This window comes from Xiphophorus couchianus, chromosome 18 (genome assembly GCF_001444195.1).
Source record: "Xiphophorus couchianus chromosome 18, X_couchianus-1.0, whole genome shotgun sequence".
NCBI classification, from domain to species: Eukaryota; Metazoa; Chordata; class Actinopteri; order Cyprinodontiformes; family Poeciliidae; genus Xiphophorus; species Xiphophorus couchianus.
This window is the reverse complement of record NC_040245.1, coordinates 27,150,840-27,364,152: the sequence shown is the minus strand read 5'-3', so window position 1 is coordinate 27,364,152 and position 213,313 is coordinate 27,150,840. Positions and strand designations below refer to the sequence as shown.

Genomic DNA, 213,313 nt, shown 5'->3' with positions numbered 1-213,313 from the left:
ACAGAATTTGGACAGAGTTTATAGGTGCCAACAAAATACTTTGGTGACATATATTTACATGACAAACTGAAGCAAAACAAGTTGTTTTGCTTCTTTTTTCTAAAACAAAGTGCAAGAAATACTAACTTTTTATTGGTATTATCAATATTTTAGATCAAACCACAACCCTCTAGTTGTAGTACATAATAAACAATTTTCTTCAAACAGTTGTTGTAGATGCTAATAATGGCTGTGGACAAGAAAGCTTTTCTGTAGCGGTCTGTGTTACAGCGGTTGAAATTAAACCTCTGACTAGAAAATGTTTTGTCTGTAGTTTTCTTGATTTTTATGAAGAATCCTTCTTTGCGCCATCATCTCCAGAGGTTCCACAGTCGTCCTCAGAACAGAACCAGCCTTCTTTACCAGCCATAAATCATTTTTACTTTGCGTCGGTCATAAAATCCCCAACAAAATACGTCAACGATTGCGATTGTAATTGGAAAAGGGAGGAAAAGGCCAAAGGTGAGTGAATATTTCTCTGAGCCGCTGTACTGTACACATGCAGATGCTCCTGTGGAAAGACCAGAATTAGCAACTGTTTTGCACATGATTATAATTTATAATCATTGGAGGGGGTTAGACCTTGCCTCCGGCCGGCGCTGACTCAATACCAGGGCATATTTCCAAACTCAGTCAGGATTTCACTGACTGCGGTGCATTTGTGGTGCTTTGAGGGGGAACAGTTATGTGTTGGTAAAGTATGTCAAGTACTTGACATTTAAGTCGGTAGTTGCGGGTTGTTTTTTTTTCTCCAGCTGATGCTCTGTATTCGTATCAGACGGATGTCAAGGCCTCAGGCTTATTAGTCATGCTGGCAGCAAGGTTGCTCATTGTTGAGCAGGCAGGACTGCCGTAGCACGCATTCTAATGTCTTCTGATGCAAATGCGTAGACTTTGGTTAAATCATTTCGTAGGCTGTGTTTTATTCCGGAGATACACAAAAGAGTGGGAGATCTGAGCTGGCAGTCAACATGCCTATGAATATATTTCCTTCTAATATTTTGGAGGAAGCATAGATTTTTATCTTTATTTCTTATGCATTAAGCCATCAAGATGCTTTTATGTTAAAAGTAATGATGGTACTCCTTTCTTTGTAGAGATTTATATAAATCCTTTTTGTGTGCGGTTTTAAAAAGACAAAAAGTTTAAGTTGGCTCCCAGTTCAGGTGAGTTCATCACAGTTACACAGCTAAAGTGTTGCATTGAAAAAGTTCCCTATAAGTCATGCTCTTTGTATTTCCAGCACCATCACTTATAATCGTGGTGATCTTACTGGTTCTTAAATGTTGAAATCTTTATACTTATTGCTCTATAATTGTTTGTAATATGTTTTCTGATTGACACATTTTGGAAAACTAACATTTTGCGGCACATTTTTTGAGCTTTGCATCATGTTATAATGTTATTTACTCCCTCATCAAAAACCTTGATTCTTTCATGTACGTTTGAGAAATCCTTCAGCTTCCTGTGGGAGCCACTCAGCTGTGCAAAATGGCTGAATGAACCGAAGGCGCATCCTCTCTCTTTTCTAGGTGCAGCTGCAGTTTCCAAGCGTCTGAGCTTCCGCCTCATAGAGCAGCCTTTACCCACTCAGCTCCTTCAGACTAGCCAGCAGCAATTAGCAAACACCTTGTAGAACTGTACATCTGCAGAGCTCATTATACGAGCTACTTCTGAGTGCAGCGCTGGTAAAAATGTATTTAAAGGGTTAATAGAAGAGCCATGTTGTGATTACTTCCTGAGGGCAGAGTTTCAGAAAGAGCAGGAGTTTTTAAAGAGACAGCAGCCCAATTTCAGGGCGTTAAATTAGGAAGTAAAATTTCTTACAAGTCATGTATGATATATGCAACATTTTTATAGCAAACTGAAGTTGATATAGCTACTTGATTGTGCTATAAAATGGCAATATGTGCCTGGAAAACAAATAATACTGCCCCTTTAAATGACCATCTAATGTGGCTCGTCTAGTTGTCATCTGTCGGTTTTGCTAATCTGGAGTTTGACATTTTTGCTCATTGTGACTCAGATTGGATGGAGAGCATCTGTAAACTGCATCTTTCAGTTTTTGCAAATTGGATTTAAGTCTAGACATTGACTGGGCCATTCTAACAGATGAACATGTACTAAATTAAAACCATTCTATTGAAACGGACTATGTTTATGGTTGTTGTCTTGTTAAAAAGCAAACTTCCACTTGAAGTCTTTTGCTGATTTTTTTTTTTCATTAGTTTATTGGGTTTTACATTTTTGTCTTGATTCAAGGTGACTCAAGATTTATCTTTGTGTTACTATTATTGCTTAATTTCGTTTTACTTCCCTTCAACTAATGCCAGTTTGCCCCTGCAGGTGAAAAGCACCCATTTGTATAAATGCTATACAGTTTGATTCTTGTTATCTGAGCAGAGCATCTTCGTCCTCACCGTTCTACTTTAAACTGAAGTTATTCCTGCTTTCTTTCAAAGTTTGCTTCTTCCTTGCCATTTTCCTATTGGCCAGATTTGTGGCGTGCATGACTATAACCTGTCCCCAGATTCTTCCACTTGAGCAGAGTTCCCTCTTGGTTACTCCTCTGACTAATACCCTCCTTGCTCACCTTGTCAGTGTAGGTAGGTGACCATGTCACAGTAGGCCTACAGCTGGGTCAAAACATTATTTTTCCATTTTCAGATGGTGGATGGAACGGCTTTCTGAGAAAAGCTTCAATCTTACGGCGCTGTATTATAGCCTCACCCTGCTTTAAGCCTCCACACACCTTTATTCCTGACTTATGTGTGTGTCTGCTGGTCTTCATGATGCTGTTTGTTCTCTGTTCAGGCAGCGACGAAGACCTCTGCCTGCAGATGTACTTGAATAAGAGAGAAACAAGATGAATTACTGTGGTACCTTTCAGGTGATACATAAGTAAAAGTTAAAAAAAAAAAAGTATTTCAGATGATATTTCTTGTGATTTTTTTTTTCAATTTACTAGCCCAGCTTTGATGTACAGTGCATTTGTCTGCCCACAAGGTAGAAACTAAAAGATATGCAACTTAGCAACTTCTTTTTACTGACTGGCCAGTATGCTGCATTTTGTGACTCTTTAATAGCTCCTAATGCACTTTGTGCTGCTGTAGCAAATCTTCCCTCTGTTTCCCAGAAAGCCCCACAGTGGTAATAAACAGAGTTGCCTGGGAGAGTTTCAGTGTCCTGTACTGTACTTCAGCAACCTTTGACATATTTGCAGCAGAGGTCTTAGTTGTGTCTCTTAATGACAGTGGAAGCAAGTCTTCAAACGTACGATGAAAGCTGTGCAAACTCCAACTGATTTAATTCAATTAGCCTTTTTTCTCTGTCTCTCTCTTGGACGCCGTCAGTTCAGTCATTTGGTACAATCAGTGCTATCTGTCTCCTCAACATCCTGGCCTTGAGGCCTTTTCCATTAGTTTTCCTCTGTGGAATCTGAGCTCAGTGCTCCGCACAAGTAGCAGGCCGTCACCGACTGCCATGACAATAACAAATTGCTTTTGTGTGTTCCTTTTGGAGCTTGGTAATGTAGCATGTCTGTCTTTCATATTCCAGGGCGACGGCTCAGCCACAGGCATTTCTCCGTGGTTTTCGTTGGTGTAGACGTGTGGGGCTTTGATGGCGATGGGATCTCATGCGTGATCCCATTTGAGGAAGCAAGGGATGGAAACAGCAGGTGCTACTATGGCCACTTCACACACGATGACTGCGTAATGTGTGAGAGGAGCTATTTTAAGGCAATCACGGTCAAGTGTTGCAACTCAGATATGGACTTAAGAGTGAATTAAGATTTGGCTGTAAGGTGAAACATCTGCCGAATGAAAACGCTCCAAAGAAAATCTGTGGGAAAGTGAATCAAGGGCTTAATTTTGTCCCTGGCAAAAGCAGGAGTTAGATTTTTAAAAGGTTCTATTTTTGAGCTTCTGACAGTTCCAAAATGTTTTCTTTCTGCTCTGGTTGCTGCCCCAGAAGGACCAAGGTGGCACCTGCTACTTCATTGATTCAGAGTTAACAAGGGTGGTGGCTCACACCTCCACATGCAGCAGATACTGTGCCTTTCAAACGCATTTGTGTTCTTTTCATTTTTCACATTTTTTCATGCTACAACCTAAAACGTCAATCTGTTTGGTTTGGATTTTATGAGATGGGCCGACACATGATAGGACATTATGAACTGAAAAGCTGGTAATCTTTTTTTCAGCCTTCTAGTTAAAAAGTCGGAAATCGACATGGTGACGCCATAGACAGTTTTCTTACAAACAATGTAAGCTTTACTTCCCGCTTTAAGTTTTGCTTTTAGTTTATGGTTGCATACATGATGTAACAGTGATGTTAGACGCACTCTGACATGCCTGTCTTGTAATATAAGCTGGTTTTTGCCACATCTTACTGCTTTTAATACATGGAGCGGCCATTTGGAAACGAAAAGTCAGTATGAGGCCGACTTTGTGTTTGAATATGGCTGCTCCTTGCAGCTGAAGTTAGATGTGTAGGGAATATGTTTATCTTACAAACACTTGCCTGTGTCTAAAACAAATGTTGCACCTGCCACTCTACACTGACCAAATTAAACGTTGTGTTTGCTCATTGAAAGTAAAGCTTAAAATGCTAGTAAGAGGTACCGGTAACAATGTTTATGGGCGTCGCCATGTTGGAATTCAGATTTCTTAACTAGAACGCGCGAGTTCCCACTTTCCAGGTGGACAGTTCGTAACGGGGGTAGACGGAGTAGCTCCTAGTTTCCCGGTAGGAAATCCGACTTCGAAGGCCGTTCCAGTTTATTTTTCTGAATTTAATATAAATATAACAAAAGCAACTAAAAGTTCCAAGAATATTTCGCAAAGACTTAAAGCAACAAATGACATTAGCTGGAACTTCGTGGACTTCTAAGCCTGTATTTATAAAGTTGTAAGCTAGTGCTTGTTACCTGGCTTTCCAATTACTGCCCTTATCGATTGCTTGTCTTGCTGAATAGGTGTAAACCTTTATATTCCCTTAACAAGTCCGCCTTCCGTTTTTACTTTGGCTTTTTTGGGGGTGAGTCCTGATTCTGAAAACGTGAAGTCACAGAGGACGGCGGCCTCTCGGCGGCATCAGTCCGGCACCGCGCGCACCGCTGGAGGCAGTCGAGCTGCAGAGCGGATCCTCTGTGTGTGTGAAGCAACTCCGGCTGATGTTTGCGGCGGAGAGGAGAGGAGAGAGACGGACGGGAAGAGCGGGAGCTGTGGTTGGCATGACATTTGAGCAAAGTCTGAGGAGGAGCAACGCGCTGCCTAAAGTAGCTATGTCTGCGGCACGGCGCTCCGCTGGACTTCGCACAGGTGAATCAGAACTCCGCAGTGGCTTCGAGCCCCTTTCCTTCCGCCGCTGAACCGGAGATTCGGAGGAGGGAGCAGGAGCGACGAGGCAGTGCCCGCTTCACCCCGCTACAGTCTGGCAGGTGCAGCCGCCAGGAGAGAGGGGCGGAGGGAGGCAGAGCTGCTGCCTAATTAACTCCCCGACGAGCAAGAACACAGGGACGGCTTGCGGAAACAGGTGCGCACCGGAGAGGACACTATGTCAAAGGAGACTAAAGGAAGAGGTAAGGGGGACGTAACATCACCGGTGGTCTCGTGCTAACAGGTAGACCTCTGTGTCTCGCGCTGGTTCGGCTGCGGCTGCATGCTTGAATGCATGGATGAATGCATGGATGAATGCATGGATGAATGCATGGATGGATGGATGGATGGATGGACGGATGGATGGAGTCCGTGACGGAATGCGCTACAATCGCCACGGACTCCCGCATGTGAGACAACCCCCCCACCCCCCCCGGATTCGGTCCAGTCCGGTCCTCATCTGCGAGCTGGTCTCCCTCATGTCCCTGTTTGTCCTCTTTTCTCCGCAGGTGACACAAGTCAGTGGGGGTCAAATGTTATAGAATAGACATTGAGGCGAAGAGAACCTGCCTTTTACTGTCCCACATTTTCTGGGTTGCTGCTGGTGTTAGAATCCAGACGGCTCACATTATAGAAGTTCAGAGCCAGAGGCTTAAAGATTAGCAATTGCAAAGTAAAAAAAACGGAAAGAAAAAGAGAAACCCAGCAGAATACAGAGTTCTTTAGTGTGCTAATAATAGGAGGGAGATTTTTTTTTATGCAGCTCATTTGATTGCTGAACTGGATTTGCAGAAATGAGAGCTGACAGGACAGCATCACTTGGAGGCCTTTGAAGTCATGACATTTCTGTTGCATGAAAAGGTTCATTGTTGCTCTCTGAGAGGAAAAAAAAGGATTATATTGCTGCACGTGTGCCACCTGTTTGCATTGTCAGTCATAGAAAGATGCGATTTGAAGCATCTTCTTTTGGATTCGCCAGAGATCAGGAGGCTTGATCCTACTCGCTGGAATAAAATGTGATGATTAACTTACAGAATGGGTATTTCTCCCATCCTCATGAGCCAGTCTGCGAATCTCCAGCAGCTCCTGAGTCCGTGTTCTGCACATGGCCTCTGCGCTCTGACCTTTCCCACAGGCCCAGGAGTGGACGGGGCACTTTTCCCACAGGGATCAATGACATTTCAGATTATTGTCAAGCTAAGTGGTGACAAAACGTCTCACGACAGTGTAGGGGATTTCATTTATTGCAGCCTGTGGATTTAAAGCAATGTCCTCGCATGCATGCCAGGGCGCAGGGTGCACACCTTTTAATATAGATGTGCGAAGCGATACACGTTTGGTTTGGTTGTTTTACAAATATGAGCAATGTGGTGTGCTTTTGTATTCAATCCCTTGAATACAATGCCCCTAAATTGGACCCCATATAAGGAATTGCCTCAAAAAATTACCTAAGTATGAGGTTGCATCCACACCACCACCCCTGTGTAGCCCACTTTAATCAAACTCAATATTTGTTTGCCTTGAAAGTCTGGTTTGGTTGGAGAGGCGTGAATGCACAATCGAATTCTGGTGCAGACCAAAAAAAGCAAACTGGTCCACCTAAAAACCTAGGTCTCGATTCAGTGGAAATCAGGAAACAGGAAGTGAACTGCAGCATTGGGAATCTTGGGTAAATACAAACTAAACAAACGTGAGAGTCTAACATCAGCAGGAGAAAGTGGCCCGTTGTCTGTTACCAAAGACAAAAGACGAATGCTACAGTCGTTAAAATCTGACGCTACTCCATTTTTGTTTACGTTTCACAAAGAAGGAAGTTGCGCTGACGTCTGCTTCGGATGTTTTTGTGTCATTTCCTTCAGTAATTCTTGATGCAGCGCCATCCCAGGTGAGGGGGGTGAACAGGTTTATCAAAAGGTTTGGATTGTTTGACACAATGCCATGTGAATGCGTACAGCACCAGCTGAAAATGTAACAAATGTTGCAACTCTGGCCCCCAATTGAACCGAGTCTACCGGACAATCAGGTGGGAGAAACACCCTTCGTAGCCTGTTGAAACTCTGGAGGAGCTGCAGAGATCCACATGTCAATTTGGAGACTCTGTTGGCAGGGTAACTGTTTGTCATTTAAAAGTTCAAAGTTGCTCTCCATCCAGTCTGACTGGCTTGGACTATTTTAGAAAGAAGAAACAGCAGAAACCTTATTTAGTGACTGTCCAAATTTTATAAAGACATAAAGGCTTTAAGCTAACAGTTGCAGCTTACCGCGGTTTGAATTTATTGACTCTTTTCATATTTAGTGGTTAAAAAAAATTAAAGCCATTTATGTACACGTTAAAACACAATGAAAACTTTAAACTGTATGCTTGTTCTCTTTTTTTCCCCAGACAAATTACCCAGCATAGTATTCCATAAAGGTTACTATTCAGACATGAGCTTATGTGTAGCTGGATCAATTTAAATCAATGGGGCAAACAGGAACAAATTAGAACTAACGGGACAAATACACATTGTCAAATTGCATAAATCAAACTAAATTAACTTTATCAAACGTTAATAGGCGGCAGGAGCAAGGATTGAAAGCCAGCGGGCAGCATGCAGATCGGGGTAGATGAATTTAATTTCAACAATAATGCTTAAACATCTGGGCCACAGTGAAAATTATATATCTATATATGCAATGCGCTCTTTGCTATATGTGGGTTTACTTCCTATAGCTCCTGAAAACTGGTCTTGGAGATAAAAGCACCAACTTCAGAGGCTATCCATCAATCTGATGAGGAAACCGCAGCATGGCACCCCACCTGAAAAATAAACCCTTCAGCCGGGCTTAAGGTGAACAAACAGATGGCGATGGGGTTTATACGTCCAGTTGTGGTCCAGCCTCTCCAGACACTGCTAAATCATGACCAGCAGCTAGTTCAAAGCAGCAATAAGTCTGATTTACAAACTTAATAAAATGGCACATGAGATTTTTGTTTTGTGGAAATTGTACACAGTTTCTGCAAAGTGTGGGGAAAATTCTGGAAATATTTTGAGTTTGATTTAAGGGGTTTCCATAATGATCAAAATGTTTGGTGCTGTCAACGCAGCAAATTTAGCTGGATGATAAATTGTCTTAGTAGTAGCAATAAACCATAGTATTGTTGTTTTGAGACCATTTTCATGTAAGACATTGATGCAAGTTTGCTCTCTCAATGATAAATAAACATTCATTTTGTACAGAACACTAAAAACTGGTAATGGAAGATGTTTTAAATATTAACAATAAAATTCAACCAAAAATATCAAATAGAATGAAAATAGAAACCATCAAAATGGAAAATATTGAGCTAATTTTAATTTGTCATATAATTAACTGCCGAATTGATTAATTTCTTATTGCAAGAGGTTTAAATACTGTTTAACTTTTCATTTGTTAGATTGTCTAAAGATCCCATCCAAGCCTTCCTTCCTTCCTTTCTTTCTTTCTTTCTTTCTTTCTTTCTTTCTTTCTTTCTTTCTTTCTTTCTTTCTTTCTTTCTTTCTTTCTTTCTTTCTTCCTCTGTTTGCTGTTTTTGCAGGTTCAATATCTGAAGCCACCACTGTGGAAATGTCTGCAGCAAATCCTGATAGAAAAACAAATTAATTGAGAAGCTTGTGTTCACCAGAAATCAGACATCTAGTCGTCTATTTTTAGCAGAGAGTCTCTCAAAAGACAAATGAGCTTCTCTGGTTGTATTGATTTTTTTTCTTTTTTTTTAAAAATCAAACAGCTGCAGCCGGATGTTTTCCGCCTATTAATCTTTTTTTTATTTTATTTCTTTTTATTTGAGCCCTGGTGTAAAATTCACCTGCTAATAAAAAATGCACACTGAGGTTATTTGAGCAAATCTTTATGAAACAAAAATCAGCTATGCAACGTTTTAGTGGTTGTGAGGCTCACCCTGTCCTGATGCTGTTAAAACAATACGAATTCGCCCCAATACATATACTCTCTTCAGGATGTGTAGGATAATAAATCAATACCCATATCTATTGCGATAGACATAGGATCAATATAAATAGATGATACATCTGATAGAATATTCAATATATAGAATATTCATTGAGCTGCGATTCAGAACGGCATTCTGGGAGATGTAGGCAGAAGAAAGGCTTTATCTTCTCTGTCTCTCACAGCAAGCTAAGCAAGGTCAGTGGCATCAACTAACTCACTTTTTGGTTACTTAGCAACGAGTAACTTGCGCAGTTTCAGGTTTTGCCACTGTGCCTAATAACTGCTTAAAAACTGTGGATAAAACAGGAAAGGTCACACCATCAGCTTGGCATTATTTCAGATATAACAAACAAAAAAATCGATAATTATTGATATCGTCTGTGATGAAAAGCTTATATTGTGATAAGTTTTTCAGAAATATCGTCCAGCCCTACATTAACGTGAAAGATGTGGGTCCCAAACCTCCACCTCAAAATTTAGAATTGTATATTTCTGACTATTTTTACATTCTGGAATATTTTCTGTAGAAAACAAAGGAGCCCAGTGGCACACAGGAGCTCCACAGAGGAATGACTCGAACATCCAGGATGGCAATAGATATGCAGTATTTTGCAGGTTAAAATCTGCATCAATTGGAATGATGAGCTTGAAATAACAGGGGAGAGCTCCGTGCTAAGAGGCTCAATCATTTAAGGATTTGTGTGAACCTAAACAAAAAAGTCGTGTTTTAGCGCCATGGCTCACAGTGGTGGCAAATTTCTATATAAAAAAAATCTGTTTTGCTAATTTCTGTCTACCACACCCTTGCAGTCTTGCCCTTTTCCTGCTGCTTGGCCTCAGGTGAAATACGGTGTTACTCATCTCTGTTGGAGATTCAGCACAGCAGAACATTTCTTTTGGTTTGGATGTAAATGAATCGCAGTATTTTTCCCCCCCTCTATTGCTGTCTAAATAAAATAAATATGTCGTGTACCTGCGGCTTTGCTGAGATTTGGCATTGTGCTATAAATAGCTGCTGAATGCCGAGGAGCAATCTCTCTCTCTCTCTCCGTTTCTTTCTGTCTCTCTGCTTTTCTCCTTTTCTCTCCTTGTAAAATTGAATGTTATGAAGACTTTTGTGCGTGAAATGTTATTTCAGTCGACTGATGGCACACGTGTGTCCGCCAAAAGCAATCGAGTTCCAGTCCATCAGCCATTTCTTGTCACTTAGACATGACAGGTATATGTTATTAGAATTCAACAGCTTGCTGTGTCATGTTGCGTCTTCAGATTAGAAACCGGTCCCCAGAGAGGCCTGTTCGGCCCCGGTGTTCTCTGGATATTACAGAGACGTGTGCTAATGCACGCCGCCCGTGACCTCTGTTGTTTTAGTTGATCTTACAAAACGCTGGTAATTTAAATTTAATAGCTGTTTGTCATGGAGAAGCACAGGGGCTTTTGTGTCGGGGCGCAAGCAGCGGCTCGGCCGGCCACGCCTGTTTGGGTTTCTGAGGCGAAGCGAGGCGGCGGGGGAGCGCTTCACCTGGAAGCAGAAACTGGTCTTCGTGGTGACGGCCGGTGGAAAAGGCCTCATTACAGAGATGTGGAGGGCAGGGTATTTTTCATTTCAGTCGTCTGCTTCAGATTTCTCTAGTGTTTTACTGCAGGCAAAGTTTTTTTTTTAAAGCACAATTACTCCCTCGCTCAAAACCGAAAGCAATCAGTTTGCGCTTAAAACTTGCCATTTGTCCAGCACCAGTAAATGATCTGCACTTACGACCCTATAAAGTGCTGTACAAAATGTGGTAGAATCACAAGGTGATGGTAGCAAACTGGGGTTCAGGGCCTTCTTCCAGGCACTTTGAAGCTGGAAATGTGATATTTTCCTTCAGGTATATTTTGCAAATTGTACATTTTATTGTGTATGACAAAGAATACCAGATTAGTTTTTCATTTTGCCTTGAGATGCACAAATCTGATGTCGATATCTGCATAGGTCCCAATATTGAAAACAATTCTAGATTGGTATTGTGACAATATGCCCGATCCTTGACGTCAGATCTATTCAGTCTAATTCTATGCTTTGTGGTCTAAGCAACATCTTGCTTTATAATAGATTTTACATTATATTTGGAACTCCTAATTTCACTTTCTGAACAATTTGAAAGGTTTGTTGCAGTTTATTTTTTTACATGTTTGACAAAGGTATTATTAGGTACTTATTGCATCAATTTCAGTTGATCTATTTTACATTCGATGTTTTACTCCTACTTGCACTGACTGAATAAATTAAAGTTTAGTTTTATATACTAGATCAAGCTTGTGAAGCTGTCCTATGTTTTTAGGCTGTTGGACAAGTGTAGAGTTATTAAATAAATGAGTAATTTAGATGTCTGTGTCCAGCACTGTTTTTCTGTATCAGATTTGTATCGATACTAATCCTCAGATATTTGCATTGGGAGTGAAAAAAGAAACAAATGTACGTCAGGATGCTGCACCATAGAAGATGCTGTAGTAGGTATGCCGGGCCAATTGTTGGCACTTTGAGCTACTTCTCAGTGAGACACTGGTAAAAATGTTGATAAAGTGTTAATAGAGGAGCCATGTTGTGATGACTTCCTGGAGGCGGAGTTTCAGAAAGAGCAAGAGTTTTTAAAGATACAGAGGCCCAATTTCAAGGCGTTAAGTTATTAAGTCAAATTTCATTTAAGTCATATTTGATACCTAGTATAGAAGGTAACATAATTACTTGATTGTGCTATAAAATGGAAAACAAATAAAACTGCCCTTTTAAATGCAGTGAGAGTTCAGTTTTTAATCCTCAAAGTGACTCCATAAGTAAATTTTAGAAATAAATTCTCAGAAATTGCTTGGATTGGTTCCCCAAACACCTGGTTTGAATTCTCCTGATTGCCTCGTTGTCTCTCTGTATTTATTTATTTATTTATATTTTTGTTCTAGTCATCCACACCTGCCTACAGTCACTCACTTCTTGCTCTGCATAACTCTGATTTGTAACTCTCATTCTCAGGAGCCGCTGCCCTGCATGTTTTATATATTTACCTGCAACATCGCAGCAGATTCCAATTGAAGGCTCATTAACAGGCGGCTGCTGACCTTGGTGGCATGCTGAGGAGGTAATTCAACCATTTAAATCAGGTCTTTTGGAGCGGTGACACATCTTAAACACGCAGGGCAGAGGTTGTTGAACACCAAGATTGAGAAGCACGGCTGGATCCATTAGTCTTTATAAAACAGAATGCAGTACTGAATGTTAGCTAAAGTGCATTTGCGTGTTTAGAGGCCATCTCTGAAGATTATGTGAGTCTTTTTAAACTTTTTTTCCATAAGTTTCTTTGGTTTTTATTACCCTCTTTCTTCTTGTATTTTTACATTTTCATTTTGAGTTTTGTAAATTGATGTCTGATGTCTGCCTGCTTCTGGGGACTAATTGCCAAGATGATGTGATGGAGCAGAAAATAGGTCTATGTTTCTTAATACTTGAAATAAAAAAAACAACTAATTATACCTCTTCAGGAATATTGATGATCTGTTTCTCTACATTTTTAGTCGATTTCAAATGCTTATTTATCTGAATAGTTACATTTTTCTCTGTTTCGCCATTTATAGACCAACACAAGTATAACAAGCTCATATTAACTAGATGATCAGTCTGGTTATTTGCACAGGTAGCTAAGTTGAGGCTAACTATAGCTTTGTAGCTGCCGTTTTGAAACTGATTGGTTTGTTTCAACACAATGACTATGTTTTTTTTTTTTTTGTATATATATTGCCTAAAAACCAAATTTATCTTTCTTGGTAGTGAGGGAAAATCTGTGACTGGGCCAGCAGTGCCAAGCCATTCATAGAGGAAATCCAGCTCTATTTCACTCTGTTTACATCAGCGTTTTCTCTGACCTCCCAGTAAAACTGTTGTATGTAACTTTTATTTTTAAAAAAATGTTGTTTTTTTTTTACATATTTCTTAATAATCTGTAGAATTTTTTATTTTTTTTTTAGCTCCTTTGCCTTCTCGTTTTTTTTCTACTGTCATCTGCAGAAATCCACAGCTTCTGGTCAGAAACAACCAATCAGAGCCAGGAAGAGAGTCTTAGCTATGTCAATCATGCTTTTGTATACGATGCTAAATATGCTAATGGTGTAGAAACAGCTTAACGTTCCAAGAAAACTGTTTATCCGCTGTCATTGGTTGCTGTGCTAACTAGCCTTAGCATTCATGGCCGACTTCGCTGTGGGGAACCAGCTGGAGTTTAGCAGAAAGTAAAGATGACGGTCAAAATTGCGCATACATGAGTGTGATTGACGGCACTAAGACACTCCCCCTGGTTCTGATTGGTTGTTTCTGACTGAGTGTAGTACTTCTGCAGATGGCAGTAGGACCACAGGGATGAGCCAGAGGTTGTTCTGTCATAATATAGTGACATTTTTAACAACTATGAAAAAATATATATTTATGACAGAAAATTTTAACAATTCTGATACAGTAACTTTGTAGAAGTACAAACGAGTACATTCCTACTTATAGGTTCATACTTTCTACACTGTTTAAACATAAAATGGAACATATAGTCATTGTAATAAAAAATTGTTTATTGTGATTTTCTTTTAAATTGGAACCATTTTGGATTGAAAAATCTGAAAACAATGAGAGTGGTAAAATATAGAATAATTTCTTCTGTACAGATTCAGATGCTTTAGATCGAGTTTATTTGCAAAATCTGTATATGTGAAAATGAAAATATACAATTTCGACAAGCGTGATACTGCCACTACCAAAAGCGATGGCACAAAATAATAATCATCACTGTGATTCCTCCCCGATAGTCCATTAACACTCAGTCACACCAAGTTCTCAAAAACTTTAATGTGGTGTTGATGTGCTTTACTTTATTGATCTGAACTGTGAGTCGTAACAGAGACACACAGAACATGTTGCGATTGGCTCTGTTCCCAGGTACGCGAGATCTGAATGGATTCAAGAGACCGTGTCTCATTTTCTGACACCTCTTTGTGATCTTCATCTCCACTCTGGCATGTTGCATGTTGAAATGAGCAGCGCAGACATTACTCATTACCTCCTCTTTCACCGCACGCAGAAAAAAAAGACCTTATTGGATTCCCTCCTAACTCCACTGGCGTCACGCTGCGATGCTGCGGCCTGTCCGACGCTCACAAGTGCTTTGCAGCCTCAGAGAGCTCTCCTGCCCTTCTTCACTTTAGATCCGGTTGCTCTTTCGGGCGCTCTTAGTCGCTCTAGAGTTCCTGAGATTATTTTTAATTGCGAGGCGAAAAGTGATGGGTGGCACAGCTTTTCGGAACAACTGAATTGGAGATGAGGAACAGCAATAAGGGAGGTAATTCCCTCAGGGTGAAAGCAAGTGATTAAAGGTAGATCATGTCTTTGCTTTTGAGCCATCCTCAGCGGTGAGCAAATTGTTAATAATTTTTACAACCTGCTGAATTATAAACCTTGTTAACCAATTTCAAACTGTAGCAGTGCAATTATAGATATATACAGCTCTGGAAACCATTAAGAAACCATTAAAAATGATCAGTTTCTCTGATTTAACTTTTTATAGGTATATGTTTGAGTAAAATGAACATTGTTCTTTTATTCTCTGAACTACTGACAACATGTCTCCAATGTTCCAAGCAAAAAAATTTTAGTATTTATTTGCAGAAAATGAGAAACCGTCAAAATAGCGAAGAAGATGCAGCTCTTTCAGACTGCAAGTAAAGCAAAGAACACAAGTTCATATTCATTTAGGAACAACAATACTAATGTTTGAACTCAGGAAGAGTTCAGAAACCAACATTTGGTGGAATAACCAGGAGGTTTTCAGTGGGATTCAATGCAGTGGTATATTAATGTTTTCTAGAGCTGTATAATAGATCACAACTTCGAGTTATTATGGTAATCCTTTAAAGTCAAAATGTCAAAATTGGGTGATTTTATTTATATCTTTGTTATATAAGGTACTGAAATAGTTGCTTATGAAACACAATAATATGCATTTATTCAGCAGTTTGAACACAAATTTGTCCTGGGTCACATTAAGGGACCACCTGCTGTTCTAAAGTGACTCCATGTAAACATCTGTTTTTCCTTGGTTGTTTATCTTAAACACAATGCAAAACCAACAAAAAAAGCTTAAATATATGAAGTTGAAATTAAAAAGAGTCATCAGTCCCTCCAGGAAGTTGTGATCATAACGATAATGGAAATGCTTTTGCAAATTTTAATTTTTGCAGACTTGCAGATTTCATAAGACATCATGACTTTTCCACAAATCTGACCAATCAGCGTTTTACAAAATCCAGGTTTTGTAAAACTTGAGCTTTATAAGTGAGGTTGAAAAGACCAATCACTTCAACTCGGCTGAAATTTCACCAATCCTTTTAGCCTCTTTTTAATTTAAAAGTCAAGTCACTCATAGATGTATTTTGGACTTGGCTATAAATGTTGAAGTCGTCTCCTGACGTGCTCTATTCTAATCCTTTTGTCTTTCTGTCATATTTTTCCTTCAGCGCCATCTGATTTGCTTTTTTTTTTTTTTTGCGCCTTAGTAAAGTATAAACAAACTAAACCTGGACAGCGGGTCCAATTTCATGTTCCTGTTTCTGCTTCCAGTGGTGATGGAAACCAGGTAAATTAGTTAAAACACTTATTGTCCCACATTTGGCTTCATAATGACTCTGGGTTGTAAATCCACAGCACACCACTTCCCATTACAGTGATGAACCTTCGCTTCTCACTAAAAGCTCAGCCTGTTACATGTTTAATTCATCTAAAACCACAATGATTGAAGTAGAGCTTCTGTTCAACCAGACAGATTTAACACATTCAGCCATTTGGAAATGGTTTGCTTCTATTAAAATCTCACTGGATACCAAAAGGACAATTCTGGGATTTCCTTAGAAGATCTGCCACAGAGGTTACCCTAGACCAGGGGTGGGCAATCCTGGTCCTCGAGGGCCGGTGTCCTGCAAGTCTTAGATGTCTCCCTGGTCCAACACACTTGAATCCAACAGCTGAATCACCTCAACGAGTGCAGTCAAGTTCTCCAGAGTCCTGCTAATGACCTCATTATTTGACTCAGGTGTGTGGAAGTAGAGATGCATCTAAAAGTTGCAGGAGACCGGCCCTCGAGGCCTGGAGTTGCCTACCCCTGCCCTAGACACATATGACTGATACATTTGAATTGTGATTGCTATCAGCACTAAGCCACCCTACTCTCATCAATGCATAGGTTGTTTGAAGCGTAATTTATTCTAATCATGTTTGTATTATGTACCTCTGGACACGAACGGACACCAAATGTGCAAAAACCCAATTCTTTTACTTGCCATCCATAGCCACGCTGCCGCAGTAGAACAACTCTGTTGATGAAATAAAACCTGGAGATGCAGGTATTATTAATTTAGTGCTGTGCGCCACAGCAAAGGGAAAAATAACGCACAAAAACCATTGAAGCACAACTTCTTTTTTCTTGCTCTCTCGTTTGGCTACGCCACACAAACTCATTGCCATAGCAACTGACTTCCAACAGCTCCACTTGTGTATCAGGATTTAACATCAAACAACACACAAGCATTTCACACACAAAGAACAGAACATTCAGATCGCTACAGTATCATGTTTATTATCATGCTTGATGTTTATTTTGCTATTATTAATATAAATAAGTGATCGTCTGAACACAGCAGTGGTAGATTTGCTTATTTAATGACCTGCTCTAGTGATGATCTGTCTGAGAGTTGGTATGTGGGTCACATTTGTGTTTTGTTTTTTTTACTGAACTGAAACACTCCAAATTCTGCAGCACATCTACACGTTAAGGTTGTCAAAGTCAAGCTAGCATACCTGACCTACTTGTCTTGCCGTGATTATAATTTTTTAAATTAACTTTTCACTGACTTAAGGAATGTGACACCACAGGGCCTTGTGTAGTTATGTTGACAGTTAGTAACAGAGCACTGCGTTTCTTTATACATCACACATACATTTAGATTTAGCACATTATGTTGACAACATGACAGCTAAAACCGATGGCAGTCATAGCCAACGAGCAGTTTAAAAAAAAGAAAAAGGTGATTGGCCAGATATTTGCAATAGGTACACATCCATAAACCAGGTTAGACCTCTTTTTATTTTCAAAATTATTTGTGAAATACATTCAACAATGTGCCTGAAACATTCCTCTCCCACATTTGGACACACATTCCAGAGGTGCCCTGTTGGTTTGAGATCCGGTGAATGTGGAGACGGTTGAAATACAGTGATTTATTTGTCACGTTCCGGAAAGCGGTACGAGTTTCTTTGAGATTTGCGACGTGGTGCATTATCCCTCTGGAAGCAGCTCTCAGAAGGGTCAGCATCAACACTCGGGGCAGGTTGCGGCTTTTATATAATGATCATTTGGTACGAAGTGTTCCAAAGTGAACTGAGGAATGATTCCCCTTCACCAATCAATCAATCAATCAATCAAATTTTATTTGTATAGCACATTTCAGCAGCAAGGCATTTCAAAGTGCTTTACATCATTACAAACACAGAATCACAATACAATATAGAATCAATCATTAAGTCAAGTTACATCAATAAATTTGTAATTGATTACATTTCAAATACAATCCTAAACAGGTGGGTTTTCAGTTGAGATTTAAAAGAAGTCAGTGTTTCAGCTGTTTTGCAGTTTTCTGGAAGTTTGTTCCAAATTTGTGGTGCATAGATGCTGAAAGCTGCTTCTCCTCGTTTGGTTCTGGTTCTGGGGATGCAGAGCAGACCAGAACCGGAGGACCTGAGAGGTCTGGAAGGTTGATACAACAACAGCAGATCTTTAATGTATTGTGGTGCTGAGCCGTTCAGTGATTTATAAACTAACAACAGTATTTTAAAGTCTATTCTTTGAGCTACAGGGAGCCAGTGGAGGGACTTTAAAACTGGTGTTATGTGCTCTATCTTCCTGGTTTTAGTGAGAACGTGAGCAGCAGCATTCTGGATCAGCTGCAGCTGTTTGATTGATTTGTTGGACAGACCTGTGAAGACGCTGTTGCAATAATCAATACGACTAAAGATGAACGCATGGATGAGTTTCTCTAGATCTGGCTGAGACATTAGTCCTTTAATCCTGGAAATGTTCTTCAGGTGATAGAAGGCCGACTTCCTCTAGCCTGAACTGTGGGTCGTTGGTGGGATGGATCCGTTCCCATCAGAGCAGGCGACATGTTTGCAATCTGTTAAAGCCCAATGCTAGTGAGCCAGTGTGAACTGGAGCCTCAGTCATTTGTTATTTGACAGGAGTGGTTCCTGCTGGTGTTTCTCATCTGGTTTTTGATTGGACATGTTATTCAGAGATGGTATTCTACAAACTTTGACTGTATACAAGTTATTTGAACGGCATCTTTCACCAGTTGTTCCATTTTCGTACCCTCAGCCGCCATTACCTAGATATATTTTTGTCGTTGGTCGATTCTCTGCTCTTCAGAGTATGACGGTCATTGTAGGTAATTTATTTTTTTATTTTTTGTAAATTTCAGCCAAAAAACAACAACATTTTGATTTTTATTAGACGTTTTCTTGAAAAACACATGGAAATTTCAGAGTTTTAAAAGTGAAAGATTTGCAAGAAAAATTTCTATTAATCAGACATTTTCCAAAAGTGGAAAATGTTTGACTTTTCAAACTCAGAAAATTCCAAGTTTTCTTAATAGAAAGTTTCTGAGATCTTAAATATCTTATTTGTTTTCTTAGATCTTATGTTTAGATAGTAATCAAAAATATTCTGAATATTTTTGATGGAAATGTCCCTTTTTTTCAGCCCTTATTAGCCGTCATACTGGACACACGGTTGTGCCTGAAGATACCAGTCAAAATAAAAACAAACAAATGAAACTATATTTGAATCCTATTTTAAGTCATTTAGAGATAGATTCAGAGTAATTACTCACCTCATACAGTAATGACTCATACCACATATTTACTCTGCGTGTGCCACCTTAAAGTACAGTCTGTCTGGGGTTTGAGGAAAACGCTTCCATCCTGTGGGATTTATGGAGATGAGGCTCTTCAGCAACGCCACCTGTTAGGTAATTAAACTGAAATTAAAGCCTGGAGCACGATGAGACCCCGAGAACATACGGCTGAACCAGCATTCCCTTTAGAGGCTTTAGAGGTTAATAAATCACAGATTAAATCCTTTTTATCTCCGTTTGATTGAGAATCATCTCTTGGTTTTCAAATGATCTGTCCTCATGCTTTTACCAGCTGTTTGCAGAACAATCGTATAATTTCTAAGACAAACAATATGCACCCACTTATTTGTGTAACCAGATTTCTTGTAGAAAAGGAATCTGTTGGGGTCTTTTGCTACTTTAGTCTCATATGTTCTGTGGATCTATAGTGTTCGCACAATCCTGCTAACGTTTTTGTGACTTAAGTAAATACATTTTTTCAAAACATTTAGCACCTTTAATGTGACACATATTCTGTTGAATTCTACTAAAAATACAAGTCTGTGAAGTAAAAAAAAAAAGTATCAATAACCTGGTTGCATTAGTAACAAATTTATAAAATATATTTAATATCAGGAATCTGATGATCTTGATGTAAACTTTAGCTATTATGTTTGTATCCTCTAAAAGTGAATTGAAAGGATTTCATTGTGCAAATGTATCAGTCAGGAAAAGGGTGTAAAAGTCTTCACAACATAGTATTTACACCATAACAGAGCAAAGGTAGCCCCCGATAATTAGAGACAATCTGGGTTGACCGAAACATTACAAACCAGAACTGGTCTATAAAACAGATAAAAAGACGAGGCAGGTTCTGGTCATGAAGGCTGTAAAGATGTTTCCATAAATAGTGAAGAAGTTGTACTATTTATTTTTTTTGTCAAATACGAAAAGTAAACTGTGGGGCAACAATTTCAGATGGAAAGTTGGGGATTAAAACAACTGCACATGCAACATAAATATTGTCACACCCACAGTGAGGCTTACTTTCGTCACATGAAGGTGGGATGAAATTTCCTCCAAAACATCCGTTCATTTTAACCCTAAAGCTAATGAAAAATATGTGGGGTTGCCTGAAGAGGAGTGTGGATAAGAAATATTCTCAAAATTTCACTGGTTTGGAGAGTGTTAAAATAGCAAAATAAAAAAAACAACAACAAAAACAAACAGCCTCTTGTCCTATACTTCACTTCATACAGAAGCTCTAGACCTTCGGCTGTGGAGAAACTGTTGCTTCCAGAGGGTTTGGACTCTGAAGTTTTAAATTTTATCCAAAAGCTAATGCTTGCTCGCGATGAAGGTAATGTTCGATGTTATGGCGCTTGCAGAAAATTGCCTGCTCTATAAAACATCCTCTCAAAGAGAGAAGAGCGTGGCTAATGCAGACTGAACGGCTTTGTTCACTTTCCTGCCATTGGAGGCCTGTCACGATGGCAAATGTTTCTGGACAATGAATTTTCTGAGAAGTTACTGCGACAAACAATATTGTTGTTTTGAGGCCATTTTCAAGTAATGTAATGTTAAAGCCATAATTCAATTACGCCCTCTCGAAGATTTAATTTCTAACATTTAACACTGGAACTGGAAGACATTTTAAATATTCAAAGTAAATAAACAAAACGCTCTCAACAACAGATAAAATGGATACCAAAGTCTGTAAACAAAAAACTGAAGACATTTTATCATTGAATCTTTGGTGGAAAGGGAGAGACACTAAACAAAAACATAATCAATCATGCGAATGGAAACGATCACGCTCGTTTTAATTCTTAATACGGTTAATTGATTATTGCTCACTGCGACTACAATTCTTAGTAGTCTTAGTACAACTAAGACTACTAAGAATTGTAGTCTTCCCAACAAATCTTTTTTGCTGATTGGCCTAGCTGAAATTCTACTGGAGAAATTGAGTTCAATGGGAGAAATCTCAGATGGAAGACTGAAGGTAGATGAGAATCGAGTTTAATTATGTTGGAAAGCAATAGCCAGGCTAAGGTGTTGGTAGCCTGTTGAAAAGGGTGAATTCTTCTGAGAGACAAAAATGTTTAGATGTGCAGTATTAGCTATGCATTTCACTCCATAACAAATGTGTTTATTTTTGAGTTGAACTGTATAGGATATGGGTCATATTAGAAGTCAAAAAATTGGGAATTGATTAATCTTGAGTAATGTTCTTATAAGCCATAAAAACCTGCTGTTGTAACAAGGGCACGTAGACTCTTAAGAGCCACAGGTCCTCATATAAAGACGCAAAAATAACAGGAAATAAATGTCTTTGCTGCTCTTTTCCGAGAACGGATCATGAACTCTCCTGGTACTTTCCTTATTCATGAACACTGTGCAGGAAGGGATCTGTATAAACACTTGACACTGTTAATGTGACAAGGGGGAGCTCTGTGGCCGGTGTCCTGTCGGCAGACCTGCGTTCAATCACAACACTCCTGTCCCCTAAAATATCAGCCCGCTAACATCTTAATGTCAAAGCTGGCTTCAAAATGTGAGCCAGCAAACCAATGAATAAAATTACGGCGACGCATTATCCCTTCACGTAAAATCGGAGTAGAAGCACGTAGTGACGCGTCACAGGCAACACATTTCTCACTCATCCTGCCCGCTACTGGAGGCGGCCCTGCAGTCTTGGAGCGGATTTCGTCTTTTTAGGATGATTTCTGGCACAGTTGTTTTGAGGCCTGAGTGACAGAAAGGAGGAGAGATGAATGACTGCCGTTCTGCATTTTTCAGGAGCTGCACCTGAACCTCGCTCCCAGGCTTGCAGGTCTATTATTTCACATCTTCAACAGCTGCTTTCCAGTAGGGAAGACTTATGCTCTATAAAACAGTCCCTTCCTCGCCAAAATGAAATACGTCGTACTAATGATTTCTAAGGTGAAAAATATGAAGTCTTAGTTTAATAATTTTGACTTTGAAAATAAAAATTCATGTAGCATTCATGTTTCTTTCTTTTTTTACAACAGTGTATTAAGGCCGTGGGGAAAAAAGTAAATTTCTGACCAAAAAATGAAGATTTTCTAAAATCTAGTTTGCTACAAAAAATATAAAATTTTCTTTTTCTTTTTTCTAGAGTTTTTTGATCAGAAAGTTTCTGTTTTTTTTTTTTCTTATCTATGTCTGAGGTTTTTCTAACAAACTTTCAACTGTTCACACTCAATTTCAGATTTTCTTTTCTAGAAAATGTCTGTGATCAATCTCAATTGTTGTTTTATTTTTTTCTGGCACATTTTCAGCTTTTGAAACTCAATATTTGCAAGATTTTTTCTAACAAAATGTCAACTTTTAAACTAAAAAATGGCCTTGTTTTTTTTTCTAGAAAATTTCTTAAATTTAAACTCAAACATTTTTTGAGTGAAAATGTAATCTTCCTTTTTGTTTTTCTCTTTATCCTAGTATAACTTCGTAGGTTTTCTTTCCGAGTGTAACACAAGTCAATTAAAACAGTCTCTTTCAGCGTTAAATCAATAACGGCATGAAAGATGCAGCTCAGGAAGTTTCCTCTTAAACTTAGGTGAGATTCCTTTTTCAATTTGTTTGAGTAAATTCCAGACTGGAGGAGCTGCTTCAATATTTATAACGGATGCTTGTGTTGCCTGAGGAGGTGAGAGTTTACTTGACTTCATCTCCATGTGCCTGGCTTCCCTCGTTTTAAATCTGATATTTGGAAGTGAAGATAATTTTCTGGGGGGGTGAGTGGGAGTTGCAGAAAAATTTTAATAGCTTACACTACATTATAGAAATGACTCTCATCACTCCTGGAGTAACAACATTAACAGGAGATGGAGTCACTAATTACTTGCAGTCAGCTTTTATACAGTTTAAGGAATCACTTTCAGTGTCTACAGTGACATAGTAAGAAGTTTTTTCAGAAATTGTCATGTTACAACCACAAACCTCAATGTATTTTTATTTGAATTTTACGTAACAGACCATTGCAAGCTATTTCATGATTAGTTGTGTGGAAGGAAAATTATACATGGTTTTCATAAGAGAAAAAAAATCTAAAAGTGTCTTTTTGTATGTCGCCCACTTTGATACCTTTTAATGAAATCTAAGCCAAGATTTTCCCGCCGAAGTCATGTAATTATTAAATATATCTGTGTAAAATTTCATCGTACGTCCAGATATTCTGTGAAGATTTGCAGCATGAAGGCCTGGGATAAAATCAGACTTTTTTAAAAAGGGGTTCTAAATAAGATAATTTGTCTATATCAGAACTAAAAAATATGTCCAAGTTCCAAACTGGAAAAAAGAACAGGAACGCACTTTCAAACTGGAAGTCTTAAATAAATACACATAGTATCTACAATTGAGGCCTTAAAATGTCTTAAATTAATGTTGAAAAGGTAAGTTGGCCTTAAATACGTTAGTCACAGGTCTTAAATTTGGTCTTGACAGGACTATTTGATCTTATATTGTAGCTATGTTTTTTTTGCTCACATGACTTTTCTATAAGACAAAAGTTTGATTCACATTCAGATATCTAGATTGCGTGTGACTTTAAATGGTTGAGGCTACCGCTAACTCCCTGCTAACGTACCCTGGCTAGCTAGCTAGCTTTTTTGCGTCTCTGATGGGTAAGTGCAAATTTATCGCCAGTTGGGTAGACGAAGTTTGAACTTTGCTGTGGAGATACAAGCCTTTAAATTTAATTCAAAATTATCTTAAAAAGTCTTAAATTTGAGCTGGCGAATCCCAAATCTTTTTTCTGCAGGTTGGTGAAACCTGCAAGAACCCTGTACATTTAGCTCCTGTAGTATGTTCAACTGAGGTGTTGCATCATTCCCAGGGCCAAATTGAAAAGTGAATGTTTGCAATTTTGGAAACTTCAAGTCAAAGGAAGCAAGGTTTAGATTAAAAGAAATATTGTCCTTATTATTTTATACTAATTGAATAATTTACCACACGTTCACTTGGGTGCTCTGATACTACAGTGTGAAGCATCAGTCTTTCACGCTGGAAATGTGGCTTTAGTGTGTGTGTGTGTGTGTGTGTTGGGGAGTGGAGGGGTCGTGTGTGATTGCAGCAGAGCTGCTTCAGAGATAAATGCTGTCCGTACACCGTTCCTGCTGCCCTTCTATGTAAACGCCGCTGCAAGTGGATAATGGAAAAGAAAGAGATGAAAGCGGCACGAGATGAATCACGAGGAGCCTCGTGTTTCTGCGTTTCCTGCTCTGAAGTAAAGCTTTTCAGATACTTGGACACAGGTCTCTTTGAACACAATTCATTGAAGAGCTGGGCCTTTTCTTCCCCTCTGTACTTTCCCCAAGTTCCTCATTTAGTTTTAGAAGACAAGCTTTTGGGGTTTTCAGCCTTTGATTTTGCAGACAAAAGCAACTTGATCAAAATAACAGATGATGGGCTGGTTCTGGTCTGGGTTTTTTCTTCTTTTTTTGTCTGAGTGCTGAAACAGAATTTTAAGTGCGCAGTTAATGAGAAAGTAAAAAAGAGCGTGATGACATGTTTATGAGTCTGGAGATTGGTCAACCTCTAGACAATATTTTGTTGATCCTTTATTAACATTTCCAGGATCATCCTCCCTGGAAACCGTGTCTCGTAGGATTGTTCTTGTTGAGATGGAAAGTTATTTTTGATGAACAGAGCATTCGGTACTTTAATAACTGCAGTGAAGCTCTCAGGCGTTTCATCATTTATCAGAGTTTTCAGGCAGACTGTTATCCTCTTTCCCTCCAGAAAAAATATATTATTAATATTTTTTTAAGAAGGTAATTAATGCACCAAAGCCCTCCACTGTGGCTGAAATAATGTTTTAATTTTTATTATTTCATGATTCATCAACAATGTAAACATATGAGACATCTAGGTGGAGGCAAATCTTTTTTAAAGCTACATGAGGCTCTCTTCTAGTTCTAATTAAATAATGAATGTTTTTACCAGTCTATCCTAAATCAGAGGTTTTTCTGTCGTTGGATTCAGCTGCTATTGAGTTTGAATGGGTCTTGTTGAAAAAACTAAATATCTTGTTATATGGCATGTTTTTTTAATTTTCAGTGATACAGAGCAAGCCTTGTAAAAAATCTAGTTTTTTAATAGACAAATATTTAATCATAAAAGCATTGTTACTTTTTAATACATTAAGAAAGAGTTGTGTTCTGCTGATATATATGGTGTGGTCCTTAAAGAAAGCTTAGCAGCTAAAATTCGTATTGGAGGACAGATCTGCTCCATTGTGCAGTTTGCAGCAGGCTAGTAGCTAGCACTGATGAGGCCTTGAAGCAAGAAGGTCGTAGGTTCAAACCCTTTTGACATGTTCTCCTCTAGTACTACGACTTCCTTCCATTTTCATCTGGTGCTGTCCCGTTTCACACTGCACCAAACCATTTGAAAAACCTGTTCCCCTCCTAGCCTGTAGTGGCGCTGCCCCAAGAACAACTGAAGGAAACAACACAACAACCTCTGAAGAAGACGCTGAGCAAAACTTCCTTCTTCACGAAATGAAATGAAATGAAATGGCGTCACATTTTAGCAGTTGCGAAATATCCTTTTTGTTACTGTCAAAAGACCACGAGCCATTTATTCTGCAGGCGCTAGACTCATATGTTTGTTCAGGCTGCATTTACCCAGAATGCTCTGCTTTTGGAGCGGTCTCCAGTCCGCTTGGCGTTCACATATGCATTCATACTGCGCTAGAGTTCACTTCAACTGAGTCCTATGTTTTTAGGCGAGTCAGTTTGTTATTTTGCATCAGAGTTCGATAGGGCATTCAGAAATACTAGAGTTCCATTAAAGCGGACCAAACATGGCCGGTGTGAATGCGCCCTAAGTTATCTTTTGAAGCATTCGCTTTTATGATTGTTTGTCCTGTGTGTCCGTGTGTTAACAAGTATAGACAGTAGATGGAAGAATAGCCAGATCTCCACAATATCTCTGATCTATTCATGAAATACTCAAAATAAAAGCCTGGTACACACAATGGTTGTACCTCTTCATGAGTGCACACCAGGAATCCTCCCCACTTCCTTTATCAGGAGTAATTCTCAGAGACACTCAAGCGTGTCTGTCAAGCCAGTTACTGTCCCAGATCTGTGAAGCCTTTTCCGTTTATGATAACCCATCGGCAAATGTTTTAATTAAAAATGTATTGGGTGATATGAATTTGCTTGTAAGAGCAACACATATCTGCTATTATGCCTGGAGTTTGCAATTCTAACTAGCGTCTAAAGTCATTAAACCGTGGACAATTACACTTACTGTCGGTATAGTTTCCTTCAGTTTTTCTTCTAACTGCAGCCATTACTGTTTCCTTGTTGGAGTTTTATTTGTAAGTGCTTGTTTTTTTTAAAATGATTAAACACCACTTGCTGTACAATGCAATTATCCCACTACTGATTTCCAATACGCCACTTAGCGAGGACGCTGTTATAACTGCAGCTTACAGCGATCTGAGTTAACGTGTCAACTCCGAGTTATTAAGTGACGTGAAGTCGGAGGACATCCTGTCATAAAAACCGCACCGTCCGCAGCCAAACAATTGCTTCAGTGATGCGATGTTCACATTTTCACTGCCGCGCTTCACGCCGTAAACTATGGCTCTGTCAGCCATTCGCTGGGTATCTGCAGGGAGCTGCACATATAATTCCCATCGCTCAGCGGGGAGGGGGGAACACATTTCTCGGTGATAGGTGTACGAGTGTGAGGCTTTAGTTACCTAAGAAATTATTTTGATTTGCTAAGTCTTATTACAGATCCAGAGTGGAGACAGAGTTGCAGGAGTAAGCAAAGTGCAGGAGTGTCTAAAAATACGATTTCAGAGTCACATCTTTACTCATGTCCCTATGGGCAATTCATTTCACAGCAAGTCGCAATAAAATCAACAGTTAATATTTAGTTATAATAGTTAATATTTAGATGGAGGGCTTCACCAGGGCCTGCCCAAGTCTTTTTAGGGGCCCTAAGCAGATTTTAATTCAGGTCCCCCAATAACAACATGTCAACACCAAATACGTCATCATTCCTACACTTTGCATTTAAGTGTTTATTTTTTTTTCCAAAATCACTTTTGACAACAAAAAAAAAGACTTACATCAGAAGTATCAAAACTTTTTGCCATTTGGCATATCAAAAAAGATATTTTTAAAATACATTTTTAAAAATAAATTCATTGTACCTTTTTTGAGCTTATTAAAAATATTGAAACAAATGAGATCTTCAATTTTTGTTTTGTGAAAAAGTTATTTGTAAATAATTGCAGATCTAAAACATCAATCTATATAAGACATAAACATGACTTATGATAAACATACACAGTTTTTACTGTTGTTTTTTTATTTTTGGGGGGTTCTTTACGAATTTAAAAGTTTATAGGTCTTTGTGAGGCTGTTCTTGCATTATTATGACATTATCCGTGTATTACATGAAAATAATGTTGAATTACTGGGACAATTTATCATCCAGCAAAATTAGTTATGGTGACGGGCCTACCTGTTGCAGTCAGGAGTCAAACAATTAATGACACGATTAATTCAGATGAGCCCTAAATTCAATTCTGATTATTATATTTTGAAGGAAAATATTGTTTCAAATTCAATTCAATACGACTATTGATCCCAAAGGGAAATAAAGTGTTGTAAGTCGTATTAATTCGAAATTCTTCAGTTATTTTAGATGGAAAGAGTTATTGTTGACGGTTATTATTATTATTATAATCCTTTTGTATTCATGGCTTCAATTCAACACTCCAATTTTCCAGTGTTACATGTTCTTTACAAAATTAAAGTGTATTGGTCTTTGAGAGGGCGAACTCACATTGTTACACCATTAACAATACATTATTTGAACATGGTCTCTAAACCACAATATTATCGTATATCGCAATAATGTCTGGGACAATTTATCGTTCAGCTAAATTTATTGCGGCAGGCGTAGAGACAACAACACAGCGTTTAAACTCAGTGGCTGTCTGCTGGTATCCTGGCTGTGGCTGTGTCAGCAGTCGTCTTAATGAATAAGAGCAGTACTTTAAGCACACTTGCAGGTAAGTGGCGGTGCATCCGATGCACTCAGCAAATTAAATCCCTGAATAAAGAAAGCTACTGGAGACCTTTTTCTTTTTTTCTTTTCTGTTTTTTTCCGGGCAGCAGCTGCGTTTTTATTTGTTATAGTATTTCCTTTAAGTCGCTCTGTCGTTGCGCACCTCATCAGTTCCTTCCTCATATTCATTCTGTCCCCGTGGGAGCTCTCAGCACAGCCACACACACACACACACACACACACACACACACACACACGCACACACACACACACACACACACCGATGTCCATACTCGTCCGTATATCTCCACGGAATGGCCCTGTCAAATACCCAGACAGTGGAGTAGAAAATATAGTGATTGTGTACCAGATGTGCCTTGGCCTGGCAGGTCTGCTCAAGGCTCTATATTTACAGATGACATGCTTCCAGTAATAACCAGCAGCACAGTCTGCCAGAGTAGGCAAGCAGAGGAGCACTGGAAGCTGAGTAACATGCATCCATCCGGACATAAATCACTTATTCTTGGAGGAACCTACAGATGGCCCTTGGGGGACCGGAGGCCAAATCTAACCGGAGACTCAAGCAGAGTGTACGCTGAATAGATAATCACGCCATCTCAGGGTTTTCCGTGGAGATGCAGGCCGCTGTTTGTGCTTACAGCAATTTAGAGTGACCCAATTATCTACCAGCCCTAAGTCAGCGGCAGAAAAAGGCTTTAAAATGCATTATTTTTGTTTAGTTGTATGAGCATTGTGTAAACCATCCAGGAGCGTATCAATCAAGAGTTGACAAACAGTATTTGCATATTTGGAAACTGTTGTGAGAATAGTAATGACCGTGTGTTATTTTTTTTAGAAAGCTTTGTGCTTTAGCACGTATTATTTTGAAAAATTCTCAGTTCAGGTTACATTTGTAGTATAGACCCAAATGATTAACTAGAATATTATTGACAAGGCTATTAATTTCATGATCTTTATCATTAAATGAAACACATTATAAAGATTAATTACACACAGATAGATGTTTGGAAACCTTTATTTCTGTTATGATGATTTTCTGCTCACAGTTAATAAAAACATGAGATTTAAATTACAATATTACATCAGACCAAATAAAAAACATTTTATAAAACAGAAATATAGCCTTAATGAACGGCAAATATTAAACTTACAATTATTGAAAGGTTAATCTGAGCCTCATTGGAACGCGTTTTCTAATTTATTGAATATGAGCTGTTTGTTCTCACTGCAGGTGATATGAACTTTTTGGGGGCTTGTCCAGAGTCTCAACATAAATGTGATTGAAAATTTGTGGAGAGAGTTAAAGCATGATGGAAAGCAGGCCTACCAGCCTGAAAGAATTGAAACTGATCAATATTATTTATTAGAATTCCAGTGGAAATTTATTGCACATTTAATATCCAAAATGTTGGCTGACAATTATAACAAAGCTTTGACGGTTGCAAGCACTGTAAAGATTTTTTCACTGATTTTTAAGGATTTCCAAATAACTCTCTCTATATATTTTTTAAATTGAGATATAATAAAGCCAGATAAATCACTAGGGAAAATGATACGCCTTTATCTTATTTGGCTTGTTTATTTCCCTATCTTTTATTTACTGATTTATTTATTTTATTTAACCAGGTAAAAACCCCATTGAGATCCATATCTCATTTTCAAGAGGGACCCTGAGAAACAGATTCCTGGTTGAATTAATGTCATCGCATGGCTGCCACCAACAATAAACAGCCTTGCCATGTAAACACAGCAGACAATGGCTGCATAGCAGCACAGCTCAGGTGAGCAGGAAGAAGAAAAGGTGGACTCTCAATCTGATCTCTCACTCTAACGTCTTAAATTGTTAACATCAGGCTCCATGAAACGAGCCACAAACGAAGCCAAAAGAAATCTTATGGAGAACTCTGAAACACATTTATGCACATTTGTACTTATTCTGTATTCAGATTTCAATTATAACTCTCTAGTTTCATCATTTTGTCCTAACAGGCATCAGGGCAGTTAAAAAACTTTGTGAGTTATGAGCCAGTGTGTTGTAGATATGTTTTGAAATGCTCTCTGTTTCATTAACTCCACTGTGTTGTGGTCTCAGTTTATGTAGAGGACAGCAGAGGAGAAATGTTCCTTACATCTCAGACACTTTCATGCCAATAAACTTAATTAGTTTTAATTACATTTCCCAGCTTTCCCCTGCAACCATGTATAAATAAATGCCAACAGGATACACATAAATAAGGCGACGACAACGCAGTTTTTCACATATACGTCTTGATACTTTTGGCACTTTGTAGCATCATCTCTTTATGTAACATTTACTATAATGATACCATTAAGTAACCCCAACCTTCTAGGTAATATTATGAACAGGCATAAGTGTAAAACTGAATGTTTATGAATCAAGTGTAAGGTGACAGTGATGTAATCAAATCCAAAAGCATCCTCCCTTTTTGGATGGATTTGTGTTTTTGTTTCAAAATGTTTTACCGTATTGCTGCAGGAAACAATGTAGTATTTTTAGTGTTTTTGTGTTTTTAGCTAAACTCTTTAGTTTAAATCCAGACAGCCTTCTTGGTCTGAGTGGCGTCAGTGCAACCAGTTTAACTTCATGAGATAGACGGACTTTTTCAGCTCTGTGATTTTTCATCAGAATTCAAATCCATTGGTTTTCAGGCTAAGGTTCTACGGTGAAACAATGCTAACAAAAATTCTGTGATCAGCCACACAACAGCATTTTCTTCTTGTTTTTTTTTCTCTGTATGTCAATTTCTCACTGTTAAATGCACAATAATCTTACCTGGGGTAAATGAGGTTTTGCGATATTTTCAGTGATGTTCTGGCTGCTTCTGTGACCTCCTTAATGAGTTTTTGGTGCAGTCTATATAAATCACAGTTAATTAATGATTTAACATGGAACCAGTTGTAGTTTTACATCAGGATGGTTTGGTTTGAATTGTTTTGTTTGTTTGTTTTTTTAACTCAATAATTAAATAAAATTATCATCTGATGACAGCATTTTGTATTTGATCAAAATGATATAACATTTCTTAAATATTAGAAACATGTATTTCTAATAAAAACAAATTAAGAAAAAATCAAGGGTATGGAGAATGAAGAGTGCCAAATTCCAGCAGAGATAATTACAGAAACAGTTTATTAAACATAAAATTTTATGTGCCTCAATTAAATGATTTTTATTTTATTTTTATTTCATTCATTTTAAAAACTAGATATAATTATTTCATAATTTAGTAAACTACTTTATGTTTGTGTGCTGAAGCGCATTATGAATTCATTTAAACCATCTGCTTCACAAATCAGACTCAGTGGGCGGGGTTAGGACTCTGATTGGCTGTTTCAAACAGCAATACAAGACAATTTCTTCCAAGTTGGGAATGCCTCTGAGGTCAATAAGTAAATAATCATTGTTGTAATTTGGCACTCTTCACATTCCATACAAGTGGACCAATACTTTTAAACCAAGCTGATCCATTATTAAATGGCGCCAGAAGCAAAAATATAAGGAACATATTTTCTCTCAGCTGCTTTCCCTGAATTCTTTTCTACTCCACGCGTTTTATCGGCTGCATGCTGAGTTGAGTCTGCAGACTCGCAGTTCAGCAAATTAAACGTTCATTTGATCGCCATCCGGTGGAGATGCTTTTAGAGATTTCAAATTTTGCACCCAGAGACTTTCAAAGTCCAACAGCTCCAGAAGCAAGGTTAGAATAAATACGTCGGTGGTATTGTTGGCATTCTTTAATCATGTGATTATGATTGAAAAGCCTGATGTGAAGAGCTATTCTAGTCAATCAGTTCTGCTCTAGAACTACTTTAGGAGGTTTCTTCTATAAAAACGTGGGAGGTGTAAATGATAACTCTGTGGGTCGATGGGAGGGAAAATGGAAGTTGGGAATAAATTCTTTTAAGACTGTGACTTTGATCAGGTAGATGACAAAAACACTAAATTCACATTTGCTTCTGTCTCCCATTGTTTTTATTCTGCGTGTCGCAGACTGTGGAGGAACCAGTCTGACACAAAGCTGGAAACACTGTTTCAAAAGATTGAAACAGTGTTTTTTTGGAAAACACTGTGAACTCTTTCGCCTTAAATTTCTGCTTTCCACTTGCTTTTTGCTCCATTACACTTAATTTTTCCCCCCGCAAAGCAGCCATACTGATGGCTTAAAGTCATATGTCATTAATTTTTCCACTTTTCCTTTGCAGTTGTATTCAGCTTTCTCACTTATTTATTCTAAAGACCAAAATAAATGCTTTTTTGTATGTTGCATTGAGACCTAAAAAACTGGCACTCTACAGAAAGCGCTCTATCGCAAATCCAGACTTACTGTAATTTTAATACAAGTGGCAAATTTCGACTTGTGATAAACGTAGATATTCACAGGCATTGTTTCTCTGACAGGCATCAACACATTTCTGTCAACTGTTTTAATAGAATAATATCCTTTATGTCACCAACCCAAACTCTGGCTGTTTCTTCTTTTTTTTGTATAAGTTGTCCATGTTTTGTTACGTATGAGAATTTAACTGTATGGAAATGATATAGATGTGAAAATATTATTTCTTACAAGCAGACAGTTTATTTTGCTCAGTCAGAAAAGAAGAAGCTAATTATTGTAGCTAAACATACAGAAATATCATATAGAGATGGTGGTTAATTTTGTATGCGTAAAGACAAAAGCTGTCAAAAGAAAACATTTTCTCACCTGATGAACTGTGGCGAACAGTGGCGGTTGCCTCCATGGGCTTTGGAAGGCCAATTATGATGCATTTATGTTTCATTCTTTTGGTGTTTGTAGATTTTGACACGCTGGTAGAGAAAATGGATGGATGGAGAGGTAAATATGATGATCTTGTCCTGTAAAGTAAAGTGGAAAATACTCTCATATTTAAAAAATTAGAATATGTGTTCTGATTAAGCTAGTTTGTCAGATTAAAAGTAGCTTTTGAAGAATAACAACTATTGTTGCAGATATTAAACATATTCTAATCCACTGAGAAAAAATATGCTTTTATTATCTATCAGCATAAAATAACTATAATTACAGAAATACAGGCTTGAAAACATTGATCTGTATTCAATCTGTCTATTTCCCTTAGTTAATTAAGTTACTGAATGAAATGAACTTTGCTATTGCTTTCCATCTTAATTTTCTGCAAAGTAGCCCTCCATACTGGGTATTATTGTCTGGAATGGGAGGAAAATATTTCTTTGGTTGCTGCCGGTGGTCTAATTGCTAATGCATAATAAATGCTCTTTCAGGGACTGAGCTAATCCTTGCTTGAGCCTCCTCGCTCATTTTCCAGTGCTGCTCTGAATGGCAGCAGGGTTAAAAGCTCCACACTGGTTCAGGCTTCCTGGAACCCCCTGGAGAATAATTTGCTAGTGGCCAGAGCTGCTTCAAAGCAAAACTTTGAAGAGAGAGATCCAGCTTGTTGCTAGCCTGCTAGATGTAATTATTAATGTTGTGGAGGTAGTAATTCTCCTCGCCGTATAGGATCATCAACTGGATCCTGGTGTTATGTTTAAGGTGCTGCAGTGAGTTTGCAGGACGCTACAGTCAATAAATTAGAAAATGTGTTCTGAACTTTAGGAATGAGGACTATAATGAGTCTGTGCTCCATTTATAATTAATCCAAGGTGGCTCTAACCAGTTGGGGTTTTAGCCTTGATGTAAGGGAATTCAGTGTTTCCGCATCTTTGCAGTTCTCTGGAAATTTGATCCATAGGAGCTGAATGCTGCTTCTCCATCTTTGGTTCTGGCTCAGGTGATACAACAACAGAAGATCTTTAATGTATTGCGGTGCTAAGTCGTTCAGTGAATTATAAACTAACAACAGTATTTGAGTATCTGAGCTCCAGGGATCCAGTGGAAGGACTTTAGACCTGAGGTGATGTTCTCTATCTTCCTGGTTTTAGTGAGAACATCAGCAGCAGAGTTCTGGATCAGATACAGCTTGTCTGATTTTTTTGTTTTTATTTTTTAGGCAGACCTGTGAAGACACTGTTGTGTCTAAAGATAAACACACGGATGAGTTTCTCTAGATCTCACTGAGACATAAGTCCTCTAACCCTGGAAATGTTCTTCAGGTGATGGAAGGCCGACTTTGTAACTGTCTTTATGTGGCTGAGAAAGTTCAGGTCTGAGTCCATCACTACATCAAGATTTTGGATCTCATCTCTAGTTTCCAGCTGTAATAACTGAAGCTGGAAACTCTCCATTGTTCGTCTTTAGGAATAACATTGATAACTTCAGTTTTGTTTCTGTTGAGCTGGAGAAAGAATTACACCAAGCCTCTTTTCAACTCCACTTCTGAATCAGATGTGTGGAAAATCGTGACGAGGTTTCTTGTTGTGACACTTTTCTGCCGTGGCGCCAATCGACAGAAAGTTCATTTAAGTCTTTTATCCTGAGGAGACACTTGAGAAGCCATCAGTTCCTGCCAGGGGCTCTCGGCTCGTATTTTCCCCGCAGACCTTCAGAGCTGTCAACAGGGCCGCAAAAAGAAGGCAGAGAATGTAAAGAAAAACGTGATCTGACTGCTGTCAGATTTCTGATCCTAAAACGATTAATCGTATCAACTGTGACTAATCGATTGTTGAAATAATCGTCGACCAATTCAGTATTAATTGTTAACTGAAGTATACAAACAAAAAAAAAAGCCAATTACTAAAGGAACATTACACTCAGAGCAGGAATTGAGGCAAAATTGTACAAAAAATATGTATATGTGTTGCATTTCTGATAAAAATCAATGCTGTTATTGACAGTAAAATGTTTTTTCCTGTTTGAAAAGGACTTGAATTATTTGTTTACCTTCATCTTGTGATGGTTTTCTCATATTGTTAAAAGAAAAAGCTCAAGTGGTCAAATGAGAATCTGCAGATTTTTAAAAAAATCCGATTAATTGTCAGAATAGCCGATGGAATAATCAATCACTAAAAATAATCGTTTGTGGCAGCCATAGTGAGATCTGTGATTAATAGCTTTAAATCTGCCAGCCGTACCTGGTCTAAAATAGATTTTGTGTCTGTTTGTCATCCAAAGGTGCGGGGCGAAAGCACAGCGCCTCCCACTGGCGTCTGCAGAACATCGCACAAGAATCCGTCGAAAGCTCCGATGAGGAGTTCTTTGACGCCAGAGGTAACACTGAGTTTTATTCCTCTCTCATTTCTGATGGTTTATATATAACCAACTATCTGGTGTTATGTTCATGCGTGTAAATCCTTTGACACTTTTACCTGTCATGTTCCAAAATGAGTTCTTTTTCAAATAGCTTTAGCATTTATTCACTAATTATGTAAACTGTAAAAACACTGGATTTTATTTAGAAGTGTCACAGCAAATGGTAATAAATACAAATATATGCCACGTTTAAGAAACATAGCAGTCCAGAACGATGACATTTTTTTGTTTATTTCACCAGTAAGCAATATTTAGTGCTGGATAACAGCCTCATGGTCAGATTACCTGTCTATCAAAGTAGAAGGGAGTCTCACTTTTTAATCTTTCTAATTCTGGAAGATATTATCTGGGGTGAACAAGCTAAGAAATGGTGAGAGCGACACACTGGTGCTCAAACTAAAGCAGGTGCTATTTGGAAACGGAGGAATGTTAATGAGATCTTAAATCCAGAATGTGATCACTTTTGAATAAATGCAGAATCTTCTCACCATTTATTGAAGTGACGAGGGGGAAATTTTGATCAGAAGTTTATGATTTTTTAAAAATGTTGACCATTACATTTCGTTTAAAGTTGTTGCTTTCTCTGTTTTGGCTCCAGAGTTCAGATTCCTCGAGATTCTGTTTTCTAGGATTATTGTAGGTATTTTTCTTTCTTTTTTTTTTATTTTTTACATATAACAAGTAATTTATTTTGCCAATTCTAAAGCTGCTAAAATCTGCAAATATTTGAGAAACCCTATTTTAATGGCTCACACACCAAATAATTCTTGATATACATAAATACGCACAGTGGAGACATTTTTAGAGCTACAGCAGACGCTAACATCTACAGTCTTATCTCGGTTCTTGGGCGCACATCAAATATGAATACCGCCCCAGGATTGGCTGCTTTACCAACGACAGCCAAGAGCATATCATGTAACATTGCTGTTAGATATTTCGGCTTTCCAACTTTCAATCTCAATTGAATATTTTAAATATTCTCTACAAAAAAAGAAAAAATCTCTAATTGAATAAGGAAATTTTCCTCGATTACTTTGGAGTCGTCTTTCACAGAAAAATCCACAAGCGGGAATGTGTGGTTCAAAAATTACATTTTTAACCACATAATGAAATTAAATCGAATAGATTAGCATCTGTTACAAAACCATTTTACTTAGGGGTATCATACTAAATGAGTCTAAATATAAATGAAAAATGTTAACATTTTTAATTGTGAAAATGTAAAAAAAAAAAACATCTTTCACTTTATAAGTGCAACCTACTTTGCTTTAGTATCATATAAAAACGTGATGATATTTGTGAATGTATCTGAAGAAAAATGTTGATCATTTCAGCAACAAAGCAGTTCAAAGTGCTTTACACCACAAAAGCATAGTACATTTTGTCAAAAGCCATCATTAAAATCATCAAACAAATATAATGATCAACGTTCCAGGCAACTCTAGACAGGTTGCCCTTTAAATCCCTGATTTAAAGGAGCTCAGTGTTTCTGGAGTTTGGAGATTAGTGGAGCCTAGAAGCTGAATGCTGCTCCTCCATGTTTGGGTCTGCAGTTCACCAAATATACATGAATATGCATTAGAACACAAGGCACTGTATATGTGCAACACACTGTGAAGTGATAACATGCCTGTACTATGATTTTTTTTTTCTTTTATGTTCTGCATTCAGTAACAAGCAGACAAGAACAAAAAGATTCGGTTAGTTTCACAGCTCAGCAGCGAATAAAAAGCACACTCGGACCGCCTCACAAGTCCGTATTAATGTTTAAAGCGAAGCTCTGATGCAGTTGGAGTTGGCAGCCAGACTCAGCAGTCTGTTTTTTGTTGTTCTTTTTTTCCTTTCTGCGTCTGGCAGAAGCTTGGAAGCTCCACTACGAGGGGAACAACGCAGAATAACAATGTCCACTGTGTAGAAAACCAGAAGGCTTGAAAGGATGAGCCGCTGCTACATCATACTGTCAGCTGTTGCCTTGACTCATCACAATTTCTTCCATCACGTTGTTCTTCCTGAAGAAATCCTGCTTTAACATAGCTGGAATGTGACCCCGTCCCTCAGCATACCGTTTATCATCTGCGGATATGCGAAGCATGCAGGCCTGCGCTCCTGTTCTCCCCTCTCGCGTGGCTGCAGCTGCTGACCCTCCACTGCGCTCCAGCACTCTTGACTTCTTGGCTCGATGATCTTATCACCAGCGTGGAGAAGGTCACTTTGGCAGCAAGCCATAAAGCAGCTGAAACCATGACTCAGACCGCCACATAAAAATTCCAGACAGCTGCTCAATCTGCACACATAATGATATGTAATTAAACTATTTTCTTAGTATTGGTTAGACGTATTAACCACGCTGTGACTCAGGCCCTATGGTGCAGTGAATACTCTTAATTTTACAACAGAGTGAATTCATAAAGGGAATTAAAAATGCATGCAGAGTGAAAAGAATCCGGGGCTGTAAGTAGTAAGACGATCCTCGAAATGGAGGGTGTTGAGAAGTTTGTGTCCCTTTATCTGTCGGTATTTTCTGATTTCAGTGTGAAAAAAAAGTCTTTCTTGTCTGAACCTTCCGTTATTGTTGGCTGTCAACACAGGTGTTGGACTGAGGTTGCCTGAAGTCATGCATGATGTTTTGATTGGCAGGTGAGAAAAACTGCAAGTGAAAGCAAGTTAATCAAGCCCGTAGTTTGGAAATTCGGGAACATTCTGATAAATGTGCGGTGCATGTCGACATGTAGAGGCAGCTCTCCGGTCAAACGTCATTTCTGTTACCAAAAAGGTTTTTTACTTTGTATAACTGCTTTACAATCATCTGCATTTTTCAGTCGAACTAGCTGTTTGTGAATCAAGTTTAAATAGCAGTTTTTAATGTTTGACTTTACTCTGTGTAATTTGTAATTTTTCTTCTAGACTGGTTGTGAAACAGTAACGATAGGGATGAGTGTTGAGTGTTACTGGTATCTCTGACAAGTCTCATCGTTCAGTTTTGTGTTGTATAATACGTGGCGCATGAATAGGGAAGAAATGAAATATATGGAGGTCAGTGTGATGATTATTATTATCCTTGCTGCTTTCATTTCAGTAGGAAAGCAGCAGAAAAAAAAAACCTCTCAGTAATGTTCGGAAAAGCTAGAGCCTGCTATTTCCTACCACCTACCAAAGAGTTTTGTTTTTACTGTTTCCTCTTTAGGTATCTTATGAAATTGTAATTTGTATAATATCTGCAGGAGTAGGGCTGAAACAATTTAATCGGATTAATCATGATGGATTGATTATTAAAGGCTATTTTCTGGAGAAACAAAAAGCATACTCAGAGCAGTAATTAAGCCAAAACTTTACAAAAAATATATACATTTTGCATTTAAAATAATAAAAACCTTATTTGTCTGTAAATAGGGTCTACCCAGAACTTTTCAGCTGGTACAATTTCAGCTTTACCTTTTTCAAATTCTGTAAACACCTTTATCTATCTGATTTATAGCTAATTTATTAGGTTTATTGGGACAAATAAAAAACAAATCAACATCTTAGCTGTACAGGGCTGATCTTTTCACATGTTGATGTTAGAAGTGTTTTTTTTAGCTGTAGGCTCAATGTTATTTTGTTGTCATACCAGATTTTTGCTTGTTTGTTGTATGAAATTTGGACTCTGGTCCCAGATTAAGAAGTCTTATGTTTATAATTTTTACAGTTGTGTTGCAACAATTATAACATTTTTATAAAGGTCTTTTGAGCCACTGCTTTTCAATCGTACTTTCCTGCCTTATAACCACAAACAATTCTAGGACAGTGTGACAAATACATTTTCAGGGCCGGATTTACAAGGATGTTGACCCGTTTTGTACATTTTGAATTTGAGCTGCATCCTGAAAAAAGAAGAGCTCGAAACTTCCCTTGACCTCTCAGTCACCAGACTATTTGTGCACTTCTCCCCAGATGGGAGTCGTAGTCCACAGGGAGTGCACTGCACATTGATTTTTATTTATCGGGCCCCTTGCTCATGGCCCTGTATTTATAGATATGGAGCCTGAATATTGGAGCTGCTTGGTGAGCTCCTTTGGTGGAAACTAGGGCAGTGGCGAGATGCAGTGCTAATAACATTCTAGGTGGATGCTTAAAATAGTTGGGGAACATTTTTACGCCATTATGTGTAGAAAGGAGTAGAAGACCACTTAAAGTCCATATATAATCTAATTTTTTATGTCATGTTATGGTTTTATACCACGATATAAAACCGTTTCTAGAAAGGCTGTGTAACCTCCTCAATGTAAAAACTCAGAAGAAAATTCTCAAACAAGATAAAAAAGTGAAACTGCTGTCTTCTGCTGTCTGTTGAAGTGATGACTGGCAATATTTAAAGTGAAAAATCTAATGGTTTTTACTGAAATGCATAAAATTTGACTTCATAAGACCCCGATTTTTGCGACCGCTGTTTTTTTTTTTCTTTCTTGCTGTTCAGCTGCTTTAAACAAAATCAGACATCTGAATGCTCACAAACAGACACACATTAGTCTGACTGCTTGGCTTTTCATGGTCCCAGAGGGAGTTCATTAGAGAAGAAGGAGAATACTTACCCATCCAATTATCCACTTCAGTGTGCTTATCCCCAAGAGTCTGCTGATGGAGATACTTACCAGTTATGTTTTAGAACATGCTATTTTACATTAGGCCAGTCAATATCCTGTCGTAGGGTGTCTAGTGTCCGGGAGTTGCGTAACAACATACGATTTAAAAAATCTAGTAGTAGGCAGAGTATAAATGTGGTTCAGTGGGAAACAAATCTGATGGTGTCTGAGGATGCATTCACACCAGCTTAGTCTGCTTTAATCAAACTTCAGTTCGTTTGCAGTTTGTTTGGAGGTGTAAATATGTAATTGAACTCTGACCAAAGATGCAAACTCCGGTCAGGCTGAGAAACCTAAGCCTCAGTTCAATTGACGTGAACTCCGGTGCTGTTCGAATGCATATGTGAACCCCAATCAGACCGGAAAGTGGACTATATCGCAGGGCATTCTGGGTAAATAGTGACAAAACAAACACACGAGTCTAGCACTAGTGGATGAAATGGCTCTTGGTCTTTAACCAACGACAAAAGAGAAAGCCCACATCTGATCAAATCTGATGCTAGTCTCGTTTATATTTTTGGAAGAAGATGCGCTCAGTGTCTTCTTCAGAGCTTTTTGTGTCGTTTACTTCAGTGGTTCTTGGTGCAGCGCCGCCAAAGGTGAGAGGGTGAACAGGTTTTTCAAGAGGTTTTGTTCATTGGACAGTACAGTGTGAAAGAGAACCATTCCAGCTGAAAATTTAACAAATTTTCCAATGTTCAAACTGAATCTACTGGACATTTAGGTGTGAAAACACCTTAACACACCATCTGTGGTCAACCAAGTTTTACTTGTAAGGCTTTAATTTTTCATAGGTCTAAAGATACGGAAAATGTATTAAAATGATTTTATTTAGTTTTATTTCCTTTTTTCCTCCTGTTGTGCCTCAAGATAGTACTCTCTGTAAATTCCCTTGCATATTCTATTCTCTAAAACCAGCATGTTCCCAGCACACAGTGAAAGAAAGCATTAAATATTTATCCTCATCACAGCTCCTGCAGAGCTGACTCTGACATTCCTTTAAATGCGTTTTGTCAGAGCATTGTCGAGTCACCTATTCGTGTGGAGGAATCACTACGGAGCGAGATGCCGCATGAGGGCTGATTTACCTCTCCACCTCTCCGCCTTCACACTATTTAAAGCACAGCGTTCCCCAGTGGGCCAGGAAAACTTTCAACTGGGTGTGAAAGAAAAGAGATGTATTTCTGTCATATAATTAAATGACAGAAATAAGGAGAACAATCTTACAATTATATCTGTGGGTCTTATTTACAGTAATGTATTTCAATTATTTATTAAAAAATTTCAGCCGTACAGGAACATGTTCTCATTTACTTTAATGACTTGTTATACTTAATATGTGGGGATGGGAGCATGCACTACCAATTAAAAAGGGATATACAGTCATATTTAAGAAATTAGAATATTAATTCTGAAGGTCATTAGTAAGGTCAAAAGTACAGTTTAATAACCTTTAAGCAGGTATTGAATATACTTTGCATTAAGGTTGCATTTCATTTTATGAACTCCGGATAATACATGTGTGGAGTTTAATTTTAACCATCTGTATCCATGTTTGAAAACAAAAGAGCTCTGGTGTTGTTTTCTGGTTGTTTGACTGGTTAGCTAATAAAGACCAGCAAAGATTCATAAACATATAAGAAACTTCCCTCACTTTTAAATTGCTGCCATTGCAGCATTCTTTCTCTTTTTTTCAAAAATCTGTTTATTGTCTTTTCTATTTCAAAAGAGACACACAGACAAGTAACTCGCAAATGCACAAAACACCAAACAAAACCAAAAGAAAACACATAAACAATTTAAACATTCAAGGTGACAAACATAAGTTGATTGCAGTTGGACTTAGTCCAAGAGATTTAATCACAGTCCACAAGCTCGGTATGAGGTGATGGCACCGTCCTTCCTGATTCTAGGCATCCAGACGTCAGTGTTTCAGTTTTGTACATTTTTTCGAGCAAGCGAGTACATTTTGAATTAACATGAAGATAACAGACTTACAGCCACTATAAGAATAAGAAACATAAGCAAAATTAGCCAGAGTACATTCAGTCATTCATCATTATGAGTATTTATATTTTCCAAGAATAGCAAAAACTTTTCCCATATCTTTTTGAACACACAATATTTACCCTTAATCATAAAGGTGAGTTTCTCCAAGGCAAGAGAGCTTGATAATGTAGACATCCAAGTTTTTAATTGAGGTCTGGTTACAGATTTCCAGGACCTGCCTATACTATATTTATCCTGCACCAAACAGTAAATTATGGACTTTTGATCAACCTTGTTTATTTGAGTTTGAGTGGGAAAAATTCCTAAGACACACAACCTAGGACAGGGATTGAGTTTAGTACCGACGATAAGTGAAATTTTATCCAAAACCTCCTTCCAAAACTTCTGAATCTCAGGACATTTCCAAAGGCAGTGAATCAAATTGCCTTTATCTCCACATTTAGCACATGTATCTGGCATGTTGGAATTAAATTTATTTAGTAATGTTGGAGTAACATATGTCCTTATCAACCACTGGTATTGGATTCATTTAAATTGAGTATTAATAGATTGTGTCTGCGCCTTCAGACAGGCTCTCTGTCATTCCTCTACTGATATATTACATTTCAAGTCTTCACACCAGGCCAATCGTTTGTGTCCTATGGATGTCTGGGATTCTGTCTGTGATGATGCTATAAAAGCGGGATATTAGGCCCTTCTTCAAATGGTAATTTGTTCCCAGTTCTTCTATAGAAGTAAGAGTAGGGAAGTAATGTTAGAGACTTTTGAGTATGCAAGACAAAACTTCTGATTTGCATAAACTTAAAAAAAGGTTTAGTTGGAATGTCAAATTTCTGTTTCAAATAATCAAAACTTATCGTAATCCCTTTATCAAATAAATATGAAATTTTGCATAAACCTTTAGCATACCATGTTTTAAAACCCATGTATTTCCTACCTGGTTATTATCAAACTATTAGGTTGCTCCAATTCAGTTCTTTCAAATTACAAGCATCATCTTCAGTCTCTAGATAAGTATTTAAGGGGGAAACACTTGATAGAGAAACAGATATTAAAAACAAGAACAAAAGAATATGAATGAAAACTGTTCGTTGCGTCAGTGAGACTCCCAGTTAGGACTCAGTAAAGAGAGGAAGTATCCCGCAGCAAAAGAGAGAAGGGAAACTATTTGAAGCGTAAACATTGGCTCAGTGTGAGGAATGCCTTCCTTAGAAGGAAATTCAGGATGAGCTTGTTTACAGTTGTTTACATTTCGACACACATCAGATAGCCACTTACTTACTTGTGTCATTAAGTGGCACATTTTTTATAACATAGACCTAAAGCATTAACCATCACTACAAGCTTGTGGGATTCTTATAGTTCCAGTTTAATGGGTGAATTCTTTATAGTCTGTGTGCTAATGATGACCTTAATAATGTTGCACATATCTAATTTACCTTTCTTCTATCATACTGTTTGCTAGATTACATATTTAGGTTAATCACAGTTTGTAGCTCAACAAATAACATAAAAAAAAGAAACTCAACAGTTCAAGATATTGAAGCTGTGCATGTCTTGTTTATCAGTTACCTGACAGCCTGACAAATTATGTGGCTACCATATTAATTTTGATTGGAAAATTGAATTCAATCAATTCTTTTTTGCATTGTATAGGACTTTTGGGATTGTTTGTGCTTGCACGGTATTTTCTCTCTTTGCCAGAGCACCATGTTATTCCCTGGAGGGCGGGGCTGTGCGGTGCGTGCTCCTGCCCACCTGCATGTCATCAAGCTTGTCAAGCTGCTATGTAACAGGAGCTAAATCTTGATCCTCTGAGCTGTTTCAGTACATCTAGTCCTTTGTGTTTCTCCTAAAAGTTCTTCCTCACGCGCTCTTGCAGTCTTGCCTCCAAGTCCTGTCTACAGCTCCTGCTCCATAACCACATCATATCGCCATAACAGGCAATCTTTAGGATCCTCTTTCCATTCATCGTCCGCTCCAATCCTCCAATGTCTTTGTGTTTCCTCAACTTCTGCGACACGCAACGACTACATCCAACCAACACCTCAAGCTCTACCCGTTCCTCGCTGGCGTTCCGCATCTCCAACATCACTAAGCTCACTTTCTTCGACACAAGATCTTGTTCTTCACTCTGCCGACACTCAGATCTCACCAGAGTCCATTTCCCCTCTGCCATCAGGAGCGACGTTTCAGATGACCTCCTGATGGCGGCGTTTCAGAACGAGCAGGAGTTTAGGAGAAAGAGACCCAATTTCAAGAAACGGTTACATTACAAATTAAAATGTCTTTCAAGTCACTTTTGATATATTCAGCATTTTTGTAATAACTGAGGGCGACATAATGACTTAATTATGTTCTAAAATTGCACTGTGCCTGGAAAACACACAATGCTGCCCCTTTTAAATGCTTGTATAGAGGGAACAAAGCCAATCAGAGCCTCCTCTTACCCCCCAAAACTGCAGGCAATCTGCCTTTTTATAAAGTGTGTAAACAGCACACCCACCACTTCCCATGTTTGGCATTATTACGTTTCATCATCACTTGTGTACGTCGAACCTCCAAGCCAGGGTCTTTATCTGCTCCCATTTCCATACATAGCAGCCTGCAGCTCTGGAATGCAAGTTCATTCGACATGTAGTCCCATCATACGACTTCCTCATGATTCAAAGACAAATCCAATTCTTGCCCAGGAAGCCAATTTTGTCAAGAGCCTTGTGTTTTATAGGTCATGCTCACAGAACACAGACTGTCTGTGTTTTCACTGCAGTGAACTGATGATGAACTAATAGCAGGATGTAAGCATACTAGCACATTATATGAATTATATCTTTGAAGATATTTTACTTAACTAAGTAACATAGTAAGATAGAATGTGTGACCAAACACTACAATGTACAATGTAATCTGGTGGCAAAGGAAGATGATGACAAAAGGAGGATCTGACAAAGAGTGAAAGAATTCAGGGTGTATTTACACAGAGAAAGTGATTACTAGTTCATGGAACATCATGTCATGATGTGTCAACTGTAACAGCCTGCATGAACTTTTTCCTGTTTTGTCTTTCATTTAAAAAAATAAAAAAGCAGCTAGACAATTATCTAATATTTTAGGCCAAAGTACCGTAAATTAAAAGTTAATCTGTGTGTAGAAGTGTTTACTGACTGCACCAGTCTGATTTGAACTCAGATTATCAGACTTTACCTCCTGAGAGTTTTAGCAAAAAGGCTGCAAACGGAAAAGTAGTCCACTGATCTACTCAGGAGAGACGCCAAATATCAGCACATCTGAGTCTTACATCATGTTTGCAAAGCGTGAACTATTTTTAGTTATTTCTTAAAAAATAAGAATACCCAGAATACCCTTGAATTCTAGAGGAAAGAAATGAATCTGAGAAGAATAGTAATCCAAACACAGGTTCTAGTCCTTTTTGTCTTTTTGTTCCTTCTTCTGTATGTGCTAATGAGCGTTTTTGTTGGTAAATCGTTGAAATTTAGGCATGCAAATATCCCAAATGCAAATGTTGGTGTGAACAAAGCAGATCTGAGACCTGTCAACATCCACGCATGTTGTTTTCCATGACAACAGACGCCGGGGCTGGATCTCCATCAGCGGATGTTGTCGTGTCAGCCAGTGTTTGTGTTGGTGTGGAGGCAGCGCAGCTGTTAGCTGGATGGTTAGACATTGTCACGTCCGTTGATCCAGATCCACTCCTCTGAGATGCACACAGCTGTCCCAAGAAAAAGCTTTGGTCACGTGCAACACACACACACACACACGCACACACACACACACACACACACACACCCAGCCGTCCAAACAAATATTTTTCTAATGTGAGGGGTACGTGTCCCCTTGACACGTAGTTATTGCGACAATCATGCATCATCAGTCTCTTTCTTCTGAAGGGACTGATGAATTTATTTGAATACTTTTTGAAAATCTTTACTGGAGGCATTATAAATGTGAAAGATGATAAATAAAGAAGTCAAGTCGAGTTTATTTGTGTAGCACTTTTCAGCATCAAGGCAGTTCAACGTGCTTTACACTATTAAAAACATCATACAGTCACCAGTTGAGCAATAAACTTTGCAATTCATCAAATGCCATCATCAAGCAGATACACCTCACATATATTGATCAATGCTCCAGTTATTATTGATCAAAAGCAGCTGTAAATAAATGTGTTTTTTGTCTTCATTTAAAGGAACTCAGTGTTTCAGCTGGTTTACAGTTTTCTGGATGTTTATTCCAGATTAATGGAACATAGAAGCTGAATGCTGCTTCTCCATGTTTGGTTCTGGTTCTGTGAATGCAGAGAAGACCAGAACCAGAGGTCTGGAAGGTTGATACAACAACAGGTTTTAATGTAGTTTGGTGCCAAGTCATTCATTGATTTATAAGCTAACAGGAGCATTTAAAGTCTACTCTCTGAGCTACAGTGAAAGGACTGAGGTGATGAGTTTTTCAAACTTTACTTTTTAAATCACCTTCCTCATTTCTTCTCCTCTTCCATTAAACAGTTAGGTTAAGAAAAATAAAAATAAAACCACTAATATGCACACTCTTCAATTCATCATGCCCTGTGCCACTCTACTGCGGTCGTTACGTGAGAGACTGCATGACACCCTGGTCTGATCTCAGCAATAATTATGTACATGATAGATGCAGAGCTTAGAACCTTTGCCATTTTTCTACTTTAAAGCTCTTCTGTTAATTAATACTTTGACTAATTAATTTCCTCATTACCGCAAGATGCTCTGAATCTATTTCATGTATTATCTCGTTTCTTATGGCACTCTATTCAGTTCAATACTAAGACCCCAACCGGCTATTTATACAAATAGATAAATACCACACCAACTTTGTTTACTGTTAATCCTTTAAAACTGCACCAGTTTTAAGTGCAGTGTGACTTTTCATCAAGCCTGACTGTGCCTCGCAGCAGCTGAAATGAATGCCAAGTCGATCGCCGCGTTGTTTATCAATGCGAGCCGCTGGCGACTCTGTTAATCCAGATTTATTACTTGATGACATGAATTTGAATAATGAGGGAATGCTGACAGATTCAGACTGACAGGAAGTTCAGCACTCAAATGCCACAACAAATTGCTTCTGGAGGTAAAATGTTCCTGGAAGCTATAAGACCGCTGTTGATTAGAGAGCTGCTGCCTCACGACGTTGGGAATCACTGTGCTTTGTTTATTAACACGCATCGAATTAAAAAAAAGTCCATTAGATCATAAAAGCAAACATGTGGATTATGTAAATTGAGTCGGACCTCACCTTGTCATTGGAGGTCAAAAAGAAAACTAAACAGCCAACTATTGAGCTACTAAAGGAGAGACGGCTAAGTTGTTTGTTATATAATGTCTGCAGGGCCAGAGCGGCTGGATAAAACGACTCTCTGTTTCAGCTGCATGCTGAGCACAAAGCTGCAAGGTTATATAAATATAATACAGCACTGTGAGTCTTATTGTGACCTTGACGGAGCTACGAAAGCTGTTTGATGTGCAACATCTGTAAAAGTTCGAGACATTCAGTGTTTATATGCATGTCTTATCTATTTCCTTCAAATACATGCAAATGTGCATATATTTGCAAAATCTCGAGGTGGTTGGTTTTATAAGAGGTCAGAGTTGTTGCTTCAAAATGGGATTCAAACCAAAAAATTGAGAGGTATACGTCCTTTTAGATTTCACTTACAAGTTTACACAAGTGTTTTATATGTAGTGTTTTATCTTTTCAGCCCAAAGGAAAGTCAAAAGAGGCTTCAGCAAACATTAGCTTTCAATAAGGATTTCTCATGAGTGTGCCCCACTTACTCTCACATGCCTGGAAACTCTTGAGTTTCGGTTTGACCTTCTGTCCCCGCAGTGAACTTGTTTAGCTCCTACGGCCCTCGTCTTCAGTAAACACTCTGCCTAACGTTTCAGTAAATGAAGGAACATTAACTCTTCTTTAGACTTTATGTCTAAGTTAGTGCTGTCAATTGATTAAAAAGTCTAATCAGATTAATCACCCTCTAGCACTGTGATTAATTGATCCCCATAAATAAGGAAGGACAGGTTATGAAAACAACAGAAGTTTGTAGGTTTTATTGAACTGGGACTCCACTCTCTGTCATTATATTTTTCTTCCGTCTACATGTATAAAAATGCAACAAATGCAACAGTTGCTTAAACTTGGCACAGTGGATCTCTCCCTATATTTCTGCTCGTGCTAATGATCAAAAAATGGAAATACTAATACATTTGCTTTTGACGTGATCACAAAATAAAAACGCTGAATTTTCTATTCCAGCTCCTTCTCTTTATTTATGGTCCTCGTCTGTTTTTCTAAGAGCATGTAGGTTTAAATGTGTGTGAGTGGGCCTAGCATTGTGCATCCAGGTCATGCTCTTGACTTTAATACACAGCAGAACCTCATGCTCTTTGCCAGACGCAGGTGGGTCACGATGCTAAAGCAAAAAATCTGAAAAACTGGTTGAAGTAAAGTGCCAACCACACTCATTAGAGAAGCGTACCCCATTAAAAATATATTTGATTTTATTTTAAAAAGACCCCCCACTGCGCAGATTATGACTAGCGTGTTCCAAAACACGTTCTACAGTCATGGAGAATAAGTGAGGCTGTTCCAGAAGAGCTCTGGCTGAGAGGAAAGATGCAAATCAGTTCCAGTTTTCCCCCCATCCACATGTCCAAATGTCTCCAGGCAAGACACTAGTCCCCACACTGACAATCGGCTTGCATGAGTAAACTGTGGCAAATGGTTTGAATGGCTGCAACAACGTTAAAGAAACAGACGGTTTAAGAATAAAATGAAGGAAATCTGTGAAGAGGAGTGATGTAAATTTAGTCGGGAAAGAATAAGAAATTCTTTTTCAAATGAAGATTTAACTTTCTAGAGAGAATAAAAAGAAAATCTCACATGGTTTGATCATACTCGTTTCCCCCTCCATGTTCTGCAGATTCTGCAGCAGAGTAATGGGTGTCTTGTTGTAAAAAATAATAAATAGATTTCCTGTTATCTCAGTGGCAGCTGAACATTTTCCTTACTGAAAAGGCATTTCTGGAGGCCCACAATGGGAGAGGACAACAGGGAGTTAGTTTCAGGCTGCCCGGTCTGTGCTGCGGGGCACATCCCGGCTTCGCTCCCGTCCTCTTTCCTGAATGACCACGGTCACTTAATGGCCGTGCATTTTGCAACCGCACTGCCACCTTTCAAGGTTATCACCGCCATCAACGCGATAAAGACCCTGTTTTCTCCCCAGGGAGCGTCGACTCGGCAATTCCTTCTAGCCGCAGAAACCACAGCTCTGCTGCAACGCGTCTTTTTCCCAGAAGGGACTGAAACGCACTAAAAATCACTTGAGCTGTTAAAGCTTCCTGCAGTGCAAAATGTAGCTTTACATATTTAACAATGAAAGGTTACCATCATCTGTTTGAAAAGTTTAAAGGGGAACAAAGAGGGCCTGTTACTCTGTAGTGGATTTGTATTTACTCTGCTTGTTTTACGCTGTTAATGGGTTTTTAATGTTTATCCTGAATGCTTTTAGTCAAATTGGTATTAAGCGACAGCGTACACAGTGCAGCGATTTTAAACGCTGATAAAGGAAACGATATATTTAAGAAATCACTGGATGGTGAAGTTACAGGTAAATCTCAGGACTAAATGATCCCTGCTGCAATAAAGCATTTTATCGTAAACAAACATGAGGTTTTTATATATATATATTTTTTACATTTTTGATAATTTTTTATTATTTGTACAGTATTCCCTCATCAAAAATGTGCTTAGTGTTTATTTTATTCTTTCATGAATGTTTGAGAAATCTTTTAATCTCCCATGGCAACCATTTCAGGGTGCCTAAACGCTTGCTTTTACAAAGCTCTGCCTATTTACACAAAGCTTCACAAAGAGCGACCCTCCCCCAACTTTTCCCCATCGAGCTCTCCCAGACTAGCGTTAGCAGCAATTAGCAAACACCTCAAGGAACTGCAAGTCTCCTGAGATGACGCCAAGCGATGATGCAGGAGCTTCTTAAAGAGACAGAGGCCTGATTTCAAGGCATCAAATTACAAAGTCAAATTTATTTTAAGTTATGTTTGATATACACAGCATTTGTGTAACTGATGACAACAAAGTTACTTGTGATATAAAATGACTCTATGTGCCTGGAAAATAAAGAATATCACCCCTTTAAAAAAAAACATACAGCTGTAATTGCAGTGAATTGACTTAACAGGGCTGCTTACAAGTAGTTAAGCAAAAACATTCTTAACTATCATTTTCCTTTAACTTCACAGTTTGAGATACTTTAGTAATTCACATAAAACATAAATAATATTAACTAGACTTTAAGACAGTTGCACTACAGCAGTGAGACATTGTCCAGTGGGGTTGTTGAACTGTCAGAGTAAATGAAGAGAACAAACGTGCCAAAACAGATGACTGAAATCAGCAGATTGCACGGTCCGCATGGAAGCTGTTCTCTTCTTGTCGCTATTGGCATGGAGGGCGGTTTAAGTCACAATGAATCACGCAGGGAGACACCCGTCTACCTGCCAGACATCTTTCCCGTCTCACACGGTTCCCACTGGCAGCTCAGAGAGACCCTGACAGCCTGTCCGTCTGGATCACACCGGGGCCGCTCACCGGTCACAGGTCGTCTCGCACTATCCGTTCTGACATGCCCCTCCTCCTTCCCAATACGACGCTCCCGATACCGACCTGAATGTAAATTTTCGAAGCCGCACACTCTTTCGGATTCGAGTAAACACAGACAAGCACACGAAGGACCAAACAGAAGAACATATTTGATCCAAACAAAGCGCTGCAGGAAGGCCGGGATCGGAATGCAAAAGAAGCGCTGAAGTAATGCGAGTCACGGAGTCGATTCTGAATCATCTAGGAAGAAAATGTGACGCCAGTTTATCTAATAAGTGGAGACTTACTAATATTACTAAAGGTAATATTACTCAGAGATTTGTGCTAGCGCAATAAAAATCCTCAAATAACAGGAGAGGGAAAACCGACTTCTCCATATCCTGCAGCTGGAATCACGAGAAGTAGGGACAATCTGATATAAACAACAACAGTGAAGAACAGAGTGAGATCTGCTTGCCACTGAAATCCCCAAAGGAGGACGGCGAGTGAGCCGCATCGCTCAGCTGTCAGTTAGCACTGAGTTAGTGTCTCGACTTAGTAAGAAGAATAGAAGCTGTGATTGTCAAATGATGAGAAAAGGGCGGTGACTGACCTCCCGTCGCTCTGCTACAATATTAGCAAATTTCTTTTTATCTCATCATCTCAGAGATTTGTAGCAGCTGACAAATTTCCACAATGTGAGCGATACGTTTTCCGTCCATTCAGCCGGCTGAAGTTCCTGTGACGCACCGAAACGAGGTTTCTCTGGGATTATCTTTAAAATGTCAAGCATGATGAGTCAGATAACCCGACTGTTACAAGGCGGATATTAAAACATCATGCGTGAGGCTCGCAGGCTCAGGTACATAAAAATGAATGCATATATAAATCTAATCACCATTTTAACCAAATTGATTTTTGTTTTTACCTGAAAAAAAAAAACTTCAGGCATTTGTTTTAATTTCAAAAGTAAGTTTATGGTGGATCTTTCTGGATGGATGGATGAATATTATCAAAAGAAGATGGAAAATCCTGATGAAACTCTAATATTGATTTTACAGTTAAAAAAATCACAAGACATTTCCACAATATCACCCAGTACAATGCTCAAATGTTGCAGAAATTATCACTCAATCACACCCTATGCAGACACTCTATAAGTTCTACATTGATGAAAATTATTTCTGGTTAATTTAGCTAATAATTAGAAGACTTAGGCAAACTCAGAGCATTTCCCATTCATTTGGGAATGGTCAGTTGACCCTTAAAGGGCCAGTATTATGTATTTTCTGCGCACATAGTGACATATTATAGCAAAATCAAGTACCTATATTACCTTCAGTTTGCATAAAAATGCTGTATGTGTGAAACATAAGTCATGTTTAAGCAATTCTTCATATTCTGACGCCTTGAAATTGGCCTCTGTTTCTTTAAGAAGAATAACTGGGATCAGTCAGCATGTATGCATGATTGAATTGAAATGATGTGTTTGTAAAGTACATGGAGACAATATTTGTCGTGAATTGGTGCTATATAATTAAATTAATTTGAATTAAATTAACTTCTGCAGGTTATGTAGGTGCTGCAACATCTTTCCATGAATCCATAAATTCATCTGTGCTTTTCCAGTCGCACAGAAAAAATGTAGTAGATGAAAAAAAACATGGCTGTCATTATAACAATTATGTTGATACGTTATATAAAATTATTGTAAAACGTCATGCTTGAAGCAACTTTGAAAAAAAAAGGAAATCATTTTAAAACAGACAGTAGAACAGAGAATAAAGTCTAGACACAAATGGCTTTCCATACTCTTATTTTTTCATATATGTGCCCAATTCTTTTCTAAGCAAATTCATAGGTAAGGCAATATCTTGCCATTGTCAAGATATTGGCTGCTAGTGAATTTTAATATAGGTTAAACATTTTGCAGAACCTCTGCAACCAAGCCTCTTAGGAGCAAAAAACTCCATGTGCATTCTATTTACTATTCTCTATAATGAAACATGTATATTTAAAATGTATTTCTTTTCATTGCAGATTTAAATTGCTTACAGCATTAGTTCATCTCTTCTGTTATCCTCCACAATCAACTTTACACGTTAATATTTATCTTCCGGTGTGTCAGCGGAGGTCACCGGTGGGGGAATCCTTACATCGATGCAGTGAGGGAAACAAGTCACTTCTAATCTTGTTTAATTTAAAACATGAATGGCACTGGGCTGGTTACGCTGGCATAAAGACTCTGATATGCTGACCTGCTCTACAAAAAAACTCAAAGTAGAACGAAGTAAAAATGAACAACAGAGCGGGCACCTTGTTGAATTGCTGTTTTTGTCCATTGAGGCTTTATTAGTTTGTTTATTTCAAAGAATATTCTTTCAAAGAGAGCAAAGTTATGAGAGTCTGCAGCTCACAGCCGTTTCATCGGCTTGTCAGGAATTTTTACAAGTTCTTTGAGATCTCTACACCTCTGCCAGGCACCGTGTCAGGGGATAAAGAAGAAAGCAGAACCAGATACATATTCGCTCTTACTGTTCAAATTTGAAGAATTACTCTTATAAAGAAGTCACTGAAAGGAATTTACAGTTCATATGTTTCCCTCATGCGACAGACTGGGGACCTGTCCATGGTGACCCCGCCTCTCGCCCGAAACCTTTGCTGGAGATGGACACCAGCCCCCCTGCTGACCCCACTAGGGACAAGGGTGTTAGAAAATGGATGGATGGATATTTTCCTTACACAAGTTTAATTTACAGGGTTAATAATGGGGACATAGCCAAACTAGGACGGATTTGACAGTTAACAGGTGAAACATAAGACACAGCTGTTAAGTATCCCGAATGACGGGTTGTCCTTGACCTAATTGACTCAGTCTAAATGTAATATTGTCCCACTTTAGTTCCCATAGACTGAATGCGTACTCAAACTCTGGTCCACCTAAAAACCCAGGTCTCGGGTTGGTTGAGGTGAATTCTGGCGCAGTTTTAATGCGTATGTGAATCAGAGTCCATTCCAAAAGCAGGAAGCGGACTGTACTGCGGGGCATTCTGGGTAAATACAACCAAAACAAATGCAAGAGTCAAACGCTAGTGGGAGAAGCGAGTTGCGGTCTTTTACCAATAGCAAAAAAAGAAATTCTACAACCGCTAAAATCTGATGATGCTCCATTTTTGTTTACATTTTGCAAAGGAGGAAGTTGGGTTCATGTCTTCTTCGGAGGTGAAGGGGTAAACAGGATTGTTGTTACACTGACAGTGGAGTGTGAACGTCAACAGAGTCATTTGTATTCAGTGCTGTTCCCATTCTTTTCTTTCTTTTTTTTAAGCTTGATCTGATTCATAGTCCATGTTATTTACTCATGTCCACATTTATTAAAACCTTTTTATTACTTAACTTGTGATGTATAGCATTTGTAATACAAATGTTTATATGTTTAGTATCATTTGACTTTATTCTGGCTTTAATGTGATTATACCCTTGCTTACATTTGCAAACCTCTGGTGTTTTTTTTTATTATGATTTGAACAGGTTAGAGGATTTATCAGTGAGCAGCTTTGCCATGTTGGTTTTGTTCACATTGTTTGTGTGAGGTGTAAATATTTGGTTTATAGAGAGCCCTAAAGGTGTTAGGGGCTTTTTCTCAATACCCTTTTGCATGTCTTGAGTCATTTATATTTATGAGAGCGATAGTGACATAATTCGTGTCAGAACTATCTTGTTATCATTTTATTTACATCATTGCCAGTTATAGAGCTGCTAGACCTAAAAAGAAAATGTGGAGGGTGTTGCATTGAATTTAAAAGATTATAATTTTAAAGACGTTGCTGCTTTTTAAGTGGAACATGTTAAATGTTTCTAGAATTTGCTACATCCAGCCAGAAAATTTCCCAGGAACGATTTAAGGTCATATTCAGTAAATTAGAAAATGCTTTATGAGGTTTGTTTGTCAGATTAAGATATTTAAGCATGATATTTAGCATGATTTACTCGAAGTAAATTATGTTTAAGTGAACCGTTTAATGGTTTAATGTCATCATAAACTAATCTTGAATGTGTTTTATGGCTGTAAGTGGGAAAATCATCATAATTAACAAAAAGAAAGGCTTGATATCATCAGTCTGAGAAATTAATCCAAATGATATGCTTAATTTATGCATTTAGTTATTTAATCAAAACGTTTTGATAACATTCTATTTTTAAAAAATATGACTGTATAACCTACTTTAGCTTTCCTGCATTCTGGAGCTTTAGGAGTGTGGCCAAGGATTTGGCCACCACAAGGGAGTTTCGGGAAATTACCTGTTAAGTTTTGGGAAGTAACCAGGAAGTACCATTAAAGCTCCACAATGTAGGAGTTCATCCAGTAAGAAAATACTTTACCACTGCAGTGTTTTTATGTGTCATTTATGAGTACAACATTAATGTCTGCAGATTTAAAATAAAAAAAATATATATATTTTTTCTAATATATCCTGTGACTCCTCCTGTTTTTAACTCAGTCCATCACATCCCTTTAGATTTTGTTGTTACCTTCTCAAAAAAAACAAAAAAAACAAAGCATAAACGCTGAAGTGAACACTGGAGTAAGTTAACATTAGTCAACATGCTAGTGATAGCCCACATAAGTGGGAGTCCTTCACATGAACCTTTAGCGTAATTTTAGTTTGTATATGTGTTTTTGCATACTGAATAGAGCATGTCGGTGTAGGTCAGCATGCTAGTGGTACCTTTTCAGCATTTTAGGAAATACTAGCATGTTAGCTAATTTTTATACAAAAGCTAAGCATAACATGCTCAATGGATTGAGTTAATGTTAGTCAACTACTAATCATGCAATTAATAGCACTTTAGCTAATGTCAGAATTTTAGCTAATTTTGATGTCAGCATATTTTTTTCTTATTGAATTCAGTATGTTAAAGTAGGTCTTCAATGAGCTTTCATGAAACTTAGAGGTTCATATTTTGGAACTTACATGGTACTCTTTTTTTTAAATAAACTTTTACATTAATATCCAAAACTACTACTAAAGGGCCTAGATTCCCCTAAGTTCCAAAAAAATCACCCATTAAGTTCCCAATGGTAACCATCCAAATTATGTTAAGGTGTAATATGTCCTTCCACTCGGCACCTAAATATCTCTAACGAGGGCAAAGCTGAGTAGCAGACTGTAGAAGGCAGATTGTGCTCTACACGCTGCTTTTATAACAAGCCGCTCTTTTATACATAAAATGTCTGTTTATATATAATTCATAAGATTAAGTGGTAAAATGGTAAATGGTCTCTACTGGTATAGCGTTTAGCTAGTCCAGAGGATCCCAAAGTGCTTCACACCATATTTAGACATTCGCCCATTCTCACACACATCCACACACAGATTACTCTAATTACTGCTCATATTTTATCTAAGCATGCAACATCTTTTAACTGCAACCTAAAACTTGGAAACTAAGTCTGATACTGATATTGGGTTGAATCAATCCACCTTTATTTTCTAGCTTTTGCTTACTTTTCAAAATACTAGAAAAATGTAACAGACTCACAACTCAAAATATTACTGTGTGATTTAATTATTTTGTTTGATGAGATACTAGAAACAGACAAAAATATATGTAATGTTCTGCAGTAAAGAGATCCTCAGTCTGCATAAGCATCATCCCTGCCAAGTGCCAGTGTTGCATTGGCAGTACAATAGCCGTCTGAGTTGTTTCCTGCTGTCACAAGCCATATGTAATACACTGCATGGCTGCCACGCCTTGTTATTTGACCTGTCATTGTCATCTGTCATGTGGCATTTTGTTTTTGTTGTTTACTCGCTACATATTGGTCTGTGTGCGCACTTGGCACAGGCAAAGAGTGCTCCTCCTCGGTCTGGCCAAATTTAAACGAAACCACACCCAACAGATAGAGAACCTGCAGTTTTGTCTCATTTTTTAAGTGTGTACTCTGTGTGTTTGTGTGTGTCCCAGCAGATGTTATGGAGGGGAAGAGCGCCATTCTGCTGGGCATGAGTCAGTGGAACTCAAACGACCTGGTGGAGCAGATCGAAACTCTGGGACATATGGAGGACCAGTCTCATGGTACGCACACACACGCTATAATCAGACTCACGTAGACTCATAAACACAATGAGGTGTGCATTTGTCTTGCTCGCGTCCGGAGGGAAGGTTTAAATTGCCTGGAATGATAGGGAGAGTTATTTGCTGAATAATGACAATAGTGGCGAGATTGTAAATGGAGTGTAGCTTCTATTTAGAGCTACATTAAGTCATTTTTGCACATTAGAGGCCAGAAAGAGTAAAAGATGTGATGATTCATTCTGTGATGCTGTAATAGATGCAAAGGAATATTTTCTGAATTGAAACTGTAACCAGACCTATAATAGTTTTGCTGACAACGTCAAAGATTATGTGTGGGTTTTTTTTGTTTAGTTTTTTTAAGAAGACTTGGAGACGTAACAAAAAATGCAACACGGATTAGGGGTGGAGAACTTTAATTTTCAGATGTGTTCAGGATTGTAGCTCACAATGTGCATTTCTATTTCAATGACCTAAAAAGAGAGTTTTATATATATATATATATATATATATATTCAAATTATATGTATATTTATATATATACTGCTCAAAAAAATAAAGGGAACACTTTAAGTGTGAAACACCTGTTTAAGTGTTCCCTTTATTTTTTTGAGCAGTATATATATATATATATATATATATATATATATATATATATATATATATATAAAACTAAAGCATGAAGGAACAAAAATGAGAAAGATGCAGCCAATATACAGCAACAGAATGGTGCCAAAATATGATGATGTGAGGTCTGGGCATCTGCTTTTGTTAACTTTTTATGGGGATATAAAATTGGTAAAAAAAAAAAACAACAAAAAAAACTGGTTATAGGTTTGAACATTTTAATGGTTTTGAACCTGAAATAACAGTAGACCTCGTAATTGGAGCTGGCCCATTCCTTGTTACTAATCTAGCATGGTGTGGAATATCAGTCCAGCCAAGAAAAAGGCATTGAAGCTAGAGTTCACAAAATTAAGATTTATATGGATTTGTAAGTCTCTGTACACATAATTAGTCTGTGGTTAACTTGTGACGCTTTGCACTACAGTAAGGTAGATGTCAAAACACTGTTTTTGTTCACACCAAGGTCCCTTAAATCCCATAATGGTGCGTTCACATCAAACGCGTTGCGGACGTCAAAAACTCGTCTGAAGCTTCAGGTTCGACGCGTGTTCACACCAAAAGCATTTTGAGCGTCAGACCTTGGACAGGCTTGACACGTCAAATGCTCAACACGCACCACGCTAGACGCTCGAAACGCATCGCAACGGCCCTCGATGCGCCTGATGCTCAAAACGCGTTCGGTATGAACACACCAAAAGACCATCTGCAGTTAGAGCTTCCATTAATTTCCCGGCAACATGTTTTCTGTTCACAAAAATTTACTTCAAGCTAATGCTAAAATATGTCAGAAGCTAATTATTATCGCTAAGCTTGCAGGAAGATGGTTTAGAGAAATCTGCAGACATTAATGTTGTACTCATAAATGACACATAAAAACACTGCAGTGGTAAAGTATCTTCTTACTGGATGAACTTGAGCCTCACAAACACCAGCTACAGTCTCCTGGTGATGTGAACTGTTTTCTCTCAGGTTTTTGTTTCTCCTTGATGTGAATCAAAGATACCAATAATTTTAGGGCAAAATGTTTCCAATAGAGAAATATTTTCCTAGCAGCAAAGGTTCTCACACATTTTTCCGTTGCAAATTAGCAGCTATGTTCAGTATTTATTTATTTATGCTCCTTTTCTTTAACCATTTCAGCATTCTGTGTTTCTACTTTATATATTTATCCTTCAGTCCATTATGACAAAGTTTTTTTAAAACAAATTTCAGCAGTTTATGTCGTAACAAACTGGTGACTGATTGGAGGCAAACAGAATAAGCAAGGCATTCTTTATTAAATAAATAAAGCACATTTTGTCCATATTTTTTACTCCATAATGTTCATTCTTTATTCTTTGGAAAAACATTGAAATGTTTGGCTTCTTACATGCGAGTCGTTTCGTATCAGGTAGGTTGTGTTTATCGGATCCATCAGCTGCAGCTCCTCTTGTCTCAAACAGAGGGAGAAAAGCTCTGCCACAGAGGCTGAAATCACAAATCTTATCTCTGTTCGGTACCAAAATATTAACTATTGAGGTCATTTACAGTTGTCCTAAGAAGGTTTATCTCTGGAAAGCCTTTTTGGTTCACAAACTCTTCTTTTGTGAAGAAAGTAGTGCCTTCTAAGTAAAATCTGGTTAGAAAACGATGCAGGCTCTCCGAGTTGAAGCCAGAGGCTTTCTGGTAATCACTGCTGATTTCTCCAGTGGAGATGATCACGCAGCACAGCTGACTCACTTTGAGAATCTGTTGACAGAGGTCTGTTTGTACATGCACAGAACACCATGACTATCACAACCATCCATGCTTTAAACGTGTGGGCAGAAAAACAAAAGCCGGCGAGGGGGGAAGAGGAGCAAAAGCCGCGCCGGTCGGCAGAGGCGGGCAGTTATTTCTCCTGGGTGTGTGTGTGTGTGTTATTACTGAAACTTTCACGTTGTGCTCAGCTCTCTGTGGTTTATGTTAATTTTTTGGAAAGGTCGCTCCATTCGGGCTTCCGCATCACAATTTGTTTGACAAACAACATCCGCCTACGTTGGAGCAAAGCGGTCATTAAGGCGAGAAGCGCTGCATTACCATTGCTCGCATATGGTGGGGCATTTTGTTATTGGTCCGTGGATGAACATAAATAAATAAAATGCCCTTACAGCAGAATGTAGGTGGAGATAATATTCTCATGCTGATATGTGTTCAGTGCTTCTTAATTATGCCCTGTGATGCATTGAGGAAAGGCACGAAGCAATGTTTCCTTACGCGCATCTAAAGCTCTAGTTAAAATAAAAGTCGTGCTCCACAAGTGGGGTAGTTTAAATTTTTCTTCCTCCTCTGTTATTAATTTGAATGAAACCTTGATTTAAAAAAAGAAGAAAAAAGAGAACATTGCTTACTGGATCCTGCAAAGGTTTCTGGTGAAGCCAACAAATGTCTGACTGATATATATCTGTCCTAGAGTTGGACATCTTTCAAACGCTTCTGTTAACATGGCATGAATAAAAAATCTAATTAATACCCAAATGAGCTATAAAAAGCTCTGGAATAACCTGATTTTTAATTGCAGTAGCATATTCCCACAATGGTGGAAATATAAAAATGCAACCTTTAATTGGAGTACATTTGAGTGGGGGAAAGAAAAATCCCACATTTCAAATTACTGCTAATACAACCCCTTTGGCAAATATAACAACACTTATTATTATTCTCCTATCCCATTTAATAAGGTCGGAGCATACAGAGAGAGGAATCTTTCAGCACTCCTCACACACACAGATCAGACTCATCTCTTCTCAGTACGTCGCTCCAAATGTGTCCTGTAGGTTTTAGGTCTTGAGACAAAGACGCCATGGAAAAGAGGCTAAGTATGTGAACTATTTCTGTAACGATTTGGACAGATATTTTCAATCAGTTTCCTCATTATCTTTCAAAAAGATGCTTTGATGTCATACATATTGGTATGTAGATAACTTATTAATAGTCGTGAAGATAAGATTACATTTCTTACTGCAGTTCTCCTACAGGAAGCTTTGGAGATTGCCCACTTTCCCATTCTGTTCTCTGTGAGTGATTGCAACAAATCAAATGATTTTCCAGTTTCTCCATGGGAAATAGTTATTTGATCACATTTCTGAAGCTCTCTGGAGAGCATATCTAACCACCAGAACCACATAATTTTTTTTTCTATCAAAGATGGAATACCGCAGAGTTATGTTAAATGAAATTAGTGCTGGGAGGCGTATAGTCAAATGAACCAGAGATGAAAAGCTCTACGGCTTTAAATTGGCATAAAACATAACAGCTGCCAATTTTGACTTGTTTTATTTACATCTTTTTACCACACCTTTGCTGTCGTCTACGAAATGATGGCTTACAGGTTTGATGGACTCATTTTCTTCTTCTTGGACACGTGTGGACAAACATGTTCAGACCCCCATGTCAATGACCGAAAACCCCGCAGTGGTCACTGAAGTGGCTTGAAACTGACAAAAGTATTAAACATTTACTGAAAACTAGGCCATGAAAATCAGATATTCCTTTTGAATTGTGGTTGAACAGAATCATAACCCCCCCCCCCCAAAAAAGCTCATGAGGCCTGGACAGCAATGATGGTAACTGTACCTTGATATTTTGTTTCTCAAACTATTGAGGCAGTAACTACAGTCAATCACTGTAACTATTAATGCCACTTCTTTACCTCTCCACAGGCGTTTTGGCTAATTTCTCGTAGGCAAGCTGTTCCTGTTGTTCCAGATGACGTGTTTCAGCTCCTTCCATATGATTTGGATCAGGGCACGTAGAAGACCAAGGACAGAATAGTCCAATATTTTGCTCTTAGCCATTCTTGGGAGTTAATAGTTGTGTTTTGGGTCTTTATCTTGTTGGAAGACCCGTAACCTGTGACTGAGACCAAGCTTTCTGACACTTGGCAGCATATTTCTCTTCAGAATACTGCGATAATCCTGAGATTTTTTCATAGCCCACACAGAGTCAATACACCTAATGCAGTAAAACAGCTTCAGACATAACCAAGCCTCCTCCATGCTTCACTATAGGAAGCATGGAAGTGGTCTTGTCTACATGCTTCATTGTTGGTGTCTGAACATAGAGGTGATGTCTCTTGCCATAAAGCTCCAATTTTGCCTCCTCTGTCCAAAGGGCATTGTCCCAGAAACTTTGGCTTGTCAGTTCTTATTGTGGCAAATTCCAGTCTGCCTTTTTACGACTAGCGTCCCTACTTAGTTGTCTCCCATGAAGACCACTTTGACTCAATCAATGAAGGATAGTTCCATCTGACATTGATGTACCTTTTTGACCTTGGAGATAACCTTTGACTTCTTTGGAGGTTATTCTGGACTCTTTGGTTACCAGTCCTATTATCTTTGGCTTCAATTTTCCACCTTAGGGCACAGCCAGAATGGTTGGCTGCAGTCCAGTGGACCTTAAACTTCTGAATGTGCCACTGTAACCACAGGAGCATCAAGCTGTTTGGAGATGGTCTTATAACCATTACCTTTAATTGTCTTTTAACCTCCTGGATCAACTCTCCCCTTCACTTCCAGTGGTCCGGTTTCCAGACTGGAACACATTAAATTCTCAAATAGCAGAGGGACTACTACCTGTCACCCTTTAAATAGGCAGACCGACAAGCTTGAAGACGTCTGCATGGCTAATTATTGTTGAAGACACATATTAGTGTAACAAGCAGTTCAGTTCTTTTCAATGTTTTCCAGAGGAACCATAATTTTTGCCCTGACTTGTTTCATTTATCAAATTTTCAAAATGATTCTGATGAGCCACATTTCAAGATCAATGTCTGGGCAATCATTTCATTGGATAATTTTCAGTAAATTTTTATTCATTATTACCAAGTTATTTCAGTGACTCTGACATAACTTCTGTTAATGTTTGCTAATTAGCAGAGGGCATGTGTGTAAAGGTCAGATCTGTGGTTTGATAAGCTGCTGTAAGAATTGCTTTTAATCATGGCCGTTATGGTTCCCAACCAGCTCAGTCTGGGACTGTGGAGATGAAAGAAGCTGCTCCTGCAGTCATGTGGTGACCACATTACCAATACTTTACACCACCCAAGCACCCCATCAGCGTCCACTCACAAAACCAGTCATGACTCATGAAGTGGTCCACTCCAGTAACACTCATTTATTATTTTACAGCTCCACAATAATGTGAGCAGAGATGATGACTAAAAATACTATTGTCATCACTTTTTTTTTTTTTACAAAGACCTTTTTCTGTTTATTGAAAGATTTGAATACATATAGAAACTATAGATACTTTCATCCTCTTTGTAAGTGCTGCATTATTCTTCAGGGACACATTGCGCTGTCCCTTTGTACTTTGTTGTTTTTGTCAACAAAGCAGCACAAAGTAACTGGAACCTACATTGGTTTACAGAACCAGGTGGTTAAGGGGAATCAAGACGAAGAAAAGACTAAAAGAATCAAAGATCAAAGCTAAACAATGCTTTGCAAAAATATTTTACCCCCTGAACTTTTTCACAAGTTGTCTTCTTGGAACCAAGAAGCAATGTACTTCATTGGATTTTTGACTAGTCCAACATAGCAAGTCATTGTGAGGTGGGTGAGAAATGACAGGATTTATTGTCAGTGAAAATCTGAAAACTGTTGCATGCCTTTTTATTCACCCCATTGTAACCCAACACTCCTAATTACACACAAATAAATGATTTCATAGTCAAAGTCATCATATTGGTAAAAAAGACTTCCCCTGTATGTATATTTCCACCTCTTCTGTAGCGTACTCATAGGATTTTAAAGAACATTGGTGATCAAACAGCATGAAGACCAGACAGATAACTGTCAAGTCTGCACAAATCTGGCCTTTATGGGAGAGTGTCAAGAGGAGAGTCAAAGCCAAATTTGTGATGTAAAATTAACACTGCACATCTCCCTGATTGCATCATCCCCAAGGTGAAACTTAGTGGTAGCTATGGAAGATTTCAGTGGTTTTGGGGATGGGTGATTAGGTAATTGGATGAAGCAAAACACACGAAAATTCCGCAAGAAAATCTGTTAAGAGTGTGCAAAAGACTTAAGAAAGGTACATCTTTCATCAGACATACTATATAGTCAGAGCTACCATGCAACAGACTAGATCAACAGATATACAGTACTTGTCTTAGAAATACCAAATGACCCTAAATGAAAACTTGAGAAGGCTTCATCACCACCATCATTCAGACTTTCTCCCCTTTGTCCTTAGAAGAATGGTCAAATTGTTTAGTCTTCAGATGTAAAAAGATGGAAGCGAGAAAGTCAAGACACTTTTTAGGTTTAATTGGTTTATCAAATAAAATCCCAACATCATTAATTTATGTTTGTGGTTGTAATTTGGAGTGGAGTGTGAAGATTTTTGCAAGTGCGTGACCAGACCACAACACACCCCAAGCTGACTCAACTTAGGGACATGAAAACCCATAACAAGGCAGCACAACCTGCCTGAGAATGACGTAGCATTAAGCATTCAGCGTTACATTCAGGTGGAGATGTTCAGTCAACACTGCCCCTCCACCACAGTCCACATAATGCAGTGAAATGTGAAATCAAGCTGTCTTTCATAACAGATTGTTCGAGGAGAAGGCGTTTAAACTCATAGATGTTGTAGGTTGTGACATTTTTATAGGAGACCAAAGATTCCACGTTTACGTTCTCGTGCTGACATGCCGTTTTAAATGGACAGCATTACAAGTCATTATAATGATCGCTCCTCTGAAGTGTTACTAACACGCTCGTAAAATCATCAGGAGAGGTTTTATTACTTCATGGCAGCCGTGGAAAAATCTTTACACTGTCTGGTAATCATTTTAGCTTGATGTGACCGTTTTACAGTTGATTGCCTGTTTTTTTATAAAGCGCTCTTTGTGGTCATTTTGGGGCCTTTAGCTGTTTGGTAAATGAAGTTGAGAGACAATCGTGTAACTGATAGCTTTCAGATGCCGTTGCCATCAGTTGCAGTTGATGCATTCGAGATAAACATCCATAGAGAGTAAAATGTTAAGTATACTTTGTGTTGACTGGGGGAAAAAGAAACGGGAACAAAACTAACCATCTTTCACCTTAAATAGAATAGAAATATCCTTTATTGTCCCACAATTGGGAAATTTCTATGCAACAGCAGCAAAGTGACAGGCAGTAACATCAAATACTCACACAAAGATAATAAATAAATAAATATATATATAATATGAAATACTGTACAGGAAGGGCAACGTTTCAACAGAAATACTAACTCCAGATCAATGTGGACATTTTGTACATTGTTTAATTGGCTAATTAGATAATGTACAAAAAGCCAATGTCCACATTAAATGACAGACTATTTACAAGTAGTGATAATAAAAATGTGTGCTACAGTAAAATTGTACAGATACCAGCATGGATGAAGTTGAGTTTATTGGGAGTAGTGGTGGTTATAAAATCTAGCAGCTGCTGGGAGGAAGGATCCTTTATAATGTCCCTTTGTGGATTTAGTGCAAAGCCACAATACGTAAGTTTTATAAATTTATTTATTTATTTTTAAATATTTATTAAAAGTGTCATAATGTTCTGACAGTATAACATGAGATGGATAGTTTGTAAAAAAAAATCGAGCACCACCTCCCTGTGGTCCTCCAGCCATCTGGAGAAAAGCACCACTCCCATTGGTCTGAAACAACTAATCAGAGCCAGGGGGAGGGTCTTACCGCTGTCAATCAGTCATGTACACGCTGCTCAAGGTTGGCGGTTTGCAACAGCGGTGCTAATGATGGAGAAACAACTTACCGAACAGAAAAACTTAATCCAATGACATTGGTGGTCATGCTAACTAACCTTAGCATTCACATCAAATAACTGCAGAGAGCAGCGAGGGCGTGAGCAGCTTGTACACAAGTCTGATTGACAGGGCTAAGACTCTCCTCCTGGCTGTGATTGGTTGTTTCTGACTGGGAGCAGTGTATTTCTGCAGATGGCAGTAGGACAACAAGGAGCAGACGTAAGAACTTAATTTTTTCACAAATGATCTCATGAACTTATGTTATACTGTCCGGACATAAAACAATGTTTTCTATACATTTATTATTGACAAAATTTACTGTTGCTATAACTGTGATGCAGTTTACAGATTTTTGAGTCTGTGGAGGCATAACTCTGCCAGGGGGAGTCAAGAGGTGGTGAACTTTTGTCCTTTGCTGTTTTGTCCTCTTTCAGCATTTGTTCTGTGAAACTGAAGGTCGAAATACAATGCGCAAAAAATGTAAATGGAAAAAAAAGAAGATTAATGTTTCCACCACGTAGAGAGAAGCTGTTTTTCTTGCTTATCACAGCACATTTTGAAAATATGCTTTCTGTAAAGAACTCATCTGCAGTAGTAATAATTTTAATGCATATACGCTGCCGTTTTGATTGAGTGGCTTGGATTCAAATGAAAACAGTAGGAGATGCAGCTCTACAATGATTTCATTACACAAAAGCAATCCAGACTTGCTCATGCAGAAACGATTTGATGTTTAGAGATTGAAACTGTTTTATTTGCACAATGGAAGTAGTTGTAATTGCAGCGATGCACTTTCCCTAGTCTGTGTTGCTAGAGACTCGAACCTTTTGAGAATACCACAGCAGAGCAACACAGTGCTGCATGCAAACAGAACATGTTTCTCCTGAGGTTCTCCAAGGTTTGTTTTGTTCCTGCACACATGGCATGGCAGGGTTACAAAGGAATTACATTTGTCTGTGCTGATTTCCTTTGCTTGCTAGTGTTCGGTCGGCAACAGAAAAAGTTCCACGGAAAGATAAAACAAAGGTTGCCGAGCAGATTTGATGTCGAGTTTTAAAGTTTTTATCGTGAAGTCTCAGCACTTCCCAGAATTTAAAGATTTGTTTTCTCTTTTTGTTACATTTAGGATGTTAAAATGTAAAAAAAAATAGAAATGTTACGAATAAAAATGAGTGAGTGCTTTGGGGGTAGGGGAATGGCCTACAGAAAAAACCTGCTGTTTATTATTAAGAGTGACAATAGATGGGCTTTCACACCTCAGTCTTCCAAATTCTCCAATATTACAAAGTGGATTAATCCAAAATATGGATAACATCGACACCAACTCTGTATCAAATCATACTAATATGTTTTGTAAAGTATTTTGCAAATACCTGTAAACTGTTGATGAATTTTTGTTCTTGTTTTGAGCAAAATAATTCAACAGAAAAAACACATAAACCCCTACAGGTCAGAAGTTTGATGATATATTAAAATGTAAGTTTTAAAAAAGTATCAGTATCAGTGGTATTGGCAACACGGCCATCTTTACTCTGTTTCGGATTGATAACAAAATATGCAGAATGACACACTTCTATCCAATAACAATTACAAATAACTACAGTTTGGCGCTCGTCGCTTTCTTTTAAAAAAAAGAGTTGCTGGGAGAGTTTGAAATATTGATGAATATAACAACAAACTTTCCATGTTGACAATACTGATTAAATAAGCTTCAACGACTCTGGGAAAATTCTGAGTACGCATTAGGCAAAAAAAAAAAATAACACGGTTGTATATTGTGTAAGGATTCCACCGCTGGCTAACTATTAGCTGCTGACGATGCTAAAGTTAGTATATGTTTCAGAACTATCACTGCTAAAAACAAAGGCTGTTTCATAGCTAAAGAAATCTGGCATGTCTTTGATAATCTGCAGTTCAAAAGCTAAACTATTTAAACCTGAGCTGTATGATTACACGCTGTAAAGACGTTCTGCAAAGCAAACGTTTCAGGAGATTAACGTGGAAAAAACGGTTTAGCCAAACCTGGACTTGTCTCATGAGCTTGATGCATCATTACACTCCTAGTCACATGAACTTACTTTCTCTTTGTTTTTTGCAGCCAATGAGACATATCTGAGATTAAACTACGAAAACGCTGCTTTTCACTGAGTTAATATTTACCCAAAACCACACGACAGATTATTATTCTGCTTGCCAAGCGACGGAGCTGCTGATGGTTTTTGACACACCCTTCTGAAAGGGAGTTGATTTAAAAAATATTCTGCATTATCTGGGAGTAAGGGGAAGTGAGTTTTCACAACAATGTTAAAGAAAATTGTGTTTTATCTCAAGGTCAACATCTACTGTAACAAGCTACAGGGTTAAGGAAGTTCTAAAGGAGCAAGGACAAGGCCTGTCACGATTACAAATTTTGCTGAGCGATTAATTGTCTCAAAAATTATTGCGATAAACGATAATATTGTTTGAAGACCTTTTTACACTAATTTAATGGAAATGACGTAATAATGCATGTGATTTCTTGCCAAAGATAGATACACTTTATTTTCAAAAGAACACTAAACACTGGAACTGATAAACAAAACAAACAAAACAACCAAAAATTAAATGGATTCTCAGTCTCCATTAACAAAAAATGTACTTGAATAAAAACTAAACAACATAAAGCCAAAGTGGAAATAAATACTGTATTCTACCAAAAGAGGGCAGATTATGAAGTCTGTATATTATGTTGCCCTTCAGTAATAATTAGATTTAAATAGAGAAAATGGGCACGTCGACTACCTGATGCAATAGTTCACACTACACGATTTATTTTGCCCCGATTTTCCCCCTGATGACAACCTTAGAACTTTGGCCGTTCTCTAACCGATCATCCTGTAGTGTGTGGTGTGTTACGGTAAATCGTCGTTGCCGCTCCGATCTAAATCAGGGGTTTTTCCCGACTGGGATCATAACGCAGCCTGTTGATTGTGACAAGTAGCCAATCAGAAAGCTCGGATTCTCCTCCGTGTTTTCTGAGGCGAAATTACGGAGGGGAATCCCAAACAGCTGACAGCGCAACCCGAAGTCCAGCGAACATTGGAGATGATACGTGGAAACAACATTAATGTTTATTCAACATTTTGTGCAAAGAATATAGAAATGACAAGGGGAGGAGTTGGAGTGAAATTGCTACCGCAGTTGATAAACCCGGTAACTTTTCAGCTGTTTTTTGTTAACGTGACATAAATAGGTTATAATGATTTTCATTCAGTCAGAACTGACACTAGCTACATGCATTGCAGGTAGATTGTAGTAAAGCATTGATTAATGCCTGGTTTTAAAATTAGTTAACTGAACTTGTAGCCATTATTTTGTGCACATTGTTGGACACCACACGGCAGGAACAAACCGTTATACCTAGGATTTCTGTGGCTAATGTGTGATCTGTTAGGTTTTGAAAATCAGCCAACAGCTCTAAGATCCTGTCGTGTGCGCTGGGCTTTACACTAAGGAAATGAGGAAGGAGGGTCAGTGGAGAGCACCGGAGTTTAGCCTTTTTTCATTCAGAGTCATTAACAGAAAGAGAAAAAGGCCAGAAGAAACGATAAAGACGATAATTAGAATTTAATTTATCGTACGATTAATTGATTTATTGTTTATCGCGACAGGCCTAACAAGGACGTGAGTCAAATAAAAAAGTGAAAGTGTTGTCCCCATTGATAAGAACTCTTTCTAAATTCAGATAATGTCTATAGTTGACAATCTCAAGAATTTGAATACAATTTAGACTCCACATCTGAACAAATATTTCCTCACAATAAATATATATATATATGTATTTTAAATATGACATCTATAAAATATTGATTTTATCCAGTTCATGTTGGCTCTGCTCTTTTGTCAGATTTTCTCTTTTTCAGGAATTTAAAAAATGTCTTCAACATACACACTGAGCCAATGTGTTATCATTTGATGTGAGAGTACTGGTGGTAGCTGATATCGGCCTTTTTTGTGTCAGCATTTCCTAGAAAATTGGAGCTAAATTCACACAGACGGGAGAACAGAAATAATCCAAAATAAACAGTGAAATCAAACTCAATCCTCAGCTGATCGAAGAGAGGTCGTGCAGGGAGGTGAGAACAGAGGAAATGTGGCTACTAGTGATAGAAAGGAGATGAGTGGCAACATTTTGTGAAAGCTGAAGCAAATATAAAGACCTGTGCCTCATCCCATCACTCTAAAAATCACTGTAGAAGATTCAGCCTAATGGAAAAATCTGACAGGCTCAAGTAGTTGTTTTGGAGGAAGTGAGGCCTGCTTAAAGAATAAAATAGAAATACCTTTTTATTGTTCAACGGAGAGGAGACCCAGGTGTAACACCAGGAGAAAAGCTCGTATTTGCTATGTATCACAGAAGATACGTTTTTGGTGTTCACTGACTTGTCTTTAAATCTCTAGATATTTAGCCTCTGGATTCTGACAGTGCTTCTTTTATTTGCTTTTTTTGTAGCTTTTGCTGAAAAGGTTGTGGTGAGTCAAGCTAATAACATGGATTTGGATCCTAGCTAAAGCTGCAGTTTGTAACTTTAACAAAAAATATGCATTTTACATATTTGCTAAAACTGTCACCCTGTCATGACTTTATAGCAGTTTTGCCCAAAGTGTGTCCTCGAGGGCCGGCATCCTGCATGTTTTAGTTCTCTCCATGGGTTAGCACACTTGCATCAAATGATGGAAGGCCTAAGGAGAACATTGACTTGCTGAGGAGCTTGTTACTACCAAAAGGGAGAGAACTAAAACATGTAGGATTATTTTTTCATATAATCTGTGAAAAAATCAAGCTCCTCCCTGCTATGCTCCTACTGCCATCTGCAGAAATACACGGTTCCCAATCATAAACAACCAATCAGCCAGGAGGAGGGCCTTACTACTGTCAGTGATGCTCATGTACGTGCCACTCAATATGCTAATGGTGAAGAAACGGCTTACAGTTACAGAAAAAATGTGTATATCCACCGCTATAGGTGGCTATGCTAACTAGCCTTAGCATTCACAACAGACACTGGTGTGGGAAAAGAGCTGTAGCCTTGCAGAGACCAAGGGGGAAGGTGTGAGAAGCATGTACACGAGGGTGATGGACAGCTCTATGATCCTCCTCCTGACTGATTGGTTGTTTCTGACTGACTGTGGTTTTTCTGCAGTTGACAGTAGAAGCACTTAAAAGGAAGCAGAGGAGCTCGATTAGATTTTTGCATGTCTGTCTTGTATTATGCTGTCATGACATAGCAACACCTACAACAAATGTGTAAAAAAAAAATCTTAAAAAGTTACAACCTGCTGCTTTAAATAAGCCACAATGCACATTTGACCAACCTTATAAAAGTATTGGTATCTAAAGTTTACTTGTCTTCAATGGGAGAGCACATTTTAGAAAACTAGTGTCAGCCTGCCTGAAAGATGACCAAATCATCAGTAAAGTTTCTACTGACAATTTATTTTGATGTAATTATAAACCAGTGCACAGTGGCGCAGTTGTTAGCACTGTTGCCTTGCGGCAAGAAGGTCCTGGGTTCGATTCCACCACAACAGCAGGTGAAATTGATTGTCAATCAGTGTTGCTTCCTAAGTGGACAGTTTGATTTCACAGAAGTTTGATTTACTTGGAGTTATATTGTGTTGTTTAAGTGTTCCCTTTATTTTTTTGAGCAGTATATATATATGTGGGCTGCACAGTGGCGCAGTTGGTAGCACTGTTGCCTTGCAGTAAGAAGGTCCTGGGTTCGATTCCCGGCCGGGGTCTTTCTGCACGGAGTTTGCAAGTTCTCCCTGTGCATGCGTGGGTTCTCTCCGGGTACTCCAGTTTTCTCTCACAGTCCAAAAACATGACTGTTAGGTTAATTGGTCTCTAAATTCTCCCTAGGTGTAAGTGTGTGTGTGCATAGTCGTTTGTCCTGTCTGTTTCTGTGTTGCCCTGCGACAGACTGGCGACCTGTCCAGGGCGACCCCCACCTCTCGCCCAGAACGTTAGCTGGAGATAGACACCAGCACCTCCTGACCCCACTAGGGACAAGGGTGTAAGAAAATGGATGGATGGATATAAACCAGGTAAATCTTTAACTGCTGCAGTCCACCCTCCACACACACAGACTTTTAATCAGCTCTTATCATTTCTTCTGACTAGTCTAGTCAGACGGTGGGTCTGTCTTTCGCTCAAAAATCCAGCAGCCATTAAAGTCTCTCATGAGGAAAGCCTTAAAGTCACAGCTGGGGTGTCAGTCAGAGCTGTGATAGCTGAACTGTGTGGCAAGTACAATCTTTTGATCTCCATCTATCTCCAGTTCGCTAAAGCAAATCTGGGTTTATTGCCTCCCTCCTGCTGCTCTGTCGAGCCGTCATTCCCTTTTATATTCCTCTTTGGCTTCCCCAACCATTCTTCCCCCGGTCTCTGCGTCTTTGCGCTCCTATATTTCCCTTCATTCATTATGCCACGAGCCAGAGGCGTCTCTGAACCTGTCGAATCCCGGGAGAGGTGACCTTCAGTGATGAAAAGCCCAGCCACTGAGTGGTATTTCTAAAGCACCACTGCCTCGTATTTCCCTGTGTGGTATTCCTCCTCGTCTCTGTGTGCGGATGCTCTGAGGAGAAGTTCAGCTTCAGCTATGCAGCAGAGTTAAAGGGGCAGTATTATGTAAAATCGACTTTATTCAGCTTTACCACATTTTCTAATGTTAGTCCCTCATCAAAAACATACCTGAACTGTTTCTTTGATTCTTTCACATATGTTTTGAGAAATCCATGTTTTGAGTTGTGCAAAACTCCTGGGTAACCCCAGCATCACATTTGAGGAGAAATCTTCTCCTTGGAGTTGCAGATTCCAAGCTTCTGTCTCACAGAGCAGCCCTCCTCCACTCAGCTCCTTCAGACTAGTCAGCAGCAATTGGCAAACACCTGGTTGAACTGAGCATCTGATTATACGAGCAGCATTGTAACGCTTGTAGAAATGTTGTTAAAGGGTTAATAGAGGCGCCGTGTTGTGGTGACTTCCCAAAGGCAAAGTTTCAGAAAGAGCAGGAGTTTCTTAAACAGACAGAAAAGAGATGCTGCAAGGAATACCACTGTGTCACTGGCTGCTATGGGCATGAAAGGGGAGAAACTCAAGGTGTGGTCATCATCCTCCTCTGACCTCTGACCTCAACCTTATTGAGAACCTTTGGAGTTTCCTCCAGCAGAAGATCTGAATGCAGTTCATATCCAAACCAGCAGCTCTGAGAAGGTTTTCTGATGTCCTGCAAAGAAATTCAAGCAGAAACTTTCCACAAACTCACAAGTTCAATGGATCAAGAATTGTGCTGTGATATCAAAGAAGGTCCGATGTTAACATTGGAACTTGGTCTGTTAAGATGTTTTTGGTTGAAATAGCTTTTGATTTTAGTACATGTGACCACTTAATGCTGCACATTCAAAGAATGACCGTTTGCAGTTCTTTATAATCCATAAAATGTTTAGAAAATCTGCTGTGCATAATAATTTGAAACATTTTGAGTTTTTATTTTTGAAAAAAATACTGTTCTCATGAGGAGCTTTGTTCAGTAAAATTTGATTTATACTGTAATAGTTCATGACTTGAAAATTATACTGACCATCATTTGCATTGACCATTTAGGAAAATCTGAGAAAATATCACTTGCATAATAATTTGGAACACGGTGTATTAAGCAAAATTGACTTTTTGCACATTATCGTACTTCTGTTTGGGTCTCTACTGCTTCTGGAAACAATCCTTGTGCTAAAAAAAAAGCACCTGTCAGTTTTCAGGCAGTAAGTTCAAATTTATTTATCTTTATTTATTTATTTTTATAGCCAGTTGTGTGATGAAACATTATTCCTTGTTTTTAAACCATTACCATTTTAAATATGACATCAAATGTGATGGTTTTAGACAAATCAAAACTGACCAAAGTTGCACAAAAATGGCAAAATTTGTACAGAAAAAAAAAATGTAACCATAAATAACACATTTAGACAGTTCATCAGCGAAAAAATAAAAGTACAATTTTGGGTTAGTTACACTTTGACAATATAATTCCATTGTTATCTTGGCACATTCTGCACATACAGAATTTGACAGTAATTGAAATGTAAAGTTACGAATAATCAGGAATTGCACAGTATTAAGGCTTTCTGTATTGATAGTTTAGCCAAATAAAAGTATTGAGAGAAGGAAAGAATTTAAACAGGCCGCTCAGTCAAAACAAATAAATAAAAAATCACTTCCTGCTTCACGTCAAGAAATGTGCAATTTGACAGCGGAATAAGTTTACATCTGAGGTAGATGAGCGTATTTGAACTCAACCTCCTCTGATCCCAAACGCTGCTTCCCTGCTCACTCCTGACTTCCTTCTTCATGCAAAATAATGCGCTCTCTCCTAAAATAGCGCCATTACATAACTAATCCTTTAGGAAAATGAGCCGCTCTGCGATAAATAAAAGCAATTGATTCTAACTTGGCTAGCTGCTCCTTGCCAACTGCCAAACTGGCAATAACATTTGCCGGGGCGACGTCACAGGAAGCTGACAGTTCGGTACAGATGACTAATCAATAAAGCTCTGCCAAACAAGCCAACATGGATTATTTTTAGAAGGGGAACGTAGCACACGAGAATGCATAACTCTGATGAATGCGTGAATGATTTTTCATTTTCTGCGGCTCGCCACGGCCCTCTTCTCGGCGTGCGCCCCGCAGCTCGTTTCGGAGATGCACACGGAGAGATAGAAAGGGGCGGGGGGGGGGAGATAAATAAATAAAATTAAGGCGTGAGACTCATCTGCATTCCGCCCATGCTCCCCCCTTAAAGTCAAGTCATTTTCTCACTCGCAGTTGTTCTGCGGGCAGCCTCGCACTTGTTTTAATTCCTGTTAAATGAATGTTTTGTGTTTCTCCTGAAAACACAGCTGCTGAAGTGGCTTGAAAGAAGGGAAGAAAAAAATTTCCTCACTAATTTGACAATCAGCAGCAAGGGAAGGGAGTGGGGGGGGGAGAGATAGAGGTTCATGATCATGATTAGAAGTGACATCTCTTAAAGACAGCACTGAACACATCATCATCTAGTCTGGGATTTTTTCATCTCTTGCTTGCAGTTGCACCTTTGTCGACAAATACTCTTTTGTGAAATGGTTAGCATGTGCATTAAAAAGTCGCCTTTTCAGAATATGTAGCAAGAAAAGGCGTGTGATGGCACAGTGACGACAGATAATCACAGCCCAACAACACTGCTGCTGCTGCTGCCTGGAGGACCTCAGGGGAGGAGAGCAGAAAGGAGGTGGTGAGGAGAAGAAGTAGAAGAAGAAAAAAGAAAAACACTTGCATAATGTCATGCCTTCAACGCTAATCTTTTGCTTAAGGGAACCATTTACTTTGATTATTCTGGATAATGATCTCTGAAGAGTGTGAGGTTTGATTTTAATTGCTGCTTTTTTTTCTTTCTTTCTTTCTCTTTTTTTACTTAAATTTACTCACTTCTTTGGTCAAGATACATTACTGATTTCATCGGTTTTTACTTTTCCTGTTCACTTGATGTTTCCAAATCACCATGCAGATTTTAATATCAGACCAAAATAATTGGCATTAATACAGAAAGCAGTTTTTAAATGATAATTTTATTTAATAAGCAAAATAAAAGCTGTCCAAACTACGGTAAATCAAGCATTACCTTTGATTAACCTCATGTTTTGGCTTCCTAAGTCATGCAGTTTCTCTTGGTCGTCTTTCATACTGCTAATTAATTGCGACCGCAAAGAGACTCACGACCAGCATCACTTATGGAAGTGGTATAAAACTATTTTTTGCCATTAAAAGATCAGAATAGGGATGTTCGGAAAAAGTCGGGTATGGGTGGCATATGTGCAAAAAAAAAAGAAAAAAAAAGCTGATGTTGGGTTGTGTTTATCTGCTGTGTGAATGTAGCCTAAGTTACATTATTGGTAACCACAACTCTTCCAGATAACTGCCTGCCTCAAAGAATCAAGAAATCACTTAAACAGGACTTGTCTGACAACATGAAGTAGGCTAAGCGATCTTAAAAAGCAGCACGTAATACTTTTATCTAACGAAATGATCTTTGATGGGGGTTTTCTTTTTTTTTTGCACAAAACAAACAGGATAAAAAAACAAAGCCTTTATCTGTTTTTTTTAACGGATTTACATTTTCAAAACAATATTCATATTAAATGCAGAGGACCAAAACATAATAAAAGGACGCGGTGCATGTCAGGGTGGTCATACAGGGTCGACCAAATAGACCAACAATTCTAATCTTTCCAAAAGAAATAAAAAGTCCTGAGTCATTTTGTGACCTTCTACTTAGCCACACTTGGGTTACAAAGATTTGAAGCACACCAAAAATCTCAATACTTTCTACCAAAAACATAAAAAACCAATCAAAACTGGAACACAACTTTAATTGAGACGTTGTGGCATAACCTTAAATGGTTAGTTTATGCTCAAAATCCTTCCAGTAATAAAAGCAGTTGAAATAAAAGCAATTCTACAAAGAAAAGTTTCCTCTAAAGTTACATTACAAACTCATTCCAAGTGTCTCAAGCACTTGAAAACAATTATCTCCAAAAATTGTAGACATCTATATAAGGCTGTATAATTTTCTACCACTCTCTACAGAACCCATGTGTATATCAATGTGACGTGTGCGATGCTTATTGTGAGTGATTCTGTGTTGACTTTAGTCCGTCTTGGTCGCGAGCAGCTACCATGGTGACAGTCAGTGTGGCAACAACTTGTTACACTTAACGACGACTTACACGCTGCTTTGCTATTCATTCTCCCTCCATGGAGACTAATATGGTTTTCTGCAGGATTGTTCAAATAAATTCCTCCCCCACGGTTCACGCTTTAAAAATTCACTCTGCTAGTCGTTAAATCTGTCTTTAAAGAGAGCGAGTTACAAAACTGCGGCCATTTTCCCCTTGCTATTCTTTTAATGTTGACATCTTGTCGAGCTGTAATATTTTTGTAATCTGTTTGATAAATTTTACATCCAGTTCCCGATGAATAATTCAGAATCCTTCGGGGAGTGTTTGTCAATAGTTTGTAGTGGGATCGCAGCAGTTTAAGTTTTGCGGACCTCTGCGCTTCAGGCAGACGGGTTTAAATAAAACATGGGTTGAAGCTATCAGAGCTGAGGAAGCCTTGCCTCTTATTTGCCCATGTCTTGCGTCTGCAGTTTGTTGCAGTGCATCAGGAAGCGGACAACAGCCTGTTAGGTTTGTGGCATAAATGCATGTGAGTGTTGCCAGATTCACTTCATGTGAGGTTTGCCGTACAGCTGAGCCGGTGTCGTTCCCTGGGGTCTTTTTTTACTGGAGGGCAACATGATGGAACCTGATGGCGGCAGCGGCGAACAGATGGCGCGAGTGTGTTAGCATGCCTACAAGAAGTCAGGGGTCAGAGGAGGCTGTTTATCCAGTCAGGAGACAACATCCTCCCCGAAATGATCACCCTAACCTGTTGGCACCTAACAAAATACAGCATGGAGGTAGCACAACCCTTTCAATTATCGCATAATTTCCATGCAAGCATCTTACAGTGAAGGGAAAATCACAATAATTTGCTGTTTCAAGGTAAAAGCCGAGTGGGTTGAGCGTTTTAGAAATGCCTTAACGTCGACATTTAAACAAATATGCAGCTTTGAGGATATGTGTGCAAATATACTCCAGTAAGTCACCTTATTATACTCTATTTTACCTTTAGAACTTTTACTTTATTAGTGCTGTTCTTAACACGATGTTTGATTCATTCCTGGGAGATTTAGCTCCATATTGACATGACAGCATCACTGAATTGCAGTGAACTTGTTGTCTGTCCATGATGTCAGTCTCCTGTTCCTTTACATCCAAAATGTACTCCACTGGTTTGAGATATTGTGAGCATGAGGAACATTACACTGCAAAAATACTAAAAACTACCAAGTATTTCTGGTCTGGTTTCTAGTGTAAATATTTTAATTGGCTTCAAATAAGACAGAACTAACTTACAAGTAACTTTTCAGCAAAATATAGGAGCTTATTTAAGTTTCTTTTAAATCACTCTCTGTAAACTAATGAGATTGTTTTGTGTAAAAATATCTGTAGTTTGTACAACAGTAAGACTGTGCAGGAGCAAAAACATTGTCACATAAGAGTCACTTAAATCCCATTTTCACCCCATCTTGATGCTTGATTTCTACTTCAGTAAGTCATTTTTTGTCTATATTAGATGTTAAGCTGCTTTCTTTTGCTTCCCTGATTTGCTATTAATGTTAACAAGCAATGTAACAGGTCCACCCGTTAAAGTGGCTGGTGAGTACATATATCTTTTGAAATAAAACTCGCACCAGATGTTGGCAGCAGCCCAAGTGCTGCGGGAAAGAATACTTCATCTAAACACAGTTGAGGTGAAACTCACAGCTAGGTTACCGCTTCCTTTTCATTCTTCAAATAACATTTGGGACATAGCACCAATTATGAGCTGTAAATTTATAATGCACATTTATCATGTACAAAGGGGCCGGGGTTATTTAAAATATGCTCTTTTTTAGCTTTATATCAGGTTATGTTATTTGCTCATCAAAAACATAGCTGGAGTGTTGCTTTCATTCTTTCATTCATGTTTGAGGAAGTCTTGAATCTCTCGTGGCAACCATTCACCTTGTTCTCACAAAGCCCCGCCTCTTTCCACAAAGCTCCTCCTTGGTGCTGCAGTGTCCAGCTGTGCTGCATTGTTTTTCTGTAGAAATCGTATGATTACTTTGATTGTTTTTGGGTTTTCAGATCTTTCTGATCTCTTAAAAAAAATCAAGCTGGTGATTATTTTCATTCAGGGCTTGCTTTGCTGTGAACACTAGACAGTGAAAGGAAGGTCGTCCAAAATTGTATTCGCTCAGGTATCGTTTCATTTGATGACTGTCTTCTCAGTTTAAATGGCGCAAGACGGATGTTTGCTTTGGCGTGTTTTGTTGGTTCCTCTATTGATGAAAGTGAAAACCGCCTGAGCACAAGATCGGTTTGAAAATACAAAGATTTTCACTCCCCAATCTGTCCCTTAAAATAAAGAACAAGAGAAAATCCTTTGATCTGTAAGCAGACAAGTCCATCAGTTTCTTTTGTTCCTGTAACCACGGAGTTCTGAAAAAAGTCGCAGCGCTCCAGACCATTGAATGCTGTAATACATAAAAAAAGACCTAATTTTTGGCAATATAAACAAACAAATGTGGTTGGCACACAAACCACAAATATCTACATGAACCTGCCTGCCACTTTCTAATAGCTTCATCTACAAATGTATGTTACCAGCTCTTACCAGTCTGCTTTAATCAAACTCTAGTTTGTTTGCCTAAACAGTTCATTTCATTGGGGAGATGTTTATGTGCAATTAAACTCCAATGTGGGCCGACAAAGCAAACTTTGGTCTTCCTAAAAAATCTGGGTCTTGATTCGGTTCAATTGAACTGTGGAACAGTTTGAATACATATGTGAACACTAAGCGGACCAGAGACTGCTCCAAAAACAGGAAGTGGACTATAGTGCAGGGCATTCTGGGTAAATGCAATCAAAACAAGTGTGCAGATCTACACCTAGCTGGAGAAATGGCTCATGGTCAAAGACATAAAATCTGATGCCACTCCATTTCTGTTTCAGAATGATGAAGAAAGTTGCATTAAGAGTTTTCTTCAGGCGTTTTCTTGCAGTTTCCTTCATTAGGTTTTGGTGCAGCGCCACCACAGGCGAGGAGGGTAAACAGGTTTTTCAAAGGATTGGATTGTTTGAGACAGTGCAGTGTGAAAACGAACCTCACCATCTGAACATGCAACACATGTTAGAACTTGGTCCCCAATCCAACCGATTCTACCTGACTGTCAGGTGTGAAAACACTCTAAAAGTCTCAGTTGAAGTTGACAGAGGTTGTTTCTTTGAGTCTGCGTTTTGTCTTTTACAGCTTGTCTTCATCAAGTCGAGCACAAAATCATTTTCAGGAAACCCATGCTGTTGTTTTCTGTGCACGTCTTCTAGCAATACAGAAGACCGATTTTGAGATTGGAGCTCTCTAATGAGTTGACTCACACTCCAGCAGCCAGGAAACTCAGAGGGCATTTTGTCATTTTTTCTTTTCTGAAAACATAAACCTGTAGCCTCGAAGTCAATCTTCTGTTTGTCTTTCTCCCCATCTGCTCATTTTCAGGTGATAAATGGGTAAGTGTCATAACAGTAGAGACCCTGGAGGCGAGAGGTTTTCTGAGGGCATTGCAGAAAACCAAAACTCTGCAACTCTTGCTTTTAGACTAGAATAGAATATAATTCAACTTTATTGTCATTGCACTGTCACAAGTACAAGCAACGAGATGTAGTTTGCAGCTATCCAGAAGTGCTCTACGAGATATAAATATTTATTTACAGATGTACAAGACTATGTATGTATGGACTATAAGGGGTTATAGCAAAGAGACAAAGAGATATAGATATTGTGTATAAATATAAATATGGGAGCTATATGCACAGATTATACAGATTATACAGAATATACAAGAATGTTAGGGAATGGATTATATATGTATATAATATAATACAAGATAAATAATGGCAGATAAAATCTACAGGTTGTATGTGTGTGTGTGAAGAAAACAGTCCGTGATGTGTGTGTGTGTGAGGATAGTCCATGTGTTATTGTTGTATGAGAGGATAGGGGAGTACAGTCCTTATAGTTTATGTTTTATGCCAGGAGGCGTTCAAAAGCGTGACAGCTGTGGGGAAGAAGCTGTTCCGGTTCCTGGTGGTTCTGGTCCGTAGGCTTCTGTAGCGCCTCCCAGAGGGCAGGAGGGAAAAGAGTGTGTGTGCTGGGTGAGTGGAGTCCTTTGTGATTTTCCCGGCCCTTTTCAAACAACGCTTCCTGTAGATGTCCTTGATGGCAGGGAGCGGTGCCCCGGCGATATACTGGGCAGTTTTCACCACCCTCTGCAGCGCCTGCCGGTCGGAGACAGAGCAGTTCCCGTACCAAGCTGTAATACAGTTGGTGAGGATGCCCTCAATGGTGCAGCGGTAGAAGTTCATGAGGATCTCTGAGGACAGGTAGTTCTTCCTCAGGGTCCTCATGAAGAAGAGGCGCTGATGCGCCTTCTTAATGAGTTTGGAGCAACTGGTCGTCCAAGTCAGGTCCTCAGAGATGTGGACTCCCAGGAACTTAAAGGTGTCCACACGCTCCACCACTGTCCCCTTAATGTGGATGGGTGGATGTGGGTCAGCGTTCCTCCTGAAGTCCACGATAAGCTCCTTGGTCTTCTCAGTGTTCAGCTGCAGGTTGTTTTTGTCGCACCACTCAGCCAGACAGTCTACCTCCTCCCTGTAAGCGGCCTCGTCATTATCTCTGATGAGGCCGATCACCGTGGTGTCATCTGCAAACTTGATGATGGCGTTAGAGCCATGGACAGGTCTGCAGTCATAGGTGAAGAGGGAGTAGAGGAAGGGACTCATCACACAGCCTTGTGGCACTCCGGTGTTTATGATGATGGTGGATGAGAAGTGGTTGTCCAGCCGGACATGTTGAGGTCGACTGGTCAGGAAGTCGAGCAACCAGTTACACATGAGTGGACTGATGCCGAGGTCTGTGAGTTTGGTAATGAGTTGTGATGGGATGACAGTATTGAATGCTGAACTAAAATCTAAGAACAGCAGTCTGGCGTAAGTGTTCTTACTGTCCAGGTGAGAAAGGACAGAGTGCAGCGCTATAGAGACTGCGTCCTCTGTGCTCCTGTTCTACCTGTATGCAAATTGGTGGGGGTCTAGTGTGGGGGGGGAGACAGGATATGAGGTGTGCTAGGACCAACCGCTCCAAGCACTTGGTAATGATGGGGGTAAAGGCTACCGGGCGGTAGTCATTGAGTCTGGTTGGGTTGGGATTCTTGGGGATTGGGACGATGGAGGTAGACTTGAAGCAGGTCGGTACCACAGCGCGGGCCAGGGACAGGTTGAAGATGTCCGTCAGCACTCCTGCCAGCTCCCCAGAGCACGTTCTGGGGACACATCCAGGTATGCCACCAGGACCCGCAGCCTTGTGGGATTTAATCCTGCTCAGAGCCGCTCCTATGTCAGTGGGGAGGAAAGTCAGTGGTTTTTGGCCTGGGGTGTGGTAGCTACTTTGGTTGCAGTTGTGGTATTCCCTCTCTCAAAACGAGCATAGAAGTTGTTAAGTTCGTTCAGGAAGGAGACATCAGTATTTGTGTATCAGTATTTTATTTGTGGCTGTGATGTTTCAGTCATGCTTCCTTTGACAGAATGATCCACAAGAAGGATCAATATTTCATCCATCTGCTCTCAGCTGTAGTAGAGTTCTCCGTTGAGCCCTTTCATCTTCAAAACCCACTTTCTGGGGTCAATTTTCTCTTCCTCGCTCTTGTAGCCGAGTCGTGTCGCGTCCCGACTTCTGTGATGCACCGACATTCACAACACCAGGCTTTAAGCCACTGGAAATGACTGAACTGTGACTTTTCCCAGCTTTCCATTGGATCCTTGCTAGGTTAGGTCATTTCGAGGGACAGAATGACTCCAGCGAAAGATCTGCTAAATACCACCGAGCTTTGTGAAGAGCTTATCAGAAAGCAGGACTCACCTCTGAGAATGAAAGCATGAATACAGACAGACCGTGCAGAGTGAAAAAATGTAAAATGCCTCTAACCACAGGAAGGCTGTGTCTGTCACTCTTGTGCCAATAGAAATCCAACATCGTTGGTTTCCCCCAATATCAGACAAATGTTACAATTGACATGAAACGCAGGAGTCCCAGCATGAGAGCCGCTCCCACAGATGATAAATTGACTGGGTTCTACAATTTCTTCTGACTGGGACTCTTGCCGTTTGCTGCAAGCAGCTGCTTTGTTCATGATTGGCTGTTGCTGTACTTTCCAACATAATACCACAATTGAAGTGCATCATTTCAATACCAGCTTACTCTCTTCCTTTGTGATTACTGATGAAGCCATTTTGCACTTTGATGACATTACACCCATAATACGTTGAACTTTTTCACATTTTGTGAGGGTACACCCACACACCTCGTAATATTTTTTAGACTGACTGTAAGATAGTTTCTTGATTGTGTTATAAAACGGCACTTTGTGCCTGGAAATACTTCCCCTTTTTTAGAAATACGCTAATACTTAGGTTTCAATTTTTTTCAACAAATAAAAATCTAACGACGTATTTTATTTAGCCCACCTGAGCTGTTTTAAGTCTCTAGCAGAGGGATTGTGATCATTGTTATTTTTTTCTCACACATATTGTTACTCCAAAAATCAACTTACTAACACACCTTTTTCAGCAATTTTGCCCTTACGTGGTTTGTGGGAAACTGCGATGCGACATCTTCTGTCCTTGTTTCACCCATTTCATTTTTTTCTTTTTTCTTGCCTTTATGCCATAAAGTCCAACTTTGTAGAGTGCAGGACCAGAATTTGCACTGTCAGCAGATTCTCCCGCCAGAGCTGCGGTGAGAGAGAACGGCTCTGCATACAAACTGCAAATTAGTTTGACAATGGGAACTAGTGGACTATAAAATCCTTACTTTGATTTTTATCTGTTTCAATTCTTAAGTTTGGCTTTGTTAAGCCTCAACAAAGGTAAACGTCATGTTTTACCTGTGTAAAAGTGTACTTCTTTTTCAAAAATCATTTTGACAGATCTTATCCACATGGCCTCAGCTGAGTCTCCTCCATCCTTTTCGCTGTGCCCCTCCCCTCGCCTCGTCTCCATGGGGAGCAGAGCAGCTGAAAGCTCTGCTGTCTGAACCCAAAACTCCCGCTGGACACTCGAAATATTGACTCCCTCTGTTCTGATCCGGACTCTAAACCCACCTGTTCAAGACGGCGTACTCTCTGTTGTTACATTATCCCATTTTATTCTGCATAATTTTACATCTGTTACATCTTTTCATTGCTTCTTGTTGAAAGGTGCTTATGAGTAAAGTATATTATTATCATTATTACTGTTATTTAAAACCTTTTAGTCTGTTCTTGAAAATAATTTCAAAAGCCTCTTTGGCATCCATTGACCTTGTTGAAGATTTAGCCAAAAATAAAAGAAAAAAACCCAGGCACACTGGAGTTTGTCCTAAGACCGTAAAAATGTAGATGTTTGAGATTTGGATTAGCTGGACTTTTAGTCAAACCAGGTATTCTGAAAATCCCACAATTCTAGTTAACAGGAGACCAAGTGGTTCAGCTGTATTCTTGCTGCATGACCAAAACGTTCAACCTGAACTCTGAACTCTATGGTGGCTCATGAAAGCCGTACACGCTGGGGAGAAATGTTGCACATTTTGCTTTTAAATGGATAAATCTCAAATCTGTTACCAATTGTTGAGGCAATTTTATTGTTACTCTGCAACATTTCTTTTTCTGTCCGTTACTGTTTAGCCTGTGTGAAATGCAGTCTTATTTCTCTGTTCTTAGCTGACAGGAACGCCAAATAGTGTGTGGCATCCTGCTGCTGTAGCTCATCTGCTTCAAGGTTTGATGTGCTGTGCTTTCAGAGCTGGTATTCTGCATACCTCAGTTGTATTGAGTGGTTAGTTGAACAGCTGCTGCCTTTATGCAATCTCAATTTAGTCTGTCAGTTTTCCTCTGACGTGATCAACAATTCATTTTCTGCCATCACAACTACTGCTCTTAGTAGGTTTTCTCTTTTTTTATTTTTTAAAGATAATTCTCTGTAAATCTGAGAGATGGTTGTGTGTGAATTTATCAGTTTCAGAAATATTCAGACCAAGCCCATCTGGTAGCAGCAACCGTCCAATGTTTAAAGTCACTCAAATCTAATTTCTTCCCTATTTTGATGCTTCATGTTCATTCAAACGCCTGTGGATCATAACAAATAAAATGCAGGGATGGAAAATTACACAATTGACCAGCAAGATGCAAATCTGCTAATCCATAGATCACCACCTGTCAGCTCCCCTCCAAAAAACCTCAAACAAGAATCAAGCTAAAGTTATAGTTAGCTAACAAGCTAAGTATAACTATTTTCTGAATTACAAAAGCAATTTTCTTCTTGGAAAGTGGGTCAAAAATCACAAAATAACTCACTCATAACACTCATAAAATCACTAGAATATGCAATAATTTCAGCTAAGTAAATTTAAATAGGTTATAATGACATCACAAACAGCCTCAACATACTGTATATACTTTCACCTCTATCAATAAGCATAGGTAGCACATCTACCTTCTAAAAATTTTGATGTCAGTCCCCCCCCCGTCCCTGTATATCAGTGTTTGCTTGCAGAAATAACTCGCATCGTATTTCTTAAAACTTTCTTGCCACACATACATTCCTGCAGCCCTTTCGAAAAGAAAAACAATACAAGAAAACTTCATTGCATTGATTTCCTGCTTCTCTGTGACCAGAAATAGCGCACTGTGCCGGGTCCCTGGTTGACGCTTCTCTGTTCCAGACAAGCGGGCGGTCGGTGGGGAGGGAGGACTGGCAGGCTGGGAATGGAGAGAAGGGGAGTCGACAGCGAACGAGCCTGTGAGAGCCTCCCATGACAGTCGGTCCCAGACGAGGCCAAATAAACAACGAGCCAGTGAGCAGAGCACAGAGGCGTTCTCTAATCCTGGAGAGAGAAAATAGAAAGACAAAAAGAGAAAGACAGCGAGAGAGAGCTGAGGAGTAAGATGACACAGCATGCTGAGGGTTTGGATGGGCTAATGAGTTTGGCTGACATTCCTGTGAAATGCCCCCTCCAGACCGACAAAGGGACACTCCTTTTTGTTATATGAAAAGGATTTTTTTTATATATAAAAAAGGTTTTTTATCTTTAGGAGAACAAGTCTGTTGCTTTTTATCGCATTAGAGCAGCTAAAAGGTAATTACGTGTGATGGTAATAGACGCTGCAGCAGAGAAAACAATAACGCTGCTGCTGTCCACAGCCTGAACTGACTGAATCTGCTGGTTTCTCCTTTCGAGCCCGCGGCTACATGGAGGCAGCATGCAGTTCAGAGCCAAAATGAAGAGAGATGAAGAGGCATTAGTAATATCGACTATATTCGCCGATCGATATCCATTTATGCCGCAGTTATAAATGGATGTAGGTGTGTCTGGGTGAAGTTGCTCCTCCAGTGACCCTGTTTTTTTTTTTTATTTCCCCTTCGTTATTCCTTCCTTCCTTTCTCACCACCACCTCCTGCTTCTTTACTTTACTCATCTAATCCAGAGGGTCTGTACCAGCTGGGCGGTCCACGCTGCGCCCCTCAGAGCAGCATTGAAGGTTTGGAGGATGCAGAGGTGGGTGTTTTCTCCTCTCTCTTTTTTTTTTTTTGATTCTTTGCTTTTGTAGCATCTCTCCCTGTTCATCATCCTTCTTTTGCAGAGGAAATGTAAAACCCACGTGCTGCTGCTGGCGGTGCACGGTGGAAACATCTTGGACACGGTGGGTGGTGACCCGAGCACAAAGGCTGGCGATGTGGCCACGCTGGCCTCGGTGCTGGAGAAGGTGACCCGGGCACATTTCCAGGCCGCCGAGGAGCATGTGATGATCAAAATGGTGCCGTGTCCGGCCGTGTGCGCCGAAGCCTTCTCTCTAGTGTCCAAGTGAGTAGCGTCAGCAACACTGTTACTCACCCTGACGTCATTTACAGCTGGTTTTATTATTTTTTATATGGGACCTTACAAAAATACTCATATTGCTGAAGAAATAGGGCAATATTTTTTTTATTTCCCCGAATTTTATGAATCAATCAGATTTTGGGCTTTTAAAGGTTTCATTTTTGTAAGATCTGCATTTCTTGTGGCCAATGCACTCCTTGGGGCGCCATCTTGTTTCGTGAAGCGGGTTTTACAACTTCTTTTTATTTAGACTTTCAATTCTAGTCAACTCTGAGACTCTTGGATGGAATTTGATGGAATATCAGGGCCAGTGTAAGATTTATCTTTTTAAAATTACATTGTAATTGGCGTAGAGGTTAGCACAACCCATATTTGGAGGCCTACAGTCCTCAACGCAGCCGTTGCAGGTTCGACTCCCAGACCCGGCGACATTTGCCGCATGTCTTCCTCCCTTTCCTTCCCCCTTTCCTGTCAGCCTACTTTCAAAAAATAAGGGACACTAGAGCCCACAAAAAGACCCCCTGACGGGGTACAAACAATATATAAAAAACCACAAAAACAATTTACATAATAAAGCCGTAATATTACCAGAATAAAGTCATAATTTTATGAGAACTCAAACACAAAAAATACAAACAAACAAAAACATGTAAATGAGGAATGTTGAGCATCTTGTTCATTTTTACTTTGGTATAAGTTTTACAGATAATACTTAATGCCTATAGAAATAATTTTAACACAGCAGCATCAAATTATCATCAGCAGCCGAACTTTGGAATGATCATCCAAACATTTTGAAGAAAGAACGACATGGACTGAACTGCTTACGTCAGATACTAATGACTGTGGTTTTATCCAACCCATTCTCACTCCCTACTAGTCATATATTTACGCATGGGACGGTCCGTCCTCGTCGCATATTGACGCACAGGGTACCCCTTTTGCGTCAATATGTGACGCGAGGTGTTTTACCCTATGCCTTACCGTAATTTTTGCCCTAAACCTAACCAAATCGTCGGGTTTTGAAGTGTCGGCAGCGGTTGCGAGAACCCTTCGCTTCATTAATCCCGTAAAACATGTGACCTACCCAAATCGTCAACATGTGACGCTGAAGGACCCTGCCCAAGTCGTCACATATTGACGCAAAGGGGGTACCCTTCACGTCAATATGTGACGCATGGTCAGAAATCGTCCCAACTCGTCAATATATGACGAGAATGTGTTGTTTTAGCTCGTAATTTTAAGATGTTTTTTCTGGAAAAATTGTGTTTTTCTGACACTGTTGACTATATTCTCACAATAAACAAAAATTGTTGTAGTCTAATACTCTGTCATACAACTTGAAACTTTTTTCTGTAATTTCTTACAGAAAGCAAGCAAAAAAAAAAGATAATTTAAAATTAGAAAATGGATCTGGTATGAAGAAATCTGAGATTTAAATTTTAGTTGTAGTATACATTTTTATGTGAGAAATCACTGTGAAGCTGTAAATAATTGCAAAGTGTAATCAGGCCATTCTGTCAGCATCTTTTAGAATCCATATTTAGTGGACTTATCTGTAAATCCTACCTCTACAAGCTTTGCACATCTAGAAAGTGAATTTGTTGCTCATTCTTTTTTGCGTAGCTCAAGTTGGTGAGATTAGATGAAGAACTGGGAGAAGGTCAACATCTGTCTCAGTCTTAAGTTGTTTGCTGCTTTTAAAGAGGCAGTATTATAACAAATCCATCATATTATAATGTTATTCCCTGATCAAAAACCCATTCATCCATTCATATCTGAGGAATCTTCTAATCTCCCGTGGCAACCATTTGGGGTCGGTCTGCCTTCACGTTTGCTCTCACAGAGCACCCCTTCATTGTGACTCCCCCTCTCAGCTCCTCCAGACTAGCAGCAGCAATTAGAAAACACCTAAAAACGGTTGTAAATGGCATAATGAGAAGCACTGTTGTGATGACACACTGGAGGCGCAGCGTCAGAAAGAGCAGGAGCTCCTTAAAGAAACAGACACCCAATTTCAAAGTGTCAAATTACAAAGGCAACTTTCTTTTGAGTTATGTTTGATATAAACAGCATTTTTATGAATGAAACTAGCATTTTGACTTGATTTATTAATGTCACTTTCTGACTTTCTGACTCAGAAATATTGCAATTTTATGCAGTATTCAAATTGTCTGATGTGCACCTGTATGTAAATATTTTTCTGGGTTGCTGGAGGCCATACAAACCATTTTAGGATAGGAATAAATTGTATTTTATTTATTTTGATGTGAATAAAAATTTGGTGGGGTCTTCATTTGGGTACAAAAAAAAATCTTAAACACCAGTTTTTCGCCACAGGCTTTTTAAAGAACAATTTGATGCGGAAATCCAAACTTCCAAGCGTTTCATAGGATAATATGATCCGCCCTCTGCCTCGTGCTGCAGGAAAGAGAAAACAAGCCGACACGTAGCTGCGGGCGGTCGCGATGAAACGCTCAGCCTTTTCACAGAGGATGAGAGAACAACGCGACATCGTAGCTCCAGCTACATATCTCCAACTTTTTACATGACAAACTAGTTATTTATGTCACATAATCCCCAAACATTTAAAAAGCAACGAGAAGACACTTTTAGAAACGTACTCCTTTCCCCAGATCCTGCGAAGTGTGCCAGAACAGTTTCCTGAATGAGGAACTGGGTCAAACCTGATGATATTTCTGTAAGAATCAGGATCAGCATGCAGTCTCTCTAGCAGATGAACGCCCAAAAAGCACGGAGTCAGTCTGTAACTCTGTACTTTTTGAAAAGAATTTATGTTTTTCTCTAGAGTTGATGACTTGTGCTCCTTGTGTAATCCACAAAAATCCATTCACATCCATATTGATGGACCAGAGTCCACTTCAACAAACCGAAACCTGGGATTTTAGCCAGATCAGAGTTTGTTTTTTTGTTCCGGACCCGACTTTCTAGGCAAACAAACTAGAGTTTGATTAAGGTGGACTAAACAGGGCTGGTGTGAATGCACCCTAAATGGCAGAATAATGAACAGGAACCAGAAAACATCAAGAAGCTTAGGAGACAGACTTGTATTTACCTTTTTTTATTTCTCCTTGTCATATGGGGCGCATTATTTAAACACAAACAAGTCCTTCAGACAGATCCCGTTGAAAGCCTTTGTTGTTTTATTTTCAAAGAAGAACCTCTAAAATACTCCAAACAGCAACCAGCACCCTGACGGGGCTGACTGTGACCTTGCTGCATGTGCTATGAATATTAGCTTTACTCATGCGACAACATGACAAAGCTGCATATTCAGATTGTACTCTGTCAAGCACACAAATTGAATCCATTTTCCCACTATCTCGTTTGAGTCACTCCTTGCATGATGTATCGGGTATCCAAGTCTTTACGAGGAAATAAAAAGTCATCAAAAAAAAAGTTTTATTAGAACCTTTTCTGCACACCAACTTAAATATTCAGCACAATACCTGCCTTTGAAGAGCCTTCAAGCATCAGGCATTAAGGTGCAAACTGGAGAAAGGAGGGGTAATTGGAAAACTTTATTGATCAAGACCTCGTAAACAGACAGTGTGAAGATAATAAAAGTGCAGAGGAGAATGCTTATATCTTATGGAGTGAAAATAGTGTCAAAAAGATTTGTGTGTGCGTAACAGGATTTGTGCGTGCGTAAAAAGATTTGTGCGTGCGTAAAAAGATTTGTGCATGCGTAAAAAGATTTGTGCGTGCGTAACAGGATTTGTGCGTGCGTAAAAAGATTTGTGCATGCGTAAAAAGATTTGTGCGTGCGTAACAGGATTTGTGCGTGTGTAAAAAGATTTGTGCGTGCGTAAAAAGATTTGTGCGTGCGTAAAAAGATTTGTGCGTGCGTAACAGGATTTGTGCGTGCGTAAAAAGATTTGTACGTGCGTAAAAAGATTTGTGCGTGCGTAACAGGATTTGTGCGTGCGTAACAGGATTTGTGCGTGCGTAAAAAGATTTGTGCGTGCGTAAAAAGATTTGTGCGTGCGTAACAGGATTTGTGCGTGCGTAAAAAGATTTGTGCGTGCGTAAAAAGATGTGTGCGTGCGTAACAGGATTTGTGCGTGCGTAACAGGATTTGTGCGTGCGTAAAAAGATTTGTGCGTGCGTAAAAAGATTTGTGCGTGCGTAACAGGATTTGTGCGTGCGTAAAAAGATTTGTGCGTGCGTAACAGGGTTTGTGCGTGCGTAAAAAGATTTGTGCGTGCGTAAAAAGATTTGTGCGTGCGTAAAAAGATTTGTGCGTGCGTAACAGGATTTGTGCGTGCGTAAAAAGATTTGTGCATGCGTAAAAAGATTTGTGCGTGCGTAACAGGATTTGTGCGTGCGTAAAAAGATTTGTGCATGCGTAAAAAGATTTGTGCGTGCGTAACAGGATTTGTGCGTGTGTAAAAAGATTTGTGCGTGCGTAAAAAGATTTGTGCGTGCGTAAAAAGATTTGTGCGTGCGTAACAGGATTTGTGCGTGCGTAAAAAGATTTGTACGTGCGTAAAAAGATTTGTGCGTGCGTAACAGGATTTGTGCGTGCGTAACAGGATTTGTGCGTGCGTAAAAAGATTTGTGCGTGCGTAAAAAGATTTGTGCGTGCGTAACAGGATTTGTGCGTGCGTAAAAAGATTTGTGCGTGCGTAAAAAGATTTGTGCGTGCGTAACAGGATTTGTGCGTGCGTAACAGGATTTGTGCGTGCGTAAAAAGATTTGTGCGTGCGTAAAAAGATTTGTGCGTGCGTAACAGGATTTGTGCATGCGTAAAAAGATTTGTGCGTGCGTAACAGGGTTTGTGCGTGCGTAAAAAGATTTGTGCGTGCGTAAAAAGATTTGTGCGTGCGTAAAAAGATTTGTGCGTGCGTAAAAAGATTTGTGCGTGCGTAACAGGATTTGTGCGTGCGTAAAAAGATTTGTGCGTGCGTAACAGGATTTGTGCGTGCGTAAAAAGATTTGTGCGTGCGTAAAAAGATTTGTGCGTGCGTAACAGGATTTGTGCGTGCGTAAAAAGATTTGTGCGTGAGTAACAGGATTTGTGCGTGCGTAAAAAGATTTGTGCGTGCGTAAAAAGATTTGTGCGTGCGTAACAGGGTTTGTGCGTGCGTAAAAAGATTTGTGCGTGCGTAAAAAGATTTGTGCGTGCGTAACAGGGTTTGTGCGTGCGTAAAAAGATTTGTGCGTGCGTAAAAAGATTTGTGCGTGCGTAACAGGATTTGTGCGTGCGTAACAGGATTTGTGCGTGCGTAAAAAGATTTGTGCGTGCGTAACAGGATTTGTGCGTGCGTAAAAAGATTTGTGCGTGCGTAAAAAGATTTGTGCGTGCGTAACAGGGTTTGTGCGTGCGTAAAAAGATTTGTGCGTGCGTAAAAAGATTTGTGCGTGCGTAACAGGATTTGTGCGTGCGTAAAAAGATTTGTGCGTGCGTAACAGGATTTGTGCGTGCGTAAAAAGATTTGTGCGTGCGTAAAAAGATTTGTGCGTGCGTAACAGGATTTGTGCGTGCGTAAAAAGATTTGTGCGTGAGTAACAGGATTTGTGCGTGCGTAAAAAGATTTGTGCGTGCGTAAAAAGATTTGTGCGTGCGTAACAGGGTTTGTGCGTGCGTAAAAAGATTTGTGCGTGCGTAAAAAGATTTGTGCGTGCGTAACAGGGTTTGTGCGTGCGTAAAAAGATTTGTGCGTGCGTAAAAAGATTTGTGCGTGCGTAACAGGATTTGTGCGTGCGTAACAGGATTTGTGCGTGCGTAAAAAGATTTGTGCGTGCGTAACAGGATTTGTGCGTGCGTAAAAAGATTTGTGCGTGCGTAAAAAGATTTGTGCGTGCGTAAAAAGATTTGTGCGGGCGTAACAGGATTTGTGCGTGCGTAACAGGATTTGTGCGTGCGTAAAAAGATTTGTGCGTGCGTAAAAAGATTTGTGCGTGCGTAAAAAGATTTGTGCGTGCGTAACAGGATTTGTGCGTGCGTAACAGGATTTGTGCGTGTGTAAAAAGATTTGTGCGTGCGTAAAAAGATTTGTGCGTGCGTAACAGGATTTGTAAACCTTAAAAATAAAATACATGTTGAAAAAGTACACACAAACCACCTGGTACGCACACACAAAACTGCAGTTACACACAAATCCGGTTACGAGTGCACAATATTTTTGAGACTCATTTCACGCCTCGGTGGAAGCTCCAAGAATTGTGTGTAGATGGTGCGTTTACATGCTAGTAAAAGCTGGGACATCTGAGTTTTCTTCGGAACTGTTTCTTTTTTCCATAGTTCAATACGTATTTCTCTCTTTACTTGTCTCGTGGCTTAGACATATTTTTGTGAGAGAAAAATACATATGTCATTACACCCACGTCTACTTTTTAATACTATAAGATTGTTTATATATGAACCCGCATTTGGGACCTATACAACTGTAATTACTTGGGTAAAAAATTCGACCACTAGGTGGTGGAAGTTTATTCCGCTCTGACTGGGAAAAGCTTTCATTCAAACTGAGAGAAGAAACAAGAGAATGGCGGGTCAGCCGAGTGATCATGTTCGTGGTCTACCGTCCGAAGTTAGTGGATGTTAAAATTTGCACGTTTTACTGACCGTTGTAATGCGTATTTTTTAGATTATTTCAGATTACGTTTCACGTTTCAAGTAGTTCGACCCAAAGTTCTCGCCCTTCTATGTTAGCAATAGCTCATGTCTACGTTAGCTAAGCTACTATTAGCCCTCGATTAGTATCACGCATCGGTCCAGTTTAAAACAGTATCTTCCTGGCCCAATCTTTTTACGCATGCACAAATCCTGTTACGCACGCACAAATCTTTTTACGCACGCACAAATCTTTTTACGCACGCACAAATCTTTTTACGCACGCACAAATCTTTTTACGCACGCACAAATCCTGTTACGCACGCACAAATCTTTTTACACACGCACAAATCTTTTTATGCACGCACAAATCCTGTTACGCACGCACAAATCATTTTACGCACACACAAATCTTTTTGACACTATTTTCACTCCATAATATCTCAAAATACAACGCTTTCAAAGCGTTAATTTTCTAACGCTTTTAAAGGAGAATTATATATTTTCCAGGCACTTAGTTCCATTTTATAGCACAGTCAAGTCACTATGTTACATTCAGTTGTTAAAAAAATCCTACATGTATCAAACGTGACTTAATAGAAGTTTAATTTGGTAATTTAACGCCTTGAAATTGGGCCTCTGTCTCTTTAACAACTCCTGCTCTTTCTGAAACTCCGCCTTGAAAAAGTCGTCACAACATGGCTCCTCTATTAACCCTTTAGCAACGTTTTCACCAGCGTTGCACTGAGAATGAACTCAGCAGATATGCTGCTCCACCCGGTGTTTGCTAATTGCTTCTGGTTAGTCTGAAGGAGCTGAGAGGAGGAGAAACGTTGTCCTCGAAGGCGGAGCTACGTCCACCTAGGCATTTGCACAGCTGAATGGTTGCCATGAAAAATTTCTCAAACATGCATGAAAGAATCAAAGCAACATTCCAGGGATGTATTTGATGAGGGAAAAAGATTATAACATAATATAAAGCTACAAAATACTTCCCCTTTAATTTTTTTTTTTTGAATTGTTAAAATGTGAACAACCTTGGATAATTACTTAGATTACAATATATTATCAATTATTCCTGGATCCTCTGTAATCTGTCTGGTTCATTACGTACTGCCACTTTGCATTCAGGTGTCATTTGTGTATAAGCTTTACAAAAGAGCTTAAATGTTGATGCAGCGAGGGCAGCTCCGCAGTAAACAACAGTCGCCCCAATTATGAATTATACACAAGTATAACACTTGTGTTCATTGCAATTATCTCAGTGAGCGACTTGTGTGCATGTCTGGGTCATTTAGATGTGCACGAGGTAAAGATATGTCTGTATTTATCTGTTTGCTTTTCTTTCTCCCAGCTGCTGCCTTTGAGGCGGCTGCTCAAGTGTAACTAATGATTTCATATTACATTCAGTGTCACATTTCCCAGTGGTCACTGGTTTTACATCTGACAGCGTCAATTAGTTTTCGCTGCTCCCCAATTATACGCAGAGGATGTTTTTGTCTGAAATGTCACCGATCACCTCAGTTGACAGAATGTATTTGGATTGTGACTGATGTTGGCGCTGAAGGCCAGGAATGTGGAAAGACAGCAGAGCGGTGGGAGCGCGCGGCAGCTTGACGTCGATTTGGCTTCTTGCACATCTAGATGAAATATTCAAAACAACAAGTTCCCTTAGGATCCGAGCAACTGTTGAGCCGCTGGCACGTGCGTCGGTTTTCTGTACTTTATTTGTCTGGACACACGGGCACAACTTAATCTGTGAAAGATCAATTGAATTTTATTGAAAAGTATCTTTGCACTAGAAAGCAATCACAAGCTACTAAAGATGTGTTATTGCAATCAAAATGCATCGACTTTATTCATTTAAACAAACAAAAACATAAATAAGGTTCAGAAATCAACTTTCAGCAGATAATTTTCTCTGTGTTTTGGCAGGATTTTGTAAACATCATCAAAGTTGCCATATCTTCTACTGTAAAAGCTAATTTGGTGTAATCATAATCAGTGCTTTCTTCAGTTTCCAGATCAAGGATTTGTGCAGTTTTTATGATTTTTCTTCTGAATACATTTGAAGAATGAGGGTACCTACTCTGTCTTGTTTGTTTTTTTCAGCTCTCCAGCTCCAAAGTGAGTGACGGGATGAAAGCTGCCTAGACACAAAAAGTACACAGTATGCACAGAGAAGGGCTATCCACAATTATTGACACCTGGGTGAAGATGTGTAAAAAGTGTTCAAACAAATTACTCTTTTATTGCAGTTGTACGTTTTAAAACTCAAATATTAAGAAAAATCTGATGGGTAATGTGAGATTATTTATTCAGTGTTAAAACGAATATTCCAAATAACCATTTCACAATGCAAAGACAAAACATTATTTTGAAGAAGTATTTTCATATTAATTTTAGCTGATTTTGAATATTTATAACAACCTTTTGGATGGATTGATTTTTAATCTATTTAACAACCACAATGATCAATAATTTAATAATTTGGGAATAGCAAAATGAACACAAATATTTTGCTGTATCTCTTTTAAGTCCAAAACTCTGTACATTCCTACATTAACTGTCTAGCTAGAAGCTGTGCTTTGAACGCTCTGGCCTTTAGCCACATTTATCATAGCTGCCGTTAGCTTTTGACAATGGGACAACTTAAAACGTTTTTAGAGGCTTTTTGTTGTAACTTAAAAAAGCAAAAACTTTTCTTGCATAAAAAGCAAGAAACAAATACCCATAAAAATATAAGCTCAACATTACCGGACTATTAGTGGTTAAAACATTCCCCGAATTAGATTTTAACAGTCCGAACTCTAGTTAGCGTCCGCTACAGCATGAACGGCCAAAGGTTCCTTTTCTTTTCTTTCTAAATCTAAACGTCATAAAAATACACAAAAATGTTAAATTGATCATCTTAAGCTACTATTTCTGCCCTGGCGTCACATACTGTGAACTGTTGCCACCGTTCTCTATCACATGTTGTATATGTTTCGTATCATAATTAATCCCAGTTTGGTGCTAACTTCTACACAGCAATGTGTCTAAACAGACAACGGTCAGGTGGTTTCACTCTCCAGTTAAGTTAAACAAAGGCTACATTCCTCCCCAGATGGCTGCTGATCCTGTGCATACTCTCACAATATGTGCTGTCAGTGGGCATCCGTGCACGCCCACACACAACACTCAGTCTTTTGTCAGTTAGCTGTGTGAGCTCTAATGACAGTGTTGGGCTTGTGGGTGTTTGGAGACTCATTTATTTGAATGCCAACATAAACATCTAAGGAGAAGGAATTGTGACCGTGTGGATAATTCGCTCTCAGTCTGGGTAACAGTTTGGCTGAAAAATCACACCTCAGAGTGGATGTGGCAAAACCTATTCGCGCCCGAGAGACAAACTTCCACGTAAACAAACTCTGGAGTCATCTCTTGGTTCCTGATGTTTGCTGGAGATTCTTATGGATAATGAAATTGCCTTTCTGCTCGTGTCGCCCTTGATGGTGTGCTTGGAGAAGACGTAGTTTGCCCCGGGGGAAACGGTGGAGCTCGTTAACACGGCGGCTCTGTCGGCTTACAGGATCATACCTAGCGATGACGGCCGTTAGCCGAGTTTCAGCACATTCGTGATTCGTGAAATACTTCCCACACAGAATCAGTTGGAGCAGGAGAGAGATGAATGTTTTAAGCGCATGTATCATTATCTCTTTCATTTTTTCCTTTCCTGTTGGGTTTAGGTTGTAGCTTGTCATAGTTATATCAAAATCAGTGGTTGGATTTTGAAATATGCAAAGAATCATGAAAGGAAGAACAACTACAAGGCTGCTGAAAGCAGAGTGAAAGGTTGCTGTGATAACCTTATGGATGCAACTCCTAATTTGGGAATCGACAGCTAACTCAATGGCCACCAAACGATCAAACCAGTAAAGATTAAATCCCAAATGTGAACAGATAGGAGGGAGAGTGATGTTCCAATTTGTCAGAAGAAATGATCTTACAGGCAGTAACTACAATCATGCAGCAGCTGAAAAATTGTTCTTTATTTGGCTCAGACACTATAAAACAAGACTTCTGCTGCTTATTTGAAGGTAAATGTTTAAGAGGAGAAATGTTAGAAACAAAGAAGTTATTCTTTTTTCTTCACTTCAACATTTTTGCTGCTCGTCTACATGACACCAGTGACCCGAGTCTCTCACAACAGCACTTTTTCAAACCAGGACTCAGAGTGAAGCTTTTCCGTAACACACCCTGCAGAGGTGTTAAATACTCCGCGTGTGTGAAAGCACACATTCACAGAACGCTGTAGTGATTATTCTACACATGCAGATCATGCAGCTGACAACCAAAGCAATGGTGGCTAACATTGTGCTGCGTTGCGCGACTTCAACTGTTCAGTTTAGCACAAGCTCTGATCAGCAATACGTGATCACTTTGTTTGATTACCGTTTACTGGAAGCTAGTGGAAGTTAAGGGTCAAAAATACAGTGCCATCCAGTGGCCTCTCATGACAACTACAGCTGACTTAAAGGATCTTGGTGGCGCTGTCTAAACGTGGACCTTTTTCCAAATCAACGTCTGAAAATACTGGCAGGTTCCAGGCAGCGTTCACTTGTAAATGTAGCCTTAATAATGTGGTTCACATACGTCATGAGACGTTTTGTACTAATGGGGAAAATCAAAACCATGTTAGTCATGTTATCTTATTTCTTCATGCTCGGTAATAACAAACATGGTCAACTCGATTGTCTGGCCTCCTCTCTATGTTTTGGGTTGTTTTTTTGGGCTCACTTGAAGCCAAACTTCCAGTTGTATCACAATCCTAAGGCAGTGAGAAAGTTTATTTTTGATGAATGATAAGAAATGTGTCCTGTTGAACTGTACTCTCACTTTTTTTTTTTCTGAGTATGGTCTTTGGGTGAAGTAAAAGTGCTCCCTTCATCCTTTTCTCTGTTACCAAAGTCTAGATAGACATTTCGGTTAGAATGGTCTTTTCTTCCCATACAACAACCAATTATCTCTTTTCGACAGTGGACTGTCATGTTCTGCGATTCCAGAAGAGATGCTATTATCCGCATACAGTAGTGCATTTCAGTTTAAAAGATGCATGCGTCTAAAAGTTATTTTTTCTGACAGAAGAGTTTGTTTTGAAGTTTCTGGAGAGGCTGGTTTTATGTAATTTTTTTTTTAAAGTTATTTTTCAGACTTTCGACATTTATCCGCCCTTTTAAAAGCTTTAGTGCACCAATTATCAGTGACAGGAAAGATATTTGTTTTTGCAGTGTCCGAGTACTGCCAACATTTCAAGAGAATATCTTGTATTTCTGTATTCCCAGCATTTCTACCCTTTCTTTTTCCTCCGTCGTGTTTTTATTCATAGAGTCCACATATGTCTCTCCTCAGTGCCTGACCTCGGTTCTGCTCTCACAGTGGCTCATTATTTCAGACCCTGGTGGCTGGGGACATGCTGCAGTTCCTTATTCTGGTTCCTCTTTTAAATTACATAGACTGTGCAAAGTGCCATTGCTGGCCATATTAATTGCTTATAAATCATGGCATGCTAAGCCAGCCTTTACAAACCCGGGACGGGGGGGGGGGCAATCAAGTAGACTTTAGAGTTTTTCGGTTTGACATCATAAGGCAAGCGGCAGCCGGGTGGCATGGCGGTAAAATAGATTAAATCTCAAGGTTATTCAGCATGAGATGAGGCTGATTGTGGTTTTAATCGGCTCACTTGGCTTTATCATTAATAGAGCTCTTCATCATCACATCGCCATAAAACTTGGAGGAGGACTTTAGAAACACTCTGTGTGTTAGACTACCTGTGCTGTAATCACAGGTGCTATTGACTGAGTGTGCAAGAGATTGTATCTCTGAGATCAGTTGATCTGAGATCAGCTCTCAAGGCAGCTGATTAGATTTTTCTTTTTTTTTTTCAAGCATTTTTCAATTATTGTCAAACTTGCACCTTACAATTGTTTTTATTTTCCATGAACAAACTTAAGTAAGAAAACAAAATGTAAGAAAGTGCATAAGTGACCACAAGGCAACAGGGAACAGAGTTGCTAACGAGTCGTAACGTTGCATTTGGAACGTTGAACGCAACACGGTGCGTAATACAAGGCAAACCGAGACAAAAGGAGTGACAGCAACGTCTGCAGCTGGAATTTGAATTCATGAAGGGAAATTTATGCATCGATTTATCCAGTGTGGAGGAGAGAGGAAGGAGAAATGTTGTCTGGTGGCAGTAGCTTGGAGACTTTCATGAAACTGGCTATCAATAGAGAAATTTACCACATTGGAAGATGTTTCTGACAAAGTCTGTATTTTTAAGTGCTAGTTTTAGGTTATTAGTTGAGACAGGGCCTGTTGCTGGACTCCAGTTTTATGCTGTATACAGCTTCATGAGAAGTTTCAACATTAGGACACTAAACAGCTCTTCTACGTATTTTCTTATCTGATAAACTTAGTTGTCAGTAAAAGCAGGTCCAGATGCCTCGGTGGTCTGGCTGTTGACTGGCTGCCTGACGCAGCCAAGGCGTTGTCTCTGCAGTGTCATTATCCTTCAGCTTTAGGTTACTCTGTCCGTTAAAACTAAGGGTGCATTCACACCAGCCCCATTTAGTTTGGTTCAATCAAACTCTAGTCTAGAAAATCTGGTTAGTTTGGGGAGGTGTGAATGCCCAACTGAACTCTGACGCGGACCAAAAAAGTAAACTAAAAATGAGCTAGGTCTCCCTAAAAACCTCGGTCTTAGTTCGGTTGAACTTTGGTTCAAAGTGAACCGGAGACAAGCAGGAAGCATTCTGGGTAAAAACAGCTTTAACAAGCGCGAGAGTCTAGTGCTAGTCTGAGAAACGGCTCGTGATCTTTTAGCAAAGACAAGACAGAATGCCACAAAAATCTCATGTCACTCCATTTTTATTTACATTTTACAAAGAAGGAAGCTATGCTCTTGTCGTCTTTAGATGTTTTTGTGTTGTTTCCTTCGGTGGTTCTTCGTACAGCGCCACCACAGGCAAGGAGGGGAACAAGGTTCTCAAAGGGTTTGGTTTATTTGACACAATTCAATGTGAAAGAGAACTGGACCAGCTGAAAGTGTAGCAACTGTTGCAATTTTGATCCCCAATCAAACCCAGTCTACCTAACTTATCAAGTGTGAAAACGCCCTAACAATCATAACCAAATATTGTCCACGCTTTTACTATATTCCTGTTAAAAATTTATTTTTTGTCAAACAAAAAGACAATCTTCTCTCTCGTTATTATGAAATTCCCAAAAGCATCATTCAGATATGGTAGCACCTTCCCGCTTTAATCAAAAGGCAGTTTTTGGAAAACAAAAGTGGATTTAAAAACCTTATCGGCTTTGAAAAATAGTATAAAAACAGGCTGAGTTATTTATGTTTCATACTTAAAAAGTAATTATATGTTCTTTGTCTCTAAAACACATTTGCAATTTAAACAGCAATGTATCTGATCACATTTTGTAATCAGCTTCTCCTGCATATTACCATAAGTATGAGGAGATACAAGTAGGCTAAAACATCATGCACACTGCTGCTAGGATTTGTCAGCGGCTCCCCTTTGAGCGATAAACCCTCTCAGAATCCTTCGAGTTTGGTTTCTACAGCCCTTTAGAGAACATTTTGATAGACGTGTTCTTACTTTTTTTAAAAAAAGAAGAGGCACAATGCAAAACGAAATCCAAACTGCACCATCTGGAACAGAAACGTTTGCTTGACTTCACAGCTGCTACTTAAATGCTCACCAGTCACAGAGGAAATGATATTTTAGAGTTTTAAGATAAAGTGTATCCATAAGACGCTGATGGAGTTTGGGTGATACACTGGAGCCGCCGGCTTAATAACGTCTTTGTAAATTGGTAATGATGATGATGTTAATGGAGACCATTAATGCTGTACAGTCTGCAGTTCTTAGGCTTTTTTTTTTTAAACTCCAAACTGCAACTACAAACAGATTCGACAACAACACTGTGACTCTCCACTCCCTCCCCCAGATGTTAAACAGTGGCTGCAGATTTGGATGGAGAGAGCAGAAAAATAACACTAGATTTAGATTCAGAACAGTGACGATGGAAAGATGCATTTCAGTTTACGGTGTCAGTTTGACAGTGAGATAAAACAATCTGAATCTCATTCTGCATTTTAAAGAACTTTGAAAGACATGTTGATGAAGTGATACGGCATTGAATAAGCTGATGTCGTGTATTTTTTGTGCATTTGAAAATATCTAATAATCTTCTGCATTGAATAGCCAATGTTCTCTTTATGTGAACATTGGGCAGAGATTATTGTCTGCTCCTTTTCATTCGTTTTCATTCGATTTGTTTTAGTTGTTACATGAGCTATGCATATTTATTATTGAACGAATTAAATAAAAAATTTAATGAATGGATAATCTAACAGCTGCTTCCATAGTCCAGGTAAACGGTGCAAACCACAATTGTGTTTGTAACATGAATTTGAGTCCTCTTCATTTGTTTTAAACATTTAATTGTTCTTTGGGGGGAAATTATGGAATCAGAACCCAATCACTTTAATAAGATCAACACAGAATGGGATGAATCTGTTCTCAGCTCCGACATTTTAAAACTGAGCATCTAAAGAAAGAATTTCTGGACAAGCTCATCCTTCTCCCATCCCACACACAACCAAACTCACACTCACATTATGAGTGTGAGTGAATTAATTTTAAAGTTGCAAATCACACATGACTTTCAGCTTCTTTAGCCAGTTTGAGCATTCAGCCATATTGTCGAATTATGTATGACGCAGAACTCCTTATTAATCTGACTAGGCCTGTCATGATAACAGATTTTGCTGGACGACAAAATGTTCCAGAAATTATTGAGGTAAACAGTAATATTGTTTTGAGACCGTTTTCATATAATGCATTGATAACGATACCATAAATAAAACACATTATGATGACTCTCTAAACAAAATTCCCCTTCAGAAAATATTAATCATCAGAATGGAAGTTATCGAGCTAATTTTAATTTACCAAGCGATTATTTGATTAACTGTTTAGTTGCGGACAAACAATTAACCAATTGGAAATTCCTTGATTGCAACTAATAAGTTCCTATTTTACAGCACCTTTACGCCCCTTTAGGCTATGCCGCCCCAGGCAGTGAGCCATACAAGTCTTTTTTTACTTTTTATTTCCCCATTATTGACCACTTTGTGTTGGTCTGTGACAGAAAATCCTGATTAAATTCACTGCAGATTGCAGCTGTAATGTGACAAATGGTGAGAAAGGGGTATGGATACATTTACAAGGCACAAAGGTTTGTGCGTTAGGTTGGGTTATTATATGATATGTGACACGTCAGTCGGTGACGGTTTTATGTTGTAGCTTCAAAAGCCTCTAAATTAGTATTTTTCCGTCCTTGACTCGACACAGGGGTAGTTTCTGTACGTGTTCGGGTCTGCCTAAAAGAAACGTGAGCTGTAACAACACTGAAAAGAGTCACTGAATCATAGCAACACCTTCGAAATGCTCACTTTGTCCAGCTGAAAGCGCCAACCTCCTGATACAACACACACACACACACACACACAAAAAGTCAGTAATTTCAAACCCTCCAAAGCTCCAACCATTTTTCTGAAATGTTTCAGGTCTGCTCCCGGCAGGAGATCCAGCTGAACGGAAATATCAGCGCTGAGTGCTTGTAAAGCTCTTGATTATGGAAGTTGGTAAAGCTGTGGGTCTTCAGTCCTCCAGTCTCCTGAACGTTAGCATTCAGAAAGAAAAGAAAGAGGAGGCAGCAGGCTGTGAGAGTTACTCTCTAATATGTTGACTCTTTTTTTTCCTTTATTTTTAGGGGCCACTTTGAAGCCTGAAAAAAGAAAATTTAAAAGATGTCTTCCATTTTCACAAAGAAATGTTTCTACCCTGACGCATAATTGCAAAAAAAGTTGATACGCATTAATGCAATGAACCTTTAGACATTTTACTTCACATCGTACAAAGTGACGTTAGCATAGCTTTTTGATGTCCAACTAATTAAGAGTAACACAAATTTAACAATCTGATAACTTAATCAATTATTAGTTATCTCCTGGTTGACACGCCACTGGGAAAAAAACAACAACTTCATTCTCAGAATTCTGACTTTAATCTCAAAAAACGTGAAGACAGAATTCTGAGATTAAAGTTAGAAATCTTTTCATTTTAAAAATTTTTTCTAATTATATTTTGTAGCCTTTTAGCTTTTTTTTTTTTTTTTTTTTTTAAAGTTTTCATATTTATTTATTACTGATGTTGAGCACTTTGTCTCAGCTGTGACTGGTGTTAAAGCGCTTTATAAATAAAGTTTTTGATGATGATAATGACAATGAGCTTGGTAAAAATGACGAGTTTTAAAACGTCGTCATTTTTTTTCAGTTTCCACATCATGATTGTTCATACCTTTTGGTACCGGAAACATTTACTAGTAACCAAGTTGACTTTCTAGACGAAGGAAAAGTGTCACAGTAGAAGTTTTAATGAAAGGATCAACCACAATAAAGAAACGGAAAGGTAGCTTGCAAAAATCCAAAATTAATTATCTAATGAATATTACAGCCACATCAGTGAAGAGCATTAGACCATGAATGGCTCTGACACTTCTGATTGTGCATTTAATTAAATTAATGTACAGCACAGGCCACTTGTTGTTAAGACCCGAGGGAAAGGTTGAGTCTTAATTCCAGAGATACAATCTCAACCCCTTTAACGCTCTTTGCACTAAATAAGCTGAAAATAATCCAGTGCTGCTGGCAGAGCCATTTCAAAAATTAATCATGTTGCATTAAATGTGTTATAGTTGGACTCCATAATTTTAACTACTCTTAAAAATGTTGTAAGGTCAATCTATGACATTTTTATACAGAAAAATTTGCTATTAAAGAAAATGTTTTAAAGTTAAGATGTGTATCATTAAAGGGGGTTATTATGTAAAATCGACTTTGAGCTTCATATCATGTTATAATGTAATTTTCTGATCAAAAGTGCCATCTTTTGTTTTTCCCATACTATTTACAGAGTTTTGGAAAGAGTAGGAGCTTTTTAAAGCGACAGAGCCCCAATGTCAAGGCGTTAAATTGCAAAGTCAAATTTCTTTTAGGTTTTAAGTTATGCTGATATAAATACCATTTTAATAAAAACTGATAGTATCATAGGTACAGGTACTTGCTTGTGCTGTAAAATATCACAATGTGTCTGGAAAATACATAATACCGCCCATTTAAGAAACTTAATTAATTAAAACAGTTGTATGGTAACATTTTAATGTTAATATATCTGTTTTAGTGTAAGTAAATTACTTCTGCTGGAATTTCTCTCACATAGATGTTTCTCAGTATATGACCCACTTAGTGCTTTCGGGTGTATTAGTCACTAATTTGGGAAAACATAGCCTGCTCTGGAACAGGCTCGTTTTCAACCTGTGTTACCATAGCAACAGACTCAGGTAAAAAGGGAATCAGCTTTGTGATCCTGAAAATCCCCAGTAGAACTTTAAAGTTTCTGGTAAGTTTTGACGTGTAGTTTTTTGTTTGTTTTTTCCACCAAGAGTTTCGACAAGTCTACTGATTCTTCTTACTTTTATTTGTACTCAGAACTGTCTTTGGCAAACTTTCTGATGTTTAATATATGACATTTAGATTGGTACAATTCATGTGAATACAGACACATCTACATTAGCAATTGTCAAAAGTCCAGTGCTGAATCTTGCTCTTTGCTCAATGGGAAGTCCTTCCCACATTATTTTTAAGTCACAGTCAAGGCTATTAATTCATGAAACGGGGGAACAAATTCTCTAAGCTTTTTCTACACATGATTAAATGGAACCCCATGGAGAAAGTGTGTTGAGCCAAATGGTGAATAAATCACATTAAAACAGAGAGAACAATACTCTTACCTCAGATTATGCTTCAGGATTAAATAATCAGGTATTGTGTGTTTTTGGTGAAGTGTACAAACAATGTAGTAGCTTTCTTAAAAAAAACAAAAAAAACCCAGATAACCCTGTTTTGGAGAGGAAAAGGCTGTTCAGAAACGCCGGGGGGCACAAACTATTGTTTTCTGCCCAAGACAAACAAGTCAACAGCAGGAAACTTCCAGACCATGACACAATCACAGCACTATTATAGGCCATGCAACACTGAGGACAGGCTTAGTACATCTTTTTCTTTTCTTCTTCCCATCTGAGAACGTTCTGACTCTCCCATCCCAGGTGCTATCTACGATCTTTAAATATAATGAAATAAATCCATTATGCAAGGAATTGCAGGTTATTTTTCAGATTCAATTTGTTGTTATTGTGTCACATGTTCCAGCAAAAATGGCTACATATTAAGTATTTATTACTGTAAAGACTTCAGCAGTATAAACTATATATGATATACAAGATGTTTATAAATAGATATATATTGCTGGAGGCTACAGACTAAAAATGTACAACACTCACTATAAACCAGCAATAATTATGAATATGTAAAAGAAGTAGCCCTACAGTATTTGGTGCTTCGATTATTTATACCTATTTTTTGTAATGAAACATCTCCTATAAAAATATGTGTGCGTGGCGGCGCGCGTGTGTGTGTGTGTTACCATCCGTAGATGTTTGAACTTTTAGTTTAATTTCTGTTTGCTTCTTTACTCTTCCTTTTTTCATTTTCTGCGATCTCAGCGTATCGCTTGTCGGTTCAGTTAGTCTTGCTGCGTTTTGGATTTGTTTATTCAGCTAAATGTTTCTTTCCGTTTACTGATTTATTAGATTTAGGTTTCTTTCCCCTCTCCTCATTTCTCTTGGTCTTGTTTATTTTGTTTTCTTCCTCACTCTCTACCATTCTGCTCCCTGATCCCATTTGCTGACATTTTCCCCATTGTCCCCCTCCTGCTTCCTTCACCAGCTGCGTCCCATCACCTGTCATCAGCTCTTCTGGTCACTTCTACCTTTTCCTCAGTATTTAAACTCCTTTTAGTCTTTCACTCACTGCTGGATCACTCCATTACCAACAGTATGCTTTTGTCTGTTTCATTTGATTTTGCCTGTTCCCTCCTCTGTTGCTCCTGCCTTAGCTAGCTAATTATGGGAGTTGTTTCTTTGTTTTCATCATTAGATATCTTTTCACCCGGATCCCTGTCTGTGTTTTGGTTTAGTCAAATCACCAATATGGTAAAATAAATATAAAAACTAAATATGTCTGAAAATAAATAAATATGTTTTGTTTATTTGTCGTCAGTTTTGGTAGGATCAGCCCTCCGTATACTTGTGTGGGAATTTGCTTTATATGTGAAACTAACTGCATTTCCATTTCAAATGAATGCAAGTATTTGTCAATATTGAGCTAATGTTGGGGGAAAAAACAACATAATTTTGCAATGGCATTGTTTCCATTAAATAAAAAAATTAATCGAAATCACACATGAACAAGCGGTTCACGCAATAAGTCATTAAAAATCATGGCAGTGACAGATGTAAACAGCTAAATGAGATATATTCATAATTCAGCCATGGTGCTCATTATCTATCAGAGGAAACGTCGGCGTCTCATTCAGACAATGAAGCAACAAGACATAAATACTTGTGTGCTGCTACGTATGCCCCGTTTTGGGTAAATTGTAGTCGGCCATTTTACAGAAGAGCTATGGTTTGAACACATTCGAATGACACGCAACTTTTTATGAACTGTGATGTTGTAAAAGCTCTGGTGGAGTCAGCTGCATGTTTTTAGAAAAAAAAACCAAAACAAAACTTCATCCTCCTTCCACGTCCTGTCATTGTCTTTGGCGTTTTCCCCAGTAATAATATCTGGCTGTTGAATACGTGACTTGTGATGCAAAATACATCTATTTCAATAAAAAAAATAAAAAAAACACCCGCATAAAAACGTTCTATCAAAAAACATGAGTTGTTTTAAAATTAGCTTGTTTCTGTTTAGCATAACTTCAGTTAGAGCAATTATGTGATTGATGGAAACACAGTTAGTGTTTCACTTCAACTGTGTGCAGTTAGATATGGGTGGTGCACAAAATCAAGCGGAGATTCGGGGTTTAAGCTAAGTTAGGTGTATTTTTATTGATCGTTTCGGATACAGCGGGGAATGTGTGCTCGCCGTCCTAATTATTATTCCCAGCCATCTCTCTCAGAGATGTTTCTACACTCCCTTTGACTCTTCGAGCCTCTGCTCTCAGCACAGCCACGCTTTGTGCATTTTTATTTGCCTTTACAAGCAAACGGAGACGTTTCCGCATGTAAATGTGAGAGCACGAGTATGCCGAGCGGGATAAGTTGACTGAACAAGTTTTACTTCATCTGCGTAAGCGTCTGAGGCAAAGAGCTGCCCCCCAACGCAGATCCGTCAGGGTGACGTGGCGTCGGGTGTGGAGGCGGACCTGTTCCTGCTTAATGTCATGAAACTGGAAGTACAACAGTCACACATGACTCGGTTCAACCCGAAAGATTTCTTAAAATCCTGCAGAAGTAGATTTTGTCATTTCTGCACAGTTGGCTTTGATATGTAGAGGTTGTAACAGATGATAATGGAGGTACGTTTTGTTTCTTTTTCACCAGTAATGGCTCCTTTTAATGGCATTTAAAACTAATGCTAAGATCTGAAAATGAAAAGTGTTCCAGAGCTGTGCAGCTAGTTTATTAATGGTGAAAGAAAGTTAAATGACTGTAAGAAAGCTGAAGAATAAATATTATGTTCTTCATTCTTTTTTCATTTTGTGGCCCGTTGTCTCTAGAGCAATTCAGTGACATTTTCCCAGTGACAAACATGAAGCTTGTAAGTCCCTTGGAGTTTATCAAGCTTGTTTAATTAGAGCCAAACATTATTAGCTGTGTCATGCCACTGGACCTACAAATAAATACAGTCTAATTAGCAGAACAACATTTTGCTTGTTTTGGGGAAATAAACACATCTGCTGACTTAGTTAAGTTGTATCAGAGGATTTGTGTAAATGCTCCACGGTTTTTGTTAGTTTGACTTGTATAAAGCCATCTTGTTTTTGCACTGATTGAGTTTTGTGAGGGAAGTTGATTAAATGCTAAAAAGAGAAAGAAAGTCATTTTTTGTCTGTGTATCATATTTATTGATAAACAAAAATGATAGAAAATCAAAAATGTGTGTGCATTGACTTCTAAATGAAGTGCAAAATGAATATTATCAAAGTAAAATCTGTTTTTTACAGTACAGTTGAGAAGCTACAGTACAAAAATACAATTTCAAGAGGGAATCTGAAACTCCATCGTTTTTACCGTGCTATATCGATACTGATACTATTATCAATATTTTATATTGATCCGCTCACCTTTAGGTAGCACACCAGTTCCTCAAACAACTAGAGAAAATTATGCTCATTGTCACTATCTGTGTTTCCATTACAAATGTGCAAAAAGCTTTGTGAATATTTGGCCAATGTAAAAAAAACAAAAAACCCCACAAATGCTGTGTTTCCATTAAATAAGAGAAGCCGCTAAGATCACATATGAATAAGTTTGTTCACACAATAGAAACGTCATCCTCCAATCACTTCCTGTCATCTTCTTCGTGAGTTGCGCCAGCGGCCACATCCTGTTGTGGATCATGTGACTGGTGTGATGCGAAAAAACTGTTTCCATTGCAGTTTTGTGAAATAAAGCTAATTTTGATACGACCAAAAAAACTGCCACATCCTGGAGCCAAAACCGATCATAAAATGAGTTTGGTTTTTTTTTTCCAAAATAAAAAGCTAACTTATTTTTGAAATGTCAAATAGCGCAATTTTATGGTCAATGGAAACGCAGCTGATTTCTCTGGCGTTGTATTTCCAGGATTTTAAATCGTAAGAACAAAATGATGGAAAACATAAGCAATTTTGGAAAAAAATTTACTTTTTAAAACCTTGCCACACCTTTGACTCACCTGCTCATAACTCTCACTGAATCAAAAGATTAATATAGCCATATTGCATTTTTATTTTTATGTTTTTTATGTTTGTTTTTTACCAACTCCTAATTTTCCCTTAATTTTCAACTCTAATATTGTGTCTAAAGCATTTTCTAGATTGACAAAGACATAGAGTAACTCCTTTTAACATTCACTTCGCTAATAAAAATCTCCAAAAGCTCACAGACCCAACGCTGCCTTTGGTTTTCTTTCGCAGCATATAATCATACTGGTGATAAAAAAATGTTCTCATCTCTTATAAATGTTAATTGAAAAAGTGTCACAACTCTTTACTTTATTTGACTCTTTAGCGCAAACTGACCTCTCAGCTGAAAAGCAGCAGTCCACAGGGAGTAAATGTTTTGACTTTCAGCTCGTCTCGGTAACCTTGGCTTGGTTCTTATGACACCTTTACGGTTCTCCTCAGACAACATTTTATATATAGTTTTCTGTTGCAGGTAGATTTTTTTGTCCTTCTCATACAGTTTATTTATTCCCGCTGCTGAGCACGCCAGGGCCACTGTGAAGCTGAGTATCTGGCCCAAGGAGACTTGGATGCTGAAGAGGCCAGAAATCGAAAGGGCCGACCTTCTGATTGATGGATAGCAACTGAATACATAGGGAGTCCTTTTCGCGTTGATCTAACGCTGAACAATTCAAGACAATCCAAGGACGGAGAGAATGACCAAACTTTGAAAAGTAACCTTCCCTTTTTTACTCCTTAATGAAAGAGATAAACTCCTTAAAATCTGCATACGCAGTGTTGGCTGCACTTTCTTTTATTTGTAGGTTTACTTTACTTAAACTAAAGATTGTTTTTTTTGAAAGTAAAGGCTGAATTTATGTTGAGGCTTTTTACATATTTTTAGTCAACAAGTTTTCCATACCAACTTCTTTTAGCTCCAAATGCTGCCTTTTTGTTAATACAATAGAGTGATGGTGACAAGATGGCTGCACAAAGAAACTCTGGGCAAAGTCATCTCTTTACCTTTATTCTCACAATGTGTGTTTTTGTTGGTGTGTGCGTGTACTTTGACATGTTAGTGAAGACAAAATCTGAGCTTGTTTATGTTTTATGGTGAGTCCGGTAGACTGGGTTTGACTGGGGACCAAAACTAGGCCTGTCATGATAACACATTTTGTTGGAAGATAAGTTGTTCCAGGAATTAATACGACAAATAGTAATATTGTTATTTAAAACTAATAAAATAATACTCTCAAAGGTCAAAGGAACTTTAATTTTTAGAGAATATTTTAACGCTGCAACCGGTAAAACATTTTAAATATCCAAAATAATAATAATAAAAAAACAAAGCAACTGAAGCAACAATAATGAAGATGGATTATGAGTTCTCTAACTAAAATTGCATTTTGATAAATGTTGAACGTTTAGATTAGACCAGGAAAAGAGGCAAAAGTGGCAGGTAGGACTGCTATCTAAAAAAAGCATAAACAAAAAAAAACCCTAAATAAATATTGGGTGTCAGATGTTTACAGTATATTTAAAAATGGCAGCTTCTCAACAATAAAGAGGAGCATTTTTTTAACGACTGTTTACTGCAAATTATCAAGCCATTTTAATTTAGCATGCAAATAATCGGTTTATTGCTTATTGTGACAGGCCTAACCAAGGCATTGGTTACGTTTTTCAACTGGTGCAGTTCGCTGTCACACTGAACTGTCAACTGAAACAAATCCTTTGAAAAACCTATGCCTTGCCTCACCTGTGTTGGCGCTGCACCAAGAACCACTGAAGAAAATGACATGGAATCCTCTGAAGAAGACATGAGCGCAACTTCCTTCTTTACAAAATGTAAACAATAACGGTGGGACATCAAATGGTTGTAGGATTTCTCCTTTGTCTTTGGTAAAAGACCAGTGGGCATTTTTCCATCTAGCACTAGGTTCATGTTTGTTTTGGTTGTTTTTACCCAGAATGCCCTGCGCTAAAATCCACTTCCTGCTTTTGAAGGGTTTTTAGGGAGACCAGAGTTCACACCTCCCCAAATGAGCCGGACGAAATGGGCTAGCTTGAATCCATTAGTCCCTGATATATTATATCAATCTTGTACATGAATATAAACATGTACCTTTAGCTTCCTGTTGATGGAGAACATCTTCAATAAAAGACATTGTTTTAAAGATGACACTAACTTTACTGTGTCTCAAATGATTCCCAGCCTAATTAAAAACTAGCCCTCTGCTAAGCTGGAACTCCGTTTCTCTGAAACTTCCTGATTCCATGTTAACTCGCGTCCACCCTTTCCTTTCCCAGCCTGAACCCGTACAGCTACGACGAGAGCTGCGTGTCGAGCAGCGTGGACCACCTGCCTCTGGCGGCGCTCCCGCTCCTCGCCATCGTGTCCCCGCGCTACCAGGACGCCGTGGCGACCGTCATCGACCGAGCCAACCAGGTCTACCGCAGCTTCCTGCAGTCTGAGGACGGCCAGGGATTTACCGGCCAGGTCTGTTGTTTCCTCTTCTGTTTTTAAAGGAAAAGGGAGCGTCATGATGTCACACTGGTGAATAATGAAGTAGAGAAGTAAAAGTTATTTGTTAGAGGACTGCGTGGTCTACGGCTTGTTCAGAGGCATCACTTTTTACCACCTGCACAGGGCCCCGTCATAACCAATTTAATTGTCAAGTGAGGCAATGATTTCTGAGGTTTGAGCTGGGAGAAGCGAATCATTTTTGTCCACCATAAATCATGAAAAGCAGAGTCATTTTGTTAAGTAAGCTAGCTTAGAAATGAAAAGTAGTGTTGAATGTGGGAGGGTTTCTCCTCCGACTCTCCAGCGTTTCACTACTGTTTATCCACGGCTTTTGGTTTTATTTAAAATGATATAATACTCATAACTTGTTTGCACATGAATTAAGAGCAGAAATCCTTCTAGATGAATCATAAAATGCCCCAACAAGTCTCTTTTAATGAAGATAATTGCGCTGATATTTATTTAATTTTTTTGTAGCTCTAAGACTTTGCTAGATTAATCAATTTTGACTTCCTCTGATTTTCTTTTTGTCTGAGTCTAAAATGAATAAATTCCATATCTTGTCCTTTCCTCCTGTTGTTAATTTTTGTAATTTCTGCCGTGTAGTTGAGCAGTAATTATCTCTCCCGTGGCGATGACGTTTCCCGCTCTGTTTATTTGTGCACTTAATCAACAAAGCAAACACGGGTTGAAAAAAGGAGATGTTATGCTAACGCATTAGTGCTGCGTTCAAAGAACGAGAAGAAAAGAGGAAATATGGACGGGAGCATTAACATCGTCAAAGTTTTGTTCACTGCAGATTATTAACTTAAATTCAGTGCAGCTTTACTCACGAGAAGTATGTGGCATTTTTGCACAATATATTAAAAGAAAATTAGAGAACGTTCTTTTGACAAGAAGATAATTCTATTGATTTCAATTAATCTAAGTTGATTAATTGATTTTCATCTTAAATGCAAAGTGTATATATTTTGGAACAGTTTTAGCCTAATTACTGCTCTGAGGGTGTTGGTCTTTCAGCAAAATGGGCTTTTTTTTTCTCACTTTGTATGCTCCGGCTAACGATTAGTCAGTTACTAAATTAGTTCATGGTTATTTCACTAATCAATTAATCACGATTAATCGTTTCAGCCCTAACATGTTCCATATGTTTTTGTGACCCTCCACGCACTCGTCCTCCTCCTCTTCAGCTGTCTTCCTGTTGAGACCGTCACCGACCGAAGAGAGGAGCTTGAACTTGTGTGTGCGTGTGTGTGTGTGTGTGTTCTGTGAGCAGGTTTGCCTGATGGGCGACTGCGTGGGCGGAGTGCTGTGCTTTGACGCTTTGTGCTTCAGCAACCACCCGAGGCCCGGCAGCCCCAACAGCAGCAGCAGGAACAACAGCACAGAGAGCCTGAAGGTAGGGCCTCAGTGCTCCGGCGATAACACACCCATGATGCATCGCTTTGTGACTGGGTGTGTGTGTGCGTTTGTGTTTGGGGGAAACTGGAGGAGCTGATGAAAGAACATTTTCCCTGGCATCGCACGGTTACAGAATCATGATCAAGATTACACGCTTTTGTTGTTTCTCGCATTCATTAGTCAACTAAAAGTGCAGCAATAGAGAACATGCGCGGCCGTGGCAACGTCCTTGGCAACGTCCTTGGCAACGTCCTTGGCACAACTTTGTTGCTTCCCGGAGAAGCAAAAGCAACTCTGTCTTCCTTCTGCCAGTTTTTTTTCTTTTAGTTACATCTAGGTCTTTCACAATAACAAATTTTGCTGGACGATGTATTGTTCCTGAAGTTATTGTGATAAACAATGATATTATTCTTTTGAGACCATTTTCAAGTAAGTAAACAAGTAAGTAGCGATAATGATATAATAATGCAAGGGCACATTCTGAAAGATTAAGAAACTTTAAATTATATACTTAGCACTGGAACTGGAAGACATTTTAAATATCCAAAAATAAACAAAACAACACAAACAACAAAAATAAAGTGAATTATGAATCTCTGTAAACGAAATTGTCCTTCAGGAAAGGGGCAAGTTGGGACCAAAACACCAGACTGAAGACTTTTATCATCCAGTTTTTGGTAGAAAAAGAGAGAGAAAAAAAAAAAAGATAAATTATGTAGATGTAAATTGTTAAGCTTTTTTAAATTTATCACGTGATTTATTAATTTATTGCGACAGGCCTAGCTATATAGCTACATAGCTATTCTTTAGTGGTTTTAATACTAGCACCTAACAAAAAGGGGGAACAAAAGATGAAATGAAATCTGATTGTGTTGCTCACAATTTGTTTTCTGTTTCTGGGTTTTTGTTGGGATTTTTTCCACTACCTGAACACCGTCTGTTGCCCCTGAGTCTGTGTTTCTATAAAATATTCATCTAAACATTAGTGTTGAACTGCCTCACTAAAGCTGCTTGTGCTTCGTGTTTTTCCCTCCCGGTAATGTGCTGCATGCTCACCGCTGAAATATTCACTCGTGAATGGAGACGTGTTGGATGGAGACATGCTGTCTCCATCCAACACGTTGGCGGTCCACCTGGGAAAGTGCGTCAGTTCCCATCACCTCACGCCGGTCTCCAGTCCCGTCTGGGGGCTCTCGTGTTGACTTTCTCCTCCTTCGCCTCAGGACAACACGGGCCGGCTGCGGGAGTCGAGTCCCGGCCTGAGCTCCAGCAAGAGGCTGAGCAAGAGCAACATCGACATCTCTGCTCCCAACGAAGGCCAGGGCGGCCCGGCGCTCAGCCGCAAGCAGAGCGACTCGTACGACGGGGACACCTCTTCCACGGGCCAGCACAACTTTTTTTCCAGGTGGAAAACACGACCTATGTTTTAAGATATGTCCAGTATATCATTTTTTCTTTTTCTTCTTCTTTTTTTCCTCATTTGTCTGTTTTGGGTAACCGGATCAAGAAAATCAGAGTAAATACAAAAGTCTGTTTTCCGAGCATGGTCACTCGTTGAAAATTATTTTTAAAAAGTAGTTAAGCCTTTATTAAGTCACTATGGGTGTGTTAAAGGGGCTCTATTATATAAATTTGACTTTTTTGAGCTTTACATTATGTTATAATGTTATTTCCTCGTTAGAAACATACCTGGAGTTTTGCCTTAATTTTTTTTCATGCATGTTTGAGAAATCTCTTAATTTCCTGCGGGGCCCGAGTGCCATCTCCCATGACTCCACCACTCAACTCCTTCAGACTAGCCAGCAACAATTAGCAAACAGCTGGTAGAACTGCACCAGGTGGGCAGTTTTGTTTCCAGAGACATCGTAATCTGTTTTATTTATGGTTTCTGTTGTATGTGGCTTTTATTTGCATTGAATTGTTTTTAGTTGTCTTTTAGTTTGGATATTTAAAATGTCCTCCAGTCCCAGTGTGGAGTGTTCCTTACAAAATTAAAGTTTATTAGCGTTTGAGAGGCTGAACTTGAATTGTGAAGCCATTATCAAAATATTACATGAAAACTGCCTCAACACAACAATATTATCATTTATCGCAATCATCTCTGGGAAAATGTTATCATCCAGCAACGTTTGTTGTGGTTACAGACCTGCTGCTGTATTTGCAGCTCGTGTTTCTCCATTTCTCTGCCTGTTTCAGGCAGTCAGAGGGAAACTGTGAACTACTGGTTCATTTGGCCAAGCTTGGATGAGCCTGGAAGAGTTCCAGCTGCCATGTTTACTCTGTCCAAAGAGATGGTTTCAATTCCAGGTTACACACTCCTCCCGTGCTTACAGCCACCTGAGATAAAGTACTCTTCAGTCCCGTAAATTCCCAGTGATGCCACAAGGTTTATGACGGCGGAGCTGCAACCTTTTAAACTCCCTGTTAACCTGAGCAAGACTGCATGGAGAATTCACCCTGCTTTTTCTGTATTTCATCAGAGATCCCAATAGATATTCTCCTTCACCAGGATGGCTAATTAAATATCACCTTTTGGCATTAATTCTCCAATCCATGATTGTTTCTTTGAGCATCAGACTCTGCTTTGTTTCTGGTCCTGATTATGATGAGTTTTAGTTCCCTCTTCCCTGCAGAATTGTTTAAATTCAGCCACAGTGGATGGTTTTTGAGCACCTTTGACTTGTTTGAGGGTGCGCCACAACATCTTAATCAAATTTGAATACAGACTTTAACTAGACGGCACCAAAACGTTCATTCTCCTGTCTAACCTGACCTCGCTTGAGCATTAGTTAACAAATCAAAATCTGGAGTATTTCCATTGATGCTCCACAGGCGTTGGATCATGCTTTTTAGTAAATGCGAGATAGGCCACAATCTTCTTCTTCTTCTGTTTTTTGCTCAGCAGCACTTTTTGACTTGGAACTCTCAATAAAATATCTTTTTTTATTATTATTATTTTAGATTTTGTCATATAATTATCACGTATATACGCATATGTCATTATGTTTGTATAATATCACATTTTTACAATCAAGTTTATGCAATTTAATGATCAAATGTGTACAATGTAATTATCACATTCAGACAGTATATCATCTTTGCATAATGTCACATTTTTACAGTAATTTTATCAAGTTCAGACAATGTAATTATCACATTTATACAATATATTATGTTAATATAATAGCACATTTTTACAATAAAATTAAGTTTATACAATATAATTATCAGTTACACATTATTGCACATAATCTTTACACGTTTATGCAATATATTTATCATGTTTGTTCACTATAGTCATCATGTTATTATGAGACGGTGTTAAAAACTTCTTGTCCTCCCTGACAGCAGTAGTCTTCCATACAGAACCCCTCAAAAATACTGAAACCCAAAGTGTAAACTGAATACAAACTAAACTGTAAAGTGCAAACATGAGTTTGTACTTTTAGTCAATGCCAGGAGTGGAGAAGATTCCCTTACCAATAATCTTTGCTGCAGTCCATGTCATGTTTATCCAAAAGAAAATACTGCAATGAATTAGATTTACTTCCTCTAAAATTGAAAGAAGATTGTAACAGCGACAATGTTCCACTGCAGTAAAAAAAAAAAAAGAGAAGTAAAAAGGGTGCAGAAGAAGGTATGAGAGAACACAGAAGCCAAAACAGCTGCAGAAAGCAATCAAAAGGCCATTGATTTGGCTTCAGCAGATAGCTGGAGACCGCTAGCTAATCCTGCCTCCACATGTACGACTTAATGGGGAAATGTTGGCCGGCTGCTAAAGCCCAGGGATGGAGCCGGTCGGCATGCCGACGTGGCGGTGAGCGGCTGGACTGTTTAAACAGCTGTCGGCGCGGAGCGGCCTGTGAAGGCTGAGTCATAAAGGCTTGGCACTGACGGCTACGACCACACGATAAAACTAACACGGCAACATCTGAATCACGGCAAAGTAAAAGGATTGTTGACTCATCCGAGCCAAGACAGAGAAATTGAATTTGAATATTCTGCATAGGCCTTATTGATTTTTAACATTTCAGATTAATCCTGGACAAATTTCTGGTAGTCCGATAGAAAATCAACAACACAAACATTTTCCTGTGTTACTGTAAATTTTTTATTTATTTTGTTTTGTTCTCCCTCGTTCAGTTTGATGAAGGAGGGTGCAGAGGTGCGCGGTGGCAGCAGCACCAGTCTGGTGTTGAATCCAGGCCGGTTCGACTTTGAGGTGTCGGACTGCTTCCTGTTGGGCTGCCCTCTGGGACTGGTGTTGGCCATGAGACGCACGGTGCTGCCTGCTATTCACGGTAAGAACCACAACCATGTACCACATAAAACGTGACAATCTGCTTTCATTTAAACTCTGTTTGCAGTAGAAAAAAAGAGAGTCCTACTTTCTCTTGCAGACCTGAAGGACTAAAATGGATTTTCTTATTCAGAATTGTTCCCATTATGTTCTGGAAACCCGGTTAGTGAACTCTAGTGCACAAAAAGCTGAAGTAGATTTTCAAAATGAACTAAAATCTGATTTGTTAGTGTGATGTTTGCTGAGTTTATTACAATCTGGAAAGCGATAGAATTTGATTGAAATATTTTCCACTTCTAAAAAACATAGAGAATAAAACAAAATTGAGTGTAAAACATGTTTCCATCCATCCGCACAGACTGAACTTAATTTCATTGAAGTGAAACAGACTCGCTCTTTAAGTAAAGTTTATGTCGAAAACTTGAGATACAGGTTTAAAATGACCTGCCTCAGCGTGTCCTATTTAAAAAGTCTCAAAAGCCTTAACTTGATGTATCTAAATTTCAGGTCTTAAAATGTCTTAAATTCTCGTTTTTTTCTTCTAAAAATGTAGATTGGGCTTAATTTGTCAATTACAGGTCTTACATTTTGGGATGACTGGATTTTATAATCTCATATATAGTTTTTTTTTCTTTCTTGTGGGTCTTTTCTATGTGGCAAACGTCTGAGATGCACTCGTCTTCAGCGCGTTCTATGTTATAGCATGCTGCTAGCAGCTAGTCAGTGGTTTGTTAACTAGTTGCTAGTACGCCCTTGCTAGCTAGCTGTTTTTTATCCGTTTAACATGCGCAGGTGCAAATATCACCAGTTGGGTAGACAATGTTTGTGTTTGCCAGTGGCTCGCTTGTTTTACCAGCACGTATGAGCCAACAAGATCCGCCAATCATAATCATTCGCCAAGCTGGCATTACGATGGTCTTAAAAAGTCTTAAATTTGACTTACTGAATCCTGCAGATAACCTGCACCTGTTACCATACCTCTCTGCTGTTTTCCCTTCCCCAGTGGGCCAGCTTCGCCCAGCTTGCTCCCAGATCTTCAACCTGTTTTACCCCTCCGATCCTTCAGCCTCCAGGCTGGAGCCCCTCCTGCAGCCTCTTTTCCACAAGCTGCCGCCGTTCGCCGTGCCGCGCTACCAGCGCTACCCTCTTGGAGATGGGCGCTCGCTGCTCATCGGTAAGACCTGGGATTTCATGCTGAAAGAGTCACTTGAAAATGTTGCTTCTTATTCTTGTCTTCTTGCATGATTGCACAATGGGATAAATATTTTTTGGCTATTTACCTTTCAAAAGTGATGTTGAAAACTTTAAGGAAATCTCTTGGTTGGGGAATTAATTTGAGTTCCACAGGGATTTAATGACATCCTAATGGGAATTTTTGACGGGTAAACACGTTCACAAATATGGATGGAGGACACACACAGCCTTAATCCCATCTCTAGTCTGTTTGTGCGGCAGAGGCAGAGCTAAATCCAAGCCTCGAGCCAGAAAAGCCAGAGGTTTGAAGTAATTATACTTGATCTTGCCGGGGTGTGGTACCTTCAGCTTGGCTCTGCTCTGTGAGGACCAGATAGGAGAAGAAATAGTGCTGCTGTAATCTCCCTGAAAGACTTAGCCGTGCAGACTCAGTCCTTAATGAGTTGCTAAATTTGTTTGAAGGATGTTTCAGCCCACTTGTGGGACACAGAGACTCTCTTTAAACAGTAGTTATGATGCATCGCCTCATTCTCCTGCCTCTGTGAACACCTACAGAGGAAGAAAGTAGGACAGAGTCCAACAATTCATCCTAGCACACTGCGGCCAACAAAGTCCTGTCTATTAGGATAGAGCTTTGTAATTTTTTAAAATCAAATCCTGTTCCTTAGCATGGTGATAATAAAGGTGGTTGACGAAGCAGGTATATGAGATGGCATTTTAGGCCTTGTCCACACAGCGATCTCCGGGAAAACAGATTTTTTGCGTTTTGCCATCTCATTCACATAAAAACTCTGTTTAATATCACTTAAAATAATTATTTACAAAAGTGGAGATTTGAAGAAACTCCATATTTGTGAGTGTGTACATGGTAAAACAGATATTTAGAGTCCATTGCAGTATGAGACAAAAAGTGCGCTAATATAACCACATACCAGCACTGACATGATTCCCAATCAACATCGTCTTGTGTCTTAAGAAGTTTATATTTTGATACGCTATTCATATCTGTCCATACAAATGGACCTTCTGTCGCCATGTTTAATTCCTGAAAGGAAGTTGTGGTTGTTTTGAAGCAATGTGATTAGCTGACAGGTTTTAGCTTTGCGCTACACTGCCCTCTATGGGTTTGGCATGTTCAAAACAACGCTCAGGGGTGGATTTGTGCAGGTTTATGTGGATGGAACTTTTCTGAAACCAATCCTCCAATATATGATATTATGTTTTTAAACGTTGTGGTGGAAATATTTGTTTTCATAAAGACCCGCTGCAGATTATTTAGACTATACAACATCTAAAACATTTCCTCTTCTTTTCACCCATATTTAATTTTATTTTTGCAATATAGTAAATCTCCAGAGATGGTATAAAATAAAACCTTTGACACTATGAATGTTTCTATGGCAGAAAGCACAATTTTTGTTCCTGCCGTATTCTCTGTTTGTTTGGCTATTTAAGCTGAACAGCAGTGGAACATGGTCAGACGTTTCTGCTGTGGTTTTTTCTAGAATTCTTGATTGATCAGATGTATTTTCTATGTATTTCCTATTATTTGCTGCCATATTATTTCCAGAAATAAGGCCTTCCCCACACCCCACAAAAAAAACTTTTAAGCAAGTAAAACTTTAGTTTTCTTCAAATTATTCAAGAATGCACATTTAACAGTTAGCAGGAAAAGTGACAGCTGTTGAGGCTGAGTAGCGTTTATTTTGTTGTTCTGTTTAAATTTCTCTTGAGCGTTGCACAGCCAGATGTCCGGGAGAATTTACCTGCATTTCCTCTTCTGGACAGATTGGTAGCTGTCCTAATGTTTCACACTTGTAAGTAATTTTTCTCTGCAAATAAAGCATCAGTTCCTTCTCTAAGGTCATTGCTGATGTATTTTTACCTTGGCATCGTGTCAACACACGTATGTTCCAGACCAGCAACCAGGGAAAACTCCTGCTTTCACAGAGGTGGCTGCGCCGATGGTGTTCTGATGATCAGTAGGTTTGATTAGCACCACTTGGCTGATTCTGTCGCTCCAGAACTCCCTGGAAGCAGCTATAGGGTCCTTGTTTGTCACAAGCAGCTTTTCTATTGTGGCTTCATCTGCGTTTTAAGAATAATACTGTGAAATCTAGATGTTTTGCTCAAAATATGTATATATATGTAAATAATAACGCACCAAAACAAATTGGTAATGAAATACTAATAGGGCTGCAACAAATGATTATTTTAGTAACCAATTAATCAATTATTCTGACAATTAATCAATTAATCGGATAAAAATGTTTTATTTTTGACATAATCTGCAGATTTTTCATTTAAGCACTTAAATGCCTTTTTTCAATATAATATAAGAAATACATTAAAGGATGCAAATAAACAAACCACTTCCTTTTGTAAATTAAAAAAAAAATGTATTGCATAAAAAGCAACAACATACCATTACTTTAGTGATCACTTGATGATTTGTAGCAAAGGATGCAATTTTTTTTTTTAAATCCTTCTAACATCAACATGAAAAATTCCAACCTTTTTGTTTGACCTATCAATGCAATTGTAGGGATTGTCTGTCCATTAATTTTGGATTAACTGATTCATAATAGGTTAGCAAAACGTGCTCAATGGGAGATTTTTTTCTTTTTTTGTTGTTGTTGTTTACAGAAACAGAAAACTATGGCTCTTTAGGAGTTAGCTTTTTTTTTTATCATAAATGCAATTATAAAAACATATATTTTGTACAGTTCTGGCTTAATTCCCGCCCTGACTTTAACTTTCTATGAGTCTTTATACTCAAGTTAACAATTAATTGTTTAGGTGATGATTATTTCATTAGAGCTGAAAGATTTATTGTTTCAGCCCTAAATACAAAAAAATAAGATTTTATGATGACTTGGTATTGTTTGTGCTGGTACAGTTTGTTCCCTTAACGATCAGCCTGCTTGACTTTCTATCTCTAAATCTGGTTTAATTGCTCACTAACGCAGCAACAATGATTCCATCAGTCAGTAGATGTTTGACACAGCAGATGTTGCTTAAAAGCACAAATCCCATGTGCAATCTTTGCTTCTTTTTTATTTTCTTCTTCTTACTGCCAGTGGAGCCTGCGTCCAAACTTTATGACACATTCCTGCTTTCACTTGCTTAATTTGGATGCCAAAGATGTTCTTTTCTCCCCCTATTATATTAATTACTTCTTCGCTCAGCCAATCACACGACACCGTGCGTGACGCCTCTCGGAGCCGGCGGTGCAGACAAAGGTTACGGAGCGTAAACAGCAGACAGAGCATCGACTGGCGGCTGTGCCAGGTTTTAATTATAGGTCCGCGTCTTGTTCCCATCAATCAGCCGCGTGCCGCTGTCGACTTTGCGTGTGGAAATAAAAATAAAAAAAAAAAGACAACGGGCAGGTGCAGCCGCGCTGTGGAAACCGTGGCACGCGCCACCCGTTTCCTGTTCCGTAATATAGCAATTAGCGCTCATGAAGGCATGGAGTGCCAATCAGGAACGACTTTGACATGAGTTACCGTCGACTGTGCAGCGTTTATTATGATGAATGCTGCTGATAACGCAGAGGAGGAGACATCTGATATCGATTTTAAACTGTTAGGCCAGAAGGAAACATGACATGCTACCAACATGGCATCAGGGTGGTATCAATCAGTGGTGATTGTTTGGATATTTGTGTTTTAGTGTAAAGGTTACATGTATTTCTTTTCTTATTAATAGATGTGGAAGCTGAGAGGATCCTGTTAGGAATGGGTTTTTTTTCTTCTCACTCTGTCAAAAATGTTCCCTCACAATCACTTCCACATACATGAATCCTTATTACTGTCACGAGCCGTTTCAATCGCTCTGCCTTGAGAGAGGACTTCCTTCTTTTTCTCTCTCCTTTGTGTTTTGTGTCTTGTCACCATGTGAGCCTCGTCTTCTCCACAACATTGACAGCAGAAATCATTTGAATTTCTGTGTGTTTTTACAAAATACGTCAGCGGCCTTCCCCTCCCCTTGCATTTCTCAATCACTGCCAGAGTAATCGTCCCGTTTCTCTCAGTTCATTGTGTGGCGAAGAAAAGAAAAAAAAGGGAAATAAATGTGCAAATTTTCTTCAGGCTGAAAGAGAATAAGGCTTCCTGTTAGATGTTTAGCACGGGGCTCATTAATGACAACAGCCTGCCGGGAGTGAGGATGAGTGTGAGGCTGCAGTCTGTTTGCAGATAATATTACTTTACAGTGGATCTGTGGAAAACTCGGAGCCCTCCGAACTCCGAGAAATTCAAATGACAGATTTCTTCTTCTCCTGCTTTTTCTAAATCTTTCAGTTCATCAATCAAATTACTGTATAATATAAAACGGGTTGAGGCCTGGTTATTGTCTGACCTGTAGAATCAAGACATTAGTTCATAGTTGGGTAAAATATCTCTGAAAGTGAAACACGCCGTCCCAATTTAAAGAATAGATGAGAAACTTACAAGTCACAGCTATCTATTACTCTAGTATAGGCTACTGCTAAGCACTAGTCATTTCTAGTTTTTTTTTTCAGCAGTGAGTCACTGTCAACACATTGAGGAAACTATATGTTTGCTGCGTCTGTTCAATTTTAACCGTTTAGTTGCTGCATACTCAAAATATAGTGGCTCAAAACCAAGACATGCTTTCTTAGCGGCTCTTCATGGAATATTTTGTCACTGTGCTTCAGATACGAAATCTTAAACCATCTGAATTTGAAATTAGTTTTGATTGTCCAACAAAGTCTGGCAGGATTGCAGTACGGAAAAGTATGAAATCTGATTTTAAAATAATCTCTTCCAAGTCTGGATAAATATGTAAAATAATTATTTGTATGCCCAAAGTGTCACTTTGTCTGCAAAAACCGTCCATCTAATCCTGATTACTGTAGAAATATCTTCCATAAATTACTTATTTTCTTTTTTTTCTTTGTCATTTACAGTTTCACCTGGGACTCTGGAAATTTGAGTCAAAAAATAAAACAAAACAAGCAAACTGATTTTTGGCCTAAAATGTTTAGGAATGCCGGTCTGAGTAAACACAAACAGGAAACTCATCAAATGTATTATTTTTTTACCTTACAACAAATAACTTGGATACAAAAAAAATAATAAAGAACAGAAAATCTTTATCTCTTTTTAACTAACAACACAGAAAAACAGGTAAAAATCCCAAATAAATTTGCTCTCTGCCTCGACTGTAGGGTATTTATTAACCACGTCTGATTCTCTCTCACGCCTGTGGGAGCCGGAGTCGATTTGTATTCTCCTGCTGTGGCTCATCCTTCACAAACCCAGCACACACATATTGCCGCAACCCTTGGATATCTATATATTTTTTAAATTATTTTTTTAACTAACCTTCCAGTCAGAGAGCTAACCAGCATGCTAGCCTTCATTTCCAGATGCAGAGGTTGACGGCTGGCTGCCTCACTCGGCGTCTTTGTGCGGCGATAATTCACGTAACGCCGATCTTTCTGTTCCGCGAGAACAAATGTGATGTGATTAGAAAGTCATGTCAGGGGGAAACTGAGGGGAATCTATTCTTTCCACAGACACAGATGAATCCTTTCGAAGAAGAAGAAGAAGAAGAAGAAGAAAAAAAAAAGCTGATTTAGACGTGATAGCTCTTATTAGCAAGCAGGCGCACACCTTCACATCAGCATACTAAACCGGGTTTCCACTCCCCTCTTCACCCTGTTAACCACTTCAGCACATCCCAGTAAACTGATGTTAAAATGAAGAGAAGCGTTCACAACATGTAGGACTGGATTTGTCTAGTCGTTTCTTTTGGTTGTCAGAGATCAACGGTTTAGTTTAAACAAACTATATGAAGGATGATGCTTATGGAGTTCATCTGGGACTTAATCCACTCCCAGATATCAATAACAGTGAGGGGGGAAAAAACAGTGTGAAACAGAAATGTGAGGTTTTCATAAGGATATTTATTATTGAGGATTGTTTTGGCCTCAAGAAGACATAATAAAAGGGACAAATTCAATATCATTTCAATATTTTATGAATAAATATGATGCTTGTGTTTATCACAGAGCAAAAAGCCAAATAAAATCCAAAAGTACAAGTAAAAAAAAAAAGATCAATATCAGTCAAGTATAGACAATTTAGTAAATAAATAGTACAAATCCAGGAACAGTCTCATTTTGTGCAAAATATTAAGAATACAAGTAACAAACATTTACATGTGGAAGAAAAGACAAACTGACAGACAACAATTATTAGTGAAAACAAGCTGAGAGAGTGATGAGGTATTGTCAACAGGTCTTTGTGTAGGAGTAGAATAATGGTAATCAAATACACACATTGTGAGCTGTAGACTCAAGGCCTCATAAAAAGATCAATCATTAACATTAGCAATTGATGATGGGTGGGCTTTTGAGTTTAGTTTGATGGTTTTAGTCGCTTTGTAAATCTTTCTGGGGTTTTTCCTCATTTGCTCATTTACTTACTTGTTCAGGATTCAATAATCACTTTTCCAAGTGTAAATACTCTGTGATTTGGTCCCTTCTTTGTCAGATCCTGCGGTCACCAAACTGTTCCCGTCTTCTGAGTTCTCTGTTTAAATCAATGTGTCTGCCGTCCTTCTCTCTGCCCCAACACCTAAACAACATGAAATTCTGTTTACATAACGAAAATCATATCTGTCTCATGAAATGCAATACACTGCTTTCGTTTTCAGCTCAAAATTTCTTCTTTAGGACTAAGTGTTCTGTAAGAGAGCTTGAAGTGTGCACTACCTTAAAAGGATGGCAGGAATATGTGATGAAAGTATATTTTCTATGATGATGATATTGTGAGATAGCAGGTTGGTCACGTTAGTTTTTACGCGGAATTACTTTTTAATTTCCCCGTTTTGACAAAATCAGTTTTTCTGCTCCAGGTTCAGCCGTGTGCACCGGGCGAGCAACACATCCTCAGACGAGCTCTCACTGTCCTGCTGTTTGAAGTGATTCAGCTCAGGTTGATTAGAAATCTCAAACATCAGAGACATCCTGGGATCCAAGGAGAAGAGCAGAGCTCCTTCAGAATAAAACGAGAGAACAAATAGAAGCACAGGTTTTTCTTGTTGTTGTTTTTTTTGCTTGTTTAGTGCTTCTACTGGTGTGAGTTTGAAGGTCAGATCAGTATTAAATTTAGTTTTAATTCTAGTTTTAAATCATACGTGCATTCTGTCATCCGGGAGGACGATCAGTAGATGAAAGAACTGGTTAGAAAGCGGAGTTTGATTGATTCGTTCTTGACATCCATGACCTGCTGCTGTCACTCTGCTGAGACCTGAACAGATCAAAGTGTCTGTGAAAGCTTGTGGCTCCTGGAAGTATTTAGAAAGGATAGAGCAAAAGAAAAAGGAAACATTACACAATGTGGTGAATACGGCACCGTATAAAATAGGAGCTGCAGCAGGTAACGTCTATACAAAGACAAGTAACTTTCTTACATATTTCTTAAAATTGTCACCATGTTGTATTTATGGCACAGACAATCTGTGGGGAAAAGATCTAACTAATCTAACTCTGTGGTCCTACTGCCATCTGCAGACGTACGTAAGTCAGTCAGAAACAACCAATCAGAGCAAGGAGGAGGGTCTCAGCACTGTCACCTTTACGTATGCTGTTAGAGATTTTTTGGTATTATCATTTTATTTTCTTACTCTAGTTCACATTAAGTCTATAGATCTTTGTGATTTTCTGTTTAAAGTGTTCTCTTCTTTAAATGACCTGGAGGTCACTACTGTCTGTTCAACTTTACGAGAAATAGATAACACTAAGTTTCTCAGACTTTAAACCCTTTTGCAAGAACACCTCCTAATTTAGTAACCACCTGTGAGCAGTCGTATTTTGTTTTCTTGACAGTATTGACCGAGATTTGAACCGGGCTCAGACCTTTGATCAGATATCACATCTGGACCTGGGTTGTTAGATGTTTGGGTTAGAAGCTTTACGACCTCTGTTGTTTTCCTAACTGCCCCTTGCCTGTTCTCCTTTGACAATAAAAACAGGAGTCCTTGTGAGAGCAGATCAGAATGCTCTGTGGATTCCTCGGAGGAAAGGTTCTCAGAGCCTTCTCCCAAGAGTTCTCAGAGCCTTCTCCTTTTGCAAAAGCTCCACGTAAAATTCATATACATTGTCTGTGGTTCTTTCTTTTATTTAGGTTCGAAAGGAAAATACCTATCATATGCACTGCAGCTATGCTAACGACAGCGAACCAACTTAGCGCCACAGGAAAGCCACCATCATCGGTGCCCATGCTAATGGAGTGTTAGCTTGATTGACAGCACTAAGCCCCTCCTCCTGGCTTTGATTGGTTGTTTCTGACTGAGAGCGATGTATTTCTGCAGATGGCAGCAGGACCAGAGGAAGGAGGTGGAGGAGTTTGAATTTTTCACAGAGTACTCATCTCATTTTATACCGTCACAACATGGTGACAGTTTAAGAAAAATGTATAAAGAATATTTTCTGTAAAAGTTTCCTACTTTCACTTTAAGAACAAGAAACCCAAGTAGTAATGAGAGAATTTAGCTGTGATTACTGAGCCTACAGCTAATACCATTTGAAATAGAGCTAAAAATCTGCTTCAGCAGCGATCGTGACTTAGCAGCTGGAAGGATGTAAATTACAACAATCGCTGAGATACGGCTGTTAAGGTCGCAGGAGTGACCGACTGATCCGCTTTGTCTCCGGAGTCGTCTGTTGTTGTCGTTTGTCGTACGGTTTCCAAAATGTGAGGTTTTAGTTGACAGGTTTACAGGTGTGAATGGCTGTGAGAACAGCCAGGCAGAGGGCTCAAGGCGGCATTGTGTTTCAGCTGCTTCTTCACAAGAATCCTCAGTGTTTCATTGAAACTTTAGATGTTTGGCCAACACAAAAAAGCGAACAACTGAGAAGTGGAATAATCTTTAGGGTATGTCTCTGAGTCTGTAATGCTCACAAACTATTCAGATTGGATGGAGAAAACTACGAGTTGTCTAATAGGTGTTTAGTCTTGACTTTGACTGGGCCATCTAAACATATTCAATTCATCTGATGTCTACCAGAGTACTGTAGCTCTGGCTGTGTATTTTGGGTCATTGTGGTATTCTCTCCCCCAGAACAGACCTGGATTTATCTCCATCCATCTTTTCATTACCTCCTAACAGCTTTTCTGTCCCTGCTGACAGAAAGCATCGCCGCCATGTCTCACTGTGGAAGCTGTGTGTTCAGGATGATCTGCAGTGTTATTTTTCTGCCACGTGTCACATTTATTAAATAAATGGAGCTCCAGATCAGCTTGCACTTTAATGTCACGGTCACAACGCAGATCCGGTGCTACAAATGTGCAGCAGTTTAGCTCTGAGCATTCATGTTGAAAGCTCTTGACGGTAGATGAAAGATTTTTCATTTTTCTGAAAGTTGAAGCTGAAGGAGAGGTGAAACCGTCTTCACAGGAAATCTTCTCTAACATAAGGTTAGATGTAGGCTGTGCCTCGAGAAACTATTTTTTATTTAAATAATTCTCTATGTAGTTTGGGGCTCCTTTTAATTTTCAGGGGTTTTTGTTCAATAACTGACAAATAAGATGTGCCTTACCACAAAGACAAAATGTCTTATCTTCTTTGTTGAAAATTCAAATCACTCTAGTGACATATTTCCTGTTTTATTATTTTTAACTCGCTGAATTGGAGAGATTGAAGGTGTGCAATACTGCATATTTTTGGTATTGATCTAGTAAATACAAGGCCACCAATACAGATATTTATTTTCTTTTTCTAGATAACGTCAAACTTCTGACATTTAGCTGATTTTATGTTTTTTATTCTGAATTATTTTGTTGAAATCTTTGACAGAATTTGGACAAATTTTACGGGTTTCTGCAAAATTCTTTAACATAGAAAAATGACAAACGGTAACGATAGAAAAACCAAAAAAACAAACCTGCAAAGTGCACAAAATGATCATTTGAGAGCAAATTAAAAGAACATCTTTTTAAGGTGGAGTTAAGAACTTATAATGCAAAAATAAGATAACATTTCATGAGGAAATCTGAACCTAAAGTATCGATTCTACCATGCACATACAGATCCAATACTGATTCCAACCTGGTATCAATATTTTTGATATATTGGATCGATCTGCCCACCTTTAGTACAGATATCCTTCTTCTCTAAAGAAGGATGAAGTTTGTGTGAGTTGGAGAATATCAGCCTCAACACCTTTGTCTATGAAGTCGGGCTTATTTTCCCATATTCATCCTCATGTTTCTAAAAAGTTGTTTGAAAAATATGTTCCAACCTAAAGAATTACAACTTAGGAGAAAGAGGTTTTTTCTTTTAATCTTTCAAAGAAAACATACAATCTATTAAAAGACCATTAAATGATTTAGTACAGGATAAGTGGGAGCTTTGTGAAATTTAATTTAAAGGTAAGAATCTACTAGTATTTGCTAGCTCTCTAGCCAGCTATCTCTAGCTAGCTCTCTAGCTAGCTAGAGATAGTTGGCAGGTAGCTCTAGCCAGCTATCTCTAGCTAGCTCTGTAGTTAGCTAAAGATAGCTGGCAGATAGCTCTATCCAGCTATCTTTAGCTAGCTCTGTAACTAGCTAGAGATAGCTGGCAGATAGCTCTAGCCAGCTATCTCTAGCTAGCTCTGTAGTTAGCTAGAGATAGCTGGCAGGTAGCTCTAGCCAGCTATCTCTAGCTAGCTCTGTAGCTAGCTAGAGATAGTTGGCAGATAGCTCTAGCCAGCTATCTCTAGCTAGCTCTGTAGTTAGCTAAAGATAGCTGGCAGATAGCTCTATCCAGCTATCTTTAGCTAGCTCTGTAACTAGCTAGAGATAGCTGGCAGATAGCTCTAGCCAGCTATCTCTAGCTAGCTCTGTAGTTAGCTAGAGATAGCTGGCAGATATCTCTAGCCAGCTATCTCTAGCTAGCAGATAGCTCTCTGCCATGTGAGAAGCACAAAGCTGCTACCAAGAGTTACAACTGCCCCCAAAAATTTCACAGTTTTGGTCCCCTACATTTCTTTTGTACATCTTTGTTGTAAGTCTTAATTTGGATTCATTATGGTTTTATAAAGGTCCTAAAAGTTTTTGGCAAATCCTGCATGAATCTATCTAATATGCTTTGTCACTATGGTATTTTCTTCTTTTTCTACTTGTCCTCTCTTTCTCTTTTCCACTTACAGCAGAAAGCATCCAAAGCAACCCGGGCGTGTTTCTGGAAGGTGACAAATCCCACGGCGGTCCAGCTTCACCGCATTCCTGTGAGACGAAGACGGACGGAGGAGGAGGAGGAGGTGGCGAGGCGAGCGGTCGTAGAGGCAGCGTGACCAGCGTGGAAAGCGAAATGTCAGTGTGCTCCATGAGCCAACTAGGCAACACCATCGCTAACAGTGAGTGGGAGGCAAACGGAGCCATAAAACAGCCCAGAACCCGGCGTGTCTTTAACTCATAACTTGTGTTCTGGTCTCAGTTTCCAGCGGCTGGTGGGGCTCCAAGAGGCTGGACTTCGCTTTGTACTGCCCCGACGTGCTCACCGCCTTCCCCACGGTAGCTCTGCCCCATCTTTTTCACGCCTCCTACTGGGAGTCCACCGACGTTGCCGCGTTTGTTCTCCGTCAGGTAGCAGAGCCCCGTTGATGTTATGCCTTGCTTTTTGGGTGGTTTTTTTACGTTTTACAGAAATTGAGCTGTCTTACTTCCAAAAAAAAAGAAAGAAAAAAATGAAATTAAACCATGAAATGAAGCAGAGCTAAAGCACTAAGTTGCTGCTAGAAGACTAAAAATCATGCAGCAGTTGCTGCATTGAATGTTGATTTCCTGTGTCCTTGATTTTAGGGGAAAAAACTGCCAATAGAGATTTTAACAATTTCAAAATTTTTGAAAATTGAAAAGGTTGTTTGTGAGAAGCAGTAATTACGCACCAATCAGACTATTATCTTTTTCAAACCAATTATTCGTCTATTAAAACTGTCATTCATATTCCCTAGAGCTGTGGAAATAGGGCTTTTAAATAGCTGCTGTCATTGTGTGATATTATAGGAAAAATAACATTGAAAATCACAGGAGTATTTTTCTTAGTCTTTTCATTTCTGAAACTTCAGAAACTTCTGCAATTAAATGCGAAAACCTTTAGAAAAAAAGTGTTTTGTGTCACATTAATAAAGCATCACCGATCTTCTTCTGTCACACAAACTGATGTGCAAAAGGATCATACTGATCTTAATGTTGCCGCAGAAGAGAATGAAGAAACTAAAGTTACATTTAATGTATCCATAAAGTGAAACTTCTTCACATCTCAAAACAAAAAATATTCGTGAATCCAAAAAACACTTGAAAGTAAAAAAAAAAAAGCAACCACTTTGCTGTCATCTTAAGTTTTCAGCCTTTTTTTGCCCTAGTAATGTAGCATCACTTTACCCTGTAGACGCACGCAGAACATCCTGACTGTTATCAAACACTGAAATCAGCAATTAATCATCTTCCCATGAGAGAGCAGAGCTTCATCTATCTCATTCAAAACGATAACGCGGCGCCAGGGACAGAAGGTCAGGAGATTAATTGCGTAACAGACGGTGTTTGTTTAAGTACCTCAAAGCCGTGCAGAACATATTTACAGTAAGATGGAGAACAAACGGAGAACACTGTCTGAAAACAACGGCCAGCAAAGATATGTGAACGGATCTGGCTCTGTTTGTGTGATCCTGTTATAATCCGGTGGATTTTCTTGCGTTTTACATCATTTCATAAAAGCAGTGGTCATAAATAAATCTCCTGTTACATGAAAAGGAAAGTTTAATATTACAGAAACTTTTAATACAATGAATAATGTATATTTTTTTCAGTAGTAAGTGGGAAGAAAACCACTTAAATTATGGAACTGAAAATTAGATTAGCTAATTTAAACTCGGCCAATGATGTATTGGAGTGGGAATATATGCTCAGCGGTAATTGCCCGTTGGTAAATCATAACACGGTTGTTCTGATGGGGAAAAAAAATATCCAGAAATTCTGTGTTAGATTCTGCTGCTACACTCTTTATTTTTGTTTGCACCCCAAAGGGGATGAGGAATATTTCTGTGATGTTTTTACGTAGTCTATTCTAATTCAAAGTAATGCTCTTTGCAGCTGATATTGATAGTTTGGAACATTGGAGCTAAATACTTCATTTTGCACATATTTTATCTGTAACATAGTGCTCACAGTATGTTAGCGCTATGTTACTTAGTGCTATGTCCTTCAGTATGACTGGAAGGACAGCAGTGACTGAATGAAAGCAGGTTAGTACTTCATAATTGGTGACTGATTTTTCTTTTTTTTTAAATTTGCCAAAAGTAAAGGGTTATCTGATTTGCACACAAATTATGAAATGTAAGCATCTTATCCAACTTTAATGGATTAATCTACACACTGTAGCCAGTTAATTCTTATCAATTTCAAGTCAAACCTTAGACTTGAGGAAACTTTGTTTGTTGGTTATGCTCTGAGTGTCTCATGTTAGGAGTTAACTATGAAGTGGAAGGAAATGGATTCATTGTTTTCTTTGTGTTTCTTTATTATTAATAAAAAATCTATAAAAATGTGGCATGTAATTATATTCTGGCTGCAAGTATCAGAAATCTTAAGCCTGTCTCGGTTCAGACGATCTTTGGATCCTTTGTTACCTGAAAGGAGCTTCACCAAATGAAGAGGTAAACAAAACGCCAGAAAGCTTTACTTTTCTGCTTTGAACGGACAGGTTCTCCTATTAGACAAAGAAAATATTTTCTTTCACTGTCAGCTCTGACATGTCATCTTTTCTGAAAAAAAAAATATATATATATATGTATGAGTGGACCAGGAGTGGGATAAATAGCTCTCTTCAAAAGCGAATCATTTAGCTGTCAGTTTCACTTGATGTTTTGTCACATTGACGATAAGAGCAGAAAGCTATTTCCCGTAATCAAGCTTATTAATGCGCCTTTTTAAAAAAAAAGTTTGACAAGTTTCTGGAAATGTGTTTGAACTGAGAGCATCTCAAGTTTCAAGTGAGTCATAAATCACATCCAGGGCTTCTTTCATCTGCCGACTTTTTACAAAATCCCCTCTTAGCACTTAATCTGTGCTGCTGTTGCTCTCTCCATTAGCGCGGAGATTCATAACTCAAACTGCAAATGTAGTTTCAAGGCTTCAGCTCACAAAACCTCTCAACAATGTTGCCACAGTGTTTTTCTAAGTCATTGCTGATGCACAAACTGCAGTTTTCTGTAGATTTGAGGGAATATAAATGTGTGTATATTTTTTTTAGTCTGACATAAATTTTTTGAAGTTCAAAATGTATTATCGGAAATATACTGCTCAAAAAAAATAAAGGGAACACTTTAAGTGTTAAACACCTGTTTAAGTGTTCCCTTTATTTTTTTGAGCAGTGTATTTGCGTGTGCCAAATACCAGAATAATGAAAGAAGTGTTTTTTAGGGATTTGAAAATTTTTTTTGCATTACTTAAAATCCAAATGTTCCACGTTGTTCGTATTTGATACAATAGGCTTTTTATAATGTAGAAATTTGATCAAAATGTTTCGAGTAATCTACAACTAACTTCTCATAGTGGTTTGCTAGACTTAGTTTACTGATAAACTGAGACAGGTTTTTACAAATTTTCCAAAGAATGTTACAAAACATTAGCCTGGCAGCAAACATCTGAATTTGAAGAAAGTAATAAAACAAATGATCTTAAATACTCTTTTCTATTTTCACTGCCACTTCAAGGGACTTTAAAACCACAGCATCTACAAATAAATGAAGAAAATGTGTGCTTGCTTGTTATTGAACAAATAAGCACAACTGAACAAGATCAGAAGAATAAAATAACTTCACTTCCAATGTCCGTGGTGAATCCAAAATCTTGCCAAATGATTATTGACACATTGTTTTGGGAATGAGCTGCTCCTCGACCAGCTCTAAACTTTCGCCATTTTTCTCAACCTCACAGTCTCTTTCATGTTGCGTTACAGACTGGCTGGGACGGAGTCACATGAATGTTCACGTAGCGCAGCGTCTTAAAGGGACATAGCCTGCCTAAGCACAGTCAAAAAGGATAGAAATTACTTTAAAACGCATGAAGACGTCAGCCATTTTTACTCATGGTGTTGTTTAATTTTGCTTTAATTTTCACCCATCGTCTTTGAAAATCTCTATTGACTTAAAAAAGGAAAAGTGTATTATGATTCAACGTCAGAGAATGAGGGTAAAAAAAATTTAAGTGTCAGTCTCTATTGTGCGTGTTTTAATAATTGGATATTTGCGTGTTTGTTGACAGCTCATGCGGTGCGACTGCGTATGGACCCAGGAAGCGGACCACCTGGACTCGGCTCCGTTTTCTCCTTCCAGTCCGCGGGAGAAATGGCTCCGGCGGAGGACGCATGTCAAGCTAAGGGTGGGTTTTCCACACAAACGTATTTGTATCATGATGTCCCAATGTAACTTTTTCACTTCTGATATACCGATATCACAGCTTTGAGTATTGGACGATACAGATACTGACCTGATACAATATCAGCATGAATCATAGGTACTTTTATTACTTATTTTGTTGTGTGGAATGTTAGAAATGGCTTGATGAAGTGATATTACTCAACAATGTTTATGAGAACAACTGAGTCATTTATTATTAACCGGTGGGTTTGCATGTGGGTTACAATCGGTGGTGGATAGAAATATCGACCCAAACTCCGATATCAGATCGGTACAACCCTCCTCTGTTTACTGTAAAGACAGATGGTTATTGGTGTTGAAATGCTCTCCTTAGCTCTCAGTAATGCTGCAGTTAAATTTGCACTTATTCTGATTCTCCTTCAGTGAAAAGAGGCTTTTTTTTTTATTGCTGTATTTTTATCTCCTCTGTGGTTCCGTCTCCCACAATGCCTTTTCATTCACTCGGTCTAAAAATAAAGTTCTCCCGGATGTCGCAATTGTGCTAGCTTAACTCTGTGACTTGAAATTTTTCAAACTCTCCCACAGCTTCACCTTGAAGCTCTGAATCAGATAGTCACACGATTCGCCCGAGCCTCGTCGAGCAGAACGACCAAGGTCGAACTTTTAATCGGAGGAGTCAGTGAAGGTTTTCTTTTTTCAGAAGGCTAAAAATAAACCTTTTTTTTCTGCGGATTACAGGAAACTCTGCCATATTTGAGTTTGAAGGCTTTTCCTTTTTTCTTTTTTTTTTTGTTCAGCTCCACTAAATGAGCTTTTTGTGATCTGTTGATTCATGGTAAGTACAGTGTGATTTTCAGCAGCTTCACCCGGATCAGTCTGCGCGCTGCTAGCATATCCGCTGCTGTTAGCTGCTTTAGAGACACTTGACATAAACATCTGAGGTTACTTGACCGGGCAGGAGGCTTTTCGTCACTCCTGGAGGGAAATAGATGTGTGTTTTCCATCATGTTGCTACTTCACAGCTCGGTCTCTCTGTTAGTGGAGCAACGCCTGCTGCTTGTTTGGGTTGTTATCACCTGCGATCTCACAGAGCGGAGCTGGACTGTCTGAAATAAATGTGACCAGGTGTTGAACTTTACCTGCGTTTCCATGGTTCACATCTGCATTCAGCTGGGGCTTCTTTGTTTTTTCATACTTAGTGCGTGTCATCTCCATGTTTTCTGCCCCAGCATCTCAGAGAGAGCTCCCGCTGTCAAACAATTAGCTGCTGACAGAGCTAATGGTGGGGAGCGGCTGGTAACGTTGAACTTGTTTGTGAGGCGATACCTGCTTTAGATCAGTCGTCATTACCTGGTTTAATGTCACAATGAAGTTCAACAACAACACAATGGATCACATGAGGGCTTTGCTGTGGTTCTTAAGATTTTTCTTTATTTATTTTTTGCCGTGGTAATTCCAGTGGTAATATTACAAGCTTTTTTTGAAACAAAATTCAGTGTGTCTTGCTTTTTACTGTGACCGTTAATCCACAATAACCTAAAAAAGATTACATTGGGTTGCTACTTTCAATTAAACATTCAAGAAATAAAGAAGTATATTAGATGTTCGAAAGAAGTCGCTCCTCTCTTATTCTGTAAATTTTCTGTAGATTTGTTGATCTGCAGAGTCCCGTTCTGGGAAACACCTGGATTTTAAATCTGTTTCTTCCTGAAGGGAGCTGAGATGAGGAACACACTTCCTGTTGGACGTCTCTGAAGTACGAAAGTGTTTATCTTCCAGAGCTTGGAAATAAATGCGGGAGCAGTTTCTCGTCATAACTAGAAGGTTTTCTACTTTTAACTAGATGCAAAACTCGTTAAAACGAGAAACGTTGTTATAGTGATTTATAAAACTTAGTTTTAATGAGAAGCTTTCTCATTAAACCGAGATGCAAAACTCATTAAGACCAGAAATTTTCTTGTTATAGTGAGATGATTTATACATCTCATTTTAATAAGACTTTTTTGTTAAAACTAGATTAGTTTTACATGTTTTAGAAAATTTCTTGTTAGAGCAAGAAAATCTTGTTACGAGACACAAAACTTGTTAAAAAGAGAAACTTTCTCGTTAAAACTAGACAAATTTTCTATCGCGTTACAACAAAGTTTCTCATTTCGTTTATGTTACAAAAGTAGGCATCTTTTCTTTTGTGCAAGGTTTGAAATCAAACTTTTAACTTGTTTTATTTTTTATTTGCCACCAATAAATTAAGAAAACACAGCTGAGAAATCTGCTGAAACAATAACTAAACTACTACTACATTTTGTTCTCGGGCATCGAAAACAAAATGCGATTCCTCAGCCTGGTTGGCCTGATGCTCCTTCTGCTCTTAGTTAGTATTTGCCCTGTTTTCTCTCTGGAGAAATTCAGTTTGAGACCAGAAATTTGGACTCAACACAGCATGTATGAGTAAAACAGTTTCACAGTGACTATATGATGAAGTGAAGGTTATAAAGATCTCAACAGAGTTGGTTGTAAGCCCAGAATTTATGTCATGCAGGGGCACCACTGAGCTAGTAAATTATAGATTAATGTTCTCATTACTGGTTAATAAAATGCAGCCATATTAGTGAAATCAGATTTAAGGATTAGTGTTTCTCTGCCGGTTGGCTCCTTTGAAGTGAAGTCAAAGAAGAAGAAAAGTTCAAAAGGAGTTGTCCTGCTGCTCTGGACCGTCCCAACAACAACACGTATAAAGTTAATAAGATTCAAACTTAAAAATAAACACAGTAGCAGGGAAAATATCTCATTTCATTTTGTGTGTTTTAAAACGTTTCCTGGTCTTGATTGACCCAGACCTTTGAAACTGCACAGCTACCTGATTAAACTGCACACTAGTTTACTGAGAAAATAATGTTTTACTGACAGTAAATCTGTAAGTTTGACAGATTTGGTATAAACTCTCTTATCTACTTTTTTGATTAATTTAAAAAGTGAACTATAACAATCATTTCTCCAAAACTAGCATTCTGTCTGTCCACCACTTTTTAAACTTTGCTACTGCTCGTATTTTTTATTTATTTATTTGGCGGATTTAGCTAAAACTCGATTTTTGTTTTTCCTTATGAACTACAGAACGTCACCGCTAACCACAGGGTGAACGATGTCATAGCAACAGAGGACGGACCTCAGATGTTAGTGGGCCGCTTCATGTACGGACCCTTGGACATGGTTACTCTAACCGGAGAAAAGGTAAAAAAAAAAAAAAAAAAAAAAAAAGAAAGGAAAAAAGAAAAGGCACAGGTAATTGAGTGTAACATATTCCAACCTGATAAACCTCAGGTCGACATCCTGGTGATGACTCAGCCTCAGTCTGGCCGCTGGGTGTACTTTGACATGGAGGTGACCAACAGCAGTGGCAGGGTGACGTACACCATTCCCAAAAGCAAGAAGCTCGGCTTGGGAGTGTATCCAGTAAAAATGGTGGTCAAGTGAGCAGCCGGATAGTCGACTGACATTTAAAATGGTGAAGTGCAAAGCCACAGTCATGTGCTGGGTGTGACATTCCTTCTTTTCCGACCCAAAGGGGCGACCAGACCAGCGCTGAGGCCTACCTGACTGTGTTGCCGCGGGGCATGGAGTGTGTGGTGTTCAGCATCGATGGCTCTTTTGCTGCCAGCGTGTCCATTATGGGCAGCGACCCCAAAGTCCGGCCTGGAGCCGTTGATGTTGTCAGGTAACGCAAGCACAAGCACCAGATGTGTGTGCGTGTGTGTGTGTGTGCGTGTGTGTGTGCGCGTGTGTGTGTGTCTACGCTGCCATTATTATCAGCAAAGGCGGGAGGGACCCAGTCACTGTTTTTCCTGTCACAAGTCCTTCTACTCCCATGTTTACTCTTTTTCAAAGTAACTCATAAAGACGTGGGAGTCTCAAGGTGAATCCAAGGTCAAAATACAGAATCAAGTCCCAAATTCTGTTTACATTTTTTATAAAAAAAAACAGTTCAAATGACCCAATATTTGATTTAATCACAGGTTGATGCTAGTCTCCAAGCATTATGAATGCAACTTAAGCAAGTTACAAGTGGAGATTTCAATTGGCAGATCAAGTCAGAAGTGGCATCAAATTTCCAAAACATGAACAAATAAATAAATAGAATGAGGTCTGATGTTCGTATCACTGTAAATATTAAACCAGTGTCATAATATCAGTAATTTTATGTGTCCGTTGTGTTGTCCAACTCCTAACCTATGTTTGTTTGACATAAGTTAGGAGTTTAACAGAAGGGCTTTTTCTACAAAGGAGCAGTATTATGTATTTTCCAGGCACATAGTGTCATTGTAAAGCACAGGGGTCGACAACCCAACATGTTGAAAGAGCCATTTTGGACCAGAAAAACAAAAAACAAATCTGTCTGGAGCAGCAAGAAAATTAAAAGCCTTATATAAGCTTTATAATGAAGGCAAAACAGGCTTTATTATATATATTATTATATATAACCTATTATCAAAATGACTAAGTGTATGCATAATTAGCATTCATGTTTAAATGCTTATTTTTCCTGCTGTGCGTCCTGGACGGAAAGACGCACCACGTGACTCTGCTGTACGATGATGCTTTAAGTTTACCTTCTGTTACAATATTAATGTATTTTGTTTCGTTGCATTGATAAAATTAAAGAAATGCAATAAAGAAATCATATTTTATGTCATTTTTATTATGAAGATCAATAAGGAAAGGGTCATTTTTTTCCTTTTGGAACTCAGAAAATCTGCTCCAAAATGCAGTTTGCATAACGACGATCGCTCTTTGTAAATAATCATCGTAAAGTGTGTGATAGAAAAACAGCAAAGCGGAACGTGCTTAACGTGCCGCTTATCTAGGCAACAAACGGAGAGCAACAAAACACAACCTGCAGTTATAAAACTAAAGCAGCAGCCTTTTGAAAAGGTAAAGTATAAAATTAAATTTATACAGTTTAAGTTTGATTTCTGTGCAAATGCCAAGCAAGTCAGTGCAATGGTAAGACATAACAGCATCCTCTTCTCTTTTGACACACAACCAACTCCGTACCTGAGCAACAAAACACAATAATATCGCTAAGTGTCATTCTAAATATATACTGACAAAAATCATTAATCAATTTATAGAAACAACAACTTTGTTACTAAATATATGTGCCTGTGGCAGGATTGTGTTCTTGCGTGTTTAATGTTTACTGTTGTTAACTGTTTATGGACATCACTGGACAGCTTCTCAACATCGGGCTTGTAAGATGTAACTTTAATCTTGATGCAGCAGCTAATGTAACAAACCTTCCCTGAAAATGTCTTTCCACATTACCGTATTTTTCACACTATAAGCCGCTACTTTGTCCCCACGCTTTGAACCATGCGACTTATAGCCCGGTGTGGCTTATGTATGTACATTTCCAGTTATTTTTTAAATAAATTGTAGGTGCGGCTTATATTAAGGTGCGCTCTATAGTCCGGAAAGTACGGTACTCTTTTTGTTATTTGACAACTTCTCGCTACAGAGCAAACATTCAGGTAATCCTTCCGCATTGGCAATGGATGGAAATGATTCGGTCCAAGAATTATAGAATCTCTAATCTCTCCTCGGCTATTTTTCCATGGCCCACCACACACCCGTCAGGTTGTTTACAGCAGCCACCTGCCTCGCACCTCGCCCAGCTGAAAGAAACTTGTCACAGGCTATGACACAAATCTTTGTTGACAGAAATGTTGAAATTTAATATTTATTCTACATAGTTTTATAGCATTGGAAAACGTTAAGAATGATTGTGTCATGTTTGTCCTCCTACAGCAACCATATTAAAACAAAAAATATATTTCCCACCACCATCTTTTTCCATTTTCAAACATTTTTGAAAAAACTCCAGAGAGCCACTAGGGCAGCGCTAAAGAGCCGTGGGTTGCCGACCCCTGGTACAGCACAATCAAGTCAGTGTGTAACCTTCATTTGATACAAAAATGTTTTATCTAAAATGACTAACACAAAATTTTACTTTGTAATTTGATGCCTTGACTAAACAAGCTAAGGCGTAGCACTAGGCTGATATTTTCTCACCTTTAGGACCTTTAACCCCTATATGTCCACAGAAGTGCCTCTGCCTTTGTAATTCTCAATCCACTAACTTTGAAAACTGAAGCTAATGTGCTGTTTACCACCTTGGAATTAATCTAAGCAAATAAATGACGGTAGGTAATTTCTTTCTAATGTCTTTATACCTCTTTATTCCTTTCTTCAATCACCTAACTGTGTATAGTGTTCAATTAGGAAATTCTGGGTAATTAGTAAAAACATTAATTGATTTATGAAGTCTTTACTGGATATGCTTTGTTTTACCATGCTTTCTGCTGGATGTAAACTATTAATCATTTTTGCCTCAAATGGCTCAGACCCAGGTAAAATCCAACTCGACTCGTTTGTAGTTTCATCAATTTGATACTAAAGTCGATACATTTGAGAGTAGAGTCTGGATGGAGTACACATTTCTCCAATTACAATTATTTCTTTTTGCTAAAGCTAGTTTTGATTTTCCAGAATAGCAAACAAACTCATGGAGCATTTAGAGGAGTTTGAGCTTCATCTGGCAGTCGAGTGAGTTCGCCCTCAGACGTGTCTGTCAGGCTCTCCTGCAGGAGCTGCTCATGCAGTTCCTCCACTGTGTGTACAGAGACCAGAGTGTGTCTGATGTTTGGATGACACAGCTACCACTGTGACTGTTGTGTTGTTTCCATTATTGCTGTGACACTCTGCTCTCTAATGCTCTCTGACTCTGACATCCCACCTTTTTTCCTTTTTTTTGCTTAAACTGCAAATTCAGCTGAACGTTTTTAGATAAGGAAACTTTAAAATGAGTAATGTCAGATAAGTGACTATAAAAGTGCCTTACAAAAATATTAACACCTCTTGAGCTTTTTCTTCTATTTTAGATAACAACAACAACTTTTAATGTGGTTTTTTGGGGAATTTGTATGATATACTAATATGAATAGGACATAATTGTGAAAAAAGAAAATAATATATGGTTTTCAAATATGCCCCGCCCCCTTTTAAATTAGCTTTAACTTGTTCTGATTGGATGTAGCTCTGGAAAGGACTTGCAACAAATATTCAGTCGAAAAGATATGTGTACGTTTTTAAAGTTTTAAACAATTAATTGCAATGAATCTATTATAGAAATAATAATAATTCAGTAATTCAGACCAAAATTGTTAAAAACATATATAGCTTTTAAAAGATAAAATAAAATAAAAACTCCTTTGTTTGTGTAATAAAAAAGCTGGTTTCAAATTACTGCAAAAACAAACAAAAGTCTTTTGCTATCCAAGTCTTAATCGGTTAATCGAAAAAACAGTCAGATCAGCCCTACACTAAGTCAAAGAGAAAGCACTGAGCTTTTCACATGTTGATGTTAGAAGTATTGGTTCAGCTTCAAATGCACCGTTTGCTACAAATGATCAATCATTCACTAAAGGAATGCTGTGTTATTGTATTTTAGGCAATAAAATGTACAGGGGTTGGACAATGAAACTGAAACACCTGGTTTTAGACCACAATAACTTATTAGTATGGTGTAGGGCCTCCTTTTGCGGCCAAAACATATTTTCTTATTTAAAAGAGAAATTTAATTACTTGCTTATTTGCCTCTTTTAGTGTATTTCTAAAATTGTATGAAAAGACTCGATTGAAAAATTTGCAGAATGTTCCGATCAATCGTCAGAATAATTATTCTGTAACTACAACGATCCTTCCACTTTTATGCTACGGTTTGTGTTGGTCTGCTTTTATAGCTCTAAGGTGAGAAAATTCAGAGGCTTCGAATATTTTTGCAAGTCATAGAATTTCATGGTCTCATAAAAGTTTTCCTCAAGTGTTAAAACTGAAGTTAAAGATGCAGTTTGTAATGTTTAGTAAAAACAAAAACTAGATTAGAACAATTAGCAGCGAGTACATGAGGGTGATTGACAACACTAAGTTCCTCCTGCTGGCTCTGATTGGTTGTTTTTTGACTGATAGCGTTGAATTTCTACAGATAGAGGTAGTAGCACACTGAGGAGGTGAAGGAGCTTAATTTTTCACAGATTTTCAGTCTCATGCTACTCTGTCTCGACATAGTGACAGTTTTGACAAATATGTAAAATTGTCGGGGGGTTTTTAAATAAAATTTACATACTGCAGCTTTAACGTTCCTCCTATTTATGAAGGAAATAGAAATCCAAATTTTATGATAAGTTAACTTTTTCTTGACATGTCTCACTGCACAACTCCTTGAGAGACTGTTAGGAAAAAAAACAAACCTGTTCCTATTTGATGTCGTGTGTTTTTCCTGCAGGCACTGGCAGGACCTCGGGTATCTAATCATCTACATCACCGGTCGGCCTGACATGCAGAAGCAGCGCGTCGTGTCTTGGCTCTCGCAGCACAATTTCCCGCACGGGATGATCTTCTTTTCTGAAGGGCTGGTTCACGATCCCCTGCGACAGAAAACCATCTTCCTTAAAAACCTCATACAGGAAGTGAGAATCACAGACGCCGTGTCTTTGCTGTTGCAGCTGAAATGCCAAGCACATCCGCAAGCTGATGATGATTGTTTTCATTTTCTCCCTTTCACCAGTGTCACATCAAGATAAACTCTGCTTATGGCTCCATGAAGGACATCTCTGTTTACAACATGTTGGGCCTAAGCCCCTCGCAGATTTACATCGTGGGCAGACCTTCGAAGAAGTACCAGAATCAATGCCAGGTAGCTGAAGGGTCGTTTGGCCTCCTACTGATGTTTCATTCCAGCAATTCCTCTCCAACGACTTCAATTTTTCCCTGTTTTTTGCTCATTTACTTCCCCTCCGACCCATTTCCCGCTTCCTGTCTCTCGTTTCAGTTCCTGAGCGAGGGTTACGCGGCCCACCTCTCCACGCTGCAGTTCGGACACAGAGCGCGGCCCAAGAAGTCCCCGTCGGTCCGCATGGTGCTGAGGAAAGGCTCGTTCGGCCTCTCCGCCAAGCCCGACTTCCTGTGCAAGCGCACCCACCTGCGGAGAACGATGTCAGTCCAGCAGCCCGACCCGCCGTGTGCGCCCAACCCCAAACCGGAGCGAGCCCAGAGCCAGCCGGAGTCGGACAAGGACCACGGCGGGGGAGGGCCGGGGGGAGTCGGGCAGGGTGCGTGGGGACGAGCCTCCATGCACCGCGGGGACACCACGCCCTGACACCCACACCAACATGGGAGGCGTTGAGGAGGAAAGAAGAAGAAGAGAACTAATGGGTCTTGGTGTCCGGGGCCAAGGTGACATCTTGTTTTTGTCTTTTTCTAAAGAAGAATTCAAATGATAATTTCACTTATTGCAATAACCTGTATACTGTCATCTCACAGTCCTTACTATATTGTTTTACTTATTCATGAAAAAGAATTTGCTCGACAATAGAGGCTTTTGAGATAAGCGATAATATTGTTGAGACTGCTCCAAAAGCAGAGAATGGCCCACAGCGCAGGGAATTGTGGGTAAGCACAACTCAAACAAACGCGAGCAGGAGAAATGGCAAAAGACAAATCCTATAACCACTAAAATCTGATGCCACTCCATTTTACATTTCGTAAAGAAGAAAGTTGTGCTTGGTGAGAATCTGCAGCAATGTATGTTTATAAATGCTAACCATGCGATTTGACTGGGCTTCAGCTATTTTTCCCCAGAAACTGAAGAGTTTTCAGGTTTTTTTAATTAATCATTTTTTCCTGCTTAATGCTTGTAACATTTAAAACCTTTCCCTGCTTTATAGCATAAAATTGTAATAAAGCACAAACCGCAAGGGGTCTAGACACTTTGCAAGGTGCTGTAAATGTAAGTTTCATCATCAACACTAAAATATAATATTAAAATGAAGTTAGCAGACTCTTTGTGATTAATGAAGCTTTTATTTAATCTGATCCACTTTTGAGAATCCGAGGCTCTGACGTAAACGCAGATTGATTTTGCTCACTAGGGCTCAGTTCCAGCAAAGTCAATAAATGTCTGTATTGATTTAATTACGTTCTCTGCTCCATCTGATATGCTGTGGTGGCAGAGACCTCATTATTTTTTATATATGGACCACTGTATGAACTGTAGACATACTACATACTGTAGGGACATAAAGAACAACAAGAGGAGCGCGGCATGAAATTTCAAGACAATTAGAATTTTCCCCTCAGTATTTCATATTCCCGTGGCAACTAGAGGAACAGATGCTATTATTAGCTCCGGTTCCCAAGCAGAAAGCGAATGCAAATTTGTCCATGAGAATAAATATGCAAGTGCAACTGTAACATCTTCCAAATGGCTTAAACTCGAGCCATTTACAGATTTTTAAAAAAGTGTTGTGAACACAGCACACACACAGCAGCCATGCAAGCATGGCTGCTGTGTGTGTGTGCCAGTGCGCGCGTGCGTGTGTGTGTGTGTGTGTGGCCAGGAGCCTCTGGAAATACTGCAGGGAAAATAAGTACTGAGGATGTCAATATGTTTTTCAGTGAATACATTTTTAATGCGTGAAATTCACACCAGATGTTGGTAGCAGCTCAACTAATCCACATATACAAGTAAATCCAAACTAAATTAATAATTAATAACAGCTGGTTTAGTTCTGGTGTCACATGACATACACTCCTCAGACTTAGTCAAACGTTTAAAATTATTTTCTTAATTGACGACGCATAGAAAAATTATTTGAAATGTTTGACTAAGTCTGAGGAGTGTATGTCATGTGACACTTCCATGTTGTTGTCATGTTTCATTACGTTCGAATTCCTAAATACTTTATTGATTCCAAAGGGAAATTAAATGTCTTTGTATCTCACATTAATTCAAATTCTTCTGTCACCGTAGGTCACACGTGTCAAACTCAAGGTCCTGGGGCCAAATTTGGCCCATCGTGGCTTTTTATGTGGCCCTCTAAACTCCAAATTACATCAATAACTCCCTCCAGTTTTTCACAAATCAGCAAAATTCACACAAAAATTAACAGATTTATTGATATTTTAGCAATTTAGTAGGTTTTATCAATACATTCTGGCACAACTGGCCCTTTTAAGAACATTCAGAGTTTTGAGCTGGCCCAAAATGAAATGAGTTTGTTTTAATAAACTCAATAAACTTTAATATACTTTAATGAACTACAGTGTGGATGGTGATGGCTGTTGGCTGGAAAAATCTCCTGTAGCAGTCAATATTACAGTGACCTTGAAAAAGCCTCTGACTGAAGACACTGTTTTTCTAAAACAGTCTCATAATGTTTTTTGAAACATCACTGTTGATTTTCTCCCACTTCTGAATAGAAATTTAGCAATAAATGAAAACATGAATATGTTGGAATTTTCTTACTCAGTTTCTGAGATAAAATAAACACGCTAGAATTAAACAAAAACAGTCAAATATACTTTATTGTAAGTGATTATTGCTTCTATCCGTGACTGACTGGAGGCTGATTTACCTCCAAACAAGCAAAAAAATAATAAATCAAAACAACACTACATTGAACAATTCAATCAAATACTAGAAAAACATTTTCTGGTGAAAAAAGACAGATAAAAAGGCTGAGCACGTTCCTCCTAAAAAAAAGAAAAAAGAACAGCTTAATAAGTAGAGAAATGAACCTTACTGATAAGAGCCTGCACATAAAACAAAGGTGGATTTTTAATAAATGCAGCAATTCCTGACTTAAATGGAAAATTAGTGTAAAAAACCAAAGAGTCTATTGAAGATGCACCCAGCGCTTTTGTCTTTAGATCTTTGGTTTGGAAAATTGAGTCAAACTTTGAATTTGAACACCCAGGATACCTCTTGCAGGGGTCTCAAACTCCAGTCCTCGAGGGCCGCAGTCCTGCAGTTTTTAGATGTGCCACAGGCACAAACCACTGGAATGAAATGGTTTAATTACCTCCTCCTTGTGTAGATCAGTTCTCCAGAGCCTTAATGACCTAATTATTCTGTTCAGGTGTGGTGCAGCAGAGGCACATCTAAAAGTTGCAGGACTGCGGCCCTCGAGGACTGGAGTTTGAGACCCCTGTAATATCTTGTAACCAGGTTGCTATGTATTGCAAATTTTTGCTCAGGTCCCTCTTGAAAATGAGATCTAGATCTCAACCTGGTTTACCTGATTAAATAAAGGAATATATATATGTTTCTTTATAATTCCACTTTATCTAACAAAGTTTATGGTCTAACTTGATTACTTTAGGTTGTTATTAACATCTTAATTTCATATCACTTGGTACAACAGACTATTTACCGACAAAAATGTTCATACTTTTTCCCCTACTGTATTTCTCCATTTAGATTTAAAAACTATGTTCAAGCGGTTTCTTGAATTCTTAACATGTTTTCTTTTCTTACTTTACAGAGTCTGCTGTACATTGGAGTTTACTGGCAGTCCTTACAGCTAAGCTTTACCTCCTGCTTGGCCCTCTACACTTTTTCCACTCGCTGGGTTTCGTTTTGTGATATTCTCTATAGATAAGTTCAGTCTTCTGAATTTAAAACAGTTGCAAAGTTGTTTTCTTTTGGCAAATAATTGTTCTGAGCTCAAATGCTATCTAAATGTAAAATTTGACCAATGTGGTTATGACTATGAATTTACTCGCATCCTGTATTTATTGCACACTCACACGCCAAAAGCATTAAACCTGGGATGAAAGCGGTGGACTTTTCTCCAGACTGCGGAACGCTGCACGCCGTTTTGGTTCCGTTCAGACAAACGTACAGCGAGTTGATCGCGTTGGCCGACTCCAGCCAGCACTGAGCCCCTCTGCCGATGTAAATAGCACACATTCACTCCCATGCTTGGGTCTCCGGACAAAGGAGTACTGTGACATTTTGGCTTAATCTCTACATGAGTTCTGCGGCCTGCGGCGCTCCAAGTATCCAATCTCTGCCTCCGCCTTTTTTTTTTTTTTTTAAACTCCCGCTTGCATGTGGCTCACATCAGTGCGGATCACGCATTATGACGGCCGACAGCAGCGCCTGGTCTGGAGTCTTCGAAGAGAGACGTGGCATGTACAGCTCCGCTCCCGCCGAGGTCACTCTTGTTTTTCTGGGGGGTTTTTTGCACTAAACGGCCGTATTCTACACAGTCGCTGCTTGGTGGTTGAAACAATAAATGTTATGAATATTGCCTAAACATGTTTACAGGTTATCAAGCAGTTGTGACAAGTGATGAGAGCCTCTTTTCTGTAACTAGCTTTATTAGCAGCTTTAGTTCACTCGCTTGTTCGACGCCCTTAGCTAGTTAAGCCCGCGGACTTTGTTCCGCTTGAAAATCGGCCGGGACGCACCTGCATTTATTTATTACTGCTGCACTGAAAACTCGAGTATTTATGCTGAAATCCGACAGTCTTGTGCACTTGAAGTTTTACGTGGTTATATTTGGAAAAATCTGTGCATATTTTTCTATCAGGAAATACTGTAAATAGAGATATTTTCAATGTATGTTTTTAGATCTGTGTTGAACGGTTCACTCTTTTCCTTTTAGCCTTAAATTGTTTACTTATGTTGTGGAGCGTTCGTTTCTATCATCAGTCCTGGCATAAAGTGCATTAATGTCGATGTTTGACAGGTTTTAGATGCTGTGGTAGTGTGTGTGTGTGTGTTGGTGAATACTCAGAGTGTGTAAATGTCTCTGCAGAGGAGTCAGAGGAGGATGAAGAAGCCGACGAGGATCTATCTGCGTGTTCTCTTTGCAGCTCCACTGCCAGTTTTTTTAGGAACAGCGCTACAGTTTTGTGGCCCTGGAAAGAAGCAGTAGGGCACAGGAGGATTACTCAACTGAGTCTTTTATACCTGCTATGAAAGGAGAGGGGATTATGCGGTCTTATGGTGTCTTGTTTTAAATAAAAATCTGTGCAACGAATGATTTGTGCAATCCAGAAGGGAGGATTATCGTGAAAATCTTTCTTTCTTTTCCTGTAGCCTGCATAAAGTTTGACTTTTGGATTATTGCTACGTACGTATGACTGAGTGCAGTGCTGCCTCTGAAATAACACTGCACCAGTTATTTATTGATAAATGTATGATATTGTAAGAAAAAAACAACAACTTTACAACGTATGTTTTTGTTTTGGATGTACAGTTCCACTGAGAAGTTTACGATATTTCACCTCGTAGTGACGTATATAAACCATACTTTTTTTCAGCGTGGAATGATGATACAACAAACGACTTCAGCGATTTTAAAAATAAAAAATGCCAGAGCTGTGGATCAATCTAGTTTGCTGGAATTTATCATGATGAGAAATCTGGTCAGGTTTATGTGCCACCTTGCTCACACACTTATGACCTGCTCTGCCCTCAAAATGTTTTTACAGAGATCAGAATTTTATGAAATCTAATCCAGATTTTTGACGATCCCATTAGTAACTAATGTGGCAGTATGTTTAAGCTAGTCTGACTTCCAAGTCTAGCTAGCTTTTACACTAAATAACTAACTAGCTACGGTAGTTCCTGTAAGTAGCTAGATAGTTATCTAGCTAGGTAGCTAAGTGGATAGCTAGCTAGCTTTTATCTGTTGTTAAAACCCATTTACATGCTAAATTTAATAGACATATTTTTATTGTTTTTAATCTGTTACTTAGGTAATTCAACCAACCAAATGATGCAAAGTGCTATTATACATATTAAGTGTTTTAGGAACTCCTGTGGACATTAGCGTTGGGGACATCTGTACTGCTTCTTCTTTTTTCTTTTACTTAATATAACTCTTATTATATTTACCTTATATATGTTTCTTGTATTATTTTTCCTTTTCCTTTTCAACTTATTTTGTTATCATTTTTTTGTACAGCACTTTAGCACAGTTTTAAACCTGTTTTTAAAGTGCTCTATAAGTACATTTGATTTTGACATTGCTTCATCCTGTTTCGCATCGAGACATACTGTATGTTAGCCTTGAGTAGCATCAGTGATAACCTAACTCTTTTTTTTGTACAGCTTAAACACAACAACAGTCTTTTCCAGCATCCCATCACAAAGTTTTTCAAAGCAAAATTTAACCCCTTGTAGACCAAGAGTAGGAGTTTTTTTTTGTCCATCGCTGCTGCTGTTTCCAATCATTTCTGCACCAAATTTATGGACGTACAAGGAACGCTCAAATGCAAAGGTCCTGGCTGGAAACGAAAATTTTAACATGTTAAAAGCAGTGTAACTAATTAACCAAAATGAACACGTTAGTCCCTAACATAGTGTTCAGTAAAGCTGTTTGTTGTATAATCGCTGCTCCCCATAAAAGAAAGTGTGAATGCGTTATTATTAACAGTAGATTCTCACCAATAATGAATGTATGTAAATGTCTGACCAGAACTGTACATGTTGCCGAAGCAGCCAAATGAACATTCCCATTATTAACAGACACTTTAAACAAATAGATCCTGTGCAACCTGTAATGCATATTTTAAAACTTTTATGCTATAAAATATATAAAAATTACAGTTATTAAATGGCAAATAACAATCTAAGTTATTTGTAGCGCGAGTGATCATTATTCAGTATTCTTTACAGTGTAAAGAATACACTGTAAAGTGTATTACTTTACACTTTATAGCAAAGTGTAAAGTAATACACACTTTACTACTGACCAAATAAAAAATAACCACAATTTCACATAATTCATGAAAAACCAGGGATTAAAACCAGTAAGATAAACATCTTAATTAGAACTTGTATTTATTACAAGTGAATGAGTCTTTAAATGAAAAAAACATATCTTCCTACATGGTACAGATACAAATCTTGTAGAACTCCTGATAATATTATCAAGCACATATCAAATAAAGGATATTGTCAATTTATGGACATTCACACCTCATGACTTGACTATTGGTGATTTGCCATTTATTAACGGCACATGACGTGAGCTTTACTGTGATGTAAACTTTGAATCCATGGTAAAAACAAATGAGTAAAATTCCTCAAATCTACAAAATTATTTTTTTGTACAGATCTGTTACGATGAACATGTGGTTGTGTTTCTCGGGCTCGGTCCGTCTTTCACATAAATAAAGATATTTCATAGATGATGGAGAGTCTTGTGTATTGATTTCATCTGGTCGACTCTCTGTGCCGTTTTACAAATCCTAAGCAGGACTTCTGCTCTTCTATGGAGCCAGATCAATAAATCAGATGAATAACTGGAGCAATATTCTGCAGACGTTGAGTCTCTTCCTAACAGAGTTCAGGAAAATCAGAAAATGGCCGCTGTACATTGAACATCGAAGGACTGAAGCACACCAAGCGTGGCCACTAAACTTTGATTCACTGACTTTCTTTGGGATTTTTACAGTTACAGATTGAGTTGAAGGCTTTCAGGGTCACTAAGGGTCCTTCAAATCAACTGTTCTCAGAGAACTGCTCAGATCTGTTTGAGGCTACACTGACTTTAGAGCGCCGGTCTCCAACCCCAGTCTCTTCTCCAACAAACCTCAATCAAATGGCTCGATTTCCTCATTAGCCGTCGTTCAGCTCCGCAGAGGCTTGGGAGCGAGATATTCATTTGATCGTTTGAGAAGAGTTGCACATAAAGTTTGCAGGATACCAGCTCTTGAGGATCACCCGCTTTAGAGGACGTTTCGCAGAAATTCAGTCAATCCATGTTTAGATGGTGGAAGGAAACTCAGATTATGGAATACAAAAAACATGTAATTAGTGTTAGAGGAATTTTTAATGTTCCTTACTTTACTCATTTACACTTGCTGTGCATTACCAAATAATTCAGCATACAAATAATTGATTAAAAGGGGCAGTAATATGTGTTTTCCAGCCACATAACATAATTTTAAAGCACAGTCAAGTAAATATGTTACCTTTGGTTGTTATATAAATGATATGTATATTAATTATGATCTAAATATTCAAGAGTTTGTTAATCTATCACATAAAATCCAAATTGAATATGTTTAAAGTTGTGATTATAATCAATCAAGTTTATGTGTACAGCACATTTCAGCAACAAGGCAGTTCAAGATGCTTCACATCACAAAAACACACAAATACAAAGTCGTAGGACACGCTCTGACAACAGGTGGAAAATCTAAAGATATACTCGTACATTGGCAAGGCTCTGAAAAACCTTTGGAATCAAACACTAAGAGAAGCACGGCGAGCCTCGGTACAAGCCTCACCAGGCCTTTCGGCCGATCAGCCAGACAGAACATTCACAAGTCTGGCTTCTGTTAATGCAGAGCCAGCGAGGAAACAGAAGGACAAAACACATAAAGCATCTGCTCATCATTCAGCCAACATTTTAGGCCAAATCGAGCTTTTAAAAAGGACATGTTGGGCTTTTATAGGGTTTTCTCTCTTATTCTGAGTGTTTATAGTTCATTTGGTTTCACTAAATAGGCATAAAGCTCGACATAAAATGGAGCAATTCTAACTCTACAATGCCAAAGACGAGTCTAATAAAACATTTCATTTAGCTAGGGTCTCTTCTGATGACTTTATGATGCACACAAACATGTTACTTACAGTTTGGCTAGACACATAATAATAATGCTTTTACTCTAAAATATTTAGAACACAATGTTTTATTACTCTGTATTATGTACAGTACAGACCAAAGGTTTGGACACACCTTCTAATTAAAATGGGTTTTCTTTATTTTCATGACTATTTATAAGGCAAGAAATCCCACTTATTAACCTGACAGGGCAGGTTGACCTATGGAGTGAAAACCATTTCAGGTGACGACCTCTTGAAGCTCATCAAGAAAATGCAGAGTGTGTGCAAAGCAGTAATCACAGCAAAAGGTTGCTACAATGTCAATAGTCATGAAAATAAAGGAAACTCATTGAATTAAAAGGTGTGTCCAAACTTTTGGTCTGTACTGTATGTTCCAGGCACATAGTGCCATTTTGTAGCACTATAATGTAACTGTTATCTCCACTTGTTATAAAAAATTCTACATATATATCAGATATCACTTAAAAGGCATTTTAATTCGCAATTTAACACCTAGAAATTGGGCCTTTGTCTCTTTAAGAAACCCCTGGTCTTTTGGAAATGCTGCCTTCAGGAAGTCATCACAACATGGCTCCTCTATTAACGTTTTAACGACATTTTTATACCGCCGTTTCAGTGAGAAGTAGCTTGGCTGATGTGCAGTACCACCAGGTGTTTGCTAATTGTAGTGGGCTAGTCTGAAGGAGCTGAGTGGGGGAAGTCTATTTCTCAGTGCAACGCTCTGAAAAGCGAAGTTAAAGGCTTAACAGAGGCGCATTATCATTGGAAAGATCAGGAGCTTCTTAAAGAGACAGAGGCCCAATTTCTAGGCATCAAATTGCAAAGTCAAATTTCTTTTATGTTTGCTTTATGCAGCAGTTTTATAACAACTGAAAAAAACACAGTTACTTGATTGTGCTTTAAAAATGGCCTGGAAAATACTTGAATGTGTCAGTGTTTCCTCAATAAACATATTTATGTGTCTATTGACATGAAACTTTTCCTAGGTTTTAGAATTAACCCTAGAAATCAACAAGAAATCAAATGAGTCCCTTAATCTGGTTCTGTGTAGCAGAGTGGAAATTTATTAAGCTTTTATAGAAAATTTTGTTTTTTTTTTGGTAAATACAACTTCAAGATGTCTCTTGTTTGTATGAATGAGTTCAATTTAGTTAAAGATGTTAGAGTATTAAAACAGTAATTGCAAAAGAATTACACATGGACACATTATTCTCGATCTCACATTCTAAATCTATAATTATTAGCTTAAAACTCATCCTCAGATATCAGCGAGGAATCAGATTCATAAAACTGGCTGCAGAAGTTTACTTCCGGGGGGGAGGAGGAGTCAGAAGATTGAATTTTTGGAAGCAATTATCCAGAATGGCCTCAGGAAGAGCGAGTCGGCATATTACAGCTCATGGTGGCATCAGATGTGACAGGCCGTGTCCCCTCAACGCTCAGCTCACATCTTTCACTGAGCAAAGTCCAAAGTCATCAATATTTAACGCAGCTTAATTGTCACTACGCTGCAGAAGACTACTGACAGTTCATCCAATTCTCTTTTTTGTTGAAAAATATATATGTTTTACATGTAATATGTGTTTTAAAATAGCTAGTATGCATTTCCAATCAAAGTTGGTACAGTTTCATTGAAAGTATTTAAGGCAGACCCGTCAGCCAACCCTGTAGCTCATTAACGCTGCTTCTGTTTAACCTACTGGATTCTGAAAGATGACATGAAAGAGAATATTTAACTGAGCCCAAGACGTCAATGGAGTCTCCTCAGACTATAACTTATTTAAATTCAAGAGTCAGCTCAGCTTGCAAAGTCTTCACAAATGCCTTCTACTTTTCAGCCCCAAACCCATGAGTCGTGAACTGGACAACTACGCACCTTATTGCTACAGATTCATATTTAAAGGGGCAGTATTATGTAAATTTAACTTATTTACACAATGTTGCAATGTCATTCCTTTATCAGAAACATACCTGGAGTGTTGCTATGATTCTTTCATGCATGTTTGAGAACTCCTTTAGTCTCCCGTGGCAACCAATCAGTTGTGTAAAACGGCTGGGTGGACCTAGCCCCGCCTTCGAGGCACAGCTCCTCCTCTGTGTTGCAGTTTCCAAGCTACAGAGCTTCCGCCTCACAGAGCAGCTCTCCTCCACTCAGCTCCTTCAGACTAGCCAGCAGCAACTAGCAAACACCTGCTGAGTTCATTATAGGAGCTGCTTCTCAGTGCAACACTGGTAAAAACGTTGCTAAACGGTTAATAGAAGAGCCATGCTGTGGCTTTCTGAAGGTGGAGTTTCAGAAAGAGGAGGAGTTTCTTAAAGAGACAGAGGCGTGAAATCACAAGGTCAGATTTTCTTAAAGTCATATTTAACATAAACAGATTTTTTTTTTTTTTTTACAAATGAAGTTAACACATAATAGCGCCCCTTTAATTAAGCATTATTCAACATCAAGACCTGCTTTTTGTTATGTTTTGTATTTTATTTTTATATTGGCTTATCAATCATTTAAATGAATTGTCGGGGCATTTACATAAGAACTTACGGCTGAAATCTATTTATTTATCCATATATTTGTTCTTGCAGAGTTTAGCAACAGGTGAATATAATTTCAGCAAAAGAGAAAGAAAATCATTTACAGCTAATTTTTCACAGGCTTGTGAAAATACATAAATAATAACCATCTTTTTTTACAAAAATATGTGTGGCAGAATGCTTTCAGTATGAGGTCAGATCTCTGTTTGCAGAGATAAAAGCGGCAAAGATTTTGCACTTATTCCTCGAAACATAACACCTCCACGCACTGGTGGGCTTCACTAAAAGCTCTTTTATTGACGCCTTTTCAGTGCGAAGACGAGATGCAAAACTGTGTGCTACAAAATAAATATATCCTGGCAAAATAAAACAGACTGCTGGTGTTCTGGTGACGGCTTTAGTTCGTGTTTACATGTTAATATTGATGAGTCATGTACACAAAAGCACTCCTGCGTTTATCATTGTTAGATTTTTCGGAACAAGCAGACAGAGGCAGCCAGTTAATGTTTGGCAAACTTGGAAGATTTTTTTTTCTAACCGTAGAAATTGATAGTCGGAGTTTTCCAGAAGCATAAAACCAAAATAAGCACCCAATGAATGTGATGAATGTTAGGTGTTTTTATTGTTATTATTTAAAAGTGAGAAAAACACTGAATATATCCCGTACACTTTTTCTGAAGTCAAAAATGACACGTACAGAGGTGGAAGTAGACGGCTGGAGACGCAGCAACGGTGTATGTAAACAGTCATCAGTCAGAATGATGAACCCATTATAAAACCATCTCAAACAGGCTTATGTTTAACAGCACGGTGCAGACTGTAAATACATAAGCTGTGTTAACTGGGACGGGTCACACATCAGCTTTTAAAGACGCCTGCCGAAGTATACGGAGCCGTTTAATGATAAAACTGAGTCTCTCAGCTCGGCTCAGCAAATAAAACGTGAGAAACTGGTTGACCGAAGTGGCATAATTTGATTGACAAGATTTTAAAACATCTTGTCAATCAAATGTCGATTATAATGCTTTTTAATAATGTAACCTGTATACATATTTATTTACACGTTACAATCACAAACTTATATTTGTTTTGTTGAGATTTGATGTGACAGATTAACAATCAGAGAAAGAAAATGATGAAAAGTTTAATAAATGAAGAAATCCAAAAAAAAAGAATGTGGCATGTGTTTGCATTTAGCCACATCTGAGTGAAATCCAATGCGAACAAAGAATATTAATTTCTTGGATTGCCCCAGAAAACCTGAGTTATAGATTTATAAAACTGACACTCATTATCAAGCTAATTTGAATTGGCTTGAGCTACTTTGCAAACAGGAATTGGCAAAAATCCTTCAAACACCACTTTACTGTCTCTGGATGCCATGTTGCTCCATCAAACATCCCAATCAAATTTGTTCTAGTGGTTGTTGGATGACAAAATTCGAAAAGAAAAGTAACACAAAGGGGGCTGCACAGTGGCGCAGTTGGTAGCCCTGTTGCCTTGCAGCAAGAAGGTCCTGGGTTCGATTCCCGGCCGGGCTCTTTCTGCATGGAGTTTGCATGTTCTCCCTGTGCATGCGTGGGTTCTCTCCGGGTACTCCGGCTTCCTCCCACAGTCCAAAAACATGACTGTCAGGTCAATTGGTTTCTCTAAATTCTCCCTAGGTGTGAGTGTGTGTGTGCATGGTTGTTTGTCCTGTATGTCTCTGTGTTGCCCTGCGACAGACTGGCGACCTGTCCAGGGTGTACCCCGCCTCTCGCCCGGAACGTAGCTGGAGATGGGCACCAGCAACCCTCCCGACCCCATTAGGGACAAGGGTGAACAGAATATGGATGGATGGATGGAAGTAACACAAAGGCGACAATCTATTTTATATAAACTTCACTTTCTTTATATTAAAACTTCAAAACTGACATTCTGTAATTCAAACATAACATTATAAGTGAAATTCCTGCTTTGGGTATTAAAGCTAAAAGCACAGATCTTAGAGAGCTTTCAAGAACAACATGTCTCTTACAATTTTGTTATTCATTCAGTCTTCAGGTAATGAAAGTAAAGGTTTGCTGCTCCCATAATACGGATGAAGGAGCTGGAAGGTCAAAAAGGCAAGAATGTTAATACAGAGAAGAGGCAGGGATGTCAAGAGACAGGTAGAGATATGATGTATGATGATGTCTACACACACACACACACACACACACGCACCCACACAGAGTTTGTCCACTGGCTCTCTGGATATCTGCATTCTAATAAAAGGGTTACAAGCTTCCCTGAAAGCAGCCAAAGGAGACAGTGACGCTCAACCAAACATGGAAATAAAAGGCAAGAAGGACTTTTGATGCAAAATCCACAGAGACAAAAACAACAAAGCAGAGCAGCTTCAAAATCCCAATTTGTCATGCAGAAAGTAAACAGTGCTGACTGTGGAATCTGCAGTTAACAGGAGAAGTATTCCAGGTCAACCCTCTGGAATCAGCTGTCGGACACGGGCCCCTACAGGTGTGCCGTCGAGTCCGAAGGCAACCAGACTTTGTCCAACGTCGGGCGCATTTAGCTGGAAGGTGAGCTTCCAAACCTCTGGGATGTGTTTGTGTTTTCACTGTGAAAGGAAAACTGATTCAGTAACTTTCTGCTCAGGCCTTCCTCATTTCTCTGTGGAGCCTCAACCCAGGTCCTAGTGGCCAATGAGGCCTTGAGTCTGAGATGTGTGGCTCACGGACCTCCAGATCTGGTCGAGGTCATCTGGCTGCGCGATGGAGCTGAAATGAACTCCTTGAATGACCCGGTGGCGCTGTCGCCTTCAACACCCAGCCTCACAGGTAGACCTTATCCCTGAAAACTGCATGTAATACTGTCATGAGTTGGTGACGATGGACGTCGTAGACCCAGGTTGATGTGCAATAACGATGGTTTTAATGACAAACACGAAGAGGACAGAAATCCAGGCGGTGAACAATGAGGCGACGAGCTCAGACACGCTGCGAGGACTGATGACAAAGACTATGACGACAAAGACAAGGTCCCGACAGGGAGCAGGATTTTTCACTCGGGAATGATCAGGGAAACAAGAGGCAGCTGGAGAGAATCAAGGGGAAGACGAAACTACACAGGAACTAAATGAACAGAAAAACATACAAAACGCTATATCCTCACAAATACTCTAAAAACTTCAAATCAAACCATTTAAAAACAGCTAAAGTGAAACTATTAATCAGATTAATCGTGATTAATCGATTATTGATGTAACTGTCAACTAATTTGACAACTGATTAATTATTAACTGGAGTATAAGACTCAAAAAGGACATTTTTCAGAAATTAAGCAAAAACTGTACAATAAAACCCCCCCGTTCTTTATCTACCCAGAACTCCTCAAGGGTCATAGATTTGGCTTAATCTGGTTCAAATATTGTAAAAAAAAAAAAAAAAAAAAAAATTATTGAATTATTAAGGAAAAAAGTAGCATATCAGCCCAGATCGTGATTAATCGATTATTGAAAGAACTAATTTAATAATCAATTAATCATTAACCGGAGTATACAACTCAAAAAGGAAATTTTTCAATAAATGAGAACATTTTCTTCCATCCATCCATCCATTTTCTTCCGCTTTATCCAGGGTCGGGTCGCGGGGGTAGCAGCTTCAGAAGGGAGGCCCAGACTTCCCTCCTCAGCCACTTGTTCCAGCTCCTCCGGGGGAATCCCGCGGCGTTCCCAGTCCAGCCGGGAGACACGGTCCCTCCAGTGTGTCCTGGGTCGTCCCTGGGGCCTCCTCCCCCGGGGAAATTTTCTTTTCATTAAAATTTTCTGTCCTTCTCAGTAAGTGAAAATGAAATGCACAAAACAATTACATTCAGCGTTTAAGATAAATAAAATTGTTGTCTGTAAAACCTCAAGTGCTAGTTTTAGCTTCATCTGGTTCAAAAGAGTCAACACATCAGCCCAAATTACGATTCATCGGATTAACCATGATTAAAATGAATCGGTTAACCGGGAAAATTTTATTCTGTAAAACATTTTTAAAATTTTTTTTTTTATTTTGTGTTATTTCGAAAATCTCACGAGATGTTTTCAAGCCCAACCCGCCTTCTTCTCTAGAAGATTCTTCATTTCGCGCTGGTGGACAGTTGAGGGCGGTTTAAACAAAAAGAAAATAATTTAAAAAGCGGATAGTTGAGCACTTTCTTTCTCTTTTTTTATGGATAAAGTGGACTTGAAGAGTTGGCTTTTTTCCCCCAGACTTTTTTTCAGCTCTGTAGCATTTTTCATCCCGCTCATCGTTTTATCACTAAAACTCTCTCCATTAATCACATCTTTCTGGGAAGCTGTTCTTCCACAGCTTCTTTGTCTACCAGTTAAATTCCTATTGATGACAAACTTCTGCTTCTCAGTTTCAAGAGCGTCAATCGTAGCATCTTCTGAAGATCTCTCAGATCTTTTGAACATCCGCCACTCACAATCAATGAGACAACTAACATTGTTTAATTGGAAAAAAATTATACATGCAATAGTTTTTATATTTCTTGACTTGTTCTTGTAAATCACATTAACAGCATAAAAAATCTGAAATGCACCAATATGAAATATGGGCTGATATCCGATATTAATATTGCTGTAATGGCCGATAAGCGACATTTGAGATTTGACATTTTTATTTATTTTCAGTCATTTTTCATCTTTAAAAATGACCGTAAAAAAAGAAAAACAAAACTATTACGGAAACAAATTTTAATTCTCGTCAGTGGCAAGAACACAAAGTGTTTGAACGCAAAGATGTTGTACATAAATATATACACCTTGAGTTAATCCTCCCACAATCCTTTGGTGCATCACTACTGCTATCACATGACCAAACAAAAACCACATGACCGTCCTCCTTCCCTTCCCCTCCAGAAACAAACGGCAACAAGATGGAAATAAATATCTGTTTGTAATATCAGCCCAGTTTTATTTATCGAACTGATACCGATATGTTGAAAAATAAGACTAACATTGTCCGATTCCGATGTATATCATGTAGGCCTATAAAACATTGCTGCAACTTTATGCATATTTAGTATATGCATTAACTGCACTTTAATAAAAATCCAGCAAAAAAATCTTGGTATCCTTCGAAGGGTTTTCCAAAATTCGATCCACTGTTAGTCGAGGCAGCGCAGCTGTTCTACATGTTATGACTCAACCTCAAATGGCTGATTTTTAGTTTTTTTTTAGTTTGATACTGGCATAAGGTTGCTTCTCATTCTCCATGTTGCCAAAGTACTCACTGGTTTACTCCAGTATTCTCCAGAGGGACTCCGAGCCATCTGACACATTAATGTTTTATACTCCCAAACACTTTAGTGAACACGTCAGCCGACGGTGATGGAGATTTATAAGGATTATCCACATCCTTCAAAAGAAGCTGGTGTAGCCATTAAAATGCACAGGGTTTTCATGAATAGTCATGACTCTCACTTCTAGCGGCTGTTCACACATTATCCACAACAACAGGGGTGACGACAGGGCAAGTTATGCTTGTTTAGTATGCTAACCACAGTAGCAGCTAATTGCCTTCAAATTACCGTCAACGTGATAGCAGAAAACTCCTAAATTAGGTCAAAGCTGTGAAGTTAAATTCTACACCACATTTCTTCTTGTGTTAGCTGACATTGCGTTACTTGAGCATCTTCTTTTTACATGTTGTATCCAGTTAAGATTTCACGAGAGAGGCCAACACAAAGTAGTGGGAAAACTCTGAAAGGAAAGCGTGGTAGAGCTTTTTACAATACATAGTTTTAGTTACTTTAAAACTCCTAAATGAAATGCAGTGCAGCAAACTGTCTTCAGATTTCACACATTTGTAATGGAGACGCAGCTGATGTGGAAGGACCACAGAGCCACTTATGGCTCCAGCGCCACAGGTTGAAGACCCCTAGCCTATCCCATAAAATGTCAACAATGTATAAAATTCCAAGTGCCTGAACACTTTTGCAAGCAAATCTTATTAAATGAAGATATAATTTTTAAATTACCAACTGTATGCAATTGCTAATAATTATTTTTCTGTCAGGTTATTTCTCCCAGAAAGTCCGACCTGACAAAGTGCGAAGCCGACCTTGAGTTGATCAATTAGTAACTTTTTTCCCCCATGTTCAGACGCCTCTCCAGAGCAGCAGCAGGAACCGTCACTGGACAGCATCACAACCTCAGCAGATGACAGACAGGACAGATACATCTGTCTGAAAAAAGAAAAAAAAGAAAAATCAAATAAAACCTGCTTTAACATCTGCTGCTGCAAACATGGATGCGTCCAGTGACAGGCTTTTCTGCTGCAGATGGGTGCGCAACAAGGTTCCCGCTGCCTGCAGAGACGAGCTCTACCACATCCTGAGGATGACGGGGCCTCTGGTAAGAAACGCTTCAGCTAATATATTCATTTTTGAGTGCATCAATATTTTTCTAGGAGGAGAACTGAGTTATAGTGGCGTGTTTTTAGCCACGGCTAGATTCATGTTTAGTGGGGTTTTCCTGACGGCGTGCGCGCGTGTGTGTGTGTGTGTGTGTGTGCGTGTGTGTGTGTGTGTGTGTGTGTGCGTGTGTGTGTGTGTGTGTGTGTGTGTGTGTGTGTGTGTGTGTGTGTGTGTGCGCGTGTGTGTGTGCGCGTGTAAAGACAGCTGTACAGAGTAATTGGAGTTATAATAGATAGAATATGAAACCTTCTACCTTATATGTGTGTTGGTGCCGCCTGCTCCACAAATCATGTTTGTGTTTGTAGCTGCTCTCCAGAATCCTCCATTACCTGCTTCCATTTGTTGTCACAATGTTCTGCGGGCGCCTGGGAAATGATGTGATGGCTGGTTATGGATTAGCCTCCGCAGTAAGTGCTCATATTCTATCATATTTTTTTAAAATACGTTTTTATAAACACAAACACAAAAATGACCTGAGATGTGACTCACGTTTTACTGACACTGCTTAAAACTAATGTTTTAATCAGTTTAAATTGTCATAAGTAGTGAGAATATTAGCAAAAAACAAGGAGCGCCTAAGTAAAGTGTACAAAAGTATGCTTTGACTTGATTCCAGGCCATTAACGTTACCACGGCAGCCACGGGATGCGGTCTGGGTCTGGCTTGCGACACGCTGGTGTCCCAGGTTTGAAAACTTGGTGTTAATATTTCTTGACTCGCTTTTAACTGACTTCACATCCTAACTATTCATTACTGCGCTTCGCTGAATGATTACTGCCGCCTGTGCGGTGCTGCCAGACGTTCGGGGGCCAGAACCTGCTGAGGGTGGGAGTGATCCTGCAGCGGGGCATCATCATCCTGCTGCTGTTCTGCCTGCCCTGCTGGGGGCTGCTCATTAACGCCGAGGCCATCCTGCTGTGCATGGGGCAGGAACCCGAGGTGGCCAGGTAACTACATGACGCTGAAGCTGCTCAAACCACCAAGTCATTGTTTATTCGTAGCAAAATCTGAACTTTAAGATTAGCTCTGTGTGCTGAAATATTGCAGTGAACAATCTGGTCATTAGTTTTAAGCCACTGTTTCATATTTTCAGAGTAGCCCAGCTGTATATGACAGCTTTTATTCCTGCAGTACCAGTAAGTTTTCACCTTCCTTTGACATGTTGAGCCTCGACTTCCTGTGATTTCTAGTTATGTAGTTAGCTAGAATATATTCATACCCCTTTAGCTTTTTTCCCCACTGTTCATTATGACGCAGCCAAAACATCTGCAGTTCTGGCTGCAGATGTTACAACCATCAACCCATGTTGGTGTTACAGACCAACACAAAATAAAACCTTTTTTATTCGCATAGTGCCAACTCAGAACAAATGTTGTCACTTTACCGAAAAAAATAAAATAAAATTCAGCTCAATCATGCATACAAAAGAAGTACGTAATTGTGAAGTGGATAGAAAAATAGCAGCTTGGTTTTAAAATCTTTTCTCAAATACAAATTGAAAATTCAAATTGTTGAATCCAGAACAAACTTTTATTGAGATTCATCCAAAGGAAGTTCATAGACGCTCTTCTTTGAAAATAAATAAATCAGTCCCTGGATGGCTAAAGCTCACAGACACATTCATACCTCAGAAAAACTGATTGTAGCGAGAGGTACAAAAAACTGACAAAGGGGTTATGAATAATTTAGTTAGGCTCTGCATGCAGACCCTATCCTGCCTTCAACGCCAATTTTATTCTTTCCTTTTCTCTTAGGCCATGTTTCTATATAACCTTCAGGTGTCTTATCTGCAGAACCAGGCAAGCTATGATGTTGTATTTATTATTTCTGTAAGAAAAATGTCGTCTTAACTCGTGGCGCTACCAACACCTGCATGCCTGCATTTTTAGGGAATAATCATGCCCCAAATGTACACCGCTTTGTTGGCGAACGTCGCCAACCTGGCGACAAACTACGCCTTCCTTCACTGGGCGAATCTGGGCGTTGTGTAGGTGTTCCTTACACGTCCCAAAACATTTACTCACAATCACACAAGGTTCTGAGTGTGACCCGACTCTCTTTGCAGTGGTTCTGCAGCGGCCAACACTCTCTCGCAGATTTATATCTGTGTGTTTCTGTTTGCATACATTTGGTGGAAGAAGCTACATGTGAACACATGGGGAGGTGAGCAGTCAGTGCTTTGACCTGCTGTCTTCTTTTTTGTTTCGTTTCTTTTGTGTTTGGCTTCACTTAACTCATCCAAGGATAAATAGGAGTCTTCCTCCCCCTGCAGGCTGGTCTGTGGAATCGCTGCAGGAGTGGGGATCCTACATGAAGCTGGCCATCCCCAGCTTGCTGATGGTTTGCTTTGAGTGGTGGGTGTATGAGTTTGGGGGATTCTTTGCAGGTAATTTTGCAGCGGACAGCTGGTACCAACCAGTTCACTTCTGTCAAAAACCGCTTGAAATGAAAACCAGTAGCAGAGACTGAGGGTACGATGAGCCATTTTTGAAGATGGCTCAACTTACCCCCAAAACTACAATTTCAACTTTATTTGTGTCCAGAGCTAAAAGGCTATGCTTTTTATGTTGTAGCTCATATATAGCACAATTGATATGTAAAACAAAATTTGAAAATATCTTAACCCAATTCTTATAAAACTTATGATTGACGGAATTCACTTTTAAGAGTGGAAATGTTTTATTTTTTCCTCTTTTTTTAAGGAATAAAAGTCTAACAACTTCATCTTCACAATCTCAATTATCTAACTATTTGGTCACATGATCATTGTTGTCTAGCAACAAGGAGTGGCTAAACTTACCTCAGTCTCTCCGTCATCTCTCATATTTATATATTTTTTTGTAATAATCAGGAATGCTGAGTGAGGACGAGCTGGCAGCCCAACATGCTGTGATAATGATCGCTTTCATCACTTACATGGTAAAGGTTATGGAGTTCTAAAATCCCATATTTTAGGGAGTTAAATCGTAGTTTTAACTCAAACAATAATTGCGGATTGACCTCAGCATTTGCAGAGAAACCTTTTATGTGTTTATTTAAATTATTTTTATGCTATTGTTTATTTAATAGGGACAGAAACATAAAGAAACATAAATCAAGAGAATCTGATGCTTTAATTTTTATCTGAATTTTCATTGACCATATAATTACACAAGTTTTGGCGCTAGGATGAGGTGTTTTTTTATTTATTTTTTTGTCCGTATCAAAATTTGTTTATTTCACAAAACATGGAAACATTGCAATTGTGAATTTTTTTTTTTCCACATTAGCGTAATGTTGACAAAGTTGGCTTGTTCGCAACACTCATTGCTTGAAGGACTATTAACAGTATGTGTAACAGTAAATAATAAGTACAATAAAATGATCAAAAATGTACTAAAAACTACTGAATCAAAAACAATTACAATGTATAAAAACCAGTGCAGTTCTGGTTATAAAAAAGGTATTAAGCAGGCCAAGCTCCAGTACAAACAGCAGATTGAGGAACATTTCATCAACAACAACCCCCGAAGCATGTGGAGAGGCATTAGAATCATGACGGACTACAAACACAGCACTCAGCTGACCAGCCGCGACCCCACCCTGCCTGACACCTTAAACAGTTTCTTTGCCCGCTTTGACACGGCGGGCAGCAGAGAAGCCGTACATCTACCCCAACTGGAAGAGCAGCACCAGCCCCTCGTCTTACAGAAGTATCAGGTGACGTCCACCCTGAGGACGATCAACACCCACAAAGCTCCAGGACCGGACAAGGTGTCAGGCCAGACGCTGAAAACCTGCGCCGACCAGCTGGCAGGAGTGTTTCTGGACATTTTCAATCTGTCCCTGCAGCTCGCCATGGTTCCTGAGTGCCTCAAGTCTTCCACCATCATCCCTGTACCGAAGAAGAGGTCCATCACCAGCCTGAACGATTACCGGCCCGTCGCTCTGACCCCGGTGATCATGAAGTGCTTTGAGAGGATTCTTCTGAGGTACATCAGAGACTTCATCCCCGCAAACCTGGACAGCCTTCAGTTCGCCTACAGAGCGAACCGGTCAACAGAGGATGCTGTCTCCATCACTCTGCACACAGCCCTGACCCATCTGCAGCATCCCAACTCCTACGTCAGGATGCTATTTGTAGACTTCAGCTCAGCATTTAATACCGTCATCCCAGACAAGCTGGTGCTGAAGTTACTCGAGGTGGGGCTGCCCGCTTCACTGTGCCACTGGATCAGAGACTTCCTCACCAACAGGCCTCAGGTGGTGAGAATAAGTGGCTCAACATCGTCCCCACTGGTCCTCAACACAGGCACGCCGCAGGGCTGTGTGCTCAGCCCAGCTCTCTTCACCCTGTTTACACACGACTGCGTGGCCATCCACCCCACCAACACAGTCGTGAAGTACGCGGACGACACAACAGTAGTGGGTCTCATTTCAGACAACAACGAGACCCACTACAGAGAGGAGATTCTGCAGCTCACTCAGTGGTGTTCAGCCAACAACTTGGTGCTGAACACAGGGAAGACCAAAGAGGTCATTGTGGATTACAGAAGGTCCAGGAGGACGGCTCACACTCCCCTTCTCATAGATGGAGAAGTGGTGGAACGTGTGGACAACATCAAGTTCCTGGGCCTCCACATCACTTCTGACCTCTCCTGGAACACAAACACCTCCCACCTGGTGAAGAAAGCACAACAAAGGCTCTTCTTCCTCAGGAAACTGAGACGGGCTGGACTTTCCTCACGGCTGCTCGTGAACTTTTACAGGGCGATGATCGAGAGCATCCTCTGCCTCAACATGACTGTGTGGTATGGTAGCTGCACAGCATTGGAGAGGAAACAACTGACACGGGTGGTGAGAACAGCACAAGGCATTGTGGGATGCCCCCTCCCAGACCTGGACTCCATTTACACAGACCGGGTCAAGAAGAGAGCTGGATCCATAGCGATGGATTCCAGCCACCCGGGCCACAGACTGTTTGTGCCGCTGCCATCAGGCAAGCGGTACAGGAATATACGGACTACAACAAATAGACTGAGAAACAGTTTCTTCCCCACAGCCGTCAGAGCCATTACTCCCTGCCGCCCCCCCCTCCCACACATATCATAACCTCGCAGTCACACATACATATCCCCCACCCCCACACAGCCATATTGTTCTGCACTTTGCACTGTCACATCATCTGTACTTTGCCATAATTGGACCTGCTGCTACTTCTTTGGTGTGGTTGAGTGCCTTTAGTTAATTTAGTTGCATATATTGTCATTATTATTATTGTGTGTTTGCTTATTTATACTGTATATATTTGACCTTTTGCACGGGAGCTGCAATGGAAATTTTGTTGAATTCTGTTCAATGACAATAAATGCTATCTATCTATCTATATTTAGCCAATTGTTAATGTCAGTTGTGTGTTTTATTTTTCCATAATTTGGGATCTGTAGTTCCCTCTTGGAATTCAAGCGGCGGCCTGTGCGCGTGTGGGCAACGCTCTGGGTGCAGGAGACACCGCCAGAGCTCTCCTCGCCAGCAAGCTGTCGCTCAGTCTGGCAGGTGAGATCAAGCATTGCAAAATGAATCATATTGTTTTCATTATCTGCTTTATAGTTTTTGATAAATTTGTCATTTCTTTTTTATTTTCCAGTTTCCTTCGCCCTCGTCGAAGGCGTTGTGCTTGGCTGCACTAAAACAGTCATCGGTCACATCTTCACCTCTGATGAGTGAGTCTGTATAGTTAAAGCTGCAGTATGTAACCTTTATTAAAAAATGTTTTGTTTTACATATTTGTATGTTGTGACAGAATGTCATGAGACTTACAACCTGTGAAAAGATTGATCTCCTCCACCTTCTCCCTGCGCTGAAGAAATGCACCACTTCGTACCAAAAACAACCAATCAGAGACAGGAAGAGGGTCATAGCGCTGTAAATCATCCTCATGTATGCCATGCTAAATGTCCCACTAGAGGGGAAGCAATTTACTGTCACAGAAAAACTATTTATTCACCTTTATGAGTGGTCATGCTAACTAGCTTGAGCATTCAGAACAGGCTATGCTAGCTGCAGCTAGCAGAGAGCGTGGGGTTACATTAAAAGATAAAAATCACAAACTTTAAATGTTCTCATTTGTAAAAATCTTTCTGTAATACAAAGTGAATATTTCAATGTAATCCTTTTAAAAAAAAATTTCAGGAATATTGCGAGAATTGTGTCGAACCTGATGACTGCATATTGCTTCCTCCAGCTCTTTGACGGCCTCGTGGTGAGTGAGTCACTGCATGCAGAGCAAATCTGTTTGCCGTACCGAGCCAGAAGTCTCACATGTGCGTCTCCTGTCCTCTCAGTGTGTGTGCACCGGCATCTTCTTGGGCACAGGCAAACAGAGGATACCAGCTGTGGCCAATTTCATTGCATACTACTGCGTGGGGCTGACGATGAGCGTGGTTTTGATGTTTGTCGCAAAGCTGAGAGTTTTAGGTAAGTCTGTGAAGTGGAACTGTTCTCGCCAGCGTTTAGGGCAAATTTGTGTTTGCACAGGAAACAAAGGTCGTAACAAGCGAGGCCTGCTGTGCTTCTGACAGAACCATTTGTCTTTTCTCTGCAGGCTTTTGGCTTGGGCTGCTCATCTGTGTTGTCCTGCATTCCACTTTCTACATTATTGTGATCTTCAGGCTGAACTGGAAGAAAATGACAGAAGAGGTATTCCAACTTTCTAGCAGTTTGACAGTCACTACGCATGTCAGAGGTGGGCGGATTTATCAACAATGTGGATAAAATCAATATCAAATCGGTATCGGATTGACACTACTGAGATAAAAATCAATACTTTAGTTTCAGATGCCCTCTTGAAATGTTATTTTATTGTTCCATTGTAGCTCTAAACTAAACATTTTTAGTACGTTGTACGTTGTTTATGCACAAATGTTTGTTTTGTTCTTTTGTTTTTTCAGTTTGTCATGGAAACATGGCATTAAAGTATTTTGTAGACACCCAAAAATGTCTACACTGTTTGTTTTTTTGGGTGTTTACAATAAAGACACCCAATTTTAGCAAAACAATTCAAAGAAAAAAATGTGTGATGGTCTAAATTTTGATGATTTACTTCAATAATAAGTGTTGGTATCTGTCTTGGTATCGGTGATATTAGCTAAGTATTTACTTGTTGTTGGATCAGTACCAAAATATCCAGTAGCACACAACTTTAGAGCGCATTGCTAACATACAGTGGCCTGCAAAAGCATTAATTCTTCTGTAATAGAGTAATAGTTGCAATGCAGGTTGGAGGCGAGCAACTCCATAGCAACCGTCATGACAGTTAGTTACGGATCTGCAGTTTCTCAAGAGTTAGAGTTGCCTCTCTGACAGTCCTCGTCTTTCTCAGCCTGTCAGTTCAAGTGGACAGCCGTGTCCTGATAGGTGTGCAATTTTGGTATAGCTACTGCTTCCATTTTCAGATGACGGATTGAACATTTCTCTGTCAGAGGTCTAAATGTGGGGATGTTGTTTTATAACCTGACCCTTCACTTTCATGTTGTGTACGCTGGTCTTCGTAATTCTGTTTGTTTTTTCAGAGTTAATAAAAACAACAACAAAAGAGGTTGAATACAAATAAATGCCACACTTGTGTGAAGTACTGAAAACCCTTGTATCCTTCCTCCTTCATTACACAATTATAAAGCATACAGTAAAAGGCTAATTGCTACATTTTGGTCATGCTTTTGTTTCCAGGCGGTAAAACGGGCCATGAAAAAGACTCACCTGACTCTGGTAGGAGCAGATGACCCGTCAGACAACAGCACAGCTTACGGTCAAGCATCAAACAATGAAAATGTAAGTCACCTGCTATTTTTAAAGGGGCAGTATTTTGTAAAACCGACTTTTTTGAGCTTTACATCATGCTATAATGTTAATCCCTCATCAAAACCACACCTAGAGTGTTGCTTTGACTCTTTCATGCATGTTTGAGAAATCGTTTATTCTCCTATGGCAACCATTTGACTGTGCAAAACGCTTGGGTGGCCCTAGCTCCGCCTTCAAGGATTAGCTCTTGAAGGCGGCGCTCTTCCTCCTCGGGGCTGTAGGTTTCAAGCTACCAGACTAGCCTGCAGCAATTAGCAAACACCTGCTGAACTGCACGTCAGCTGAGCTCATCATATGAGGTGCTTCTCAGAGCAACGCTGGTAAAAATGTTGTTTAAAGGGTTAATAGAAGAGCCATGTTGTGATGACTTCCTGAAAGCGGAGTTTCAGAAAGAGCAAGTGTTCTTAAAGAGACAGAGACCCAATTTCAAGGTGTTAAATATCAAAGTCAAATTTTTTTACAGACATAAAAACAACATTTTTATAGCTACTGAAGGTAACAGTTACTTTATTTACTATAAAAGAGCACTATCTGTCTGGAAAACACAATACTGCTCCTTTAGCAGTCTAAGCTGATTTGCTATCAATTCCCTATATTTTTTTTTATTTAAGTCCACCAAGGGGTGCACACCTGTGAAAACCCAGCAACATGACGGGAACAGTGAGACACGGGTTGAGCAGGAGGTGAGACGGCAGAAGGGCGGCCGCCTCTCCACCACCCAGCTGATCATCAGGCGAGGCCTCACCATGGTTACGGCGCTGGCCTTTCTGGCGGTGGGAACAGCCGTCCACTTCCTGGTCCCCTTGCCAGAGATTGGAAGCAACTCTACTCTTGACGGGATCAATACAACATTTACTCCTCACACAATTTCCTCACCTGTCCTCTAAAAATGAAATGTGGTATCTTAATTCTCAGTCAGATGTGAGTATTTATGGACTAAAAACAGGTAAAAAGTCCTTGCAGATTTTTTTTTTATTTCAAAATGAGGGAAATTAATGTGCCATAAATATATAATCTGATTTAGAAATAAAATAGAACTTTTTTTTCACCAAGTTTCCATAGACACTTTATCCTGCTTAGGGCTTTAAGAGGTTAAATGGCTGATCAAATTTGTCACCTAACAAAAGACGAACTTAACCTCGACGATCCATTAAGCAGAGATTGTGTCGTGCTTGTGATTTTGGGACTTCTCAAAGCAACTATAAAAATAACAAGACCTAACCGCAAGAAAACACATCTCTATTTAGCCTGTAATTTGCAAAAATGTTTACACTTGTTTAATTTGAGCCAATAAAAGCTGGTTGTTTTAAGCTGACGTCGTCTGTCCTTTCAGTGTTCAATTTGTATTTATTTTGCAGAGAATTATAAACCATCTTGGAGCCGTTGCCAATAAGTTGTACTACCGTCTGACACTACCGGTTTGGCAGTGTAGGACAGCACTAAATCTTCTAAAGTTCTCCTGAAGTTGGAGCAAACAGAGGAAGGGAAACTTTGACAATTCCTCTTTTCACAATCTCTATAGATTTCCCAAAAATCTTCGTTTTTATCTTATGGTCTCCTTTGTTCAGATGAAAGGTCTACTAATAACCTGCTTTCAACTTTCTGAAACTCACCACTTTTTATTTTAAATATCATTGCACTTAAAAATGCCTAAGCAATGCAGTAGCTTGGTGTTCTGTCAGAAAAGTTTGGGGTTTTTGCCAAATATCTCACTCTTGTTTGACCAAACAGCAAACTTCCAGTTAGTCCCAGTAGCGTTTAAAATCTTTCACGTACGTTTTTATTGCGACAGGACAGAAAACCTCTTTTTTCCTCCATGACCCCCAAAATAATTAGTGGTAAGCAGGATCTTATAGTAGATATAGATATTAAAACTGCAGTTAGTAACTTTTAGAAAAAATGTTTGGTTTTAATGCTCTTATTTGTTAAAACTGTCACCATGACATGACAGTACAGTATGAGACAGATAATCTGTGAAGACATGGATCTCCTCTGCCGCCTTCTTGTGGTCCTACTGCAGCTCGGTCTGGAACAACCAATCAGAGCCAGGAGGCGGGTCTTAGCGCTGTCAATCAAATGATCTGCCTGCTGTTTTTAAAAGTCACACACTTTAAGATGCTAACATATCGCTCTTTGCTCCAGTTCCCCAGCAGTTAGCTGACGGCATTTGGTGAGTAAATGTCTTCTTTTAACCTCGTTTGTCACAATTAAAATTATTCTGAACTTTGTGAAGAAAGTTCTGACTGCAGATGCGGGCAAGTTTATGTATCTGTATTATTCTAGCAAAATCCTCACACATAGAGATCAACACTCATCTGCCTTACTTTAAAAGCGTGTTTTCTTGTCTTTCCCATCTTCCTTTATAATTGAAAGAATGCTTTAAGAGGGGCATTTCATCTAATTCCTGAATGTGGCATCAAGACTCATTAATTCTGTCGCTGCTGCACTGATTAGAAAAGGAGACAACCTTCGAATGAAGTGATAAAAATCAGATTCCTGCTAGAAATCCCCCTCCCCTCACCAGAGCAAGTTCATTGTCCCTTACATGTTTCATTACCTAGATCTGAACATTCCCTCCCACTTTCAACTGTGATTACAGAGAGTTTTCTCGTCTTTGTTGTTCAATCTCTGTTGTTTCAGCCGGCTCTGGCCTACCTCCAGGGAAGCTGCGATCACAGCAAGATTTCCATCCTCGGCGGCATCCAGAACACAACAAAGACACGCATGTTGGAGGAAAAACAAGGAGCCGCGCTGGAGGGACGCACACTTGAGACATGGAAGCGTCCAGCGACAGGCTTTTCTGCTGTAGCTGGCTGCGCCGCAGGGTTCCCTCGCCCCACAGGGAGGAACTGTACCACATCCTGAGGATGACGGGGCCTCTGGTAAGGACCTGCACTGCCTGCATGCCCCGTTCTGACCGCATAGGTTACACCAGACCATCGACGTTCTCGGCCAAAGAAAGACCGAAGAGGTGCAAGCCTTACAGGCGAGACTGTATCTGGCAGAATTTAGTCTCTGGCTGCTGGAGGAAGGGAAAAAAATGTCAAATTGTCAAAGCTCATTTATCAAATCCAAAGCTGTTAACAATAATTAATTGCATCTTGTGCTTACTGTAATATCATGTGTCAGCTGGTGGCTGCTTCACCTTTGATGTTAGCATTTTCCTTTCCAGCTGCTGTCTCGAATCCTCAGTTACCTCCTGCCTTTTGTGGTCACAATGTTCTGTGGGCGTCTAGGAAACGACGTGATGGCCGGCTACGGGTTGGCTTCTGCTGTAAGTGATCACACTCATGGAGGCTGATTTGAGGAAAAATGACACATGATTATACATGATTATAGTATTTTTTGGTCTACATTTTCTAGTGCAAATATCTTGATACACTTACAAATTTTTCAGTAACTTTTCAGCAAGATATAGGGGCATGTTCAGAGTCAAATATTCCTTTCTATCGTTGTAAAAGTGCTAATTCTACTGGCAGATGATTTACACTTACAACTTGGGGAAAATTGTTTATTATAAGTGAAACAATCTGCTAGTGGAACTAGCACTTGTTCATGAATGTTGAGGAGTTATTGACTTAAAACAAGCTTCTATCTCTTGCTAAAAATGTTACTTGTTTTGTTTTATTTCAACTGTACTGAAATATTTGCAGCAGATGTAAGATTTTGTCAAATAATATCCTAACAACAAGTGGACAGAAATGACGGTTGTTTTTAAAGATATTGCCTCATGCCTTTGCTTTTAATAAGTGAAAGGAATGTCGCTTAAAACAGTGTGGATTCCTTTCAGACCATTAATATTACCACTGCAGCCACAGGCTATGGTCTGGGACTGGCGTGTGACACTCTCATATCTCAGGTCTGGAAGCCATTTCGTCAAGTGACGGTTTCATCAGAGCTTCTTTGAGGTCTGGAGTTTAAAACGTGTGTGATGTTTGACAGACGTTTGGGGGCAGGAACCTGCTGCAGGTGGGCGTGATCCTTCAGAGGAGCGTCATCATCCTGCTGCTGTTCTGTCTGCCCTGCTGGGGGCTGCTCATCAATGCGCAGCCCATCCTGCTGTGTGTGGGGCAGGACCCCGAGGTGGCCAGGTACCTCACTGTAATAAACATGTTGCATCAGACTGTTTTATAAAGCAAAACATCAACCCTCTGCGGGCCAAGAGTAGAGAAGCGCCTTCGTCGTCCAATGCTGTCGATAAAGGATGTCAGTCGTGCGCCAGATTTACGGGTGTACCCGAAACGCACGAACACAACGGTTCCGCCCAGAATGAAAGGATGCGTTTAATTGCATTCCGGTTTTTAATTGGTCAAAATCGATGTAATAAATGTATTGAAATGAACACGTTAATGTCCTGGTACCGCATTTAGTTATTATAGTTTCCTGGAGCTTACAGCTCACTTCATAGAAATGAATGGGTACTTTCTGAGTTTTGTGTTACTTTAGAGTTGGAGAAGAACTCATTTTGTTCCCAAAACGTGACCTGTCGGTTCAAATAAATTACCTCCAAGTTACAGAAACATTTTTCGTAAACAACAAAGTAACTTTTAATTTCTGAAAGGCACGAGGGTGTTTTTTTCTCTCTATGACAAAATATACATATTATTTTCTTTAAAACGTGAACATCAGCGCTTTTCAATTTTAAAACTGGGATTATAAGCAAGAGTTTCGGCACATTCACATGGAATTTGCTCAACTTCTCTATCAAGTTATTTGATAGAGAAGCTATTTCTGTGTAAAATTGTACCCTGTTTATGAAATGATATTTTCTTTAAATTTGAGAACATTTTTAAACAATATAGTGGGGATAAAAAAAAGACTTTTCAGCTGAATAAAAACCAGCTGCTTCCTAAGCTAACCCTGTTGAATCTGTTGACAGAATTGCTCAGCTGTATATAACAGCCTTTCTCCCCGCTGTGCCAGTGAGTCACACATTTATTCTAACAAACACAAGCTTTCATCAATGATTTAAAAAAAAATTTTTTTTTACCAGTGTCTGTGTCATAAAGTAATATTAACAGGAAAAATAAAGTGTCTTTCTTTTTAGGCAATGTTTCTACACAACCTTCAGGTGTCTTACCTGCAGAACCAGGTGTGTCCAGAGGTTTAATGCAAACAATGCTTATTGAAATGTTGCGAATCTTGTTGAATTCATGCTGATTTTATTTTATTTTTTTCTGTTTGCATACTTAGGGTATAATCCTGCCACAGCTCTACACGGCTGCCGTGGCAAACGTAGCAAATGTCGCCACAAACTATCTCTTGCTTTACTGGCTGAACCTGGGAGTCAGGTCAGCATGCACACGCATTTCCAGACAAATGTGAACAGAACAATAACGCTCACTTTCATTATCTCGCTGCTGCTTGTGTGTGTGTGTGTGTGTGTGTGTGTGTTGCAGTGGCTCTGCTGTGGCAAACACTCTGTCTCAGATATACATCTGTTCTTTTCTGTTCGCTTATATCCGGTGGAAGAGGCTGCATGTAAAAACCTGGGAAGGTGAGGGACAGTATCTCTAACAGTGGTCGAAATGTTTTGAGATTTTCAACAAATTTTTCCAGACACAAATGGGTTTGTGTCGCCCCCTGCAGGCTGGTCTGTGGAATCACTACAGGAGTGGGGCTCCTACATGAAACTGGCTCTCCCCAGTACCTTGATGAAGTGTTTTGAGTGGTGGGTTTATGAACTTGGTGGCTTCTTTGCAGGTAATATAGATGCCGCATAAACTCACATCATATATAATGATAACGATTAAAAAAAAACATGGAACATTTCTATTTGTTTGTAACAATCAGGAATGTTGAGTGAGGACGAGCTGGCGGCCCAGCATGCTGTGATAATGATCGCTTTCCTCACCTACATGGTAGGACCGACTGGACCTCAGAGCAGAGCGGACTCGTTTTTCAACAGTTATCAACTCAAACTCTTTTACACACTTTATGTTGGTATTCCTGAACACGCAGTTTCCACTCGGTCTTCAAGCAGCGACGTGTGCTAGAGTGGGGAATGCTCTCGGCGCAGGGGACCGCGCCAGGGCCCTTCTGACCAGCAAGGTGTCCTTCTGTCTCGCAGGTCAGTAAAAACGTTTCTATCGCAGCTTTTTCAATTCTCGCAAGTGTCGCTTGTTCGATTCCTCAACTCTTGTCGTGCAGCTACTTTTGCGGTTGTGGAAGGAGTTGTGCTTGGGTGCTCCAAAACGGTGATCGGCTTCATCTTCACGTCTGACCAGTGAGTCTGGACAGCTCTAGTAACTCCCCCGACCCTCCAAACTTTGACACCCAATGAAATTTGGTGTCGTTAAGTGAAGCTGGACGATTCCTCAACTTTGGTGTCACTTAACGACACCAGATTTAATTTTAATTGGAATGTTTGTGCTTTTAAAATTTCTTGTTTGTGTCGCTGTCAATTTAAAGATGGTGATAAATGTTTCCAGAGGTCATCAAAGGTCAAACAGGGTCAAGGCAAGCAACTGTGTTACAGTTTTGTGTTTGGGCAGCAAAAATCATTTGTGGCATTATGATTTTTAAGATAAAAATTTTTTTTTATTAATTGTGCTAAAATCTTTGTAGCACCACTAATAACATATTTATTAGTGGCAAAATCAAACAAATTTGCTTGATTTTGTAAATGCGGTGACAACCTCTGGAAAGATTTATGAATATCTTTAAAATGACAGCGGCACAAACGAAAACATTTCTTGCAGCATGATCATTGGTGTCAGATTTTGTGAATTTGCCGCCAAATTTGCTGCACAAAAATTTGACACCGATTTTGTGTCAAACTTCACACCTTCACTCAGGTCCACTTACTTTCCAGTAACAGTAATACTCCGTTTAAAACACTGTTACATACTCAAATGGCTAAATCTTACTTTCAGGAAGATCATAGGTTTGGTCTCTCATTTGCTGAATGCCTACTGTTTCCTTCAGTTCTTTGATGGACTTGTGGTGAGTCCTAATGCTGTTCTTCTTTTTTACTCTTAAACATTTGTCCAGCCTGAGGCTGTCAGAAAGTGAAGCTGCATGCAGACTGACATACGTTTCATGGCTGCAGGGGGTTTGCACTGGCATCTTCTTGGGCACAGGCAAGCAGAAGATACCTGCTGTGGCTAACTTCGTGGGATACTACTGCATAGGCCTTACACTGAGTGTCACTTTCATGTTTGTTGCAAAACTGAGAGTTTTAGGTATTTAAACTCTGGTACTTGTTTGTAGATTTCTTATTATGATTTTTTAAAAAAAATTTTATGAGAAAGAAGCCATTTTGAACTCACCCAACTTGTTCTTTTCCTCACAGGATTTTGGCTGGGACTACTGGTTTGTGTCATTTTGCAATCAACTTTCTACATAATAGTTATCTTCAGACTGAACTGGGAGAAAGTGACAGAGGAGGTATGGTAAACAGCACATCGCGTCACATTGCACCTACAGATTTTTAAGTGTTTTATTGAACTTCAACTTAAACAAGGAGGGTTATATGTTGTTAGTGGCAAAATCAACAGCTGGGAAGAGCGTCTGGGAAGGTGGATTGACTAATTTCCTGAGAACATTAGGAACATCATCAAATAAGAACAGCAACAGCAAACATGTAACCAACTACACCAAGCCTATGCCAGCGACTACATGGATAGATTTTTAGTACTTAAAGCTATGTTGAGACTGGCCTACAGAAAATAAATCAAAAGAAGGAAGTATGATCATGAGTTATTTTAAAGTATGGATTTTCAGAGAATGAATGTGAAGATGCTCTACTGCCACAGACTGCAAAATTCAAGGAGTTTTGTTTTGTTTGTACAGGAGGCTAAATAAACTGCAGTCACGGCAGAAAATAGTTCTTACTTTTAGCTATGAATGCTTCTGTTAGAGTCCAAACCTAAATCAAATTTGGAAATGGTGACAAAGTTTTGAAAATATCTGTTCACAAAGGCTTTCCATCCACTGGAGCTGAACTCTTTGCAGAAATGTTCGAAACTTTCAATCTCCAAGTAGAGCCTCACTCGAAAAGCACATGTAATTACAGTAATGGGGTGGTGTACAATGTTTTTACTCAGGTGTGCTCACTAGAAATACCTGCTACACTTTTCAAGTTTTTATATTTGTACAAAAAAATCCCCCCAAAACAGGAAAACCATGATCCCTTCTCAGTGTAGCACATTTCTGTTCCTACTTCCCAATAAAGGACGTGGATGTTTGTGGTTGCAGTGTGACAAAATGCAAAACAAAGTTCATGGGGTGAAAATAATCTTTCAAGGATCACATAAATTGTGATCTATTATGGACACTGTCTATTATGCACAATAATCAGCACCTTCTCCACCACATAGTGGACAGACAGCGGAGCACCTTCTCACATAGGCTGCTCCAGCTCCGCTGTCATAGAGACAGATACAGGAAATCCTTCCTGCCACATGCCATCTCACTGTACAATAAAAGCTAAATCATTGTTCTGCACTAATCAGTCCAATTTTGCACAACTGCACTATGGCACACTTGCTGTACATATATTTACATATACATATCTGCATTTTTTGAATCTTTGCAAGGACTGCTCTTAAGTTGCTTTTTATATTAACAGCATTTTATATTTTACAATTTATAGCATTTTATATTTTATTTTTTATTTTATCTACAACTACTACTCAGTGGTAGTTGTTATTGTGTCTTGTCTCTATGCTGTAACTGCGAAGTAATTTCCCTGCTGGGATGAATAAAGTACTTCTATTCTATTCTATTCTATATAAAACCTCAGACAGAATGTGATCCTTTATGCTTCAGCGTAGAAACGTTCTGACGTTCTGTACTTCTCTTAAAGGCTGTGAAACGAGCTCAGAAAACCACCAACATGACATTAATAAGCACCTCTGGGCTCACAGACGCTGAGGGAACTGCTGCAGGTCAGACGGCCTACAATGAAAAAGTAAGCGCACTCTGAAATGTCAAACATTTTTATCATCAGTTTAATTTCTTTGTAATAAATTAACATCCATATTTTGGTCTTTAGCAGAAGAAAATTAACAGATGCGTGATGGTATTCTTTTTCACAGTCAGCAGATGGATACATATGCGTTAGTACAGAGGATCAGGACGGCCATGCTGGAAGGCCAGGTGGCCGCGAGGTCGGACGGACAGGCGGCCACCTCTCCACCACCCAGCTGATCGTCCGCAGAGGCCTCGCCGTGTTAGCTGCGGTGGCTCTGCTAGCTGTCGGAGCAGTCGCGCACTTCCTTGTTCCTTTGCCAGAGTTCCGGTCTGCAGAGGGCAACCGCACCGCGGCAAGTCGGATCAATGCAACGCATCCTCCTGATCCAATTTACTCCACTGTGCTGGTCCCTAATGGACAGTCAAAGTGAGTCGGAGCTGATGTTGTTGAACTGTCTTCAGTTTGACTCAGCTCTCTCTAACAGTACGGGACTGTAACAATCCAGATACTAATTAGAGATAACTCTCGTCATTCCAGAAAACAATCTCGCTTTAAAATCATATTCATGCTAATTTTGCTCTTTCTGTTTTCTCTTTGCTTCCTGCTGATCATCTTACGCCTTTTCCCTGTCCCGCTGCATCCTGAGTCGCAAACGTAGACTGAGTTTGCTTTGCGGTCGAGGCAAAGAAGTTTGCTCGCTCACTGCGATGACAGTTTACTCATAGTCAAGTAACCAAGTTCGTGACCAGCAGGTTTATGGTGATTCCAGTAGCCAGGACCAATAGCATGCCAGCCAGAGCTAAACCTCTTCGCAGGACCAGGCTCCTGAAGGAGGGCTGGACTTCCAGCGAAACCTCTTCTGTGTCAACGAGATCCATGGCGTCCGTCACGCTTAGCGAATGCTCTGCGTCTTCTGATTGGGCACCTGTTCATGCAAATGTGAAAGGCACACATTTAGGCTCCTTTGGAACATGATGTGTAACTGTTAGCTTGTCTGAAGCTTCATTAAAACAGAAGGGACCAGCTAATGAGGACTAAACAGACAGAAGGAGTCCACTGTTAAGCGTCACCCAGAGACCTCGACAACGTGACTCCAATGGTTGTGGAAAATTACATGTAGGAAAAGCCACGTAGTTTCCCCCCAGGTTAGGGAACAAAAGACCATATCTTTGCCCACAGAGAGAGCAAGACGTTTGGCTGAGCTGCTTGCCTGGGTATTGTCAGTAGAAGCATTGGGTTTGAGCTTGTTTACACTGTTGGTCAACATGCTTGAGAAGGAGCTGAGGGAAAGAACAATTCTTTTGATTTGCTATGAGATACATGTGGTGACGGCTGGGTGAATGACTGAATGTAGTGTGAAGCGCTTTGGGGTCTTCTGGACTTGTATACAAGTACAGGCCTTTTACCATTTTTACCATGGGAAGAGCTGCTGCTTATTTTGGGAAAGTCAACTGGGGAAAGTACCTTCTGGCTGCCTTGTTGCAAAAGTTTGTGCAGTAAACATTGGTAGTTATTCACGTTGCAGTTTGTACTTTCCCAGAATTTAAAGCGTTGAGGTTTTTTTCTTGAACTGGAATTGTACTTTCTGGATCTTTAATTATACTTTTTGAACTTAGAGGTTACTTCCCAGATATTAGGAATTGTTTCTGAAAACCTGGCTTATCTACTAAATTCTACCCCTCTTACACTTTTATAACCTTTCTGGACTGGAAGAATATTGGAGCCCTGCAGCGTGTCTTTAGGGATGTCTGGCTTTATAGGCTATTATAAGGATGACTTAGCAAAATGTTTAACACAGCAAATTGTGTTAAACATTAGGGAAGTGAAAGTTTTATGGAACATTATGTGCTGACTTCTTCTCATCTGTAAGTGAAAATCATAACATTTGCAGAAAATGAGACATTTATATGAACTAAACCGTTATTGAGACGATGCCTATGAAGCGTCTGACAACTTTCCTGTGACTAAAACTTACATTTAAACTCGTTTCCCTCTGTCTTGGTTTCACCCATGCACACACAGTGGATGATATCCAATGAATAATCATTTCTCAAGGTAAACAATGTTTCCCTCTGATGGTGATCACGTATCACATTGTCTGTTTTCTCCTTTAGGTGACCCTGGTCAGACCTCATGATCAAAACCAAAGAAAAAGGAGAACTATTGCTCTCTTCTTTTCAAGCTTCCTGATAATACTGATTGTTGGTCTTGTTTAAGTTTTTTTCCCCCCGTTTGTTTGTTGTTGGTGTCGGGTGATTTTGGGTTAAGGTTATAGGGAAGACACTGATTCTACAACCTTCTTTGGGCTGTTGTAGCTGATTGTTAATGACAAATAATCTGTTGTCTTTTGTTAATAAATGTATGTGTTAGTCATGACTGCATCGTGTTGACAGTCTCATGTTGGTCCACATTGATAAAAATCCTCTACATGAATGGAGAAAAGTAGCAAAGCATCTCTTTCTTACTTGTGTCTGAAGAACAGCCAATCACACCTGCTCTGATCCGAGCCTGAAAGATAAAATCATGTTTAAATCTCTGTTACTGAAGAAAAAAAAAAATCTTCGGTGTTTTAGAATAAGCAACATTTAACTTGAAATGCAAACCTCTGCTGTGGCTGTCTTCCAGTTCATCCTGAGCAGATAGAAAATGAGGAATGTGGATTGCAGTGATACACAGGTAAACAGGCCAGTCCATAGACCTTGGTAAAGAAAGATATTATACATCACGTCAGATCAATTTTAAAATCGAGCCAAAGACTTAGAATTTCACTGTTTCGAGATACGTTTTAACTTTAAATCTCACCCTTTATTCCTTGTTTGGCAACAAACATCAGGGGGATTCCAATAGGAAATCCGATGCCATAAAATCCCAAGAAGTAGCAAATAGCCCCAACTCTCTGTTTACCCGCTCCTCTGATGATCCCACCAGAGGCAGCCTGGTCGTGTGAAGTGTAAAAGAAAAGATTAGACTTCACAACAAGTGAAGTTACACACCCCTCTAAAAGTGGAAGGTTCTCCTGATGTAAAAATTTAGACTGATTAGGGTGAAATAAAGCAAAAAAAATACACCTGGAGAGCAAAGGGAACGCTTACTCTAAAAGGAACACAACCAGAGCTTGCCAAAAAGTCCTACAGCTTCTTCGGTGTTCCTGTTGGACGATTCGCCAAAACGTTTTTATATTTTATCTGTGCCTGTTTTTGCTATGTCAGCATCATCGACATCGTTCTGTCACTGATCACTGTTCTCACCTCGCACTGAAATGCTGTTAATTCTTTTGTAACGCTCTCCTGATTGATGCTTTTACGCAGTGAGATATTTTCGACCATTTATAACCATTTTTGCAAACTGTGGTTTGAGCTGCAACGCACATCTGAGAAAAGACATTAGTCTCAGACATTTGTCTTGGTGGGATAAAATGTGTGCACACTTACGCAAACAAGTCATCTTAGAATTTTTTATTTTTTTTTACCCTTTCACGTAAACAGATTTGTTTTTCAATTGAACACATACACTGTACATTAAAAGGTCTAAAATGTTTTTCAGTCATTTACAGTGGTACGGTTCAGGGGTATGTGCATTTTTTAGATCTACTTTACTTTGAATATACTTTTGTAATCTTTTAAACATTTTTAGTAGGAAATGACAAAGATACTTACAGACATGGCATCCAGGATGACAAATGGAGCGTAAAATGACATAATTTCTGCCACCCTTTCCCTAATCTGCCTGAAACAAAAATATATATAGTATAACATCACTATCCTACTATTGTGATATTTATAAAGATAGAAAAGCTATTCTTCTTAATCTCATTGACACATGTGGCTGTTTTTCGGTGTAGAGCACCAGATTACAAATTACAAACCTTTGGACCAAGTTATTATTTTGCACAATATGTCAGCCAGCTTCACAAGTTTACGATTAGATAAGGCCTACTGTAACGCTCAAAGGCCATTTAAAATATGAGTCATCTCTTCAGTACTTGAGCGTGTGACTTCGCCTTTCACAAACAGGACTGACTGCAGTTGGGTTAATGTTAAACATTTACTTACTCATCATATGTAAAGATGTAAGAGATATGATTCTTCAGACTCCCGATGAGGACTGCCAAGCAAACAGACACCGACCCTGTTGTAAAGAGCAACATGCCAAGTGGGCTAACATCACACACTTACTATGATGCTGCTAAAGAACATATATAGATTGTGGGAAAAGAAGAACTTTTACTTTTTTAAATCATATTTGTTGTTACATATTACGTTAAAGGTTCCAAGCTCCTCTGTTCAAATCCTGTCACATACATTTGTGGTCAGGGATTTACAAAGACTCATCATGTGACTGAATGAATTCCATAATAAGTTTTGCTCAAATGGGGGACATATTATGCCAAATTCAGAGATTTTACACTTTTTAATCTTCCATTTGGATTTCTACTGATTCTAGAAAGTAGTCCAAGAACTATGAAAAATCAAAAAGCTGTTTTTTGATGAAAGTTGCGTTTTTTGTGTCTAGAAAATGAGCTGTCTCAAAACCTCCCGGCTGTTAAATTAAATTGACTGTTACCTAGCAACCCCAGCCGAGCCCAGTCCTTCTCCTAGCAACCCAAGCGGAGCTCCAGCGCATTTGGTGAGCTGGTTTTAGCGCTGTATGTACCATACAATGGATGCTAGAAAAGACAAGTGTTTCATTTTTATTGCTGGCTTACCATTCACAACCCCTTTCTGTATTCTGCTTGGTTGTGCAGGAGGCTCAACTAATCCTTTTCAAAGATCTACAGTTGTATAATTGCACATCTGTTTGCACCCATTTCCACATGTGAGAGTAAATGTTAAATTGGGGGGTGGGGGGGTGTGTGACCAAAATGTAATTTAACCTTATTTCAACCACATTGTGATATTTACACTAGAAACTAGACCAAAATACTTGCCATTATTTTGTGTTTTTGCAGTAAATAGCTCATATAAATACATTTTATATGAGCTTTTTTACTACAGATGGTCGGATCACTTTTAAGTGTCTCAAAAAGTTTTTTAAAAAGTCTAAATGCGTATAATATATAAGTGCTCACTGACCTCCACAGAACATTGTTGCTTTCGCAGACAGCTTGGCCTGCTCCGTTTCTCCGGCTCCCAAAGCGTTTCCGACTCTCACGTTGCCTGCAACGCTGAAACCCAACGGGAACTACCAAAACATAAAAACGTTACCAATTTGAAAACCTTTTCTTCTTCACTGCTAGCTTCAAAAAGCTCACCATGTAGGCAATATTTGCCAGCTGGTATACGACCGACTGCGTTCCAAGCTCAACCTCACTTATCAGACCTTTCAAACCGATACAGGTATTAGATTTCAAAGTTGGTTTAGAAAGCAAAACATCTTCACATTTGTAATTTGGGATAGGGTATTACCTGCCAGAAAACCTCCAATCTCATATGTCCACCACTCTACACACATCATGACCATTCCAGGAACAGCCAATTGGATATAAGATTTCCAGTCAACGAGGCATTCTTTGGACCAGCCTAGATACGACAGTAGAAAGGAAGTTAAATGAAAGGAAGTTAAATGAAAGGAAGTTAAATGCATATTATACATGGTTAGTTTTGTACAAAAACTTATTCAAACTCTTCAGCTCACAGAGATTATATGAATAAAACGTATTCATGTTACAAATTTAGGCTCATTTATTAACAGATAAGATTGGCATGACCCTTAGGTGTTATGTATTCTATACTGATCACTCAAAGCACTTTGGACTAGAGCCACATTCACACACTGGTACGCATTTCAGTAGGTAACATCTGACCGGAGGAAGACACAATTGAACCCACAGCTAGATGTGTTCGGAGAAACTGCGATGGAAACACTTTTTTTCGCATCACACGAGTCACGTGATCAACAGCCGGATGTCACAACTGGCAAATATGATGGCAAAGATGACAACAGGAAGTACTAGGAGGATGAAGTTTAGTTTTTTTGGACAATGTTCAGCTGGCTCCACCAGAGCATCACACAGTTCATAAAAAGTTGTGTCATTCAAACATATTGAGTCCATAGCGCTTCTGTAAATTGGCAGACTACAACTCCCCAAAACACCGCACACAGAGACGCTCCCAAGTATAAGGGGTTTGTTGCTCCAATGCCTGAATGAGACGCCAACTGCTGATGACTGACAGATGATGAGCGCTAGCTGTTTAAGTATCTGTTTAGTTGTTTAGCTAGCCTGTTTACATCCGTCACCACCATGAGTTTTAATCACTTATCATGTTCACAGCCTTATTCACGTGTAATTTTAATTTTATTTCTTGTTTGGTGGAAACATTGCAATTGCAAAATGGTGTTTTTTTGTTTTGTTTTTTTACATGAACAGAATATTGACAAAGATGCGCGCACATTTGTAATGAAAATGCAGCTTCTGTCAGCCATTCATCCAGATCTTCAGTTCGACTTCAGTTAATCGCCTTCCCTCACAGTTTTCCCGGTTCTAATCAATCAATGGCTCCTTGTTCTGTAATTAACTCTCCAGCTTAAATGTCTCTGTTGGTCAGCTCATCCTGGGTCTCACCAGTCAGTTTCTTATGGTCCTCTTGTGATATGTAATTTTGGTTTCCCCCGTATTTGAATTCCCTTTTCAAGTAAAATAGTTTATTTGCTGCTTTTCCCCTCCTGTCATTTGGGTCTTGCTATTCACCATTAAATCACAATATAATTATTTAGTCACCTGCCCAGGTTGTCTTGTGAAGACCTTTCCACATGATGTAAGCATAAAGGAATCCAGCCAAGGCAAACTCAGACAAAGTGTTGGCAACAGCAGAGCCCCTGAAGATCATATAAATATGCCCATGTTTAATATGTATATGTGTATGCATTTGTGTAAAATACAATAATAAATGTGTGAGAGACTCACGCTACTCCCATTTTCAATACGAAGAGCACAATGTAGTTAACGAGGGCATTGAGCAGATTGACAATTAGCCCTGTGATGACCTGCGGCCAGATGATGCCCTGAAATGAAAGTGCCATGTTTTTCATTAGCAACTTAGCACATTCAAAGTGACTTGTCTCCAACAAGGAACGGACATAATTTGATTTTAAAAAAATTCAATCGTATAGACTCCACCCACCACCTGCAATCCAGCAGACATAAAAATTGTTGGACAGAATCACTTTTTGTTCTCTTTTCTTTTCTATTTTCATTTCATGTACCATACTCATCTAAGGCGCTCTGACCTCTTTGCTATTTGAATTCATAGTTGACAAAACCCCTTTAAATCTGACATAATAAATTAATATCACACATTTTGCACATCTAATCTTTTAGGAAACGGGAAGCGAATCACTATAGTGTTCAACTGCACCAGATCTACGTGCTATATTTCAGTTTATGTAGGGTTAAAATGGTGGACCTACCTGGTTCTGGAGATATCGTGATTCTAAGGAAAACATGAAAGTAGCCTGTAATATGACAAAAAGAAGAGATTTACTGAAGTTGTTGGCATAATTTTAAAAGATCTCTTTAATCAGCATCAACAACAGGTTTTGCTTTTATGGTGCAAACAATTTTATTGCAGGATAATAATGTCTTCTGACTTTATTAATCGGATTCTTGTGTTATGTCTTTATTTTACTGCTTGTGGACTTTCACAGAATGAATTTGTCTGAGCTGACATGCTGAGGTTTACATTCCTGGATGTTGTTCAGCACCTGCAAAAGGAGTCAGACTGTCTTCCCTAATGTTATCATCTTTTGTCCTTGCTGTGCAATTGTTGCTCTGTCTGTCTGTCTGTTGTCTGGCAGTTTTTAGTGTCTCATGTTGTAGTTCTTATAACATGTGAATGATGGTAATAGACATGACTGATTGATTTTCTCCTTGGCACTTTTCCCCCCATAATGTTTTAAAGGGGCAGTATTATGTATTTTGTGCATAATACAAAATACATAATACTGTATTTGCTAACTATGTTAGCTTCAGTTGTTATAAAAATGCTGTATATATCAAACATATATATAAAAGATTTTTGACTTTGTCATTTAACGCCTTGCAATTTGGGCCTCTGTCTCTTTAAAACCTCCCACTCTGTCTTCAGGAAGTCATCACAACATGGCTCCTCTATTAACCCTTTAACAACTTTTTTTTTTTTTACCAGCATTACACTGAGAAGTAGCTCGTATAATGAGCTCAGCAGATGTGCAGTTTCACCAGATGTTTGCTAATTGCTGTTGGCTAGTCTGAAGGAGCCGAGTGGGGGAGTCAGAGGAGAGGGATGCTCGGTGAGGAGGAAGCTTGAAAGATGCACCTCCAAGGCGGGGCTAGGTCCACCCAGGCGTTTTATACCGCTGAATGGTTGCCATGGGAGATTAAAGGATTTCTCAAACAAGCATGAAAGAATCAAGGCAACACTCCAGTTATGTTTTTAATGAAGGAATAACATTATAATATAATGTAAAGCTAAAAAAGTTGATTGTACATAATACTGCTCTATTAAAGTAGCTTACTAATGTGGGTTATAGCAATGAGAGAACAAATGTGAACATTAGCGTATGAACTTTACATGACATGAAGAGGAAGCTTACGCCCCACAGTGTAAACCAGTGTTTCCCAACCCTGGTCCTCAAGGCTCACTGTCCTACACGTTTTAGAGGTTTCCCTGCTTTAATGTGCCTGATTCAACTGATTGCAGTTCAACAAACGTCTGTTGATCAGCCATCAATTGAAATCAGCTGGACTGAAGCAAGGAAATACCTAGAACATGCAGGGCAGTGAGCCTTGAGGACCAGGGTTGGGAAACACTGGGTACTACTCTTTAACCCTCTAATGTCTGGGCTCTAAATGTTTGAAGTGTGAATTTATCCTTACATTTTCACCTTAACATCTATTTACCTTGCCTCGTTTGGTATCATTATTTTCAGCACAACCTCAGCTTTATGATTTTGCAGTGTTTGTTTCATTTATGAAACAAATTTCATGTATGAGTAGAGGGTTAATCAATAACTTTATATGGCTGTGTAGTCTCTGTTTCCCGGTCAGACTAGAGTACAGAAGATAAAGATATGCAAACATATGGATGTAAAACAAGTCAACGGATTAGGGGTGCACTGATTTATCAGCCAGCCGACATATCGGCGCCAATGTCCTTAATTTTGGGAGATCGGTGATTGGTCAATACTTACATGTGAAGTCAATCTTATTCAGCGATCTCATCTACCCCAGCAAAGAACCACTGTCCTCTTCTGCTCTCCCATGAGAGGTTTGACGGACAGACCAGCCCGCCATGTCATGTCTGCATGTTTGCAGTTAGTCGCCCCACTGCTGCCAATTCAGCGACTTTCTTATATATTTAGCGACATTTCAGACAAAAAAAAATGGCATCGGCCAAAATCGGAGTTGGCTTTTTAAGTCAGGTTAGGGTTAGAAACTAGTCTTCTTCCTGATTATGTAGGTCATAGCATTTGATATATATTTTAATTTTGAACTGACATATTTTTTTTAAAAAAGCTTTTCAATTACATCTATATGTATCTATTTTTACTTAAATTAGGGGGAAATTTAATGCAGCTAAAAGAATCTTCATAGTGTGAATTAAGAAATGACCAAAGTTTTTGTGCTATACGGATTTTTTTGTTTTCTGTCCAACATCCAGACTGTGACAGTACTAAACTTGTAGGACTTTATATCTTAAATAAGCAAATTGGAGGCCTGGAATGACAAAAAGTAGAATGTACTCACTGGAAGTGATGGCATGAAGATCTTTACATACATCTGAGCCAAACTATGGAGAGATTTCACAGTCAAAATCAAAGCAAGCATTTTTAGCAAGTCCAAGAAGCGGAGGATGGAGTGGTTGCTAAGAGACAGCTAGCTGACCTGGCGACTTCTGGCTCCTGTCTGAACGCCAAGAGAATGGGCTCCGTGTTGATGAGAATGGCCCAGCAGGGGAAACAAGCCAGTAACAGAATGAGGATGGACCGCTGCAGAATGACTCCGACTCTCAGGAGGTTACCGCTCCCATAGGTCTAAAAATACATAGAGTTGGCAAATACATTTGTAATTTGGTACATTTATGTCTGTGTTTTAAAAAAAAGGAAGAGACATTCGAAGTCAGTTCAGCACTGATTAGGTTCAGTATCGCCTGATACTAAACATCAGATATCGGTATCGGAAGTCAAACGTGTGGATCGGTGCATCCCTACTTATTGTACATATTTGTGTTACCGATTCATATGTCATTAAACGTTAAAATATTCCTGTGTAAATATATCTCTTGTTCCCTTGTGGGTACCTACTGCTTATAGACAAGTGTGGCCTATGCACATGTACATGTGTTTGGTTATTAGTGGTTGATGCTCATACCTGTGATATCAGCGTATCACATGCTGATGCCAACCCAAAACCTATGGATACACCTGTGACATTAATCACCTGGGGAAGGAACAAAAAACAAACAAACAAGGATTGAACTATTTAATTGGTTCCGGATATTTTGTTCAACAGGAAGTTGTTGTTTTTACTTACAGCTATGGCCAAAGACACTCCTGCCAACTCTGTCTTCCCAAGATGGCCGCAAAAAACTGTACTGACAAAACTCACAGCATAGCCCATGAACTGGGCCAACATCTGAAAGTCAACATACACGGAAATCTGAGACAACTCAAACATTTTTATAAGTTCATACTTAGAATTCGATTGTACCCATGTACATTGCTTAACCTTTCACAGAGAGCAGACATACGGAGGTATTTTTGGCGCAAAAGTATTTGTGCAGGATTAGTGACTCGCATAAGCCGTTTTGCGTAGTTGCATTCAATGACTTGTGTCTGTGTTAAGAAAAAAAAAGACAAAATAAATATCTGTATGCAGATTTTAATACAGAAAGATTATTAGATATTAGTTTTGCTGCAAATGTATTGCACTGAGTGGAGCAAAAATATTAAGAGTACCATATTTTCCGCACTACATTTCCGCGCCACATTATAAGGCGCACCTTCAATGAATGGCCTATTTTAAAACTTTTTTCATACATGTTGGATAAATTGTATTTTAGTAATTATTAAATATTCGTTGTATCATGTAGCCTTGTAGTTACATTTAGATAATGTTAAATTATATGCTTTTACTCTTTTCCTTCTATTTTAAGTGATGTTTCTGTGTGTTAAATAAGTTTGATTCTTTCCTAAAGGCCTCCTTTGTGAGAGAGAGGTGTCAGCTATTCTTAGCATTTGTTACCCTGCAGGAATCTCTGGGAGATAGAGGTGTTAGTTGTTCCCAGCTGAGTTTTACAGTCCTGCAAAGAACTCTGCTTTGTTCTTCGTTGCTTTGAAGCTATACAACGTGTCCCATTCGACGCCGTGCCTGGAGCAAGAAGGATTTAGATTGTAGATAACATGTGTTTAGTTAGTGATTATCATTTAGCGCTGCAACGATGTGTTTAATTATCCCCTCCACCCTTTTTAGAGTTGCAGCGCCCCGTGTGGCAGGGTTCCTAAAATCAATAAAACAGAGGAGCGAGAGATGTGTTTTTCAGAGCGGTTGGAGATTTGTAACTGAAAGCATATCTCTGTCTGCTCTCCTCGTGAGAACAAAGAATTTAACTCTCTTGTCTTTCCTGTGTTTGTTAAAATTGTTTAATAGGTATTTAGACCTGACAATATATAAGGCGCACCGCATTATAAGGCGCATAGAATAGACGCTTCAGTAGAGGCTGGGGTTACGTTATGCATCCATTAGATGGAGCTGCGCTAAAGGGAATGTCCACAAAATAGTCAGATAGGTCAGTCAAACTTTATTAATAGATTACAAACCAGCGTTCTGAAAACTCAGTTCATTCCCAAAATGAACAGCTGTTGCTTCCTCCACTTCCGCACCATTGATTGTTCATGTTAAATTCTCTCGCTGCTGCTCTCTTCCCATGTTCTACTGTGTGACTGATCGCCTTGAGCTTAAACTCTGCGTCGTAAGCATGTCTCTTAATAGGAGCCATTTTGGGGTCTTTACACAAAACCCAGCATCCACTGCTCGCTTCTTCTTCTATGGGGGGAAATGAAGTCGGCGGCTGCTTACCGTAGTTGCGAGACCTGTTGTGGCTCAATATTGGTCCATATATAAGGCGTACCGGATTGTAAGGCTCACTGTCGGCTTTTGAGAAAATTGAAGGTTTTTAGGTGCGCCTCATAGTGCGGAAAATACGGTAATACTTTTACATTTTGTCACCTGTAGAACAGTAGTTTTGTGTCTGTGAGTGATAAAGAAATATAGGCAAGTTTGTTTTTTTTTCCTGACACAAGAATGCAGATTGATTTTTGCAACATTTGGATCATTTGGGGAAAAAGTGTAAGATTTTTCTTAAGTGTGACTCAAACAATATAATTTGTGTTTTCCGCTGAAAAATGTGAATGGTTATAGCTGCTGTTTTGTATTTGTGAAAGAATGGCGGGTGGGGGAATCTACAATTACAAAACTCCTAAAGAATTTTTCTCAGTAACTTCAATTTCTCAGTTACAAGGCACAAACACTTTTGCATCTGAAGTAGCTCCATAGAGGATGTCCATATGAAATTCTGTGTCGGGTCGAGTAAGAACCGTGGGTTGCGTATTACACAGGTTTGTAAAAAAAAAAAAAGTAACTTATACTGGGCTACAAAGTGATTTAGTTAATGTATTCTAAAAAAGGGGTGACGGCTCATTTCAACACAGAATGCTTACCACTGGTGCGGCCAGCTTGGACAACTCTTTAATTTCACCCTTAAAACCCAACGGAACCAGCGCGCGGATCCGTCTTACTGCCCAACACTCGGTCCACGCAGGGAAAGATGTCCTCTGAGCGCTTCCGTCCATGTCTGAGTTCAAAACCAGCGTCACAATCTCTCAGCGCGTCTTTAGTAAGAAGAACTTTTGACTCGTTAAGCTTCTCTTCCTTATGAGGAAAAAATGACAAGGAAGAGCGTCCGGAGAAGTCAGCGCACATCCGCTAGTTCCCTGGTCTTCCGCTGTTGTAGGTGGTCCTCTTATGTGGGCCAGCTGTGAGAAGCTGTTGCCAGGTGACTCGGTTTATGACCCGTGACTTCTCCTACCAGGAACGTTCTTTTGCCCTGTTGCAACAGCGTACACGATTCCTTGAAAGCTCCTCTGGTCAGATGCGGAATGTGAACGTGAAAAAACGCGACGACTGATGAAACCTGGTGCAAACTGTCGTATGACGTCACGCCGGTGAACCATTCCCTCCTGGTGGATATAAAACTTAATCATAACTCACCTTCTTTTCTTCCTTTTTTCTTCTTTCTTTCTTTCTTTTTTCAATTTTATAGAATTGATATAGTTATTGCAATAAATTATAAAGGGGTGGTATGTTTTGTTTTTTTACAGTACATAGTAACTATGTTGCCTTCAGTTGTTATAAATATGCTGTGTGTGTCAAACATAACCTAAAACAAATTTGACGACCCAGCTGACTCCTTAAAATTGACTTCTGTCCCTTTAAGAAGCTTAAAGGGACAGTCTTTCCAACACTCCCCCATCAGTATGTCATCACAACAATGCTACTCTTAATATCGTTTACAACCTTTATTTGGAGAGCTGGACTGAGAAGTATAAGCAGTTGATGCAATAATATTATTAAGCATTGCTACTCTTGCCTGAGTAAAATTTGTGGATACTCAAACCAACTTCAATGAATAAGGAAAAAAACATTTTAACCAAAATATCCAAGTCACAGAATTTGAACACAGGCTTTCTTGTACTAATTCTGTCTGCTGAGCCTGTTGTCCCAAATCATTCAGTTTAAAAGACAATTACAGGTAACGCCATATGATTCGGCTGATTTGCTAGGGATACTAACAAACAATTGAACAAATGAAGTCCATAAAACAAAACGTCCTCTGAGCAACAAGGTTTTACAGTGATCCTGTGAATTCTGGGGAATAAATGTTTTGTGCAGCATCTGTAAGCGACCACCAGAGGGAGCTAGATGCTAGCTAACCAACCTTACCGTAGGCTAATGACTTAAATAAGTCATTATTTAAGTCGTTTAAATAATGACTTAGTAGTTTTAATTGATTCATTCAGTTCACAAACGTCTACAGTTGTTCAAAAATTAAAATAAATTAAAACGAAGCCACGAATATAAGGGCAATTTTCTGAACTAACTTTCAGAGAATTTGCTTAATTTCATAGAAACTTCTGAGGCTCACATCACATCAGTAGCAATAAACTATTATCTAATGAAGCAAACCCAATCACGTGTGTAAACAGCACCAGATTAGTTAATAGTTTGATCTCATCTACGGTTAAAATCAGAATTAGTTATAGCCTTGACAGATTTTGATTTGAAGTTGTTTTCATTCAACAAGAAGTTCATAAAGGCTTTTTAATAATCAGTTGGAAATCATCATTGCTACAGTAATGAAGGACCCAATAATTGCTGACCAGATTTTTTTTGTTGTTGTTGTTGTTGCAATGTTTCCAGTTTTGGAGGTTGGAAGACCTTCTTTGTTGTCACCCAAATTTTTAGCTCCCTCCCGACTCACTGAGCAGATTCAGGTTGGGACTCCTCTCCGAAACGTCAGCAGCACTAGTCAGGAGAAACCTTTCAATTGAATTACATGATTGCTTCATTCAGTCAAGATCTGTACGAATAATTTCAAAATTATTTACACATTTCAATGTAATAATATGTGTTAAAAAAAACACAACAAAAAACAACATTTTAATTTCATTTAACTTTCTTTAGTGACCATATTTTATTTCATTATTGCTTAAAAATAGGTTAGAATAATAATAAAAAATGCTGTTAATTCTCATAATTAAAGCAGTGACTGTAGAAAAAATTTATCTTTAGTGTATTTTAGTTTTTGGAATGACTGTTGCAACTGTGCGCTACTTTAGTGTGGTAAAGAGGAGAATATATGAAATTGAATAAGATGAAATATTGTGGACATGAGAGGCATCTGAAAGTATTCTTAATCTTCTGAGTGTTTATTAGTTCAAATGACTTCCGTTGCTAAACAAAACGGTAAGCAAAAGATGTATTTTGTTTCGAACAATGAGGCTTTGTTGCGTTACCAAAATCTGAGAGTATTTGCCAGTTTGCTCTTAGACTAAGAAAATATCACATGTTAACTTTGTATTTGTGGCACAAATGCAGGTTTTTAGTGAATTCAAGCCGATATAAAGTTCACAAAAAGTGACACTTATCACAGAGTTGGAGCTTTGCAGCAAACACCAACTCACGCTTTGGCCACATTTACATTTTCTCAAAAGAAGAACGGAGCATAGGAAAAGAATAAAAACAGAAAGGACGCAAAGAGCTCATCTCACTTGTTTTATCTCCATCAGTCCTGTAGATACGGATAAATAAATAAAGGTAGTTTGGTGAGCTTCGGATAGAGATGACCTATGTCTGCACTTTTTTTTTTATGATTAAAGTTAAAAGAAATAAGACGCTTGCATAAATATAGCTTAGCTCTAACTCCTGAGCTGGCTGAAGTGCCCTTTAAATAAAACAATACTGAGAACCTCGGGGCGAGGAACCTAGTGGAAGGTTTGCGGAGCAGAACATAAATGAACTGTGTTTATACGATCATCTGTTACCCTGTGTTTGAGCAATTTTGTGGTGCAGGAAAAGCACGCCTCCAGAAACAGAACGTTCCTTAGCACGACAACTCCTGGATGCCCCCCTTCCTCTCTAAGAAGTCACTCCAATCATTTCTGCTCTACGTTTTCTCTAATAGAGTAGAACAGAATCTTGAACTGAACTTGTGTCTTGTTCAAGTTCAGTTCCAGACTGAACTTGAACTTTGGACTTCACACACCCACCAAGCTGGACTTTATTCCTCCAGAGCTGCTACGAACACCTGGGACTATGATCATTCCCCCCATGCTGCCAAGGCGACGGAGGAGGCAGCGCAAACAAAAGAGGGGTAAGAGAGCCGGCGTGCGGGCTAGGCTACAAGCTAGCCCTCATAAACCGGCCCTCCCCAGCCTCTTCCTCGCCAATGCCAGGTCCCTCGTCAACAAAATCGACGAGATGCGACTCCGGATTATCTCTCGCCGGATGGACAGCTGTGTGACTGTTGTCACAGAGACCTGGCTGGAGGATAACATCCCGGACGCAGCGGTGGAGATAACGGGGCGCGCTCTGTTCCGGGCGGATCGGACTGCAGCTTCGGGTAAGGGCAGAGGCGGAGGTTTGGCATTGTATGTACACAATGCCTGGTGTACAGCCACACACTCTGTCGGAACATTCTGCTCTCCTGACTTGGAATATCTGGCGGTGAAAGGCAGACCCTTCAAGTTGGTGAGAGAACTCTCGTCCATTGTGATCGTGGCCGTCTACATACCACCGAGGGCTAATGCTAAGCTAGCATTAGAGGAGCTGTACTGCCTGATCATCGTGCAGATGAACTCCAACCCGGAGGCGGCCGTGATTGTGGCGGGGGACTTTAATCACATGGAACTGAAGGCTGTGTTTCCCAAATTCCACAAATCCATAAACTTTCCCACCAGAGACAATAACATTTTGGACCAGGTCTACTGCAATATCCCCGGAGCCTACAAGGCTGTAGCAGCTCCACATCTGGGCATGTCTGACCACATCTCAGTGGAGCTGATTCCTGTCTACAAGCCTCTGGCCTGCAGAACTAAGCCGACCACCAGAATAGTTCAGGTCTGGACTGAGGAGGCCTCCTCTGCACTTCAGGACTGCTTTGAGCATACAGACTGGAGTGTGTTCAGGGACGGCGCAGACCTGGAGGAATACTCATCGTCCGTTCTGTCCTATGTTCAGTTCTGCACCGACGCTGTCCTCCCTGTTAAGACCATAAAAGTGTTTCCAAACCAGAAACCATGGCTGGACAGCACAGTACGGGCCCTGCTGAAAGCCCGGGATGTTGCCTACAAGTCTGGAGACAGGTTGGCTTATAGCAGGGCCCGGTCGGAACTGAAAAAAGGTATTAAGCAGGCCAAGCTCCAGTACAAACAGCAGATTGAGGAACATTTCATCAACAACAACCCCCGAAGCTTGTGGAGAGGCATTAGAACCATGACGGACTACAAACACAGCACTCAGCTGACCAGCCGCGACCCCACCCTGCCTGACACCTTAAACAGTTTCTTTGCCCGCTTTGACACGGCGGGCAGCAGAGAAGCCGTACATCTACCCCAACTGGAAGAGCAGCACCAGCCCCTCGTCTTACAGAAGTATCAGGTGACGTCCACCCTGAGGAGGATCAACACCCACAAAGCTCCAGGACCGGACAAGGTGTCAGGCCAGACGCTGAAAACCTGCGCCGACCAGCTGGCAGGAGTGTTTCTGGACATTTTCAATCTGTCCCTGCAGCTCGCCATGGTTCCTGAGTGCCTCAAGTCTTCCACCATCATCCCTGTACCGAAGAAGAGGTCCATCACCAGCCTGAACGATTACCGGCCCGTCGCTCTGACCCCGGTGATCATGAAGTGCTTTGAGAGGATTCTTCTGAGGTACATCAGAGACTTCATCCCCGCAAACCTGGACAGCCTTCAGTTCGCCTACAGAGCGAACCGGTCAACAGAGGATGCTGTCTCCATCACTCTGCACACAGCCCTGACCCATCTGCAGCATCCCAACACCTACGTCAGGATGCTATTTGTAGACTTCAGCTCAGCATTTAATACCGTCATCCCAGACAAGCTGGTGCTGAAGCTACTCGAGGTGGGGCTGCCCGCTTCACTGTGCCACTGGATCAGAGACTTCCTCACCAACAGGCCTCAGGTGGTGAGAATAAGTGGCTCAACATCGTCCCCACTGGTCCTCAACACAGGCACGCCGCAGGGCTGTGTGCTCAGCCCAGCTCTCTTCACCCTGTTTACACACGACTGCGTGGCCATCCACCCCACCAACACAGTCGTGAAGTACGCGGACGACACAACAGTAGTGGGTCTCATTTCAGACAACAACGAGACCCACTACAGAGAGGAGATTCTGCAGCTCACTCAGTGGTGTTCAGCCAACAACTTGGTGCTGAACACAGGGAAGACCAAAGAGGTCATTGTGGATTACAGAAGGTCCAGGAGGACGGCTCACACTCCCCTTCTCATAGATGGAGAAGTGGTGGAACGTGTGGACAACATCAAGTTCCTGGGCCTCCACATCACTTCTGACCTCTCCTGGAACACAAACACCTCCCACCTGGTGAAGAAAGCACAACAAAGGCTCTTCTTCCTCAGGAAACTGAGACGGGCTGGACTTTCCTCACGGCTGCTCGTGAACTTTTACAGGGCGATGATCGAGAGCATCCTCTGCCTCAACATGACTGTGTGGTATGGTAGCTGCACAGCACTGGAGAGGAAACAACTGACACGGGTGGTGAGAACAGCACAAGGCATTGTGGGATGCCCCCTCCAAGACCTGGACTCCATTTACACAGACCGGGTCAAGAAGAGAGCTGGATCCATAGCGATGGATTCCAGCCACCCGGGCCACAGACTGTTTGTGCCGCTGCCATCAGGCAAGCGGTACAGGAATATACGGACTACAACAAATAGACTGAGAAACAGTTTCTTCCCCACAGCCGTCAGAGCCATTACTCCCTGCCGCCCCCCCCTCCCACACATATCATAACCTCGCAGTCACACATACATATCCCCCACCCCCACACAGCCATATTGTTCTGCACTTTGCACTGTCACATCATCTGTACTTTGCCATAATTGGACCTGCTGCTACTTCTTTGGTGTGGTTGAGTGCCTTTAGTTAATTTAGTTGCATATATTGTCATTATTATTATTGTGTGTTTGCTTATTTATACTGTATATATTTGACCTTTTGCACGGGAGCTGCAATGGAAATTTTGTTGAATTCTGTTCAATGACAATAAATGCTATCTATCTATCTATCTTGATGACATTTGTTGTTCACTTAGGGGCCATACAATAAACTGAACTGACTTGAATTGAATTGAATTCAGTTTAATTAAGCTCTGTGGGGAAATTCATTTTGATTAAAGTACATTTATTTACTGAAATAAACCAAACTACGCTAAACTGATGGAAAAAATTAATTGGATTGAAATTCATTCTGTGTTGCAGAATTCAACTTAATTTTAGAGAATAGAATTTCAATCTACTTTGAGTAGGCTGTATAAATTTGAATCAGACTAAACTGAGTCGAGTTGAAGTGAACTAAATTTAATTGAACTGACCTGTAGTGACCCGTACTTTCAAACTGAGTAGAGTTGAGCAGTGGGAGGGAAAAAACTCGACACCTGCAAGTTTATGTCTATGACAAAGAACTGACAGGTCTCTGGTTCTACGCTTAAAATTTAATAGCAAATTTTAACCAGAACAAATAAGAGACAAAAACAGAAATATTATTAAAGCACTAAAACGCAATAGTGCAGGACATAGCCTCTGCTTTTAGCATATATTGCATAACAGCTTAATATTCCACTTATGCCTTAACAACAAAAAACAAAAAAGATGGCTGAAGTTTGTAAAGACGGAGATCATTTTAAACAGTTTGCATTCCTCATGGTTTTATTGGTGACGCTGTTTAAAGAAAAATCTGCATGTTTTGGTAAAAACAATATCCATAAATCTCACTCTGTGTTCCCTTGTGGCGATAACGCATAAGCCGTTATGCTGGACGTCTAAACAGAATAATCCTATACCAACGAAATCAAAGGTTTTTGAGCACTTTTATTTTTTCTTTATTGTATTTGTCTTTGTGAGTATTCATGGTTTTCATCTGTTACTTAAGGCCTATTAATGTGTAATAATTTGCCAAGAATCCCATCAAGGTAAATGATTATAAAAGGAACATTAGCTGGAAGGATGTTCATGAATGTACTTTGGCCCCCTGGCAGACAAAGGAAGAAAGACTCTCTGTCCTGGCCCTTGGATGTTTTAGCCTCTAATTTGGGCTCTCCGATTGCTAAGAGAGGCCCGTGTTTCCACAAACGTCTTTATCCTCAGAAGAGGATTGATTTCTATCACACAAGCGGCGCATTGTGCCCGGGCGTAACCGATACAGCGGAGACGGGAAGGCTAACGTGGCTCCAAAGCATCCTCTTTGCAAAGATACTTTTAAAATACAAGACAGGTGCATGAAACAAAAAAAACGCTTGTGGTCACTTATTAAGCTAGCTCCTCGCTTACTCTGCAACTAAACAGGAATTCTTCATTGAGTCATTTTGAGTTTACAAAAAGCGGTTGTTGTTTTTTTGCTTATGTCAGCTCAGCTGCTTGAAATCCAATCAAAGCAAGCAGGAGTTCAAAGCCATCCGTGTATATTTAGCCAATAGAGTGGACTATAATACATAGGGATGTGTTGGAATTGGATAATGAGTGGGTGGCACAGAGGCGGTAAAGAAAGAGAAAGGCACTGTAATTACATAAGCATTCTTCCTGATTGGGACCCGGGATCACAGCGGTCTGAACGACTCTTTGCACTCGAGCGCTCGTTAGACGACGACCGTCTGATAATTGTCCAACAGCAAAGAGCTCAGAACTTTTGGGTGGTTTTTTTTGTAACCCTTACATTCATGTTTTCTGTGAGCACATTGCCAGCGGCGAGGTCAGGTGCAGTTTTTCTGTCGTATACGAGAGTTTTCAAGTTTGCTGCAAGTTCAGGAAAGTCAGGTGGCGTTCATCTTTTGGTCGCATTGATTACTGCAGCGGTGTCTTCACGGGTCAGCCGAGGAAAATCAAGACAGCACAGCTGCTGCTGACGTCGTCGTCACTAAAACCTGGAAGATGGAGCACGTCACTGAAGTCCTTCCACTGGCTCCCTGCAGCTCAGAGAATAGACTTTAAAATACTGTTGATAGTTTATAAATCACTGAACGACTTACATACATAAAAGATCTGCTGTTGTTGTATCAACCTTCCAGCAGATCTCTCGGGTCTTCTGGTTCTGCTCTGCATCCCCAGAACCAAACATGGAGGAGCAGCGTTCAGCTCCTATGCGCCACAAATCTGGAACAAACTTCCAGAAAACTGCAAAGATGCTGAGACATTGATTTTCTTGGTTACTGTATGATGTTTTTAAGGTGCAGGGCACTTTGAACTCCCTTGTTGCCGAAATTTACTTGGAGCACATTGCTAATGTCTCTTTCTACAGCAGGAGACCACTCTGCTTCAGAAGGTAGCTCTAACTGAGATGGGATACACAGAGTCTGTGTACAGCAATCCTTGCCACAGCTCCTCAGCTCGATTTGGGTCTTGACTGGGCCATTCTAACGCTTGAATGGCTCGGTGATAACGTTCCCATTGCAGCTCTGGTTGTTTGTTTAGTGTCTTTGTCCAGCTTGACCCACTCTCAAAACCTTCAGAACCTCTAACAGGTTTTCTTTCACGATTATCCTGCATTTTCTCCATCCATCTTCCCAGCACCAAATGGAGAAAGGTATATCCTTGGATCTCTTCTTCCACCATGTTTCAAAGGTCTGATGGCCTGTATTTTATTATTAAAAAACAGGCCATCAGAGATAGGCCTGTCACCATGAAAAAGATTTGCTGCACGATAAATAGTTTGAGTTTTCCTAGCAATAAACAATAATATTGTTGTTTTGGGATCATTTTATGTCATTGACCATGGCATGATAATGCAAGTTCGCCCCTCTCAACGACCAGTTGACTTTATTTTTCTAACAGGAAGATCATTTTAAATATCCAAAATAAAACACAACCAAAAAATAAAGTGGAAATAAAAACCACTTAGAACCAAAACCGTAAATAAAATGGATTATGAAATCTATGCAAGCAAAATTGCGCTTCAAAAAAAATCTTAATCATCACAGTGGAAATTATCGAGCTCATTTTAATTCATGCCTAATTGATTAATTTCTTATTGCGACTACACGCCACACTTTTCACATTACATGATTTAAAAAAATAAACACTTCTTTGTGTTCATAAAAACCTGAGCAAATTCTATTTAGGTTAATCGCTCCAAGGAGAGAAACGGTGTAAATCAGGGCCGTGCAGAGACCTTTGGAGGGGCCGGGGCTCAAATCTAAAAAATGGCACATTGAACAAAAACTCCGTACAACAACATAGCAAGAACCATATTGATCAAGAATCTAATTGGATCCTACTATATCATTGCCATCATGTGGGGACAATGCAAAGCAAATCTAGTCTATATTTTCCCCAACAGGTATAAAGTTTCTGTTTGTGCTGCTGACAGTCCTGGAGGTCTGAGCTGATCTGAGACTGTAGCTGTTAAACAGACCAGAGGAGAGAAGGTCAAAGGTTATGAAGTTATGAAATAAGCTAATTTGCTGCTATTTTACTAATGAAGCCCTAATAATATCTATTTAACCTCTAGAACAACTTGGCTGCAGACTGATTTATAGATCCAAAAAGCTCAAAGGGGTTAAAACTATATAATAGTTTGATGTTAAACCTCTGAAGACTGAGATATCAAGGCAAAGAAAACTCAGTAGCTGCTGGTAGGGGCCATTCAGGGGCCTCCAGACACTCAGGGGCCTCCAGACACTCAGGGGCCTCCAGACATTCAGTGGCCCCTAGAAATGGTTTAATTGTAACACAGACCATAGATCTAAACCTGTAGCATCATTTATAGAGAATTACAATGTTATTAAATTTTATTTAATACATTCAGCTGAGAAAAATAAATACATTTAGGATTTAATTAGGACGTTTACTTTGTAAAAGTTTAAAGAATCATCTTGATAGTTTGATTGTTGTGTTACCATGGCTACAATAGGGTGTAATCTTTGTGTTTGAATTGGGTTTGTTCACAAATACATCACAGCCAATAACCAATAATCAGTGACTGATTTTAGATTCAGCCAATAAACCTGGTCTCCCTCTCACAGATTCACCTGATCTAGATTTAAACATGTTAGTGATGCTAGGAAGGGTTTCGGGGGGAGAGGGGTTCTGTCTAAGGCCCCATGTTACCTTGGGCCGGCCCTGGAGGGACAACTGCTGCAATGAGCATCTCTGGAATCCACCTGGAATCTACCTGGAATCCACCTGGAATCTACCTGGAATCCACCTGGAATCCCCCGGTGGCCTCTATGTCAGTCCTCCGATGCTTTGGAGACATTTTGATTCATGTTTGGCTTTTTGCTGCGGTTCTAATTATTGCTTCAATATTTTCTCTGATGTTTATTTTGTGACTCTAATTGGGTCGAATCTTCCTTTAACACTTGAGGTTCTGCAGTAACTTCTATTTACAGCCCAGAACCTCCAGCCCAGATCCTGTCAGCAGCGGCTTTAACCCGCCTGGTAGAAACGTTAAGGAGAAGCAGAGAGAACAGAGAGCAGGTGGTACCAGGTGGTATCAGGTGGTACCAGGTGGTACCAGGTGATACCGGGGCTTTGAGCTGCGTTGCGACTCGCGGTGACAGTCGGTACCGTGTCTTTATATCAGGATGTCTGATATAAATCAGATATTCTTTCTATCTGTCGGTGGAACCGACTCAAGCTGCCTGTAGTGAACCGGGCCTTTAGCAGAATGATGAAGTTAAAGTCAGAAGTTTCTCTGCAGCCGAAGCATTTCTGAGTTTATGGGTGAGGCGGGTTTTGTCCCGCTATTGCGAGGACGATTATGAAAATGTAAATAGAAACAGTTTTTCTAACGTCAACATCAGACCTACTAAGTTTTTATTCACAAACCAGAGTATGAAAAAATATTCTTGCCCATAATTTAATAGTTAGAGGACACAGATCCGCCCCCCTCCTCACCTTGGACCCGGAGTCTGAACAACATGGAGGCTCTGAGAGTCATTATTGGACTGAGGGCAGCCAGACTAGTTTATTTTTACTAAATTATTATATTTAGCAAAATATTATTGCTGAGGGGCACAAGCAGGCCTTCTGACATACAGATTAAAAATAAAAAATTTTTAAAAAATGTATTTTGAAAAAACAAACAAACTCAAAAAGGACACTAGGGGCATCAATAATAAAAGGGGGCAGGGGCTCAAGCCCCCCCCCCCCTGCACGTGCCTGGTGTAAATGACCAAAGGGGGTGAAATGGGACCGTAAAACCCAAATGAAATGTCATCTTTGAGCCCATAATGTTTATGACGCAAAACAATGGAGCACTATATTGCTGCTTTGACTCTGGGCTTACACAACGTCTCCCAGCAGCACAATGACACATGACGGCTCGCCTGCATACATGAGGTGTGGCGCTTCAGTCCAGGATGATCGTGGTTTTCCACACGGCGTTTACAGGATTACGTCTGATTTGTGCTTGAGACAAGAGGTCAGTTAGCAAGACGCGGAGACACAGCTGGGCGCTTTAAAACACGGATAATTGTCGTGTAAGGTTGAGAAACGGCAGAGGATGATAAAAGTGAGATTATGTTTTGTTTTGGACGATAAGTCGGCGGTGACTCGGCTGAGTTTTGTTTCTCATCATCCCTGTCCAATTTAAGCCTCGGTGTTGTGGGAAAAGTCTCTGGAGGGACGAAAACAGTCAACAGCTTGCTGTAAAAACAAAAGATTAATTTCGATCCGATCAGACTGCACAGATCATGGATTTAAATTAGATTGAAATTGACAAATCGACATAAATTTGCAAGCTAAGAAAGACTCAAAGGTTTCTTTGTTCATTTTGTTTTATTTCCTGTGCAAAATATGTATAAAACCACTGTGCGCAAATACAATGTGAAAGTGTTTTTTGTTTTTTTCGTTTTTTAAATCAAAATCACAATTACAATGAGATAAATATGTACTAATTTAAAGGAAGGTGGCAAAATCAGATGCCAAAAATGTATTTAACAGTACTGGAGATACAGCATTTGATAGACGCCTGTATTTTAAAAAGTGCTTATAAAGTTGAATTGTTCTCGTCACAGTGTCTTGAATATTATGTGAAATTTATTTACATGTAAAAACGGAATTTTAATATTACATTTGGTCTCATTGGGGGAAATTTATATACACCATCAATAAAAACGTGTGCAGACTTTTCAGTGTAAATTCCAAGTTAGAAGAGAAAGAAGAATAAGGTTGTCAGGCCGTATAAGTAATAAAACAGGAAAATTTGCTTAGTGAACTTCATAAAAAAAACATTAAGTACGCAATGCTTCCTTGAGAATAAATTACAGTGCCTTGCAACAGTATTAATATCTCTAACAATTTTAGATTTTGTCATATCACAGCCACAAACGTTTTCTTTGATAGATCATCACACAGTAGGAAACAACTGCAGTATGGAGGGAAAAATATACATAGTTATAAAAGTATGGCACATATATATGTTCAGTATATACATCAATAATGCGTTCTTAGTATAAGCAGAACTGTTCAGTTGTTTAGAGGACAGAGACACACCCCACAGATCAGAATGTGATCTGTGCACTCCACACTTCCCAGAATCAGAGCAAAAATTAAACACCGCGTTGCATTTTCATTTGACTTCAAATATTACGTGATACTTTGTTTCAATCTAACAAAAAAAAAATCCAACTTTAAAACATTGACGTTTGTGGTTATGTGACAAAAGCTCAAGCTGTTTTAATAATTTTGCAAGACCATGTACAGTACAGACCAAAAGTTTGGACGCACCTTTCTAATTCAATGGGTTTTCTTTATTTTCATGACTATTTATAAGGCAAGAAATCCCACTTATTAACCTGACAGGGCAGGTTGACCTATGGAGTGAAAACCATTTCAGGTGACGACCTCTTGAAGCTCATCAAGAAAATGCAGAGTGTGTGCAAAGCAGTACTCACAGCAAAAGGTTGCTACTTTGAAGAAACTAGAATATAAGGGGTATTTTCAGTTGTTTTACACTTTTTTGTTTAGTGCATATTTCCACATGTGTTATTCATAGTTTTGATGCCTTCAGTGAGAATCTACAATGTCAATAGTCATGAAAATAAAGGAAACTCATCGAATTAAAAGGTGTGTCCAAACTTTTGGTCTGTACTGTATAAACAGTATGTTCAAAATAAAGAGTTTCTAAAAACATCTGGCTACGTTTGCAAAAGAAAAACTGGAAAAAATTCAATGCCTTTTACAAAATATTAGGTTTGTTTTCAATTACTCCACCAGAACTAGCTGCTGGGATAATTCATATTTCCTGGTTTTAAGTTAGTAGACAGCATTTGGTTTGTGTCGTGTAATTTAAGGCAATCAGGGGCTTTCATTCAAGTATGTCTTCATTGTGATGTATAAATATTGACATGTGTCTTTTCCAGCCACATTCCCCTCCACTTTCCGTCACAAAACACTCATAAAATCCAGACAGCAATACAACACATGAAGCTCACTGTTTGGTCCCAGGCTTTCAATCTGGTTTCAGGTGTTTGTCACCCGAGGACGGGGTCTGGGGGAGGAGGGCGTGCATAGATGGTGTGTGATGGCAGAAGTCGTTCAGACGCCTGTGACGTTGGCCCAGGCAGGGAAAGTGTCCAGGTGAAACATCGCCTTGCCCCAGGTGTTGATGGCCAGTGTAACGCAAACGATGCCGATAATGTTCATAACTATCCCAGCCTTAGCCTGTTGGGGACAAAAATACATACAAATACCTTTTTTTAAAAGGTGTGCTTTATTTACTTGCTAGTCAGTAGATCTGGAAATATTGCTCTGTTCAATTTATTGAAGGCTTTCGGTTCAGTGACAGTTTGTCAAAACTGTCCGCTGAGTGGCCGCTATACGGGTTAGCTCGATAAAACTCATTTCAAACAGTAAAAAAAAAAAAAAAAACAACTTATCTCCCTCACATAAAAGTTTCCATTGGCTAAAAATGGTAAAAAAAATAAAGTATGTCCTCTTTCAATTTTATGGTGTGTAGAGTTCCCTGAGGACAAATGAGAACGCAGGACGTAAACAGCAGACTTATGTCCTACGCTTCGCTTTGTATGATCATTTTGTAGAGGGTCTGGGCTCTTGAGAAATGAGTGCCAACCAGGCAAATTAGCAAACAGAAGCAGAAGCCGTGAATGACATTGTTGTCAGGTTTTTTTGCGCGGTTTTTAGACTAGTACCTGTCTACCTGTGCATTCAGCAATGGCAGAGGTGGAAGTGAACGAAGTCGTTCTGTCCGTGTTGGCTACGCCTCCAAATGTTGAATTAACATTAACAGCCATCTTGCTCGGCTCGGCACTTCTCTCTTCACAGAGGAGGACGGCCGTCTGCAGCGCAGGCAATTTTCGGTAAGCTTCTTGGAGTCGAAATGGAGCATTGAACATGTCACGGGCAAAGGCTACCCATTGGGTAGAATTCAAAAACTCAACACAGTCCACGCCTCCAGGAAGCGATCATTTCTCAATAGCCGAGAGCCCAGACTCTGTACGAAGCGACCAGACTCTGTACGAAGCGAAGGGTAAAACAAGGGGCTGCTTTTTTACCAGGCTACCCTGGCATAGGTCCTTCTCATTTGCAGTATTCAGCATAGTGTCTCCCACACGCTTGGAAGGAGACACGGGCACAAACGTTAGGGTAATTATTTCCTTTTAAACTACATTTACTTACAAGATGTCACAAAAATTGTTTTATCAGACTTAGTTCTAATCTTTTATCGGTTTGGTTCTGGGAAACACATAAGCTTTTCACCACATGTTTAAAAAACCGCTTGGGCTGCAACTATAGACGACATTAAATACGGGTTCCTCTGTCCTAATTGTATAACAGCAGCAGGAAAAGTCATGGCATCATCAGATTCAGCATATCATTTACAAAATAACCCCCACAATCAACCGCCCTACTCACCATGTCAGCAACCTTCAGGTGTCCATAAGAGAAGACTATGGCGTTGGGAGGGGTGGCGACGGGCAGCATGAAGGCGAACGAGGCGCTCAGAGTGCAGGGCACCATGACATACAGCGGGTTGATTCCAATGGACTGAGACTGCAGTAATCACAAAAGAGGTTTTTAAGACTCTAAAGCTGCGCTGAAAACAGACGTGATCGCATAATCCTCAGCTACTCTATCTGGCTATTTTTCCCCTCCAACCACAATCATTGACTCATAACTCTGAATGAAATGTGTGCAGTTCTGCCCGGAGTGAAAACTCTCATTAGGTGGGTATAATTAAGATGTAATTCCTGCTGTGCTGGCCTGGTGCTGAGTCAAGACGTCCAAAATAGAAAGGCGCTACATGTGTTCGCGATAATGGCAGACTGCTGGGAACTGAGGGGAACGTTGCTGAGTGGAATTTGCTTCTGAATTACATGCCACGAGGCACAGAGGCTCGGAACAAGTGCACCGTAATTTCTGTTTCTCAAAATAAACGGTGAAAAGAGCTAAACTTCACATTGAAACTGTATATCAGGTCACCGCAATGATAGTGTTTTGTCTATGTAAATAGATTTTGTTTTAATCATCTAGATTTCCTTGACATCATGGCACACAATGCAATGAACCATAAATTATTATTACTCCAGGTTTTCATTTCCAAAGCTGCAGCTTTGCTTATCTGGTTGAATTGTTCATTCCCCCTATTTTTACATAAAACTAGTTTGCACATTCGGTGACACAATATACATTCTCCTATAACGGTTTCAGTTTTTCCAGATTGAAACCACAAACTTCATCATTTCCTTTTTGGAATATCTGTGAGAGAGCCAGGTACAAATCAGTACATAGTTTTGAAGAGGAAGGAAACGACTGGATCATTTTCTATTTTTTTTTTCTTTTACAAAAAGTCATCAAAAAGACTGCCGTCCATTGGTATTCAACCCTAGAATCATTATTTTGAAGTACACACACACTGAGCTACAAACGTCAATTTATTTCAGTGCTTTAAACCTCACACCACATCTTTATCTCCAGTCTTTATGGTGTGTTCCTTTCCTCCAATTAATGGATGGTTAATAATTCTATACATCACAGTATTTCACATTTTTATAACAAACCCCCCACCCTCCAAAAAGCTATGTCTAGTTCCTTCCACTTTGTTTTGATTTACCACATAAAAACATACTAACCATGACAAAATGTAAAAAGAAAAAAAAAATTTAATGGGTATTAATGCTTTCGCAAGTCACATTTTTGGTACAGATTCTTGGCTTTGCTTTTTATAGATATTAGTTTCATTGTTCCAATTAGAAACTATCTTTTGTGGCGTGATCTTTGTAATCCTGTGAAGTGGTCAGCCAGTAGGCACAGTAATGTCATTCTTTAGGTGCTTTGTGACAGCCAGACAGGGCAGTGGGCTGCCCTGGTGTACTTGGCAGGTTATTAATGGGAGGAGGGCCCCACTGAGGAGAGCTGAACATAGTCACCCTGAATAACCAACTAGAGAGCTTGCCAAGTAGGCCAGTTCTCACTGGGAGCGATGTGAGTGCTGGAACTCCAGTTCGGACCTTAACTTAATTGAACCACTGCGGTCGGGCATGAGTTAATGTCTCCAGCCAGTTCTTACGTTGATCCCCATTTTCTCATGTGACTGTCTCTGTGATAGCTCTTACCATTGAGGCTAAGACAGGTAGGAACAGCGTTGCAGTCGCCACATTGCTGGTGCACTCTGTGAAAGTAGCAATCAGTAGGCACAAAATGATAGCTATTCCCCAGGAAGGGATGTTCTGCAGAGGAGTCATTTGGTTCCCCATCCACTTTGAGAGCCCTGATACCTGAGAGCAGGAAAAACGTGACATAGGTCAAGCTAAGGTGCAACACAACATGACACAATACAATGCATTTCAACACAGGGTGACCAAATTCACTGCTGTTTGGGAGATGGGACTGAGTTTCATCTGCATTTTAAAAAAAAAAGTTGAACGAACCATAAAAACACAGTATGTCACATACAACACAGCATTTATTTTTAGATTTAAATGAAATTATTTCAGTAATTTGAAGGTTGTGCTGTTTTGATGTGACTAAAACTGAGTGGTTCAAGTTGTTTAGATGCTCACAATGTTGTAGACAATGTTCACAGTAAGACGATTCTAAGGTTATGGTTCATGTACTTCATAACCAAATAAGATTGGTAAGATGCAATCAGATACTGCGTTATGGGAAAGGTACGCGTCTAATCATCAGTTACTATGGAGAGAATGCCCCCCCCCCACCCCCATCAAAAAATACTGGTAAGCAACTAGATTTTTGGATGCTTATAAGTCAGCTCCATAAACCCACTGTCGATGAGCCCCAGCTAGGTGTGCTCTGTCCACAGATAAATTAGCTCCACTTGAACAAGTAGAGCTAATATTTGTGCTGTATTGGCAAAAATAACTTGGGAAAACAATTGCAGTCACTCTGTTCAATACTCTGGACCTTCACTTCTTCCCAATATATTTTATTGGATTTTCTCTTTTAGGACACAGCAAACTCACAAACAACAAACTTAACATTGTAAACATGTACTTATACAGACTTACATTCACTCACGCACTCACCATTCAAACCTGCATTTGTTTTGTTCCAAAATTACACACGACCCTTTAGATTAAGGCAGAGGAAAATAACAAGACAATATATAAATAGAAACTGTAGTCAAGACATCAATTTAAGACACCCATTAATAAGCTCCGCCTTCAGTCCCTATGATCCTCATATTTGGCTCCCAGAGGTTCTCACAGTCTCGCTGTTTCCCTTGGCGATGTATGTTAGTTTTTCCAGTCTGAGCAAATTTGCCATTTCTTTCTTCCATAGTCCCAGGGAGGGGGCGTCCATGCTCCTCCAGCCTAATGCAATAGATCTTCCGGTTTGAAGAAGTCCGTAGTCTATCAATTTAGTTTTCATCTGTGATTGTTTAAATTCCATTGAACATAAATTTTAACCTCTAATGGGACTTTCACCTTAAACAATTCAGATAGACACCTAATAACAACCTTCCAAAACTTCTGGATTTTAAGACATTCCCACAGACAAGAGTGGACCTTCACTTCTGATGTCTGTCAAGGCGTTTGGTGAGGTAATTGCAAAGGGTAAATAGCATAATCTAGCTTAACACAACAGTGTGTGACAATATAACATAGAAATGTAACTATTCTTGCTACTTACTTCACTCCCTTTGGCGAGGGCAAACCCACCCCCAAGGAGAAGTATAATGCCCCATGGCACCTTCTTTTGGGCAACTGTCCAGGTGAGGAGTCGGGGTGTTGAGGTAGAGGTCTGTTCTGTGGCTACAGATTGAATGAAAACACCCACAAGAGACAAAGCATTACAGAAATGGCCTCCTTTTAACTAGTTTTTTTCTAGAATGATGCCTTACTTATATCAAAACTTCGAGCCCCGCGTGAACAGAATCGCGGTGGTACAGAGGGTAGGACAAAGAGCAGGATGGCCACAAAGATGGCTACTGTGGCATCTGTCACATATCTGCGAGGTTAGAAGACCAGGGAGATTCTGCCATCAACTGCATTCATGTACACATTTGTGCAAATGTGCAAAATCAGAAATGAAAACCACAAGTACACACTCTGCTGTGGAGTTTAGCTCTGTAGCCCAGCCACGAACAAAACCCGGATCTCTGGAGAACCAAAGGACTACCAGCAAAACGAAGAGACTCAACACACTTATCTCTCCGAAACTCATGGTCCCCAGCTGACGGTGTTGCTCACGGATCACGTTATATGCAGCAATCTCCTTTTCTGTCTTGGCTGCCCCACAGCCCCATGTTTTCCTGAAACTAGAGGAATCGCATGGGAGTCAGAATTTTCACGTCGTCTCTACTGTCAAACGTGGCGCTAACGCAGGAAAGATGTTACATTTTCTGTCAGAGACTCACTTGAACCCCATGAAGACAAACTGCAGCCAGAGCCAGGCTAGTGTCAGCATGAGGATCATATTTGGGAACGCAAATCCGAACCAGGAGGCAAAGTTAATCACATCTTCATTTTCAGGAAACAACCTTTAAGACACATGGAAACAGAGTCAGCTGTGGTGTAAAAAAAAAAAAAAAAAAAAAAAGTCGAGCTTGTAAATCATAAGGATGCACTCACTGGTTCATTTGTCCCATAAGCACCAGATTGGGACCAGTTCCTGTCAGCGTGGCGGTGCCTCCGATGCTGGCAGCGTAACAAACACACAAGGTCATCCCTTTACCCATTCTTCGCCTCTCTATGGCCTCCTTGTGCCTGGCAACCTCGACTGAGTCATCTAAGAAAGTCACAACCACTGGGCCTTTAAACAAAGAGGGAGGAGTGAAAATAGTTTTGAGTGAAAATAGAGTTGAGTTCTGCCCAACTCTGATTTAAAAAAAAAAAAAATGAATTTGATGCTAAGCAATGTTAGACTACATTAATGTAGGTGTCTTCACAAGAAACAGTATGGTAAAGCAATACATCAGTAATTATGGAATGCTTTTTTTTTCTTGTCTTGAAACATTCAAAGGGGTCATGTTATGCACTTTCAGGCCAAATAGTGCAATTTTCTAGCACAATTAGTTACCATGCTGCCTTCGAAAATGTTGTGTATATAAAAGATGTTATTCTTTGTATCTTGACTCCTTTAAATAGGGCCTCTGTCTTTGAAAACTCCTGCTCTTCCTGCAATTCTGCCTTCAGGAAGTCATTGCAACATTGCTCCGCTAGTAACTTAGAGCAGCTTGTATAAAGAGCTCAGCAGATGCGCAGTTCCACTTGGTGTTTGCCAATTGCTGCTGGCTAGTCTGTAGGAGCCGAGTGGGGGCAGTTACAGAAGCTTGGAAGCTGCAGCTCCGAAGAGGAACAATCAAGGCAACGCTCCGGGTATGTTTTTGACGAGGGAATAACTTCGTATGATGATGTAAACTAAAAAAAAAAAAAGTCGATTTTACACAATACCGCCCTATTTAACAATCACTCACCTTTTCCCTCTGCCTCTTTTTCTGTCTGCGCTGGTGGCTTGCAGTCAGTGTCTGATGTCTGGACATGCTCGTCTGAACTGATGATCTGTGGCACTTCTCTGTCACTGTTGTTGAGCTGATCCAACACTGCTTGGACAATTGGCACCATCATAGCCGTGGTAGCCGTGTTGCTGATCCACATCGACAAGAACGCAGTGACACCCATGAATCCCAGCATCAACCTTGCAGAAAGAAGAAGAAAAAGAAATTAAAAAAAAACAAACAGTAAGAGTGTCCTGTGATGCACTAGCAGCTCGTCTAGACACTGGGTGGTGAATTTAGCCTCGAAATTAATACAAAAAATGAAAAATCAAAGTTGTTTGGAACTGAAGTCATAAACTCAGGAGGCGTTTTATCGCCATAGGTGACAAAGTGGCACAGAGTTTTACGATGCAGTAAAAACCTTCAACACAGCGTCCTTATCTTCAGTATAGCTCTTCTGACAGCCGATTAGATAAACTAAGAACATGTAGGCCTGAAAGATTAAGACGGCAGATGCGAGTCTGTCGGCAAGCTACTCACAGCGCCGGACGCACACCGACGATTAGCAGCACCCTTAAAGCGATGCGTTTGTGCAAGTTCCAGTGCTCCACCGCCACGGCGACCAGCAGGCCTCCCACAAACAGCAAGTTGGTGTCCTTCAAGTACTGCATGCCCACCTGGGAACGGCAGATCACATGGGAGTTGATTCAAATTTCTGGCAAATTAATCCTTTTTTTCAAAAACAGATTTCTGGCGGTTGCTTGACTTACATCTTTAGACTGCATTATGCCAAACAAAGGGAAAAGGACAGCTGGGAGAAGTGATGTCACAGGCAGTGGAAGTACCTCAGTGCACCAGTACACCGCCATTAAGATGATCACATACGCACATTCTGCCTCCTGTTTAGAAAACCCCATAAAGACATGTAAACCCCCCCCCCAAAAAACAGGTATATTTTTACAATTTATAATTTTTTTACAATACAACGGCTAATTTGGTTTAAAACTCCTCAGACAAAAGTCACCAATAAAAAGCTACAAACATTTGTAGTAAAAGTCAAAGTCATGTCAACTTAAACTGGATGTTATGATGGTTCAAAGGGTGAAGATCAGAGTGTTCTATTGTTTCTGGTCACACACAGGTCAAGTTTATTTTGTGCAGAACATTTCTGCAACAAGGCAAGTCAAAGTGCTTTACATGATAGAAAAATTTTAAAAAATCACAGCTGACGAAGCAAAAATGAAAGAGTAATGAAAAGTTGCCACCCAGACCAGAGTGAATCTATTTTCCAGTTTTAAATTAATGGGAGGCAACTCTAACCAAACTTGACGTAAGGAAAATCAGTGTTTCAGCAGTTTAGCAGTTTTTTGGAAGTTTGCTCCAGATTAGAGGAGCATAAAAGCCGAATCCTGCTTCTTCATGTTTGGTTTACTTTTTTGTTTTGCAAAACTGTTTCCCCGTACATCTGTACAATAAATATCCTTTATTGTCCCCTAGGGAATGCCAGGTGTAACAGCAGCATTGAGGAACGTAAGGTCACACAAAAATAAAAATTCATTAAATGTATAAATATATAGAAACAAAGTGAAGTATAATGTGCTGTTAAACTGTTCAAATACCAGCAGGGATGTAAGCACATACTGAGTTTGTTGGGAGCTGTGATGGTTACAGAGTCTAACAGCTACTGGGAGGAAGGATCTCCTGTTATGCTCTTTTGTGCACTTAGGATGCAGCAGACTGTCAGTGAAGGAGCTCTATGTGGTTTCAGTGATAACTTGTCAGTGTCAAATTATCTCTTTCTTTAATATCAGGTAACTTGTTTTTTTGTGGGGGGGGTTTGTAAAATTACTACAAAAAATATTTGTGTCACCTGCAAACATTACAAACATTCATATAATTAAAACCCTAAAAATGTCAAACACCAAAAACGCATATAAAGGACTAAAAGTTTTAGACTCAAGACATTGACTTTTGGGAGAAAGTCCAAAATTCAATGTCCATAAATGGACATTTGCCTTCTCACAACTTCGCAGTTTTGTTCCCAACTTAAACATATAACTGAACACATTTAAGTAACCCTTCAATAATTTGTTTTTTTTATTATTATTATTTCAAGCGGCACGTATGAATTAGTGTAATATTATTTTACGTGTTAATCAGACAATTTAAACAACTAAAACACTGCAAATGTTTTTGCACTGTTGCTTTCAGAAGCGTTCGGCGCGTGTTAGCTGGTCCAAAACTAATTTGTGTTCTTGCCTGTGGCCGCTGCGCGTTACTACAGTCCATCCCTGCTTGTCACAACATGCATGTAGACCGTGTGTGTGTCCCTGTCACATGTGGACAGAACCCCCTTTGACTTTGCGTGTTCCCACGGCTGCACTTGACAGCTGATGCTGACAAAAAAATACGAAGTTAAAACAACAGGACCGTGGGGTGCACCGCGGAGCCTCCGGGAGCCTCGTGCACAGCGCTCGTGCGTAGCAACAGGTGCAACCCCCCCCCCAAAAAACGAAGAGAGAACTTGTCCATTGCATCTCTGCTACATTTCTTATTCATTCAATTGCTAAAAAAAAAAAAAAAAAAAAAAAAAGAAGAAAAGCAAAACAACTTTCTGTCCTGACATTTTCTTTTTTTTCTTTGAAACAGTTTTATTAGTCAATGCACCATCTACTGACACATCAAATGAGTATACATACCGATGTCCCGATCACCAAAGGCAGAGGAAGGAGAGCGCACGGAGTTAAAAAGAGGATTAGGTCGCTCTTAACAGACCCGAGGAACGTGAAGAAACCCATCCTGGAGGGAAACTGAGAAACTGGGAGCCTGAGCACCATGGGTCGAGAATTTGACGCACGGTGGAAGAGAGGAGAGAGGGGGAGGGAGAGGGGAGGAGAGTCCCTCAGCGAATAAAGGAGAGAAAGAGGGAGCCGAATCACAATGAGGAGTGAGAGTTTGAGTGAGAGAGATTTAAAAAAAAAAAAAAAAAAGGTTTTCCTACACAACAGCAGAGTGAACAGTTTTACAACATAATTAGCGCACTCTTTTGCACACTGTGTAATAAGCCCCTTTCAAAATAGATCACCTGCAGAGGAAGTACTGATTCAGTTGAATCAGAAGAAGAAGGGGGGAAATAAAATAAGGAAAATGCATTTCTGCACGGTTGTTATCTGAATGTTATCAGTTTATTCATTTTGATAAGACTCTACCAACCCTTAGATAAGCACACAGGCAGTGTCAAGTGGTGAGTAAACAATTTTAAGGTAATTGTGAGTGTTAAAAAAAACACACACACACACACACACTCACATCTATACGGAAGGGGATTAGGGTCACCGAAAAAACAAGAAGAATTCTGAGTTTAAAGTCAGAAAGTCAGAATTCTAAGTTTAAGGTCAGAAAGTCAGAATTCTGAGATTAAAGTCAGAATTCTGAGATTAAAGTCAGAATTCTGAGATTAAAGTCAGAATTCTGAGATTAAAGTCAGAAAGTCAGAATTCTGAGTTTAAGGTCAGAAAGTCAGAATTCTGAGATTAAAGTCAGAATTCTGAGATTAAAGTCAGAAAGTCAGAATTCTGAGTTTAAGGTCAGAAAGTCAGAATTCTGAGATTAAAGTCAGAATTCTGAGATTAAAGTCAGAATTCTGACTTTAATCTCAGAATTCTTTTTTTTTCGGTGGCCTTAATCTTCTTCCGTACATCTATGACACATTGGTAAAAGAAAAAAAGGAGGAAAATGGTTGAAATTTTGTAATATAGGTGTTACTTAATACATTTTGTGGTGTAGATCAGTGGTCCCCAACCTTTTTATTACCGCGGACCGGTCAAGACTTGGCAATTTTACTGCGGCCCGGAGGGGGAGGAACCATCAGATAATGCTTCTGCATGTTGGCGTTCTAGCTAAAGCCCTTTTTTTGCCCCCGTTTTCCCCTTACGACAATCTTACAACGTCCTGCAGTGTGTGGTGGTGTGTTATGTGGTGGTGTGTTGAATATGCCTGAACTAAAATCGGGCATATTCGAAGGCTGCGGCTGTCTAGGCCCGATTATCGCAGCCCGTGGGGTTT

General features: G+C 39.4%; 5 protein-coding genes across 7 annotated transcripts; 3 read left to right on the top strand and 2 right to left on the bottom strand.

Moving 5' to 3' along the window:
• Window positions 1-5,098: 5,098 nt before the first annotated feature.
• On the top strand, window positions 5,099-149,362 carry pitpnm3 (PITPNM family member 3). 3 transcript variants are annotated; one of them, XM_027998960.1, is made up of 20 exons: window positions 5,099-5,623; window positions 35,501-35,596; window positions 56,890-57,000; window positions 85,626-85,696; window positions 85,782-86,002; window positions 110,807-110,996; window positions 112,300-112,422; window positions 113,648-113,829; window positions 116,568-116,725; window positions 117,728-117,898; window positions 129,089-129,292; window positions 129,373-129,521; window positions 133,200-133,316; window positions 136,430-136,546; window positions 136,637-136,785; window positions 136,881-137,030; window positions 141,657-141,840; window positions 141,939-142,067; window positions 142,203-142,606; window positions 145,696-149,362. In XM_027998960.1, exons 1-19 carry the CDS (start codon window positions 5,599-5,601, stop codon window positions 142,527-142,529), a joined length of 2,874 nt encoding a protein of 957 aa, XP_027854761.1. In that variant the 5' UTR covers window positions 5,099-5,598; the 3' UTR covers window positions 142,530-142,606; window positions 145,696-149,362. The 3 variants fall into 3 exon arrangements, with proteins under 3 accessions (XP_027854761.1, XP_027854760.1, XP_027854759.1); XM_027998959.1 differs by having other exon boundaries at window positions 5,100-5,623; window positions 56,893-57,000; window positions 129,086-129,292; XM_027998958.1 differs by having other exon boundaries at window positions 5,100-5,623; window positions 129,086-129,292.
• A 10,110-nt stretch (window positions 149,363-159,472) lies between these two features.
• On the top strand, window positions 159,473-168,939 carry LOC114133273 (multidrug and toxin extrusion protein 1-like). Its single transcript, XM_027999032.1, has 17 exons — window positions 159,473-159,723; window positions 160,091-160,192; window positions 160,402-160,470; window positions 160,584-160,732; window positions 160,879-160,921; window positions 161,540-161,584; window positions 161,675-161,772; window positions 161,851-161,948; window positions 162,058-162,171; window positions 162,637-162,704; window positions 165,212-165,320; window positions 165,412-165,487; window positions 165,957-166,026; window positions 166,109-166,241; window positions 166,369-166,463; window positions 167,493-167,594; window positions 168,236-168,939. Exons 1-17 carry the CDS (start codon window positions 159,616-159,618, stop codon window positions 168,509-168,511), a joined length of 1,755 nt encoding a protein of 584 aa, XP_027854833.1. The 5' UTR covers window positions 159,473-159,615; the 3' UTR covers window positions 168,512-168,939.
• Window positions 168,940-169,562: 623 nt separating this feature from the next.
• LOC114133272 (multidrug and toxin extrusion protein 1-like) lies at window positions 169,563-178,920 on the top strand. The gene is made up of 19 exons (XM_027999031.1): window positions 169,563-169,794; window positions 170,265-170,506; window positions 170,797-170,898; window positions 171,415-171,483; window positions 171,567-171,715; window positions 172,504-172,546; window positions 172,672-172,716; window positions 172,818-172,915; window positions 173,024-173,121; window positions 173,214-173,327; window positions 173,418-173,485; window positions 173,586-173,694; window positions 173,775-173,850; window positions 174,500-174,569; window positions 174,676-174,808; window positions 174,919-175,013; window positions 176,434-176,538; window positions 176,666-176,967; window positions 178,656-178,920. The coding sequence occupies exons 2-19, from the start codon at window positions 170,399-170,401 to the stop codon at window positions 178,657-178,659; spliced, it is 1,788 nt and encodes a 595-aa protein (XP_027854832.1). The 5' UTR covers window positions 169,563-169,794; window positions 170,265-170,398; the 3' UTR covers window positions 178,660-178,920.
• slc47a3 (solute carrier family 47 member 3) lies at window positions 176,968-189,674 on the bottom strand. The gene is made up of 17 exons (XM_027999033.1): window positions 189,238-189,674; window positions 187,052-187,153; window positions 186,890-186,958; window positions 186,404-186,552; window positions 186,266-186,308; window positions 183,949-183,993; window positions 183,446-183,543; window positions 183,260-183,357; window positions 181,947-182,060; window positions 181,793-181,860; window positions 181,614-181,722; window positions 180,594-180,669; window positions 180,198-180,267; window positions 179,344-179,476; window positions 179,145-179,239; window positions 179,007-179,049; window positions 176,968-177,466 (listed from the first exon to the last, which is right to left on the bottom strand). Exons 1-17 carry the CDS (start codon window positions 189,367-189,369, stop codon window positions 177,267-177,269), a joined length of 1,644 nt encoding a protein of 547 aa, XP_027854834.1. The 5' UTR covers window positions 189,370-189,674; the 3' UTR covers window positions 176,968-177,266.
• A 12,830-nt stretch (window positions 189,675-202,504) lies between these two features.
• On the bottom strand, window positions 202,505-212,085 carry slc13a5b (solute carrier family 13 member 5b). Its single transcript, XM_028044563.1, has 12 exons — window positions 211,948-212,085; window positions 210,019-210,147; window positions 209,789-209,925; window positions 209,228-209,448; window positions 208,383-208,563; window positions 208,169-208,291; window positions 207,860-208,069; window positions 207,653-207,759; window positions 207,442-207,563; window positions 205,905-206,066; window positions 204,205-204,342; window positions 202,505-202,992 (listed from the first exon to the last, which is right to left on the bottom strand). The coding sequence occupies exons 1-12, from the start codon at window positions 212,083-212,085 to the stop codon at window positions 202,867-202,869; spliced, it is 1,794 nt and encodes a 597-aa protein (XP_027900364.1). The 3' UTR covers window positions 202,505-202,866.
• Window positions 212,086-213,313: the final 1,228 nt, after the last annotated feature.

Bases quoted from the DNA above. Each gene is read 5' to 3' on its own strand.
- LOC114133272 (XM_027999031.1), top strand. From the start codon at position 170,399: ATGGAAGCGTCCAGCGACAGGCTTTTCTGCTGTAGCTGGCTGCGCCGC. The intron at 172,547-172,671 runs GTGAGTCACACA...CTTTCTTTTTAG, and splicing joins CCTTTCTCCCCGCTGTGCCA to GCAATGTTTCTACACAACCT. The intron at 173,851-174,499 runs GTGAGTCTGGAC...TCTTACTTTCAG, and splicing joins TTCATCTTCACGTCTGACCA to GAAGATCATAGGTTTGGTCT.
- pitpnm3 (XM_027998958.1), top strand. From the start codon at position 5,599: ATGTCAAAGGAGACTAAAGGAAGAG. The intron at 112,423-113,647 runs GTAGGGCCTCAG...CCTTCGCCTCAG, and splicing joins ACAGCACAGAGAGCCTGAAG to GACAACACGGGCCGGCTGCG. The intron at 136,786-136,880 runs GTGAGCAGCCGG...TCCGACCCAAAG, and splicing joins CCAGTAAAAATGGTGGTCAA to GGGCGACCAGACCAGCGCTG.
- slc13a5b (XM_028044563.1), bottom strand. From the start codon at position 212,085: ATGGTGCTCAGGCTCCCAGTTTCTCAGTTTCCCTCCAGGATGGGTTTC. The intron at 204,343-205,904 runs GTAAGAGCTATC...TGATTACTGCAG, and splicing joins TACCTGTCTTAGCCTCAATG to TCTCAGTCCATTGGAATCAA. The intron at 202,993-204,204 runs GTGAGTAGGGCG...TGTCCCCAACAG, and splicing joins ACCTGAAGGTTGCTGACATG to GCTAAGGCTGGGATAGTTAT.
- LOC114133273 (XM_027999032.1), top strand. From the start codon at position 159,616: ATGGATGCGTCCAGTGACAGGCTTTTCTGCTGCAGATGGGTGCGCAAC. The intron at 160,471-160,583 runs GTTTGAAAACTT...CGGTGCTGCCAG, and splicing joins GCGACACGCTGGTGTCCCAG to ACGTTCGGGGGCCAGAACCT. The intron at 166,027-166,108 runs GTGAGTGAGTCA...CTGTCCTCTCAG, and splicing joins AGCTCTTTGACGGCCTCGTG to TGTGTGTGCACCGGCATCTT.
- slc47a3 (XM_027999033.1), bottom strand. From the start codon at position 189,369: ATGGACGGAAGCGCTCAGAGGACATCTTTCCCTGCGTGGACCGAGTGT. The intron at 187,154-189,237 runs GTAAGCATTCTG...GTTGACTTTCAG, and splicing joins CCAAGCTGGCCGCACCAGTG to ATGTTGGCCCAGTTCATGGG. The intron at 186,309-186,403 runs GTCAGCTAGCTG...ATCTCTCCATAG, and splicing joins CAGGAGCCAGAAGTCGCCAG to TTTGGCTCAGATGTATGTAA.